The sequence below is a fragment of the Athene noctua genome, chromosome 1 (assembly GCF_965140245.1).
Source record: "Athene noctua chromosome 1, bAthNoc1.hap1.1, whole genome shotgun sequence".
NCBI lineage: Eukaryota > Metazoa > Chordata > Aves > Strigiformes > Strigidae > Athene > Athene noctua.
Genome location: NC_134037.1, coordinates 249901972 through 250190329, shown reverse-complemented (window position 1 = coordinate 250190329; position 288358 = coordinate 249901972). Strand labels below are relative to the sequence as shown.

Here is a 288358-nt window from a genome sequence, read left to right as displayed (position 1 = left end):
TGGGGGAGAGCAGAGGCCCTCGGAGATGAGGAATGTCTCAAACATTTGTGAGTAGTGAAACTATAGTCATGGTGTAGATAGGGTGGAGTTTGGAGCTGGTAAGGCTGCCTGGACAGCACAGGATGCACCTGGAGGGGGGAGTCTTGTGGAGACAGGACGGTTCTGCTCTGGTGCATCTTGAAAAGTTTCAAGGGCCTTCTGTCCAGTGAAAGACCTTTGCTTCATTATTTATGAAATGCATATTAAAATTTACATCCCTGCATATGCTAATGAAGATTAAGAAAATAGTGCTAATTACATCATCCCATGAAGCACCTTACTCCTCCTCATAAATGGGATACAAGTTATGTGGACTGACCTAGGGGACAGACCCAAGGAAAGTGTGTATAAATTGAGAGGGGGCAAGGAGTGAAATCTAGAAAGAAAAAAGAAGACAGATGCATCCTCGAACCCTCACTGACAGGACCAATGCAGGAACCCAGACCAGTGATCTCTATTTCTACCTCTCTCTATATCTTTTTTTTTTTTTTCCTCTTCTTCCTTATTATCATTAGGTAACACAAGGCATACTATAATATATCACTTGCCATAACTTGTTATACATTTAGTCAATTGTTGTGTATCCAATTAGTATATCGTGGAAAATTAATAAATACCTGGACTTAGAGGTTTGTCTCGGTGTTGTCCATTCTGATGGGGATTTACACAGCTAAGTAATTCACTTGTCTCCCTTGCTTGAGGAGGATGTGACAAAGGCATTAAAAGAGCCATCAAAACTCATAAATAATAGTTCTGACAATAGAGAAATTAATAGCTTTTTTCCTGGTATACTGCCAAAAATAGGGAGAGCACTAAGAATATTAAATAAATCCAGGGCAGCAAAAAATTCAAAAGCTTTAAAACAAACATTAGAACATAATAAAAAATCCTAAAAATTTGGAAGTGTGTTATAACAATCAAAGAATTATTTTATATGCTGCTACATCACTAAATCCTAAATTCTGCCACTATCGTCATCTGGGTGTCCCAATTAAAAATAATGTCTTATCAGCAGTTCAGTATCAAACAACCTCTGCAAGCAAGATGTGTGAGATCAGCCTAGATTAGTCTGATGATACGTAGCCTTTCCTTAGGTGCTGTAACCTTCACCTGAAGGTGTACCGACTGATTTCCTCCTCAGATTTGGATGGTTGGAAGGGGAGGTAGGTTAGCACCAGCCAGGCCAGCAACTCACTAATGCTATGGGTAACCTTAGCTGGTCACTTTGCCTTGTCTTCATGCTCATTTGTAATGCAAAAGCTCATACAAAGCTCACAGACTTCCACTGGAGCTGGGGGGCTCAGATATATGACCATTTGAAAGGCTGCAGAAGTATATCACATTATTTTAAAACCTAACACTCTGCAGTGGAAAGGAAACCTTCAGCTAACAGGAAAATAAAGGCCAGTGATGATGCTGCATTGGAAAGCAGTGTCAGCCCTTTTCACTATTTGGAAGCCGTGGCATGGATACATAAAAGCTAGCTTTAGGTAGTTAATTCAGGCAACCACATTGTAAATTGATCTAATTTCCTTTATGCTCTGTCAAAAAACTGAGGCATCACCATGTGGGCATACAAAGGAAAGCACTCCAACTTTGAAATGAAAACTCTTTCCCTTGTTATCTCCTAGAGATCTCCATAAAGACTGTCTAGTCTTTATCAGCCCCTGAACTCCCATCATTTTGCTTATTAAAAGAGTTTTGAACCTCCATAAAAAACCTCTTTAGGGAAATCATAGAAAGAAAATTCCCAAGGATTGGGAATCTGTTCAGTACTAAAAGTTACCTTCTTCCCACCACAGACCTTCATACCAATTTTTACTACAGGGTAGGAGGATGCATTTGAAATGACAACTCAGTGATGTGGCTGTTTATTTTAAGGCATCACTAGAAAGCAGTCAAACCAGAGGTTTGATAGAGGAAGACCCAAGGAGGTGGAAACAACCTTCGTGTACAAACCTACCTATTATAGTGACATCACTAAGAAGAAATAATTAGGAAAAGATGAAGAAAATTCAGAGAATTGATATGATCATGATTAAATATTATATTCCTCACATGTAATTCTACGTTCATGGGCCTGTCACACTAAAGCAGGAATAAACACTATTCACAGTATGGTTTGATTTTTTTAAAAATCCTATAATCTTTAAATTGGAAAATATCTTCAAATGAAACTGTTATAACTTCCCAGAAAGAACCTTTTAAAGAAGATAGCTATTTCAAGAGCCGATCAAATACTATTTTCTGCAAAACAAAACAATTAGTGGAGTTACCAAACAGTCCTCTGCTTATCAGTTCTGTCCATGTTCTCTGACTAACATCAGTTCACAGAATATAAAGCCACGTGGCTTTGGAACACACTTCTGTTTGCTCCAGTTTTTTGATTGTTTCATGGTCAAGAGTAACAGAAAATAGCTTCACTATAATTAGCTATTCTTCAGAAAGGAGAAAGCATTGAGATATTAGACATAGCATCATTTAAACTATTAGTTTCTCAATAACAACACTCATCCTGTTTCCTAAAGCAATTCAGTCTTTGTAAGAGACCGCAGGGAAAATCTCACCTTTATATAGTGCTGCTGCTCAAACACAACAAGCATGAAAGATGCAACCAGAAATGTAAGACCTATGCAAGCAAGTCTGTTTTTGTTCCCACATGAAGGTCATTAGAAATCTACTTGCCCAGTACCGATTTTATTAATAAAACATAACTTGATAAGAGATATGAAATGAATAGAATAGGCAGAATAGGAAAGAAATGCCACAATCTCAAAGTATGTCACAGGTAGTCAAATTCTGGAATTTTTGTTCTGTGTAGCCATTTAGTTCTTCAAGAGTTCCTTTTGACAGAAATTGAAATAAAAATGTCAAAAACCTTCCATGAGATGAAATTTCTAGAAAAGTTCCCTTCAGAAATATTTGATATTATCTGGAATTTCATTTCAATAAATCAAAAAGACTCTTCTCACTAAAGCTTTCCATGATAAATCATACTATAAAAGTCAACATGATAAAGGCAGAACAAAGCACTTCAGCTTTATCACAACACTCATTAAGAAGCTACTCACAGTAACTATAAGAACTGACAGTTCCTGCAACAGCATGACTTAAAATGATCTTTGTTTTACAAAGAGAAAAGTTTTCAGAGGTCTTTAATACAATAATACACTCATATATCAAGATTCTCAAACATTCTCAGAAATTTCAAGAACTGATAAGACCTTTAAAAGTATTTTTAGAAGTGTGTATTATTGTCCACAGAAGAATAATTTGTCTTCCTCTATTTGTGGTTAGTTTTTCTTGATGCTTATAATTTTTCTTTTTTTTTTCTCAAAAAACACTGCATGACAGACAGTGGCTGCCTTCCTCCAGTCCCACAGAGCCCCACAGCACAGTTGGCAGACACCACAGTTCATGCAGCGGATTCTGGGCTCCACTTCGAGATCCTGTGTCTTCTGGGAACTTTTACAGAGACTGTCAAGGGACTCCTGGGAACACTTTGAGAAACAGCAGGGTGCCTGCTGCTGCCGGGAAAGGTCAGCTGAGAGAGGCTGCGACCACCCAGAAGCTCTCAGTGCAGGGAGGCCAGAAGCCTGCACAGAACTGGGGTGATGAGGGAGAGAGTGGCTGGATCCTCTCTGAGACCTGAAACTTCATGAGCTTCAATCCCAGCTGCGCTGAGGGAAGGTCCAGCAGCATCTCTCCTTATCAGGTTGGAAAATGGAGCCTCCCACAATGTGAGCTGGTGAGTTGGCTAACCAGCTCTGGCCAGCCAGTGGTCAACTGGCTGGAAAGCAGCTTTGCAGACAAGGCCCTGGAAGTCCTGGTGGAGAACAAGTGGACCATGAGCCAGCAATGGGCCCTTGTAGCAAAGAAGGCCAACAAGCTCCTGGGCTGCATCAGGCAGGGCACTGCCAGCAGGTCAAGAAAAGTGATCCTTCCCCTCTGTGCAGCATTGCTGAGACACACCTGGAGTGCTGTGTCCAGTGCTGGACTCCCCAGTACAAGACAGACGTAAACATACTGGAATGAGTCTAGTGAAGGGCCATGGAGGTCATTAAGGGCTCGAAGCATCTGCCATACAAGGGGAGACTGAGAGAGCTCTGTCTGTTCAGACTGGAGAGGCAAAGGCTCAGGGGGATTTTAGCAATGGATATAAATACCTGATGGTGGGAGTAAAGAAGACAGAGCCAGATTCTTTCCAGTGGTGCCCAGTGGCAGAGCAAGAGGTAATGAGAAAAACTGAAATACAGGAAATTCCGTTTAAACATAAGGAAAAAAAAGAATTCTGTGAGGGTGGTCAGAAATTGAAACATTGCCCAGAGAGTCTCTGAAGACTGGCTTCTTGGTGATATTCAAAACCCAACTGCATATGGCCCCGAGCAACCTTCTCTAGCTGGCCCTGCTCTGAGCGGAGCGGTTGAACTAGACAACCTCATGAGGTGCCTTCCAACTTCAGCCATTCTGTGTATCTGATAAAATTGTTTTCAGGCTATAATCATGCCTTTGTCACTGTAATATTATTGCTTTGTGAGAAAGGAACCATATATGATGTAAAGTCCTTTCTCAGTGGACTTCTTATACTTAGTTTTCTATCAGTCATGACCATATGAGCACTGTCTCTGTTATCTCCACCCTATTCAGTGACAGACAAAACATGTTTGATATTTTGGAACTGTTGAATTTTAAATAAGATTAAAATAGAATCCAATTTGAATAAAATAGGAAAAACATCAGTTTTACAAGAAGATTCAAAGTGATCTGAGTAAATTCTAAGATCATTATATATTTCATTCCTTTCATGAAATTAATCTGTTCTCAACCTGTCTGCTTGGCCTCATTTTTGTTAGGTTGATATTTTCATGGTTTTAAGAGAAGAGGAAATGGCTTGACTAATATTTAATTACTTTCTGTAGTCTTTCTCTCCTTATCTTTTCTTCTACATTACATATATTAAGGGTCATTTATGTTAAAAAATCCTACATTTTTAAGATGGGAATAATACAGTATCTGTATTTTTATTTAAGAGACTATTGGACATCTTGCTCCATGCTGGAGGTAAAGTAACACCAAGCAATGACATAGCTGTCACAGAAGAATGAAAGTCTAAAGCAAGGTAAGAAACAACAGAAGAGAAAAAGACTCTTCACTGTCAGCAGGAAGGAAGAAGTAGAGGGCTTGTGTGGCACATTCCTCCCTAGCAGTGTGTTCACTGTAAATTACAGCTCATCCTTTGATCTTTCAGTTTAGACTGCTGTGGCCACTTTTCTGAATATACACCATAAACACAATTTTAGGCACAAAAGGTGAGTTTCCTCTAGAATGTGGGAATGGCTGTACTGGTCTAACAAAAAGCCCATCTAGGCGATGATCCTCATTCTGTTTGCTAGTCATCTTCTGCTGTTAAAAAAAATAACAGGATATTCATACATGATGCTTCACTCTAATACCCTCCTGATTCAGTTCTCATCTAAATTTAGACATACGCAACAAAGATGTCTACATCTGAGAAAATCAATTTGGGAACCCCATCATATGAAACATGCATTTCATGAAATTTGCCTGACCTACTTTAAGCATCGCTATCAGGATGAGATGATCATGCTCTAACAGTAGTTACTTCTCCTTTAACTATAGAGGGAAACAAGCAAGATTAGCTCAGACATGTGTCTTTATAAAGAGATGGATGAAGTTATGTGAGATTAATCTCATTCAAAATACCTGTAGTCAAACTTCGATTTGGGGTTTTAAAGTCAAAAAGTGTGGGCTAGGGCTCAGACAAGTGCTGTGACCCACACCTGATATAGCTGTACCCCAAGGGAGAAGAAATCTTCCAGTGCTGAGATGTGTTCAGCAAAGTGGGAATAGCAACAGCAAAGCAGTGACAAGAAACAGCAATAGAAACAGTCTTCAGAGGTAGCAAAAGCAGCAGCAACAGGATAGCAGGCAAAACAAGAAGTAGCTTTTTGAATGAGATAATGAGCTAAAAGCTAGGCAATGAGCACCTAGTGCACCATAATCAAGGAAGAAGGGTTATGGCTTTAACCTCTTCAGTAAATCTCAGTTGGAGGAGTACTCATTTGAGGACCATTACCACCATTTCTTCAAGAATGCAGCCCTTCTCTCTTTTAACTCTATCAGCTGTTTTTCCAAAATGGGAGTATAATACTGCTTTCCTTTCCTCAGCTAAAGGGGCACCTTTATCTTCCCTTAAGGCCTTTACAAACATTGTATGTGTGTGAGCGGTGTTCTTTCTGGAACACCCAGAAGGTGCAATTTAGTGTCTGGAATGGAGCATGTGCTGCAATTGTTTTAACTTTTTTTTTAGTGGAAATCCATAGAAACTGAGCCTAGCCTTTTTTTTTTTTTTTTACTATTTAAACACACGTGACAGGAGGGTTAGGTCATACTGGGGCTGACTAGTACTACAAGCAAGGAAATTGTACAAAACAACAGCTTCACTCTACAGCATCTTTCATGCAAAACAAAGCAGAAATACCTTCAAAAGCAAGAGAGAATGACAGAATGATTTCTCTTAATGAAACCCAACAAAATTGTAATAAAAAGCAAAACTAAACAAGGACAAAGCTAAGGAGAGAATTCTAAAAATCAAACAAATTAAGAACAAGAAGAAACAAGAAATCCTGGTGGGTTAGTTCAAAACAAGCATAAGTAAAAATGCATCTACTAGTCATAGCACCAACATTTCACTTTAATTTACTTAGCAAAATGAGGCCACGGCCTCAAGAATTTTTTCTTAGATAGTATTTGAAATTCTAGCTGCCTATGGCAAAATAGATTGGGTAAAATAAAACTATTAAGGATAGGACACAACTTGTTTATCTCAAGAAACTGTAATGTTTCCAACCTGTGACAACATAAATGTGGTTCTTATTTAAGCTTGATGAGCATAAACTTAGCATGTGAACGAGAACTTTTGGAACAAAATGTAACTCTAAAGCCATTCTCATCAGTAAGGTCTTGTCTCATCATTGTTCAATATTTGGGACTGGAAATATTGGTAATCACAAGTCACAAAATGGCTGTAGATAACTTTCTTCTGTCAACTGAGGCTCTTCTAATTACTCTTCCCACTGTTCTGCTTTCAGACTTAGACCTTTCTTTCTGCTGATCTTAGGGAAAAAACTCTTTTACATGTTAGATGCTTTGTTATTTGCCAAAAAGATAACTGCATTTTTCCTTCCAGCAGTTCTCATCCCACAATCATCCCTTCTGCTGTCAAACTAGTTTACTCTACAATGACTCTTGAGGTTACTTTTCACTCAAGAAAGAAAGAAAAAAAAAATTGTGAGACTTGTTTCCCAGCTTTCATCCTTCTGAAACTGGTTACTGTCATGTCTCTACTGATTTCCCTGTGCAGTAGGAGCATCAGTGGTCCTGCCACCAAAGGACGACCTAGGGATTTGCTTTGATACTGCTTCTACTAAGCCTAGCTCTAAAGGTTTAGAGCTTTAATGATGCAGAACCAGGCTCCTGATCTCGTTTACCATTCAGAATGAAAGTCCCTGGGCAAAATCACTGGAATGCAAAGTGCTAGCAAAGTACAACCTAACGCAGTACTTCTTGAGTAATGAATCTCAGGTGGAAAAAAAACAACAACAACAAAAAAGTATTTGTACATATTTTTTGTTCTGTAAGTGTACAAGAGCCTTAATTTTGGAAAATGAAATATTGCACATAGGCTTTTTATTACCATTTTTAGAATCAAAACAACTTCAAAGACTATCAAGTTCATCTGCAATGATAATATTTATTGTGGGTTTTCAAGAGAGGCCATGAACAAGTGCTCTGAACTTTAAAAGCAATCATGACAAATCATTTAAAGCAGGGATGCCAAGTGTTTTGACATCCAGGCCACATGGAGTTTACAAATAGGGGCTGTGAGCCAGAGCGGAATTGCTCCCTTGGGTTATATGGTCTTTGTTTCCACGACCTACTGTGATCCTCTTGTTGAAGTATACTGTACACTTCCTTTTCTATGTGAAACCCTGCTAGTTCCAGTTCATAGAATGATTTAAAAGGTCACTATCAAAGTTTGTTCTAAAATTCACAGGCTTAGTCAGATTCTCTTGAAATTTTCTGTGGCTTATGGCATAAGGTTAAGGATCCTGAAATTGAGTCATCTGAACAAAATGCTTCCAAAGAACATGCTCTCCACCTGCTCCCGAAGCAGGCCAATATAAGTTCAAGTTCTCCTGACTTTTTTACCTTTACATGGAGCTTGAAAAATGGCCCAAATCAACAGTGCAGTATTTTTGAGGGAATAAAATGTACGATAACTGTTAACCAGAATCTAACAATTTCTTAACAAAAGCCACACTTGTAATTTGGAAGAACTGTACCAAACAGGCCTGACATGTCTCGTTTCAAACCCAGAGTTTTCTCCAGAGGAATACTTGTGCATTTTACAGTCTCTCTGTGGGTACTTTTAACTCATGCATTTAAGAAGCCATGCAGCCGAGCACTCTGCCCTAAAGCCACCTAAATATCATTTTAGCGTATTCATCAAAAGTCAGTATGGAAATAAAGCAAATCCCCTCCCTCAGGTTGTACACAGATTTCTACTTTTTAACCCCAAATATGGGAGGAAGGGCAGGGAGCACTGCTAAGACACCTCATCTTGAAGGACTCTCACCACCAATTACTTCCTATCTAAAGCCTGGGACACGGGAAAGATTTCTCCAGTTTCATAAACTGCTGTTCATCAGTTAAGCCACAGTCATGAATCTTTTTATATTCTCAGTTTGGGGAAAACAAGATAATACATATTGATGAAGCAGATTGTAGCTATGCCACATTATCTCACATTTGCAAGAAGGTAAAAGCACACATGCAGTCAAATATTGCTGCTCTATAATGCACACGGACATGTTAAATCATAAAACCCATGAGTCACAGCTAAGACAATCTTCTCCAAGATACCACTCCCTATTTTCTCCAGCCACCTGGAAAAATTCAGTGCAACCGCACTGCATACGGATTATTCCCAATGGCTCCAGTGGTTCTGTAAGTCAAGGGTTTTGGCAAGTATCTACTAAGCAAATCACAAGACTGGTTACTAAAGGTCTCTAGTTTGCCTTCTGTCTACGTTCAGCCAGTTTTCCAAATAATTTATGAATATTTAATACTCAAATAATGAACTAAGATTTCTGAAAGAGGAAATCGCTAGCTATCAACATTACAAGGATCACTGAGCCAGTTCTCCCCAAAATTAGTTCTTCCATGCGTCTTTGCACTCCTGTTTTTACCCTAGTTATTTTATGTGGGAAACATTAAATGGTTATTCTGTGGTCAAACGAAAGGTAGCTCTTCATCTAAGATGTAACAAACTAAGCAACAGAACTTGATTTAATTACAGGGCATGTGTGGTATGGTCTGTCAACACTACTTAAATATCAAAGCCTAAATCCCAGTCACATTGAAACACCTCCCCAAAATCTTAAGAAATTCAGGAGGCCAAGATTATACCTTCGAATTACTATGTCTCTCTCAATTTGCTCTTTATGGAGCATCTAAGATGTATAACCAAGACAGTACATTGCTTAATGGGAAGCCATCACTTAACAAATTACATAGAAATCATTAAAACCAAAAAGGTGATGCTAAAGAGTATCCAGAGAGAAATCTGGTTAATATTTCACCAGCTCTTGTTACATTCTGTAAAGACAAAACTTGTATTGGACAGAAGCCCTTCTCTGACCTTTTCCCAAACTAGAGATGTTTTCATATTGAGGCAATAGCAGTTATTTTCTGTTACATGAGAATCCATCATATCATACCACAGACTATTATTCTTCCTAAGTGAAGCTGGGATTAAATCAGAGGAAAAGGGATCTCATCCACTTAAAGGGGACTTGACGGAGTAAAATCATGTATTTGATAAAAATAAACATGTATTGAGCGGTACGAACACCACGTCTGTCTTCAGCTTCACATTTAACTGCAGAATGTGAGCAGTGAAAAAAACTGATAATTCAGCCAGAACTGACATACAAAATGGGTCAGAGGAAATACTTATTTATAAGAAGCTTTTATGGTTCTTACACTGATACAGAGATGACATTTTGTGTTGCCAGGCCACTTGCCCCCAAAGACCAAGGATGTTTTGTTTAGAGGCATGAGCATAGTATTAATTTTTTGCTGGGCTACATCTTAGTCACAGGAGTTCTGCTGTTGATCGCAGGGCCCTCAGGAGATAATCTGCCAATATCAATATGGTTGACTTCAAACTCTACACTCTTCTCCTCACAAATTTCCTTTTAAGAAATATGTTCAAAACAAGCATTGTGGTTTCTATCTAACACACAGATTCTAAGAACTAAAAGACTTCTGTGTGCATTTTTTTTTTTTTCCTGAGGGTCAGTTAAATGTTTCCACATGCACAAACAGTGGTTTTAGTACAAGCGCACAAGTTTTACTCAAGAGCTATGTAAAGTGATTGCTCCAGAACTTTATATTGGGTGCTTCAAACTGGCAACTGGGCTCAAGGCTGGTCAAAATGTAGTAAATGAAAGAGGCAAAGTCTGATTGGAAAACTACTCCAAAAGGTCAAAAGATAGCACTTGATTCTGACTTAAAAAAAACCACATACTGCAGACTTGCCCAGTGGTCTTAGTCTCTTTTAATAGAAGACAAGACAATTCTGACTGGTTATCCTTTTGCTCCCCAACAGCATTGCCTCTTCATGAAGAAGACATTGATATGGTAATTCACAGTAGTCATTTAAGTAATGTAAAATAGCATGTCATGCATGTTCATACTTCAGTATGAGTAGAATCAACAAAATTAAAACACGGAATGTGAAATTATGGAAAATAACTGGATTTGTGCTTCAAATTGACTCATCAAATGAATGGTATTCTAAAAGTGAAATGTATATACCAGAACTGATTAGGAAATTTTCAAAGTCTGCTTGTTGTCAAAAAATACCTCTTCATTTTAGGTATTAATTTAATGGAAAACTTGATGGAAATAAAATTAAGTTGGGTTTCTGTTGCCTAATCATTTCATAATTGTCATAGTGATCAGTTTTCCATAGGAAGAATTCACTTTTTAAGTCAAATAATTTTCATTACAAAATCTAGTATATTCTCAGCTAAAAAAGTCAAAGTTTTAAAGTGTTACATTCAAAGCAAAAGTTTCTGAAGCAGGAACAGACTGAAACAGACTATATTTTTAAATGTAACTCATGAAAACATTGAGATATCGAGATATCCTATTAAGGATAGTTTCAGACAGGATTCAATTATTTTCAAAATTTGCTGTGAGGCAGGAAAGTAATTTCTTCTCCATTCTTAATATGTAAACTGATCCACATTATTCATGCTGCATTTCTACAATTACTCTATTAACTTCAGGATCTTGATTTTATATTAATGTTACTTTTTGTAACATAATTTGAACGTGTGCACTTAATGGAGCTGGTTTGTTTTCATTTGCATTTCTATAAAGGTAACCATTAATTTCTGGGGAGATATTTTATTTACTACTACGAACAAGGTCAAAATCAGACTTCCTTCCAAGTCATGATGTAACAAGTTACATCAAAGTGGTTTTATCAAACATTTTCTAAATCACAGTAATTAATTAGAAGTTGCTTTAACCTTTTAATTGAAATTAGAGCTGCTGGCTGTAGTCTACACCAGGGCAGTGAAAATTCAGCCTTTTCAGTTTGCTAAGGTTCTTATTAACAAGGATCTTGGTTTATTTTATACTGTCTGAAGTTTCACATTTGAACTGAAGTTCAGCCTAATTTAACTTAAGGGTTTTCCAATGTTAGACTGGTCAGGTAGTGAATGAGTTGAAACTGGTTTAGAACAGAGCTGGTCCAAATCCTTAAAACAAGTTTCTTCAAGCTCTGTATAAATCATGTTGGAATAATCAGATTTTCTGTTTTAGACAAACTTTAGTTCTGCCTCTTGACATGAACTATAAAAAGCATTGGATTCAGTTGTCATGCCATTGCTACTTTTTTTTTTTTTTCCATGTAGTGAAATTACTGATTAAATTGATATGAGAAACTCAGCTCTGGCTTTTGAGTTTTGTTATAAAACCTATTTGGAGAGGGAGTTTTGCTATTCTTCAGACAAAAAGAGGAGAAAAAGATGTTCTATCCAGTTTCCAGCTAGAGAAATATAATACAGTTGTAAATCTATTGTCTTTAATGCTCTGATATATAAATTCTGTGTCTGAGAAGAAAACTGGACCAGAAAAATACTGGCACGCAGGCCTGTTACTGTTTTCAGATTTTATACCTTCAAAGAGGTTTCTTCTTGCCTTAAATCTGCAAACAGCCAGTTCATTTAAATCTTTAAAAAAATAATTTCTAAAACCCCTGTAAATGTAGATTAACCAGTTCTCAGAAACAGAACATGAAGCAGCATGTAGCTGCATCCCCTTCTGGGAATCCTGTATTTCGCAAGGTCAAAATGATGCTTTTCCATTTTCAGAACACTTTGTCAACATTTTTGGGGGGATTGGCCCCAAACTGATATATTATTTTCATTTTCTATAATGGAGATTCCAAAAGATAACTAGAAAAATTGCAGGGACACTCTCCAAGTTCAATGTAACATAGAGATGGGGCATGGGAAGCAAAAGCTATATTCCTATCTAATGAGTCACCCAGCTATTCAAACTATATTTTTAGGCCTTTACCAAAATGAAGGTGTCCCTAAGTACATTTTTAGGCAATGACATTGCAATGTTAAAATAATAAATTAGTAGTAAGTGCATAGAATGTGTAATAATTGAATGTGTGGCATTACTAATTTTAATGTGTTTAATATTGTCTGATATCGCTACTGCATGATTCAGCAGAGACAAAAGAAATATGCAATGCAGGCATACAGGAAAGCAAGTGAACATAGAGCTTTAATACAAACACAAGAAATCTGACTTTCAAATGAAAAAAGGGAAACTTTCAACTCCCACCTTAAAACCCTTCTGAAAGGAAAGAATATTTTCTAACCTCCTAGCTGCAGGAAGAAAAGGGCATCAGCAAAGGCTCATCACACAGCTTTTGTTTTGCTTTCTTTTATGAAGACTGACTTTTTCTCTAGTTTTTAAAAATAAAAGATGTGAGCACTTATTTCCAGAGAAGGTCTTGTCCTGCAGTTCTCAGACGGAGAGTGGCTTTTGGGCTGAGCACAGCTGACTGTTCACCCCTGCCCTCCCTGTTCTTTCTGCTTTGAGTCCTCTCCCCTAGTGGGCACAGGGACTGGGGTTGCTTCATGCACTCTATCCTATCCTAAGACTTGCCCTACCTTAAAAAGCAATGCGCTGTAATGGAAATGGCTTGGTACCGAGGGCCCAATGTGCACAATAGATGCACACTTGGAGATTTAACATCAAACTAGAGCTAGTCTGGCCCTTGGAATTTAATACCCCTTAGTAGGCAGAGTGCACTGGATGAGAACTTGGAGCATATCTTCCAGTTTAAGTTACTCCAGAAGGAACTGAATCTGTGTGCTGTGAGACCAAACCACAATATGAACTGATGCACAGTAAGTGTGTTAAGACTGGGATTCACTTCTGAAGTGTACTCCTAACCTAAATTAAGATGCTATCATAGATGCACTCAAAGATGCCTCACTTTCCTGCACTGGAAAGAGATTTGGTGCTGAGTGTAATATTAGGTTTAGACTGGACATTAGGAAAAAAATTTTCACAGAAAGAGTGGTCAGACAGTGGAATAGGCTGCCCAGGGAGGTGGTGGAGTCACCATCCCTGGATGTGTTTAAGGGTTGTTTAGAAGAGATGCTGGGGGATATGGTGTAGGGGAGAACTTTGTAGAGTAGGGCTGATGGTTGGACTCAATGATCCCAAGGGTCTTTTCCAACCTCAATGATTCTGTGATTCTGTGATTACTAATTCAAAGACAGAGTCCACCAGCATGAAATTAGTTCTATGTGGGGATCAGAATTCTGAAACAATCAGCTCACAGAATTTTACCAAAACCAGGTTGCTTTTGGCTTTAAGATAGATTTGCACTAGTCAAAACAACCCAGCATATTTTATTAGACTGCCACACCAGCCAGCCACAGTGATTGCTGAACCTTACATGCTGCGAGCCATGCTTATACTCTTTACAGGCCAGGCACAGTCCATTTGGCAGAAGCAAAATGGTATGCACAAAAATAATTCAGCTCAGTAGTTATCAAAAGCTTTTAGTGTTCAACATCATCATGTAGCTAGTGAGTCTTTGAAACAATTTGCTGACTGCATCCTACTTTTTTCTCTTTCCTGTGTTACCTTTACTTTGGAAGCCAGTTTCCAAACACTGTTCACCAGTAAAGAACATCACTTTCTATTTACCATTCAGAAATTAAATCCTTCTCTGATGACTCAGCCTGCTGGAAAAAGCCAGCTTTTGTTTTCCTAGTAAATGAATGAAATTAACTTCCAGAAAGGATGAGGGGGTCACTGTCCTGCATATTTCAGCTGCTGGCTGTCAACTGGAACTTGCAAGTACTTGATTCAAGATATCAGATAATTTTGGCTTCTCAGGAACCTTAAAATAAAAATCTTTTTTAAAAGCTATACAGTGCCTCCTCTCTAAACAGAGAGAGCTGAATATTCCACCTACAACCTCAGAGCATAGAGGATGAAAAAGGACAAAAGTTTATTTGCCTTGCAAAAGAAGCCTGTGGCAGGTATCTTTGAACTAGTACAGCACTGCCAGGGGGACTGATCAGCAAAGATCCAGCTATAGGTTTGCTGTGCTCAGGCAGCACTTAATATTAATACTGGCTTTTGGCATATGTGCTTAGCTGAATTGCAATATTAGGGTAATACTACGTGACTGTGGCCATACTACACCCAATTTGTACCAGCTCATACTAAGCCAGCAGGTGTCTCCACACCCTGCTCATCCATCCTGTTGGCATCAGGTTGAGCCTGAACTAAGCTCCTGCTGCTCTCACTGGTGGAGATATACTCCAGCCATTCCCAGCCCGAGGCACAGAGCTGGCTCAGCTCCTGACAAGGTTCAGGACTGCAATGACTGCAAGTGGACCTCTGCTGAGCTGCAACCCACTTGGGCTGTGTCTCACACACACTTATCCATCAGCAAAAGATGTGCAATCACACACCTCTGCCTTGAGAGGACAGAGCACCGACTCACTTTGTTGCAGTATAGCGCTATATACTGTCACTAGCTTGATTTTGACCATGGGTCTTCTGCAATTAGTCTTGGCCTCTGATGTGAAGATCTCACATCAGCAGTGGTCACATGAAGCTGAAATTTTCCAGCTGCCCATGGACACACCTTTTCATTGTCAAACCTAGCAATATGTGCTAGATGTTTACACAATACAAATGCAGTCAGTAGGGGCCTGCTCCCACCAAAACTAAAGAAAGTTAACTTAATTTGCATCAGTGGAGGCTGTGCTTAGTTCCTTATCAGAAAATAGGAGAGAACACAAAAGAGGTACAATACACTTGCTAATGTACCTAGTACTGGCAGTAATGCTAAAGCATAACCCATACGATACCACTTACAGCTAGACAATCACTACGTGCTGAGGACCCTAGAACTCAACATAGCATTACAGCTGTCATTAGCAGCAATGAGATTTCATGCACACCCCCTACGAGACCCATTTGACGCACTGACAGTAAATATCGAGCCAATATGCTTGTGCATGTATCCATTAATGCAGTAAAAATGATTTGGAATGAATGCCTGATAACAGGTTTCCTACTTTAAATTAGCTTAGAGGAAACACAAGCTGGTAAAGCCAAGGCATTATTTGAGGCTTGTTATTTTAAATAAAGTTGATCATAATTATGTTTGCTTTATGCCAGTCTATTCAAGGCTACAGATTTGCTGCATACTAGTCTCCAGTACTCTTGTTCATGCTGTAGTTGACTGACCTTTCTGTTAAAAATGGAGTTGGAGACAAATGAAAAGACCATGTATCAGAAGCGAAGCTTTTAGTCTTTGGGGCATTGAGACACACAACAATAGTAATGCTGACCTCAGACAGTCAGGCTGATGCCTGAAGCAGCTAAGAACGGAGCCAGTGCTCAGTAACACTGAATCACAGCTCACAGCATTTCTCCAAGTTGTCCCTGTACCAACCCACCTTCAGTAACAGATCCAGTTGAGACATCCATAGGGACCCATCCTCAGAAAGATCCCATCCAGATGAACATGGGTCGATTGTCACAGAGTTTTTATACTGGGGTAAAATAAAAGTGGGCAGCACTTTCCTGGCCTCAGCTGTGACACTGATGGCTTGGTTGTGTCCAGGTCCCTGTCGTCACTTCCCTGGCTGAAGATGACTGTCCCTACAGCTTCCTTCAAAGAGGAAGTTCATGTGGATGCTCCCTAGTCTATTTGGTTAGAATAATCTAGACCCTTTGTTACACTGTTTAAAGGAGTTTTTCTTGAAGCAGAGGGCAGGGCACAGAGTTGAACAACTCTTCAGGAAGAGCTGTAGAGGCAGTAACTTTCAGCAGAAGGACAAACATGATGTCAGCCCATGAAGCTGTTTGCTGAATGGACATCTCCCAACAGCCCTGTATTCTCTTTTTGTAGGTGTTGCCATTCCAGTATAAAATGCTTTTACTTAGAGGTTTATCATTTCCAGGTGCAGGAAGACTACTACTTTAGATTTACTTGTATAATAGGAGTGAGACAAATAATCTTAATCTGAAGTGCAGACAAATTTTCAGCAATCACTGCTTCTTCATCTTCAAATAACAAGTAAATGTCAGACATATGTGCTCTCCAGCTTCCTATGGTGTCAGTGGATGAAGACACATCAAAATGGAGTACCTGTAATGGAACAGCTCTTTAACATAAACATGCTCTTATTTTATATTTTTTTAGTGCTTGGCAGACAGAAATTACTTCTTCCGTGTATGAATTTTCATTGCCAATTATTTACAACAAAATGTTGGATATGAAATATGAGAGTGTAGAAAATAAGAGGCTAAATAAAATTCTATGTCTCTGCATATTTCTGCTTTTCCTCTACATTTTTCCTGCTTTATGTCACCATTTGATTCTCAGGATACTAAGGAAGCTTTTAGTGCAGCATGTTTTGAAAGAGTTGTAAAATATGGAGCAAGTAATTTCCAACAGAGACGAGTTAATAACAGTAATAAAAGAACAACCTACATATTTCTCAGCTGAAGATCTCAAAGCACTCATATTAACACATAAAGCATCACAGACCTTTAGGAAAAAAAGTTATAGCTAGGAACATTGAAGTATGAAAAAGTGGTATGATTAAAGCACAGCACTAGCAAAACTGGGAAAGTCCTGTCAACTCTTACAGCTTTCAAGGGCAAGACTCCATATGGAGGTATGCTTGAGAGGTACAAACCAAAGGTAAGACAACTATTTCACCAAAAAAAGTAAGGAATTCCATGGTTTCCATCTGAGAAAAACAAGCTTCTCTTACTCCTGCAGCAGAATCCAATCATTCTTCTCTCTCCATTAACTACTCGAAAAATATAATATTGAAATACCGCATGTAAGCTGTCCAATTCAGTAGGTATCTCTGAAAGGTAGGAAATGTCTTTAAAATAATTAATATTGTTAGGAAAATATGCTGAGCATTTTTTGCCACCAATGAATTTAGTGAGAACTTAGACTCTTCAGGTTCCCTATTTGGAGTAGTGTTAAAGACTGGGAGCTTGTCTTTATGCATTACAGCTCTTGTCAAGGAAGGATTTTGTTGCAATTCCTTAGTCATGAATGTTTTAGCCTGAACTGCAGAGCATTTTCCATCCCTAATGACCAACCATTTGGCTGAATCCTGTCTGACCATGTACTACTCTATTGCCTCCCTTTCTGTAATACAGATGTAGGAACTGTCTGATACAATGTTGTAGGTTTCAGCTCATTACATCGTGGAAATAATTTGAATGGATTGAAACCAAAGGATTCTTTGGAATTCCAACAACTTTTTTTGTATTGCTTACCCAGGGCAAAATATTAGTCATCTGAGAAAGAAGACAGAGGCCTAGAGGAGATTTCTTTTTCATAGAGGTTTCTGCAATGTTTTGTTTCTAACTGTGAGCTCAGATCTTTTCTCTAAGGTCTTCCGTGTTCTTCCTTAGGCTAAGAATATACTTTCTGGTTAACAATAAAAAATACTGCCAGTCCTTACATATTTCCTAATAAGATGTGTTCTCTTCCTGGTCAATATTTTTTAAGTGCATAAATTTTACAATACTCTTCAAGGAAGGATCCTGGGGGAGATGTGTGTAATTAAACTCTACTTAAAATTTGGAAAAGTGAAGCAAGGTAATCAGCAATAAAATGGCTATTTCAGGGTTCTAGCTGCTTGACAGTCCTGGATATGAAATCAGTCCTAAAAAGGTATTCTGGGAAAAATGTCTTATAGAAGATGCAATGAGAAGCATTAGTCAGCATTAGCTAATCAAAGGATAAAGTGTGTGTGCATGTTTGTGTGTATGCAACTACATACACGTCGTACACGTACCCTACAACAAAAAAAGAAAAATATGGTGTTGCACAAAGGTTGCTGAGACAAGTCCACATCCATGAATGTTTCTTAGAAAGATCTGTAGCTGATGGGATACACAGACTCTGGCAGTGAAAGTTATTTGTTGGAGAAATAAAAAACCGGGCAGAAAGAGAGAGTGGGAAGAAAAAGGGACAAAGAAAAGGAAAGGAAAAGGGAAAGGACATGAGAACAAGGGAAAACAATGCCCCAAAGGCTCTGGGAAACATGCTTCAGCAGCTTGGGTGAAAGTGTACAGGGCTGAGAGTGGAAAGCGGACTGTAGGGTTGCAGCAGAAGGCCCTCAGCAATACAAAGGTTGAAGCACCTTAGGCAGCGTGCAGCAATTCGAAATACATGGCGTTTGTTTTGGTTTCGATTTTACTGTTTGGCTTCAAACGGACTTGATAGCTTGAGCATTGCCATACTCTGGGCATTGGTATTAATTTTTGCAAAAGTATGTGAATAAGCATAGCCATTTTCTGACATGATAAACTAGCTATATCAGTAAGATTAAAGAATATAATGTTTAAAAATAAAAATCTAGCCATAGGAATCCACCAACTAATTATTTAAAAGCAAGCAAACTGCTACCCCAAACACTACACAGTATTTTAAGACTTAAACACGAGCACCTTGTAAATTGCTAAAATACTCTTGGCTTGATTCTCACAAATGAACAAATATAGTGACTTCGGAAATGGGATATTAGACTTCTTGTGGATGTGAAGCAAAAGGCTGGACTGATATTCTCCACCCTTCCTGCTGCAGCTCCATCCCTCCTACTGCAGCTGGATGGTTATGCAGTAATGACTACCAGATTCATGGGAACTGGGAATGCACACCCAGGTCTGTAATGCTAGAACGCGAAAGATCTGGTTCCTTGTGCCTGCATCCAGATACTTTACAACTAAGCGATCCACAGATAGGATGTTTAAATGGTCCAGGTAAAGAGGATTGAGCTCAGCATTCACATGTATAGTTGAATACCATAATCATTTGTTACAGAGGAATACAAGTGTCATGGCCAACTTCAGCAGAGAGGATGGAAAGTACTCGCTTATAGCCTAGACTGTAGCATTTTGAGTGATATTATTACCTTATGCATAGTAGAAGGAAGATCTTACACTCAGGGCTTTGAACCCAGATCTGGATGAGCGCTATAAAAGACAGACACCACTGTCAAAAGTGTCTTGTGTAAGGAGCCATCTTAGTGGATCAAGTCATTCAGGGGTATTACCTATTCATAGAGACCTAACTCAGGGCAGGTGAATTCTGCCTCTGTGCATCTACAGTATACATGATCAGAGCTGCCCAGGCTGAGAGGTTCATATTTTTACTGGCTACCAGGGACTAAACTGGAAAAATGAGGCGTTCTTCACTGGCTCAAGATAAATACTAGCTCAAGTGTCTAGATCAGATGTAGGAGACAAAGAAAAAATTATATCTAAAGTTGGTGAAACAAATTGCAGTAGTAATGTTGGACTTAAGTACCTCAGTCACTACACTGAATGGCCAAGTTCTCTGTTGAATTAAGTCCTTGAAAGAGAAAGCTAGCTGCACCCTCTGCTGATTTGCAACATGGAAAGTAATTAGTCTAGACTGATTGAGAACTATTCTTACCATTAATATTCTTTATGCTAATTCTTAATTTTAATAAAATCAGACCTATTCCTGTTGCTGACCAAATCATCTTTAGTTGTGGTCCCACAACTTTGCAAAAGCATGCAAGTAGAAATATTGCCATAAAATGGAGGCAAATACCATTAGCACCTTCTGCAAAAGCAGATGGAAAACTAGGAAAGTGAGACACAATCCTGATAATATGTGTGCATATCTGGGAAGGAACACTTAGGTTTTCCATGTTTTTAAAATATTGTATTACAAAAGAGTTCTGAGCTGTGATTGCAGTACACCAAAAGCAAGGTGAGATCCAAGGCAAGTGAGAATAAAATTCAAGCAGATCAACATAAAAATCATATATTCTGAAAAATTCTGGGAAAAAATAGGTAAAATGGATACATTTTTTCATTTCCAAAATATAGCAAAGAAAAACTGAAGTTCACTCTTGTAACACAGGCCCACTTCAATGAACACATGACATGGAGAAGAGATAGTTTGACTGACACTTCACAGAGTACATGGCAGCTCATCATACTCATCTTGTCTAATCTTAAACAGTTTAAGATTATAGTAAGGAATTTTTAGCACTTCCAACAAAAAGTACACAGATAACATCTGCCAAAATATGTCTTCATTGTTTGCCTATTGTTGCAACTGGATATATAACTACAAATTAGAGATTGCTGTGATGGGACACTGATAAACTTCATAACAAAAGAATTACTGAATTAACATTAATTAAAATACAGTATCATGAAGCTGAAGCCACGTAGTTGGTGCAGGTGGCTATGGCCTTTGACGGTCTTAGTTACCCAGTTGGAGTCAATCAAGACTGAGAGGTCTTTGACAAGGGAAGCTGGACCTGATGTTGGTCTTGTCTTTCTCCCATCCCATTGCCCTCAATTCTGAGATCTCTTTTCATGTGAGTTTTCAGTCTCTGGATGGTTCTGAGCCCTTTACCTCTGTTCCTGAACTACAGGCTGGGTGGTGCTTAGGTAGGTAGGGTTATTTTCCAGGCTGGTACCTTATTGTGTCACTTGGCTGTTTTTCCTTCTTGCTTAAGTGCATCATCTTGTCTTATGGCAAAAGCAGCCTTGCCAGCTCTTAACCCATAGGTGACCACTGGGCCTCTCTCTTCAACCTGTGCCCATACTGTCCTGGCCTTCACTGTTATCTCATGCTTTGACTTCACATACGATGTGAACAGGAGACACCTGGTACCAAGCTCCAGTTCACCCAGCAAGATCTCACAGCAAGTTGGTAACAAGCCCAGACTGGGGCTTACGTAGTTAGCATGAGGCACAGTTAGCATAAAATACAGCATAAGGCTTGTGTCCTGCTACTAGAAACAACAGGATTATTTGTACTGGGATACTGCGTACAAAAATACTTACACATTGGCTACCTGTTATGCTATATTAGTGTGTTTATGTCTGAGTTCAAAGCAAGCTAATATTAATTAAATCCTTCTTAGCCTGTGTCGCAGATGAAAGTATTGACACGGTAATGATTTAGTAGAAATAATCTAGATTTATTAATAACTAACAACTATTTGTCAATACAAAATAACTCAGACAGAAAAGCGACTTATTCAGGTTCTAAAATGACGAGATTCACTCTAACTTACTTAATGGTACCTTAATTTATACACATATGTATATGCGCATACACAAACCAGACATATACATACAGAAACAAAGGGGTTTGGGTTCAGTAAAATGAACACAAAAGGGACAAGCACACAGGAACAAGGGTAAAGGTACGTACCCACACACACGCACACCCACCAATAAACAGGTGAAATAGAAGCTAGCTCAAAGAAAAATTCCCTCTCGAGTTTAGAGCAAATACTCACAATGCCTTGGCATTCCTCGACGGGCGATAATTGAGACTCGAGCGGGGGGACTTCGCCCTGGCCTTCCGTCTGGAGCAGACGATAGCTGAGAGGCGTCCCAGCTCAGGGGAGATGCTGGTCACAGGCCCGCTGCGATCCAGGAGAGCTCAAAGGGCCTCTCTGGTGGTCGCAGTTTATAGGATCCAAGATAACTGATTTTTGTCAAATACTATCTGGTGCCTTCCGGCAGTTGCACAAGAATTTGAATAATATGCAACCCTGTTATTGTTCCATCTGATCACATCACAGGCATAGGTGTGCCCGGCCATCAGGAGATGATGGGCTGTTATAACCCTTTCCAAGCAATTGGGGGGGTCAGGAGACAGGCCCGTCAAGGTTATCAGTCCTTATCTCCACAGATTAGCGTATGGCTTGGGGGAATGTGGATGGAATCACACCTGGCACCAAGCAGCCCAACAAGGAGTGCCAGGAGGGATAAGAATTGCACCACCACAGACTGTTTCTAATTTACAGGTACAAAAAGTCTGTGCTTGGGCTTCACTGTCAAGGTTGAACCATGGACAGCCAGCAGGTCTGATTCTGCTGCTTTCCACGGTGTCCATGGGAGCAATGGGTGGTTCTGCAGAGAAATGGCCCATTATTAGTTCAGAATTAAAACCTTTTGCTCATTAGCTGGAGAAGAAAGGACAATGTTAGCTGAGCATATGTTTCACTTTAAAATGTACAAACTCTCAGCAGTCTTACTGACAGTATCCAAACTAATAAGAAAATGGACTTCGGGGAAGCAGCTGACTCCAGCAAATTCGCATTCCAGGAAGGAAAGGCCACTTCGACAACATGTGAAGCAGCCACTGTTTGTGCTGATGCAACTTCCTTTTTTTGTGCAAATCCAAATTGTTTAGGATTTGTCTATCGCCACATACTTCCCTCTTCTTTTTACCAAATAACAATTTACTTCGGAGCACAAGAATTTCCTTGAGAAAAAACTATTAAACCGATTTTGTATTCTTCCTAGCTCTTTAAATCCCTGATTTGTGACGACATTTGTTGCTATTATGCTTGATCATTTGTTTGCTATTTCAAGGATTGTGTGACCATTAGTCTAACACTTTTTCTCCATTAGGAATTAATCCCTGTTCCAGGGAAATGGCACTGATTCATTTCTCACTGACTGAAGATAAAGTGACAAGTTTCCTTCTCACCCTCTCAGACCACAGGGGGCTGGGCAGGTTATGAGAGCCATTCTGTTGTTTCTTCTTGCTGCAAAGCATCAGGGAGAGCAGTCAGGGATGCAGGATGAAGCTTTTCATATGCTTTAAATGGAATAAATGGCACACTAAACACTGTGTGTGCACTCTTGGACTGCCTCTGTGGATCTGAAAGGGTATTTAAGGCCTCCTGTGTAATGCTGAATATGTACAGAATTAATTAAATTGGCATAAATCAACACTGGTTTAAGTTAATGAGTCACTACTCATGCAAGCAATTCCACCAGTGATATAAAGTGTGTAGAGCATCAAATAGCAGAATATATTTATATCTGCATCTGGCTCCCATCTAAAGAGCTGCCCTATTGGGTCTATTCATGTAAGTTACTAGCTTCCAGGAATAATTTTGCATCACATACATGGTTCGAAAGTTAGAAAAATTATCAATAACAATTAGAAGATTTAAAATTCTGAATTATGTTTGGGTTTTGCCTGTGAAAACTTCCTTAGAACAACATGAAAAAAGTTTTGCTCCTGTGTTACTTATCATGTCCTACATTGCTAACAGGGAAAAAGTCTCGAGAAAATTGCATAAATTCAACTTCTGGTAGTCTTCTCTTATATTTTGTTTTACATAGCAATAGAAAGAGATGCATAAAAGTGAAAAGAATAAAACTGCAATATTGACATAATTTCATGTTAGATATTGACTTCTGCTAACTGTAGGGAACAGTGGAAACAACTGGAAGTAGTATCAGAGTCTGTGCTGCTTTGAAGCATATTAGACTTCATCATCTAGTGCCTGTCTGCAACCATGGAAGCTGATTTCTTGAGATTTATATTTCAGTATAATAAACCCAGGTTTTGTCGTCTTAAAAGATGATGGTTGACAAACCAAATAATTAATTTTCTTCACAAAGCTGAGGTCTGAAGCACTGACATTTTCCTGATTTTCTAGCACATCAACCCCTCACATGGTACCATGAGTTCCTTCAGTAGTGTTCAGGAAAAACCTCCAGAACACTTGCAAGGACTGTTCTGGAAGGTGGTAACACAGAAAGACAGACTCCTCCAGCAAGCAGAAGAGAAGGAAGAAGGTCTGAGACTCACGGTCATCCTCAAATTGAGATGTCAATGCTCAGTGTCTTCTGACCATTCCTTCACGTCAGCAATCAGTCTCCATTTTTGAGAATCTAAATGTTGTTTGTCCAAATTATGAATCAAATTATTAAAGAAACCAATCCAAAATATAATTTTTTAGGAACTCCACTAACAAAATTCCTCAAGGCTGATTCCTACCCTTTTAGCTCTACACATTGCCAACTTTCACCTGGTCATGTCATCACCTGCTTTATAACTTCTGCCTTAATCCTCACCTTCTTCCATGTAATTATGTCCTGGTTCAACTAGGATAGGGTTAAGTTTCCCCAGCAGAGAGAGAGGGGGAAGGGATCTCCAGCCGGGTTATTCATACCATGCTGACGTCAGGTCCAGGGGGCAGAAACCTTTTTTACTTTCTCTTTAGCTTTTTGGTGGCGGGAAGCACACATCGGGTCTGTTCCCTGACCATTTGCGGTATTTCTCTGTATATCGTCTGTCTTGCTTACTGTTATTGCTGTTTATTGTTGTTATCATTGCCACTGTTGTTGTTCAGATTGTTTATCACACTGTTGTATTAAATTTCTTCTTATTTTAACCCGGGGTTTGTGCCTCACTGCCAGCCTGACCAGCTGAGGGTGGGGGAGGGACAACAGCAACATGCTCTCCGGTACTGGAAGGGCTTAAACCAACACTAATTAATAATTTCCATAGTGCTATATCACTTATTTTACATAGTCAAGAGATACTCTTTTCAAATAAAGATACTGGGCTAATAAGGTAAAATGTACCTTTAGTAAATCCATGCAGCATTTTAACCTATTTTCCATTCACTTCCATATCTTTGATAATTCTTTCCCTCCAAATATGTTCTAAAGTCTGTACACACTTGATGTCAGATTTAAAAGATAACAGATATCTAATCAACAAGCCAAAAAGGCACACTCTATCTTCAATTTGTATCTTAGGCAAGGGGAGAAAAAAAACTTTTATGGAAGTCTTAAGAACCAGAAAAATAGGTAGAAATGGCAAGTCTATAAAGAATGCAAAAAAAGGAATGCGAAAGAAATCTATAATTAAAGAAGCCAGTGAGTGCAGGGATAAAGGAAGTGAGAAAAAGAAAAAATCTGAGGAATGAAAATAAATAATCTCAGCATGTTCCCACAATAACTGCTTTACCTGAATGTAGAGTTACAAAGTTGATCCTGGAGACAAAGACAGGTTATCTAGTGGGAATGAGAAGAAAACAGAAATTACCAAACCTGAGGTGGAAACAAATTTCACTAAGAGTCATCCCTTCTCCTCAATTTGACAAGACATTTTCCTTGGAGTCAACAGTAAGAGACAGAATGACCACCAGGATTCCTTCTCTCTCTGGGGAGTCCCCATCTGCCAGACCCGGGACCCAAGCTTCCTCTTGTTTGTTCTGTCTGTCTCTGGCCCCTTGAATCTTTCCTTCTTCTCTGAACAGTGGCCCAAGCATTTCATATCAAGGGGTTTTGCCAAAGGAATGAAGGGAATGCACCAGCGGCGCTAGAGGTCCCTTGGGCTGACTCAGGATTTCATCAGGATATTGTTCTACACAGCAACCTTATGAAGAAGGAGAATAAAGAAAATAATAGCAGAAGATAGCATACATACACATGATCCTTACTGAGAGAATGGCTAATTAACGAGAAGAACCATAGTAACAGTTAGACATAAGAACCATAATAAAATTTTTATCTTAATGAATGCTGGATTTGTATCATCGGTGCATACATACACTAAGAGTTTACTTCTAATTCTAATTGTGTGCTGCTGATTTTTGCAATATGTCAGTATTGTTCAAACATTTACACAAAAGATTTTTCCCACAGCATGCCTACATTTCCTGTTTGAAATCCAGTGACCTTAAATACTGAGAAATTCTTTAAATAGCTTGTGGTGGGTGACACATGCTCATGTTTTTATTTTAGTGAGAAAAGAAGCATATCTAATGAGTACCATCTACTCATGCAATATGAATCACTGGGGCAAAAACGTTTCAATTTACCAACAATAAAAAATGAAGCGAGTCAGATCTCATGTTAAGAAAGTAAACCCCTTTTTTATTTTGATGGAAAATACGTAGTTATTTCCAATATATATTACATATATTCCAATATGTCAAAATCTAACCTCAGCTTTCTTCATCCGCTCTCTGTTAGCTATTAGAGCTCAAAATCTCTAGGTAGTACATAGTAATATTTGCTTTTTTTTAATTCCAACTGAAAAATAATTTATATTTTTACAGTTTTCTTCCCTTTATGCATAAAATTAATAACAATTTCTGCACTAGTATGTACCTATAGCAACAAGTTCTCATATCCGACATTCTTAGCAAACAAATGGAAAGCAGGACCCCGACTTGACTGTCAACCACACCAAAAATTACATCAATGTCTCTCCTTTGAAACTGATGATGTGACACCAGTGTAAGATCAAGATCAGCTTCTCTCACACAATATGCTGAAAGTTAATGAGAACAATAGAAAAACACAGAAATTATCAACTGCATTCCCATCACTAGGTCTGTGCTATGGACGCAAATGGTGCCACCAGCACCTGTGGAAAGCGAGAAACTGTTGTCTCTGGCCTGATTCTCCACCTCTCAAACAATGAAATCACAACAGTGGAGATTTTTTTTTATAAAAATAACAGTGGCCAGGTGATCTGGCTGCCTATAGTATCCTCCCCATGTACCCACTGGTACCAGACACTGGGCAAAAGTTTCAACAGAGCTGAAGAGTGATGAGAAGATAAGACAGGCACATGTCCAACGATGCTGCAGTTTTCCTGAAGAGGACCATTGCCCCTACAAGAGTAAAAGCGAATAGGAAGTGCTTTAGTCAAATATGAAATGGTTGCTCTAAGTTCAGCTGCAGGTACACCAGCATGCCAACAAAGGAAGGTGTTGTGACCAGAAAAAAAGGAAAAATGTGCTGTGTGTAGTAAAAACACAGCAAAATTCCTCACAGTTCTCCTTCACCCACTCTGTCCCTCTCTCTCCTTCCTTCCAGGGCCTTTTCCTTTCCTTCATGTGTGACATATCATCTTCTTAAGAAAAATTCGTGTCTGGATCTTTGGCCTCAGAAGTGGTGCCGTTGCTACGTGGCCTACTCAGCTTATGTTATAAGCCCTTTTCTCCCCCTCTGGGTAGAGTTGTCCACTCAGGCAGGCATTGCCACTGCTCCACCTTTGCACCCTGTCTGAGTCCTGCCCTGACTGGGTGGGTCTCCTGACTGGTCTTTACAGCATGTAGTTTTTTTGGCAAGTCACTAGAAAATATTTGTCAAGTGATGCAATTCTCTCATTGTCCATTCTTTATTTCAAAGTGACAGATTCTTTTACTGTTTTCTGTCAAAAACATATTAAATGGTGACGGAATGTCAGATGGAAAGAGACCATGCCAGCACCAACAAGCATGACGGTCTGTGGTGTCTTACATAGGACAGTCCTACTAACGCCATAGCCATTAGGTGTTAGACACCATAGACATTAGACATAGACGTAGACACAAGACTTGATGTTTTACAGTGGTGTCACACTGTTAACTCATACGTAGTTAGTTAGTTCTTTTAAACAAAGCATCCTGTTCTGCAGTGTTGGTGCCCATCTATTCTTTGTGCATGCATGATATTTAACTGTCTAGACCTCTGTTATTTCGCCAGTCTTTTCCCCCTTTCTTCTCTCTCTGTCATCCAAAAATTTTTAAACCTATAAGTCAACTTCAGCCAAATTCAACTGCAGTAAAAATCTCACAGGAGGTATAGCAATTTTAGGCAGCCAGGGAGATGAACTGTATTAAAAATCTATTTTTAATAAGAATAATTTCTAATCAGAACTTACTTTAATATATTAGGGCTTCTTAGAGCTTACTATAACTCCCATTTCCCTCTGTTGAGGGAACAGCTACAGGCTCAGTCCCTCTTACAAATATAAGAACTCACACAGGAGCTCAGCCTCCAAGCATAATTTTGCATCAGTTCCAGCATTCATGGAAGGACTTTTTGTTTAAATCTAAGCGTATAAACCAAAATCTGCAAGTAAACTGCAAGCAAACTGAATAAGGACTTGGATCCAATGAAACTGTGTGACTCTCCTGTTCTTTGGGGCAAAATTAGGTCTGATGATCTAGTGATAAAGGCATGACAGTGAATCTGGAAAATTAAACCTTTGGGTCCTTATTGTTACCAAAATTTTCTTATGAGATGGTAGGTAAGAGCCATAGTCAAACAGCTTCTATTCCCCATGACTAATTCTCTAGCTGTTGGGTTCTAGCTGGCTTGATGGCCTTCACAGACATCCAGTAAATGAAATTAAGATCAGAGATCTAAGAGAAATTTAAGCCTTCTAAATCCCGTGTTTGCTTTTTTTTTTTTGTGGTTAAACTTCACAGCTGATAAATTGTAAAGAGTATTCCTCTGTTATACACAACAGGGAAGAATATATTAAAAACTGCAAGGCATTCAGATGTTACCCTAGCGAGGAAGGCCATATAAGTACTTATAAAACACAAGTAGTATTCCCAATACTAACACTGACTTCGCAGTTTGATTCACTGTTTTGTTCTTCTGCATTAAAATCTTCAGCCCTTCCCCAAGAAAGAAAAAAAACAGTGTTTAAAAAATATTAGATACTAAGTGCTAATATGTTTGTTGTTGTAACATTAGTATTTTTCTATTTGTGATGGAAACACTACTATCAACTTCTTATATTTTATCTGTATAGTATAGCCTCTGTGTGTTTGCATATATATATAAGTACACACATACGTACTGCAAAGATTTCTGTCTTCAAGAGTCAAAGCAATGTCACACAATAGTTTACTCAGTTTAAACTCACTGGTAGTATAGTCTTAAAGTATAACAAGATGTGGCTATAAATAAATTAAAGATGTCCTTCTGGAGCAATTTCGTCTTAAAAAACAAATTACTGTCCAATATTCACTCAGGAAGAATCAAAGACATCTGTTAAAAAACACTGTTTTTGTGTGGCTTTCAACCTTATGTGTGCTACTGTTCTGGGTGGAAATAAGAGAAAGCATGATACTTGTAAAAATCATGAAGTAATTCACTGTAAATCAGAGTAGGTATTATTATACAGAGATAAAAATTACTCAGTTTACTGGGTATCAGTCTTCATAAAATTACACTATTGCTACTCTTGTCAGGAAGTGAAAGCAAAGAATAATGCTCAGTATTACTAATTCGGTATAGTCAGGAACTACTTAGCAAGAACTGGGGCCTCATTAAAGCATTGACTAAATTTGTAAGTGCAGTTTTTCATAATTATTATGAAATTGGATAGTGGTTAATCGAGTATTGTTCATTGGTTAAGTAAAATTTATAGAAGTATAAGATCACTAGGATTACTCAAGAGAAGCATTTAGAACATGAATCTGATGAAGGTGACCTTGGAAACATTAAACACAAGTAAACAGTAGGGTGAACACAATGGACATTGTTGGAGAGAAAATCAAATTTTATCAGAGCATAAAAAAATTTCTCAAGACATTATCAGTAATCAATTACTACAATTTCCTGAGGTCCAGTAAACCTTTTGTAAGCCTTTGGCAGCTTAGCCAGTAATAATAAGAACACCAAGAGTTGATCTTTCCTCCCCATTTTTTAAAGACTTAAAACCACCCCTTTTTAAAGTCCTTTTACAGTAAGAATAAGTAAGAAAAGGATAGGATACCCCTAAGTATTATTATTAATTCTATTTTCTTGTTCACACTGTAGGTAGACTGTGGCAGCAACATTAAGAATTATGGACTTCAGTCACTGTAAAACCAACAAAGTTCAGAATCATGCCCTGTGTATTTCCATGGTGCACATTAGCAAACCATGACAGCAGGAGATCTAGGCTAACCTCAGATGTTTCCTCTACCTAGTTCACAGTACAATGTTAGTCAGGGCAAAAGGTGGATATCTCGCATTTATTTTCATGGAAATTTTACTTAAAGCCCTCTCATTGAACAGCTTATTGGTCTAAATGTGCTACTGGTATATTTACTGGGGAGTTGGTACTCTCTCCCTGAAAGAACTGGCTTAGATTCTTACACAAGGAATTGGTATTTCATTTTCATTTGGGCCAGTTCAGCTGACCAAACACCAAATTCAAATTTACATGTATATTTACCACTGCTTTTTCTTTAAATAAGTTACTGGGCTGAGTGAAATCACTCATACAGGATGCAACCAAAAGCTAAATATTGTCTGTCCCCACTGAATATCATCTATGTTGTCCCATTCTACAGCAACAGAAAAGTAATCAAATGATGTAGCAACTTATTTCCAAAACTATTTGAATGTTAAGGTCCACACAGAGTTAATCATCAAGGATATGACAAAGATCTGTGCTCCTGATGTAGGCAGAAATTATGTGAGGCCCTAAGTAACTTGAAACCATAACAATCTGGAGAGCCGCTGTCTCTGGATGCATCCCACAATGTTCCTGGATGGTCTTATCCATGTTTAGTGATGCTTATTAGTGACTACAGTAATGTGGGTTGATTTGATGATAAAGTACCTGACCCTGCACAGAGAGCAGAAGGGGTAAACGATTGCATCCCTGCATCAATTTACTGATATGAGCAGATTAAGGACCTGCACAGGTGGACCCTTTTACAGGTTCCAGATACAATGAACTGAACATTACTGGACATACCAAAGCAACCAATCAGTAGCATGATTCCCAGACTGAACGTATGTGGATTTGCAGTTCACTACACATAGTTCTCATGAGGCTGAAGCAGTTTACATAACACATTTATGCTTTGATTAAGTTAAAGAGCCCTCTTCTGCATTCCTTCTCTAAGTTGTTGTAGATGGCTGTCCATTTTACTAAGATAATGTCTCTTCTTACATAGAACATGTTATATTGATGAAATTTTAAATGAAACTTCTTTCTTCTGTGACTACAATGTCCCAGCATCACCTTATGACTGTACTCATTCCCGGCATTTGCTTGGAAGCTGCATGGCTGCCATAGTCTCACTGCAAAACTTGGCTTAGAGGACTCTGTGTTCCTCTCATCTTCTACAGAAATCCCCTTGCCATTCAACATTTTTGTTGCAAATATCTTCAACAAAGCGGGATCTGGTATGAATAAATAAAAAATGCGCACATTTCTTTGGGATATTTACAATCATCTCCCCTACTCTTTCTCATTTTTCTTTGTTTATTTCTTCCAGAGTGTCACCCCACTCACCTTTCCCTACTTGTCTAGTCTGGTCTCTATTGTCTGATTTACCATATTTCTGGATTTTGTGTGTGGGAATAGTGATCACCTACTTTTCTAGGCACACATACATAGACCAGCCTCAACTGGAGAATCACAACCATTATTATTATCACTGCCATATGCAGCAGATATTCAAAGCAGGAGCAATCTCTTGGGTGACTGAGTTCAAGCTGAAACAGAGGCTTTAATGAAATATGAAATATTGCCTTTGGGTACATCATCAAACTTAATTATGCACCTAGTGAAAAATGTAAGCTTGATCCCTCTCAGGCTGGAGGGTGCAGCCTACTTTCTTGAGCTCTCCAATCACTTGTTTCATCCTGTAAAAAGCAGACAGCATTCAGAAAACCAAGTATGAACTAGTTGGCTACAGTTCAAAAGACGATTAAAGCACCCAAATTGGGGATAGGGTTTCAGGATGTGACTCTCAGTCGGTCTCACATGGATCTCATTTATCTCATTAAGATAAATACTCAAGTCCTCCCCCTTTCCACTTCCAGGTTCAACAACCCTTCCTCCTGAGTGGTCTAGATATACTCTAGAGAGAGAACTCCCTCTCTCTATGCAAAGGAGGGAGAAGGCTGAGTCAGGGATGCCCCTCCTGTTTCTAAGAGCTTCATCTCAGCTCTGCAGATGCTGAATGAGGAAAAATAAAGCTGTCTTAGAGATCAGCTTAATGATTGCCCTGAAAGACTGATTTATTCATGAATCTGCCTCTGAATGCCAATTTGATTATGCATAACTAACAAGACAAGATTTTCATGAGGTGTAACTAAACTGCATGTTTCTTGTTTTCTGGATACCTGACAAGCAGCCCCAGGGTCTACTTTTCTGAAGCACTGAGCATTTTCATCTGTGTTATATCATACAAAGTATTCTGATAAAGCTTAGTCTTTAGTAGACATCTCCGTGTGCCTCAGCTCCCAAGATGTGCAATGGATACAAACACAGTCTTTATCTAACAGTATTTTAATGGAATTAAATTAGTCTTACATTCCATCTGATGACTGACATGGAAACACCACAAGAAAATGATTCATTTTATTTTCAGAGAAGCATATATTATATAAAAGACAAATCCATAACTTAAACAATGAACATAAACCAAAATACTGGCCAGTGTAACACAGTCAGTCTGTCTTCTGCAGTGAATGAGGCCATGTACCTCTGCAAAGAGAATACACAATCATGCCATGAAACATTTAGTCATGCACACATGTATTTTCAAGTGCTTTGCTCTTTAACTTTTCCACTCTTTGATCATTCAATTAAAATATTTATCTATATACACACTCATGCACAACTATACAGAGAAATGTGTACCTATGTATATACACACACACATATATATCTATCTATACATATATAGAGGAACACTTCATAAAATTTTTGCTTTCATGACTTTTACCATTAAAAGCTACCCCTTCTTTTACCTGTCCTGTGACACTGCTATCAGTATATCAAAAGCTTCCTCTGCTGGAGATCCTGTACATGCAGTGGCTTTTCTGTTTTTTGCATCAGCCCTGCTTCCTTTCAGAGGAGTTCTGAAACATTTATTTTATTTTTTCCTGTAACATTTTAATAGTCAAATGGTGAAAAATGAACCTCACAATTTTGCTGTTTAGTGACACCATATTGTGATGACCTTTTATTAAAGCACTGTGGAAAACAAAGGTGAACTATATGTATTTGTGTACGAATTTTTAAATGCAATAAATATCTAATTCTATTTTTTAACTTCTCTGCTTCAGGGATCTGCTGCTTATAAGTTTCACCAATCCTTCAACTGATGTTGCATTTGTTTGAGTTAGGAATGACTCATGTAAGGTACAGGTATCTTCAAGTTATCACTGGCATTTCAAGAAGCCAGCATCGGTTGGGAAGTCTAAAAACATCCTGTGTTCACATGATCCTACTGTCTGGGGGGGTTCTGGGATTTGATGACAGGTTTTGTTCAAGTAAGTGAGTGAACATATAAAAGCTTTTATTCACAGCAGCCATAGGCCCGGTGGACAGGGCAGAACAGTCCCTCCGGGGAAAATGACAGTGGCAGGAAACTCCCCCTTGTGCAAAGTCAAATGAGAACTCATGAGGAATATTTTCCCAGCCTCAATAATTTTCAAAATGGCAACTTGTTTACCAAACACTATAAGAAATACATAACAGGATATCATTTAACTCAGAGCGTGTATAACTGACATTACTGTATTTCTTAACCATTTTCATGCCAGCTAAGCTTTGTTAACAAAGACAAAATTTGGTTCTCTCTTTTTTGAAGCTCTGTGAAAGCTTCAGTTTAGAAATTAAAGCAATATCCTGCATCTATCTAACCACAGTTACAAAAAATACATCGCCTGACTCCATGCCTGCACTGGCATCATCTCCATTTTTGCAACAGATTCAAAGTTCTTGACCTCATCGTCCTTAATTCTTCAAGGACGGTGCTTCCTGTAGTCTGGTCTCCAGTTCTGTCTCATCCTCCATCTCTCACTATCTCTACCTTCTGCTCAGTCCTCTCCTTGACTACCTCTGCACCTTCTTCTGTCCTTTGTACTTGTTTTCTGCCAACACATAGAACAAATTCCTAGTCCCTCTCCATTAGGTAATTTTCTGTTTCTCCATATTAGTTCCTTAAAAATTCACTGTCTTGTCTTCATGACTCTCCTTGGACTCCCAGGTTCATAATAAGTCCCTTGTGATTGTCTGACTTCTGTCTCTTCAAATGAGATGATCATCAGCTCAGAGCAGGGACTTCTCTGTCATGACGTTTATCCCAAGGTGGACATTAGTCAGAACTGGCCAGTTTTCTGGGCTACTCAATCTGAGGGATTACAGAGAGTACCTGAGTATTGAGAATGGAGTCAGGTCAATAATCTTGGAAGGAAAATCCTGCCTTGGCTCACTGACATAAATATACACATTTCTCCTGTGACTTGTTTCTCCAGACTCCACTTCCATGCCCTCACTTGAGCAGGGACTGGCTTTGGAGTTCAGGCTGAAATCAGAGATGAACTAGAAAGACTCTACAAGATAGCAAAGGCAAGAGGCAGAGCCAGCAAAAAGCAGGAGATGACTCTCTTGATGTGGATCAGATGGTTCCAACATTTGTCAGAGTACTGAGGGGACAGAGTGATGAAGAGGGCTCCTTCTGGAACAGGTATACAGGCTAGGTATCCAGTGAAGAAATTTAGTTTCATGCCAATGCAAACCCTTTCAGGGAGTATGCTTGGCCAAAGAGAAATGTGACATTTGTAAGAAAGCAGGGTTTCCTGACCCTGTCTGAAACAACAGATCATCACCAGTTCTCCTTCCTTTTCCTCCTCCAGATAACTCCATGTCAAGCTCTAGCAAATCTTATCCTGCCCCAGTTCAGCCTCTCCTCCCCAAATCCTCTTCCACAGGAAATGCTGAGGTGGGAGGGACATGGCATCAAACTAATTTAGAAAAAAATGCCAAGTCAGCATTTCAGAATATCCTGTTGAAGAAAGATATTTCTGCAGCAGGGGCTGAGAAGGCAGAGTGCTGCCTGCCTGCCTGCACAGGGAGCAGGGCTTTTGTTTGGTCTCAGCTCTCAGCCAGTTGCTCCTGGGGTACAGCTAATTTTCTTGGAGCAGAAGAGGTGCTGCAGGGCCTGTTCACTACTGCTGTGCTTTTGCCTCCTCTCAAGTAACTGTGGGCTCCTGCTCCACATGCCAAAGGAGATTTTTAGATCTCCTGCCTGGTCCCAGACCTCAGGTCACCCTAAGCTTCTGAAGAGCAACTGAAGAATTCAGATAAAAACTAGCAAATAAATAGAAACCAAAGTAAAAACAAGCTTCCAACACCTTCTAAACCCAGCATTTTTCAATAGAAAACTGTTGGTCAGAAAAAAGTTCTGACCAGCTCCACTGAATTTACTGATTTATGTTTCAGCTGTAAAAGAGATTTATTTTTTTTTTAAATTTCTCTAAGAACAATGTCCAGAGGTTCAGCTAACAAGCAAACACCTTAAAATGGTTTCAGTATTTTTGGAGAAAATCATTGCATAGGTGTGCAAACTCAGAAACAAAGAAACAGCCTTCTACCTCAAGAATTTAATCGACTCATTACTCTCACAGCTGTAAAGAACTCAAAATGATGGATATTTCACAGAAGTGCCTTCACAAACTTACATAATATTTTTGGTGTTTTCTTTATATCTAAGGAACTTGAAATTTTCTAAAGATCAGTCTCTTCAAAAAAGCCCAATACAATTCACAAATATACCTGGTCCAAATGGATCAGCTGAGGTCTGCCGATCTAGCAAGAATAATCACATATTTCTACAGCAGATATGATTCCAGAATAACCCTGACTATTATGAACTACAGAAAAATATACTGTACTCCCTGTTAAAATATATCAAAGATTTTCTTTCAAAAAACCCCATTTCTTAATCTAAAATTACATGCTTCAGTGCACTGCAAGGCTGTCTACTTTTCCATTCAGGAAGCACAACTTTTTTCTTTTTTTCTCTCTTTCCCAAGAGTATTTTCAGAAGAGATCTGCATTGCTCTGCTTCACTTGTCCATAATTACAAGTCTTCAGGAGTACCCTGTGAGATCCTTAAACTAAGAGTGACAGGGGAGGGAGATGACAAACCAGTACCAAGTGAGGGCATGGTGGCCCGGCTTGGCAAGCAAAGGGAGCAGGCTGACATGGACAAAAGAGACCTTATAATTGGTAAAACAGGGATGAAAGGGGCCTGCCTTTCTGGGTTTGGCTGGGATGGAGTTAATTTATCTTATTAGTAGTAGCTAGGATAGTGCTATGTTTTGGATTCGGTATGGGATTTGGTATGAGAAGAATGTTGATAATACAGTGATGTTTTCAGTTGTTGCTAAGAGATCAAGGATTTTTCAACTTCCCATGTCCTGCCCATGTGCAGGTGGTACAAGAAGCTGGGAGGGTGCATGGCCAGAACAGTGGACCCAAACTGGCCAATGAAATATTCCATATCATGTAACGCCATGCTCAGTATATAGAGGAGAGTCGGCCGGGAAGGGGCTGCTCTCGCTTCCACTATTACAATTTCAGGATCTTCTCTTCTCTGGGATCACTAGCCAGGAACAGACTGGGCATCGGTCAGCAGGTGGTGAGCAATCCCATTGTGCATTACCCATTTGTATTTTCTATTATTGCAATTCTTAATAAAGTTTTTATTATTATGTTATTTTATTTCAATTATTAAACTGGCTTTATCTCAACCAACGAGTCCCCTTAGCTTTACCCTCCCCAATTCACTCCCCCATCCCCTGGGTGGGGGAGGCTGAGTGAGTGGCTAACAAATAAGCATCCAGGAGAAAATGCAGCTGGCTATAGGTAAAGCCAATAGGTGTGTCATGAGAGGATGGCAAAATATGTTCTAGCATTATTAACTGGAAAGGTAAAACAGCATTTATCAAGTAGAAGCATTTTAAATCAACAGGATTCATTAATTTGCATCCACATATCATAGACAGTTTTGATGAGGAATACGACTTACTGGTGTTAAATTTTAATACATCTTGAAACATGAGGGCACTAAAGGTCTGCAAAAGTTGTACAAATACTAAAAAAAGGCAAGCAGGTTGTCCAACAGAATTCAATGACAATTTGCCTGATGTTAATTCCAGGTGAAAAATATAGCAAGATCTACAAGGGATCTGATTAATACAGAAAAACAAAAATAGCAAAATACCAGCCTGCATGGCTTTAAAGGAACCAGATCTCTTCATATGAACTATTTTTTCTTTCATGATCAGACTATGAACCTGATTTACACAGGCAGAAGCAAAAATATGTGTTTATAAGGAATCCACTTTGCTACTATTTAATAATGCTACCTAAAAACTAGTACTCTAACATGTCAATTAAACAGAGACGAGCTAAAAAGTGAGTGCAAAATCAGATAGCTGATAACTGGAGAATCATTCTCAAATGTACATATTTCTGTAAAGATTCAATAGTAATAGTATTGATTCACAGACATCCTTCATGCCCAGTGAAAGGACAAGCATGAGCCACACTTTATTCTTTGCTAGTATCTGTCTGGAGAGGGTCCAGTCCATGGCTTAAAGCAGGTAATATGCCCTTGTCCTTCACTGTGCTCCCAGGAAAGGCTGTGATTTTGAGTATTCCTGTTGTTCAAGATCACATCAGCTATTTCTGTTTCTTTCCTGAGATGCCAATCTTTTCCCTAAACACCACGCAATGTGGTTTAGGCACAGTGCCAGTGAAAAGCCACAGTGCTTGTCTGTAAGCTTCAAGCCCCCTCTAAGATCCCCCAGCCCTGAGCACCCTGCCTACGTGAAGACCCAGCACAGCGAGGTGCCTCCAATGCGACACTGGGGAGCCAGTCAGGGAAACTCTGTGAAAGAGGGCATGGCCTAAACCTAGCCCTCCCCTGGCTTTCCTCACGATCCTGAAAGCATGTCCCCATTCTCCAGTTTCTACTCAGGAGTGGCTTTCCCAGGAGGACTGCAAGTAGGTTTGGGAGGGCAGGTGTCCCCTGCTCAGTTTGGGGACATTCCTAAGGTAGCTAGTTTACATGCCTCTTTAGTCGATATTTTTATTTTGTGGATGCCACAGTCAGTTACTAACTTTTGCCAGGCACCATGGATCAAGCGTAAAGCAGATTCATATATCCCTCCTTCATATCCTTGCCTTAGAAATATTCCTTACAGGAAGAGTCCACATTCCACAGAATTTTTTGCCATAACTCTAATCAGAAATGGTACATACTTGCCTTGAGGTAGTGATGCATATTTGTGAGCTTTCCTTTCTCCTGCGTTGCTTCTAAAAAAGTTGAATCTAGAATTTGAGCACTGTCTTTTCTGATGTAATCTGAAAAAACAGCTTTGTAAATAATGGGACTATATCTGATGATGATGACTTTAACTACATCTATTGTTGTAGTTATACATACAATGACTGTCTTCAATAACTCTGTAAGTAGTGACACAGGAAAAGACAGAGGTTTTACAACAGCATCAACTAGCCAATAAAATGATATTTGATTGTCTCCAAAATAATTATGGAATTTTCCTATCCTTTTAAATGTTCTTTCATTACAGCCCAGAAAATAAATTAAGCCAAGTCTTTGTCCAACACTTTAAAAGTTATCCACAAACTCACCAAATCAAAGCTTGTCATAGACATTCTTCAAAGTCAACACAAATGTACACATTTTTAGGTTTAAAATTATTGTACAGTTACTTTTGTGATGGACCTTAATCACAGTTAATTCAATGCAATAGAGATTTCACTTTATAACAAAGCTGAAGTACACTCTATAAATGCAGCTCAAAGGCTCCTGAAATGCTTGTCTGCTCAATCATGTGTGAGGAGCACAGGAGGAAGATGTTTTACCAGAAATAAAACTAACTTTTTTTCCCCCAAAAAATGGAAAGTCTGAAAATTCTGGCTGAAAACTTATAAGTCTACATCTTCCTTCACATGGAAATTTTGATACTTTTTTCCTGCCAGGCCTATTGATAAGCCAAGCTCCCATCTGTTTGCTGTCTTTAAAAATGTAACTGTTATTTTTAGATTAATTTAAGCACAAACCTCAATGCCCAGCAAGGGAGGATATTGTGCCCAGCTACTGAGCACCCCAGTATTTTGTGCCTTATGTGCCAGAGACTTCACAGGACTGACAGCTTCCACTTAGCCCATGGAGCACTCCTTAATCACAGTGCAAGCCTTTCTATTTCCAGCACCTCCTAGACCATTAAGCACCAGCATTTCACTGCACCAGCTGAGCATTCACACCAAACTAAATGTGATTTTTTGTACATAGAGGCTATGGCATTGCAGAGCCGTTTACACACACCACTGTTTCTAAAGCAGGGAGAGCATAAAGGCAACCCCGGAGGTGCTCTCCCTTACAGAACAGATCCCTGCTGGTAACCCCACACTATTTGCTAACACTCATTGCCAGAGCTGAGCTGTTGTGAAATGCCCTGGTGAGCTGCTGGGTGCAAATCAGGTCCTGCCTACCTCAAATTACCAAAGTCAGGATCAGGCTACTGAGTAGACTACTTTATTTCCCCTCAATGGTATCTTACTGGGAATTAAAGTGCTAGTTTGATATACACCATGGCAAAGCAGTGATTTGTACAATAGGTCACACCTGAATTATTTTTTTAACTCCTCTAAATAAAAAGTGTTTGTGGTGGGTTGACCCTGTCTGGACACCATGTGCCCACCAAAGCTTCTCTATCACTTCCTTCCTCAACTGGACAGGGGAGAGAAAATACAACAAAGGGTGTGTGTCATGATAAGGACAGGAAGATCACAATTTTACCTATCATGGCAATTACCATGATAGGTAAAACAGACTCAGCTTGAGAAAATCAGTTTAATTTTTTACCAGTCAAATCAGAGTAGGGTAATGAGAAATAAAACCAAATCTTAAAACATCTTCCCCTGGATCCTCCCTGCTTCCTGGGCTCATCTTCACTCCTGATTTTCTTTGCCTCCTCTCCCCAAGTGGCTCAGGGGGATGGGGAATGGGGGTTGTGGTCAGTTCATCATATGTTGTGTTTGCCACTCAGACATACTGGTGTCTCCTCAAGAGGAGGGCTCCTCACACTCTTCACCTGCTCCAGTGTGGGGTCCCTCCCATGGAAGACAATCCTCCACGAACTTCTCCAATGTGAGTCCTTCCCATGAATTCTTCACAAACTGCTCCAGAGCGGGTGCCTTCCACAGGCCGAGTCCTTCAGGAGCAGGGTGCCCCACAGCGTCACAAGTCCTGCCAGCAAACCTGCTCCAGAGTGGGCTTTTCACAGGGTCACAGCCTTCTTCAGGCACATTCCCCTGCTGCAGCGTGGGCTCCTCCACAGGCTGCAGGTGGAGATCTGCTCCACCATGGACCTCCACGGGTACAGGGCACAGATGCCTCACCATGGTCTGCACCACGGGCTGCAGGGGAATCTCTGCTCTGGCTCCTGGAGCACCTCCTGCCCCTCCTTCTGCACTGACCTGGGTGGCTGCAGAGCTGTTTCTCTCACATATTCTCACTCCTCTCTTTGCCTGCAGTTGCACAGGGTTTTTTTCCCCTCTTAAATATGTTATCCCAGGGCGCTACCACCGTCACTGATGTGCTCGGCCTTGGCCAGTGGTGGGTCCATCTTGGAGCCAGCTGGCATTGGCTATGCTGGACATGGGGGAAGCTTCTAGCAGCTTCTTACAGAAGCCACACCTGTAGCGCCCCCCCTACCCCCTACCAAAACCTTGCCACACAAACCCAATACAGTGTTTTAGAATGACAAGCACTAATCAGTCATTAATTTTCATTAAATTAAGCAAATATTTCTGCTTCTGCCTTTCAATTATTAATTTAAAAGGACAGAAAGGAAGTGGAGACAAATTGTTTACTCATCTAAAAAGATATCAGCAGAAGAATGTAAAGCAAAATCTGAAAAATTACATAGCTTGATTGCCTCAAATATTTCACTAGAAAATAGAGTGCTTTTTCTTCTGAGTGCAATTTTCTCATAAGAAAAAAGTTATTAAAATTGTAATATCTAACAGGATTTGTATCAAAATATTCTTTTATATTACTTGGGCCTTCTCAGCTTTTGTACTCTGGTCTGCTGAATTCTGTTCTATTTCTCAGCATTTTAGTGGACTGTCAATCTATGTGGTTGGATCAGAATTAAATTAGAGCACTAGAAAGGTTTGCTTAATGCTTAACCTTGCCATAATGCAGGACCTTATTCAATATTATGAGGCAAAAATAGCTGCAAGTATAAAAATGAATCTGTTGGCATCGGCAGGAGACATAAAAACTGAAGCCTTATTTTTTGAATACTTAGTTTTGTACTTGTGTGTCTGTGCCGAGTTCTCAGTTTCATAACTCACATATTTACTTTTGCAACCAAAAAAACCACAGAAGAAAAAATAACTTCTATTTATATGTGCTCGTGGCAGAAAATTAATTGGGTTTTGCCATTTTTTATCTGCAGCTACATACCACAAAATAGCTGAGACCTGGAAACATCTACTGCATTTTCCTGCATATCTCATAGTTTCCCCATCCCTGTTTCAGTTCAACAGCTTTGTGAGAAGTTTGTTGACAAATGTGTGTTGAAAGAAAATATAAATTACAATGCGCAGAAAAGTTTGAGGGAAAAGTAGAAAAAGAACTTGGGAGGAAATTATTTTATGAAGAAAAAGTCTTCTTGTATCCATTTATAAATTTATATTTGCCATATTCAGAACAGTCATCAAACAACTTCCTAAAAGTGATGTCTGCTGGCACTGCAATTAAACTGCTTCCTGATTTGCAGTTCAAAGATAGCTGTTTCCTAAATTCCTAGTGAAAATTTACAAAAGGTTTTGCATAAGCATAGTGTAGGCAGCCTGAACTGTACTATAATATTAACAAAAATTCAGGGATTGCTGTCTCAGAATAACGTGTTCATGTGTTAGTTTACAGGAAATGCCTCAGTTAAATACATCAGAAACAGAGGTGACTCTCAGAGGCACCAACTAACTTGATTACTGCTGCAGTCAACAGGTCTGGCTGGAAGGCTCACCTGCAGGAGGACGTTAGCACATGTGGCTGGAACTGGAGCACTGACATAGAAACGTACATTTTTGTACATGGCCCAGGAAAAGAGGCACAAGGAGGGAGAGGGTGACATCTCCCTCTGCACTTAGATGTGAGTGCATGGTGAAGTCAGAAAAACTGGTCTGCCAAGCAGTCTGACCAGCAGCTGGTCAAAGTGTGCTGTAATGCCTGCCTAGGAAACACCACGTGTTACTTCTGCGTGAAAACCCAGGTGCGTAAGAGGAATAAGGGTCTAGCATGCACCTAAGCACAAGAGGAGTTAAGCACAAGCAGCATCAAGCCACTGTCAAAGTTTACCCGTCCCACCTTAGGAACTAGGAAGTGCTTCCCATATCTATACTATAAATGCAGCTTCTGAGCACTTACAGAAGGAGATTTTCCAGCCTGCACATTCCCATTACACAATCTTCATCCAAAGGTCCATCTAAGCAAGCCCCACACCTGATGGGAGCCAACAGCAGAGGCCTGTGGAAGCTATCAAGATAAAACAAGCCTCAGTCAGTCTCCAGAAACCTCTGGTGCAGGGGTTTCCTGACCCAGTGTCAATGTCTGTGAACGTAATGGCCTTCACACATTCATCTTCCGTGAACCCATCCAAGTCCTTTTTGAATACATTCAATGTCTTGTTAGCAAATTGCAAAGCTCCGCTAGAAATTGTGTACAGACATACTGCTTTTTGTTTATTTTGAACTTGCCATCTGTTGATTTACTAGGTCTTGGACTGGAAGACACATAACAGCTCTTCCCTCTTCACCTTTTCCATGTCATTATAGATGCCCTAGATTCCTCTTATATTCTTTGTTCCCCAAGACAGTCAACTTATTTAAGAGTTTTGATCTATTTATTTGTTCCCATATGGAAGCCATTCCATATCTTAAATAATCTTTGTCTACCTTCCTTGTATCTTCTTTCTTTGTAGCTTGCATCAGCTCTGGTCCCACTGCGTAAATGAGATGAACATTGAGGGTACTGGACCACATCGCTTCCTATTCTTACCTCTGCCTTCTGTTTGGGCTCCAGAAAAGTTTGGGAGTTTCTTCATTGTTTTATTTGGGTTTTTTTTTCCCCGATTTCATGTGTCATACTGCATACAGAGGATCATTAATTTTTTCCAAGCCACTCCAGCACCTGTCCCTAAGTTCCAACGCCCATCCAGAAGCAGGTAGCAGCCACGGCTGCCTCTGTGCCATGCTGTGGATGGGCCCCACGAAGGTGCCTCAGTGACTTTGGTTGCCACAGTTTGAACACCCTGGAAGTGTCCACTGCAATTACGCTCGTACCTTCTATTTTACTGTTTAACATTCAGTGCCTGTGCTACATCCAAGTTGCAGGGAACTCAGTGCAGTTACTTTTATGTGCCAAGAGACATCACCATGAGCCCCTCTTCCCTAGTGCTGTATGAAATACCCCCTAAAACACTGCAACGGCACTGCACAGAGTCAATCCAAAAACATACAATATTAAAAAAAAAAAAAAATTAAAAGGACGTGCATGAAAACCACAGAGCATGGGAGCTCTGACGGGCGGTGCATACTCTAAGGGTTTTCTCATGGAAAGCAAACCCCACACCCGCAACTGCCCAGCACAGGCTCTGCCTCCAGCCACCGCGCATCCTGGGCTGTGCAACGCGCCTTGGTAACAAGCCACAGCACAGCTGGAGGGTACTGTGTACAAAATATGCTCAGGGTTAAGAAAATCTAAAAAAAACCACCCCCAAAACCCAAACTAAAAAAAAAAAAAGCAACCCATAAAATAAAATATTTCTTGGAAAGCGGAACCAGGGAGGCTGGGAAGTACAACTCCTGCCCTGCCTCCCCGAGAGAGCCGCTCCCGGGGGGCCACCGCCTTCCCAGGGAGCTGTCAGCACGGCGGGAACACGGCTGTGGGAAGCGGCAGGAGGCGGGGCCGCCGTGCCGGAGCTGCCGCCGCGCCGGGGGACAGCGGGCCCGGGGGTGCAGCGGGGCCGGCGCCGGAGGCCGGGGGGCGCAGCGGGGCCGGGGCGGGCCCGGGCCCGGCCGTCGCCGCGGTGCGGCCGCGGTGGAGGATCCCGCCCGGCGCTCTGGCGCCCCCTGCTGGCCCGCGCGCCTGAGGCGGGTGGCGGCGCGGCGGCGGGCGGCAGCGCCGGGGTTCGGCCGCGGGGCCCGGCGGGGCCTGCGCAGCGCGGGGCCGCCCGGGCGGGAGGGAGCGCACCCCGCGGGGCCCCGCGGCGTACCCGGGCATGCCGGCGGCGCCGTCCCGCCCCGCCGCCGCCACCCGAGCCGGGCCATCCCGCCGGCTTTGCCCAAGATTTGAAAGCGGGGGGTCAAAGCCGGGCAGGCCGTGCCGCCCGTCTGAACCCACGCCCGGGACTGAAATCGAGCGGAACTGAGGCACTTGGCAGGCTCCGTAGCTGACAGAAGAAAGGTGTACCTGGAAAAACTGTCTGAAGTTTTGAGTGGTTTTTGAAACAAAAGCTTTGCTGGCCTCAAAGCTGAGCCTGGTATTTGCTTCTGAGGGTTTGTTTTTGTTACGCAGTCTTGTCTGTGAGCCACCTGCCAAGGACAGTCTTCTGCAAAAATAAAACCCAAAACTGTCAAGATCATATGAGGCTGGGGAAAAGCTGAGGCAATGGAGAAAAGCACGTGGAAAATAAATGCTTGCAAGCCTATTTTATAGTGGTCTTACCAGACTCCTCTCTCACTGAGAACTGCATTCGAAATACATCCTTGGGTATGCCTGCTCATGTGTGATTTCTACACACACTCACACACACAAAGCTAAAATTTTAAATCACAGAGCAAAAAATGTTCTTTAATGAAAGGACTGTTCCCTTCTTCACATGAGTTATATCTTTATGCAATACAGTTTTCGCTATTTATTGGAGCACAGAGTAAAGTAAGAACTTCAGTGAATATAGCACATCAAAAAACCTGCCTCCGCTGAAAGCCAAGGATGCTTTTCTTTCCTCAATTTTAACTCATTTTACAATGAACTGCAAAATGAAGTACAGCCTGTCTTTATAGATTAGAACACGTGGCAGATCAACACCCAGCCTGGAAATAGGTGTGCATGTTTCCAGTATCCATTTTGTAAATAACTTATGTTCTCTGTACAGCCATGCAAACAGAGCAGCTCTCCCGTGCCGATGGATTATCTCTTCTGGTTTCTGGGTCAATAATGTGGTTCCTGCAGGACCCTCTCCAGAGGGAGTGATGCAAAACAAAACTAGTGTCACCAGAACAGTTTCTGATACGCTGGCTGTTAACTGTAAAATAGGTTTAGGTGTAGCAAATATAAACCTAGTTGCAGTGGTTGCATTTGGGAAGGATCTCAGTGAAAAGTAGAATTGGTTTACATGTAACAGCTTGTTAACTCCCCGATTACATATGGCTCTATGCACTTTGCCAGTTGGAAGCTCATTTACAGTCATGACACCAAATACATCTATAGCAGCTTTTCTGGTATGAACCCCCATTGCAGAGATGAAAAGAGAGAACAGATAACATCAGTCTGTATCTGGTAAGTCCTCAGTGGGGAGGCACAGTTTCACTCCCATGGAGACCTGTTCCATGCTGCCTGCTCTGCCAGGGTGTCACTATCTAAGTCATTTCTAACCTCTTCTCTGTCATTACATGCAGGAGATAAGAACACGCACACGACCAGTATGATCAAGCAATGCAATTTATTGAAGGTAAGTAAGCCCTTTTATAATGCGTCCTCCTGTGCACGTGAACGGTACGTGATACAGTCCTTATGACCGGACAGTTAGCTTTGTCCATGCGCTTCAAGCCTTCTTGCGATTGGATAATAAGCACCACACTCAATGTCTTTCTCCACCCAACCCATCTCCTGAGTTGTTTGTTTGCTGGGTTCTTTGTTCTGTGTCCTTGCCAAGGCGTGCACTCGTGCAGGATTGCTCACATGTCCATTATCTCCCCACAATTCCAGACAGACCCTGTGCCAGGACATTTCCAAGGGCTCTGGTGCCTATGTGTAAGCAAGTGAGTCCCTTTCTGAAGGTCTCTATTCCCCCAGGACTTCATTTGTCCTGCTGAGCTCCCTTCACCCTCCAAGGGAGCTCAGGTAAGAAGTGTAGGTTTCCGTTGTTCCCTGTGTTATCAATGGACACAATTTGACATTCCTCAGGGCCATTTAAGATCTGGCTGAAGTTCTTGATGTGCATGCCTTCTACTGGTGAGATGGGGAGCACTGAGTAACTACACTCCCAAGCTAAAAGTCTCAGCGTGTCAGAACTTAATTTTTTTTTTTTTTTTTTTTTTTATCCCAGCGATGAGGCCAGTATAAAATTTAGGCTGCTCAGATGGTCTTTGTTAAGCATGAGCACTCTTCACAAATTCAGAAAGTAAGTTACAAGGACTTCAGGGCAACTGCAGACGGAAACCTCTGTGTAAACACAGGTTCAGTGCTGGAGGAGCAGCACTTTGATGCAAATTCCTTATTTTACTGACATCACTGACACAAAATAATCTTGATCTGTACAAAGTCACAAGCAATAAGCAGTATTATTCAGTCCTGATGTACGCAAGTTTAGAAAACTTGGTTAATTCATGCTGACTGGCTTTCTGACATTTGCATGTGGAAAGCATTTGTTTATTTCTCTCTTCTGCAATTTCTTATCTGCAATCTTTTCCAAGTCATCTTATTTCCTACTAATCTAACTAAAGCTAAGTTTAAAAAGTGCTGCCTGTTGTTATCCATATTGTGGGAGCAGCCATTCAAAAGAGAACTATCTTACTATTTCCTATATAATTTTTCTGCAATAAAATACTAAGTTATAGATCTAACCTGTTCAGATCACTGTTTGGAGCAAATAAAGCAATGATTTTGTTCACTGTTTTAATCTTGGAAAGATTCTAATTACTAATTATTTTATCTCACTTCTTAGTGGATTCATTCATTTTGTCCACAAGGACAAGGACCCACACATCAAAACTTCCTTAGCCGCTGCAATCTCCTCTTGGTGCTGAATGCCAGCTTTACACAGTGGCTTTGTTTTTATTTTGATCAGAGGAGAAACTTCTACCACAGCTTTCACAGGTCTCTTTCAGTCAAGCCACAGAATGTGATGATTTGGCTACTTTGATCTCTTCCCTTGTATTTCATAAAAAATTGCTTAGTGTGCACAGTTACCTTCATCGGTTTCAGAGCAAAAAGAGCCATCAGTTCTCTCTTCCTCTGTCTTCTCCCTCACATTATGCGTTCTTATGTTAGCACTGTCTGTCTTATTCTTGATACTGTCAGGTCAGGAATTTCACTTATTCCAAAGAAGTGCTTGGCAGCATTGCTACCTACTTCTCCTTTTGGAATTTAATTCTTCTTTGTTAAAAAGAGGCCTTTCCCCTGCTGCAAGATAGAAAATCCATCACTCTATTCTGCACTGAGCACCAGACCCCAAGCACAGCTCAGAGACATACCCAGCCTCATATCCCATTTTAGACTTGGCCTGCAGTGGGTGTTTCAGATGCTCAAGGAATCAGTGTGAGATAAGAGCAGTTAAAGAGCAATTTCTCTCTTATACCTTCCCACCTTTGTTTAGGAACTGCCTGAACTGGATCTTAGATTTTGGACTTTGCGTCACATTTAACAGTACCTAAAGAGTCATGATTATCCCTTCCTGAACACACTTGGTATTTTTAGCCATCACAATATAAATGGCAATGAGTCCTACAATTTAATCACATATATGAAAAATATTTCGTGTTTGTGTTAAGCCAGCTGCTCACAGATTACACTGGGAGCTACTTCACAATGAGCAAGGATTCATCTTCTCCATGATATTAACAGTGAATCACAGATCTCCTAATTATACTCTTGTTTTTCTAACCTAGAGAGTTTCTTTCGTTTTAGTTTATCTAACATGTTGTGGCACTAAATTTTCTTCTTTTATATTGTATTGTCAATGAAGGGAATAAAACATTGGAACTCTCTGTGGAGAACTTCAAAAGGTGGATCTGTGGAAAGTGGAAAAGACTTTTTTATTGTGATGGTGGTTGAACACTGCAGTAGGTTGCCCAGAGGGACTGTGGAGTCTCCATCTGTGGAGATATTAAAAATGCAACAGGACATGGTCCTGGATAACCTGCTCTAGGTTGCCTTGCTTGAGTACATGGTGTCGAGAGCTCCCTTCCAGCTTCAATGATTCTGTAATTCTGTGATCTCCCTCTATTGATTTTATCAAAAGTTGAAACAGTACCCCAAAAAAAGTGTCATTGCCATTGCTCAGGACTAGTCAGCTGAATTTCAAGTGCATCTGGGCCTACTCTGTGGACACTGGATCCTACCTTAAGTTACTAGGTCAGGCAGAGATTCAGAAAAAAAATCATCACACTGAAATTTTAGTACTTACTTAAAGAAATTCTACAGGGTAGATATTTTGTATGCTAAAGGCTTATTTTTTTGCCTTTGTCACATTACTTTTCAGTCACCTTTCAACTTTGAAAGTAGGGAAAAATAAAATTATGTGAAAAGTTCTGAGGATTTTTTATTTTAAGTTTGAAGAGAACAATGCTATGCTCCTCTTTCATTCCTGTCAAAGTCATTGAGTTTACTATTATGACAGAAAAGCTCACATGTATTTCTCTATGCATTGGACACTTGTTGCAGAAACTTTAAAAAAAAAAATTATGTTATTGTTTGCTGTTGGTCTGTAATTCTGTAACTGGGGTGATGTCACCACTTTTGTAACAAATAATTGCTCTGCAATGAACTCAGGGGGCTTTTTAATTAAAGACAGTATATACTATGCAGAGCCAGATTTTTCTCCAGAAAGGGGAGTAATCCATTCTTAGAAAAGTATAGAGTTCTGGTAGGTGAAATGTAGTAATGCCCTCAGGCTCTGGTCCCTGCTCTGTTGTAATTGCTATTAAATAAAACCCACACACAATGAAAAGGATGAACATTGGAGAACTTTAGAATCTAGAAAAACATCCCAAAATGCATACATGTGTGTATCCATTCCAAAGAATGGGAAGTTGAGCAAGCATAGCAGAAGGCCAGCACAGATGAACATGGAGCTCCTGACTGAGCTCAGACACAAAGGAGGACCCAGAAGGTGGAAGCAGTGGCAGGCTATTTGAGAGAAACACAGAGATTTTCCCTGCACATGTTGGAGTAGTTTGCAAAGCCAAAGCTCAGCCAGAGGTGAAGCTAGCAAGAGAGGTGAAGGGCAACAAGAAGGGGTTTTATAATTACATTGGCAACAAAATAAAAGGTAAGGAGCATTGTGGGCCCATTGCTCAAGGGGACAGGGGACCTTGTGACCAGAGATATGAGAAAGGACAAGGTACTCAGTGGCTTTTTTGCCACAGTTTTCACTGGTGAGGCTTGTCCTTAGGCTTCTCTGGTCCTTCAAGGGTACTAGCAGAGTCTGTGGGACTGAAGCAGGACTCACATTAGAGGAAGAGAGATCATTTAACCCACTTCAGACATACACAAGAAGTCAGAGTCAGTTGGGATAGGACAAATGACAGCAGACACGAGTTGGAACATGGGAAATTCCAATCAGATATTAGAGAAGAAAAAAATCACCATGAAGGTGGCCAAATACTGGAACATGGCCAAATACTAGAACAGAGTTAAATCCAGTTGTTAGCCAGTCACAAATGGTTCAGGGCTCAGTACTGGGGCCAGTTCTGTTTAATAACTTGATTAATGATCTGGACAAGGGGATCGAGTGCATCCTCAGTAACTTTGCACATGTCACCAATTTGGGCAGGAGTGTTGATCTCCTTGAGGGTGGGAAGGCTCTACAGAGGGAGCTGGACAGACTGGATAGCTGGGCCAAGGCCAATTGTATGAGCTTCAACAGTGCTCAGTGCCAGGTCATCCAGCTGGGTCTCTACAACCCCATGCAGTGCTACAGGCTTAGGGAAGAGTGGCTGGAAAACTCCTTGGTGGAAAAGGACCTGGAGGTGTTGGTCGACAGCCAGCTGAATATAAGCCAGCAGTGTGCCCAGGTGGCCAGGAAGGGCAACAGCATCCTGGCTTGTATCAGTAGTGTGGCCACCAGGACTAGTGGAGTGATCATCCCCCTGTACAAGGCACTGGTGAGGCCACATGTCCAATACTGAGTTTTGGGCCCCTCACTACAAGAAAGACACTGAGGGGCTGGAGCGTGTCCAGAGAAGGGCAACGAAGCTGGTGAAGCGTCCAGAGCACAAGTCTTACAAGGAGCATCTGAGGAAGCTGGGGTTGTTTAACCTTGAGAAAAGGAGGCTGAGGGGAGACCTTATCACTACAACTACCTGGAAGGAGGTTGTAGCCAGGTGGGTGTCAGTCTCTTCTCCCATGTAACAAAGTGGTAGGATGACAGGAAGCAGCCTCTAGTTGTGCCAAGGGAGGTTTAGATTGGATATTAGGGAAAATTTCTTCACTGAAGGGGTTGTCAAGCATTGGAACAGGTTCCTCAGGGAAATGGTTGTGTCACCATCCCTGGAGGTATTTAAAAGATATGTAGATGTAGTGCTTAGGTACATGGTTTAGTGGTGGGCTTGGCAGTGTTAGGTTTACAGTTGGACTTGATAATTTTAAAGGTCTTTTCCAACCTAAATGATTCTGTGATTCTCTGTTGCCCAGAGGGGTTGTGGGATCTTCATATCTGGAGGTGTTCAAGACTCGCAGAGTCTCTGAGGAATGTGATCTAATTAGACATGCTGTTAGTAGGGAGCTGGACTACAGCTCCAGACGTCATCTATGATTCTGTAAACTTTACACTTTTTTATAATCCCATAACAAATACTTCTGTCTCTACGTTCTTTACGTGCACCATGACAAAATGTAACTAGAACAGATGAGAGAGAATAAAGGCTATAGTGAAGGTTTCCAGAAAATACATGTTACAGCATTAAAATATATGCAATACCATGTGCGCACACACACAAATATTCTAGAGGACATAAGCTTTTTCTCCTGGTTTTATATAAGCTTGAATGGAGTCTGGTCCCTTAAACAGACCCAGTGAGATCATCTGACAACATGAGTCACAAGGATCTACTAGTACCTATTTAATTTTCTGTTAAAGGAAATAGCTGATGAAAGTACCTGTTGGGACTGATATTTCTGGATGACTTGTACAAGACAGGATCACTGTTTGCTCCGAAGATCATGACTGTCAGGACTGTCTCTATTTTATTGGATCATCCAGCAACCTTGGTCAGGAAGAATGAGTACCCATGCTTATTAGACTGCCTATGGCCTTAGTTTGTGCACTTTCAAAGTAAGCAGGAAAACTAACCCATTCTACGCAGACCAGTCACTGAACAGAGTTTCCAGTTGAAGCTGTGGGCATTTACGTGGCAGCAGCAATGAGGAAATCTTGAATTTTAATCATCTGCCAATACTTCTTCTTTCTTGTCTTCAAAACACAGTCATGTACAAGTTAAACTATGGGACCAGTCTCATCTCACCTTCCATTCCTTGCTCACTACAATGCTGAGTTCTCGTTGAGCTCTGCATCCCAACAGGCTAATACAATGCTCAATGTCCAAGTGGAGAGCAGTGACACGTGGTGTTCCTCAGGGGTCAGTACTGGGACCAGTGCTGTTTAACATCTTTGTGGGCAGCATGGACAGTGGGATTGAGTGCATCCTCAGCAAGTTTGCTGATGACACCGAGCTGTGTGGTGCAGCTGACACACTGGAGGGAAGGGGTGTGCCATTCAGAGGGACCTGGACAAGCTTGAGAGGTGGGCCCGTGCAAACCTCATGAAGCTCAACAAGGCCGGAGCAAGGTCCTGCATGTGGGTTAAGGCAATCCCAAGCACAGATACAGGCTAGGTCATGAGTGGGTTTAGAGCAGCCCTGCGGAGAAGGATTTGAGGGTATCAGTGAATGGAAAACTAACTGTGAGCCAGCAATGTGCACTCACAGCCCAGAAAGCCAACTGTGTCCGGGCTGCATCAAGAGAAGTGTGGCCAGCAGTTCAAGGGAGAGGATTCTCTTCTCCCCCCAGCTCTGGGTCCCCCAATATAAGAAGGACATGGACCTGTTGGAGCAAGTCCAGAGAAGGGCCACAAAGATGATCAGGGGGCTGCAGCACCTCCCTTATGAGGACAGGCTGAGAGAGTTGGGGTTGTTCAGCCTGGAGAAGAGAAGGCTCCAGGGAGACCTTATAGTGGCCTTCCAGTACTTAAAGGGGGCTACAGGAAAGATGGGGAGGGACTATTTATCAAGGGGTATTGGCTTTAAACTGAAAGAGGGTAGATTTAGATTAGATGTAAGGAAGAAATTCTTCCCTGTGAGGGTGATGAGACACTGGCACAGGTTGCCCAGAGAAGCTGTGGCTGCCCCCTCCCTGGCAGTGTTCAAGGCCAGGTTGGACGGGGCTTTGAGCAACCTGGGCTAGTGGAAGGTGTCCCTGCCCATGGCAGGGGGGGTGGAAATAGATGGTCTTTAAGGTCCCTTCCAACCCAAACCAGTCTATGATTCTATGAACCTGTGAATATTTCTATTAAACCCCCCTCAGATTCCATTCAAGGGAGTCTACAGAGTTTAGAGTGAGGCTAAAGGGAACTTTATCACGTTACTGCATTTAGTGTTTTATCTTTTATGTATCAGATGGGGAGGAGGGAAAAGCGGATATTCCTTCAGTCTCAGGACCTTCTTCATACAGCTTTGTGTTTCATATCCCATTGCACATTGTCAGTGGAGGTGCGCACACTGCTTTAACCCCTTAGAGGCATGCATGAGAATTTCATGATAATGTGCTCTTCGGGTTGCAACATCTTCATGTCAGTGATCATGCTGCCAACATTTGCAGAACATCCAAGATAGTAGATTTCAAGCAGGAGTTCTTGAGATAGTAGTTTAAATAATTGGTCATCCTTAAATAATTGGGAAGATTTACGGAAACTGTTGCAAGCAATCAACTAAAATTTAGAGTCACAAAGTTTCCTACTTGCAACTTGGAGTACTGTATAATGTACATAAACATCCTATGTACTTTGTAGTGAAGTACCAACACAACGTAGTGTTATTTTTTCATAAATATGTTCCATAACAGAGACCAGTAATAAAACCAAAATGTTTTTTCATGTTAATGAAACATGAATGATTATAAAGCTTTAAATACCTGCCAGAATTTACAGAAAAAAAAAAAAAAAAAGTAATCTAAGTAGTTTAGGGGATCTTTTACTGCCCAATTAAGGGTTTTCCAAGTGGAAAGTAAAATGCTTTTAGTTGTACTGTTTTGTTATTTCCAGATGTCTAATACACTGAACCCTGCACTGCCACGTCAGTAGTACTCAGGCTGTGGAAACCATATTTTCATTTATTTATATTACCGTAGCATCATAAACTGGGTCAAATAATTTGAGTTCACCAAACTTGAGATTTACAAATTGAAGACATACTCTTGGAAAAAGAGAACAAAAGAAAGAAATGCAGTTTCATAACATCAGAGATTACATGTCCTTTGAAGACAACTTCTCAGTCTGGAGTATCATTCCTGGAATAGATTTTAAGTGTAGTTTAACCAAGCTACTTTTTATTTGGAACACTCAATCAGTTTCTCTTCATATGCTACACCCTACATGTTCTTTTTTATTTAGCTGAAACAAGACTGTTTGGGCAATAACCAGCTGATTACCAGTCCTAAATATGTGGCCACAAAAATCTTATGTATGGTGGTTGGGAACCATCAGCTGTAAATATGGAACATAGGCCCCTGGAATCAGTTTAACATCCTTGTAAATTCTCTGTGTTTAACTAAAAATTTATTTGTTTTCATAGTTGTTTTATTCTTAGAGAGGAAATGGAATGAACCTTTGAAGACAATAGCCATCTATCACATGGAAAATGTTCTATGGTCATTGCCATATTTCAGATCCACACCAGGCAAGCTGCCAACTAATCCCTAGCACTCTGCTTTTCTAAGCATATGCTATATTTTAAAACAAAACCAGACTATACCAATACTGATATATTCAAATGATGATAACACTATGAGATTCCCATGCTCAAAAGCTTTTCATAGAAACCTTATACAGATCCTCTCAGCTGCTAGACTCCTTAAAAGGAAATAAAATCATTAAATGATATCAATTATTATCTAATTACTTGTTCTGGTGACACAGAAGCACTAAGTGCGATCATGACTAGCAGATAATATGGCAAATACACGAGGAGAAATTCATAACAATCTTTATTTTCATATATGGTTTCTAATCTGAAAAAGGAATAAAGCATTGTCCATCATTTCTTAAGAACACTCATACCTAAATGATATAAAAGAGTTAAAACCTGACTAGTATTTGGAATTTGGACTTCATCCCATTTACAGTTTACACTGCAGGTCCAGCTCTCACAGCACAACAAAGGCACAGTCAAGCCTGGGCAAAATGAATTAATTTTATCTACAAAACTGAAGGAACTCCAAGCCACGGAGAACAGTGCCTACCTGCAATCCTGCTAGCAGAGCAGTACTTAATGGTATTAAAGCATATGTATGGAGTTCAAAGCAGTCTCTACAAATCGTCTTGGAACTGTTTTTCTCTTGCAAGGAACAGCAAATATTCAAATGCCCCCCCCACCCCGTACTGATACTGAGAATTCAATTCATTTTTTTATAGGTTTACAATTTGACATGAATTTAAGATCCAATGTCTATTTGCAAGAATGATCCTTCAAGCTTTAGTTATCTTTTCAGGCCCCTCTCCTCTGTGTTTTGTTACTGCCAGCCAATCTAACCAACACTGACAAAGGAGAGATTAAATTTGGTAATATCTGCCAGCACAGATCTACAATCTTAATTTTCCACCATCGTTTTTAAGCAGGGATTCTAAGAAAGCCACAAGGAGCCTCAGACTGTCAGTAGACTCTAGCTCTACACTCAGCATGCAAATTCCCTACTTAACTCTTCCTTTCTGCTCACAGAGTTTGAGGCTTTCATCAAAGCCATTAAACTTCCATGAAATTCAGCCACTGGCATTCTCCAGTAGGACTGTTGTACTGCAGCCTGGGGACTCTTTCTGACATAATAGCCATAATACAGTGACAGCATCCAGGTTTGCAGCCAGAACTGATTCTCTTTAAACAATCATATACTGCTCTAATGCTTGTTAATCGGAGTGCAGAAGCTCTTGCATTTTAGTATCTACCTTTATCGGTTTGCTGGGTCCATGTTGCTGTTAAAAGGGATTGCATTCCTGATAAGCCAGGACTGAGAGAGAAGACTAAAGAGGGTGTACATACTATCTCTTCACTTCCGATTCCAAGACTACAGGGTCTGACAACAAAATCTGCTGGCCTTCAGAGAGTTCAGTCTCCCACAAGAGCATGTCTCCCCCCTCTCTCACAGTTCCTCTACAGGGCCTGTGATATTTTTCCTCAAGCGATTTCCTGCCATGCTTCTACCATAGGCCTCCACTGTAAGGACAGTTTCTAGCAGAAAGAAACCTTCTGCTTTTAGCAACTTTTTACCTCCAATTGTTAAGGACTAGTCAAGCATAGAAGAGTAATTTTTTCTCTCCCTTAACCTTGTAACATCCTATCTAAAGCTTAATTTCTTCCTATAGCTACAGATAACCTTGGAAAGAAGTTCTAAAACATGGTGGTTCGGAACTGATGAATGTTTTGGCTCACTGTATTAATGCTTGGTCAAAGTGACAGATAGCAAAGAGGAAACCCATACAATTTTTAACTGATTTAATTCCACATGTTACTACAGAGCTGATCTACTGAAACTGAAGCAGATATGAGAAATACCATGCCTAGTTGCTACAGAATAGGTGCCAGGCACCAGAAACACTGAGGTACTACCATTATTCACCTTTTTATTGATATTATTTTAATTTTTCTGACAAAAATTAAAACCATTCACAGGATTTAAAGTGTATTTATACAACTCGAATTGGTTTTGTTCATTACCACATGATCATTCACATGCCAGTAAGAATGGAAAACATAACATGAGGCCCACATATCCAAAAATTAAAACTCCAAAGGTTATATGAAATGTTTTACACTTGCATTGAAAAAAGTGTTCATTTATAGTGAAGTGTGAAATAGACAATGGTAAAAATCTGATTATGAAACACATTGACTATGAAAATTAAATACAAAAGAGACCATAGTTCTTATATGTTAGTGTCTACCCTACTTGTATAAAAATTGGGTCCTGAGAGTATACAGAACCTTATATATGTGTTGAAGTAAGTCAGTGCTAATTTGCCTGATAAGGAACATAGAAAGAGCTGATTCTGGAAAATTAAACGAAGGTGAAGAAAAGGTATTTTTCCAAAATATAATGATGGAGCTGGCAGGTATATGGCTTTTTAAAAGAAAATTTGCTGAAATTTCTTGGCAATTCAGATATGCAGAGAACATAGAAAAAACACATTCAGAAGTCAGCATTTATAAAATTTTTTATATATCCTTTTTATAATTTTTCTGCTGGCTATGAGATTGCGTGAGAGGCAGTTGAATAAAAGCTGACAAACACTTAAACTTCATCCATTTTCTGAACACCCTATTCTTCTTAGGACCTTCTTACTCAAGTGGGAACACTACAAATGCTGACATTTCGTAATAAAAATGAGTAACTGTATTATGGAAATATCTAATAAAGTTTCAAAACTGAACTGTTCAAGTGAAAATGAAAGACATTTATGATGCAGTGATACATTATCCCACAGAACTGCAAGACAATATATATTTCTGTTTTCATAGGTTAACGGAAATATGGATTATAGGTTCTCCGAATTTTCATTGAAACGGATTTAATTTTGACTGCTTTATTGTTCATTGTCCATGTATCCCAGTGAATCCCAGTTGCAAGAAATCTACCTGTGTAGCGATGAACACCATTAAGATTTGCAAGGCCACACTGGTTGAACCACCATCCAGTGTTATCGCTGAAGTTACTGCAGCTCTTCACAGGCTGCTCTTTAATAGTGCACATTGGCTTGCATCCATCGTTATCAACGTCAAATGTGCTGAAAGGCATTGAATTCTGGTTATCTTCTTTTCTATATCCTCTAAATGCATCGCCTAAGTACAACAGATAGAAGGATAAAAGAGTTATTTATGGAGAAACATAACATTTCTCACTTGTTGCATTTCTCACAAGCTCTTCCTCTGAATTTATTAGAAAAATAGATTTTTTCAGAAGTGGTTCAAGAGCACCAAATAATGAGCTGGCAATGTGTTAAAGATGTAGGAAAGAAAAAGTATAAAATACTGAGAGGTAGAGAAGTTTAAATTCATTGAAACATCTTTATATTGTTGCATTTAGTGATGCCCACTAGCAATGAAGGTAAAGGCTTCTGTCTTCAAAGAGAGTGGAAGAAAAGATAAAACAAAAAGGGTTGTCAACTTCAGATTTTCCAGTGTGTGCCCAAAGCTCCAGAGTGAGTCATGAGATAAAATGGAATTGTTAAAGCACAAAGGTCAGTGACTACTGTCACTAGTCTGTTGTCTGACTAAAGAAATAATGTTTCTTACAAATACAGGTAAAGCACCAACACATTTAGAGAATAACTATTACATTGGTAATAAGGAACATTCTTGCATATTAGTAAACAAGCAAAAAAAACCAGAAAAAAGCAGTAAGACATATTGCAATACATAACACAAATCTTTGCACATTTGGTATAGCTATGATACTAAGGGTGGTCTGGAACTGTAAATTGATTTGTGTCTATGTATCAGCCAGTAACTGTAATACACTGTAGGCCTGATTTGTTCCAGTCAGCTACTTTCTCTGTCCTTTCTACACCACTGTCTGGGTACTTCTGAACCAACCAAACCACAACATCAGGTAGTCTTCCACTAACATCAGTAAATTTGGGATGACATAATGGACATCTGAAGAATTGGACCATGAGACAGAAGTGCAAAACCACACAAAAAATCCCTTATATATAATATATATACATATATTCTGCGGACTTGAATGCATTAAAGCTCATTTATCTTCTTTATTCATTTTCTTTATTAAAGGAGTGTTTATTCAATTATTCCATTAAAAACTTTGAAGCAGTAGAATAAAACTATTCTATTTTATGTAAAGATTGATGTTGGCATAACCAATTGCTACATTATTGACCATTTATCTGCATAAATGTTCATTATGTACCAAATAGAGAAAAACAGATTAGAAATAAACATTTTTAAACTTATCTTAATTATTACTCTTTTAATTATTTTTTTTCATATTAAAAAAGGGAGCAGCTATCTTTAAATACATTAAGAAGGGAATTCTTACCAGCATTTCCTGAATAACGCCCCAAGTGGATCTTAAAAGAACATGCTTCATCCTCTATCCAGAATCCATCATATGATGCATAGGCACGCTTGTCATTTTCTGATTCCAAATCCACATTAAGACTGAAACTAGTGGTTTTTTGATTAACTATGTGGAAAATCTTCTTCAGTCCAAGCCAAAATTCCCCTAAAACAGAAATAGTCAATAAAATTCTAGAAATGGAAAGTGTAAAGTTTCTGAACAAAGTGCAATAAAAGTTGTATAACAGGCTTATATTCCTTTGAAAGACTAATGAGGTACAGAGTAATCTTCCTACTTCATTGGGAAATCCATGGAAAGAATTCTGATGTATCCATCATCTTTTTTCTCTGACATTTTTAGAAAATTGTCCACATAACTTTCAAGCGTTTATCTTCAATATACCTTAGAAGACCACAAAAACTGAATGTGCTAAAGATCCACTTGATCGAGCAGAATTCAGTAGAGTTCCTAAGAGCAGTACTGAGAAATTATAAATGTTAGCATTCTGTGAAATGCAACAAAACTGAAACCCTATTACTGAGATTTGCTGCCTCTGCAAATCACACTTTTTTCCATATAAGGTTGTCCTAGATGAGCTGGACTTTTGTGTATATCTGAAAACTTGTGTGCTTCCATTCCAATCCCAGATAAACTCCTGAAAAAGCAACTGGTTTTAGACTTGCTGGATGAAAGCTGGCAGTAAAAAAGTATTATCACAGTTGTGTTGGTCTTACCTACTGAAATATTTCCTTTCTGTTTCTAACTTTGCATGCCCTATGACAATATATTACTGATTTTTCTCTGCTTTAAGGAAATATTTTGCAAATGTGATTAAAACCAACTAAGGCTTTTTTAAAAAAAATTCTGCAAAAAAGGGCAAGTATCACATTTTAAACACTTCTTGTGAGACTGAGGATGGGTAATGACTAAAGACTCTAGTAGGGTGATGGTCATTATTGAGAAGATCACACAATAGATTTGATGAAAAAACCCTTTTAAGTATAAATAGGACTTTTAAGAAACAAGAACTTTACTCTCTACACTAAAAATGCCACACAATTTAGTGGAATATAGCTCACATAAGGACAGCAAAAACGTTTGGTCTGAAGCACTTTAGAGTTAATACCAGAAAGGTCACCAAATCCATCCAGATATTCAGACCATGTTCTCTGAAATGGAATGATTCCATCAGTTCTTTTCTGAACCACAGTCCATCCACCTCCTTGAAAATCCATGTCACACAAAACCTAAAATAGACACAGATATGTTTAAGCATTCTTGAAGCAGGTGTTATGAAGAAAACATTTTAATTAAATAAAGGTTGACTATACAGAGTTTTGCTAAGCAACATACAAATATCTTAACCAGAAACTCAAAGAAGATAAAAAATTAAGCTGCATTATTTTCTTATATGTTCTTGTTGGACTGCTTTATTTGGATATTTCCTCAACCAGTAGAAACTGTTGTGTGCCAGTGTCTGCTATATCAGATATAATAAATACGCTTTGATAAATATTATTGTGTATTAATAATAGCACGAAATGGAAGCAACACACAATGTCATGTATTAATCATGCAAAATATTACAGATACAGGCACTAATGCTGAATATACCTTTATTTCAGCAAAGCAAAATAGGTGTTCTCTCTCACCATCGTACCTTCTCCCCCAGAAATACTGTTTTTGTGATGCCTGGGAAATGTAGAGCCCTTAATAAAGGTGAGGAAATTGAAACAGTAATAGCAATAACCCAGTATATAATAATTTATGCTGGAGCAGCAAAAAAGTCCACATAAGAAGGGGTCCCAATCCAGGAAGTCCCAGTGTGAACATTTAACAGCCTGCAACTGAGCAGTCCCACTGAATACATAAGATCAACTCTCAAATTTATGAGTCTTTGCTAAAATTTTTGCCCAACAGCCTGTCAAATGGCAATGGTCCAGCTGCCCTCTGCTCTGCTATGGAATATCACATTATATGGCACATTTTCTCCTCAGCCCATTTAACTTTAGACACATAATTGAGTTTCCTAAGTTAGGAATCTTATTGCCTTTGTCTCCCCTGTAATCTCCCTTAGACAGAGAAATGTGCATTTATGCGTGGCTCTGGGAAACCAAGATCAAAATCACCCTCTGCAGATGTTAGTCACCTCCACTGTCTACAGAAAGGGCCACTAGACCGTTGGCTGCTCTCTAGGGATTTCAGCTAAGTGGGATGTATCTGGTTCACTCTGGTTATTTTTCAAGTATGTCCACAGTGCCAGAGCCTGACCAGTTCTAACAGGGATTAGAAAGTCTGGGCATCCTAATGTAGAAAGGTGCATACTGCACATTTAGACAAGCACCACCTAAGCTGTTCAAAGTAGTTCTAGGGGATACTATGCTTAATTAGTGTTTAAAAACAGGCTCATTTGTAAGTGTCTCCCAATGTGACTAGTATCAGGAGAATTAACCTGGAAAATGCTTATAGCTATAGAGCCATTAAGCTATGTATGATAACAAAAGTTCCGAATATAATGATGGCTATCAATAAATCATAACAGTAAGCAGATGCACAACTGATAAAGCAGGAAGTTTTTGTTCGTGTTTGTTCATGAAACATGTATCAGAAAAGAGAGATTTGCAGTCTTAGCCAGCTGCTAAAAGTAAAGTCTAGGTGGAAGTCTGTTTAACCCTCAAAAAATTGTGGCAGTCTGAGCTTTATAGGTTGTACCCTATTGCCTGTACAAGCCAGATATTTTTCATTAAACCAAAGACTTGTTCCTTGGCAGGAACACATCAACATCATATTCAGAATCTCTGTGACTTAATATCTTCTCTATGAATGACAAGAAAGAAACAGGACAGAGCTGCCATGTGATCTAACACAACCTGGGGAATCTTGGATCTTCAAGTAAGTCAATGCCACTGGATGCTTTGAGCAATCCTTGCAACACAAATACTGGATGAATCATAGTAAGGGTTATGTGCATGGAAGAAAATAATGGGCTTTATTCTCTGGAGAATCATATGTTTATTTCAGTCACCCAAGGAGGGTAGAACTGGAATAAAAAGAGATATAGAAGATTCCAAAATGAATATTTAGATGAAAATACCTAAAACATTAAAAATAATCCCATTGCCTCATCTGCTGTCTTGAAATGATCGCATGCTTGGCTACTCCTGTCACTATGAGTCAGAAATACAGAGAGAAGCCCACTTGGTCACAACATCAGTCTTTAGTCCAGTATACATCAGTGGGAATGCTGAGAATTCTCAGAAGGAGACAGTTTGGTTCTACATGAAAGGTCATCAGCCAATTAGATATGGCACCAAAACATACACCAGCTAAGTAAAAATATGAGCTAAATCACACACAAAAACTAGTCACTGCTGTGTAGTTTCTTAATCCCTTATATGCTGGAAATAATGCAGTTTTCTTTCTTAAAGCCTTATAATAGCTAATCCACTTTACATCTTGTTTTATGCCTTATATTGTGCAAGATATGAGGGGCACAACTGTGACAGATACAACTTAAATTAAATGAGCAGGAAGGTGCTTCTACTGTGTATTTCTTCCCTTTCCATCTCTACTGTGTATAAGAGGTATATTCCAAAGAACTGTTTAGTTTGTCTGACCCACCTTAGAAATATCATTGATCTAAATTTACTTATTTAAAAATGTATCATAAAGTGATCATGATTGAGTTTTCCAGAAGTTAAATGGGTTTTAAATGCTTCACGTTTGAATGCTCAGACAAAATCTCATTTGGGACTAATGATCTGGAATGACGAGAATCTGCCACCAGCACTGAAACTGGACATTGTTATAGCTCCTGGAATTCAGGTTTCAACTAGCCCAAGTCAAGCATCAAATTCTGTACTCACTTTTTAAAAACATGAGGTTTTAGACATGAAAACATGAGAACAGCATCAAGTTTTCTAAATAGTTTTCTTAATTTTCTCGTATTTTTATGCAAATGATTCCAAAGACATTTCCGTTTAGTTTCAGTTACATTTGAAGGGCAGCTTATTGCTGAAAAGGTCCTCACTGAAATAAGTTGTTTCGTGCTGGCTTTGTTTTCTGTTTTTTTAGTTTCTTACTATGGTTTTCTGCGTCTTGGTATTTTCCTTATTTTGCTAGTCTGCAGAACTTCCAGAACTGTTGGCTATTAGCCCCTTAAAATGCATTAAAATTTATTGTTTGTGTTTTAATGTCTTGATATTTTTGTTCATCTATCATTTGTCTTGTGCCTTTTTTATGCTTCAACACATGGAATAATTTGCATTAAACGGTTTTCCTTAAAATAACATTCTTTATGGAACACACATATTTTAGATATTTTTCTCTTAGCACTTTTTGGAGCTATTTTTTCAGTTCTGTGTAACATCCACCAGACAAGAAATGAGACACTCATTTCATGAGTGCAGACATTTCTTCTCATTATTTATTGTTACCTTGTGCTTTTAATCAAATTATTATGATTTTTCTTTTTGTTTCTTGTTCTCCTTAAGGAACCTTTCCACTCATATAACCGATTCTCAGATTCTGGCAGTAACTTTAAATGTGGAAAAGTGTCAAAAATGCTTTTGAAGTGAAAGGAACTTTATCATTTCAGATTTATTTGACAAAAGCTGTAAATGAAATGAGAAATCACTTTTCTCACAGAGATTAGTCATACCATCTCTCAGGAAAAGTAATTTGGGTGAGGTATGAATATTTCCTCAATGGAATCCCCCTCAATCCAGAAGAAGTTCTGAAACAGATGCGTTTTGTGCTATGGTTCATCCTGGGGTGAGGCAGACAGCATTTTTTTTCACACTATAAATATGGTTGTTCTGTGAACACTTCTACCTATCTTTGCCCATTTTTTACCAGGAAGGAACTTGCCAGGGAGTTACAGATTTTTCCCTGAGCTCGCTGCATTGTAGAGAAAGAATGACAGGTTTTTCTACCAGGGGTCTGCAGAAACAAGTTTGTTTTTTCTTTTGAGATCCAGCATACTTCTGGAAGCCTTTTCATAACCAGTTTGAGCTCTTTTTTGTAAAATTTTGTAAGGTTCCAATTGGCTAGAGATAAAGGGATTCATCCTTTCTTTGTTATATATAAAGGAAGACTATAAAGTTAGATATTAAATTTTGCTATTTATTAGCTGGCTTAAATTCCACATTTTTTCTCCAAAAACTAATGACCCCAGCATGTACTGCAAAATTAAAGGTTTGAAAGTGCTGTATCTGTCTTTCCACTGTGTATAAGGACTTCCCTAAGTAGAATAGCCTGAAATGGAAATAAACAGACAAAACAAAGTATTCCTTGTGTTTGCATGGATCTGAATGTCCTCAGCCTGAGGAAATTAACCCAAAACTCTCTTCTCCTAGATGAGCCCTATAACTCTGAGCAATTACAGAAAATGCAGATGGTGATAGGAAGCATGACTGCTACAGTTCATGATGAATTCAATCTTTTGATTTGTCTTAAGAATGTATATCCTGCAAACTGGATATGAAAACTACAAGTTTAGATGCCTCTCTGCCCCAAGATTGAGTTATAATGAAGTTCAGACAACAGCTAAGCACCTACTCCTCAAACTAATGTACATCTGCACCCATATTTAGACACCTATACAATATAATTGTCCAAGCTATAGGCATCAGCGGAGTCTCCTCTCAAGAGAAGGCAACGCTATACAGTCATCCAGCAGAACAATTCAAAAAGCCAAAGGTCCCATTTTAGGAGCCAAATGGATCAGTCACTTGGCTCCTTAGTTTTCTGTCTGTAAAACAGAAAAGAACAGCACTCCTCAATGTACAGAAGTGCTGGAAAATACCTCGGGTTTTCCTCCTTGGTACATTTTTCACTGTATATGAAAACTGATGATGGGATCTTATGACAGAGATTAAATTTCTTTATAGAAAATGAGAAACTCATCAAAATTATAGTAATGGCAGACACATTTGAATGATTTAATACATTTCTTATTCATCTGTTGAGAAATTGTCAAGGAAAACACTTTAAATCTATTAAATATATTCTAAGTGCATATTCTCAAGCAAATTGTGACAGGTATCCTGAGTGATAAATTTATTACCTCAAAAGGATAATTTGATCCTTCTGGATGGATAATGTACAGACCAGTTGGAGTTTTTGAAACTGAACCAACAGTATCTTTAATATCGGTACAATCCAACCCTAGAGAACAAAGTATTTGATGAAGTTCATTAGCAAAATATGTTTAAAAAACTAAATACAGCTTAACCACATAATTATTACTTTTCTTGCTCATGTATGAATGATTTCAAATAGCATTTTCTTGTCATGCACACTTTAGAATCATATTTTGTCATGAATTTGCCTTATAAATGAAAATTCTGTGAACTCCATTAAGCTCAGAAAGATGTATAAATTATGTTTTATAAAGTTCTTTCTAATCTTAACAGATAAGATACAGAAATTAAATATTATGTATCTGGGTCATTTTACAGATTTTATTTGGGTAACACTTTTACTGAGAAAAGGACACATTTTCTGTGGAAGGATGTCTTTTTCCTGCAGGTATTTGTATTTATACTTGTAAAAGCCTTTAAGTCATAATGTATACAGAAAAACCCCTTTGCTTCTAAGTGTTAAGCCAGGTCTGTGTTAAACATACTGAAACAAGCAGTTTCTATGGCCAGTAGGACTGCTTCCTACAGTTGGGATAGACACTACAACGAAGATTAACTGCCCAGTGTATGAGTGACTTCCATCCTATTTGAAGAAGGATATTGAAAATGCAGGTCACACTTTCTTTCATTACAAAAGAAAGTGCCATTCTGCAACATCAGATAACTTACAAACTGATGATCATACTTGGTATTTTGCATAAAAATCAACAAGATGCTAAACAGGATGTGCAGAATTATCAGTTGCAAATGATTTATAGCAGTCTTTATGATGACATTCTTAAACAGTTCATGAATTTTCCAGAGTTTACCTCTTACTAACACAGAATAAATACTGTAAATGTTTTAACTGTTTAGCTTTGTTTTAATTAGTTCTTTGTCAAGATACAAAGATAAAAAGGGAAGAGGTCAAGACTAAATGTGAAAAACACTTACCGTGAGATTGAACTGCTTTGTAAGGAAGTGGATCCAAATGCTTCCTCAAAACATCTGCATTCAAAAGAAGAAGTCTGTTCATGAGTTCATTTACCTGCAAACTCAAATAAAAGATCTTTGATTAGGCTGCAGTGAGGAATTTTACATTCCAAAGATGTTAACTTTGGCTCCTAGTAAATATAATCTGAAGATATGTTAGTGATTCGCACCTTCATTAGGTGTACTGGTCTAATTTTTACTTTTTTAATCCAAAATAATTTTTAGAGACAATTCCAGTTAATTCCAAAAAATTCCTTCCATTTGATTACAGCTTTTTATCTGTACTGAGGGATGCACAGTGTTTGTAAACTACTATCAGAGTTAACAATAAAATAATACGTCATCTGCACAAATACAACAGGACTGGAGATAGCAACCAGTGTGGAGGAGTAGTCCTCCACTTACTCTACTGCCGCGTATAACACTAAACTGTGGGTCAGGTGATGCTTCTCACTCCTCGTAGAAATGGAATTCATGCCCTACCCGAGGTACAAGGAATGGTGATAGACACTCTTAATTCTACTGTTTTAATGACAGGATAAATGCTTAATGTTCTCAGTTAGACAATATCTGCAGTGATAAGTAATAAATAAAAATGTTTATGATAAAGGAAAAATTACCTGATTAGAAAGGTAATCCAAAGAAGACTGTTGATCATCCATCATGTTTCTTAACATTTTTTTTGTACTTCTTGCATATTCAACAAGAGAGTTCTGTAAATTTCCTTTAAAAGAAATATGTTCATCCACTTTGTTACCATAAAGCTAGAATATTGACTGAATTATGGCAACTTATTTATGATATCTGCTTGAATATTGAAGGTGTTTAACCTTAGGGTACCTAAAAATGAAACAAAAGTATGCAGGGACCACAGATTAAAGCTAAAGATGCTAAGAACCTCAGCCTCACTGGTAGCAGTGAAGACATCTTAAGAAGTGATGGCTCTTCTCAAGATTTGAAGAAGAGTTTCATCTTATCCTTGGGCAACTTGGATGACCAGTTAATGGATATCACAGAAATACAAATGCAAATGATAAAAGGCAGATATATAAGGTTTCCTGTCATCCTACATTTACTCATTCACTCTACTACTCCTGTTTTTTGGACTGATACTAAAAATTAATAAAAAGTAAACCTGTCAGGTAATTAATAATACATATTAAAAATCATATGGGAGAGACAAGAATGCTGACATTTTTTTTCTGAGGCTGATTACACCATTTGCTCTGTCATTTGTCAAGGCAGTGAATAGTGCAATGCAATGCTGCATCCGTATCTATAAAAAGCAAGCTGAAGTATGTATTTTTTCCCACTTTAATTAACCAACTAACGGACTGATTCCCACTTAACTTCACCACACCTAACTATGATGCTTAAGTGAGGGAGAGAGACCTACCACCATTCAGAGGGTAACACAGATCTAGGGGGACTGAGCTGCTGTGTGGATTTGCCTGTCTTCACCAGTGATTACAGAGAGACTAGCATGATTATATTTTGTCACACCAGCTGCACCCCAAAAAACAGCACCCCAGATTTTCTGAACAATACTCAGCCTGGGCAGCAGGGTCAAAGGCTGTCACTTGTGCTCAAGAAGATTAAAAAATAAATTAGCACAGCATAGCGTAGCATAGCAGAGGATTGCGTAGCATGGCATTGCATAGCTTGTCACTGAGAGTATTCTTTATGAATACATACTGCACATGTAATGTTTTTCCCCTCGTAAAATTTTAGCTTGAACATCACATGGTACAAGGCATTGTTCTTTTTGTTTTGAAATATCTGCAGATTTATTTTTCTCTTCTGCCTTGAGTGGTTCCTCCACAGCTCCAACATTCCTTGTGCCCTGTTGTACCAAACAATGGAGGGGGAAATAAATTGATCATAAAGCATATATAAAATAGATTAGTCTGCCAAAATGAAGTAGATTACTCCATGGGTCTTCCTTCCAAACCTGTTTTTTTAAAGCTTTTTCAAGCAATAATTGACAGAGCTGAGACCAAGGCCTCTTAGGTATCTTCTGCTTAGCCATATCTCAACAAGAGAAGGAGAGTGTCAGAGGTAAAGAATAGCCTCTATAAATTTAAAAATACCACCAACATTTCAGGTATTCTACCTGTGAGCGATGTGAACTGGAGGCAAGAACTTGAAAATCTTGTATTTGAGAAGCTCGCATTTTAGGAAACACCACACCCAACAGATATCTCAAATGCTAACAAAGTTATTTTCACTGGAAAAGAGCAAGCTTTTGGATTTACCATATTTTAGCAAAACATTTTCACTCTTGAAGTGTTACTTAGACTCTGATCATAGAAAAACTTGCACAAGTTATTAATCTCTGCACACAAGCAGTCCCAAGCAGATTTGTAGACAACCTTAACATTAAAAAAATATTTTAAATGCTCTTATAAAGAATAAAGGGACACTATTGACAGGCACACAATTATCTGAAATAGTAACAATAAAAGCATGGGTAAAATTAGTTACACTTATTAATGTTTTTTTAAAATAGTATTTTCATCTTTAATATTTTTTCTTCCATCGTGCCATCTGACATAAAATAAGGGAATGTCTCTGACTCATCACTTCAGGAAATGCTAAAAGTAATTCCTGAAATACCCGTCATTGTCAAAAGACAAACATCTTTTAAGTCTTTGTTTGTTGATTATATAATCTCAGCAAAGAATTGTAGCATGCTCATACACTGTGTTTTCAAATGTAAATACAATCCTTAGAAATGTAAAGAGTTTCATGAAAAAGAAGACTTATTTACACTTGAATACATCTTCAACATAATTGTTTTCCTTTCCTGCTTCAGGTTTCTCTTTCTGGTATCGACACTACACTGACAAAGCACTGAACAGTTTTTTCCCTGACTTTTGCTTTTAAAAAGTGAAAGTAAAAAATACATAAAACTGTTTAAAATATATTTTACCAAAAAAAAAATGTTTCTGAATTATTAATGTAATTGCAATTTGTGGCCAGAGATAAATACTAGAGAACTAAAAGAAAATGTTTCTTTAATTTTGAAATAAGCACAAGGCAGTAAAATTTTCTAAGAGTTATAAATAGATCACTCGAAACTTATAGATCACTTGAAACTGTGATTTGTTCCAGGGCTTTATCACAGCTACTCACCAGATGTTCAATTAAATACTGTCAAGCAAATATTTTTAATCAATATTTATTTTTAACAAAAGCCAACATGAAACAGGCAATTAAATGGGACCTCAGCAATTCAAGCAAAAACCATGACTCTGCCAAAACCAATAGTTACTCTGCATTTACAGTTATGCAGATGAGATTAAAAATATGGCCTAAGAACTGATCTGTGATAAAGGACATTAAGATAAAAATATTTTAATATAATGAATATTCCTACAATTTCAATGTAGTTTCTTTTCTCTTATCTGAAAATACCTGATTCTTCTGTATTTTTGTATCTCTCCTGAATAAAGCAATCTACATTTTAAGAATATCTGTCACTTCTCTGAGAAATCATTGTTACATTAATTATCTTATCTAAGCAAAGAAATTGAAAATCTTACCTTAGATGAACAAGTCTTGACATTGCTTATTACAGTCTCTCCTAAACTGAACAAAAAAATATTAAGACAAATCAGTGAAGTTACCCTAAAGCAGTTCATCTTTTACTTGAAGAAATGCAAATGTTTTTTGACGAGTTTCAAATTTCCGTGGAAAAGATTGTACACTATGAAGTTCTGAGCTAACTATTTGGGAATGTCTACGGCACAAAAAGCAGCCAACACATCACTCCTTTAATGTCTGGATTTAATAAAACACATTTCAGTTGCACAGTAGATTTTATATACTAGTGCTTGTATCCTGAGAGCAATTATTGCTTATCACCTCTACATGACACATCAAACGTATATATTTTCATTGCGATAAAACTGTGACAGATTTTCTTATATGCTATTTTTGAGCATTAGTATATATTTGGTATTGAGTAGTCTGGGCTAATTGAAAGAAAAACTAGTATTAATTGATGTTTTTACAAAGGTTTTTATCTCTAAAATGAAGGTGTTTATATTGGTGTGGTGGTAGTGCACTAGAACAGCCTGTGGAGGCAAGTTTAGAATATGTCCTAAATGCAAATCCAAAATAGAAAACTGAAAAATATTACTTTACTTTGTATTACATGGGAAATTGTTTACCAGGAGGATAGTAGCAGTTTCTTGGTCTCACTGGTAGCCCATCCCTAGGAACACAGGTATTGAGAGTGAGACAATCATTGAAATATAATGATTTTTATCCCTGAAGAATGTCAAAGTACAAGCAAATGTCTTGAAAAAGAAGAAAATTAAATGTAGTCCCCAGAAAATTAATTAAAGCTACGAGGCACTTACAGTTTTCACACACTCAGATCCACTGGTTTTGTATGTTAAAAACTGGATATGATATTTTAACCAAAAAGCAAATTGTTTGGAAACTTCATAAAGGTCCAACAGATTTTCATCTCCTCATGCACATTAGATAATTTGAATTGTTTGTGATCTGGCTGAATGAATAAAGCCTTAACTTCTAATGTACCACTGGGAGATACACTGTCTAAAGTATTGTCAGAGTACACTGTTTAACATCACTTACAACACTGGTCCAGCCAATGTTCCAAATTTGTCTCAATGCTGTGGTTCATCTCCATCCCTGTTTGAAGTTGGAATACTCTGGAAATAGCTTTTGCTACAAAGAGATTCAAAAGCAATTGGGAGCGGTTAATAGAGTTTCAAATCCAGATTTTAGTTTCATGTTTTCTTTCAAAATAGCTAAAGGGCACTAAGCACCCGTACCCGACCTCTCCCTGAGAGGAGCACATTCGACTGCCTGTGAAATTTTTAACTTTAGTTCTTCAGTATCTCAAAATCAAATTTTTAATTTGTTCTAAAGTACCTCATAGCACATCACAGTTTTCTGATATAAGAATTACTAGAATTTAACTAGTGTATCAGTTGATGCTCTCTCAAGAAGATGGACGCTGATCCATAGTTCAGTCTGAGGAAGAAGGTGAAAAGATTTTCAAGGCTATCCATATATGACATTAAGGGGGAATGAACAGTTTTTATTCCTTTTTCTATGTACAGAAATAGGAAGATGTTGGAGAATGGCTTTCAGAGCAAGGCTATGGGTCTGTGCAGGAGCTGATTACAGCCATCTGAGGTAAACAAAGGAAAAAAACCCAGGGTATAGTTATGCTAACAAGGAAGGAGATTAAGGGCACAGTTATGCTAACAAAGGACTGGTATGTTAACAAAGAGAGAAACTGAGGTACACAACCTTGGGAAAGAAAGCAAGCCAGAAGAAGGAGGATGTTGTGACATACCTGAAATGCCACAAGGGGTTGGGATATTATAATGTAGCCTTTTAGATGTATCCAATAGATTTGTGAGTAGTATGCATGATTATTGTAGAGTGCTTATATAACGTGTGATTTCTTTCAATAAAATTGAAGCTTGCTTTCTTTCCCAAGGTTGTTTACCATCATACTCAAGGCCGTTGTGTACCTCAGTTTCTCTCTTTGTTAACATAACAGTCCTTTGTTAGCATAACAGTCCTTTGTTAGCATAACTGTGCCCTGAATCTCCTTCCTTGTTAGCAGGAAGAGGTGACAAATTTCAGGAAGGGTGGTTAAAATGGTCAGAACATTGACTGATCTCCTTCTCTCGTGCAGTCGCCTACACAGTTAAACTGAAGCTTGCAGGAAAGCTAAAGGGCATTAGCAGATTAATCCCCCACTGGAACAAGAAGGAAAGAGAAATGTGTTTCTGCAGCAGCATAGCTACGCTACAGCCTTCAAACAAGATTTGTAATAAATTCAAAATCTATCCCACAAAGATTTAGGAGCTGATCTTTATCCTTCAGTGGACTATCTCTAGCCCACAGTAAAGTATGAAACTACTTTCAAAACAGCTGCCAGAGTGGGACCTTCCATTTTGGAACCATTTGAGATCAGGCTGCTTGCTGTCCCAGAATAATTATATAGTTCTGACACACATGGTCCTCTACTAGTCGCCTTCTCATCCCACAGTCTGAGGTTACTCAGCAGGAGGAATTATCTAGTAACTGTAAAGGAGGGCTATGAAGAGGTAAGAAAAAAGAAACGGTAAAGAAGGGAAAGACATAAAGATATATATAAACTCTGTTCTTAATTCTAAATTTCAGAAGGTATCTAAGGTGAAGTTGCAAGTTGTGCCGGATAAGATCAAAATTTGCAGTAAGTCTAAAGAACTTCAAATTCTGCCAGTTTGAGTTGACCATAAGCTTGAATGTTCCTAAGTGTGACATGGGCTCATATTCTACAGTTGTTTCCCAGCTCTCCTTCAGTCCTGTTTGGGTGACTCAGTTCTCCATACTGATAAAGCCTTCTACTGCATCCCAAATGAAACACTGCATTTTATCGGGCAAACTGGGATCTTAAAAGTGCATGTGAGTTGAAAACCACATGGTAGTAAAGTGGCAACGAGTCTTCTACCTGCAACACTTAAGAGTTCTGATTGGGCAAAGAGGTGGTGAATTGGGGGCCGGTATTCTGTACTAGAGGTGGAAGACTTCCATCCTCTCAACTGTGATAACTGGGATATTATAAATATTAAGCACATTTGGCGATCTGAGCATCAGTGGTCTTGACTGTAAAGTGGTAACACCTACTTCACAAACTGCTACAGATATGGGGGTGGGGGATGTCTGTGGAGAAAGTATTTTACAAATGCCAAGTACTATTTTTACCGTCCTAGTCAAAGACATAGAACAGCTGCACGCTGAAAACGAGAAGAATTGGTTTAAGCTCAAATACAACAGCCAAAAAATGTCTCGCCAGGAAATCACAAAGGCATTTAGCCTTTTGCTGACAGCTCATCCAAGGCATGGCAATATCCCAAGACAACACACCCTGATTTGCCTGAAAAAAAGTTTTGCAGTCTTAAGAATAAAATACTTTTTGTATATTTTTATATACTTCTTGATTTTTCTGTAAAATTTTACACGTTTTTTGCATTCCGATTCCTGCACCCTTTGGTTAAAAAAAAAAAAAAAAAAAAAAAGTTTATCCTGTTAACTCCCAAGTCTTTACCGTCAAGAGATTTAACAGAAATCCGCAAAGAGCTCTACAAACCCACAAGCAGCAAACGGGCTCAGGGAGGTGTTTCGTTTGCCCTGCACAACTAATGAGAAACGTATTTGCTTGGATACCGTTTGCTGGGTTCGTTGGTTTTTTCCCCCTATGGTATCCTGCTAGTTATGAAAGTGCAGAGAGGGTGGAAAGCCCGGGGCGAGCCAAGCACCTCGGCTGGAGTCCGGCAGCGGTGTCCCTGGGCCGGCGGGCAGACACGGCGGCCGCCCGGCGGCGGAGCCAGGTGCCCGCTCCTGGCTTCCACCCGGCACCGGGGACCACCGGCACCGGCCCCGGCCCCGGCGGGAGCGCTCCCGGCCGGGGCACACCCGCCCTGTCCCTCGCGCCTGGTGTGAAGCCTCGTAAAGGCAGCACCGGCCAAACGGCCGCTCCCCGCCGTGCCCTCAGCCGCTCCCCGCCGTCCCCTCAGCCGCTCCCCGCCGCCCTCAGCCGCTCCCCGCCGTCCCCTCAGCCGCTCCCCGCCGTCCCCTCAGCCGCTCCCCGCCGCCCTCAGCCGCTCCCCGCCGTGCCCTCAGCCGCTCCCCGCCGTCCCCTCAGCCGCTCCCCGCCGTCCCCTCAGCCGCTCCCCGCCGCCCTCAGCCGCTCCCCGCCGTCCCCTCAGCCGCTCCCCGCCGTCCCCTCAGCCGCTCCCCGCCGCCCTCAGCCGCGGCCCCGCCCCGTTGCGAAGGAAGCGGCGTCTCTGGTTGCTACGATGGCGGCGGCGCGGCCAGGGCCGCGCTGAGGGTCGGCCGGCTCCCGGCACCGACGGCGGGGCCCTCCGGTACGGGGGCGGCGGGCCCGGGGCGCTGAATGGAGCCGAGCGGGAAGGGCGGCGGCGCGGCGCGGGGCCAAACCGGCGCCGGTGGGAGGCGTCCCGCCGCTGTGTATCCTTCCGCGGGGCTGCCGGCAGGGCGGTCCCCGGGCGGCTGCCCCGGGAGGGCGGGAAGTGGCGCCGCGGGGCTGCGGGGGCCCGCGCGGGGCGGGGCGGGGCGGGCGGCAGCGTTGGGTGGCGCAGCCCCGTCCTGCCCCGCCGTCAGGGATCGCCTCGGGGGGGCTTGAAATAAACGGGTGTGCCGGGGTTTTGGAACTGCGGCAGGAAAGTTGACTTCTCGTGCGACTTCCGAGTTTGCTTGGTTTCCCTCTTCTAAGAGAGACTGCCGCTAGTAATTGTATTTTCCATCCTAACTTGGGGATCCTTATTTTCTTGAATTTAAGTAGTACGTACACGAGTTCTGAACTCCCACCTGTACGGTGACACTTAAATCATTACTGACGTGAGGCAGGACTGATCTTGCTCTGTGGTGAGCTTCTATCCAGTGATATTAATAAATTTCAGTGTAAACAACCAGTCCTTTAGATTGGGGGAGGCTGTTTTTACAATTGAAACATTTTCCGTGTGATATATGCTGCCCTTGGGCCACAACAACCCCCAGCAGCGCTACAGGCTTGGGGAGGAGTGGCTGGAGAGCTGCCAGTCAGAGAGGGACCTGAGGGGGTGATTGACAGCCGGCTGAACAGGAGCCAGCAGTGTGCCCAGGTGGCCAAGAAGGCCAATGGCATCCTGGCTTGTGTCAGCAATAGCGTGGCCAGCAGGGACAGGGAAGGGATCTGACCCCTGTCCTCGGCACTGGTGAGGCCGCCCCTCGATTCCTGTGTTCAGTTTTGGGCCCCTCACTACAAAAAGGACATTGAATGACTCGAGTGTGTCCAGAGAAGGGCAACGGAGCTGGTGCAGGGTCTGGAGCACAGGTCGTACGAGGAGCGGCTGAGGGAACTGGGGGTGTTTAGTCTGGAGAAGAGGAGGCTGAGGGGAGACCTCATCGCCCTCTACAGCTCCCTGAAAGGAGGGTGCAGAGAGCTGGGGATGAGCCTCTTCAACCAAGCAGTAAGTGATAGGACAAGAGGGAATGGCCTCAAGTTGTGCCAGGGAAGGTTTAAACTGGCTGTTAGGAAGCATTTCTTTCCAGAAGGGGTTGTCAGGCGTTGGAATGGGCTGCCCAGGGAGGTGGTGGTGTCCCCATCCTGTAGGTGTTTGAGAGCAGAGTTGACATAACGCTGAAGGATCTGGTGTAGTTGGGAACTGTCAGTGTGAGGTTAATGGTTGGACTGGATGATCTTCAAGGTCTTTTCCAACCTAGATGATTCTGTGATTCTGTGATATATATGCATATGTTACATGTTTAGTTAACAACAAAAAGATGTCTCTGCAGATAAACATAATAAATGGGAGATTTTGCATCTGCAGATACCATAAAAGATGAGTGCAAAGCCTCTCTTAAAATCACGGTAAACATTAAAATGCAATTACATTTTTTTTCTGAATTAACATAAAGTTAGTTATGATAATAATATACAATTATGGGACCAACTGCTGTGTACTTAGTCAAAAGGCACATCAGCATTTTGTATCTCATGGATAAAGTTTGCCCATTCCCCAAAAGGTGTATAAGGTCAATCAAACAAGCTATTCTATCTTTTGATGAGCTGGTTGATACAGTTCCCATTGTCCTTAACACAATACTAGGGATAGAGCTTTAATGTTTCATTTTGAACAGGATTTAGAAGAAGAACGTCAGGCATTGAAAGAAGGTCAAAAAATATGTCGGAGTAGGGCACAGAAATATCTGATAGAGACAAACAGAAGAAGAAGGTAAGTAACTGCGGTTCCTTTGGTGGGAGATTGCAAAAAGAAAAAAGAGTCAGAACCTTGAGACAGCTCAATATATTTCTATTTGCGTGTTCACTTTGTTAAATGTCCTCACTGCTTTATTCTAGAGGAATCTAGGCTGAAAGTTTTGCCTTTCCAGTTTCTTGCTATGGAACAAATAAAATATAAGAAGAACAGTATTCTGATTTATTTGCTACTTCTTGGAAACTCACTGTAGTCACCTCTTGTTTTTTAGAAGGTTAAGTAGTGTTTTCATCTTGTGACTCTGATCTGCATTTCTAGTATTCTTCTGGTTTTTATTAGCTCCAATGAATGTGTGAATAATGCATTCAGGTGTACGCTGCGGGTCGGCCGGCAGACAGTTGTCGTGTCCTTCCGAAGTGTAGGCTTTTCCATCTGCATGGTGTAACAGCTGCACAGCCAGCCCTGTGTGGTGGGGCTTTGTGCTCCCACTTCCCTGTAAACAATGCAAAGTCTTTCTAGTGCTGGATTATATTTGTAATAAAGTTATTCTGTATTGATTGACATTTTAAACAGAGCTTTGAATATTCTGTCTTTCTGCATACATGAGAATGCAGTCATGAAATACTCTGTGACAAATGGATTAAGTAAATTATATACTGAGATGTTTCAGTGAAGTTTTGTAAGTAGTTTAATAGGCATAGGAAGCTTTTCCCTAGCATTGAGATGGTATTTGCACATGCAGGAGACTCGTCTGTGTATACTGTAGAGGCAGAGGGGTTCCTTCTTGCAAGCCCCCAGCCTCAGGCCCGGTTCCCCTGCCTGGTGTTAACTCGTTAGTGCTCATCCCCCATAGTTCCTGTATCAGATGATTTCCGTTGTGCAATGTTTACTTACTGAAATATGTTGATAACTCATAAGAGAGACAGTAGATGTCGTTTATACTGCCAATTTAGCTTGACAGTATGTGCTGTCAGCATGTGTTTTGCAATATAAAGAAAAATTGAAGAGGAAGTGTAATCACTTGGGAGTGGTTAAAGACTGTGCGACTCACAACCTTTGCAGATAATAAACTGAGTCTCAACTGAAAGATTAAATATCTTATTTAGTTTTATGCAACAGTACCACTGTAACGCTACGCATCTCAGATGAACACTGCTTATTGTATTACTAGTCCTGAAATATTATACTCTAATGTAAAAGCAAATACCAGACAGCCTGCTTATTTTTGACAGTGGTGTAGTTACACTAAAACTCATTGATACATAAATACATTTCCATATGTATTTCATTGCATCCTTAAGAAACACAGTATAAATCCAAGTTACTCAGGTGAGCCCGTTAAAAATTTAGGTATTCATAAAATGAAATTATTTCCATTTGTGATAATTGAGAATGGCAGAACTATAAGCATAATAAGTGGTTCAAATGGAAGCCTGTGGTGACAAGTCTTCCCCTAATAACTGAAAAGGAGTTATTTGTCTAATGTTAGAAAGGTGGTAAGTGCATACAGTATTAATAAGCTGTGAAATATAATTCAGAATTACAGGTCATTGCATATATGGAGGAAAGTAATTTGGAAATAAAAAGTTCCTTGAAACTGAATATTTTTTTCCTGACAGCTATGCAGGTAGGAAGTGATTGATCAACCATCAGGTCATGTCTCAAATCTGTGTATGAGCCAAGATCCATTAGCTTTGTAACACGTGTAAAAGTGTTGGCTATGATGATGGTTTCTCAAGGGTAGCATGACTTCCTTAAACTCCACATTCTACCTGGCAGCACCCTAAATTCTCCCTGACAGGGCTTACAGGCATGTATCAGAAGTTATTCTTGGCACCTGGTTTATAATTTCAAAACTGAAATGGTTTCTTTTTTTTTTTTTCTTTCAACATATGGAGAGTAGAAATGAGTGCAGTGTGAAGTATAACAGTGTTTTCTACTTCCAACCTTCACACAGAGTGGTTGAGTTTTAAAGGGTCCTCTTGAGGTCATCTGGTCCAACCCCACTGGTCAATCAGGGCCACCTAGTGCTGGTTGTCCAGGACCAGCTTTCGAGCATCTCCAAGGATGGAGACTCCACAACCTCTCTGGGCAACTCATGCCAGTGCTCAGTCATCCTCACAGTAAAAAAAGTGTTTCCCAATGCTCAGAAGAACCTCCTGTGTTTCAGTTTGTGACCATTGCCTCTGGTCCTGTCACTGAGCACCAATGAAAAGAACCTGGCTCCGACCTTTTTGTACCCTCCCTTCAGGTATTCATAGACATTAATAAGATCCTCCCTGAGCTTTCTCTTCCCCAGGCTGAAGAGTCACAGCTTTCAGTCTTTCCTCCTAGGAGAGATGTTCCAGTGCCTGCATCATCTTTGTGGCCATTCATTGGACTCTCTCCAGTATGTCCATGTCTCTCTTGTGCGGAGAAGCCCAGAACTGGACACTGTTTTCCAGGTATGGCCTCAGCAGTGCTGAGGAGAGGGCAAGGATCACATCCCTCCCTCCACGCACTGGCAGTACTTTGCCCAGGATACCATTGGCCTTCACAGCAAGGGCCCATTGCTGCTCATGTTCAACCTGGGCTACAACAGGACCCACAGGTCCTTTTCTACAAGGCTGCTTTCCAGCTGGGTGGCCCCCAGAATATGTTGGTGCCTGGGGTTGTTCCTCCCCAGGTACAGGACTTTGCGCTTCCTCTTGTTCAATTTCATGAGGTTCCCATCAGCCCGTTTCCCCAGCCTGTTGAGGTCCTTCTGGATGTACAACTCTGGTGTATCAGCTGCTCTTCCCAGTTTGGTGTCATGTGCAAACTTGCTAAGAGTACAGTCTGCCTCATCATCCAGATCATGTTTGGTCAACAGCTGGCCAAGAAGGCCAATGGCATCCTGTCTTGTATCAAAAATAATGTGGCCAGCAGGACTAGGGAAGTGACTGTCCCCCCGTACTCGGCACTGGTGAGGCTGCACCTTGAATACTGTGTTCAGTTTCGGGCCCCTCACTACAGGAAAGACATTGAGGGGCTGGAAGTGTCCAGAGAAGGGCAACGGAGCTGGTGAAGTGTCTGGAGCACAAGTCTTATGAGCAGCAGCTGAGGGAGCTGGGGGTGTTTAACCTGGAGAAAGGGATGTTCAGGGGAGGCCTTACCACTCTCTACAGCTACCTGAAAGGAGGTTGTAGCCAGGTGGGTGTTGGTCTTTTCTTTCAGGTAACAAGTGATAGGATGAGAGGAAATGGCCTCCAGTTGTGCCAGGGGAGATTTAGATTGGATATTAGGAAAAACTTCTTCACTGAAGGGGTTGTCAAGCGTTGGAATAGTCTCCCCAGAGAAGCAGTGGAGTCACCATCCCTGGAGGTATTTAAAAGACGTGTAGACATGGCGCTTATGACATGATGTAGTGGTAGGCTTGGCAGTGTTAGGTTTGCAGTTGAACTTGATGATCTTTAAGGTCTTTTCCAACCTAAATGATTCTTTGAATACTGATGTTAAACAGAACTGGGCCCAGTATTGACCCCTGGGATACACCACTAGGTACTGGCCTCCAACCAGGCTTTTGTGCCACTAATCACCACCCTCTGGGCCCAGGCATTCAGCCAGTTTTCAGTTCACCTCTCTGCTAATCCAGCCTGTACATCAGCAGATCATCTGTGAGGATCTTATGGGAGACGGTATCAACAGCCTTAGTGAAGTCCACATAGACAGTATTCACTGCTCCCCCCTCATCTACCAAGCCAGTCATTTCTTTGTTCAAGTTTATCAAGTTTAACGTATCAATTTATATGTTATAAATTTAACGTCAACCTTAAATTTATGCCTCTGCTGAAAAGTATTAACAGTGAATTCCCTTTAGCAAACAGATCTAGGGAAGATATAGCAGAGTTTCTGCTCTATTCTCATCTTCTGTCACTGAGGTTCATTGTCTTTGTGTTGCATTGTGGAGGAAAACTTTTTCTGTGTGTTTTTTTCTTTTTTTTTTTTTTAAGAACCACCACCAGCTTACCTTTAAACAAGGTTATACCAAGGCTGATAGCCCCTAATGCCCAGCAGTTTTTAAGCTAATGAGAACTGCATATGCAGAGAGCTTGCAGGTTGAAGTCTTCTGTTTTCAGCCTTTTCTAAATGTACTTGTCATTAATTTTTCCCTGGCTGTGTTGTACTGATCTGTTGTCAGTACCTCTAAAATGCAGCTGCTTCAGCATTAAAAATATTAAACTTCTGTCCAGATGTGCTCTGTTAATTGGTTTATTAGAAGACAAAAGCATCACTTGCACAGAAAAGAGCAAGTATAGCTTTGGAAAGCAAAGTCTCAGTAACTTAAGTCACAGAGCTTTGTGACTAAGTGAATACTTAGAGGCACCCATATTGATATTAATGAGTTGATGCCACCAGTTTCTTTGCATCTCTTCTACTGACCAAGCTCCTTAGTTTTGTGTTAAGAGCAACACAGCAAACAAACAGCCTACTGATTATCTTTCCACAAGTTGCCAGAGTATCAAGAAAGTAATTCCTTTATTGTCTCACTGATACATGAAATTGCAATTTCAAGATAGTTTAAGCATTAAATATTCTGTGGGACAGTAGCTGACAGATACTTTGTTTAAATACCAGTATTCTGGAAATAGGAGCTACTGACCAAACACATACTTGATGAAAATGAATAGGATGTCATATTTTGTGTTTATATACCACACTACTTTCTAAATACCAGCTGCTGATTCGCTGGGGACTTTAGCCTTCCTGCTCTAAGTGCTCAATACAAAATGTGCATCCCATTTTACTGTGATGTTACTCGCTGCAGGTAGTTGGTTGATTCTGGAAATGCAGTTGTCTATGTGCATTTTTAAATAAACCTTACAGTTCACTATCTTGGTTCAGCATTTTAAATTACCTTGAAATCTGAATAGCTAATCCATCTGTTGTAATTGGGGAAGGAAATGCTTTCCCAATTTATGTCAAGTTTCCAGTCTGTTCCCATTACTGTGTTTTTTTCAAAAATACTTTGATTTCAACATATGCACAAGCTTTGTGCTCCATCTACTGGCTGATTATCATTGATAATTTAATAAAAGCTCTTTAAATTATTCATCAGTTTTGCTGATAGAAAATGAAAACAGTCTAGTGCCAGAAATACGAGAAAAATGTTAGCACTTGGTAAACAGGTGTGCAAAGCATTCAGAATTTTGTATTGCTTTCTACATCAGAATGAAACTGTGAAAATTAGTTGACACTGTAACCATGTAGATGTGAAATGCAGTATTGCCATTTCTGGTAACAGGCCACAGGATTGTGCTGAATTTGCAAGGCCTCAGGACAGATGCTTGCCAAGCTTGCTCTCTCTGAACTTTTCTTGACCTGCCCACAGCTTTGTGTTGCTTGGTTTAGCTGTAACAGCAATTTCTCTAATTGACCAGGTGTCTGTGGCTAATTTATTTTGCCTTTGTTTATCTTTTTACGGTATGACCATGGTTTTATATAGATTGCAGTAACAAGCAGTTATTCTGTGTAGAGAATGAGATATTTATGACTTTAACATAATGATGTAGTGTAGGGAAATGCAGGCCTGGTACGATAGCAGAGGCCTTGAGAACTGGAGGTGCAGGATGCGGCGTAGAGTACAGGCAGGGGGTGATAGGAGATGGTGCACAGGCTTGGCACTGGAGACCCCACAGCTATCAACAACTCACCAATAGCTGGTTCAAGAAAAGCAGACCTAGATCTGACAAAACTGGCTTTAGGGGCAACAAAGAGAACAAAAGCATAGTATGTAATATATGTAAAAGGCACCATGTATGGAATATGTGGAGGTACTGTGGAGCTGCAAATTGATGAAGAAAGAGCAAAAGTGTAAAAGTATGTCAGCAAATATAAAAAGGACTCCAACTGAATCCTGAGGTGAGAAAGAAGAAAGCATTGACATGAACATCATATTGTTCCTGGTGAAGGCACTCCAGGTCCTGATAGCTCACCATAACACCCCAGCACCGCCAAAATGCAACTACCAGCCTTGGGACACAGAAGAGCAATGAAAGTGTGAGCATCAGGAAAAGGGGTAGAAACTCAATGTGTGAGTAACAGTTCAAACTGTTTCATCGCTATTTTTGAGGCTTTCTCTGTACAGAAGTATTCTAGCTATTATTTTTTGGTGACAATTATATCTGCATTAAGAATGATTAGACTATTAAGATTTGAATTATGCTAACAAAAAAAATTCTTGGCTTTGTATAAGGTGTGCTTACTTTTTGCCTATAAACAAGATTTGGAGTGTAACAACCAGTGGATAGTGCAGGCATTGTGAACCTTTGGGCTATTTTGGGGGACAGCCTTCTGTGAGCTTCTATGACATTGTTAAGGATTGGTTCTTCTGAAGCCCTTACAGCAATTTGAGGCTGTCCTTTTGTATTCAGCATATGATAATCAAAGAGAATGAGGGAATAGAGTTAATACGTGTTCTTATAGTCCTGGTAAGTATCTCACATAAAGAAAAAAATTGATCTGTGGGCAGTGTCCACAGATCCTTTTAAGGATGCAAGGTGTGTTTCCTGTTTGCCCATGAAGGGGATTTTGAGTGTGACACCCCATTCTAACCTTTTCTTGAACTTTCTGTTGTCTTTAAGTATACAAATACCCTTCTACCTCAGTTTTAACATTCCTGTGCACCGATTTACAAACATGATATAGCAATGGTTGAATAATATCAACTCACTGTCAAAAGGTTCATTTCATAGCATTCCATAGGCACTGTATATATTCCTTTTTTTATTTTCATCCAAGGCAGTAGTAAGCATTTAGTCCACCTGGGAATGTAGCATCCATCACTTCACTGTGAAGATAATTTAATAAAATTAACCAGGAAATAGTTCCACCATCTAGTCATACTGTTTTCAACATAAAAATACCTTCCACATAATGTCTGTATATGTGAAACTGCTAAATATTTTAAGTTTCGTATTCCAAATTCACTATAAACATTTTGGCAGCCATTTCAAAAATTGCTGCACCACTGAGTTGTTTATAGTAGACAGAAAAACTGGGTTAAGAAAACACCAGTCAGGAAATTCTTCTGCTAACTCTCCATCTTAAAGCCATACTCTTTTGCCAATGTTACATCTGTGATATGAACCTAAGCTGGTGGTTTAAGAAGAGTGGGTGAACAAACATTTGCTTTAACTGTTTTCTCTCAATGTGCATTTGTAAAATTATTTATTTTACATAATGCACCTGGGTGTCACAATTTACATTCTGTGAGGTCAGGAAGTTAATGGTACAGACTTCACTGAGTATCTTTAATGAATTTTCTTACATTTAAAATAAGATCATTTTTCTCCCTCATGTCTTAATCCAAACCAAATAGTGATCATGATGAGCTGTGGTGAAAAAGACATCTTGCATCAGCATTTGGACTTACCATTTCCAGCTATATAGAAAAACAGTCTTTTTTTAATGTCAGTTATTAGGAATGTGGAAGAGTGCAGCTAAGTCATACTCCAGAATCGTTTAAAAAAGAAATAAATAAAGACTCTGTCAGAATTTACTCTTTCCTTTTTGGAGTTATATGCTGGAATTACTCCAGGTGCAAAGTTGTAGAATTTCCCACGTGTCTGAATTTAATGACTACAGTTCAACTGAAGGCCTTCTTGAGCAGCTTCTAGAAATATTAAGGGGATTAAGAAGAATGTGTTTAAAGTACCAACTAGGATAAGCAAGTCTGTTTCCTCTGTTGTGATTTTCTTGTTTCTTTAGTCAAGATAAAGCTGTAAAATACTGTGGATTTCTGTATCAGATTTTAATATGAGTGAAATACAGGAATACTGAAAGTTGACAATGAACTCTAGTTCCACTTTTTTAGTCCTAACCTCTGGATTGTATGAACAATTAAAGTTCCTGTGAAATTTTAACCACATTGCAATATGACATTTTATGTGGACAGAGTTCTTTGCAGATTTTTTCTGTTTTTTGGATAACTGCCTGTCTGGCTTCACCTCATGCCTCAAGTGAAGCCATTCCTTCTTGCTGAAAAACTGAAGTCTGCAAATGAAATTTGCAGTGTTGGGATCATAATTTAATTGTTTCTCTTTGCACAAGTCAATCTTCTGTCTTATCATTCATTTGAAGCTGCAGAGTTTTATAACATCTCTAGAAGAAGAATTTCCTTGAGTCATAGAAATTCACCTGGATTTTTGAAAGTGTAACTATAAGTGTCATTTGCAATAAAGAGGTTGTTAAAATAAAACATAAGCTACCATCTGTATACATTATAGGATGTAATCTCAGCAGTTCTTGTGATCCAAGACAATTGTGAGGAATACTGCTGCTGGGAGATCTGTACCTTACTGAGGGGAATGTACTTCCAAAGTAGAAGCAGTAATTGCTTGTGTTCTTCACTGGCATTTTGATTTCTGACCTTGGAGAACATTAGAGTGCTACATACATTAGCAAAAGCAGTGAATCCTTTTGCATATTTTGTCTTTCTACTTGCTTTTGGCTTTTCGTATGCTCCACCACTGTCTTTCTGTCTTTCTTGAGCTTAACATTGGTAGTACTGGAGGTGTAGTATTGAAGAAAGGAAGATCAGATGTTACATAACTTCCAGTTTCCCCTTATGATATGGGACGGAGTTTTAAGATGCACTCGATGGCAGGAATGCAAGTATGTAGTCTTTGTGATTTAAGGTTTGAATAGCTACATGGAATCAGTTTACATTTTCACTTTTTTAAAAAAATGGTATCTATTTTGTCTTCGGTTTCTATTAATGAAATGTAATAATTTGTCCATAAAATTGGGAAATCTCATACTTCTAAACTGCTACTGTTTCCCCAGCAGCTCATGAAAGGCACACACACAGAGCTTTTGCAGCTCACCTTCCTATTGATCTGCCTACTGTGATACATTTAGGCGTTAATGTAAAGACTGCGGTAGAAGTCATATTGGTGACAAAAACTGGTTGATAATCTGCATGTTAATTCACGTATAAGAAAGAATCAAATCTCTGGCTGAGGCTGAAAAATAAAAATATTATGGTGTGTCTCTTTACCCATTTACATTCAGACAAACCATAAAAATCTAGCTGTGCCGATGTTTATAGCATTTAATTTATGAACAAGCAAGCTTTTGTACTGAAATTGCAAATTGATAAGCAGGTAAGTTACTAATATTTTGGTAAATGTAATTAGAAAACATAAGGATCATCTACTTTTGCTTCTTAAATACAGAGCCTTTGAAGAAAGACAGAAGCAAGCAGAAGAAAAAGAACAAAGATTTAGAGAACAAGTTCTGCAGCAGAGGAAAATTAAACTTCAGGAAGCAACTGATAAGTTCCAGCGTGCTCATCTGCCTTTTTCTCAGCACAAGCAAATAGGTTTGTAAATTAAAATTTAACCATTATTCACAACACAACTTTTTTTCTATTAATAGAATTTAATTGAGGAAAACAGAACAATTAACTTCATTAATATCACTTGAGTTCATATAAGTAAAACTTAACTGACTAGAAGCTCAGATCTGATAGATATGAGAAAACTGGGTAGAGGGAATTTAAAAAAACCTTTTTTTTTTTTTCTAAAAATTGTGCTGTGAGATATTTCATTATATTCCTGTCACAGTAAGTACCTCACCTCCTTGGGATATTGTAGCTGCCTGGGTTTTCCCCACTTCTTTTCACTGCAGTGGGTTTACAATCCTGTGCTTTCACAGCTGGCTGTGAGGTGTTACAAAGCCTCTGAAAGCTACTAATGATAGTATCTTTCAGTAGATAATGATCTGCTATTTAAACCCCTATATATTAAATATTCAAGAATGTGCATTTTGTTTATCATTAAATAAAAGCAGTCCGAGCATCTACTAATGTATTACATAACTTTTGCTGAATTAGTCAGCTTTTTAAGCTGTTCTCTCGCTGCTGGGAAGTAATGATCACTTCAACTCAGTTCCTGCTTTCTTGGAATCAGTGCAGATTGGCAGAAGTTTTTAACTGCATCAGCCAAGTCTGATTTCCAGTCAACTTTCCAGTGTTGAAACTCTTACGATATGGTATATTACTTAGGTATTCTTTAACAGATTTACTCTCCCAACTGCAGTTGTGCCAACTGTGAGATAATGTCTCTGACTTCAAGATCAAATATCAAATTAAAATAACAAAATAGAACAGTACTGGTTTAGGGCTTATTCATAGCTCTACTGACAGCCTAGACTGTGTAGCAATATAATGAATCACAATTTTTTTTCTTATAGCAATTCTGCCTCTGCCACTTTCTACCCAACTTACTTGAAAGATCCAACACCTTATGCCTCTCTGGACTCTCTTTCTCCCACTGGTTCGATTACTAAGTTACAATTTGGCCTCTATAAAGTATCTGCACATATCTTTGGTTTAGAGCATGAGCAGAGTAATCCTGATGTAAAAAAAAAGTTAGTGCTGGATTTTTTAACCTCATACTTTTTCAACTGTGCAGTCTAAAAACAAATAGCAAAACTGTTGAGTACATGTGTTACTGTAAATAGGCTGGGATTTTGTTTCAGGGGAACTAGAGATGTTCCAGCATGTTTAATGATGCTAAACCACTCAGTTTATTGTAACAGTCTGGATTTAGGCTTCCAAACTTCAGAAACTTAACCAAACCATTTATGGTAAAATATTCCCATTTTAGAAATATTTTTTTCCATTGTGTTTTTTACTCTAATCCCTCTAGTCCAGAGAAAAGCAGCTTTTCAGTTAGAAGAAGCTCTTGAACAAATTAAAGGATTAGTTTTAACACCAGGACTGTGCTTGCCCAGCAGAAACAAAACCAACTTCAGGTAAGCATTTCTGTTTACTCTGATGATCAAAGGAAATAAATTGCCTAGTGTATTCAGTAGACAGCAGACAATTAATTACTCTTTAAGAAACTGTGGCAAAGAAAGCCTTTCTTTGAACTCTTCCAATGAAACATTATGAAACATCCTTGAGTTGTTTGTGTCCATTTGATAAAACAGCAGAGGAAATGACACAAACCTTTCCCCTTCAATGGAATTCTGGGAATAGTCAGGGCTAAACCGGTCTCCATTTCATTATAGCCTGACTCAGATTGCCATGGTTATCAAACCATCTGCTATTCTGTGAATTGTAAAGTATTCTGTCTAGATGATTTCTTATTCTCATCTAGATTTTTTTTCCTTTTTACATTCAAGGATAATTTAGTTTGTGTATTCATCCCATGATCTTATCTTCTTACCAATTGCCATGCCTTTAAATTTCTCATCCTCTGTACGTATCTTGAGCGTCCTGATAACAATTTCACCTGCAGTTTCATTTTATATCACATACAATTTGAATCGCATACTCTTCACTCTACCCAAACACTTTTTCTAAGATACCTGCTTATCACAGATTGTTTATGCATAGTTTATCTGTCAGCTATGATAGATAATCCTCCTTCCCGATTATCCCCTTCCTTATGTCTCATTTCTTTAATAGTTCAGGATTATATTTTCATCATTGCTGCTTTTGTTATTATTATTATTATTATAATTATTTTCTCCATGCTGTAACATGTGCAGATGTTCAGAATAGAGGTAAATTCTGTCTAAAAAGGGGTCTCTACTTTTGATCTTCAGTGTGTTCTTCATTGTGATGTTAATATTCTGTGTGATTACATATCTACTGCTGATTAATACATGTTTACAGGCAATAAACTGGGCAATTGAGAAAATATTTCATACATCTTAGAGATAAATACTCATGCTATCTGCTGGTCAACATGCATAGAGTTCTGCAGCTATTACACTGGATTGACATAATAAAGGAGGATTGCAGCCATAAAAACAAACAAACAAACAAATCTACCTGCTAAATATAAATTGAAATTACGGCAAAGAAATGCGGAAGTTTCAGAGCCCTGTCTCAGGGTTTCTGATTGCTTGTCTCATTTCACTCAGAGGCTTGATTAAGAACAGCAGCTCAGTGCCTTTTACCCCTGCCTTTATCATTTGTTTCTTTGTTTTTCATCTTCAAACTGCTCCTTGTGTCTCAGGGGCTCACATTTTTCTCTCAGGACCTCTTCAAACCACTTACCATTTCTGACAGTATGACACTGCTGTCACTCCATATTATATTTGCATAATTTTAAAAACTCACTATCCTGTAATAATAAGTGTGGGTTTTTTCTGATTTTCATTTTTATAACCTCATTTCCTAAGGAAAATAAATTTATGTGTTCATATTCTTTTACAGTTTATGTTCCCCTATTAACCAAATTTGAGAGAGAGATAAGAATCTCAAAGATAATTATATTTCTACAAGTTTGAAATTGGCAATTGGGCAAGGAAGAAATTATTCAAACAAGTGACACCAGCATGAAATAAGTTTAAAAGTCGAGTCCATTTTGACCTATTGGCAATTCACAGGCTAGTTAGTATGGATAAGACAAAACACGATTATCTTGGAAACTACTACAGAATGTGCTGCCTTTTCCCCAGCTAGTAACTAGGAGACTTGGAAAAGGAGCCTTATTGAGTGGGTGAAGAAGGCAGAGAATATTACGGGTATGATAATGAGGCAAAAAAAAAAAAAAGTGATTGCAGTACAGGCTTGTGTATAGGGACAAGGTATGCAAATTAATATGAAATAAAGCTTTGCTTATTGAATGCTAGCAATTTGTCTTCCTTCCTTGTGACCGAAAATACTCTATGCATTTTTGTCTGCATCTCACACAATCCCTTACTAAGCACTGAGATTCAAACTGAACATGTGTTATGCAGCATAGATTCTTCTAGCCTGCTGCAAAATATGTTAGTATGGGGTTGTTCCTTTCAGTTTTTGTTTGGGAGCCATAGTTTGCATGGGTCATAAAAGTGGCATTTCTCTGTTTTCAGACTTGGTTCCAAAAATTGAGCAAAATTCTCTTAGAGGGCAAAGAAATTTCTTTAAAATCAGTACAGCAAGGTAAACTTTGATTCAAAAAAGCATTTTGAGAAAGTTCTCAAAGATGAAGGTTCTTCAGAACTCACCAGTTCTGAGCTGTAAAGCTTTAAAAATGTCTTATAATCCCTTCAATTGGAAATTTTGGAAGAGCTAATAACTAACTCACATGAGGTAGTAAATTCCTTTCTATATTTCTGTCTCTTCTTCTATAAACACTGAAACCAAAAATCTTGTATCTTTAGAATTCACCATCGCTCAGAAATAGAATGTATAGAATTCATTGAGAGTCCCCTTTTAAGGGAAGACACAAATACTGTATTAAGTAATCAAGATAACTATGGCTGCAGACCCAACTGGATATAGGTGAATTTTATAAGGTTTTAGAATTCTTAATGTCTATGTTTTAAAAGTTGTAAAAAATTAAATTAAGCAACTGAGACATATTACCTCCTTATGGAGAAGGACAGAAGATCCTGAAAGACCTAATGAGTGAGAGATTCTATTCCATGCTTGAGGTAGAGCTACTCTGCTTCTAGTAAGGTTTAGTAATTAAATGCTAAAGGAAAGATTTTGGTCAACTCATTAGCTGACAGGCATTGGGATGTGTTCACATTAGGTGTGTAAATGGTGTGCTGCTCTTTGTACAAGATATATTTCCCTATTTGTGTTTAAAAATGGTAGTATTTGATTAGGTCCAGAATAGATAGAAACTTAATTATGACAAATCAAAAATGTTCTCTAAAAAAAAGTTGGAATGTACAAACTTTTATAAATATAAACAGTTTAAACATCCACATAGATATTAAGAAAATTATACCCAACCCACCCCCCCAAAAAAAAAAACAAGCCCTGAAAACCAGATATTTTGAGAGCCAGTTGTATATCAGTCTGGTTCACAGTAACAAAGTCTTTAAAAGTGGATAAGTGCAGAAAGTTTTTGGATAGGAAGGATATCTCCCATTCAGAAAAATACAGAAGGCAGTTTTCTGAGTTCTATAAATAAATATGAGAAGTTGTTCTCCCTTTTTTGCTATTAGCCATCTCATCAGAAATAATAAATTCCTTTTTAGTCTCTACCAAATATATGCCAACCTTTTCAGAGTATTGTATAAAATCTTCTGAAAAATAATAATCTTGATGGGATGAAAGTTTCCATTGACCTAAAATTATAAGTATTGTAATAAATACAGAAAAAGGTCTCATTAGACTAAATACCCATGTGACACAGATGTACTAAAAAGGGATTGCTTTTAACAGGGAGCATAATTTTAGATACAGAAAGAGGATGAAGAAGATTCATGAAGAATGAACTGTGGAAACTTAAGCTGAAGAAATTGAGAGAAATGAAGGAAAGGGGTTACTGAGTACACATATTAGACATATGGTAGCCATCTCCAGCTAGGAACAATACAAGTTTCCTAATAATACATCTCTGCTGGATAGGCAGTAGAGGAGAATGAGGTCTGTGTACATACTGTGAGACTGCACTGGTCAAATTTGCTCAATAGGGGTGCCAGCTGTGAAGGGAGATAGCTTTGTGTGGCATGAAATAGTCATATCTTTTTATAAATTCCTCCACTGCATATTGCCCATATATGAAAGGAACCATCATCTTCATCATCACCTTCACTGGAAATGAGGATGGGTAAAGTGTGCATGGTAGATCATCTTGTCAGGCCAGATTCAAAAAAAAAAAAAAAAAAAAAAAAAAGGAAGAAGAAGAGGGAAATATGTGGAAGTATATGTTTTTCATCTTTAGTCTCATGTAGACTACAAGTTCACTTTTGCCACAAATTTAGCTAAACACCTTCACCCTATTTAGCAATATTTAAGGGATCATCTTGATGTTGCTAAGGACTTTACTGAAAGTTTATACTGATAGTCTGTTTCCAAGACCTATTCTCCTTCTACCACCATTTGCAATCATTGTGGAGTATAACAACTTATCCTAAAACAGTGAGACATAAGCTTAGCTTTCTAACCAGCTATAACAGTTGTGGCTCTGCTGAACAGATGAAAGCATGGATCAGGTGAGAGATTTCTGTAAGTGCTGCTTTGGGTATGCCAGACTTAAGGCATTTAGGGCCCTTGAACCTGGTTGGAGCCAAAAGACAGGATCAGTGTCCTTCACTAAACTGTTCCACCTGGGTAGTCAAGCATAGCAGGCAACCTGTTATACTTCCAGAAGGCTCAACCTTGATCTACCTATGAGCTGATGGTTTTGGTGTGTGGGTTATTTTTGCTTTTTTTTAAAGCCTACCTTTCTTACTGGTTAAAGCTACTTGTGTCTTATTTTTGTCATCCTTGATATCTACCTACTTCTTGCTTCTTGTTTTCCAAAGCTTGGTTCCTGTTCTTAGTGATCTCAGCCTTGTTCCAGTTCTGTCTGCTTTTTATTCTTGAACATATCTTGTTACATACTCCCTGCTTTCCTAGTCTCTGATAGCACATTTTCCTTGTCATTTGGCTTCACATAGTTTTTGGCTTCTTTGATTTCTGGGTGTCAGCCAGCCCCATAGTTCTTGCTAATTCTCATCCTATGGTTTCCTCTGTCTTAATTTGGGCTCACCCTGACCACACAGTATGCAACTAGACTAGCTACTCCAAAGATATTTTTTTTCAGGTAGCAAATATAAATTCTTTAATGTACCACATTACTGCCATTACACGTCATCAGAAGAGTTGGGGTCTCTAGACACTACAAAGCCTTCTTGCTATTTGAAGTAAGGGAATATCTGACAGCATCAGTATATAGTTACCCTCTATATAAGCCAACCTTATTCAAAAATAAAGGCCATTTTTCTTGTTTGGTTTTTTTTTAAAAATAGAAACACCTCTGTATTCCACTTCTGTAAATGACCAAACTGTTGGCTGACATTTTCCAGATTAATTCATCCTCAGGCAGTCACCCAACAACCCAATCAGAAAAGTCTGACTATTTATAAATAACAGAAGAGAAGGTTTAAAATGGAAAGTGTTGGACACTTTGAGATAGTACTAACAGCACCACCTGTAGTTATATATAGTATAGCTGTCCTTTACTTGCCAGGCATATATTGATGATATATACTTTTGGAAAGGATCATGTTTAAAAGTGTACAGTTGATGCGTAGAAATAAGCCAAAGTAATAAGTTATTTGCTTACATCAAGAAACAGAGATGACACTTCATCCTCATCAGCATCTAGAAACAGTTCTTCCCGTCAGAAGCAGATTTCAGCAATGGTTGGCTGGGGTAAAACAATACAAGAGAGCAGTAGAACAAACATGGATAGTAGACGACTTCTCTTTCAGAAAAATCTGACAGAAATGCAACATCTTGAAAAACAGAATCTCAGCAACTTGGAGGTATGATATTTCCGTGTGATTCATTACATGATGCTTCTTGAATGTAATAGAAGTTTTCTTGAATGTGATAAAAATGAACTCTGTTAATTACTATTTGCGAAGTAGACAACACCTGAGAGCACGCTGTACTGTGCCCTACCAATAGATTATTTATAGTAAAATTATGCATATTTTTCAGTAAGAAATCAGAGAGCTTTCAAAATGTTTGTAAGAATATTTTCACAAATTCTTCAAAGATATCTGTCGTGCTGTCATTCTTTCTGTGAATCTAAGATTTGTATGTCAGACTTCTTGGCTCCGAAGTAGCTAGCCATTAGTCTATCACAGGGATCTTGTGCTAGCTCCAAACTTAAATTGGCAGCTTGCAATTCACACTTAAGTTCCTGCTTTGCTGATTGCTACAACTCAGTGAAAAATGCTATAGCAGTATAATTATGATAGGTCAAGTGCTGGGGATTTTTTTGTTTCTTTTTTTTTCCCAATGTGTGGTGATTTCTTAAGAGATTGACTTCAAGTCTCTTGAGATCCCTTGTTGTCATCTTTGGAATAGATGCAGGTGTTCCAGTAACAAGCCCATTAACTTTCTGCCTAAACTAATTTTTTAACCCAAAATCAGTTTCAAAAGTGACCTCAGAAACACAGTGAAAGAAGAACTGAGCTCCAAAATGATTTCCTATAACTGCACTTTCAATTGTGATTTTAGAGCTGTCAGTATTGTCTGTGATTTTGGAAATACTATCTTCAATATTACATTTTTTTGAACCAAGAGGACATAATTTTGGGCTCATGCATTTATTTCTATAATATTATCTACTGGTATCTGGACTCGTGGTGTGTGAAATGACCTTGACTCTATGAAGCACAGTCCCTTTATATTGGTGACCGCTACAGGCATGGAGTAATTGATGAAAACAGAGCAATGGCTTTTCCTTTTGATGCATGTGTATGGATAACTTTTGAAAGACTGTATACATTTCAGATACATTTTGAGTTCTTTGATACTGATGTTTCCAGGCACATTAATCTCTGTCTTTGTACCTACATTGTTCTGATGGGTATTCATGAGAATCTTGAGCAGCTGATGACTAACACATAAAATCTCACTCCACTGGAGTAAACTTCAAAAAGGTTGAGAAGACAGAAAGTACAGTTTGTACTGCAAGGTTGTTGATTAGTGTTCATTCTTATTTCCAAGAATGAAAGAAGGAAGAGAAAATGGCACTTTATAAAGAGAGCTGATAAGACTGAATTTTAGATTACCACTTTAAAACAAAATACAAATATAACAATTTCCTGTTTCATTGTTATAGTGTTTGCAAATCCCTCCCTAACTGATGATGCTGAATTTGGCAGTAGCTACACTAGGACATCTTAGAAATAGGATAAAAATTGCAATCTCTTTGAGAAAAATGTATTAAAAGAGTCTTCTTAATATATTGTGAGGCAACTAAATTGTAGTGTATTTTATCAAACATAATTATCACATTCTAATTGAATTCTAGGGGAAAAACTGATGTGAGTCATGCATGATTTTTTACTTATATTTTTTTTCTAAATGTTGTCATCAGCTTTGGACACTGCATATAATATAGTAATTTGTTTACAAATTAATGTATTTTTGAAAAGCCTTTAGTCCTGTAAAAAATTTTGCTTTTTTTTTCCAGAATGTATTTTTCTGCTACCACTAGGGGTTGCTCAGCTTCTTCCCTCTGATAAATAGTTTCAAATTGTAAATATTTATACTTCAAACATTCGGACTTTTTTCCTTGAAATTGCATGCTTTGGACTCTGATTAGAAAAATAGTTAAGAAAGCTGTTGTCATTGTTCTAAGGCCTGAATTTTGGAAGTGTGATGCTTGGGTTGTTCTGGTATGCATGTGCATTTGACTTCCTGTGATGTGAAATAGTATTTATAACACTTCTACTTATAAAATTTATACTTTATAATTATTTATAATACTCTTACTGACATGAATAGTCTTCAGTAGTCTTGTTACTGTCTGTTGTCCAAAGTCATTCCAACAGTGCTTGCCTTTCTGAAACTAATGTCAAAGTATTTCACTGTGCACATGCTTTGCAGTCTAACCATCCATTGAGATCCTTTGACCTCTCTTTGTTTCTGTTTTTACAGGCCCAGCAGGATTATAAAGATTCCTAAAATTCTTTTCTTTCCTACAGGGCAATAAAGTCCTATGTAGACCCTGACCAGTAGATTTGGTGTGTTCCCTGCTTTCCATCCCTAAAATAATGTGTAGTTTCAACAGTAAGCCAGGGTTTTTAGGGGCTCTTCTACAATTCTCAAAAATTATTTTGCTTAAAATATTGAGAGCAGTAGATTTTATTTTGTGGAACAGTTACATCTGAGCCAGTACATCAAATTATTTTTTGTAATATAAGTATGTTCTGTTTTGAAGAAATTAATATTGTTGTATTAATTAATATTGTTAACTTCATTTGCAATCAAACTTTTTGTTGCACAGTCCTTTCCTGGTTTTGTTGCAGGCATAAACAAAATCTTTAACATGGAGCTGGTAGCACAGTCTTTAGCTAAATCTGCATGCAGCTTTTCACCAAAAGACATTACTCTCATGGGCTTATTATTTTTCCAAATGTTACTGTTTATGTTGAAATTTTCCATTTCTGGCACCTGCCTTGAACTGAATTATTTAGAAAATTTCCATTAAAATGGCTTAACTGTGACAAGGAACAGTATTATTAGATACCTTTTGTCTTTTTCTTTTCATCACCTCTTTAGTTTGGTGGCCATACAATATTGTTTTGGTCAGTACAGTATTTTTGTGCTGTTCCAGAAAAATACATTATACTTGAATTAAACTGATTGATGTAACATCTTACCTCTACTGTTTCACTTTTTAAACAAAATACTTGGAAGTAAGAGCTAATTCACAGACAAAATAGGTAGAGATTACAACATGGAGCTTGTATTTTCCTCTTCCCTCCTTTATATGACCATTATTAGGTTATTCAAGTGGTATCTGTGAAATCCAAATTTAAATTGCTTTCTGATTAGTTAGAAGTGGGAATTTTACCTTGGCTCTCCTTTTTTTCCAAGCATACGGTGCAGCCATTGAAGTACTCACTATCAGTCTTTCTATGGATACTGTTCCCCTTTGCATAAAATACTTAAGTATTTATTGAAATAGGGACTGGAACACAGATAATAATTTCTCAGAAACTGCAACCCAAACCATGAGGTCAGAGGGTTATTCTTTATTATCTCTAATACAATAAGATTTTGTATCCTATACTCTGTGTGTTTATATATGTTACATACACAATTAAATGAGTCTCTGAGAAATAATGAAGAGTATTTTCTAAGTGATGTTCCTCTAAATGAAAGCAGCAGATGCTGGAAACACATAGGTATGGACATCGCCTTACTTGCATGAGTGAGTTGATCTGTATCACTGTTAGCTGTTTGTGTTACTGCTCTTCTGAGGTTAGACTGTGTCTATGAAATGAAGATGTTTCAGGTAACTGATGGAGAAACTGAATTCATTTTCAAGTCCATTTGTAATATGACTTATGACTGGGGTAAGTTAAACAAGGGTTTCTTCTGCAAGGTCTACTGTATCAGTCTAACTCTTCAGAGGCATAGACAAGACCAGCATGGAAAAAAGGAGTGCCTGTGTACAGAGTCTCTCGCAAGTGTCAAGAACTTGTAGAATGCTCCGGGCTGGTTAGTGGGAAAACAGACTCTTAAGGGGAGGGTTAGGATAAAACATCATTGGAACTGGTTAGACTTGATTTTGAAGAGACTGTTCAAAGACTTGAAATAAGTTTCTGTGGTCACCTTAAATCTAGAAACATTGGCCATTTTTTACTTATAGCAGTGATTGTTAACATATTTTATGTTGATCACTTAAATTGTATGACCAACTCAAGTGATTTCCCTACTCGATTTTCTTTTGTCAAGATCAGAGGGGTTCAGTTATTATTGGCTTTCAACGAGTATTGCAACATATCACTGTCTTCCACGTTATTTCACTAATCCAAAATTCACATTTGCTATAAAGGCAAATTGAAATGTATCTCCAGACTAAATTATTTTACCCAAATACTCAAACTTGTTTTGATTGTGTATTCCTCAAGGTTTTTTTATGTAAAATAGTGGTTTATTCCAAGCCTCTGCTGTATAAAATGCCACTGCAATCTTTGTACCTGGCGGTCTGAATGTTCAGTCATTTGAAGAGTGTCTTGCCTCAATTTAAAGCCCTGCTCAAATCAGTGATCATGTAGGGTTGAAGCTGAAACATCATTTTCAGTACAAAAGTGTTTGTTTCACAGGTAGATTAATACGTGAATAAGACTTGCTTGTGGATGTTAGGGTTGTTATACATACAGGATGGCTCACAAACCACAGGAACAGGGAAACTGAGAACTCTCATGTATATACCTGCTCTTCCTTTACAAGCATATACTTTTTCATAAGAATTGCCATACATATTAGCATAACTCCATTTTCGGTTTAACATTCATATACATATATCCATTTATATGTATATATGAAATATTTATATATAGCTATGCACTAAATTATTTCTACAATACTTGATAGCTTTTTTTGAAGTGATTTGTTTTACTGTAACTGAGTAAAATGTTCATAAATGTAGCTAAAGGAAAGGAATAGAGGGAAAAACATTAGTTTACTGCAGTTACGGTAATAATATAATGTTCACTTGCAGGAAGATAAAAAAGTTTGTGTATAGCGATCTGCCAGGATGCTATATTATATTATAATAACTTATGGTATTATCGGAGACAGTATATGCTAATGTCTCAAGGGCATGTTGGAAAATCTCTTGTTTTCTCATCAAAAGTAAAGTATCACTGTCCACAGTAATTCTACCCCTTTGGAGATAGCAGAGCTGTGTTTTGTTTTTTTTTTTTAAAGAGATATACTTTCTGTGAAGTGGAAAGCAGAACAGAATATAACTACTTTATTCCTCCAGTATTCTGCTTATATCCTAGTAGGCTCATGGTGACCTGGGTACACATAAACCTAATCAATTCTTTCACTATCTTTTTTAATATTTATTATTATAAATGCACAGCAGCACTTCTGAGGCATTTAGCAGCCTGAGCTTTGCTGTGCAGTTTATACCCAATACTGGCATATCTCCATAAGGAAGTATGGCTCACCAACTGGGAAATAAAGCATTAAGCCAAACACCCAGAATTCAGACAACAGGAATAAGCAAAGAATAACTGGAATCCAGTAGACTGAAAGATCTCGTAACAAATAGTTTAAAGAATTATGCTATTCCAAACAGCCACAAGAAGAAAAAATATCAGCCCTTAAACTCAGGAGGCTGTTTAGTGGAAGGTAGATGCTGAAATCTTGTACATGTTCTTATAAATCATATCTATAAAGTTCTTCAGAGGAATGTATGTCTTGAAAAATATCTGATAGAAAAAATGCAAATTGTAAAACAAGTAACGTAACAGTCACTAAATATTTTTTTTCAAGAGAAGTGATTATATTAATGAAGCATGAAGTGAGTGTTGGCAATTACATGAAACTGTATCATTGGATAATTTTTTTTCCGGACAGATATAAATACATAATATTAGAAAATAATCTTAGATATACGGTTTAACTTTTAGGTTGCCTTGTGTGGAGTCAGGCTTTGGACTCGATCATCTTTGTGGGTCCCCTCCAACTCAGGATATTCTGTGAATCTAAGAGGATTTCTGTATGTGACCTTTAGGATTTCCTAATATAAATCCACCTTCTGCCTTTGTTGCTGCTGTGCGTGCACAAGATAGAGTGGAAACATTAAAAACTGTTCCATCTTTGCAACGTATTTACACCGCTAAAAGAAAAATTAATTTATAAACTGTAAAAATATACACTGATGTTTTAGCAAATCAGAGTTCTGGTAGGATAGTACTTCAGCTGAAATGGGAATTATTTTTTAAAATTATATTCACAGACTGTATGGTTATGGGTCTTTTAGGAGGTGTGTACTGGTCAAATAGTATTAATAATTTTTTTCTGATTCTACAGCTCCAGTTCATTCAATTCTGTCAACCTTGAGGCTTTGCCCTATTTTTATATTTGTGAGTAATAATAAACCAGGAAGACAGATTCTGACTTTTCTAGAAGACAAAGAAATACTTTCCTCCATCAGTTATTCTTCTTTCTCCCTGAATCAGACTTTGTTGGAAAACTTTTCTGAAAAGGATCATTTCGGGGCTTTGAGTCTCATCATTAAGACCTTAACTATCAGTGAGAGGATTATTTTTTTGCTTTAAAATGGAAAAAAAAAAATCTCTGAGAATTGTTTGCCTTTCATTTCTGTCTCTAAAGTATTATCTAGAAATAGCTTCATCTACAAAACACTTTCTAAAACATCATTTCTCCTACAGCCTTCAAATTCCAGAGAAGTGAAAATGGATGTTTTAGCTGATCTCCACTCTTTTTTAGGATAACCACAATTGCATTGAATATAACATAGATTGTAAATAACTATTAATTTACTCATTAAATTATGTTGTTGCATTTTATATATAATATTAACATGATTATTAGTTAAGTAGTTAAGAAATTCTCAAATTAATATTGCATATGCATGTCCAATTTTTCTCTGTGTCTTTCCCTTATGGCAGTTTTCAATTATGCAGTCCCATACTATTTTTACATGACCCCATCCCTTAAATTTGCAGGGTAGATGGTGCCTGCTCAAAACAAATTTATTAATAGGTTACAAACAAAAAAGGGACTAATGAAGTGGTGCTCAGTGCCTCAACATCTAATCATTTAATAATTTTAATAGTATTTAAAAACTAGCATTATGAATTCCACTTCTGGAGCTGAATGACTAAGTTAGTCTGTGGGCGTTAGGCATCTGGAACAGGGATCCTGAGAATCAGCACTCTCAGTACTGAGATGCTAAATAAAATAATAGAAAGCAGGAGAGAGAAACATTTAGCTGAAAACCTGTTTCCTACACAGTTACGTATACTTACCTCAGGTCTTCATTAAAACTGGAAGTCAGAACTTGAAACCCTGTGTTCATTCAGTGTTCAGATAACTTTAACAATCCTTCAGTACATTATAGCTTACTGAAGTGCCTGAGTGCCTACAAAACTGGAAACTAGAGTTCTTTTTATCCCAAGAGGTTTGAACCTGTATTTCTAGCATCCTGTGATGATTTCCAAACAGGCAAATCAGGTCCTTTTAAATACTCAGGTTCTTAGATAGCTAATTTCTGTATCCTAGATAGCTTGGGGAAAAATTAGGCACCTAGGAGTTAGCCTAGGAAAGACATGGGTGTTGATAGGAAGCTTTACTCTGGTCATCCTACACCTTCACCGCTTCTTTGGTGGGTTTGGCACAATATAATGGAACTCTTGTGCAACATAAGCACCTAAATCCTTCCTCAATAGCATTTGCTTTCTTGGATGTGCCCACATCTTCTCTGAAATCAGTATTATGTAGTGCCACGTACATTATATTTTCCAAACTCATATAGAAAAGAGATTATTAATTTTGTAATGGACTTTCCCATTTCATAGCTGGCAGACTCAAAACCAGTGAAGGTGTTTAGATACCTCACTGTCTTTGAGAGGTAACTTTGTATCTGTGTGACCCTTGGTGTCTTTTTCTTCACAATTAATGTGAAATATAACATTATATATACACACATATAACACACAAAGAACTCCTATAAATAAACTGGTCAAAAATATCAAGAATAGCAAGTAGTGTGAGAGGTGAGGGGCCTGGGTTTTCAGAGTAGATAGCATATTTCCAGCTTTTATCTTCACAAGAGTATTCCCATTCACCTCTTGGAAGTGCTAAGAGTCAACATTTCTTTTGCAGAAAATGTCAAATCTACATATAGCAGCTCTTCAGTGTAACGGCATTCTGACAGAGTCCTTTGGCAGAAAATTCACTTGTCGGGTTCTCTTAACATTTTACTTGTTGCAATGTTGTGTTTTCATTGGCCTCATGAAAGATTCCTTAGGCTCATGTTTTCTCTTGTTTTAGTGCTTAACTGAAATGAAATTCCTTGACACAGCTGTTCTAAGTCTTAAGATATACAAGTGACCTCTGTAAGTCCTCATACGTGATCCCTTTCCTAGAATACCAAGTATGTGGACAGGCTGGGTTTAGATTTCATGCATTAGGACATAAGATAATGCAGGCAACAGGCAAAACAATAAATTGTACTTAGATAACACAAACAATATGCAAATCCAGAAAATATATAGCTCACTATATGAACATTTTTGTTTCCTTATGATCCTATAATATTATCACGGATTAAATCAAATTAAAACATTGGGATTTCCAGTTTAGTTCCCTGTTTCTATTGACCACTAAAAAAGAATAATTGTTGAATGCTTTTTTAGGCCTGCAGAAGTAGTTCTAGTTATGCATTTTTACAAGAAAACGTGTCATTCATTTTCATTACAGAGTAGGCTAAAAAGGGAAATAAAATATGTAAATATTTTAATAAGAATGATAATCATCTTTAATGTGTGAAATGATGAAATAGTATGATGCAACAAAATAAATGTAAATGAACTAAATTTGCATGAGCTAAGTAAAAGTGAGTATGTGTTTAAATGAGAAATCCTTTATTCTTTAGTTCCTAACATTTCTGAAGGTTTTGTGTTCCCATGAGGTTGTGTTTTACAAAGAGAGTAAAATTATATGAAGTGTAGGATCAAGTCTTTTTTCAACCTCTCGAGCACAACTGGGCAGAATTATTTTTATCTTAATTTTTAAAAGTTGCAATATTTCTGGCACCCTCCATATTTACCAATTTAAGTTAACCTGATATTGGAAAAGGGTTATTTAAATCAATCCTTACAAAATTTTTCCTCTGCTAAACTTAGTCATTTTAGAAACACATACTTAGCTATACAGGTTCAGTTTCCAAATTAGACAAGAAGTAAGCCTGACACCTATAATTTCTTTTTACTGCTTTTTCCCATCTGAAAATTTCAAAGTTAGTTCTTAAATTTGGCCTAGTATAGAAAATTCTGAGCATGTGCCTTTTCTTTGTTTGTTGAAGTTCAAACAGAGGTTAACAATATAATTTAGCCAAACATAAAGGTTAATAAATAACTAACAAAGCATTATTTATTCGTTTCAATTAGAAATACACTGGTTTGTATAGCTTTAGTCTGAAAATGTTCCCTAAAGGGGAATCTTTCCCTACACTTGGTTCTTTGTTCTTCTATTTAGTTTCTTTATCTCAAATCATAACTATAACGGAAGACTGCACCAACCTCTGAACATTTAGTGCAAGACAAAATTTAATTCAATCATAAAAAGTCTTTCAGAACTCACTAAGCTTTTATTCTGCAATTCAAAATATTTGTACAGCTATAAACTATACAGTATTATGGTATAACAATTTTATTTTTAAAAAAAAAAGTTTACTATGAAAATACATTCTTATTCACTAATGGATTTTATACGTTCTTTGGTAAATTTTCAAAATGTTAATTCTATTTTAATTTCCTAGGGATATATACTCACTTACCTAGATTAACAGATTTTGCTACTTGAAACATTTTCCATTTAAAGTCACTAATGAAAAAAAAAAATCTTCATTGCATAAGATTGCATATCTAATGCAGTTTCTTTTAGTTTTTCATGCCAAGTTTTTCCAACATATGGTTTAACATCATTTCACTGCTTGGTCGTGTGGAAGTGAACTTCCACTTCCACAAGAGAGAGTATATGAGATTGTGCAAACAGTTGATATGTTTATTTTCCTTTATGTTTACATGTATTTGGAATCTTGTCCATCTCAGTGTTTGGATGGAGAAGTAAAGAAAATGCTTGTATAGTACATACATAAAGTTGTCCCAGTGGTGATTCAGATGGTGCCAGTTGCTCTTATTCATCACTATAAAGTACAATGGAGAAGTTGGGGGTGTGGATGGGACTCCCATATGCCCTTAGACCTGATCTCTCCTCACAGATCAGATGATAGTGTCTTCTTTCTGAAAGATGAGAAGAGGGGGTTTCACTGCGGGGAGGTGTTAATCACTGTGATTAGGACATCTGAGAGATGTTTTCTGTGTTTGCCATGACAAGGTTTAAATCCTCATCACTTGTGGCACTTTGTCTGAAAATATTCAGTCTAGTATTATGGAAAATTCCAGTTTAGGGCAGATCCACTGTCAAATCTGCATTTTCATTGATTCTTTTTAATTTTGTAAACTCCATTACATGTTAGAGCACAAAAACCATCCTGTGTCATAGGGCAATCCAGAAACAGTAGCGTTGTTCAGACAAACCTTGTTCCTTTTTTGATATTGTAGAATTTATATAAAATTTAAGATTAAATTTGTTGAACTATGCAGCTCTTTCCTCTGAATTTCATACACAAACTACATCATTTTCTTTTGGAATTGAACACGGGTAAATTCTGACCTGATGAAAACAATTACGATGCTATGATGCCAATTCATAAAAACACCAGGCTCAGTATTGATTGTGTTTTAACTGAAACTCTCATTAACGAAAAATTAGTATCAGCAAAAAAACCCATTTTTGATAAACGCAATAGTCTGCTTTTATGCCTGTATTTCAGAATTTTCATCAAGAAGTCAAGAAAACAGATGATTCAGAAACCCTGTCAAGCCCTGACAGTCTTGAGGCTGGAGAACAAAATGGAAATTACACAACATCGAGTGAATCATCTTTGACTACACAGTGTGACTGTGTCCTGTACAATCCAGAAACATCACAGACAAGAAATAATGGTTTGCTTTATACAGCTCAAAGTACTTCTAAAAATATGCATCTAAATAATTGTCTGAGAAATGTAGAATTGCAATACTACCACAATTTACCTACTCATGATCTTTTAGCTAAACATAATGTTCTAACTCCTGCTGAACATGTAAACAATTCAGAAGAGGGATCATCTGCTTCTCACAGATCTGGAAGAAAAAATGCAGAGTTCTCTACCTCTAGTAAGCAAGAAAACTCTGTAAGTAATACATTTAGTTTTCTGCAAAATATAAAAGAAGAAAGAAGCAAGCCTTCTTCTGGAATGTCTAGCACATTAGCCACTGGTCATCCCATTTTCAGTCCTAGCAAAGCTTGGGCCAGCCCTGATTCTATTCCAGGAGAAAGGGATCAGGATCTGATGCAAGATCAGAGTTTTAAAATGACCCCACAACAAAGAACTGTATCTGTGCAAACCTCCAGTCAACCTATTGCAACATCTATAATCTTATTTCCTAATCAGGGATATTCCACTGTCATTTCCAGCACAGCTGATACATTACCAAAGGACAAAAACATCTGTACAGGGTTTTTAAAAACAAAATCAGGAAAAATGACAGAAACGAAAGAAGAAAATATTAAATGTATTGATGACATTAATCCAGGATCATCTTTATTTCAGGACATACCAAATGCCTCAGTTCTGTGCGAAGTTAAGCAACAGAATAACAATGAGGAAGAAAAGGGAAATATGGTTGAAACTATATCACTGGTGTCTGACACAGAGTTCACTTCTGGCATTCCTGCACAGCACAAAACCCTGAAAAACAATATTCTTGAAAGAAAAAGAGCTAAGTTATTCAGAAGTATCTTAAAGAAGGATTCTAAAGATGTACCCAGTCATGTCAAAGCTGTGGTTTTGAACCACGGGATCAGTTTTGGAACTCGACCCATGTCTTCTATCAGAGACAGTTTAGAACTGGCAAAAATAAAAAAGAAAACTGCAGAAAATGAAAAATACAATAGAAAGCTAAAATGGTGTGATCAAATTAACCAGATAATAATAGAAAATAATGAAAAATACTATGAAAAAAACACCACTAAAATATCTTCTGAACAGCTGCAATATGTTCAAACTACAAATAATGCTCCTAAGACTAATTTAAGTATTGTTGCTCAACTTTCAAACCCTATGTTCATAAAAAATCATCAGGAAAACTTTCATATATCAAAACCAAATGTTAACTCTGAAGAATCAAATAAAGAATGCACATCTCTGAATATATTTATGTCTACTGGATCCTTTTCTGCTAATAAAGCCTGGATGTTACCAAAAGATGAAGAAAGTAAACTCCCAGTAGGTAGTAATAATTCTAAAATTAACAAAGGTGATCAACTCAAAAATAAGTCAAAAATAACTGGAAGAACAACATCTGTAAGAGCCCAGTCAAGTTTTATGCCCAAGAAAAGAACAGGCACTATAATCCAACCGCAGTCGGCCGCTGAAGCCAACAAAACTCGAAAAGCTCCAGGGAAACTGCTAGCACCTCACCCACCATCCGCACCTCTGCCGGGAAACAGAAGTGGCAGAAACACAGCCAGCCCTGGGTGTCAGCCACTGCCACCTTCAAGTCTTCAAGCTACCACTACAAGCAGGAATGATTTAATTGAAAGGCATGTTGTGTTAGCAGATCGGGTTTTAAATAGAAACGGTACAGAAAACAGTGAGAGTATTACTTGTCGTTCTGACTTGGCCACTGCAATATCTACACCTGGCTGCAGCATGGCCAAATACAAACCTTGGGCAAAAAATACTTGTTCTGTATACACTGTTCAGACAAGCGCCTGTCAAGATTGTTCAGTAACCTGCACTGAAAGAAGACCTGTTAACACAGAAAATGGATTACATCTCCATCATATCCCAGCAGCTGGAAAAACAAGTACCTCCTGGCAAGGAGCACATACTGCCCGAGCTCCACAAGACTCTGCTACTGGTAAGAGTCATGTTTCTGGGGTTGGGGTGGGGGGATGTTCAGACGAAAGTCTTTTTCAATTACATCACAAATTTGTTTTCAGTTAAAACATCCAGCCTTTCATCCATTCACACAATACAGCCAGTTTTAACAAGTTTTCACCATTTGTCATTGTCATTTCTATTCTAGTGGTGCCCAGAGGCCTCTCAAACGTCAATCTGCATTTTTAATAGCTCTCTACAATATTAAATGAAAAGGAAGTATTTTTCCTGAGATTATATTCCTGACTAACGAGTAAATGTGACAGGTGGACTAAATAATAATATAGGAGGAAGTGACTAAGTTTATATGAGTAAGTTTTACAAGGTAACTGGGAGTCATAGCTTGTTGTCCAACAGTCACTGCCACCTGAGAGTGAAAGAAATGTAGATCTACCATGTTTTTAAAATGCTGACACTGTAAATGCCTAAATTTTTAAAGTTTTAGTCCCAGTAATACATTAATGCTCAAAAAAATTAAATATAAGTTAAAGAGCTTCTAGCAGACAAATTTTGCTGTGCTGCAAAGTATGTCTGATTTACAAAGAATTTGAAAAAATTTGAGGACCAATCTTTCATTTTGTTAAAAATTAACCTTGGGAACAATATGATGCAGAAATTGGTTGGTAAAATAGAGGAAAGATACATAAGAAATTTTGGGATGATTCATGGAAACAGACTCTACAAGTCAAAGAGAGTTATAAAGCAGGTATGTTTACTCCGGGGCCGGGGTGCAAGGGGATTTCTCCACAAAGCTTGCACCCCAGCAGCACTTTTTACCAGAAATTTATAGAGTGTGGATATACATATTCATTGGATTGCATAATGCAAATATCCGTATGCATAAGTAAGGCTGGGTTAGTTCAAAAGGCTGGTGACAGCAGTTCATGCTCTCTTTGCGCCTGTGCATTGCCTGCTGGTGGTCGTCTCTGTGGGTCTTTTGGAGGAAGATTTACAGTCTTGTTCACCTTGTACTTTTCCTCAGAGCATGCACAGGTTCTCTTAGCCAATTTCTTGACCAAGAGTGGTTCCATCTGGTTTAGCACCTCTATCTTATCTAAAAGCACCAGTATATTAGTTTCTACCACCCATATATGGCTATCTATCCACTACAAAGACTCAACTTTTTAGAACCCATCTGCTTTCCAAGGATGTGTCTCTTATTTTTGCCGAACGTAGTAGTTCTTGGTAAATTTCCACAGAAAACTGCTTTGTTTTGATGAACACAGTAGTCCTTGGTAAATTTCCACAGAATAGTCAGGGCAAGCAGGATTATTAAACAATATTCAGAAATCATTATAAGTTGCTATAAGTAAATAAGTTGCAAAGCAGGTGATCATTTCCTTGTATCGGGGAGAATAAACTTTAATCTCCTGGTTTTCACATTTCAAAATAGCTTTCATGCTTTTTGATTTGGCCTGTCTCAGCCTAGCTATATTCTGTGCCTTGGGCACTGATGGCATCCTCCTGCTTGTAATTTGTATATTGTGTGCTGGTTTGCTTCCTACTGAGGGTTGCAGCTGGAGGCAGAGCTCCTGAAGCTCCCTGCTTCAGGTACAAGCAGCACTCCGAACTGCTTCACCTACTGGGATCACCCTGAGGACTGGCCATGCAGCTCAAAGATACTTTCTAGAAAAATAAGTAATTCCCATAATTTAAAAAACCTGAACTTCTAGTTTCATCTACTAATACATAGTTTTAACTGTGGAGTGATTCAGAACAGCTCTGTTGTGCAAGAGCAGATGTAGGTGAGTATTCTTGGCCTAAAGCAGGGGTGGGAAATGAGAAATGTTATCTGCTGTCCATTCCAGTTCAAAGTCAAACAGATGAGCTTAAGATATGTGTGACTTAAGTTAACCCATTGGATTTTACATTGGAAATGAATGAAGTCTTGCATTACCATGTCTTGCCTCCAGCAGAGATACTTGCTTCTTGTCCTTATTTGCACATCAAATCAATGAATCAGAAAATTTACTGGGTCAGAGTTGTGTGCGCTACTAATACTGTCTTCACTGCAACTTTAAATGCTACATCCCCAGTGTCACATAGCTCCAGCTTTTTAGAGGAAGAGCTGAGTAACCTCTTTTTAAAATTTGGTTGGATGACCCTCTGTCAGTATCTGATTAGATTTTTTTTAAGTCTAATCTAAAAGATTAGTTTTAAAAGTCTTCTTTATTTTAAATACTCTAGATAACTCTTAATGACTTGCTATTATTTGTTCAGTTGCCTGCAAATGCACATAGATCACCACATCTTTGTCCTGAAGTGCTTGCTATGAGAGACTGAATACTGAGTGAAATACCTTGAGTAAAATATCTGCTGTGGCTCTATTACAGGGTTCAGTGAGGACACTAGAAAATGTGATTGGTTGCAAAGCTTGGCCAAATATACAGAAAGAATAAGTGAGAACAAGATGAATAAATAAAATTGTTATCCATGAGGATCTTCCTTTAATTGGGCTTCCAGTCTTCAAGTATAAACTTCTGGGTGACACATATTATACTGTAGTTGGATATTAGAATGATTTTAAGTCCTTTGGTGTTCAGTCAGTGAAATGCTTTAAAAATATGTTTAACATTTAGCCTGTGACAAATACGGAACTAATTCACATGCTTATAGTTAAACAGGAGTCGACTGCTCAGTATCTCATGCCCTTAAAGATACTATTGCTTATACTTTTGTCTTACGTTTTTCAAAGGCGTCTTTTCCTTGGCACAGATCTAGCATGTCTTGCTAGACTAATTAAGTGCCGATGCATATCAATAGAGCAACTCTGGATTTTAATTTTCAGAAAAGCATTATGTGATTACTGATATAACAAGGGATTTCTTCTCTGCTTCTTTTTAAATTTTCCCCTGTATTCAATATAACATGATCACATTTCCTTTTCTTTTCAGGTGCTATTGAGCACCATGTGTCACATCACAGTAATTCACATATAACTAAATGTCAACCTTTTAAAGCTGATGTGTCTCATGCTACTGTTGATGGCAGCAGCCAGATGACTAGTTTCAAATTTGCTTCTAGGATCAATGAATTGATTTCTTTTGCTGCAAATATATAAATCGAGTAACTGCATATACAAATCAAGTAACTGTGTTTACAGATGAGTATAAAATATCTCCTTGGATGTGTAGATTCCTGACTTGGACATGAAAATGCTGATTTGCATCTCCAGTTTGTATGCATGAATGTTTAATTAAGAATTCGATTTTAATTTTGAAACTTGATGGTTTAATTTTGAAAATGTATTATTACACCAGACAAAACTGAGATAAATTTGAGGTACAGTGTCTCTCTAGCTGAGGGAAAATACAGCAGTAATGTCATTAAAATTAGTATACAGATGTACAAATTAGTAAGATTAACTACAAAATCCCAAACTGTAGAACTAAGGTTTTAAACCATGACTTTGCATTTGAATCACACCTGTGAGGCCACACCTGGAGGACTGTGTTCAGTTCAGGGCTCCTCAGTACAAGAGACATGCACAGACTGGAGAGAGTCCAATGAAAGATCATGAAGATGATGAAGGGACTGGAACATCTCTCCTAGGAGGAAAGTCTAACAGAGCTGGGACTGTTCAGCCTGGGGAAGAGAAGGCTCAGGGGGATCTTATCAATGTCTGTCCTTGGAAGGAAGGTGCAAATAGGATGGAGCCAGGCTCTTTTCAGTGGTGCCCACTGAAAGGACTAGAGGCACTGGACACAAACTGAAACACAGGAGGTTCCCTCTGAACATCAGGAAACACTTTTTTTTTTACTTGTGGGGGTCACAGAGCACTGGGACAAGTTGCCCAGAGACTTTGTGCTATCTCCACCCTTGGAGCTACTCAAAAGCCATCCAGACATGGTCCGGGGTAACCAGCTCTGGGTGCCCCTGCTTGTGCAGGGGGGCTGGACCAGATGGTCTCAAGAGGTCCCTTCCCACCTTTACCATTATGTGATTCTATGAATCAGACTGTGTGAACTATTACATGTTTTCTGAGCAATGCTGTGTAATCTTAACAAATGTTGAATCTATTAAGATGTAAGATACAGCATCTTGGCAACAGGCATTTACTGTGTTGGACAATTAGACTTTAGGATTACTCTCTAATGCAACTTATTTTCTAAAGCATTACTTTTTGGCACATTATTTGATATTTGTTGTATCATAGTTCACCGTTCATTCCCCCTCTTACTTGGTAAGACCACCTTGTAAGTTTGTACAGACCATCTTTGTTATCTGGGATTCAAAGTGGGGCTTCACTTAACCTGCTTATAAATGTCCACATACAATCTATGTCTGTATCTTATAGTCCTATGCTAACATGAAATTAAATGTACTTTAGAAGTGCCTGTTTCTCTCTTTTCACTGTAAGAAAATACATTTAGCGAGATCAGATGTAAACATACACAAGCTAAAGATCTAAATTTGGACAGACATTTACTCATCATTATTAGTTTTGCTACACCTATCTTTAATGTGTTTTTACACATTTTTGGTTTATTTTTGTATGCATGTCATTTAAGGTGTTGTTGCTGTTGCAAGACAAAACCAGGTTTTTGACAACCATGAAAATAAACACAGAGCTTTTTCAGAACACAGAAGACGAAGTGTAGCCTCTAAAAGATGGAAGCCTATTCATCATGCACAGGTAAATATTAAATACTGTATAAAATTAAAAGCTTATTTATCTTCAAAATGGAAAGAGTTTCAGGAATATCAAAGATTTGTTCAGTGTCACACTATTTTGAATCAGTGTGATTAGTCAGTTTGCAGTCACTGCTAATGAAAAGAATAAAAGAATACACCACTGTATTAATATGCCCTAATATTTTAGCACTTGAAAACATTTAGTAATATGAAATAATTTTAAAATGTTCAGCAAGTAGTATAGTTGCCTTAAATTACACTTAAAATATCCTTATAATATTTTTGATAGAATTCATTATGTACTGTGCTGCTGAGTCCTGTTCAATCTGCATTTGATCCAGTCCGAAATATGAATAACACCTATAAGTCTGATGAAGGTATCGTAACACATCCCATTTCAATTCTTTTTTATACATAAAGTAGTGACCTAATATATCCTCTGTGTAACATCCCTTGTGTCTTTTGTCATCAGCGATTCTAAGTAACAAAAGGTAGTTGTCTAGACCTAATTTTTTCATGGAAATGTAAGATATAGCATCATGTGTCATTGATGGTTTTATAAATGCATTACAATATATATTCATTTTATTCCATTCCTGTTTGCATTTAACTGTATGATAGCTATATGGATCATACATAACTGCATGATGTGGACAGGTATCGCTTGCTATCTTTACATATTTCCAAAGAACTTGCTCTGGTGCCAATTGTAAGATGCATTAGTGATCTTAACTATGTCACAGAATCACAGAATCATCTAGGTTGGAAAAGACCTTGAAGATCATCCAGTCCAACCATTGACCTAACACTGACAGTTCCCAACTACACCAGATCCCTCAGCGCTATGTCGACCCGACTCTTAAACCCCTCCAGGGATGGGAACTCCACCACCTCCCTGGGCAGCCCATTCCAATGCCCAACAACCCCTTCTGGAAAGAAATGCTTCCTAATATCTAGTCTGAACTTTCCCTGGCACAACTTGAGGCTATTACCTCTTGTCCTGTCGCTTTCTGCTAGGCTAAAGAGACTCATCCCCAGCTCTCTGCACCCTCCTTTCAGGGAGCTGTAGAGGGCGATGAGGTCTCCCCTCAGCCTCCTCTTCTCCAGACTAAACCCCCCCAGTTCCCTCAGCCGCTCCTCGTACGACCTGTGCTCCAGACCCTGCACCAGCTCCGTTGCCCTTCTCTGGACACGCTCGAGTCATTCAATGTCCTTTTTGTAGTGAGGGGCCCAAAACTGAACACAGGAATTGAGGGGCGGCCTCACCAGTGTTAAAAAATGTCATTTTCTAACATATCATGCTTCCTGACTTTGCCACCTTTTTGACCTTTTAATATTAATTTTGTGTGTTTCATGAAAGTCATGAAAGCAAGCAGTATATTTAAATGTCATGAGCTCTTCTCATTTGAAGTTACCCCTGTAATCTCTTTGATTTCAGAAAGCACTGTTCAGTTTCTTCTGGCAGAAAAACTAGCAAGTACATCCACTGCAGAGGATGAAATCCTGGCAGCTATGGAAAGTGTGCGACTGGCCAGACAGCCCTTACTGCTTAACAGAGCTCCATGTCCAGGCGTGAGTGCACTTTCAGTAGAAGAACAGAAGATTTTCCAGTCTCTTGATCATCTCAATCAAAGGCTACAAGGTAAGTTTGAAAATAAATATGAACCTACGTCAAGTGATTAAATAACTTTCTATTCTGTTGTCATGGATTAATTTGGATTAAAAACATGAATCCTATGCTATAAATATTTTTCTGTTATTATTATTACTATTCTTTACTAAATGTAGCAAACAGATCAAAATCATGAAACTTTTCTTGCAGTCAATGAAATTAATTTAAAATATTCGTGACTTTGTCTTGGTCAAAAAAATAATTCAAAATGTGACTAGACACCTTCAGAAACTGGCTCAGCTCAATGGTAGCTGTTGTTTCTAACACTGTCAAAATTGTTCTATGAAGATGTATCAGATGTATCAACCTCAGTTGAGAATCTGTTCCGATGAATATTCATTTTAATTTATTTGCAATTATTTTTGCAAATAATTATCCTTTATATGTCCTATATTTTTGCAAGCGTAACCCTTTATAATGAATGGCTTTTAATTTTCTTTCATCTGCTCTTTTAGAATGTTCCTCTTCTCCATGAATTCTTAAAGATCACAAATACTAAGTTGTGAGAATGCTGCAACCAATTCTGAATGTTCAAGTGAATATCACTTATGCAACTATTTTTAAAATGTCAAACTTACCTAAGTGTTTTCTAACCTGTTTTTTCTCTATGCCGGGCAGATTTCTTACCTGCTTTGTACTGGTATTTTTGACATGAGTTCTCCAGTCACAGCTTCCATTCTGCTGAAGAATGTGGGGGAAAAGTCTTTCCATGTTCTTGGTATTTTTTTCTCTCCAGTGATTAGTTAGCTAACACTTTCATTCGTCATCCTGTTATAACTAACATACTTGTAGAACAAACTTACTTCTTGGGTCTTTTACTACTGTATCTAATGGTTAGTGTTTGCTTTGACCTATGTTATCATACAGGTCTTTCAAAAAAATTCTAATTAATCTGACATAGTTTCTGTATTCTGTGTGCTCCATTCTGTATTTGAAATCAATGGGGACCCTGTGACTTGGTCCGTGTGGTCTCTTCACTGGACTTCTTGTCTTTACATATCATTGGAATAACTTCTGCTTGTTATTTTTGCTGTTTATGAAACTGCCAACTCTCCTGAATTCTACATGTTCCTCAGACTTTTTTCATATGAAATTTTACATGCCGATTATTTGAGTTTATAAGAGTCTGCTTGCTTGAAGTCTATTGATTTTATTTTACAATTCCACTCTTTTTCCTTCTGGACTGCATCATTTCATGGTCACATATACCCAATTTTACCATCTTATTGACTGGAATCGAACTAAACCCAGGCTTATTAAACTTCTGCATGCTACCCATACGTTTCTACATCAAATGGTAAATTGCTTGACTTTGAGGAAAAAGGATTCAGTTTCCTGTAAACTGCAACAACAGAATAAAAGATCTTTGCAACACTTAGAAACTTTTTGCAACTGTATCTTAGAATTCCTGTAATCAAACAACGGTTCCAAATTTCATTATATTGTACCTTATGGTTATTGGTTCCAGGAAAATACACATGAAGAATTCTGTCTTGTGTCAGAGAGGAGTTTTAGTATGATGTGCTCGGGTTAAGAAAGTAAATATGAAAAACGAAATACAAGAAAATAGAAAATAAATTGCTGTATAAATAACAGAGAAATGACAAAGCAGTAGAGGCAAAGGTAAATGTGGCAAAAAACTGGGAGAAAGAAAGCTGAAGTGTGCAAAGTGTGAAAAGGAAAACTATGAAAACTGTTAGAAAAGTACATAAGGAATATGAAAGAAACAATGAAAGAATCATAGGAGTTAACTGCAAATGAAGTAACTGTGAAAACTAATCTAATACCTATATATATGTATCTTAGAAATTTAATTAGCTTGCCTAATTATTGGGGGATTAAAATTGATAATGAGAAACTGGGAAATTTTACAGGTAGACTTATGGGACATATAAGTACCTGTAAGTATGTACCTGTAAGTAAGTAAGGTGCTGTAAAACAAGTTTAAAAACATGTTTTTAAACCATGACCTTTCTGAACCCCTTTTTTTTGGCTTCGTTTTCACATGTGACCAAATTAAGTGACTAAAACTGTGCACCTTCATAGTGGTCTTTTTAACGAATAACAGTCACTAACCAGTCTAAGTCTGGAATTTTTGTTGCCAGCCTACAGTAGCTGGCACTCTTTTCTCTAGCTTTAGATTTCTTTGTTGACCCTAATTTTTTTGTTCAGATAATAATATAGCTGCAAACTTAGAAAATACAGCAGCTGTTGGTAAGGGCAAAAAACCAGTGCTGTTAAACTATATTTCCACAATCTTTGTGAAGTTTTGTGTTGAATATTTGACTGTGAATCATATTTCTATTGTAGTATTTAGTTTACATAATATTTATGATATGTCTTATTTTTAGATGTTCAAGAAGCCATTACCAGAAACCCATCTGCTTCAAACATTTTGCAGATAACCACCCCTTTAGTAAGTATTTAACTTAAACATGTCCAGCTTTAATTCCTACAAACTGACCTTATGGCTTATTTTATAGTAAAAATATAATCAAAAACATTGACATCAATCTGCTCAACTGGCTTGCCAGATTCTCAGATTTCTATTTATGTAAAAAAAAATACACATATGAACCTTATAGTACTGTGAATAGGCTTTAATGTTTTATACCAGACTGCCTTACCCTCTGGCTTCATTTTCCTTTTGGAATCTGAAGACACTTCCAAAGTCCAGGAAATTCCAAGAACTCTTAAACAGTGATTTAGCAGGGTCTATTTGAACTATATATTGGTCATAATTAATTTGTATTTCTTAATAACATAGAGAGGAAGGGAGGAATGATGCATGGTAGTGCATAAAATAATTGGTAATACAATAAATTCTTACTCTGACCTGCAGATATGCCATGTTCTATAAGTGATAGGTATTATCTTTCTTCAATAAGTGTTTGTATTTTGTTTCATATATTCTAAATCTTGTCAGTTTGAAACAAAATAATTATGATACATGGAATATGAAGAACTGAATAGGCAGATGAGTGTCCAAAGTACAGAATACACATTTCAAATGTTCAGTTTATAATGCAGGAGTTAGTATTTATAATTCTATGTTATCAGTCTCCTCCTTTACTATATATTTGTACTGAGGGAAAAATATAGACACATGACTGTATGCTTCACATACTTTATATACTTTCACATACTTCATATACTTTATTGGATAAACTGTTACCAAAAATGTTAGAGAAAAATACTCTTTATTCAGAAAGCTTTTGCCACTTACTGAGCTTGAGACTGAAAAGCCCCCGAAAGTATCCAGGCTCCTAAATTTAAAATGATTGCCTGGTTTTGAAGTGGGACTGTGAAAAGAACATGGAGCACATCATTACATCTCTTCTTGTGAATCCTAGTAGTAGGTGTGACTTGGAACCTGAGCTTCCTCTCTTCTACCTCCTGTCTTACAAATTTAATTCTTTATGGCTAAACAACTTGTAAATTTTGTATTTTTCAACAGTTAGTGTAGTATAGGTACCTTTATTGAATCTAACTCTGTTTTACTAAAGCATTTTTGATCTTGTGTGTTCTCTGGGATTTCTTCATAGCCTGTCCTACTTTAAAAAAAAAAAAAAAAAAGCTCTTTTCCCACCAATGCATTTCCCTGGCTTTCAATAGTCAGAGTTCTTGGTTGGCTGGTCTGTGACAAAGATTCCTCCCACTAATTCTTCATCTGCAAAATTTTTGTTTCACAAATAAGATATAAACACTAGACATTACTCAGGCTGTCCAGCCTCTGGAACTGTAAGTTCTCTGATGGACATTTAACACCCTTCTTTCCCTACAAGTATATACTTAAGCATTTAAACAGGTGTCCTACTGTAGGGATACATTCAGATGCCTGACACTGGCTTGGAATTCTTGATGATAAGAATGAACCACTATCGTACAAGTTCCTAGCTGCAGAAAAGGTATAGGTGACCAAGATTTCATCAAATCTTCTGCCATGAGAAGTGGTGGGATATTAAGTTTTTACTTCACCAAGAGAACAACCTGCTTTGGCTCTCGTAGTTTCAGAACATCCAAATAAACTCAGTAATCTGTGTGAATGACATTGTACCCTGTAATACCAACCTCTAAATCGAGATGAAGGTGCACAGATGTTTATATAATGGAGAACAGATCACATGATATCATCAAATTATGTTTCTTGAATGTTATATTAAGCATAATCACATTACTGTTTATATACATGTATATCTTAATATTCTCCATTTTATTATAGAGTATTCAGCAATGTATATCCTCCCCTTTGGTGAACACTGCAGTAGCCTCACAGCAGTACCAGGATGCCTCAGCCAGCAATCGATTGCAATTGCCCAGGAGATACTGACATTATATGCCCCAGGATATTGCAGCTTTATGTACTTTATATGTAATATTTATACTATTTGACTCTATAAAATTAGCAACAAAATAAAGACAAAAGCAGTAACTCAAATAATCAATGTCAACTGACTGGTAAGCATTTTTAGGATCATTTATTACGTCTATTTTATTATGCACTTTATTAAAAGAATGAAAATACTTCCCATTTTTAGTGTTTGTTTTGTTTGTTTAAATTTCCTGTACCCATAATTTCATAATAATTAAAGGAAAACAAATATTTTGCTACATAGATTATGTGTAAACTACTTTCATAAATTCTCAAGTTTTTTTAAGATTTGCTAATGGATTCTACTACAATTGTAAAATATGTGTTATAAAAGTGATTTGATTATCAGTAAATAATACATGGAGTTTCACCTTTTGTCTTTATATCGATGGCTGTATTGCAAATGACTGCAGACTGTGTGTTGCCCTTATTCAGGAGCTACACCTGATGGCTCTAAAACTGACTGTGCTCCCAACATCATACTTCTCCTAGCATAGGCTCCTGCAGGTCTTGCTGAATTTGTGGAGATTCCTGTTCTCCAGATTTTCCCCAAAACTTTTATCAACACTGGACTTAAAGAAGAATTCTTCCCTAGCTCCTCATGTAAAGAACCCCAGGCTGAACCTGTCAGAAAATTAGAAAGAAAAGTGCTTTGGAAGGAAATAATACTACTAATGGTATGTAGATGCACTTCCATTGAAGCACATAGGGAAACCTCTTTACATCAATGTCAGCTTTAGGCTAAAACAAGTATTCTAGAAACACAAAACCATAAGGACCCAGCTAGCTCATCCGCAAAAACTGGGGTTTGGTTTTCCTGATTGTTTTTACCTTTTTAAGCCATATTACTAAATCTCTACATAAAATGAAGCTAAGTGGGGACAACAGGCCTGGAGAGGAGGACTCCACTCCTGTCTGTAAGATACCCAGATGGAGCCAAATATTAGTACTTTCTGCATAAGGGCATGTATGGTCTAAGAACATATCTGAATGTCTTTCTGCAGAACTAGATGCACTTGCAGTTGTCTCTGCAAGTGGTTATATCGGAGGGACAGATTGGTTCTGGCAGTCTTGGATTGGCAAATTATACACTGATTCCTCTGTTTTAAATTCATCTGAGGCATGACGAATGACATGTCAATAGTTTTGATGTGTCTGGTGATAAACCTGTCTGCATTGTTATGTCAGTTCTGATTAAAGGCCTTTTGTTAGTTAACTAGCATGATACTTAAATCTGTGAAGTTAGTTAATTGCTAAGGAGTGGTAACTTTTTACCTTCCTCTCTTCCCTCTTCCTCTGCTGTTTCATTACGAAGTAGATAAGCATTGAAACAAGCTGTGGAAGGTACATATGATGCACAGAATCGGTCAACAAATCTAGGCTGGTAATTAGCTGCAAGAAGCAATAAAAGCAATTTACTAAATCTCAGGATTTATAACTCCCTGTTAAGTGCCTGATTTTCTGTTCATATCTACACAGTGAGGATTGTGGGGTTTGTCTGGGGACTCAAGCACTACCATATTTCCACCAGAGATGTGCCTGAACCCCACACAGTGTTACCACTAGTCTTTGTTAAAGCGTATGGGGGCTTAGGAGAGTTGTATTTCAGGAGTGGGCTCAGTGCTGAACCAGTGCAACCATGGGAACACGCACCCAGAGGGACACTGGCATTTCTCTAAATGGAATGCATCTTCGCAAAAGCAGCAATTAATTATTTTGCAGAAGTATTATTAAAGCTTTGTTATTCCCCATCATACCAAGATCATCATACCATTATTTTTAATAAGTGCTGCCATTGCTTAGTAGGGAACCAGTCTGTAAAAAGGAGAGAAGAGGAAAACATGTGCCCATCATAGCCATGGACAACTGATCAGGGGATTAGAGATACCTGCTGGCACACAGCGTCAGCCAAAACTAGTGTAGCAAATAGTTAGCAGCTGAAATTTTACAAAGGAGGTTTAGGGAAAGATTTTTTTCAAAGCCATGTTTTGAAGAATGGAATAATGCTACCTTTCTCCTTCCGCTAGGCACTGCAACATCTTTGGAGGAAAAATCTGATAAGCTTAAAGGGGCTGGCTTGAGTCTCGAGCCTGTTAAAATAAACTGTATTTAAACATAAAAACTGCAGAAACTTGGTGTCTTATGATCACTGCTGCCTTCTGTCCTGACACTGCTGCCAAAAAAGGGAAACCATAGCTGCAGTCCACGTGCCTAAAGGATTCTGATGTGTGTCAGTACTTACTGAGTCTTTGGTGCTCAAATACATGTCAAATTCCCAGCAAAAGACATGGGTGTCTCCTCAGAGCAAATGAACAAAGGCCTTCTGAGTTGGAACTCAAAATTGGTTTGCACGGAAAATACTGAGCCCTTACATTTCTGTATGCAGTACACTGCGACATTCCAGTATGGCAGGGATTTAATATTTAAATAGCAAGGGAAAGTTTCCCCACAGAGATTAAGAGAGGGGAAAGCAAATAATCCAAATACCAGAGGCCATGGATCAAAAACAACCCTGCTAGTCAGCAAGCCAGAGCAGCAGCTTAACCAGGTTTCTTCTCCTGTTAATCAGTTTAGGTGGCAAAAGCAAAGCCCATGAGTCAGCTTCCTCAATTACATGGAGAGGGTTTTTTTTCAAAAACAGGTGCCTGCATTTATGTTTCTAGGAAAATATTTTCAAATTAATTATTTGATTTAGGCTTCAACTCAAAAATAACCTCATTTCCTAGATCGCTCTGGCTTTTTTGACAATACTAAAGTATCACTTTCGTTTAGGTGGCTAAATAGTGTGACTCTGGCATCAGGAATGTGCACTATGAGAGTGGACCCAGAGGCAGCTGATGGGTTCTGAGCACTTGTGAAGAGCCAACAGGGTCTTTTGTTCCCATTAGTTGATGGTTATTCTTCAGACTGATGTTTCCAAGCTTTTCTATTCATCACATAGAAATTTAAAAAAATTAAAATTTTATATTTCAAGTATGAAGGGAAGTAAATATGTTTAAAAAAGCTTGGTTTAGACATGAACATACTAAATTTTGCATAGATTTATTTCAAAAACTCTTCACTCTGCCTACCATTTTTGCTGCTTTTTAAAGAAACTAGTCCATATTCTTTCTACAATAAAATTCTAATATGAAAAGAAAACATGAAAACTAGGTTAAAGTTACAGTTTCAGCACAAGTCTAAATACAAAACACCAACAAAGCTTCTTTAAATCTGCACCTGTGTGCCTGATTTTCAACTTGATTGAACACCCGTAGGGATGGTTTCAGGTGCCAGTACAGCTCAGTGCTTTTGCATAGAATGACATGCAAATGGTCCCAGAAAATAACCACGTGTCCTCAGTACATATCCTTTCCCATGTGACCAAGTATACTTTAAGCAGGAGGCTAAAGACCAACAGGTCACACAAAGTTAAGCAGGGGAGCCAGAGCACAAAATGAATTTTCATTTATAAGATTAAGCTTTCAGATTTCACAGAAAGCAGACGTTCTTCTTGAAAGAAATTTGCTGTTTTACACTGAGCTTCCTTCTTAGTCTAATTTGTAACTTGGGTGGCAACAATGAGTGAATTTGCCCATCCATAAATCATGGATCTATAAGGGGAATTTACCTGTGGCATATTTTATTTATATTACTGCAACACCTGGGAAAACTCGATTGTGATGAACACTACAAAGCTGAGGCCCACAAGCGAGCAAGCAGTAAGGCTCCAGGGTCAAATGAAAGCAAGATTTCAGCATGAGATGGCAGCTCCACAGCTCTTCTGTGGCAGCATGGGGTCTGCAATGATAAACCCATTCCTGCTTTACTCAGGGAAAGTTACAAAAGTGGTGTAGGCGGAGCACTGCCTTCAGCCCGTCAGCTAATACAAGGCAGCAGCCAGGGAGAATGTCCCAAATGGGTTGCTAAGGGCAGTGGAGCAGAGGAAGATGAGGCTGTCATTGACAAGGAGCCTCCCAAGCGCAGGCATGGCCAGGGTTAGAAGGGTTAGAAAAAAGGGGCTGATGTCAATACAACCTTTACACTTCATCAGGGGGTTTCAGGGTGTGAGAACACCCCTGCTGGGGTCCACCTTCTCTTCCATCTCCTCTGCAGCAGACTCCAATGCCAGGAAGAATATTACCTACCACTACATCTGGGAGGGCATCACGAGCTAATAGCCACCACCCACCCAGCACCCGCGGCTCGGTTTTAGGGTGGCAGGAGGCAATGGACATGAGGCCTCCTGATAAGGGTGAGAAGGGCCCCGGCCTGGTGTTGGCACTGGAGGCAGCGGTGACAGGCATGAAGGTGCTGTGGATGTGAGGGATGGGTGAAGCTGCAGCCATGGGGACAGTGCTGTGTCCTCAGTGCTGGCAGGGACTGGCAGGGAGACAGGGACTGGCTGGACTGCAGCTGGAGCTGCCACAGCAGCCTGGGGTTTTTGAACAAGACCCTGACTCTCCATCCTCTTCTGGAACTTTCTGCCAGCCAGGAGCATCAGGCAGCAGGGTCCCTGCCTCGACTGGTTGATAAGGTCTTGGTGGTGGCAAGAACTGAAACAGTAATGGGAGGGAAGAAGGGGACTGGGAGAGGCCAGAGACCAGCCTCCTCCAGCCATTGTTCCTGGCCAATTTGCTTTCATGGGGAAAAAGTATTTTCTGTAGCTACCACATTCACAGGAACAGAACTGCAGCCTTGTGAAGGGATGAGGGCCTTTGCAGAGCCACTAGTGACAGCTGTACTCCATGTTTCAAACATTTTAAACACTGTGTTTTGCAGCCAGAAGGGGCACCAAGTAAACCTTTATTTATTACAATGTTTGGGGACAGCCAACTTTTGTGTGAAATTGCAGCAGTGAACAGTGCTGTTCTGTACAACCACAGGCTATTAGGACTGAGGGTACCTCAAAGCATTTGAGACTAAAGGGCACCCTTGAAATATGTATTTACCTGTGTTAGGCCAGTATTTAGTACACAAGTCTTGAGTTGCTTGGCAGAAGCTGTGGTAAAGCTCCTGCTGGAGAGGAGAACTGGACTGATGCTGTCAAATTCTCCAGACAAAATGGGAATGACAATGCACGTTAGAAAAGAAATCAGCAAAATATGGGCAGAGTGAATATGAACAGTGCCGTCTAAAACATGGCTGTTGGTGTGTGGGAATAATCAGACTCTCTTGTCATCAAATACACTGAAACACTTAAATTACTCAATCAAGTAGACAGGAGGTTCCATATCCTTTAATCGTCCTCACCATAATATTCATAATAGTCTGGCTCTAACACCACTGCTTTTATAAGAGAGAATTCACCCAGAGTGAATTTGACCCCATATAACTAGAGATGACTCCACAGTGTTTTTGGAATTGTATTTCCAATCATAGCTGCAGGATTCCTTCAATATTGAATATAAATTCCAAGCCAGCAACAATGGTGGCAACGGTCCAGGTGACAGAAGTGGCTGTGGGTGACACAAATCTACATATAAAGTCTCTATTATTGTATATATTATTTTTGTGTTTGTTTTGAGAAGGAAGGAATTGTTCAATATTTTTATTTAATCTGTATCCAATACTTCATGCTCTTTCAGAGTGGCAGAAAGAAAAAATAAGGGGAGGGGAGGGGAAGGGAAGGGAAGGGAAGGGAGGGGAAGGGAAGGGAAGGGAAGGGAAGGGAAGGGAAGGGAAGGGAAGGGAAGGGAAGGGAAGGGAAGGGAAGGGAAGGGAAGGGAAGGGAAGGGAAGGGAAGGGAAGGGAAGGGAAGGGAAGGGAAGGGAAAGGGAGGGGAGGGGAGGGGAGGGGAGGGGAGGGGAGGGGAGGGAAGGGAAGGGAAGGGAAGGGAAGGGAAGGGAAAGGGAAAGGGAAAGGGAAAGGGAAAGGGAAAGGGAAAGGGAAAGGGAAAGGGAAAGGGAAAGGGAAAGGGAAAGGGAAAGGGAAAGGGAAAGGGAAAGGGAAAGGGAAAGGGAAAGGGAAAGGGAGGGGAGGGGAGGGAAGGGAAGGGAAGGGAAGGGAAGGGAAGGGAAAGGGAAAGGGAAAGGGAAAGGGAAAGGGAAAGGGAAAGGGAAAGGGAAAGGGAAAGGGAAAGGGAAAGGGAAAGGGAAAGGGAAAGGGAAAGGGAAAGGGAAAGGGAAAGGGAAAGGGAAAGGGAAAGGGAAAGGGAAAGGGAAAGGGAAAGGGAAAGGAGGGGAGGGAAGGGAAGGGAAGGGAAGGGAAGGGAAGGGAAGGGAAGGGAAGGGAAGGGAAGGGAAGGGAAGGGAAGGGAAGGGAAGGGAAGGGAAGGGAAGGGAAAGCTATGTGAAATGTTTTGTTTCAGGTCCATTTAAATATACTGGTAATTTCTTGCCAGTGGAAATTATTTCCCCTTATGATTTCTCAGTATGGCCATCTAATAAAAAGCAAAAACTATTTGCGTGATCTGTTCAGGAGGTCTGAACTCTGTTCTCAGCTGTAGGCAAAGGGTTTGGCACTGGAGATCATGAACTTCAGAGACTGTATGGTCAGTTTGCTGGAGTTAATTTTCTCTTAGCTATTCACTTTGCAACACTGATCTCTGAGTTTTCTAGTCAGCCCATGCCTATGGTCTCCCTTTGGAGAACAGAGCTGCTCTGCACAGCTGCTGTGGCAGTACCAACACACACATTCTCAGCAGTTGAGAAAAGCACAGGGAAGTTTCAGCTGGCAGGGATATGGGGGGAAGGATGAGTATTTACACATACTTTTCAAAATATTGCTCTTAACAGCAGCCAGAACTAAGGAGACAGACCACACGTTGTTAAGGATGAACCTCTGCCCTCCTGGAGAGCCCTCCTGTAGCCTGAGTCCTACCAAAATCGAAAGGTGACTTGGCTGACCAGAAAGATTGTATGTTTAGGTTAAGCGTATAATGGCCTACATTTGCTGGGGCTGAAGAGTGAGCTTCGGATTTCTTAGACAGCTCCCAGGCCAGTAATAGTCTTTCCCCTTTTTCCTGGATTGTTAGAAAGCTGGATGAAAACGTGAAAGCAATTATGTCCTTAAGACCTCTCAAAATTACCTCACCATCCGCACCCTGTGATTAAGTCCCTCTCTCAGACTGAGACTGTCAGAAGGGATCTGCTTTTTGAAGCAGTGTGTTCTGTAAGGTTTTGTGGGATGGCAGAGGCTTTGCACACACAATACACCTTTACAGACACAACTAAACCTTCCAATTCAATGATCTTATTGCACATGTGTGTTTGTTTTCTAGAGGGATGGAGACATATAGGGGATATAGAAACAAATTCTTAATCCTTAGTAATCCTGAGAGTGATAGACTTAATAACTTTTTTCTTTTGTTTTTAGATTTCAGGATGTGGCACACTATGACACATGCTTTTGTATTGTTGCCACAAAAATACCCTGCTGCAAGGGGAAAGAATTTGTCTTCATTTGACGGGGGGTTGTAGACCAAATAAGACCCAAGCCTGTTTGATAGTTCTCTCCTAAATGAAATGATGACAATCCTCTTGTGACTAGGAAACATTCCAGAGCCAGGGTGTAGGGTTACACAATGGTACAGTGTGTTGCCCCTGATTTATAATTTGAGAAGCAGATTGCGTTCAGACAGAATGTGAGTTGAACAATGAGGTTTCTAGTCCTGATCTCATTAACAGAGATTTATACCAAGAGGCTATTGTATCTTGTTCTTTTGGTTTGCCATGCCAGCAAACATTCATGAAGTTATTTAAAAAAGAAAGCTTCTGTTACACACTTAGGTCACAAAGTTCTCAGGAAAATAGTCAAATATAGAGTGGTCTCAATCTGCATTTACTATGGCTTATGTTTCTGGCCTTAATAAGTCTCAGAATGATTACTGGATCAAACGTCACACTCAAGCTTATTACATGTAAAGATTTGTGGAGACACGGCTTAAAATGCCTTTTCACATATTTATGTTTGTTCACGGTTGAGTCACTCTAAGATAGCTTATTATTTGCAAATCATACATAATCACTGAAAGAATGTTCTTCCAGTGCAGAAGAACCATTAGTAGGTGGAGTAGCAATAATATCCTGAGAGCTACTTTCCCTCCTGCTGGCCCCAGAGTCTCTGTGCTAAATGAAAGGTTGTAGGGACACGGCTTGGAACCTGCTCTTCACCAACAGTCAGAGAGTTGCTGTGCATACAGAAGAGGATACACAGCACATTAATTAATATTTCAATAATGCTGCCAGGCAATTTGGCCTGATGACCTGTAAAAAAGAAAATGGAGGTCCTTTTCCAGTCTCACCATGTTAGAAAATAGACTGTCCCAGCCACATGTGTTGACAACGCAGCTCTGAAGCCTGCAGACCAATTCTGCCACCTCAGCAGGAGTCTGTCTCGGAGTGTCACGGCAAGAGATGAAGTCACACAGAGCACAGCAAAATCCAGCACAGCTCTCAGGAGATTAAAGGACAGTGTATCTGGAATACAGGAGGCATCTGGCTTCAAAGTCACTAAGTGCCACACAGCTGTCATCACCACTTTTTCATACTCCTGTGAAACATGGACAGTTTATCATTATCAAGGCATGTGACTTCCCAATTCCACCTGCACTGACTTTTGTGCTCTTGCTGGTATAAATAAACACACAGTGCAATTAGCCCATTTTTCACAGTCCTGTCAAATACTGAGTGCTGTAGTAGGACTCCTGCAAGCTATGTTCTCCCAGACAGCTGACGCACATGTCAGATAAGTCACACAAAGCCAAAGTCGATGGCCAGTTTACATCTATCAAACAGCTGAGAGTAGGTGAGCAGACAGGGCAGCAGAAACACGTCAGGCAGATCTTCAGATGGCAGCCAGCTCCACATCATGGAAAACTGCTGCTAAATAGCATCTACTGCTGCAAAGAACACGGATCAGCCACAGCACACATAGAAAGAGTAACCCTATGCAGTGCAGGGGCATGGGGGGAAGTGGGCGTTGTGGAGATCCACAGCAACGTCTTATGTGTTCAATTTCCACTGTGAATACAGGACACGTTTCTTCCCAGTAAAGGTACAACAGCTGAGTCTTTCATGTTGAATTAGCAACAGACATTACCCTTCTTTTTGGAGTTTTTCATCTCCTCTGCCTGAACTCCTAGTAGAGATTAAAAGGAATAATGCAACATCCTCTCAATCAGCTCCTGGCCTCACTGTTCTGAGTTGCACAGAATTTCTTACCTTCATTTTTTAAACAGATTTTGAAATGGATTCAGGTTATCTCAGCTTCATATCATGTACCTTTGCTCTTTGGAGAACCTGGAGAAATAGGAACATCTTGCTCACTCTTTCTGTGCTATTCATTGTTTTGCAAGCTTTTTTCCAGAAGAGTTCAGAATGTACAGCAATAGCAGCTTTTCTATCTTGCTAATGACTTGTTGCTGAATGCCAAACAGCACAAATATGGAGTAATTAGGATAGTAACGGATGACATTTTCTAGGCAATATGTGTATGATAAACTTTGACTAACTTTGGCAGTCTTCTGCTTAATCTGTACCTTTTTTCCTTTGGTTGAGTGTTTGGTGTTAAGTGACAGAAAAATGTGAAATTTTCCTTCTTTTATTTTTCCTCCAAAAATCTATTAACTATTCTTTATCTTCCACAATAGCCACACTTCCAAGAAATCATTTTTTTTCCATCAAGGAAGTTCTCTACAAGATTCCTACCCAAGTGCACATGATTTCTAGCATTTTACACTTCGTTTACTATGAAGAGCTAGAAGAGCAATCCAGAGGGTTTGTTCTACTCCAGCTACTAAAGCTCTGTCAAACTGCAACGACAAGACAATGCTTAAAGCCATGAATCCTATGTTAAACCTTAGCAACCAACAAATGTTTTCAATTGTCTCTGTGTTCCCCTTCTGGGAAAGCTCTCAGCACCATCCACACTTCCCTACTGCAATATTTACAGCAGGATCACTCAGCCTCCCCTCTGAAATCTGCACTTTTCATGTCTTTGAGGACTTAGCCTGAGAGTGGGAAAAGCAGGGCTGAGTTTATGCAGGAGGATGCTACGCAAAAGTTTGTGGCCTCAGCTTTGGAATTAAGCTCTGCAGTGTGTTTTCTTAAATCGTTTTTGTATTCACACACTCAAACAAAATTATAGAAGCCATGTTATTAGATCCACCCACTTTGATTTTGAAAAAGATAAGCTTGACAGAAAGGCTTCTATTGGTAAAAGCAAATAGTTATAGCAAACTCACTGTCGGAGGGACTGCTCTGACCATTAGACTCCTACGCAAAATGGAACCAGGGCCATCTTCTCCACCCCTTACCTTGCTCTGATGTGTGCTCCATGTTACCTGCATCTGCTAGGTGTACTTTAAGGGTACCTCATTTTTCAGAGCACAGATACTCAGGGACATGTAGATTTGGGCTCTCAAATGCCTTATCCTCTGCATGGGCAGGAGACAAACTTTGGGTATGGATTAGGTACTGGACCTCTGTCCTGATTTTATTTATCTACTTAGATATGTGCATGTCATTCTGAATCTTTCCAGAGGTTAATATCCTTCAGAGAATCCTGGCTTCTAGTCACTCTAATATATATAAAAATACACACACACCCCAACAGTCACAGTAGTTGTGCTGTCTCATTTTCCTAATGAGTAAAGACAAAGAGAAATATTAAATACTTCTCCAACCTCACTGAGGTTATATCCCACTCTAATAAACAAACTGATCACCAAGTCCAACCATGGCCCCCTGTTGGGCCACTTAAGGAGTCACAGACCTCATGTGTCTATCTTTCCCATCTCTGGAGATTTGCATCCCTATGGCTCAGCTTTACTTCACAGCCCAGAACACCTTAGCTAACACCCAGGTCTGGGACCTGGAGCACCTCATGGCTCTGACTCACGTGTCTCACCATGGATAGCACTGGAAGTAAAAACACAACCGTGCTGATTGCCAGGCTATCCCCAAATGCTGTTAGACAGGGGACGTTCAAAGAAGAAGTAATTGGATAGAAAACACGTACTTGCAAAAGAGAGAGACTCTGCATGCTCAAAATACCCACCCACCTTCCCCTCTTTCCAGGGACCTGATAGATGTTTTATGCTCTTTCTGGCTGTGAGCACATGACAGGAAAGGAAGGAGACAGCACTATAATGAAGACTGCAGAGAGACCATTTCCACCAAGGAAACCGCACCTGGCAATGCATGTCAAGACAGTGGCTACACAGATACATAGACAGTGGCTACATAGATTAGTATCTTGAGGATTTCTAATTGCAGTTAAAATAAGCTTGTTTTCTTTTCAGTTTAGGTCTTTTTTTTTTTCCTTTTTTTTTTTTTTCCCCTCTGTTATTGTCTTTATATCCATCACCAGACCAATACCTAAAGAGAACAGTTGCAGGGCCAGAGGCAGAGACTTTCAGATCCAAGCTTCAGCAGGCAGGGAAGGAGAAGAGGAAAGGAGGAGAAGCTGCAAACTGAGCTAACTACAGGTAGTACCATTCCCAGGAGACCCTGCAGCAAGGTGCAGAGCTTGCCGAAAGCCATTTGGGCACATGTAGTAATTTCAACAGTCACATCTACTGAACTGCCTCCAGCACAGCTGTGCTCTAAATGTATTATTTATTCACCACGTAGGGTCCAGTTCAGCTGTCCTTCGTGCATACTAGTTGGAGAGAGCATACTGCTCCTAGCTTTGTGTTACTGTTTATTGGCATTTATAGCAGACTCTTTCATCTCTTCTTTCACCTGATTCCTGAAAATGCCATGGGGTACATACCGTTTGAGAGACTCTGTACAAATATAATTGCATAGTTTTGCGTTATAGCAACCCAAATGATGAGAACATCGCGAGGGCAAACTTAGCCTGAATAACGTACAGAAATCTGTGCTGAAATTGTTTTGAGAGTGGCTCATCTCCATGCTTCATCCAGTACAAAAATAAACCTTGAGACCAATTCTAAGTTGTTCTGCATTTCCTGTTAATGGAGGAACAGAGACCCCACACAAAAGAAAACTCCACAAGTATTTTCAACCCAACACCAGAACAGCATGAAGGAAAGTCAGTACCATCTCTGTGCAGAATCCCTCAAGAGTCTATTTTCTAAGGTCCTCTGGGCTCAGCTATTCCAACAAAAGCAGTAAATACTGAGATTCTTTCACCTCTCCTTGCAAGTGACCTTTTTGACCTTTACACAAACTGGCTGCTCCAGGAAAGCACTTTTCAAATTTTCTGTTGGTCCTATCAAAGATTTTTAAATGAAACTATATACAGGGCAAAGTCTTTTGATTAAAAGTTTAGATGAAGGAGACCATCAGGAGACACTAAATCCAAACGGCCATTTGTTAAGTATGATTATATTCTAGAAGAAATTAGGTATAATAGATCAGATGCCATTTGGGGAGTCACATATCCCTGGTAACTCAGCATGGCAATAGATCAAAATCTGTTATTCACAGATTTTTAAAATGTTGGGAATCTACACCACAGGGAGCGGGAGCATTATAGAAGCTATTTTGCCATATTCCTATATTATATTATTATATAATATAATTTATATTATTAGGTAAATACATGCAATAAGTATTATAGTATACTATATTGTATACCTATATTATTAAATGTTGCTAATAATGTCATTACATACTTGTTTTTATATTGGTGTCTTCTACAAAATGAGAAGCCAAGAAAAAGCTTGAGTTTTGCAACTTGCTGCATGCAGCCAGGAATACAGAAAATATAGGAGGAGAATGTAAATGAATGTAAAAATTAGATGATTCTGAAGAAAAATGGCATTAGTATCTACAGAATAATTTGGCTTTTGTGTTATTGATAGCAATCCCAGTTCAAGACAGATATGTTGCCATGAAATCATCAAAAGAAGTGTTTGGGTTTGGGTTTTTTTTCATTTTGGAAGGAGAGAACATGAAATAAAGTATTCAGCACACTGAAATGAATAATTTTTTGTACAATGTTATAATAGTCCAAGACACTTTTAGTGACACCTGAAGGGACAGCGTTCAAAGTTCCCGTTCATTTTAATGGAAATTGTGTGTCCACATCTTTTGAAGGATTTTAAAATCTCACTTACAATTTATAAACCAAGTACAAATACAGCATTTGAACAGCACCCAAAAAGAGCAATAAATGTACAGAGCACATTGCGGCAGATCAAGGTGAATCCAATGGAAATGCCTAGTCCAGTTCCTGAATACTAAAGTGTAAATCCTTTCCAGAAGTCATGTGGAAGAGACTTTTAAAGATAACAGAATTCTTAAAATCATACAGATTTTCCCTCTCCGCTTGGGTCAAAATTCTCCTTCAGTTGTATGCAGCTGCCAGCCATGTTACCCTTCCCCTGAGAGCTGACTACAAACACATAATTTTGTGGCACAGCACTTACAGCCCTGAACAGTCCTATCAGTTTAGCTTGGCACTGCATACAACATCTGGTCCATAATTAATATAGCATTTTAAGATCCGTCTGGTACTATTAAAAGCAAGATACATTAAACCCAATGAGTCTAAAAGTTTTTTTGTTGTTTTTTTTTTTTTTTCTGGGCAAGACAAAAACTGAAGGGTTAAGGAAGATAGAGTTATTAACATTTTAAAAAGCAGGAGTACTAGATTTCACATCTCTGTCTGTTCCTCAGATCTCTTTTGTCCTTAATAAGACAGTACTCACACATCAGTGTGTGGGGTATCAGATGGCTTTTTGTGCTTATTCATTTCCTATAAAGAACGTAACTACCGTGGCTGCTCATGTTTCCTTTGGCAGCTGAGTAGCCGAAGGTTTAACATGCTGTAAATCTGCAGCTGTAGCAGAGCCCAAGTCCTACCGGGTCCATGGCCACTGCATTTGCCATGTGCTGAGGAGGGCCCCCAAGCTGTCCCGCTGTGTCACCCACATCCCACTGAGGTCTGTGCCCCTACCCTTCACTGCCTGGCCACTGTGGGGGGACTGGATGTAAGCCGAAAGCTACTCCTTGGTGGCCTACTGCTGCTGTGTATGCATTTATTCAGAAACATTGAATAAAATGTTAAAAATAAGTGTATGGTACCACTGCAGACTGAGGAGTTAGAAGTTCTATATGTGTCCTGCAGATGTGTAGAAATTATGTGTGAGATAATTGCCATGTGCTTCCTTTATAATAACTGAAGAGAAATAGGCAATTTTAAGGTACGATTCATCTGTCCCTATATATATAAAAAATAGGTCAGATGAATCAGTCCCTAAAAGTACCTATTTGTCTCTAATGACTTGAAAGAGTGCTCAGAGACTAGCTTAGACATAAGCACTGTGTAGAAAGTAGATGACACGCGTGCCATTGTAGTCAGAGTCAGGTCTACTGTCTTCTTCACTTTTTCTCTTGGCATAGCGGGTTTTTTTAAACTAGATCTCAAGCTGAGATTACCAAAGTTAGCTACAAAAGAACATATAACATAAGAACTTGGTGATCACCCAAGCATATGCACCTGTGGCATATCCATGCTAAAATGGTCACGTCCCTGTAGACACAACTTTGTTCACTTGCAGTCAATTCTCCTTTATCCAAGTAACTGAAGCACTGGGATTCCATAAGTAAGTGAAAAAATGTGTTTCCAAAACTAAACTGAGCAAGTTTGAAATCTCTGCATCCTAATTCCTAACATGTCCGGTGCAACCGGTACACTGGGTGTCCAGAAGCTAAACGGACTCTGTATGGATCAGTTTGACTGTATCTCTATCAGTAAATACAATGGATCAGAGCCAATTCTCTAGCTCCAAAAGCATGATACAAATTGCAGCCACACAGCTAAACTCTCTTTCCAGCTAGAGCTGGTGGCTTTTTTCATATTGCATTTGGGAAGCATCCCAAGGCTGTGCCAAGCCCTGAGATGGGCTTGGACATTGTCGGGGAAAGTGCTAGCTGGCACAGTTTCTACCATGCCAGGGACTGTGCTAAACTGTATCGACCATTAACAGGTCAGTGACTAAACCCATACCCGGCGTTACTACATTTCCAGTGTAGCTATAAAGGTGGTTTAAGAGTCTAATAAAATATACTGTCTCAGACATACTGCTATGTGAATGCAGGTTACAGTTTCCGTCAGGCAGACAGAATCATGTATCTTTGTGCCCAGGACATGCTTTAACTTCAAGATAATGTGGCCATCAATACTGGACAATGGGCTGTATTTTCAAAACATCATATTGTGAGCGTATCAAGGGAAAGCAATACTAAAATATATATAAACTAACAGATGGTGTGTACCAGTGTCTGACCCCCACACTGCTTGAAGATACAGTATGAGTGTGACATGTTGGATTTGGCTCCCCCGGAGTAACCAGTATTTCAGATGGCCTCATGTCCTAAGCCACCCTTGGTGTTACACAACAAAAAGACATATCTGGCAGCCTGCAAAGCAGCTTCCCAACAGCAGCCCAGGGCAACATCTTAAAAGGACCATTCTCAAATCAATGGCTCCATTGTTGGGAAGATTTCTTAGCAGGAATTTAAAATTATATCAGTGCCATAGCACTAGCTGGTTTCATACAAACTGAAGAGCAGTGCTCGTTCTATTTTATATATCTATCTGCATATATATTTGCATATGAATTTTGTCTCCCATATGTGTGTATGTGTGTAGTACATGTGGCAGGGGTAACCGGCCCTTGGGTGCAGACAGGCATAGCTCCCTAGGCTATACCAAGGTAAGAGCAGCTGCAGCAGAGTTCTTTGTGATCCATGGTTGCTGTAATCATGATATCTCTGCTTTCCTTCTCCAGACATTAATAAAACTGAGAATCCTAGGGAGGAGCCCTCTTTCTAGGCTATGACACTACCCCTGTGGACTCGCACATCTAATGGATTCATCATCACTGTTGCTCTGGTCACTTGTTTTTAAGTTTTCACAGCAACTGGGTATATTTTTTCTTTAGGGCGTGTCCATACTGCTAAACCGAAGAGGACAGGTAATGAGCTCAGGCATTCACACTTAATTGTCACACTGCTTAATTTTAGTGCTCTCCTTGACTCAGTTTTGGACCACTACAGCTGTCACCAAGAGAAGTCAGTTGTAGAGGGAGCTGACCCTGCGGAGTGTGGACACAACCCAGTCAGTGCTATTCACCCTCAAGGCTTGAATCAACTCAGCAGTATAAACACAGCCAAAGTGTCTGTATGTTTAATGAGATGAAAAGGAGCAAACAATTCTGATTCCATTTAATGCCAATTTAGGGCTCTTAACATCGCCTTTCCCACAGATCAAGCTCTTGTATTGTCTAGCTAAAGGCTTTTCTCCAATGATAGGATGAGAGCTTGAGAAATCTGTCTGTTCTGATAACGTTGCAAGGATTGTTCAGGTTTACTATCAATGCTCCACTAGGATGCAGTCAACATGTTGATTTTGCTAAAATAAAAGTCTGGAGTAAGGAAGATGTTCAAAATAAACAGGATCCTAGGAAAGGCATTCACTTTAATTTTATGTTTATTTTTCCCCAGAGGGAAAGAGGTAGAGCCTGCCAACCTTTTAAGTTGCTTGCTAACTGCATAATGAATGGGGATAAGTTAACTCTGACTATGTTTTCAATTTCCTTAGGGAACTAGATGCCAATGAGTTTGAAGTTTTTCTATTAACATCTGAGTATTTCTTTGCAGGTGCCACCTTACATATCTAACATCACCTTCAGTGTTTCCAACTTAATCAAATTTATCTTATAGCCTGATGATTTGCCAGAATTACAGTTCACAGGATATTTGGCACCAATTGATCTAATTTATGACAAATAAGAGGCTATAAATATATAGGTATAAAATATTACTTCCTGAGACCCCTTGTTTATTCCTTGAATACTCTGCTGTTCCCTTATTAACTCTCAATGTGTGTTCTAAATCTAACTTCTAAAAATATGTTCTTTAAAATCATATATTATGATTGAAAACCTAATTATCTATCAAGAGTGATATATTTGCATCTTGAGGTATTCACCTATGAATAACACGCATGATTCCAGTCCTTCTGCTGTTGAAATAAAAGGCAGAACTCAATAACTGTAATGGAAATAGTATCCAAAACATTTTCAGGGACCTAAAATGGAGACGAGAAATAGCTAGCAAGGAAAAAAAAAAACAAACAACCTTAGAAAAAACCTCAACAACCAAAACCCAACAAAAAATATACAGTAGCAAAGCTTGTTTATGAATTAAGTTAAATTTATCTTTCAAGAAGAAAAAGAAAAAGAAAAAGAAAAAGAAAAAGAAAAAGAAAAAGAAAAAGAAAAAGAAAAAGAAAAAGAAAAAGAAAAAGAAAAAGAAAAAGAAAAAGAAAAAGAAAAAGAAAAAGAAAAAGAAAAAACCTTACAGTCAATTCCAGGCTTGTCAGTCATAATAAATTGTGTTAGAACAGTCTTTTGGAAAAATCTTTGTATTGCTTTGTGTTTATGGAATAAGGAGATGCTTACAAGCCCTCTAGAAAATTAAATAATGTTTTCTGAAATGTATAGAGATGTCTAGATAGATTTATAAAACATCAGATTTTGTACCATTCTGAATGCATTCAAAAGATGATTTTGTAAGTGCTGAAGGAAGTTATGCATTTATTAAGAGCACCTTATCCTTTCCCTATTTGTTGTGTCTTGGGTACAGTCTTGAAAACCCTTAACACCTCTCCTTCAGATTACAAACTCTTTTATTGGATGCACATGTCTGGCACAACTAGTCTATATTTTGGCAAGGATCTCTTGGTCTTTTGTTATATAAATAATTTCTCTAAATGTTGCTTCACTGATCCTTTTTTTTTTTTTCCTAAGAAGGTCTTAATACCCAAACATTTACCACACTAGTCTAAATATTCCTCAGATGGACTACATCATGATTAGGAGGAGGACAACTGCAATTTTAGAGAAAATGGCAATGATTCCATTGTTCCCTCTGTGAACCAGACTGGGCACTGTAAATCATGCATCCATCAGAAGAAAAAGACCTCACATCCTTCCATCAGGACTTCTGATTCTGAAGTTTGTAAGTTGAAACCTTTAGCAATCACTTCTTAGATCAAGCTCTAGCAAGAATAATTTTAATTTAGACATTGAAATACAGAAAGTATTAAAATAAAAGTAAAATGTTGCCAGTTCTCTTTCAGACTCATTGCTAAGGAATACAGATTATCCATTCTTCATTATGTTAGCTGAACAGGAAAGACAATCCATTCTCTTTTGCAGGGGATGGAACTGATTGGTTTCCACCAATTTTCATAGTTTGTGGCTCAACCTGGCTTCTTGCTATTCCAAGTAAAAGGTATATGTTCTTGGAAACACTTTATGAAAGCATTTGCATATCATTTTATTCAAATGATACTGTGCAGAATAACAAAAAGTGAGAGTCTTACCTGGCCTGTATCTTAGAATAAGTTAGTCCCTCAGCAGGACAGCATTGCTTTAGTAACTGAGCTATATGAAGTCATTTGGAAGAATGAGAGGAAGCTCATCTCTTTTATACTGATCCTTTCAGAAAGGAGTCAAAGTGAAGATGGGATTGATGATGATGTTTTAACTACACAGCGTGATTGGTAAGACCCAAGGACTGAAAGGAGACGGAAACACCTGGTGGTGAATACAGTATAAGGACAGATTCTAGAAGTCGTTTTTGCACTTGCAACGTATACTGTCCTGCTATACTTGATGTATTGCAGCAGCCTTATTGTTCAACTGTTTTGCAGGTGCAAATTTATTCTCACCAGATAAATTACAGAAGCAAATTAGTGAACATGCCTTCTTATCTATTGGCATCTGTAGACAAAGTGGTGAGGTCTCTGATTTGGTTTTCCTACCAGAGGACATGCACATTCCATACCCATAAACAAGAGCTCCAGACTCTTCTTGCAGTCTTGGACCTGCATGTGGGGAGAGGAGTTGTTTCCTTCAACATGAGTTCTGAGGCATACTAGTGTCAGGAGATCAGTATTTAACATTGCAAATCACACAGCAGCTTAGAATAGAAAATAGAGAATAAAAACACCAAGTGATGCAGGAAGAGGAGTTTGCAAAGCTAACATAGCAATCACATTCTCTGTTGTATAACTGGAAGTTTTGGATAAGCAGGCTTTCATTAGATAATATCAATTTGTATGAATCAAAATGAACTTCACCAAAACTCATGGAGAATTCTGAATTAAAACCCTCCTAGTTTCCTGCCACCAGAAAAACACTGCTTGGTAGGGTAATCAGGAGCCTGGTCTTCCTTGGCTTGTGAATTCAAGACAGATGTCTTGTGCAGATAGATCTGGATTTCTAGACTGTATATTGTTGTTCTCAGAGCCTAAAATTTCTAACTCTAGAGAGGGCTTCACCCTGGCATTGAAGAAGAAGCCTAAACACTTGGTGACCTCTATCATAAGGTGTGGAACCCAACCAAGTTTTACACTTTTAGCTCTGCCCTGGGAGACTCCATGGGGCTATCCCGACTACTAGAAACCCTGTAGACTTCTCCAACACTGACAAAAAGCCCCACATTCACCAACAGGTAAGAATTAGCCACAGAATTCCTGGAACTCAAACCAAAATTGTTACTTATTTCCAAACCTATTTCCTGTTTCTTCTGTAGGAGACGTAGAAATGTCAAGTTTTTATTCAAACTAGGTGACAGTTTTGTTTTGACAACACTGGTGTTTCCTAAATTGATCCTTGTATTTGTTGACTTCAGGCACTGCTGCCTAAATGCACCCAAAACAGATATCCTTGAAAGGTCCTTGAAAGGCTACCCTCACTCTTCAATTAGTCCTGATTGCTACAGCCTGTCTCTTAGGTTGAATAGAATAACAAGAACCTTTTGCTTCAGACAGTTACAGGGGTGCCAATCTGCTTCCAGGCATTTATTATCCTTAGATCCCTAGACAAGTTTGCCCTGGAGTTGAATCGGCAGAGGTGAACAAGGACAGGTCATAGTGCCTGATGCTTAGCAGGAACCCATTATCACCAGCTTTCTTGCAAAATCTTAATCTCACTTTGAGCAAGTCAAATTGCATCAACTATCTCTCTTACTCTGCCTTTTCCATGACAGGAGGTACTAGCTCTAGAATTAAATGGCTGATAGTCTATTGGCTGCTGCAGAAGTCATAATTGTGGAGGAAAACAGAAAAAAAGTCAGCTGGAAAATTTAAAGGAAAAAAAAAATCCCCCCAAAAATACTTTCCTCAGTGTTTTCTTTATTTTTGTGGACAAGGCTACAGCGATCTTAATCTTGACTTTGTGGAACATCCATCCTATGCCTAAATAGCATCAGGATTCTAAGTATAGACTTTCCTCTTTTATGCGACTTCCAAAGCCGAATTCAGTAAAGCATTCCCAGAGCTGTCCTGGTAGACAGAATCCTGCACAAGAGAAGAGAGTCAGTGGCTGTGTTGCCCTTATCCTTTCATCTGTGTGGGTAAAGCTGGATTTTACCCATAGGGGAAATGTGTACTCATGTATTGTCATTTAAAACTTCCAGATCAGAGGGCAGTACAGGACAGATCTCTGTCAGTCTTGCTGTTGCAACTGTCTCTCTTTGTGTAGAAGCATAATACTTGTTGGGCTGAAGAGCATAAAAATAACATTAGAATTAGTGGCCAGAGTATTCAACTGAAATCAGGGAGACTTCAATCCAAGGGCACACCTCAGTTCTCATAATTCACATGAAACTTCTCCTGTTGGATACTGTTTCCTGATGGCTAGTTTAGGCATCTTTTTTTTTTTTAGAGTGGGGCTTTTGGGGGTATCTCTGTAACTATTCACATTTTGAAGTGGTAGCCCAGACATGTAACTAAGAATCAGGATCCTAATGGGCGTCTCAGCCCAGCAACGCTACCTTCTACGTCCTTCGCGGGTCTAGTGCTAAATTACTCACTTAAACTGCAGTAGAAGATTTGTGATCTGACTTCAGTTCTCCAAAGCTCAAATGAAGCAATTCACAGTGGAGCCCATCTTTTCCTCCCCTTTCTAGGAAGAACGGAATAGACTAGATTTCCTTACATAATTGAAAACAATAGCAAGAATAAATCTGCATAGGAATTTAGGCTAAATGGTTTAAAATAACTCCCCAAACGTAAGGCATTTTGTAAAGGTCAAAGAACAAATAATGCAGTTCAGCAAAGACCTCATAATTTTGGTAAACAAATCCAAAAACACAGGAGTTTCTCCACCCTCCCAGAATGGTTCAGGGGTTAGATTGCCAGCCTCTCAGACGGCCTAGGTTAAGATTCATATTTATGCAATGAAGGATGGTTGTCAGACTGAATAGAAGACAACACTTGGGTACCTTATTTTATAACACTTCATAAACTTTGTTTAACCAGTATAAACATCAGACAAAGGAAACTGGATTTTGCAATAAAAGCTATTTTTATGAAAGAAAAAGTCACGTGACATCTTTGCCCAGCTTTTAAGAGCAATAGAACTTGCTTTGCCTGCCAGCCCTGAAAAAAAGACTGAATTTAATGTCAAAGACAGAGGTCTTGTTAGGCAACAGTGCTACATTCCAAATCTTACATGTTTATAGCTTCCCTTCTTGCCTTAACCCCACCCTCTTGATGAGGGAAAAAAAAATGCAGTTAGACTTAACCCTTCATAGCCTTTGACTTTTACAGCAACTGAAACCAGTCTGATTTTCACTAGGTAGATTTTTCAAAGCAAAGTATATTGATGGGTAGCTTGCATAGATGAGACATGTTCATAAACAGCTCACATGCACTGCAGGAGAGAAATCAAGGTCTTGTGGGTCCTAAATATCCTAATTTCAAACCATTCATGCCAAGCTACATTGAAATTTGTCACTGAAGCATCCCTCCCAGTGTAAAATCAAAACTGTCGGCAAGTCTTTGCTTGTTGCTTGCTAATTACAACACACACGCTTTTCTCCAAAGTCAGACTAACAGTATTTTTGGTAAATATATCCTGCTGGATAGCCACTCCTCACTGAAACCTTCTATAAACTCCTCAAATGCAGTATCACTCCCTGTAAAGCCCTCAGTGCTGACTGAACTTTGGTTTTCATAACTGAAAAATGGAAAACTATAAAATTCCATTTGATAAGAAGGAGAGACATGGCATATCAAGGTGAATAAGTAACAGAATAAGCACCCAAGAGTATACATTAGTGATATGCTTATAACTCATCTGTAATTCAGTAGTCCAAAATAAAATATGCAAAAAGTATCCTTTTAAATATAGTAATAGTGTTGTATATAGCTTTTTCAGAGAAGAAAAAAAATGGTGGAAAAGATAGTGGTGATATTTCTGCCCACTATTTTTAATGAAAGTCCACAACAGTCTGGCTTTGGTATGTATAGTGAAGGAGCTATGAGTGAGACACAAATGATATGGCACAGAGAGCAGTACAGGATGCAAAGATCCCTGAGGGTCAGTGGGAGGGACAAAGTAACCCAAGGCTGGGTGCAACGTTCCAAAGGTGAGCAGGAGCAAGGGAAGGTGCACAGGAACTGGGATCCTGGAGAGAGCTGCAATTTGCTTATAGGTATGGGGGAGTGGGGCTAAACTGGGATGTACAAAATACTGGTGGGGAAGGTAACAGTCTTAGATGCTTTATCAAGAGTATAGGTGGAGAAAAGGTGTACAGAGTTAAGAGGGATAGTAAGTAAATTTACAGCAGAAGGGACAGGTGTGCTTTTTCAGCCACTCAGCCAGCACCTCCACAGCTGGAATTCATCTCTGAATTCACCTCAGACAAGATATATCATTACATAGAATAGACTCAGCCTCTAGCTGCCACTCCAGAAAATCAGAAAAGGGGTATCTGGGGCAATCTGAAAGGTACCTTGGGCATCTGAAATACCTCTCTATGCAATTAAATTGAAATCTTGATCTTCCCTGACGATAATGGAGGTTTAGCTGACCTGTAAGTGTCTACAAGTAGACATCTAAAATTAGACTCTGAAGTTGAAACACATCCCCAGGTCTCAGCTCTCACGTCGAGGTCTAGCACCATTTGAAATATCCACCTGACCTCCAGCCACCAATCTGGAGGACCATAGGTCTTTTCTAGCTCTTGTGTCATATCTGATAGCCCCATGAAAATGTTCCAGTCCCTTGAGGGATCTTAAATAGCAGCAGACACCAAGTTCAGGCAACTGAATCAAGCCTACACCATCTAGACCTCCTACAAAACCCCTAATCACTGTCCAGAGAAAACCAGAACATCCTGTAGCCTGGTACTGCTGTACTCCTGCATGTATCACAGAATCATCTAGGTTGTCAAAGACCTTGAAGATCATCTAGTCCAACCATAAGGGAAGGGAACTGTTACACTTTAAAGGAATTTGTTTTCAGGACAAGAGATGTGAGCATCAAAAAAATCACAAAAGCATGTCTATAGGCAAAATTTAGTTCTTATATATGTAAAACCAGTGCTGGGTAACTAACAGAGCACCTTGCAGTATGACTACAGAATTGTCTACAAATAATAAGGACAAAAAAGCAATTAGAATCAGTAAAAGCATTTAAAATAGGATTGCTGAAGAATTTGCATGCCTAAATCCAAGATTACTTCAATATTTCATATTAGCCAGGCAGTCACTAGATAAAAGTAATAAACAATCTTTGGCACTTGGAACATGCCCCAGAGTTTTCCCCTCCCTCCTAAAGGCCCTAACCAAGAAGCTGTAGAGACAAATTCATTCTCCAACTACTATAGTAAAATGTTATTTTCTACATAGGGAAACAGCTTCTGAGATACAATTACCCAGATGACTTCTAAGCTTTTGTATGTAAACTGTGTATGAGAACTATGTATGTAAGCTGTGTGTTTTTGTCTTGCAGTTCTAGAAGTACGGGGGCATAGTGCTAAACAAAACATTGGGTGAATTTGAAACTTAAATCTTAATTGCTACTTGTGTATATGAACAACTCATATATTGCTTGAAAAGAGAACTAGCACCTCAGTAACCCTTTTCTCTTCTACTGGGTTTAAAAAAAAACAGCAATCCATATGTGATTTAGAGAAAGGGAGTTTAGACACCAGCCTTCAAAGGAGAGCTTTAAGGCAGTGAATCTCCAGGGGAGTACATAAATTGTAATAGAGATATGAGACTTAAGCACACGAATCCTCTTTGTTTCCCTCTCTCATAGGCCTGGATGGTGTCACACACACAGTGTTGAGTTTCCTGAGCCTCACTCTGATCCTTACTGTGCATCTCCAGCATCCCATGTTTCTTTTCTGAGGACCAAAGAAAATTCAAGCATTGCAAAGCTTGTTGCTTTGATGCCTAAACTCACTTTTGGTATTCAACCTCAAGTATTTTCTTTACTACTTATCGCTAAATACATTTTATGATGCAAATTGTAAATTATCTATTTTGGCATCGCTTTTTGAATTAAGCCTCACAACAGGCTGTAGCACACATATAACGCAACATATCACTCGTCCTTTGGAAACAGGAACAGTCAGATACAGCAAGTTGATTAAACTAAAACAGGCAACATGGGCAAATCTAGCATAAACATAACTATCTTTTTACCACATGCTGTGTGTCAGGCAGCAGTAAGAGGAGGCTGCTCCGTAAAATGGGCTGAGCTGGGAGCTGGGGGTGCAGTGAGTCTGGTGGGGCAGTGCCCTCCCCAACACCGCCCTGTCCCGCAGAACCTCACCAGAACATCAAAGCAGGTCTGGTGACAAATGACCACATTCAACGAGTCCAGATCACCAGACCAGTCTGTAGTGATGAGACAGATTGAGTCTGAGGTCAGGCTCAGGATCAGCAGGGTTCAAGGCCAGGCACAGGCATGCTGTCTATGCAGCTCCAGCCAGAAGCAGGGGCAACAGCTGGGGCTGAAACACAGCTCCCAAGCCAAGAGGATGAGGCTTCCACTGAGGTGCCTGGAAGCTCTGTCCCACCCAGCTCTTCCCTCAGCTGTCTGATCCAAGGTCACAGCAGAGCTGGCCTTGAGTGCAGGCAGCCACATCTCTGGGAAAAAGTGGTTGCTGAGTTTCTACAGTGTCCTGACACTGTGATGCAGAAATAAGCTTCCTAGGACAGTGGCAAATTAACTCAGGGCACATGACACCAGCCCTAGTAGTTGAGGACCTTAAAAATTCTGAGCTTGGACTTCCTCATGCCAAAAGAGGTTGAAATCCAGATCTCCCTCTGCCTGGGTGAGGGCTTGAAGTGCATGGTATTAAGGTGGCCACCATGAGCCCTTTGGTTGTGTTCTAAAAGGAAACCTCTGGCAGTTCTCTGCAAGCAGAAGTGTTGATGCCTCCCTTCACCTGAGGATCCAGAGCCTGGCTCCAGAGCCAACAGGGACTCCTGCCTTGCAGCCTTGGGTTACTGAACGGCAACACTCGGGGTGCAGGTGGAGAAAAGGGGGAATCAAGACATACTGCAGTCTTTCCTATTTGCTAATTTAGAGATATTTTTAATTGGCTACTGACTGGCTTCTCTTTCTCTCGCCGAGTTGAACCTGGAGTCTTTTATCAGTGCAAGTGCCTACAGTTGGACATTGATACCTGTAAGTCTTTTGCGGGAGCTTCACTACACTGTAGTGTAAGTGCTTTCTGTTCAGGAGGGGTTCTAGTCCTCATTACAGACAAAATGCAGGATCTGGACTTTAATTTACCTTCCATCAGACTTTTCCTACAATATTTTAACACTAGAAAGACTAATTTATTTCACATATGTATACTGATAATTATCCCTTTCCCTGTGGCTTAACTATCCTTCAGCGATGCTGAAGACTTCTGCAAGAGGAAGGGAGGAGCCGCTGTTCAGGTTCTTTGCTATCTCCCCAACTGGAACGGGCTGCTGCTCTGTCACCAGCTGACCTTTGCCCTAAAGACTGATGCGCTCCGCAAAGGTTGCAGCAGGGCTGGTCCTCTGTAACTTGATTTTTGTTTGCCATGGGAAGGCTGGTTTGTTTGCCTTGCACTTAAGTCCCACAGTTTATTCAGCACCTTAAAACTCTTCAAAATCACATATAAGTAAATATGTGAAAAACAAACTGTGCTCAAAATTAGTCTGGTAAAAAGTGAGGGACTGCTATTTCTTAATAATATATATACTTATAAGTCTTCATTCTGCAGCAAAAAAAATATATTTTCTGCCCTCCAAATATCTTCTGTGAGACCATAAAATCCTTAGCTTTTAAAAAAATAAGTTAAATGTTTTTGTGTTTGTGTTTAAAAGAGTACTGACCTGACTTTCTACTTCAGGCTGTTGTGAATGACATCAGAGAATAATGAGGCCAGTGTTTAAACTGAGAGTCCCAGTTTAACTTTTATTATTGTAAACTGCTTAAAACTGGAAATGTTGAATTATAAAACTGTGATAGGTAGATGGCACGACATTAAAGAAATTAATTCTATAGTTTAGAGCTTCCTGTCCTGATCCTCCTGAGCCAGTCCTGCTGTCCTTACTCATTTCCTTACTCCTGATTCCTCAAAGCATTTAAACACTCTAGATTTCAGTGGGATTTAAGCATATGCTTGTTGATTCAACACTTTAATCAGAGAAAATCCTCACTAAAGTCAGTAGGAATTTTTGCCCCAAAAGACCTAAAGTTTCCCTCTTGTTTTTTAATCCCATATTTGAGTCCACACAACTCGAAATTGAGAATTTATGTGTTTGGTCATTGTTGCTGCACATCACTCCCTGCCCAAACCAGTTCTTTCACTTTGGCTAGTTAATCTCTGGCTATTAATATTAGTGGCAATGGGAGTTTAACAGATGAGGTAGTGCTGGAGTAGGTGGAGACATGTTGAGAATAAGGTTCTAATAATTTATTTCAGGTGCCTCCTCTCTAGATCATATTTAAATACTAAGAAGAAAGGCATACTTTAACCCCTCTTGAACTGTCTCTACCATTTAAATGTCTCGAAGTATAGCATAGCTTTATTTTTATATCATTGTTCAGGTGTAAGTAAAATTTTTGGAAAAAAAAGAATGGAAGTCTGTGGGAAAACACCTGGAAAAAAAACAGAATGGAGAAGATACAAAGAATAGATCCTTAAGTACCACATAACTGCTAGACAATAAGTTTGTCTACTGGCCTGCAGCCCGTTGGTGTCAGCACTCTTACAAAATTTAGTGAGTATGTAGTGAGCGATGAATTTTACTGAAACAACATCAAAACAGGGTTTCTTAACAGGCTTATGATATCTACTTCTGGATTCATTTGGTACAAGTCTGTTTGACTAACATGTCTTAAAAGTTAAATATGTAGGATGTCTTTTAGAGGTCGATGAGGCATGAGAGTGCATGTCAGCAGCCAGGGCTTTGCTCCCCACTGTCGCAGCACACTGAATTCTTCTGCTTTCTAATCAAATTGAATTGATTCAGTTTAATTCTTAAAAGTATTAAAAGCAAACAAACCCACTGCTAAACTTCTTAGAAACAGGGCTGCTGTTTAGCCTGAGCAGCAGTTTAAGGGGAAAATGACGTTTCTGAAGATTTGCAGCCAAGTGAGAGCTGGTTTTGGAACGAGGTGGATTGCTAAAGGATATAGCGTAAGATGTGCAGCAGCCTTAAACTGCAAGGGGCAGGAAATTCCCCAGATTTTGCAAGGTGCCTCTTGCTTTACTGGACTTTAAAAATAACTTCCCTAAGTAATGATGTACTTTCCTTAAATTTTCCACTGGGAAGAGCTTGAAAGCACAGCCTCGCTATTCCCAAAAGGCCCGACACCCTGGGAAGCAAGAAGCAGCCCTGATTCATTAGAGCTTCATAATTCATAACTTTGCGCTTTTGGTAGTTAGTTTTGGCATTAAGTCGCTGGGGGGGCGCTGCCTAAGCCAGCAGCAGCAGTCCCTGCCTGCGCGCCGCTCTGCCGGGCTCTCCTCCCGCCGGCCTGCGTTCCCCCGGAGCACGGACAGGAGCAGAGGCGAGGGGGGGAAGCCTGACGTTTAGTGAGGGGATTTTACGGGCCAGAACCAAAGCGGCCCCGCCAGGAGGGCGGCAGCCGCGCCGCCGGGCCCTCGCCGGGAAGCGGCGGGTCGCTCGGGAGCGGGGCGGGGCCCCGCGCGGGCGCGCGCCGGTAGAGCCCCGCCTGGCGGCGCCGTTTCCACGGCAACCGCCGAGCGGCCGGCGGCGCTGGAAGATGTCGGCCGGGGATCGGCGCTGCGCGGCGGGGTTCGCCTTCCGCGCCCTGCCCCAGAAAACCTTCGCCTGCCTGGAGAGCGGGGACACCGCGGGCCGACTCCTCAAATGGTGGGGGGGAAGGCCCGCTGCGGGAGGGAAGGGCGGGCGGGCTGAGGGCTGGGGCCGCCACCGCGCCCTCAGGGCTCCCGCTCTGGGGGCAGCGGGTCCCTGTCTTTTTCTTTTTTTAATTATTTTCATTCCCCCCCGCTTTAATTGGAAGTCTCCTCGGTATTTTTCAGGAACGTACAACGCTTGTTGTGGGGTGTAAGGCATCTTCCAGTCCAAAGTTAGCCGAGATCCAGTTCAGCTTCGCAGCGTTGCTCTAATCCTGCTTGAGCAGCGGTTGTGCATCCCCCACCCTGCAGGGACGGCAGGGAGGCGGTTATAAGTGAGAATGAAAAAAAAGAAAAAGAAGTGTAATTATTGGTCAGAATAAGACTTCATGTAGTGTACCTAGGAAAATTCTCAGAGTGTGTAAGTACCTAGTATGTCTGCAGAAGATTTAATCTCGTTTTTCCATTTCAGGTCCATGCAAGGCAGGATCACAGCTCAAGCATTCAGTTTTGACCAGCAGTTTAAGCCCTATCAGAAGGATGAATTTGTTATGGTAGTTCTAAATCCTTTATATTTTAAGTTTACTTTTTTCCATTAAAATCCAGCTATTGGAAAACTGCATAATGGCAAGCGCTGCAGCAGTGTTAGCATGCTATGCACCTGCTCACTCTCTCCTTGAAAGTAGGTGATTTAGGTGTGGTGCTCAAGTCTTACTTTGTGGGTTAACTGTATTGTCCAGAAAAAATATTTCAGTCTGTGCTAATGTTACCCATGTTTTAAGAGGGAACAATTTAGTCATTCAAGATTCCCAAGAATGGGAACCTGAACTGGATGCTTCTCTTGGCCACCGCATTTAATGTTGGGAAGTCCACCTGGGAGAGACTTTAAACAGTGTACATGCAGTCGGTACCCGTGCTCACAGCTATTAACAGTAAATACACCATGCAATTAGACGTGCATATGCACTATATTATCTGAAAATATTTTAAAATCTATTGGATATCATTGATTTATACTGGAATTTCGGGCTTTCAGGTTTTGAAGACTCAAGTCTCTTGCTGGTTTTGTCACCTCCACTTTTACTGTCTGCAAAGTCCAATCTGTTCATCTATTTGCAGACAGGAAAAAAAAAATCTGTGGTTTTAAATTAAAACAATGTGGTTTTTACATCCGTTCTTTTAAAAACAACTCTTTGATTTGTTGTATGTCTACTTTATATTGTTAACCTAGATAAGGAATTCAACCTGTTTGTATTTTAAAGAAATTCACATAGAAATAACCAATATTTCATATCCCACTGATAAACATTTCAAATGATTGAAGCTTACAAAATACGCATTTGCATTCTCAATGCTTGGTTCTTTGGAATTAAAAATGTGAAAATATCACTATGAAATGATTAATTCTGAGTAGCTGTGAATTAATTGAGAACAAAGGGACCATTACATTGTAGAGTCTGATCTCTCTGTATCCCAGAGAGGTGGTAAAGAGATTTGGAGATGCAGTGACTGAAAAATCCATCATTGTCTTAGCAGCTTCTTCAATGATTATTCACTCTGCATGTCTGCATATACATAAGTCTGGGTTTTCTTAATTGGCTTATCTATCGTTTAAACTTGTCAGCTACCAACATTACTATGCCTGTCTCCTTTTTTTAATTGATAAATCAATGAGATTGAATACTTCAGGTCTTACTGTGGAATATCTTCTCTATCCCTTCAATAACTTTAGGATTTCTTCTGTAACTATTTAATAACTTTTGGGTGTCTCTACACTTCTCCAAGCTTCAAACTTATTTACAAAATGTAAATTCTATAATCATACTTAGCATTTCACTTTTTACTTCAACAACATTGCATGGAGAGATAGAATTGTTTCTTCTCTTCCTCCATTTTCTGTACCTCCAGAGATTACATACAACCTTTTTATGTGTTCTTGGACTAAAAATGCTCTACTGTAAAAGGTTAGTATTGCATATATAATTATGTACATGAAGATATCTTTAGTATATAAAAGACACTGGCTACACAAAGTTACAAAAACATGTATTTGGTGGTCTGATACTTAGTACCCAAACTGAAAGATCATACAGAACCTACTTACTAAGTGGATCCTTATCATTTGCTTTGAAAGTATCCAAGGCACTATAAATTATGATTTTATGTTTCATTTCATTAACTTGTGTTCTCTTATTTGAATATTATAGGCATTTTTTAACGACCAAAATGTGAATTCCAGCTTAAAGTTGCTCTCAGCTTCAGGACAATGGACTACATTGGGTAAATTTAGAATAAATTAACCTTAAATAAAAAAATCTGTGTTGTAACTATTTTCCTCTACCATTTTGTAATAATGACAGTTCATATATATGCATCTTCACCTAGTTGAAATATCTTAAAGAATGACTTATTTTACTAAATAATAAGAAAATACTCTTACCTAGTTTAAGTTGTCACATTTTATATTTTTTTTTCCCTTGACCCCTGCATTGATCCATAAACCAAGCTACTAGAGGTGGTTTTAAATGATCTGTGACATCCAGCTGACCTGATCATGTATCCAGGCATGATCAACTGCATTAAGTGTGGAATTATAGTACTACCTTATTCAGACAATATTTGAAGAAAGATACTCTTCTACAGATGCAACCACCTTACTTAGGACAGATCTGAGATTATTGCTCTGTTACAAATTAAAGTTGAGAGAACAGAAGATTAGCTAGAGCACAGCCCCGAGCAAATATGCTATCTGCACAACAAAAGTGATCTAGGCACAGAAGGAGAGCCATGTGATAGGTTGCTCTAGTTGCAGTCATGGCATAAGGTTGACTTCTAGTTTGTTGCCATATCATTATCAGCTTATAACCTTGATTATGTCTGTAGATGGAGATGAGGCACTAAAGGAGAAAGACCAAAAGCAAATAGCACATGATTTTATGCAACCATTTTGCAATTGTATTTTTGATTATGTAAATGACACACAATTTCATGGAAATTGCATGTGATAGTGTAATGGGATTTTGTGTATAATGTGAACTCTTGATATTGCCAAAGTGATTTTCCTTAGGAATATTTTAAAAGGGGGTAGTGGGAGGTCCTCACTTCTTCGGGTTTGTCTGAAAATACTTTACTGTGTGTAAATATTTAATGGAGCTTTGGGAATTTTCTAACATTTCCATTTCAGTTCTCTGGAATTGGCATAGTTTTCCCCACTATATACAATGACACTAGACATTGCCACCTTTTTGTCAGCAAAATCCATTTTCCATACACTGTACTCAGCTGTTAAAACCATTGAAATATACAAGATGCAAAAAATATCTCGAGTTCCCCTTCAGGTACCTATTTTTCACTCTAGCAAGCAAAAAGAAAATAAATATATTTCAAACTGTGGGTAAACTTTTTCCTGCTTTAGGCAAGAATTTTTTTAGGCTATCTGTCTAGCCTGTGACTTGCCAGTCCCTGTAGTGAAGGTCAGTAGGTTACATACCTCGTGTTAAGAGCGGAGGGTCACTTGCCAAGTATCTCAGCTTAACTCCTGATTCTCTCGGTCTTCCTCAGCACAGAAGTAATGCATTTTGTTCTGAGGACTGGAAGGGTTCCCTTTCTAAATCCTGAACAGCTGGTATACCCCATTTGCTCTTAAAATTTCATCTTCCCATTCTTTGCCTATTTTTGGTGAGGAATGTTGGGACATTTTTCTATACTTAGTCTTCATGTGCATTTTTTGAAAATATAGTAAGAATTAGCTTTGAGTGGGAGGAGGTAAAAATTCGTCTTCCAGTATTTGCTTCTTCAGACATGCCAGTATATTAATCCAGGTATATAATTTACTTACCACTGTGGAGTAACTCTTTTAAAAACAAGATCCTGTTCCTGACAGAAAATCCTGGAAATGGGTTCATTTTGCTTTTTAGAAAATCTGAAGAAAATGACATGATCTATGTTGATTCGAATACTGTATTTATTGTCCCACAAACAAAAATTTTAGGGTTTTTTTTTCAGGGAGGAGATATTCTGGATACATAATATAAGTGAGGTTTAGATAGGTTCTTAAAAACCTCCCTTCTCCCCGCCATGAGCTTGGGCAGAAAGTATTTATGGACCCACAGAAAAATGTCAGCATTATATAAAAGACCAATACAATATTACCTTACAAGAGAGTTTGTTTTCATAATCCTTTTGTCTTTTTCCAGGCTGTGGTCCCCTTTTTTGTAAAATCTGTTTCTAAAAGGCCTTTATTACTTTTTTTTTTTTTTTTTTTTCCTGTGTCTAATCTAATTTATTCTTCTCTTGACTGCTTTTCATCCTCACCTTAATATTATCAGACCATAATATCCTCAGTCTCCATCTGTTAGATCAAAAGGTGGCATAAAACATGGGGTCCCCAAGGAATGCAACATGTACCTCTCTTCTCAGGTCCCCCACATGTTGGGATTCCTGGCAGTGTCTCACAATAGTACATTGTCTCAAGAACTCCAGCTTTATCGCTATTTGAAATATAACCTTTTAGGTAAACAATACACAAGGATATTGTCTAGTCTGCTTCATCTGATCAGACAGATATTTAATTACCTATTCTTACACCACACTTTTTTGCCTGCTGTAGTAGCAATATTTTTTCCCTTCTTCTGGCTGCGTGGCAGAATACCTGATAGTTCTGTCATGTGCTGTAAGCCCCCCCTTCATCTGTTACTCTCATCTTTCTAAAATAGAAGCAGCAAAAGGAACAAATCTGATGCATACCAACTTATGTCTTGAGTCTTGCATTTTTAAATAGCTGCAATGAAAACTAAATAGTAGTTTTTCCTTGGAAACATTACTGGCCTTGCACCTGTCAGCAGTCTTGGGGAGGCAGGACTGTATCTGCTTAAGCTCAATTAACTCTTGAAAAGTTATCTTCAAAGGGATAGGGTTACTGTCTTTTTGTGTAAATAAAAATTTAGTATTTGCCTAAGATTCTTGAGTTTCCATATGTACTTGAACCTCTAATGACTGCTTGCCTTTGGAATGGGGTTTTAAAATCTGGAAGGTAATCTTAAAGCAGTAAATTTTTAGACTACTGTAATAGGTTATCATTTGCAAAAATTTTAGATGTCATTTGAACCTATAAATTATCAACCTGCACCTTTAACTTTTGAAATACCATCTTGGTACAGAGCACTGAACTTGCTTTGTGTATGTTCTATATGAAATGGTTTGTAACTAGTAAGTTGCAAGGTGTTTCCCTGAGGTAAAAATCTTTCTTAAACTTTGGGAAGAATTCTAAATATACCTAGTCCAGGGTTTATCTGCCCCATACTAGGTATCCAACGTGTTCATTTAAAAGTATATTGGCAGCACTTTATAGATATTCCAGAGCTAGCTGTTGTAAGAAGCTTAATCTGCTTCAGTACTTCTCGGCTCTTTGTTTTTCACTTGCAGAGCTGTCAAAGCGTTTCTTCTTCCTACTTTATTGCTCACTTTTACAGTGTTATTAAAACTAGTCACTCTTTTCCAGGAAATTCTGAATCTCCAATTTCAAACCTCACCTCTCAAATGGAGAATAGGAGCTTCCAGGATATTTAAACTTTTCCATTTATAGTTTGGTTTTCTGAACTACTGAATAGATTACAAAGCTCTTGATTTTTTTTCCTGATGAAAGCTTTCATAAAATCTTGTTTCAGAGCAGAAGTGTGTCTCCTTTCCTCCCCCTCCCCCAATAAAATCCTAACAATTTGAAAGCCTATAAATATCTCAATTTCTTATACCTTGAGCTCAGTAACTGGGAAAATATAAGATGTCTCTTTTTTCTCAAGTCATTTAACATCTGATTTTTATTAGTCTTGACTCAGTTTTTGATTCATAGGTCTTCACAAAATAATTTCTATTTTAGAGGCTTATTTAGCTCTTATTAAATCTCTGTAAAATAAAAATTCCATCCTTGTGAAAGGAAGCTGGAGAATTAGAAGTCAGAGGTGTCTGTAGGTGAGGGGGTGAGAGGGAGCATAAATAAATAAATAAAGAACAGTTTGGGTTTTTCCTTAGGTTATGAGGATGTAAGTCCTGTTTTTTCTGACTTGTGATTTTGGTTACATAATTTGATTATTTTTTGATAGTCATTATGTGGACAGGTAGGAGAATGTCCTAAACTTTTTTTCTTTAATAAAAGGTACCCTTTCTCATAACTATGTCTATAGATGTGAAGCCAACCAATTAAATGCTGAGCTTTTCTCTATAGCTGATTTTCTTTACATTACGTTGGCCCAATAAAATAATAATATATCTAATGCCAGTATTTTTAGCCTAAGTAGACATATTTTCAAGCCATCAGCTTGTAACTTCTCTTTATTTTTTTTCTTAGTGTTGATCAGATAGGTGGTACAGTTTGCCTGGGTTTAGATACCAAAATGCCAATGCTACTTAAACTATGATTAAATAATCTTCATGTAATAATATATGAGAGAAATCTCAAAGACTTTTAGGAAGTGTGGGGGCAAGAGAAATTTTAGGTTATGCTGCTCTTGCGAAGATTAGGTTCAGAATGAAATGGTAGCTGCTCTTGGAAGCATCATGGTTCATACATCCCTTTTTGGTATGTTTCTGTTCCTGAAATACTGCCTCCTAGAGTGAAATTTGGACATTTCCTAAATGCTAGTCTTTAGTGATCCTTTAGGCCAATTTGTCAGGGCATCACTTTATTTTATCTTTAATTGTATGGTCAAAAGCCTTTTAATATTGTGATGTTGTTGACCACTCTCCCATCAAGGGAACCTACAGTTTTGTACTTCATCACATGAAATCTGCTATTTGTCCACAGATTCTTTAAGGCTTAAGCTGTGGAATGTGATTTCTAAGGGTTGATGTTGAGTTCCCGTATGTTTCATCTATTACTAGTTTTGGTTGATACCAACAGGGGGAGCAGACACATGAGCCTGAATGGAAGGTACCATTTAGATGAAGTTAATGTTTTCTTTACACTTGTTTCTTAGCTTTCTTTGTTTTTTGAAGGACTGTGGGATTGAGTCGTCTTTATGTGATCTGTATTTTTTGTAGAGAATATGCCACACACAACCATTTAGAGAAGTTGATTATTTCCATACTGCATCAAATTAATTACAAAATACTGTAAAACCATTAGTACATAGAAATTCTCCTATTATTTATTTCAAGAGACTTGCAGTTAAGCCTTCCTATATATTCCAGGTTCCAAAGTGACAAAAATTGAAGCTACAGTGGTGCCCTGTACAGAGATTTCCATGTCATTTTTTGATCGGCTGTACTCTGGAGGAGTTGTTAGAGAAACTGGAGATATTGTGAAATGTTATGATGACTATTACGATGATATTCTCATCTCTGATGAATTAAGGAAGGTGAGTATAGCAATGAATAGCTTATTATAATTTTTCATACTCTATTAGGTACCATAAGGACACATTTTTCAGTATACTTTTTCCTGACAATACTACTTTCCATGGTAAAAATGGGCATTGATAGCCATGTGATAGAAATTACTGAGACGCTGCAGGACCCGAATATGTGAAAGCAATGGCTGTTTTCCAGGTGGGCCCTCTTTCCTTTTTAGGTGGGAGAAAAAGGTAAAACCTTCTTCTACTTACCCTTGTCTCAAATAGTCAGTGCTTGGGTATGTGTGTGGGGGAAATGCATCTGCTCACTTGCCTAGGAGGGAAAACAGTTGGTGCCAATGAAAAGGTCCCGTGATACGCAGAGCTGTGAGTTCACCCAACCTTCCAGGTAGTTGATGAAACTGAAGGTACTCAATAGCTACATCCTGAAGCATTCCTGGCCAGGAATGCTGACCATATAATATGTGAAGGCATTTAAGGAAAGTCATCTTCATGTGTTTTCACTGAAACAAGGGAGAGGAAACTATGAAAAGGGAAATTATTTTTCAGTGTAACACTGACTAAATATAACTCATGAACAGGCCCGCAAGGTAAAAACTGTTTGTTATGCTCCAGTGGAGTTTTCAGAGAGCAGATTATTCTGAAAAAGAATCTCTTTAACAGTGGCACCTTCTTAACCAATGTATGTCTTCACTGTAAGTGTTTCTTTTGACTTCATAAGCTAAAACTTATATTTGTTTAGTATTAGCAAAGCATAGTATGGGCGAACTGGATTTTGCTCTTCCTTGTATATATAATCAACGTAAGTACTTAATTATAGAGTTGCACTCATTTGCACTTGGCAAATCCTTTGAAGACAATGTATTTGAACCAGTGACACTGGTTACAGGATGTGGCCTGAAATACTGGTCTGTCTTGGAAAGTTCTGGGAAAAGGAGAGAACTCAAGCTCGTGTTTGAAATTCAGATGTGATTTGTAGCCTAGCAGTTCAAAATACTATGTATTTATTTCTAAGCTGGGTATGTGTGAACTGTTTTCTGATAATTAAGTATACTGAATGTAGGAAAATTAGAGGCAGCATTTAAAGTAAGAAATGATTGGAGCTTCACTCTTTTTCCATTTTCCTTCCCTTGGAAGGGATGTGTGTATTTTCATTTGCAAGTTGAAGGATTCACATTTGTCTGAAATGAACGTGATTCCTACTTGTAAAACCTAAAGTGGCAGAAAGAATTAAGAGTGAAAATCTTCTGGAAACGTCAAAATTCAGATTAAATTAAGTCAGTGCCCTAGGATGGTAGACTGCAGGGGGCAGCAAACTGTCTATCTCCTGATGTCAGAGGGTGGCCCTCAGCTGCAAAACTCCGTGTTTCTTTCCTACCTGCCACATCTTCTCTTGCTTCAGTGAAGAAGGGGGTTGGCATACGTATGAGGTGACCATCAACAACAGTTGCTGCCCTGACCCCTTTTTACTCAGGTTGTGTAATGATGTTATAAAGAGGGCCAGAGAGCAGTAAGCTCTTGTCTAGCTTTGACCAGTTCCCCTGGGTTTGCATCTGCAGTTCAGCTGATGTGACTCAAATGTCTTGTAGCCATATTGAGTTACAATTCCTCTCCACCCTTACAGTGTGCAATGTTAGGACTAATCTAGCAAGTCCTCTGTGTTCGCATAATATTGCAACAAAAGGCAGGTGAGATGCATGGAAACAGCTGGATAGTATTGTCTGGTTAATCCAGGCTACAGATAAAGGCTCACTAGAGTCTATAGTAAAGAATAAGGTGAGTTTGAGTGATCTCCTCTGGGAGATCCTTGCGATTCCTTTACAAATGTGAGATAATGGTAAACTTAGAGTAAAAAAGGAAATGTAGGCAAATTACCAAAGACAAATTGGCAGTGATCGACATACCAAATACAGCTAGATTATTTTCAGGTTACTGACTGCTTCATTAGTGATGAATTGTTCATTAGTGATGAACAATTAACCAGTGAATTATGAGACTCTCAGAAAATCTTCCCTTATGTCTTGTGGGCACAAATCTGACAGTGATTCTGCTTTACATTGTATCTATAAATTTGGAACATAAAGGCATCATTGGAAGAAGGATTTACAGAGACATTTATTTCCATCCTTAGTTCATATATTTTATATGGACATAAACTCTGTGTGGCATACAGCAAAGTAGTTGCATTGTTTATAAACTTAATCGTAAATAAGAAATTTTCTTCTATTTGACTTCTTTGTTATTTTCTTGTTCCACAAGGTCTTGCTTCTGGAAGATTCAGACCATTATGACTTATTCAGTCAATTGGATCGCAAGGAATTTCTGTTCTGTCTTTTTAAGCATCTTTGCATTGGAGGAGCTCTTTGCCAGTTTGAAGATGTAGTTGGCCCATACTTAGAAACTACAAAAGCTTTATATAAAGACTTGGTGAGGTGAGTGTTTTCCGTTTAACACAATTGTGTAAATGTATGTGCTGTGCATAGATACTTTTATGCTGATTTGTGTAAATTTCTTGTGTGGTACTGCTTCAAAAACGGGGCTGTTATTTAATCAATCTGCAAGCTTATTTGTCTTCAACTATTACTGTGTAACAATGGTTGTAGTTCAATGGCAAAATATATGCAATTGTAATGGCATCTGTCCCACATAAAAACTTTTTAATGTTACGTATATGGACATTGATGTTTTATAATTCACTCCCATTTTAAAGATTTTTGTTTCTGTAATCGTCTACTGAAAACAAGCCATGGCACTGGAACCAGATTGTGTTCCCACTGTCATTGATAAAATATCAACAATTAAGTCTTGGACTACTTTCAGCTGCTTTTGGCTTAGGATTTTAAAATTGAAATACTTCAGTTGAAATTTTTAGTTCTGTATATATGTTATTCCAGCTATGTTGGGTTTTTTTCTTAAATACAGTTAGATTTTGGCAATATTAATTCCACAAATACACTTCTCACAGCATAAAGCTGAGTTAGAATCTGGCTGTTAACATGACACAGTGGACTTATACACCAGACTTGGCAAATGATGTGTGTGGAATTGTTTGGAATTGTATGTATTTTTTTTTCCTTTAGATTAGAGATGATTGGTCAGAGGTTCAAATTCAGAAAAAAAAGGCAATTTTTTTACCCTGTTTTGATATATCTGATTGACAAAATTTCTTATTTCCTAGTTAGTGGGAAACGGAATGTAGTAATTGGTTATGCAAAGACTCATTCCTAGCTAAACTAATGGGAATATGAAGATTGTCAATGATATTACTAAAATATTATATTATACTTTGGCACTCATAGTAAGTGTTCATGGGATACTGTAAAGAACAATATTAATGGAAAACAACTGAAGACCTCTGAAATGAGAGGTAGGACAAGAACTCTAATAATGTGGATACTAAGTAATGCACTACAATGTACACTACAAAGGCTTCAAATTGCTTAAAGCAGGAATTGATATTTTTCTTCCTTCTCATCTCTATTTGGAATGGTGTGATGACCATTTATTATTATTTCATCTCCTCTTTTAAGATTATACACAAGAATATTGGGAAAAAAATGTGTAAGATGTACTTGTCATTAAGTCTGTTCTTAAAATGTCTTTGGATAAACTTAAGAGTAAAATGTGTATGTCTGAACAAAGGTACAGTGAAAGGATTAGACCCAGTGATTCTTAATCACCTGAATATTTCTTTACTTCTATAGCACTTGTGTATCAATTACTGTATCCATACAAAATATTTAAAACAAAATATTTGGCTGGTTTGGGGAATTTTTTGCAATACTTAACCAAAAAAGCTCACAAATCTTCTAAGCAGCTTTCAGATTTTCTAATGATCAGTGCTTTTTGGGGTGTAAGTTGATTTAATCACATGCTGTTTCACAGAGTCATCTAAAATAAATGATTAAAGTAGCAGTAGAACAGTCAATACTTCTAGAGAAACCACTGAAACAGAGAAATTGAGCTTTGTTCATATTCCAGGAAGATTTTTTAGCAATAATGAACTTAGATTGCTTGGTGTATTAATTTGAATATGGTGATTAGTTACCAGAGCTTTCTTATTAGTGTGATTAGTTTTGATATTTCATACCATCGGTATGAATACCATAGGTAGATGGAAATCAAGTGGCTTCTTCAGAAACACAGAATATGACAGAAACTGATCCATCAGTGCTTCAGCTCTACCTTCCCTTTAAGTCACTCACTCTGCACTGGAAACAAGCTGTTTGTTACTCTAATCCTTGGCCTTATCTGACTCTGCATTGACTACAGCTGTTTCTGCTCTTGTGCTGTTGAATTGACCTAGGACAAAGCACAAATCCAATCAGTTCCTTCACTTTATTGCTTCCCTTTGCTGTTGTTTTCTCCTAAACATGTTCAAGTTTTGTTCTAAGCCACTCCTTTTCTTTACCTTCCTATCTCCTTAAACCTTTTCCCCTTCTTTTTCCTTTTCCTGCTGTAAAATTTGACAAGGATGCCAAGTAATTCTTGTTACTTAAAAAAAAAAAAAAAAAGCAACTTCCAAAATCTTCCCCATAATTTTATCCTGCTTTCAAGATTTGCTTTTTCTTTACCCTCAACCTGTTCTTTATTGACCCTTTATATATTTCTGTGATTTTTCTTCTGTGTGCTACTTCTATATAATACCAGGAGAAAACTTATCAAGATCTGTTCCTCTGGTTTTTGGGTGTTTGTTTTGGTTTCTTTTTTCCCGTTGGCAGCTTGTTTTCTAGCCTCCAAAGTTTTGAACTACATCTACTCAGTTCATGTGACATAACTGATCTTCAATATTTATCTACCATATGTCTCTCCATTTCTGCGCCTAAAAATGTCTACTGGTTTCTCACTGCCAGTGAAGCTGGTGTTAACACTCACTACAAGTTTAAAAAGAAACTCACAATTTAACTAAATCTTTTCTTTTTCTCCTTTGATAGTAAGTTCTCAATCGATCCCATGAGAAAAGCTTTTGATCTTGACATTTCAGACTTTCCCTCCCCCTTCACAGCCATGGTTGTCTCCTGCTTTGTCTCATTTTCTCCTGTCTGCAGTTTATCCAAAATGATGTTGCTGTTTTGTTACCACCATCTTAAGAGAGAAAAAGCCAGTGAAAGGATAAGCAATACAGCTCTGAAGAGGCACACTCATGCCACAGTATCATGATTTCTAGTCCATGCTGTGCCCTACTTCATTTTTGCACAAAGTACACCAGAAAATAAAGCAATGAAAATTACTTTCTTATGGCCTTTTATTTTCAGTAAACAATTGTTAATGAGAGTAGCGGTCTCTCAAGTTCTGTTTACCAAACAGTTCACCTTCAAATTCCTGTTGAATACCAACTATTATTTAAATTCTTCTTTCCTAGACTGCTATTCTGCATCTGGTTTCATTTCACCTTGGATTGCAGTTGCATTGGATATTTTCTACTCTTTGTAAAGTGATTAAGAACTTTTTGCAGTATAAAAAGATCCTGTCAAGTGTACTCTTCTTAAGCTTTAATTTTTATGTCTTGAGGGCTCAGAAGGCTCACAAAAAACAAGTGGATAGTATAGTAATTACCAGGTGCTAGCTGATGTGCATTGAAAAGTTAGCCCCCACAGATGAACTTATGCTAATCATGATATGCTTATAGAGGTATAAACCACCACGGTTTGATCCTGTAAAAGTTTTTCTTATGGAAAAAAGCCTTGAGATGAGGAGTTCCACAAAAGTGTCTTTAGTGTCGGAAGTGGCAGACCTATTACAAGCTTTTCCCCACTTCTCCTTCTTACAGCCTTTCTTCTGGCTTTCATGAGTTCTAACTCCAAGGCACTAGTGTTCAAAATAACGTCAAAAGGTTTGAGATTTCATTTTATTAAAGCATTTCCATGTATATTGCTTTATTATGAGAGAATGCAGTAATATTTTGAAATTAACCACTCTAGATGTTTTACAAGTACAGCTAGGGACTTCTAAATAGGACTACTAAATGGCAGACATTTTCTTTTTGTGAAAAGAATAATAACTACTTCCTAATGAATTAATGCACAACTTCTTGTCTGTTAGTAATCCAGCAGTAAGTCGTCTGACCAGTGGAATCCATCCAAAATTTTAGCGTTGTGTTGTATCTTGTGTAAGCTAAATAATGTCAAAATCCTTGTTGTAGTACTTTTGGTTTAGTTAAAGAATACATTTATATAACAAAAACTTGTTAATTCAAATATATGAATCTGTGTTGATAAATCTTGTCTTCTGTACCTAACCCCTGATTTTTCTGACACTGTCCCTTCCATGGTGACAGCTGCTGTAGTATCTTGTAGTCATTGTTCTCTTCTTCCTTCTGTGCCATCTCCATGCCCTTTCTCCCAGGATAAATTAATTTATGTGAAAGCATTGAGTTGTTCTTTTAATGTTTGGAAAGCCTAATAAAATATTGCCAGTAAGGTTAGGATATAAATAGAACTGAAAGTGAATTGAGAGACGAAAAAGAAGTTTGCCCTTCATAAAAAGAGAATAGATGCACATTAAAATGATGAAGGAATTACCATGTTCAATTAATAGTTCAGAAGTTAACAATTTGAAAGAACAAAGGAGAATATTAAGACTATCTTAAAGGAAATACATTCCTTTTCAAGAAGACAATGTAGGTTTTTTTCTGAAATCTTTTAGGGAAAAAAAGAAAAAATTAGAGCAAGCGAACTTGTCAAAGTCAACCTCCTGGTTTCTTTCAAGTCAGCAAGGGAAGAATCTCATCTGATTTTGGCAGATATAGTATTTTGCCTTAAAAATTAACCAAAATACTAGAAATAAACACTCCGTCTGAAAAATGGCTTACAGGAAGCTAACCACAAGGGGAACATTTCTCAAGGCAGTGGAATAAAGAGGAAGACACTCTCTATCACCCCTTACTTTGTTATCTTAGATATATATATATATAACATAAAAATGAAGAAACTAGAAATGGAAAGCATTGTTTTCAGACACAAGAATATGAAGCCAGAGTAATTTAAATACAGTTGTAGCCTTTGGGGGTGGTGATATATGGTAGAAAGTGCTAACCCCACTAACCTTGTTCGGAAAGTTGTCACTCTTTCATCAGAGATGCTTAAACAGTTCTGAACTGCTGCAGTTTACAGCCCAGTGCATTAGCATAAACGGACATCCATGTTAGTTTATCTTAATATGCTGGTCTGTAAACTGCAGGGGTCAGAAGCTGAGTCATGAACCAGTTGAGCTGTCCCTGCTGGGAAGGCAGTAATCTCTAGCGGGGTGGTAAGGCAGACAACTGAGGCCAGTACCAGTTTCAGCAATGCCGTCTTAATCCACGAGTATATCAACATGTCAGCTGCAACAAAAAATTCTGAGAAAGCCTTGTTAGTGACTTACCACAGGAAAGATCAACTTCACAGTATAGGCTTAATTCATACATGACTGAGTCATTACTCTACAGATGAAATCAGTTAATTGGAGAGTCAATTTCTTTTATTGGTTGGAGAGATTGAATCAACAAAGATGTTGGTTGACTTGGGGTTTTTTTGTTCTTATAAAAAGAAGCTTTGCAAAAGCGGTGGTAATAGGGGACTGCTGTCACAGGCGGCTTGGAGCTGGTACAGCGTACAACTGGGCTGTGTTTAACACACATCTTCTAGCAACTTGGCTATATTGGGATCTTTCCTGGGAACTGAACTTGTTTGTGACAAGGCAGATTTTGAGCTATGCATTTCTCAGAACTGTGTAAGTATGGAATTTTTAAGTGCCAACTGCTCCACAGTGATTTATCATAAACAGGAATCAGTGAAATCAGGTAAATTAATAGAAGTTACATGATCTAATTTATGAAGAAATGTAAGCATCACTTAAAGCAGACCTGAGGAAAAATGATACATTTAAAAATACTTAAATTTAAAAGATGTAGAGACGGCTGGATGCTTTGCAATAATATTGTAGTGTTATTGGTAGTTGTGACAGAAGAAATGGCAGTCTTCACGACAAACACAGTCTGGAAATAAAAAAATTCAGAACTAATACTATCCTAAGTTGCATAGCTGTCTGTATATACAATGTTACAAAGGAGGAAAAATTAACCTAAACTATAATTATATATTAATTAAAAATGAGCTAAAGTCTGCATTTCTTCACCTGTACTGCTACTACTTCTTGTAGTCAGTATTAAAGAAGAAGTTCACTTTGCAGGTTTTTTTCTCAAAGAATATGTGAAAAGATTTTTACAAAATGTTTAGCTTAATAACTTTTCATAGCTATCAAAATGCAGACTTTATATTGGAGTCATCTAGGCCTGGGTAGTATTGCTGTGATTTAGTAGCTGAAAACAGTGAAACCAACAGATGACTAGACACATTCATAACATTCGCATTATCTAACAATGGTCAATGCACCTTTTTATGGTCAATGTGCAATGTGACATGAGTTGAATTTTAACTATTAATATGAACTTGATCAAATTTGAATGAGAACACAGTGCATATGTTAAAAATGCATTTAATAAATGAAGGATTTAATAATCCATGCTTACTGTACATATTAAGTATGTATTATTCCCCTGTATTTCAGTGTTCAAAAGAATCCTGAAACTAATGAAATACAAATTATTTCTACAGTCTTCAGAGTGACTGCATATGTAAGTATTAATAATTTTTTGGTACAGGATTTTACTGGAAGTAACATGCGTAACATGAAAAGAATGAATTGCCATTTACACAAAGAAAGCATAAGATTCCATTTTAAAGGGTTATTTTTCCATAGTTGTTACTTTTTATTCATTAACTCTTTCCCTGATCTCATCTTCTTTATTATTTCTTCATCAATAACCACCAACTAAAGTTTTACTTGATAGCTCATTAAAAATAGGTTTATTGGATTTACACTTGAAATCATAATAGTCATCCAGAAACTAGTTTATGAAAAAAATAATTTCTTTAGGTTTGAGAAATTCTTGTTTCAGATCTACTTAACATGGCAGTAAGGATTAAGAATCCACTCTTGACTTTGTATAGTTCTGTTTCTGGAAATGTGGCTAGAATTTTCTGAGCAGCTTGTATTGCATCTGTTTCTGTAAAGACTGCAAGGAAGTTCAGTATACAAAAAGGTTGGGGTGGTGAGATAACTGCTAGCCTCTTCTCCCCTCCCTTGTCAAGTCTCATTCCTATCTGTTTCTCTTGCAAAATCATACATTTACCATCAAGATAAGTTTGAGAACTGGCTTCATGTTTACTAGATTCAGCATATCTGTCATTTAATTGTTACAGTAGGATGAACTACTCCAAATTCTTCTTGAGTAACCAGAATATGTAATACTTAAATGTCAGATAATGTACCCACTTTCAAAAGAACGAGCTGATGTCATTTCGGACTGCACAAACTTCCCTATAAGTTGCCAATAGCCCAGTTGTTTGTCTGTGGGTCATCATCTTTTAAGTACTGTGTGTGATTCATGAAAGGCTTTTGAAAGGGTTTTGAAAATAAGCACTTTATGGGTGTATCAAATTTTACCTTTTTACTATGCAGCAGACTGTAATAAAAATAAAAAAGCAAAACCCTGATAACTCGATGTTCTTCTGTTATTACTGTTTCCTTCCCATCTCTGTATCAAATGTATTGATGTGAACTGTGCGGATTTCTGTGTGTAGGTAGGTGCATGATAGTTAAGAGCTTCCCTAACTGTCTTTGCCATACATTAAATATCATCAGTATAAAAAAAAAAAAAAAAAAAAAAAAGTAGAAGAAAGAAAAAAAAAGACAAGCTTTGTCAACTTTTTGAAAACAAAAAAGTGGACGGACAAAAGAAAATCCAGTGTAAATACAGAGCAGGCTATGCTCCCTGTAGGCTTGGGGGAAAATTGGGCTTTACTGCACATTCTGAAAATTTGTGAGGTGAAGAAGAATTCTGAAATTCTGCTTTCCATTAAAGAACATGCTGAAGAATTTTCTCTCAGAATAGAGAAAAGCTTAAATGGGTATATCTAGATTGTTTAGTGGCTCTGTGGATCAAAGTTCTTTAAACTCTACTTGGCAGTGACAAGAAGGGCACCTACTGGAACATAAATGTCTTGTGCTTATGATGAAAAATGTCTCAAGGAGATAACTACACTTCTGCAGTAGATTTAGTTTCTGAGTTCATTTGGTAAATAGCTGTAGAGTGTATCATTATGACCTTAATGTTGAGCTGACAATTTTTAAGTCATGTTTTCTTGGTTTCTATCTGAAAGAAATGGACATAACCTCTTAGCCTGATATATTAAAGAAAAAAAAAAAAAAAAAAAAAGCAGCTGTTCTGGTAAAAGTGACTGGAAGAGCAGCTGAGAAGGTAGAAGAGCACACATTTTTGCATGCTGGACTACTAAATGGACAAATAAATATAGTCATATATATGCACAAGTACAAATGGAATCAGGAATTAAGAAGTTTATGTAATCCCATCCTGACACCATCCCTTCCTTTTTATTTGCTTTTTAAGCTGTGGCTAAGAAGCCCTTGTTTTGGAAACAATATTCAAAAATCCACAGTATTAGAGATGTAATTATTTCAAGGTATTAAGGTGGAGTTATAAATGTCTGTAGATCGCTTCAACATCAAGAGTTGACAGACCTGGGCATCACAAGAGAAATAATTTTATATTTTGTGACCAAGTCCTCTGTTGAACTCCGAATACCCTTGAGAGCTTTGGGGCTTGTATATAATGAAACGTTGTTACAGATGAAGTATTTGGATGCTACCTGATCCGTTAGAACTTTCTTTATCTGAGCTCAAACTATGGCAGTGTTAGAAATCAGTGTAATGCATAGTTTATTCAAAAAGTATTTTTTAAAAAAAAGTTTTTTAAGTGATCCAGTTCTGAGAGATGTTCAGCAGTATTTTTATTTCTGTATTATGCTATGCATTATGTTATGCATATGTACTCTTAAATAATCAGCTGATTATCAGTGTTCCTACAAAGAAAAAAAAAAAGATCCTACTCTAACATCAGTAAATCAATCATTACACCCCCTGCATGTCTGAACCAAAGTCCACACTGCAGATGGAATTGGTACGATTCTTAATTTGTGTACATGCACCCAGTTGCTCTAAAACCCAGAGTAAGTCTCTGTAAATTCCAGAGCCTTTATGCTCAAGTATTTTAAGGGGTTTATACCTTCTTTACTAATGCAAATGAAGAACCCTTTTCATTTAATTAGATTATATTTCTTATTTTCCTGATACCAGGTTTGGTATATTACGGAGTTTCTTGAAATGCCAGAACACCAGAACTTAACTCGGTTTTGTTCTTGAACAAGTTTTTAGTGTGCTAACACTGCCTTTAAAGAGCCAAAACCTCAACTGACGTCGGTCAGTTCCACAAGGACTGCAGGAGCAGGATCTTCAGTGGCAATGGGAAAAAAGTTTAACTAGCAATCACATTTTGGGGTCGATCTTCTCTTGCTTTCTTTCAGTTGCATGCATTAGCTTAGGTTATTTTTGGATCAAACTCCAAAGGCATTGTGATGCCGAGTACTGCAAAATCTTAAAGCTTGCTCTCCTTACTGCAACTGCGAATCCAGTGTTTGATACCTATGTATCCCTGAAAAACACCTGAAGAGAGCTAGGCATCTTAAAACTGGAGCTACAGAGCTTGATGCTGTGTTGCTTAAAAATAGAATGCTATTTTTAGCTTGAGGCATTTGACTGCCATTGGAAAATGCTGTGAATAAACATTATCAAATTTCTACCTGTCTTAAACAATGCTTTTGTGGTGGTGCTTATCTTAATTCAAGATTTATGCTCTTGAGTAATCCCCCAAAGGAAGACACAACATATAGTAGGAGGTTCATCCTTTTTGAAATAACAGAAGAAAAAATGGGGTACCAGTAATAGCTACTGGATGAAATTCAGAAATGGTCCTTGGAGCAGAAATTAGAACACAGATCTTTTCTGTCTAAGGTGACTGCCTTAACCGCTGAGAGAGGTTACAGTTTTCATGTGTCCTTGGTCCAAATAAAATGGATTATTTTATGCAAAGGAAGACCGCTCCAACAAAAGAATGTGAGAGATGTGCCTCTAATCTGGAATAGTCTGTAGTCCAGGAGTTTAAATTTTTTCTGGAGAAAATGGACAATATATGCAATATAGCAATTTCTCTTAGGTGAAAAAATTGGAACAAAACCTACGTCTCTTCAACTGTTGTATAAAGCTGTTGGGGAGCAGGAAGAAACTGTTACAGATTTTAAAAGAAAGGAGGTGTCAGCTACGTATTTGCTTGTCTTTTAGATGTTCAGTTACCAGACTGAATGAAAAAAAAAAAAAAATCCAACCCTCCAAAGATCCCCCTATGTAGTTTCTGGATCCCTACTGGATTTGAAGCATGTGTCAAGCTGTGCTGCCCTGTCAGTGCTGAAGTTTTTATTGACATGTGCAGACGTAGGATGTTAAATTGAAGAGCCCAGTTCTTGTGTTGCTTGTCAGCTGAACGTGTTTTTTCAGAATGAGGATTTTGAAGCTAGGTGCCTAGATTCCATTCAAACCCTTTCTGAGGATTGGCACACAAAATATTTTCGAGAACTGTTCAAAGTTGTTAATAAGAGCTGTAATGAAAGTTTTCCTTAAATGCAAATATTTGAAACTGAACAGACGCATTAGCAAATGTTAAGTGAGAAAGAATTACTGATAGAACAGCTTTATGTATTAATATATAGACCCCAAACTTTTTGTTCTGGTTCAAAGGAAACATTGATTGGGCTGTTGTGTATTTAATCATCTGTATTTTATGCTCTAATGGCATAAGCACATGCTTACATGTTTTAATTTTACATTTTATATTAATATTACATTTACTTCAAGATTATTGGAACTATGCAGACAGAACTGGTGTGCATTTTGCAGCATCAGGATCCCCATGGAGACATAATGCCGCTTAAATAAATTATGGTGCATTTATTCTATTTTGCCATGAAATAAATTGTTACCATTGGAACAAAATGATACATTTCATTGAGATTTTATGAATTCTCTCATGGGTATCTATGTTGTTTCTAATACTGTGGTGGTTTTTTTACTTTCTCTCAGGATGATAATGGCCTATGCTACCCTTCAAGCAAAAGCCACCAACAGACTTTTGCCTACTTGATTGTGGATCCCTGCAAGCGACATGTGCATACTCTGTATCACTGTTTTGGTGGAAGCTTATTTACTAACTACTTATAAACGTGGCTGTTCTCCAGCTTTATAAGGGAGGTAGTCGCCTCTCTGCGGGAATTCAGGTAGAAATTGCTTCCTTTTCTTGGGAGGAAGGGCGTGCTCCTTGGTTATCCGCTCCGAAAGGCTACACCTTCACGCAGATGTTGCTACGGGGTTGGTGACAGTTTTTCTGTATTTAAAAGGCACTTCTCGAGGCTGTTTTTTTGGCAGTTTTGTCTCTCCTTCCTTCACCTGTTTTATCTAATAAAAGGTATTTCTGAAGGTCTCTCGTCAACGTATGAAACAGCTTTGCAGATCCACGACGCATAAATGCAGGGGGGAGGCTACAGAGTCAGTGAAATCTCTGCGGAATCGGGAGAAAGAGCGCCAGGCGGCCCGGGCCCGGCTCGCACCGACCGACCTCCCCGGCCCCTCGCCCCCAGCCCCCGCCCCGTCCCGGGAGGCCGGTGCCGCCCGGGCGCGGCCGCGCCGCCACCGCCAGGTGAGGCGGGGGCCGAGGGCCGACGGGCCGGGCCCGGCCGCCTCCTCGCCCCGAGCAGGGCCGGGCCCCACCGCCTCAGCCCCGCGGCTGCCCCCGCTGCGGGAGGCGGCGGGGGGGGGGGGCGCGTCCCGGGCCGAGCCCCCCGCGGCCCTGCCCGTGTGGCCGGTTCCCCCGCCCGGCCGCGGGTGCCGGCGGGCGCGGGGGAGGGGAGCGCGGCCGCCCCTGCCCACCCCCCGCCAGGCGGAGCGGCCGCCTGGAAGTTGGGATGGAAGTTCGGGAGGGAAAAAAAAAAAAAAAAAAAAAAAAAAAAGTTCTGTTTGGCGGCGCCGCTCCGTGGCAGCCGAGGGCGGGCGGGCGGCAGCCGGGAGAGGTGCGGGCGGGCGCGCAGGGAGGGGCGGTGGGCAGCCGGGCGAGGGGCGGCTGCGGGGGGGCGCGCGGGGGGGGCCGGGGGTCCCGGTCAGAGCCCCCCGCGGCGGCGCCCCCCGAGCGGGAGGCGGTGCGGGCGGGCGCGCGCAGGAGGGCCGCGCGGCACAGGCTGCCTCGGTCGGATACGGTGCGGGCGGGCTCAGGAGGGGCGGAGCCGGCGGCGGAGAGTGATTCGGGCGGGCGTAACTCCGAACTTTTGTTTGGCGTGTTGTGTGAGTTAGTTTCCGCCGCCGGGACGGAGGCGCCGGCCGGGCTGGGCCGGGCTCGGGGAAGCGCCGCACGGTCAGAGTTGTTTTGCCAGTTGCTGCGGCCGGGTCGGTTTCCCCGCCGAAGGGCGAGAAGCGACCGGCGACAGCGGGACGAGCCGCGGCCCGGGGAGCGGGGCATGCGGGGCCGGGAATCCGGGCTCTGAGCCGCCGAGCGCCGCCAGGGAAGCGCCGGGGGGTCCCGACGGAGCCATGGATCCCGGGCAGCCTCAACCGCAGCAGCCGCCGCAGGCAGCGCAGCCCCCGGCCTCGCAGCAGCCGCCGCCGCAGCCCCCGGGCGCGGTGTCGGGGGCCCCGGCCGGCCCGGCGCAGCCCCCGGGCGCGGGGCCCCCTCCGGCGGGGCACCAGATCGTCCATGTGCGGGGCGACTCGGAGACCGACTTGGAGGCGCTGTTCAACGCCGTGATGAACCCCAAGGGCGCCAACGTGCCGCACACGCTGCCCATGCGGCTTCGGAAGCTGCCCGACTCCTTCTTCAAGCCGCCCGAGCCCAAGGCCCACTCCCGCCAGGTGAGGGGGAGGGGGCGGCCGCGCTGCGGGCGGGCGGGCGGGGGGGCGGCCCGGCCCGGCCCTGCGCTCGCCCTCCCTCCCCGCCGCCGGGCTCCTCCCGGGGGAGGCGTGTGGGGGAGGGGGCCGGGGCGGGAATCCGCCCTCCGCGGGGCTGAGCGGGGCGGGGGGCGCCGGGCCGGGGCTGCCGGGGAGCTGCAGCCTTTCTTCCTCCCCCGCCTTGCGGGGAGGTCCGCCCTCCTCCTCCTCCTCCTCCCCGTTTTATTTGTTCTTCCCCGGGAGCGCCGTGCGGCCCCGCGCCTCCCGCGCCTCGGGGCGCTGAGGGGAGCCGGCGCCGCGGCGGGGGGTGGCCGCTGGCCTCGACGCGGTCTCCGGTGGGGCCTCGGGCTCCACATCCGCCCCTTGCCGCGACCCGTGGCCGCTTTCTCGGCCTCACAGGGAAGGCGGCGGCGGTGGGGAGAAGCCCCTAAAACTTAGGTGAAAACGCTGTTCTTGGAAGACGGGGAGGATTTCGCTTGGAGGCTTAATCCTCCTGCGCCGTGGGGCTGCCCGTCTGTTGAGGGGGGTAATAACGAGGTTGTGCCAAACTTCCCCCACCCCCGTCCCGTCAAACAATATGGATGTAGCTCTTCCACCATTTCATCACTGCGCTGGGTTGAGTAGGACTCACCCCTTCGCACACACACGAAGTTCAGTTCCCGAGCCGCGCTTCAGGTGCGGCGGCGCGGCGGGCCCGCCGGGTGAGCCGCCCGCGGCCCGGGCGGAGCGGTCTGAGCCCCGGCGTGGCGGGGCTGGGCTGGGCTGGGGGCGGCCGAGGCCTCGGCGGCGCCGGCCCCGGGGGGATGCGGGCAGGGCCGCCCGCGGCCGCCGGGAGCGGTCGGTCTTCCACAGAGTGACTCTTGTGCCAAGGCCTGAGTGTTGGTGTGAATACGACTGAAAGTTAATGTTTAGGCTGCTGTTACAACTTTTTGGAAAGAGGCTGTGCCTACTCGAGTGTTTTATTAAGTAGTGAACTTTGTTGCTAAGCTATAAAATAGGTTTTATTATTGGCTATTGTCACTTTATCTGTGTAGCCAGTAGGAGTGAAACTTGCTCAGTGTACTGGTGCCTGGTACTCTTGTTGTTAAGCGTCTGTCAACATTTCCATTATTAAACTTCTGTTTTGAGGGATTTATAACTTGGCTTCAGAAATTCACTCTAGGCTGAACCTTGGCACGTACTCTCTCGGCCAGGGAGTTAATTCATTTTCCAACTACTCGAAAAATCAGTCTGGCCTTCATATTGCAGGACCGAAAAGAAAATAGAAAGGGGTGGGGCTCAGTTGCTTCTGTAGCTTTGCTTGCTTCTGAGTTGCAGACTTCAATAGCGTACTGAAATCCAGCGAGGAGTAAGGCTATTACGTGTAGGGTTTTTTAAGTTTTGCAGATCTTACCGCAGTTCCGCGGTGCACACATGCGAACGGGTATACATTCACCTAACAGTTGGTGCTGTGTCTTGTTAAACACAGCAACTGCAGTTAAATAGCTGTCGCCTTTGAAGGGCACTTAACGTGTGTGACGTTCATACAACTTGTACTTTTAAGTTTAGCGTTATCTTGCTTGTGTATATTACTCTTCATCTGTAATGCATATTTAGTTGGATCACTGTTCCTTGTACCAGTCGGTGGTTCCTAAAACATAAATTTGAAATCCATCTAAAGCCAGAGAAGCATCTGGTTCGCTGTGGACTGTCTTTTTTAAAAAAGACTGTTTTCATTTTCCTTTTCGTTTCATTGTGCCACAAAAATACTGTTTAACAGAAAAGGTCTTTTAAGTTTCTGTAATTCTCCCACTTTCTCAAGAATTAAAATGCCTCAAATTCAGTTGATATGCAACTTGTGTATTTTGTTTAAATGTAATCTAATTCGTTACCAGTTTAATATATGAAACTTCACGTGTGCTTGCATACAGATGTAGTGAAACAGAATTGTGAGTTCTCCGTAAGAGTACATAAATGGGGCCTCATATAAGGTGCAATACCTTGTGTAGAGAGGTGTGGTAGGGGCTGATACATGCATCTTATTATAGGTGTCCCTGTCTTTGGTCTATCTACAAAATCAATTAATTGGTAAATATATTTTACAGAGTCAATATTACTTCATTACAGTTTTCATAGCTGCTTTTTCTGTTTCACGATGGACACGTATTTACTACTGGCACGGAAGTTTTATGTACTTACGACTGGTAACTCTGGTGAATGATCTTGTGAGTCATTTCTGATTGACTGGTTAAACAGTTTGCTGAAGCTTTGCTTTAGCTAAAGCGCAGACAGACTCTTTATAAGCTCCCAGTACCCTTAAAAGCGTGGTTTGCATGCGTTTTAGGAAATTTGGTGTACAGTATTGTTGTATAGGTTTGTTTTTTTTTTTTAATGGTTGAGTTCAGGAGTCTTCCTCCGTTGGAACTCACTGCTGTCGATGGGCATTTCTGTGGCTTTTCTCCTTGTGTAATCTTTTTAAACCCCTGCAGAGGGTGTATGTGTGGGTGTCCTTGAACCCCCACACCGCAGTTTCAAAAGGAGAGTGGGAAATTAACTCCTTCAGCATAAAGTGGGTGCATTGGTAATGGGTGGGTGCAGTCCAGTAACGAACCAGGCCGTATGCTGTATGAGGACTGCTGACTGTGGCCATGTTTTTTTCTTAACTCTGAACCAAGGAATAAGAACTTTAGTTTTCAAAATAAAACTGAGGGCACTTAGCACATACTTACAGTTAATATTTCTTGACTTACATAAGGGCTTTGTGATGCTAATTAACCAACCTACTTGGAGGCTCTCTTGAACAGAAACAATTGGAAAATAAGCAGAACTTCCGAATGACTAACTTAAGAATTTCTTCTGAAAGGTTCATTTAAAGTGAAATGTCTTCTGACAGCTGCATTTCTGCTGAAATCTAAGAATCTTAATGGGAATAATTTCACTCCTGGCAGGCCAGCACTGATGCAGGGACAGCAGGAGCCCTGACCCCACAGCATGTCCGAGCTCATTCCTCTCCAGCATCACTTCAGCTGGGAGCTGTTTCTCCAGGGACTCTTACACCCTCTGGAGTAGTGACTGGACCCGGAGCTCCATCTTCCCAACATCTCCGCCAGTCGTCATTTGAGATCCCTGATGATGTACCATTGCCACCAGGTTGGGAGATGGCTAAGACACCATCTGGACAGAGATACTTTCTTAAGTAAGTAAAACTTGTTTTCAGTTAGCTTTATCTCTGGCATTTTTTGTTGTGGGTTGTGGTTTTTTTATAAGTACAGTCTCTGAATTTTAGTAAGTTTGTGTTTAAAGTAATGTATTTTTAAAAACATGCTCCTGATTTTAAGTAGGAGAACCTACCACTTCAGTAGTTCTCCCATATCAAGTCTCTGCTGGTTCTCAAAACTGTATGGTACTCTGTGAATATTTATCCTATCTTAATCTTAGCTGAAGAATGTTATCCATTATGTTGTATACTAAAAATGAGTGAAATACACATAGTGATTTTTAAAATAATGTGAGTTTCGGATTTGCTGAATCTTGCCAGAGTTCTTGTGCAGGTCAACATAGGTTTCACCTCATTTTTATGACACAGATGTAAAAATACAGAGAAATTTTAGAAACTATTGTGGTGAGAACGTATCGGGACTTCTTAATTTTTGAACAAGGACAATTGTGTAAGTACGCAATCAAAACATTTTTGCCTGCTTTCTAATCACAAGGAAATTAATACATGTGTGTATTTGCAGTATTAGGGTCATCTACGTTCCCTGCAGTGAAAGGGAAATTGCAGAACTTCTAACAATGTTTCTTGTTCCTACAGCTGTAGCGTTTTCACACAGTGAAATTATTATCACCTTTTTCTATAACTGAAGGAGAGGTTACACATGCCAACCATCTGACACCTAATTCATCAGGGAGCATTTTCTTTTATGCTGTGTAGTTTTCTAAAACAGCAGGAGCTTGTCCTTCTTCCTGAAAGTATGCCCACCAAGACACATAATTGGCTCTCAAATATTTTGACTATATTTTGAACATTTTATTTAACTGCAAGTCTCTAAATAACCCATTATATGTCATTTTCAGGGCTGGGAGAGGGGAGGGCAGCATAGGGTGTTATTTATGTAAAACCTGTTTCAGCCAAGGAAAACATCTATATCCCTACCTTTCTTGCTAAAACATTGTCATTAATATATGCGTTTGGTTGAAGTAGTTGAGTTTGTAGCTTCAAAAACAAATTTACATTGTCTGCAACGAAAATGGAACTTGTAGAACTTCTTAAAACCATTGCTTGCTCCTGTAGCAGTGGTGTTTCCATACAGAAATTAGCATCAGTCTTTTTTAACCGAAAAGAGGTTATGGCAGTTGTCTGAGGTCATTTGAGACTGAAGGTTACTTTTTGAAAACAATCATTCTGTATTAGGAATACGAAAATGAGCATTAGCTATAGATCTAAAAGATGTGATATTTTCTTCGGTGAAGTTTAACAAATCAGCATATTCTAGAATGTGAGCCCTTTCAGTGGGCACAAATAGAATTTTTTTTCAACTGTGCAAGTTTATGCCATTTGACAATTGTAACTCATTGAACCCTGAGGAAAGCACAGACAGTTTTAAAATGAAAAGCAAACTTTGTGCTACTGAGAACCCTTAAAGAGCAGCTTATGAAGCATGAAAAATAGATATTTGATTTCTAAGTTTTACTGTCACAAGTGTGTGTTTGATAATGCTGTCAATTTTACAGAAATCAAACAGTTTAAGAGATGCAAAATGTCTTCACGGTCTTACTGGTGTTTTTAAAAATCATGTTCATTCAGGTGAAATCAGAGTGAAAGGTTTGTTCTTGGAAAGCTTCAGTTTCATTATTACCAGAAAAAATCTTTTCCTTTTTTTCTGCAAGTTTTTTTTGTCCTTTCTTGGTGTCCTGGTATCCATTTCAAAGGGTCAGGTTTCAGCAAGAACAATAAAGAGCCTGAGACTGGAAAGTACACACAAGTCTGGCAAACTCATCTGCATGAGCAAGATCATTTGTTCTCAAGCAGACATCCAAAGTAAATGATTGAAAGAGCTGCTAGCTGTGAAGGATGTGTCTTGAAGGGGAAAGGAGTGGAAACAAACCAGGTTGTTAGGAAGAAAAATAAAGGCTGTACTTTTTGAACCTCTCCCTGCTGGGTCACATGCTGACCTTGGGAGATTTTAAACAGCTTAATGGGCTGTTTTCTTTTGGCTTTCCTTGGGTGATGCTGTGGTATGGGAGAGTCTAATGAGGACAGTTCTGAAGGCTCTGTTCACACTTGGAGAACATTTGTTGTTCCTAAAATGTTGGTTAATGCTCTCTACAGGTGAGATCCACCAACTTCATTGGAGTTCATGAAGATTTGTAAAAAAGCCATTTCAAGTACTAGCAAAATGTTTGTTTTGTATGTTCAGGAAACCCCCCAAAAAATGTAAGAATTATTTTTGAGTAGTAAGTTTGTATTTCAGAAGCTTTTTTCAGGGTTGAGTGGTAAGTTCTGTCTCCTACTGCAAGCCCATTAAAACTCACATCTTATCTAGTTATACCTTAAATATTTGCTCGAAGTGTGAGTACTAAGGTTCCTGATGCTAAATACATTTAATGTGATTCCTTCTACCATATGCAGATTTTTGGTGTCTCTTCCAAGTATTCAGCTATTTTGTTGGATTGGCTGCATTGCTCTTTGTTTCCATTTGCTCTGTTCTGTAGCCACTCCATGAAAAGTCTGGTAATCGGGCTCTAGAAAGATCTTTTTCAGAATAGGTAACAGTATTAGATTTTTTCCAGATGTCAGTAAGCCTTATGGTTATAGTTATCATAATATACTACAGTGCAAACAGAATAATATAAAATGGAGTACTGTACGTGGTACAGTCTGGAGTAGAGTCACTTCCACTAATCAGTGGGTCAAGCACTGCAGCATAGTAGTTTGTGTAGAGAAATGAAAATAGCATGTATGAGAGAGAAAATACTTGTCTGTATATATAGATATATGCACAGAGTTATTTGGCCAGATATTTTATATACACACCACATGTATCCATACATATTAAAAGAGGATGAGAGTGGCAGTGTAGGGTCTGAACCAGAACTACTCTTGTCAATCAGTCTGTCATCTAGGTAAAGAGACCCTTTTATGTATGAATGCCCAACACACAGTTTGCCAGAATTCTGCTTACTAGTGTTGATCTCACTGTTACGAGTAAGACTCCTGCATATAATTTTCCATTAGTGAAAATGCAGGTGATTTTGGTCATTGCATTAAGACACGCTTGCTATACAGATGGTAAAACTAATACTGTTTTTTACTGAAGCTGCAACTTGAATAGAGCTCATAAGTTAAGACCTGCCTGGTTAGTAAGTGGTCACATCTGAGTCATCTCAGCATTGCTGTGCGGTATGCTTTAGCCCATTCTTAAACATGCAGTAAAAAAGACTTGCTTGGTTTGTGTGGTGATGTCAACTGCATTGCTTTTTAACCACTTCCTGTTAGCCAGCTGCTGGTTGACATTTCAGTGAACTATGGAGAAAGATAGGGGATTGCTCTCTAGGCAAAAGATAATATGCCACGGGAGTAGCAGATAACAACTTGCAGGGGGAAAAAAAAAAAGTTTTAATCAATTTTAGAATTACTCTTGTATAATTTTAACTTAGTGTTATGCTTCCAGTTCTTACAAAGCTTGTGTAATACCTCTTCTCATTTTGTAGTGTGAGGAAAAGTTAACTGATTGTCCAGCAAACCAATCTTGTAAGTATTTTTCCTACAGGAAGTAGTTCTTGCAAGCAGTTTATCAACAACTTCCTATTTTTTTTCTGTGAAGTGTTGAATGACTTCCTGAAGGAGGCCAAGGTGGTTTTCATTAGTATCTGTGGGTGTGTTTGAGGTGTTTACCCATTTGGCAGAAACTTTAAAAATAGATTGCTGTTACACGTTTCTTACGTGCTCTATACAGAGGTATGGCTTTGGATGTTATGAAACCAAATCGTTTTAAGATAACAGGGAAGTTTGTTGCTGTGCTTTTTTTTTCTCATGTCACACATGAAAAATACCCAGTAATGCTGTTAAATTTCTCTCGCATCCCATTTTTGCCCCTGACTAGAACCACCCACTATACTAACATCATCTACCTCTCTTTGCCCCACTCTACCAAAGTAATCTTAGTCTTCCAGGGCAGATGTTTATTGGAAAAACTGCTGCCACAGTTGCATGTTTTATTGAATACCTTAATTTACTGGGGAAATGCATATTCAGAATCATCAGTTAATACGAGTTCTTGTATTTATGGTTCTATAGTTCAGGCTAGTTTGTCATTAAAAGGGGCTGTATTGTTGGAAACCAAAACTGCAACCACTGCTTTTGATGGGTTTGTCCACTTTTCATGCTTTTTATACTAAAAAGCAGTTGAAGATTTTTGTTTGCTAAACTTTATTTGTAATATGTCAAGTTTCATTTTTATATTGATTATTTCTGAGAGTTTATGAAAATATTAATAAGATCGATGCTCTATAAAGAAAAGCTGTGAGATTTGTTCAGGGGAAAATGGGCACTGTTGGTTTCAGACCATAGCTGGAGGAAAGAACTATTAGTTTTAACACTTTTAAAGTAAAACATACTGTGGTATGTTTTATTTCCATATCTTTAAAAAAGGTGAAGGAAGAATAAGGGCAAACCTGCCTTATTTGTGTTAGCACTGAGATTGAGCTGGGAGGAGGGTCAGAGTACATCTTCAGCCCTCTGAATTCAGAGAACTTTCAGCCAGCTTAGTGGGTGGGCATCAGTGAAAGCAGTGGCACACAGTGCTTTTCTTGTGTTTAGGTTTGTTTTGCTTAAGAAAAATTGCAAACAGTGATATCCATACATTCAATACTCTGCCATACAAGGTGATTGCGTAAGACTATTGGAAAAACTGTTAAATAGATGTGATTTCAGGTAAACCAAAAACATACCCTGTGGTTTTCACCAATGTATTTTCCTTTTATTTATAAGCATATAGGAATTTATTATCTTTAGAAGAAAGTAGAACTGAGGAAAAATACAGCATCTGTGACAGATAGTTGTAAGTTAATAATTAAATTATTTCTGCAGACTTTTTTTTAAATGGGCTGTTGATCTGTACCTGTCTTACTCCCATAGACTTTTGCCTTTCAGTATATCTCTCATAAAAATAATCTTTGTGCTTTATAATGACTGATTTGGTGCCTATTGAATTTTTTCCATAAACTCTAAAAAGCACTGGATTAAACCTCTACTGAGAGCTTCTAATACTGTAGAGGAGTGTGTGCCAGCTGTAGAAAATGTGAATATAATTCTTAAAAATCTAAATAGGATCTGAATATACATTCAATGGAGAGAGAAAGCAATGGCATACTCGAAAGAAAGTATTAGTGCAGTGTTCACTAAGGAGGAAAATTATGATTGTTTCAAGTAGCAAACATACAAACCCACACCTTTCAACTTCACTTATGGAATTGGTCAAAACTACTTCTGGTTTAGCTGTTGAGAATACTGGTATAGTTTTGGTTTGTATGCTTTAATGCCTCATACTGTTTTATAGCAAATCTTTCCAGTCTCCTGAATCAAGTTTGAGATCAGTTTTATCTTACTGTGGTCAAAAAAAACTGTGTTACGTTGCAAGCTGTAATTGTGACCCGAGATCTTTATTAACTAGTCTTTCATAATGAGGAATCTTAGAGTCGCTCTGATCAGTAATAAGAGGAGGCTTCTGATACAGGTTTAATTGGAATTTCATGTTAAAAAAGATGCTTCTGCAATTCTGCTTCTTAAAGATTTTGTCAGGTTATATTTGGTTTTAAGTAGTAGCATCAGGCTCTGTGGGAGCAGTTAGAATGCTATGGAACCATGCCTGTTTTCTCAGGTCTTGACCTCTTCTAAAGACAAACAAGAATTTGATATAAATCAAGATGAATGTCCTCTAGACTCTCATCCTTTTGCCTTTCTTCTGTATGTTGAAGATGGCAAAGACTTATAGTTGTGGGTTTTTTAGTAGTCATCTGGTTTGTAGCATAGGGTAATCTGTAACCCATCAGTCACATCATGGAAATTCCTACTCGATAAAAAACAGTAAAATAATAAGAGGATGTTAATTTGAAAGTTCCCATGAAAGAAAGACAGGCATTACCCACCAGTTTTTGCAAAAAATATTTCTGATGGGTAAATGCAAATGAACTCATCAGTGGCGTACATGGGTAAAATCATACCTACTTTTACAAGGTTAATGTCTTACTCTCTTTTCTCTTTTGGAAATGAAAAAATCAGTAGCATTAAAATTCCAGTTACAAACTCTTCATATATAGTTTGCACAGTTTCCATCTGTAATTGTGGCACAACAGCTGCAATTTTTTAAAAGCTGTCACAGAGCAAAGTGGAATTTTCACTCAGTTTATCCATTTTTACAGTAGACTTTCAGAGAAGCACTGGGAATGCTAAATATTTAACTACAGGACCTAAATTGGGTTGCATGTAAAATTAAAGCAGAGGTCCTGGTTTAGTCCCAAAGAAACGTTTTCACGTATCAGACGTAAGCAGTTACTGGATGACGCCTAGGAGAGCAAGATGTGTTACTCAGGGTTGAGATACAAGATTAATATTAAAACTAGTCTGATATGAACTACAAGCAATTTCTTTCAGGCTCTTGATTAAGACTAGACATCTCCCTCCATAACCAACCAGAGAAAAAACCCCGAAATGAGGTAAACAGCTATAGAGAGCTGTCAGCCAAAACTAGAGATGTTTCTCCTCTTTTTATATGTGGCCAGACCACTGCATGTGTTATCTTCATAGCTGGGAACAAATTCAGATGATGTAATTAGATTTAGTTTAACCTTTTGAAACTGATAGCTACTCAGTTCTCCTATGAATTTTGTGCCTTGTATTTTTATGAATTCCAGTGTATTTGCATTTATTGTTTGTATGGTCCAAACATACATATGCAGTAAAACTCATTAATGGTGGAACTCGCTGTCTTTCACTTCTTGTGTAAACATTGTTCCATCTTTTAAGGTGTGGGTGTTTTTCTTCCCCCCCCAAGCTGTGCGTGATTAGGTAAACCTTAATATTTAAATGACTCAGTTTGTCTTGTAAATTCCAAAGAAAATTTGACTTGGCTGAATGCAGGAAATTTACTGAGATTTCTGTGAGTAGTATCCTTTGGCAGGTGCCCCTAGGTCAGGATACCATGGAGTTGACCCAAGAGAAAGACAGAATTGTCTCTAGGGGAAATTTAACAGCCTGGGGACTAGCATAATGCGAAACAAAATTTTGGGGAGGAGCCTGTGTATTGGAATGTTAACGGATAGGTGCCATTTAGTGGCAGGACATACTCTCACAAACAGCTTGCTAAACCTCATTTTGATGTAGTGCTGCCCTGGGAAATTTACTGGATAAACTATAATTTTTGTTGAGCATTTAAATAGGAGTTGAGAGCATGGGGGAAATTTGTCCTCTTTATTATGAAAATGATACCTAATAGCTATTCTTTTGGTAAATAAAACTGGAGTTTTATTTGGAGAAGAGTTTTTGAAAGGTGTGACTTAAGTGGTGTTGCTGCTTCATGGCCTCCTGAAGTGCTTCTTGGAGTCTGATTTCTGGGATTCACTTTGCTGGTGTTTTACTTGGCTTTTTTTTTTTAACTAAGTTACTTCAGGCTGTGTTTCAGGCAAGTATAGCTAGGTTTTCTAAATTACTGGTTAAGTCAATCTAATAATACAAAGCTGCCTTGTAAAGTAAGACTTTTACCAGTATACCGCCTGTCAGTCATGCCAGTTGCTAAGGCAGCAAAGCTTGTCTTGAAAACAGTCTTGGACTTTGCTTTAATTTCACTAATGAGACTTCGCTGCGTCATAGTGAAAGACCAGATCCCTTTTGTTGAGTTTCTGACAGGCTGTTTGGTAACTTAGATGAGTGTTAGTGGTTAAGTTTAGTTACTGATTATTCTGTTGAGGTTGTGAAGCCAGGTTTTTTCTGCTGAACTGTTTTATAGGAAAGTCAAGTAAATGTCATTTACTATTGCTAGTTTATCTCCTGTGGCTTCTAATTTATGGAGAGCTTTGTTGGAAGTCTGTCTGCACTAAAGAAGTTTGCTTTATTTAAATACTGTTACTGCTTTTAGGATGCCTTTCCCATTCTGATTACCTGTTGTAACTGAAATGCTAAGTAAACTTTTTGCTTTTTCCAGATATGTTGTAAAATTAGACATTTATGATGTAATAAAACATTATCTGAAAGCAAACATGTATAGATTGTATATAGGCAAAGTGAAATTCTTTGGGTAAAGGAAAGAAACGTAACTCAGATGTTTTCTCATAGGATCTCACTTTTCAAATTTTTTTTTTATTTTGTTGTTCCTATTTGAAAAGCTTGCTTGGCAAGTCCTCTGCAATTACTTTCATTCCCATGTTTATACAAAATGGTGAGAAATAGAGTAAAAGATAAATTTCTTTCCATATTTACTAACTGTGCTGATGGTGTAGTTAATATAGTTGGTAGACCTAAATATCCAATACACACATAATTCAGTGGTGGATTTTATTTTTATATTTATAAAACCTTTGTCATTGTCAGAGTTTTGTTAGTGCTTTGCATGACAAATGGGGGCATTTTTTTGCATGACAAATAAGGACATTAAATGAGATATACTTTAAAAGGTGTAATCTGATGTATAGAAGGTTGTTACAAAGAAAAGGTGAAAGGACTTGGAAGGATGTTCTTTGCCCACCTTTATAGACCATTTTTATATATATATGAAAAACCAATTTGTAGAAAAAAAAGTAGTACTGTGCTTTAATTGCAATTTAGGTGTCCACTGACTTTTGTGCTTGTCTTTGGGTCAGAATTAATTCTAATCCTTTAACAATAAAAAGTTTTAAACACTTCCAGTCTTCAGTGAAAACAGTTAATAATGCATTCCATGGTTACAGGGCTTTACACATGAGCCTGACTAAGCTAAAGCTGCCTGTGTTCTAGTTTGTGTATGGATAGATTTTTGAGAGCTTTTTGTTATGCTTCTGTTGACACAATTATATGTATGTTATCATCAGTGTAGACCTGTTTTTCATTTTCCTACCTTCTGTCCCTAAACACATGTATGCTTAATTTCCATCTGTGTATGTCACTTATACTCTACAAGCCAGTGAGTTTAATATTTGGACTTAAGTAAATGTTCTTTTTCATAACTAGTCTTTCAGGGTTTCACTTTTTATGGGAATCTTATTCTGAAACTATTCTAAAGCAGACCTAAGATATTGGGACCAAGTAATTACTAGGTAACAGAGGACAGGAACTTTCAGGTTTGTAGTATTAGGAGAACTGTTACAATCTATATGCTTGTAGGTTTGGTTTGGGGTTTTTTTAAAATCATAATGACTAATAACTAGACAAAATCTATTGGATATTTCACAATATCCTGTCAATTTAGTCACTAGCTAGGCATAAGGAGGAGAAAATGTGAAACAGACCTTAGCATAAACAGTTAGTTAAGAATTAACATTTGAGCATCCCTGTTAACAAGGTCAAAGGAAGTCTTAATTACATTCTTTTAAAAAATAGTTTGCAATTCAAATTTGTGCCCAATTTTTTTATGCTGTTAGATGGGTCTTGACATGAACAGCTTTGTATTACAGAGATTTGTTGAGGAACTTGGATAGTTCATTGTTTCCTTAATGAATTAAACATCAGTTGTATGTGATAATGTCTCCAGGAAAAATGAATCTTAATTCAGTTTCATAGTTGTGGTAACCGTTTTCCAACTTCTGGTTTTAAGGTTGAATTGGAGTAGGGAGAGGGGAAGCAGAAAGGGGACTTTTTTTCTTCTGGTGCAGCTATTTGTGTGGCTTTTGCTCAGGGCTACAATTTGAATCCTGTTTATGCTGTGATGGTGAGCAACTCGGAGATTGCGTGTGAACTTTAATTGATTCCTCCACTCTGCAATCCTGTTGGAGTAGGAGTGTAGACCCTGGTCTGTGCCAAGTTTTGCCCTTTTAAAATGGCCTCAAATGCTTTCTCTGTGAAACCAAAGAGGGAGGATTTTAAATCCTTTCTAAGCCAAGGTAACAGCTAATTTACCAAATAGTTGAGGGAGTTGCAGTAAAGTGAAAGTTCCTGGATTTTGTAATGGATAAATTTTATGTAAACAAATTTATGGGAGGAAGTCTTTTATCCTCACAAGAAGCCATTGAGCTCTTGTTTTGTGCTTGTATGTCAAGTTTGTTTGTATGGAATTTATTTGAAATACAGGATTCTGGTGCTGATGCTTCTTTCTTTGCCGGGATCTGCACATAATTCACCTATAACTTTGTGAATTTCTTAATATGAAAGATATAAACAGACTTACAATTTTGCTAATGCACGATGCTTTCACTTTATAACTAGCTGAAATAACTAGCTTCTATCCAATTTATACAGATAAATATATTTGATTGTTATTACCCTTACCTGCAGTTGTGATGTGAAGTTATGAGACCTTAGAATACTAACCGTATAGTTACACACATGCTGCTGATTAGAATATTCCAGCCCCACCTACCATACGTAGGTAGATATGCATATACTTGTCTTCATTTAGTCAAACTGCAAGATACACCTTCTGTAAAAGTAGATGCACATATTCTTTTGTTGTATAGGATGCTGTTCAGTTCTTGACTTTCAGCTAAAAATCTTTTTGTCTGTTTTGCAAGCTGCAGAAAAATAAACAAGATGCAAATTTTTGTAAGTAATTGCTTATCAAACTGATGAGTCCAGAAATAAAAACTTTTATTAAATGAAAGTATACAGACTGCAGTGCAGGAGCAAATGGTGCTGTCACATTGTGCATCATAAAACGATCCTTTCATTTGCACTTCATTAGGGCTAGTAGCTTTTCTTTTAGTATATTGTCTGAGGCACTATTTCTGCTAAAGAAAAAAACCTTTATTTGTTAAACCTATTAGGCTATTTAACTCATGCTCCTGCCCAGCAATTTAGATGATTCGAGGCTGAGAATTTCCTAGCTGTTATCCCTTTAGTGGAGCCTATGGAGCCAATATTTCGCTTTTGGCAAACATAGCAAGGCTGAGCTGCAGAATCAAATGATAATGTTGTATTCTTTCATACAGGTATCTTTTTGTGTAATACATCAAAGCTATACTTAAAATGATTAGGCGAAGGAAGAAATTCCGAAGATGATGTGTGGTTGAAGTGGAGATTAAAAGAATAGGAATACTGTCAGTAGGAAGGAGGTAGAAGTAGCTATACTGTTCTCTCTAAGTCTTCATCTGCTGTTCCTGATAAAATGTTAATTTTTAAAACCTAGCAACTGCTGGGCCCTGTCAGCTTTGCTCTTGTAAGAGAGCTTATTAGCAACATCTCTTTAAACTGTCCATATTTGTTCAAACCAAGTGCCTGTCCAGATCAGTATGTTGTTGCCAGTAGTGGTCATGAGCAGATTTCTTGGGAAGACCAAGAACAGAACGAGCATGTGTAATACTCGCCGAGAACTGTCCCAGCTTCCAGCTGTCCTCTAAGCTTTGTGCTGTCTCTGCTTGAGGCCATAGAAACTTTTAGCATCTGCTGCATGCTTTGGCAAGGCATCTCACTGGTTGTCTATCCACTGCATGAAGAGTCACCTTTGCTCTGTTTTAAGCTTGGCTCCCATCAGCTTCATTCAGTTGTGCCCAGTTCTTATTTTGGAAGTGATGATGAACAGTTGATGCATATTTGTTCTGCTCAAGATTGATATCTTTTTCCCCTGGTAATTATCTCTTCTGAAACTTGAAGAGTCCTAAGCTGCTGGGTCTTCCTTGGATAGAAACTTTTTTTTTTTTCAGTGATCCTGGAGCCCTTCTGTAAGCCTTTTCCATTTTTTGTTATTTTTCAGATAAAATGTTAAGAATGTTTTACGACATACACCATTCTGAACCTTTCATCTAAAAAAAAAAAAAAAAAAAGAAAGCTTGTCCTTTCACTCTATCTGTATACTTCTTTTTTCACCAGTTCCTTGCAATTAGCAGTTGACCAAGAGTGAATTTGTGTCACTGGGAAACTTTGTGATGCTGCTGCTCTTTTTCTTGCATAGATCCTAGCGTATAGACCCCTGTGGAAGTTGACCAGGCCTACCTCTGGGGCAAAAGCTGCTGATTCCACCCTCCTGGTTTTTTTAGGGGGGGATTTTTTGTTCAGTTTAGGGGTTTTTTTTGTTGTGTTTTTTTTTCTACTGGTAACTCTTTGTTCATGTCATATCAGGACCTTTATCCTGTAGCTGCTTTTTTTTTTTTTTTTTTAAATTTTACTTTTGAAGAACAATATTTACTGTTTCTAATCCAATCTTCTAGTCATTGGTTTCTGGAACTTAATGTCTGATGTGATTGCTGTCTCCAGAAGTTGAGTCTTCTGTATGAACTTTGGGCTTGAAATACTTCTGTTGGTGCATTCACCTTGAAAGGGAAAGGTCATCTGCACTTGCTTCCAGCTTATGTCTGGGAACTCCTCCAACAAAACAGAAGTATGCTGGTGTGATAAAATGATGTTGTGTGTGTCCTTAAAAAAAATTAAAAATCCAAGTGAGATTAATTTCTAGAAAAAGTATCTTGTGGTTGATACTACACATGTATGTAGGTTTTTAATTGAATGGATATGTCATTAGAGAAGTAATCAATGACAAGTTGACAGGTTGTGTTTCTTCATATGCTCAATTCTAGCAGTGCTGGAAAAATGTTGATCTCAACCTTATTTTGAAACTGTCATTTCATATTATACTTTTAAGCTTAGTTACAAAATAGCTTCTCCCAATATGGTGCCTTACTTCCTAGTATCTCAGTACTGGATGCTTACACCATGTTTTTCTGTGTTCTGCAGTATGTCTGCATATCACAATAGTTCAGTAACCAAAAGCAAAGTACTTGGCTCTCCAAATTTGTGAGTCAAAGATTGTCAAGCAACTGTAACTGATTTTGTGATACTGAATATGTTGTTTCAAATGTGGCAATCAGTAAATAATTGGATAGTAAGGGACAATTGTCTAAGTCTAAAAAAGCTTTTAAACTTAAAAAAAAAAAAATTTTGAGTGATTCAGATGGAAGCTTTCTTCTCCCAACACTGAAGGTTGATTAATTCTGTATAGGAGCTTCAGGATTGTTAGAAACTTAAGTTGACTGGAAGATTCAAAGAGCCGTGAATTTACCAGGTGATCTAGACATGGGTTGTTTTGTTTTGTTTTTTCCAAAGTTCATAAACACAGCTGTTAGTACCTTTATTATTATCTAGCCAACCTAGTATTTAGTGAAGGTTGGTCATCCTTCTGCTGAAAGCATGAATGTTGCTAAAACTAAGTCAGGTAAGAAGTGACTTCTTAGCCATGTCTGGAGAACCTCCAGAGATGGAGATCCCACAACCTCCCTTCCTCCTGTTTATATGCTCCTTCAGAAAATGAATCTCTGCATCAGAGCAGAACATCTGATGTAGCTCCTGGTGGACAGCTCACACCTAATGACTTATTTAAATAGGCTGTAGTTCACTAGCAAAAAAAATGTCATGCTTTAGGTAGGAATTTCTTAGGATTAAAAAAGCACAATTCAGGAACTTGCTGTATTTGGTTTGCATGGCAAGGTTTTTGTAGCAGGGAATGCTATGGCGTGGCTTCTTTGAGGTGATGCTAGAAGCTTCCCCCATGTCTGATAGAGCTGGCTGGTGTTGGCTCTGAGACAGACCCACCACTGACCAAGGCCAAGCCTATCAGCGATGGTGGTAGCACTTCTGAGTTAACATTTAACAGGGGAGAGAAAAACTGCACGACAGCAATTGCAACTGTAGAGAGGAGTGAGAAAGTATGAGAGAAACAACTCTGCAACCACCAAGGTCAGCGAAGGAGGGGGGGGGGGGGGGGGAGGAGGTGCTCCAGGTGCCAAAGCAGATTCCCTTGCAGTCTGTGGTGCAGCCCATGGTGAGGCAGCTGTGCCCTGCAGCCCATAGAAGTCCATGGTGGAGCAGATCTCCACCTGCAGCCTGTGGATGACCCTATGGCAGAGTGGGTGGATGCCTGAAGGAGGCTGTGACCCCATGGGAAGCCTGTGCTGGAGCAGGATCCTGGCAGGACCTGTGGAGAGAGGAGCTTATGCTGAAGCAGGTTTTCTGTGGGGAGGACTTGTGACCTTGTGAAAGAGAACCATGGTGGAGCAGTTTGTGAAGAACTGCAGCCCTGTGGGAAGGACTCACATTGGAGAAGTTTGTGGAGGACTGTCTCCTGTGGGAAGGACCCCACACTGGAACAGGAGAAGAGTGAGAGAAGTCCTCGTCCTGAGGAGGAAGGAGCCGTGGAGGCAATGTGTGATGAGCTGACCACAACCCTCATTCCCCATCCCCCTGTGAGGGGGAGGAGGTAGAGAAATAGGGAGTGAAGTTGAACCTGGGAAGAAGGGATGGAGTCCAGAGGGAAGCTGAGCACCACACAGCTGTTTACTCCCCCTTGCTCCCTCAGTGCTGGGGAGGAGAACAATGAATCAGAAGGCTCAGGAATGGAGATAAGGACAGAGAGAGGTCACACATCCATTAATGGTCACAGGCAAAAGACAGGCTCATTAGGGGAAGAAAACAAGACCCATCACTTCAAACACTAACAAAACCAACATTTAACAGACAGAATGGAACAGTGAGAAGTGTTACCATATCTTAAAAAAACACCTCTCCCCACCCCTCCCTTCTTCCAGGGCTCATTTTTGTTCCCGATATCTCTACCTCCTCCCACAGCGGCACAGGGACAGGGGATGGGGGGTGCGGTCAGTCCACTGCTTCTTCCTGCAAAGGGGAGGGCAGCACTCCTCTGCATTCTTCCCCCTGCTCCACATCATGTCCCTGTCGCGGGAGACTGTCCTCCACAAACTTTATCTGTTGTGAGTCCTCCCCATGGGATGCATTCTTCCTGAGATGCTCTAGCGTGGGTCACCTCTGTGTGCTGCAGTGCTCCCAGCACCAAACTACAACAGCGGGGGCTGTGTCTTCCCACAGAGTCCCAGGGGTCTTCCACAGGCTGCAGACAAGTCTCTGCTCCTCTGCTGATCTCCATGGGTGGCAGGGGGGTGGCCCTGCTGTCTCACCATGGGATACAGGGGAGCTCTCTGCTCCTGCACATGTATCGCTCCTTCCTCCTTCCTTCCACTGACATTGATGTTCGCAGAGGTGTCCTTCTCGTAACGGCTCCTCAGAGTCCCCCCTTCCCCCTTCCAGGTTCCCTTCTTACATACATTATCACAGAGGTGCAGCCACCATTGCTAATTGTCTTGGCTTTGGCCAGAGATGGGTCTGACTTAGAGCCAGAGGAGCTTTCCGGAAGCCTCTCACAGGTGCCACCGCTGTAGCCCACACAAACCCAGCACAGATGGGTAGGGTGAAGATTTTTTTAAGATTTGATTTTATTTCTCATTATCCTACTCTGATTGATAATAAATTAAACTGATTTCCCTAAGTCGTCTGTTTTTGCCCGTGATTTAACTGATGAGTGATCTCTCCTCGTTCTTAACCCATGGGCCTTTCATTTTATTTTCTCTCCCCTGTCCAGCTGAGGAGGGGTGTGACAGTGGCACTGGTGGTCACCTGGGATCCAGCCAGGGTGAACCCACCACACTTGCTCAGTCTATTTCATATACATAAGATAGTCGTGTGTGATGACATCTTAATGTTCCATCTTACATTGAATAAGTTGTCCAAATGACTATGCTGGACTCTACAGTCTTGTATGTGTTCAGTAATTCATACAGGAATTTGCCTTCCTGGAATGCCTGGTTGATGTTTACCAGTTTATTAGATTATTGCTTACTGTTGTGATCGTATTTATGCAATTCCTTTTAACTTGCATGAAGCTCTGACAGGTCACTGGATGTGTAATACAGTAATCATATTTCAGCTAGCACATGACATGGCTTCTTAAATGATCTATATATACAGTGTGTTAAGTCATAATAGCAGGGAATCCTGTTCAAAATAGAAGAAATTGCTGCTTGCCTATAAAATCATCCTCCATATGTGTACTCATGGTGTTCTGTAATTATGGGTTTCCGAACAAGATAGATAGAACAGAGAAGAGACAACTAGACAGAACAAAGAAAAACATACTTCCACTGGGAAAGTGTGTCTTAATGTGGTTTGATTTTGAAATAAGTCTTACAACACTTAACTTCACAGCCAGTTCCAGTAGTGGGCCCAAAACGCAAGGTAGCCACACTTATACGGTTGTTTCATTGGCAGTGGTATTTGGTCTGTTTTGGGTTCTTGCTGCTGCAGTTACTCTTAGTTTTTTTCCTGCAAGTCAGTTGTTGGAGAACTTGTCATGGCATATGGCATGGGAATAAGGAAACTCATGGGAAGGCAGCAGAGCATAATGAGGTTAAACATGTTCTTAGGAAACGCTGGGTTTAAGGAGTGAAAGCAAGCTTTGTTTGTAGACTTTGAGGTGGCCGCTCTGAGTTTCACAGCTGTTGCTGTGCTGGCATAGTTACTTGTGTAGTTATGTCATGAGCCACATATGATTTTTTTTTTTCTGTGACGATTTTTTTTTCAACTGGATCTGTTCTCTGACCCAGTTCATGGTATGACTGCTAGAGGAGAAAGTAGAGATAGTTGCTGCATGAGAGTAAACTAAACCTTAAAAATCAGTGATGCCACTAAAGAGAGATGCATGTGGAGCCATTCCACCTGATGTAGGAACCCAGTTTTACTACTTAGTCAAAACAAGCCACTGACCTGTAAAGTATCGCTGATAGACTTTAAGTATTGTTATTCTAAAATTCAAGATTATAATAAACCAAGTATTTTATGTTCCTAGAGCTCTTAAAATAATTTGTACAGTGTTGGTGACTTACTAGAACTGGAATAAATGATGCAATCAATTTCTTAAACATTTATTTATGTATCCCTCCACATTTCTGGTGATATTTTCCTAGAAGACCAAATGCAGTTTTGGAGCCAGTAAGACAGTTTTGGTTTATTCTTTGATATGTACTGAGTTGGTTTAGGGCTTTAGATGAGAGGGGTTTAGTGGTTGTGGGGGTCTGTTTGGTTTTCTTTTTAGTTTGCTTATTTTTTAGGATTGCTGTCAATACTATTCTCTGCAATGCAAATCATATTGTTACCATTTCCTGTGGACAGATAAGTGGATTCTGCTTTCTGTCCTGGGCAACTTCAGATAGGATTTGATCCATTCGTATTGTCTGCAATAAATATATTTTACATTTAACTGAAGCCTGTTTTTACTGTCTTTTACTCTGTGACTAACTCAATATTTTCATCAGTCCTGTAATGGGTAAGTTGAATGATAAAACTACATTTACAAGAAAGACAATGTAAATATTTTTTAAAAGCTTTATTGAAATGTTACTTTTTAATTCTTGACTCAAGTTTCTAAGCAGTATTCTTCCGTTGCTAGTTGCAAACAAGTTCATTGTATTAAACACAGTTGTTGCAAAAGTAAGCTAGTAATTTTTGCGTAACACTTACTCTTGTCTTCCTTGAACCCAGATTCTGTTATGAACCTCCAGAAAAGAGGTTCTTTTGATGTCATGGTTTGAGCCCAGAGGGTAACTGAGCACAAGGCAACCACACCTTCTTCCCTTCTGCCCCCCTCCCCCGGATTGGGAGGAAAAAATGAACAAAATGTTTGGGATTCAAGATAAGGACAGGGAGGGATGACTCACCCATTCCCATCGTGGGCAAAACCCAAGACTTTTGTTAGTTCAATCTAAATGCACTATCATCTCATTTGCCATCTATACTTGTTTCTACTCAGTTTTCTTGAGGCTTCCAGACTTGCCGCCTTGTCCCACATTTAGTTTAAAACCAGAGGATTGTCATGCTTTGAGCCCAGAGGGCAACTGAGCACCATGTAGCTGTTTAGTCACTCCTTTCCCCCCCAGTGCTGGGAAGAAGAAAAATGAATCAGGAAGTCTGAAGCCCAGCTCAAAATTAATCTGGCTTCAGCAATCAAGGACAACAAGAAATGTTTCTATAAGTACATGAGCAGCAAAAGAAAGACCAGGGAGAGCCTCCATCCCCTGCTAGATGCAGGAGGAAATATGGTAATAAGTGACGAGGAAAAGGCTGAGGTTCTTAATGCCTTCTTTGCCTCAGTCTTTAATAACAAGACTAGTTGTACTGAGGGAATCCAGCCTCCTCAGCCAGAAGACAGAGACTGGGAGAACGATCCCCCAGCCCTCCAGGGGACAGTCAGTGACCTGCAGCATCACACAGACACACACAAGTCTATGGGACCAGATGGGATACACCCGAGGGTGCTGAAGGAGCTGGCTGGGGTGCTCGCCAAGCCCCTTTCCATCATTTACCAGCAGTCCTGGCTGACCGGGGAGGTCCCGACTGGTGGGAAATTTGCCAATGTGATGCCCATATATAAGAAGGGTCAGCAGGATGATGCAGGAAATTACAGGCCTGTCAGCTTGACTTTGGTGCCCGGTAAGCTGATGGAGCAGCTCATCCTGAGTACCATCACATAACACATGCGGCACAACCAGATGCTCAGGCCCAGTCAGCATGGGGTTATGAAAGGCAGGTCCTGCTTGACAAACCTGATCTGCTTCTACAACAGGGTGACCTGCTTATTGGATGAAAGAAAGGCTGTGGATGTTGTTTACCTTAACTTTAGTAAGGCCTTTGACACCATTTCCCACAGCATTCTCCTGATGAAACTGACTGCTCGTAGCTTGGATGGGCACACGCTTTGCTGGGTAAAAAACTGTCTGGATGGCCGGGCCCAAAGAGTTGTGGTGAACGGAGTTAAATCCAGTTGGTGGCCGGTCACGAGTGGTGTCCCCCAGGGCTCGGTGTTGGGGCCACTCCTGTTTAACTTCTTTATTGATGATCTAGAGGAGGGGATCGAGTGCACCCTCAGTCAGTTTGCAGATGACACCCAGTTGGGTGGGAGTGTTGATCTGCTCGAGGGTAGGGAGGCTCTGCAGAGAGACCTGGACAGGCTGGAGCCATGGGCTGAGCCCAACTGGAGGAGTTTCCATAAGGCCAAATGCCGGGGGCTGCTCTTGGGCCACAACAACCCCCAGCAGCGCTACAGGCTTGGGGAGGAGTGGCTGGAGAGCTGCCAGTCAGAGAGGGACCTGGGGGGGTTGATTGACAGCCGGCTGAACAGGAGCCAGCAGTGTGCCCAGGTGGCCAAGAAGGCCAATGGCATCCTGGCGTGTCAGCAATGGCGTGGCCAGCAGGGACAGGGAAGGGATCTGACCCCTGTCCTCGGCACTGGTGAGGCCGCCCCTCGATTCCTGTGTTCAGTTTTGGGCCCCTCACTACAAAAAGGACATTGAATGACTCGAGCGTGTCCAGAGAAGGGCAACGGAGCTGGTGCAGGGTCTGGAGCACAGGTCGTACGAGGAGCGGCTGAGGGAACTGGGGGGGTTTAGTCTGGAGAGAGGAGGCTGGGGGGAGACCTCATCGCCCTCTACAGCTCCCTGAAAGGAGGGTGCAGAGAGCTGGGGATGAGTCTCTTCAACCAAGTAACCAGCAATAGGACAAGAGGTAATGGCCTCAAATTGCACCAGGGAAAGTTTAGACTAGGTATTAGGAAGCATTTCTTTCCAGAAGGGGTTGTTGGGTGTTGGAATGGGCTGCCCAGGGAGGTGGTGGAGTCCCCATCCCTGGAGGTGTTTAAGAGTACGGTCAACATAGCGCTGAGGGATCTGGTGTAGTTGGGAACTGTCAGTGTTAGGTCAATGGTTTAACTGGATGATCTTCAAGATCTTTTCCAACCTAGATGATTCTGTGAATCAAAAGGCTCGGGAATCAAGATAAGGATAGGGAGAGGTTGCTCATTATTATGGTTGCAGGCAAAAGGCAGGCTCCTTAGAGGAATAAAAATAGAATATCACTAACTCAAACTCTAACAAACCAACACTTAACAGAGTGGGACAGTGAGAAGCATTACTACATCCTAAAAACACTTTCTGCCATCCTTCCCTTCTTCCTGGGTTCGGCTCTATCTTCTCCTCCTCCAGTTGTGCAGGGGGAAGGGAATGGGGTTACAGTCAGTTCTTCCTCAGGGGGAGAACTCCTCTTATTCTCCCCTACTCCAGCGTGGTTCCCTTCTCATGGGAGACAGTTATCCACAAACTTTCTCTGGTGCAAGTCCTTCCTACGGGCTGCAGCTGTTCATGTGCTGCACTGGTGTGGGCACCCCCCCATGCTGCAGTCGTCCTAGCTCCAAACTACAACAGCAGTGGCTTTTTCCTCACAGAGTCCCAGCCCTCTTTGGGTGCAGTCACCTGCTCTGGTGTGGGATTCTCTGCAGGCCGCAGGTGGCACTCTGCTGCACCAGTGACCTCCATGGGTGTCGGGGAGCAGCACTGCCATCTCACGATGGGATACAGGGTGGGTCTGTGCTCTGGTGCACCTCCCACTTCCTCCTCCTCTCTTCCACTGACCTCTGTGATCGAATAGGTGTCTTCCTCACAACTCCACCTCCTCCTTCCAGGTCCCCCTTCTTAAATAGGTTATCACAGAGGCACGGCCACCACTGCTAATTGTCTCAGCCTTCGCCAGAGGTGGGTCCAACTTGGAGCCAGGGATGCTTCAAGGAGCAAGTCACAGAGGCCACCCCTGCAGCTCCCTCCCCTGCTACCAGAAACCCTGGCACACAAACCAGGCACACATTCAGTTTTTCAGTTAATCTCTACCAACATCCTAGCAGCTATGGCAATGCTGAACAAAACTAGCTATTCTTAATCTAAAATTCAGAGAGCTGATTGACATCAATCCTCAAAAAAATTAGCTTAAATTGACAAAATTTCCCTTTAAGATATTTGATTTTTATTGATTTTTATTGAATGTTATTAAAAAACCCCAAACCAAACAACTTGTGTTTGAACTCTTGTAGGTGTGTGATCAACATCTTCTGTTGTGGAATTCACATTCCTGTGCTGTTTCTAGAAGCACAGATTTCATTGAATGGAGTAATTTGAAATATGGTGTAAGATGGTCTACTTCAGTGTTTTTAACAAAAACCGTCAGTCTTATACCTAGGATTATTTGGTATGTCAGTGCGGAACAGTGAAAATAGTACAGGGAAGTTGGTATAACAAATCGGTTTGGATAGATTTTTTGGGGGGAGTGGTGGTAATTGTTGGTGTTTTCGCTTATTTTTTAGTAAATAAAACTATGCATTAATATGCAGTTTAATATGAACTTCAAAGCCATGGGGAAAAGCAGTTCTAAATGAGCTATATGTAGAAAATATTTAAAAAGCATTGCTGTTTGTCTGGCTTGTAAACTGAAATTGAAGAAGTTTTATTGCACACATTCTGTGTAGAGTTACCACCTTCCTGTTGCACAGAAACTGAACTAGGGTGACACAATGGTTCTTCCAATCCCACCAATACATGTCTTGGTTACTTAAGACCTGCAATTAAAAATAAAGAAAAAAGACATACTTTAATGCTGGATAAGTATTATACTTACCTGGGGTCGAGTATGCGTTCTGTAACTGATACTCCAAGGTCTGAGCTTGGTTTTATTCTAACAATATGTGTAAACATGGCTTTGCTGCAGTTACAGATCCGATGTGTGAACTAAGTTCAGCTGAAGTCAGCAAGGTGTGCATGTGGTGATTTTGTGGTTGGGTGGTTTGGGGTTTTTTTGCATTTAGGGCTTTGTGTTTTAGGTTTTTTTAATTAAAAAAACCAAAAGAATCTTGCGCACTGAATTGAGCTATTAGCCAGTGTGATGTGTAATGCTGTTGGGGATAATATGCTAATAAAGTTGATTTGAAACCAAATTTTGTTGCCTTCGTATAGAATCTTTTTTTTTTCCTTGTAATTTGTCAGAGTGAAAAACCTGTAGCTAAAGTGGAATATCTGAAATCTTGTGGGCTTTGGGAAGAGTGTTGGGAGGAAGACAGCTTGGATTTTTGTCACTGCATATAAGTGTTTAATTTTTAAGCCTAGAAGCGCTCAACAGAGTTTCAGCCTGTTCAAGTCTTTAATGGGATTTCAAATCTGCACAGTCATCATCTTGGTATAGTATGCTAAGTTAGCATAAGAAAAACATACTGAACTCGACTAATAACTGGTGTACAAGTGACTTTTAATAATAGAATCATTTTTAGGTTTGAAAGGACCTGTAAGACCATTGAGTCTAACTGTAAAATTAGCACTAAACCATGTCCCTAAGCATCACATCTTCACATCTTTTAAATACCTTCAGGAATGGTGACTCCATCACTTCAAGGGGCAGCCTATTTCAATGCTTGATAACCCGTTCAGTGAAGAAATATTTTCTAATTTCCAATCTAAACCTCCCCTGGCACAACTGGAGGACATTTCCTCTTGTTCTATCACTTGTTACTTGGGAGAGGAGACTGACACTCACCTGGCTACAACCTCCTTTCAGGTATCTGTAGAATGATAAGGTCTCCCTTCAGCCTCCTTTTCTCCAGGTTAAACACCCCCAGCTCCCTCAGCTGCTCCTCATATGACTTGTGCTCCAGACCCTGCACCAGCTTTGTTGTCCTTCTCTGAACAGTCTCCAGCTACTCAATGTGTTTCTTGTAGTGAGGGGCCCAAAGCTGAACACAGTAATTGAGTGTGGACTCACCAGTGCTGAGTACAGGGGATGATCATTTCCCTAGTCCTGCTGGCCACGCTGTTTCTGATCTTCTTGGGCACCTGGGCACACTGCTGGCTCATATTCAGCTGAACTGTCAGCCAATACCCCCAAAGACCCCTGTCTTTTTCAGTCAGGCAGCCTTCCAGCCACTCTTCCCCAAACCTTTAGCATTGCATGGGGTTGTTGTGACCGAAGTACAGGACCTGGCACCGAGTGTTGTTCAACTTCATACACTTGGCCTTCCGAGACCTTATAGCGGCCTTCCAGTACTTAAAGGGGGCTGCAAGAAAGGTGAGGAGGGGCTCTTTATCAGGGAGAGTAGTAATAGGGTGAGGGGTAACAGTTTTAAACTGAAAGAGGGCAGATTTAGATTAGATGTAAGGAAGAAATTCTTTCCTGTGAGGGTGGTGAGACACTGGCACAGGTTGCCCAGAGAAGCTGTGGCTGCCCCCTCCCTGGCAGTGTTCAAGGCCAGGTTGGACGGGGCTTTGAGCAACCTGGGCTAGTGGAACATGTCCCTGCCCATGGCAGGGGGTTGGAACTAGGTGATCTTTAAGGTCCCTTCCAACCCAAACCATTTTGTGGTTCTATGACTTCTGATAAATGATCAAAAGTGGCTTGGTGAGCACTTCTGCCAGCTCCCTCAGTACCCTTGGGTGGATCCCATGCAGCCTCACAGACTAGTGTCTGTGTAAGTGGTGTAGCAGGTTGCTAACCATTTCCCCTTGCATTACAGGGGCTTCATTCTGCTCCCTGTCTCTGTCTTCCAGCTCAGGGGACTGGGTACCCGGAGAACAACTGGTCTTACTATTAAAGACTGAGGGAAAGGAGGTATTAAGTACCTCAGCCTTTTCCTTATACTTTGTCACTATGTTCCCTCTCTGCATGCAATAAAGGATGGACATTCTCCTTAGCCTTCCTTTTCTTGCTAATGTATTTTTAGAAACATATTTCATTGTATTTTGCAACAGTAGCCAGATTAAGTTCTAGCTGGGCTTCGTCTCTTCGAATTTTCTCCCTGCATAACCTCATGACATCCTTGTAGTCCTCCTGAGTTGCTTGCCCCTTCTTCCAAAGATCATACACTCTCTTTTTTTCCTTAGTTCCAGCCAAAACTCTCTGTGCATCCAGGCCAGCCTTCTTCCCCACTAGCCCATCTTTTGGCACATGGGGACAGCCTGCTCCTGTGCCTTTTAAGATTTTCTTTATGTAGAATGTCCAGCTTTTCTGGATTCTTTTCTCTTCAGGACAGCTTCTTAAGGGACTCTGTCAACCAGGCTCCTAAGCAGGCCAAAGTCTGACCTCCAGAAGCCCAAGGTGGCAGTTCTGTTGACCCCCCTCCTTACTTCTCTGAGAACTGAAAATTATCATTTCATGATCGCTATGCCCAAGACAGTCTCCAACCATCCCATCACCCACAAGTTCTTCTCTGTTTGCAAACAACTGGTCCAGTGTGGCACATGCCCTATTTGGCTCACTCACCAGCTGTGTCAGGAAGCTATCTTCTACACACTCCAGGAACCTCCTGGACTGCTTCCTTTCTTCTGTGTGTATTTCCATCAGATGTTTATCTTTGGGAAATTGAAGTCCCCCAAGAGAACAAGGGCTAGCAATTGCAAGAGGTCTACCAGCTGCTTATAGAATATTTCATCTGCCTTTTCATTCTGTTTGGGTAGTGTGTAACAGACTCCCAGTGGTATCTATAGCCTTGTTGGCACAAAACCATTTTCAGTAATAATTTGATCAAAGCATGCTAAAGGTAAAATGGAGGGGAAAATAATGCTTTTACAAAAGCAGAGTGATTTAGATACAAAGTAGGGTATTGATAAATATTCTGAGTTGTTCTATTTTTAAGTGGGATATTTAACACTGAAACTAGTGTACTTATGCAACACAGTAGGTCTGTTGCGACTCTGACTGTTACTAGTCCAGGTAAAATCAGAATAAATAGTTGTCTGTCCTCAAAAGTTTTGTAAGTACACCAGTGCAAGCAAAAATCTTGCATGTTCTGATGATCTTGGGGGATATCATGTAGGGGGGAACTTTGTAAAGTAGGCCTGATGGTTGGACTTGATGATCCCAAGGGTCTTTTCCAACCTGAACGATTCTGTGATTCTGTGATCAGTAGAATGAATCATAAAAAGTGCAAGCTTTAAGAAAAGGGTCATCACATAATTTTCTTCGTAACGGTATCCACACCACAGTTTTGTTTTCTTGGGGTTTTTCTGGGGTGGTTTTGTTGTTGTTGAACAGCTTGCAAGTTCTTGAAGCACAGCTACCAGCAAAAGTTAGTGTAGAGCAAGGTACATAGAGCAGGTAATGTGAGGGAGGGTTTATAGGGAGGCTGAAATAGAAAGGATCTGAAAAATAATGCAGAATTGGCATTTCTTCATTTCCCCCTTGTGTTGAAGCAAAGTTCCGCAAAACCAATAAAATAGGTAATAATTTAGCTTAAAGTAGCAATAACAGTTTGAAATGCTAATTGCATGCCTGTACAATACAATATATTATGCTTTTCTGTGATAAAACTGGCCTGCTACTGCTTTATTTTGTACAGTCAAGATACAAGCTTGATACGGAAGAGTAAGAGGAGGGAGAGGCTTATTTTGTCCTGTGTTTTTTGCTCAGGAAATACAGATGGCTGTTTTGTTTGCCGTATGCAAAACAGGATGGTGAAGAATACTGAGTGACCAACAGGAGTTGATGTGGGGAAACAAGAAACATGTAGGTGCAGGTCTGCTAGTAAAGGAATTTGTCATGGTTTATTCTTGGAGGAACTGATACCAACAAAAAATTAAAGCTTTTACAATTGCCTGTCTTCAGATATTCTACTAGACATTTTAAAGTGTGAATAAACTAGTATTTTATAAACTTTCTAAAGTTCAGTGCTTTTTAAAAATCTCTTCTTTGTTCCTTATGTAAATAGTTACTGCAGTTATGGTTCATCTCAAACACCAGAATAAAAAAATGAAGTTGTTTCTTGCCACACACGGCTCCTTTTTGATTTATGACTTGTTCTTCCAGTTGACCAGCTTGGTTTAACTGCTGTGCTGTGTAAAACTAAACTTTGAATGCTTTAATTAACTTTCCTACTGTATGATGATAGAGTGAGTAGTTTCAGCATATGTGTTCATTACAGAAAGATGGATTCAACTCGTCTGTGAACCTTTTATTCACCCGTACGTATACAATTGGATACATAAAAGGTATACAGTTTTATTCTAATCAGAAGTCAGAATTATAACACACAAACACGTTTTAAGAAATAAATGCCATTAAAATTCTCAGTGTTCGATATAGAATTTCAATAATTGATATATCCTTTGATTGAAAAGGTATAGCAGTGTTAGATATTTTGTGTAAATCCAGTCAAGGACTTTGTATAGCATGACATTTTTGTTCTTTCAAATTAGAAATTATAAGGTCGGCCTGAGATCTAAAGGTTGTAGTTCTGATTCTGAAAAGTTTTGTATTTGAAGTTATGTGGGTTTTAATAGTCTTTACAGAGTAACTTTATGCACTTAACCGGTGTGACAAACATAGAGAGGGAAGAAATCTCTGCCATGAGTTAGGCAGCTTTTTATACTCTAGGTTGTGGCCTGTTTTTTATTGTAGTAGCACTAGATATCACCATTGGTGGTAATGTCACCCAGTAACAACAGGAGACAGTAAAAATTAATTACTTTAATTTCCTTTTTCAATGCTACTCTGTATCAAGATACAAGCTTTTTGATTGTACAAGTTAATTGAAGCTGATTTATAAGTTTTTAGATAGTCAATACTTCCTTCTTTAGTGATTGATTTGGCATTCTGGTAATCAAGATTGATTACCAGAAATCTAGTTTTTTAACTCTTTATTCAGTCTGCTTCTGTTTGATGAATCCATTTTCATTCCAAGGTTATGTTTTACTTAATTCTGAGAAGCATATTGAGAACTGTCTAACGCAGTAAGGCTTCCTCTGAAAGAAATGGGGAAGGGTCAAAAGGATAATTTCTTTAATCAGTGCTGTTCAGGGACAACCAGTGGATTTCTATTGATTGTGGCAATTCAACCACTTCTTACAAGGAAAGCCTGTGTGCTTAACATCTTTATTTTTGGTTTGTCTTTGACCTCTTTGATTAAGTCCATCAGTAGTTATTTACTGGGCAAATATGTCACTGGTGTAGGAGAAACTGGCAGTTAAGATTGCAAAAGTTCAAAGTTGTGGTAGACTTGATTCTAAAAATAATTACATATACACAATTCCATTGTCTGTGTATGTGTGTGAGTGGTCTTATATCTGTTAAGCTGTTTAAATAGAGTTCATACTAAATAATTTCCTTTTCTGTGATGTCGCAAGCCTTAGAACTCTTCTACTGGTTGCTTTCGCAAATCAAAATCACACAGCTTGGACTTCAATGTGCTGTTGATTTTACTAGTTCATCAGATTCTAGGCTGCATGAACAAGTCCAACCTGCCTAAAAAATTCAGGTGGTGCCCTTTTAGATAGATGCACCTTCCAGGAACAGCAAGAGAATTTGGAAAGAGTAGAGATGGCTGTCACCTAGTTTGACCTTCTTGATAAAGGCCAGATAATGTAATCCATGAATTTTGCTGTTGACAATACATACATTTATTCTTACCATATCTGTCCTATTTAAAAGTTTACTTTCAGTGAAGTCAAGCAAAGATCATGCAGGAGAAACTATACATTGTTTCTGCATGAAATGGGGATAGGATTCTGAAATTAACTTATCGTTTGAGAGATCAGGCAGAATATTGCATTAATTTCATTAGAAAAATTAAAAAATAATGGAAATTAAATTAAAATAATGTTTAATGTTGACTCCTCTCCCTGTTGAAGGTAAAAGCTTGCTATTGCTTTCAGTGCTCAAACACTTTGGAGAACAGAGTCTTTACTAAAACATATACACCACATTAATATGAAAAAAAAAAGCTTAACTACTGCAATGGAAGTGAGATTTAAAATTTTAATTTCTTTTCTTGAATATGCTCAGAGAACATGTGGTAGATACCTAGTTTGTAAAGGCAGCAGCTTGCATATTGACTTGACTTTTCAAAGTCAACGCAATCTATCCAAACACATTGTAAAGCCAGTTTTAATTGGCATATAAGAATTGGTTTGAAACTTCCCACCTTCTTGTGCAGTTAATTAGACAGTCATGTTTTATTAATTAATAACATTTAAACCGAAAACGAGTTAAGTTACTTCACAGCTGTTTGTGGTAGAGAGAGGCAGTGGATTAAATTTGAGGCCTAGTTTTCTTGACAGGGATTTCATAACATTTCCCACACAGTACTTTACTTGTCTCAGGCTTCGGATAAACATGTGTCTAGATTTCTGCAGCTTTAGTAATTGCCTTTTTGTTTGCTGAAGCTCTGGTTTGTAACTTCCTTTAGCGCGACTTTTCAAATTTGAGAGGTGGGTTATGCAGTGGATTATAAGAACAAAAGCTCTACTTGTATTTTTTTTACCTAGGTTTTGTGATCAGTAAATGTAATTGAAGATCAGCACATTATGACACTTTGGCAATGCTTGTAACTCTGTTTTAAAGATAATAGACCAGAAGCATGTATCAACTATTTGAAGAGAATGAAGACGTGTGTGCGGATTCCTGAAAGTGAAACTGGGACTGATGTTTAAAAGGAAATTTAGTTCTCTTGTGGTTGTGCCACCCTGATAGGCACATAATGTTCCTTTCGTCTTGAGGGAAACAGAGGAAAGCAATCATTCAAAGACATGTTTTAACAGTGTTTAGCCACGTTTTGAAGAATTATGGGAAGTAAGGGCTTGGAAATTATCTATGAGGCTGAATGATGAGAAATTTTGAATAAATGGTGTGGGGAAATACACGCTACATACTGAAATTATTATAAAACTTATTACTGCCTGAGGGTGCACTTCACAACAAAAGCATTAATTAAAAGCAGTATTATCCTGGCAAGACATGGAGAACAAGATCTGTTCTTGTAACAGAAGCATAATTGCAGTCTTGTCAAAATATCATTAGACCCTGTGGCAATTGACAGAACATCTTTCCAACATGGCTTGGCTTTTTGGAGTCCATTTTTTATGCTTTAAGTAATTTAGCAGTTTTATATCTACAACTTTTTCTTTTAATTTTTGCAGTCAGGTTGAATAATGGTGTTTTTGTGAAGATCAGAAGAAAGTGAAACAAATGGGACCAGATGCCCTTCAGCATGTTATTAAAGGGAGTAACACATTGTTTTTGCAGAGCTGTTTTATCCTCCTGCAGTATATATGGCTGCTTGATATGGAAAATGAGGTGATGCATTATAGAGGGAAGACATGATGGTTTTTAATTTAACCCTCCTTTGATTTAGTTTTCAACCTGAGTTAATGAAGCATAAGATATGGCGGACTCTGAAACAGCTTTTATCAGCACTGTGCTGATACAACATGCTCAGCAATGTCATTCATGACTGCTGTATTCATAAATGTTACATGTCCTTCAATACATCCTTTTGAAGGTTGTCTTCACAGTGGGGCATTGCCATTTAAAATGGGAAGACTGTTTTTGTTGTTGAGTGCTATCTTTTTAAAATACTAGCAACAAAAAGAGTGAGTTTAAATACAACCTTCATTATTTTAATTATAAAAATTGGAATAGTAAACTCATTAAACAGCCATTCTGTGAAGAAAATTATATGAACATCTGTACATGGATGTCTTTAATGTTTAGCTTGACTTTTTGTCTCTGTATTTTGGTACGTGTTTGGTGTATTTGGTTGTGTGGTGTACAGGCATTTAGACCAGCTGATCACAATTGACTTTCAGCTTCTTAAAGAACTCAGGTGCCCTTATCAGAGTTGTTTGGCAGTATTATGAAGACTTCAGTTCTGCTAGTTGCTTACATCTGGCAATAGTTTGAGAAGGCATAATTTAATTATTTTTTCCTGAAGCTGCTCAAGAACTTTTGAGATTTAATAGTGTTCCTCTCTAAGGTGTTTCTTTTCATCAGTTTTGGGGGGGAAGCAGGAGGAATATTAAAAAACCAAAATTGCTTAGTGTATCCTAAGATATTGAAGTCGAGCTTTCTGAAGCTGGTTATAGAAGAGATTGAACCAATTTGCTGTTTTAAATAAATAGTAGTTCAATCACTTCAATTCCTAAAATTCAGCAGTTATTTTGATGGTATACAAATGTTGAAAAACTTAAGTTCCATTTCACTGTTGAATTACTTCATGAAATGTGTTTACCATGCAAAACTTCATATCTTCTGATCACTTCTATTTTTTATTTTTTTTTCCCCTAAATGTGTGGGTTTTTTTCCTGAAAGCATTTTTCATCAATATGAGTAAAAAATAGTCTGCAGGAGTTGGCAATCTAGTCTGTCTCCAACATTCAGGGTAATTTTTTTTTTAATTAATTCTTAACTGACAACTTCTCAGACTTTAATTAGAAGTAATTTCTTTTTTCCCAAAACCTTACTCTTGGGAAGTAACTTGAAACAAATACTTTATAAGGTGGCTTAGTCAAAGTCTGGTGTGATGTGAGAGCTGCTGCTTCATGCATCACATGGTGTATATTGGTGACGTGAATCTGTTTCCAGGCTTTTTCTTCCTTAGTCCCTTCTGTCTTGGATTTCTGAAATAGGAACGTAAAGAGCTTGCTGGCTTCCATGTTCTTTAAAATGTTTGGACTTTCTGATTACTCCGTTTGCACGTGGATATGCTAATTTTATTGGTAGTTAATATAGTAGCCGTCCAAATACATACTCTGTGTGTGTATATATGTGTGTGTGTGTGTATTGTGAAGTTTTCTGATTTCAGAACTGCTAAGAAAATTAAAATGTATAAAAGCTTTCATGTTTTAGAAATTGTAGCCTGTAGGAAAAGATTAGTCTTGACAATGCAGCATTGTCTATTGAGTCAATTAAGCACGTAGGTTTAGCTAGCTTGGGAACAAGTTCCAGCATGTGACATTATAAATAGCACTCTCACATAACAAATGTAGGCATAGTAAGTGGGCCATACTTTCCACTGCCACTTTACCAGGTTTTTTTGAGTACTGATGAAGAATTCTGATAACTGCCTTGGGGTGCTACTAGTATGTGCTTGGGGAGTTTGGATCAAAATAAGGTGAAGTTACTCGAAGTGTTGTCTCTCTTGGTTTTCTGGGCATGTGCTTTTTTTTTTTTTTTGTTTATCCATATGTACAAATGGAACACTGTGGCCAAATGACTCAAAAATCCTTAAGAGTAGTGCTGAATCTCCAACCTGTCCCACTTCTCATTAGCTTGAATACATTCTGAACACCTAATTCTTTGATCTAGCAAAAAGTAATAACATTTAGAAGAAATAAATACCTGTATAGATTTGTCATAGCTCTGTTTTCTTAATACAGCATCCTTCAAGTCAGCACCCTCTGAGTAGTAGTTTTCCAAAGGTGATCAGTGACTGATCAGATGTGAGTGTGTGGTGTTAAAATTGCGGCAAACTAAAGGATTCCTTCTCTGCAGCAAGCAGTGGATGGGGGAAACCTTGTCTTTGGAGTAGTTTGTGCTACTTTTCTGTCAGGCCTAGCTTCATTGTTGCCTGTGATTTTGTTTTGTCTTCTGGATTTAGATTTGGCTTTGTATTAGAACCACCTTTTTTCCTCCTTTCACCCCCTCTTCCAATCCTGTTATATTTGGTGAAGCATTACTAGGACTGGATCTCTTTCAGAATGAACTTCAGGTCAGATTTCTCTTTGCATTTATGAAAATAGAAAGGCAACATAAATTCCAGTAGTTTTCAGTGTGAGACTCCTAATTTCAGGTAGTATTTGTAATATGCCTAAATGGATTTTCCCAATTGGAAAGATGAAACTATGTAGTCTCTTGTAAAATAATATTTTTCAGTGTTAAATGCTGCCAGCTTTGCCTTGGTCTCCTCCCTACACCTCTAGAAAATGTCTCAGCAACTTTTGGTGGAATATAACAAATATGATCCCTGTTAAAAACAAAAGTCTTTTACAACCAAAACATGTATGTTTTTTGCCTTGATTTAAAGTATGGCTCTCATCACCCTTTCCGATTGTTGTACAACAAGCATATAAGAGAAGTGTGGTCAACCAGGATAATTTACTTTAAAAACAATTCTATTTTTGGCTATTTTAGGGGAAATTGTACTCCACGTTCTGAACTTGAGTGTGTTTCAGAAGGATGACATTCACCTTTTAGACAGTCTAGTCAGTGGTCTCCAGTGTGGCTGTGTGCATCCCAAGTGGCGTACAAGACAGTTGATTGGGGTGTGGGAAGAAAATGTATTTGTACCATTAATAAATAAAATTTTAAAAATAAAGTAGTGTTTAGTTCGTCTTTAGCTCATCCATTTTTACTTCTTTTTTTTTGTTTATGTTTTATAATGTACATATTTATAAATATACATATATTGGGGGTGCACACTCAACACTTTTACTGATAGGGTTCAAAAAAACTTGGAGACCACTGGTCTAAGCTACCTCGTAACAAGCATTTTTGCATGTGTGTTTTTGTTGGGTTCTTTTTCCTACTTCTCTTTCCTATTGGAAAACATCTGTATTCTCATACAACTTTATATTTAAAACCTTAGGAACAAAGTGTTTTGCAGTTTTGTTTTTAACTCCTTGGGTGTACCTGAGGTTGTCTGGTGTGAACAATTAAATTATGGTAAGATTGCTTTGATTCAGTTGTTCTGGTGTAAAAATTTTAGGAGTTGCGCTTTTATATGATGTCAGAATTGAAATTTCAAAAAAATACTGGTCACTGTTAAACAACATAATGTTAGTTTTACTGGTGTTTATAGGCCAAATACAAAAAATAAAGCTTGTCATAGTTTAAGCTAAAAGACTAGTTTTGGAGGTCAGATGTGTTATTTGATGGGTTGAGCCATCCATACTGCTGAAATTGAAAGTGTGAATCTAGCTGATTTTGATCTGTAATTCTTTATTGAGTTAGAAATTATGAGCTTATTGACCCGTTGGTTACCTCATAAATCATAAAACTAAAAGAAACTGAGGTACCTAATGAAATGTTTAAGCTTTTTGCCATACATGAAACTCTTTTCAGTTCATGTTTTGAAAAAGATAAGTGTTCTGGCTGGTTTTAGTCATTTTCCTGTAATTTTAGCTTGCTCTAAAAAAGGCAGAAGCTCTGGACATACTTCTTCAGAACAGTTTCACTGGGTTGTTGTAGGGCACTTGGTGCTACATCCACCTGATGGATTCTATTGCCTGAGTCTTGTCTCAGGCAATTACTCAGCATTTTCTTAAAATGTCTTTTTGAAGGGGGTTGCTTTCCAAAGCTGTCTTGGAAGTTCCTTCTGCATTACATACAGCAGAAAGAAGAGGCTGGTTACAGTGTGTCTGTTCCTTGGCCCAGTTGTGTCATCATTAGAGAATTACAGCAATCTGAACCTTGAACATAAAAACTTACAAAACCATAGTCCTAAACTTTAGCCAGAATTCTTCCATGTTACAGGTTTGGGTGGAGTCTTGGTCTTGCTGCTTACGGAGGGGTTTTTATTGATTTAGTAGTGTCTTCTGTTGGTTTTGATACTCTTGAATATTTTAAGTATTTTTTGTTTTGTTTTTTTTCCCTTTCTCTTAGCCACGGTGTCTGTAAGAATATAGGAGCTGTGTTAAAGTGATGTTGCTCCATCTTTTCTAGATACTGAATATAATGGGTTAATGTAGGCGTGAAGTAAGTACCTCTCACAAAATGTGATTAGATCAGCAGAACCCCCTAGTATGGATTCAGTAGATGATGGCAAAAGAAAGTTTTTTTGCCTTGTGTTTGTATCATCTGAGTAACAAAAGCAGTGCCATGGCATTTGTATGGGAGCTGAGGAGGGCTTGGGTTCTGTAGATCTTAGGTGTGCTGGCCTGTGTAGACACCTTCAAAGAGGCCTGAGAAGTTCGGTATGGTTTTCATGCAGAAGTAGTATTTTTTATTACACCAGCTAAAAAAAAGGCACGTGTTGGTCATGAAAGCTCTCCTGCAAAAGAGGAAAAAAGAAATGTGGTATTGTGGTTTTGTGCTTTTTTAAAAGTTTCTCCAGTTCATATGAATGATGATCAGGTGCAGCTCTTTCCTATATATACCTTTTGCTTTTTGTAACGGTATGAATATTGTGTGGCTTTCTCACTGCTCTCCTGATGCTTCTGCATTTGAATCTGGACTTGTAGGTGAAACAGCTCTGGAGACCCCTTGAGGTGGCTGTACTTTTTGCTATATATTTTTACAGTTGAAAAGATTAAAGTTACTGGGTCAAAATCCCACATACATTTCTGTGATTTTATGTGAATTGTGATATTCCTTCTTTAATGATGTATTTTATTGTTTTCAGCTTAGTTTCTTTAGGATTCTGACATTGCCAGTCATTTCTTGTTGTCTCTCAATACAGAGGGTCTGTTCTCCTAGGTGTTTTGTGAACAGAAGTGACTGGGTAGGAAGTCTGGTGATTTCTCCCAGGAAGAAAAAACCGTAGCATGAGCCTCTCTGTTACTGGATATTGTTAAATCTTGAGAGTACTTAAACAGATTGAAATACCTAGTTAGTAGAGCTGTACGACTTGACTATTTCTGGAAGTACTTTTGACTCTTGGTAACATAATGAACTCAAAACAGCTGCAGAGGTGGGTTTGGCATCAAACACACTGATGGCTGAGTTTTAATTGGCTTCACCTGTCCAAACATATGGGTGATGGCACTGGAGGCAGAACTTGACACCTACGGCTATATAGAGCAAAGATCCTGGCTTGACTTCCAGGGTGGTAAGAAAGCTTTTTGAGCAATGCTGAGAATCAAAGTTTTGTTTGTAAAGTGATACGAAATTGTGGCCCCAAAATATGAACCCTCAAAAAGCTCCTTCTTCAGTATACAAAATTGATGCTACTTTCCCCTATATAGATCAACACTGAATCTGTTTCCTAGGAGTAGATGCTTTGAAGTGGCTAGAAGTTTCAGTGTATACACTACAGGTTAAATTTTTTATGTCTAAGAAAACCCTAAATAGTTGTGGCTGCCTGTGGATTGGTAGGTTTGAATTTATTGAAAATGGGGAGTGTATATAATCAACCATCTGAAATGTAACGATTGTTTTGCTGGGTATTCTAAGATATCTTCGTTACTGCTCAGGAGCTGGAAGGTACTACCAGTCTGAATCCTGATTAGCTGGCTTCATTTCAGTCTTCATTAAGAGGGTGTGACCTGTGGGTTCCAGTTGATTTAAATCCAGGGATGGGGCAAGTAAACATCACAAGAAAAAACTTTTTCCAGACCAAGGTAAACCAGTATGCATTTGTTTGTATTCTATGAAAAAGCAAACTTTTTTCCCTTTCAAGCTTTTGCTAAGGGGAGAGTGCATGCTGAAATTTTTTGAGTTTTCCAGAAGGAAATCAAATGTTTTAGGATGCTAGATTTTCAGGCTGCTCAAACAAGCAGAACTTCTTAGTGTTTTTGACTGTGTCTCCATAGAAATTCCTTCCTCCCCCACCACGTTCTTTCATATTTAGTTTCCATAACCAGTGCACTATTGTGAAGGAGGGGAAATACAGGGTAACTGCAGGGAAGCCAGCCAATCACTCCAGCATCAGAGCAGACTCCAGGACTTGTGGAGCTAACCTTTGTGACCTTCACAAGGGGCCTCTCCGAGGAGAGCCATTTTTCCTGCCTTGTAACGGTAAAGAAAAAACTTGGCAACTCCTTTGATCAGCAAAGCAAAAACAAGGAGAGCAAGAAGCAAATGGACAGCTTTGTGCACAAAACTGCTAAGTCAGTGCTGGCTTTCGCTGTGCTGAGAACAGCATTACCACCTTACATAGAATACATACACATTTCTGTAGGGTCTTGGGATATTTGTTGCATAGTTTTAGAAAATCATTCTGTTCAAAACTAAGGAAAAAATCTTAGTTGTTACCAGTTACGGTGAAGTGAAAGTGTTTCATCTAATAATTGCAATGTGAGACTGAGGGAACTTTTCCTTTCTTACTTTTTTTTGGGCAATATTTTCAAAAGAGAATGAATTGCACAACACTTTAAAATAGTTCTAGAATTGAGAAGTGGACATTTCTTGTATGCAGCTGGCATATTTTCTACTGTTAAACTTACTACTTTGCAACTTCTGATGATGTTTTTCTGTTTCTTAATTGATGCCTACAATGCAGATGCTTAACAGAAGGAGCAGTGGTTTTGCTTTTCAAATACATGAAGCTTTATTTGTAAAGATTTTACTTGTACAGTAAAAACTTGTACAGATTTAGAAGTAAACAATTGGGAAACTTCCTCACATTGGGATTTTTTTTTTTTTTTATCAGCTTTTAGCTTCTCCTTCATTATGTTCTTTTTTCTGTTTTTCAACTGCTTTCAACTATCTTCAAATACAGCTGTATCCTGTTATAGTTCCTAGCCTCTCTGATAAGTTGTGTTTCTCCTCTGTGATAGTTTTCTGCTCAACAAATTGAGTTAATTCTTCCACCTGAGCTGAAGTGCTCTGTATTCTTCCTCTGCCTGGGAGTAGGAGAGGTTTCATGTTTTTATTCAGTACTTCCTTGAATTCCAGTGAGAGTCTGCCACCCAGTTTAATCTCCCAGACCAATATATTTCTGTCCAGTGAACTCAACAGTTCGTTCATTCTCGGCAAGAATTCTTCCTGTGGTTTGTAAACTTGCAGATTTCAATCTCCCTTCTTGGCTACTTCAGCTTCTCTTCATGAAGCTTGGCTCCTTAGGAGATGTTGATATTACCAGATTGCCAGATTCCTCTGCAAGTCATGTTTCTTCTTATAGACTTCCACTATTTGCTTTCTTTTGATGTTTCATCCTGTCCCCTGCCACTCCCTAATTAATCACCTCTAGTACTGTGCTAAAGTGGTTTCACAATGCTTTTCTTCTTTCTTACATGACTGAAAATAAATACAGTTACAGAGCCAGCTAAACCATGTTTTCAGATCTGCATTGTTTTGGAGTGTAGTGCCCTTCAACTCAACTTTATGTAAGTGCAGAAATTTAAATGAATTTTACTGCTTCACAAAATATTTTCAGTAATTAAACAGTTTATTAGATCTTTGTACAGTTCTGGATAAGATGTAAATTAGTTTTCCATGGACTTGATTTACTTTTGTGCAAACCATTCTTCAGCAGCTTTCACCTGCAGGACATCTGTTACTGCAACATATATGGTGATTTTCAGATAAGATACTTAGCATCTGATGAAAGTATCAAGGGAACTGATTTGTTTGAAGTCCCTCATCACTGATGAATTTCTAAGTAAACTGTAGTAGAGCAACTCCATCAGCATATTCATTTGGCTTGTGTGTACTGATGGTGTGATATGGTCTCAGTGCAGTTTCTGTATTTAAGGTTCAAATCAACATCTGCCTACTACTTTCCCTGTTGAATGCATTGACAAAATCAGCAAAGAGCAGTTCCTGGCCTGCTTTGTGAGCAGGAGCTTCCAGGCCCTCCTCCTCCTCTCATGTGGAAGCAGTGTTGTGAGAAGCAGCTTCCAGCCAGCTCTGTGCATGCTCCAGCACAGAAGGTGATACTTGGCTGCTTGGATAATCCCTGTAGTAGAGTAGGTGAGTTACCAGGTGGACTGCTGGATTACAGGACTACTGAAGTCCATTTAGTTACTCAAGTAAGACTTCAGTCCTGAAGAGCTCAGAATATAAGTAGTCAAGTCAGAGATGAGGAGAAACAGAGCACAAAGAAATGAGACTCTTGAAATAGAGCTGCTCAACTCCAGGGCCTTGTCCACTTCCACAGTTTCATACTGGATATTTTGTCCATCTTCTGCAGCATGTTCTTTACCTTTGTTATGCTGTTCCATTTTGTTCTTCTTGATATACATTAAAATATAAGTAGGTTTCTTGTAGAGAAGAACATTATATTGTCAGATCTGTAACAGTCATTTTCAATTCTCATTTGAACGTAAGTATTCTGTAACAATTCTCTGAAGAAATAGATTTTTTAAAATATATTAAAAGGATGACAAGGTATCAGAGTGACTATAAGGTGTAACATGCCAGTTTATAGAACTAGAGTCACAGTATCTAGAAATAGATTTATTTCTTTTTAATGTACAGTTTACTTTTAAAAGGTTTTGAGATAAAGTTTAAAATTATGACCTGTGTAGTGATACAAACTGATTGCAGAATAAATTTTAAAGATAACGCTAAACAGTGCATGTTTGCTACTGAACTTTGAGTAGTAAATTCTGGAAGGAAGTTGCTTGGTAAGTACCTGGGATTATAAAGTGTTAAACCACAGCTCAGAAAGCATTAGCCAAGTGAATATTTACTTTTTTGATTTATTTAAGCCTCTCAGTTCAAAACCAAGAAACTGGGAGCTGAAGAGCAGAGTGGTTTGTTTCCTTCTTCTGTAGTTCTGAATAGAAAATTGATGTGAAAAAATGACATCTGTTTTAAAAAGTTTTCAATATGTGGTGACTAGAAGCAATTTATTCAGATCACTAAATACAGAATTTGTGAGAATGTTGAAAATTACTGGATCGGGGCAGACCAAAGTGATTATATTAACTCAGTGTTAGATTTTAGCAGGCTAATTGTGGATGTCTGTGAAGGACTGTTACTTACAAAAGGTATTGGGGGTTTCATTCTCCTCTCAATAGATCCTCCTGGTTTTGCCTGCAGGTACTGGTTTACATTTTCTGATTTGAAGATTGCCATCTAGATTACTGAGTTTAGAGGGCAAGAGTGGATATATTCCGGTTTGTAGTGACAGTGAGTCCCTGTGGCGAAGCCATTTTGTAACCATGTGGTTGTTTGCAGTTCACACAGCTTGTCCTGGCAGGTGTATATCTAGTAGCCTATATAAAGACTTTTGTGAGAAGTTGATATGGAATTGGGATGAATATTGTTCCATTTACTGTGTTCTCTAATTTATTGCTTAGAGTTCAGAAAAGTGTCCTGTTACTCAGCTGTTGAAGTTACTGATACGTGATAGTGTATATCACCACTTCTGGGATCGGTGGCAGTATGTCTTCCAGATACAGGTTATGAAGCTAATATGTTTTGTCTCTGGAATTCTATATGCTAGCTACTGAATGAGCCAAACCTAAGCAAATAGACAAAACCTGAACAGCCTTCAGAGCTTGTACTTAGAATTTTGTTTCAGTTGAAGGATTTAAAACAATTTTGGCCACCTGATTGGTGGGTGAAAATAGCCCTGTAGAATGGTGGTAAGAAAACTTGGCTATAGGAAGTCTTATCTTACAGAAGAGACTAAAGGAACTCAGTTTGTCAGTTTGTTCAAGAGTTCAGAATGACTTAATACTGATTGAAAAAAGATTTTTTACTGTCCAGGGAATTTCTAAAACAGTTTGCAAGTTTTGCAGGCAAAAAAAAGGAAAAGCTGGAAGCTGATGATGGCAGCATCTGGAACTGAAAGGGAGTAGAGGAAAGGGATGGGTCATACGGAAGTGCTGACTAATGGTCAGCAAATGCTGTAAGGGAGTTCTTGTATTAAGCGCTGGCCTCGCTTCCTAAAAGGAATATAAACCCCATACTAGTTAAGTATAAAGTTTGGGTTGGGGACATCTCCAAATTGAACTGTTAGAAAGTGGGGATGGTCTATGATGGAAGGAGAGCTTGGTTGTAATGATGTTCTTAGCCATTAAAAAAGACACACAGCTAAAATCTGGTGTGACCTGTATTGTGATTTCTTACATGGGTAAGATGTATTCATATCTTTATTGTATTAGAGAGGCCTGTTACTATAAGCATGATTTTAAATGCTAGACATATATTTTATGAGTGCCAATAAGTAAATTTAATGTTCTTTCCCCTTCTCCCACTGCAGCATCCCTTTTACCCCCCACCCCTCCAATGGCTGAATGTGCTATTTTCATAACTAGTAGATGAAGACTGCAAGGATTCTAAATTTGGAATTCATTTATACTAAGTTAAGGTGATAATTTTAAGTTATGTAGGATTTATTGGGAGCATCAACTCTTATCATAAATCTCCAGATGGGAAGTTAGAGATCTGTGACTTTTGTTTTATGATCTGTTCTGCATCTAAGGGTAGAGTTGAACAGTTTCTAAGTACACACACTTCACTACGTTTACTGATAAAACATGGTAGTTGCTAATTTTGTCAAAGACTAAACTGTTGCGTATCTCTAAATGAAACTTGTACTTTAAGAACGATTAGTAATTTAAGTGATGTGCTTTTAAATAAAGTCCTGTGCTGAACACATTTTATAATAATTAGTTTTAATTCCCTCTATATCAACAGATACCCAAAAAGCAAATCAAATGCATAAAAGCTGAGGTACTGGTATTCATTATGTTGATTTAATGGAATAAATTAAAACTTAAGACCTCTGTTAAAGAAGACATAGGTCTTTGTTTTATTGTTTCTAGAAAGAAGGTAGAGTTGGTTCTCCTGCAGATGATTTCACTGTCAAACTTTAAGTTTGTTACTTCCCCAAATTCTTAATAATAAAACAAAATTGAAATTGAAATTTGATAAATTCTGAAACTTGCAGTGAAGTTTGAGTTCAAATTTAGTTTTACTTTGCATTATTTATTTAACAATGGGCTTCTGAAATACTTTTTAAACTGGTGCTCTTTAAACTGTTGTTTGGTGAAGGGAAATGTAGAACCTGGAACCTGAAAATTCTTAGGTTGAAAACCTAAATAGGTAAATAAAAATAACTTTTCAAAGCATAGCCTCTAGACAATCTGTTGTATCTGGGTGCCGAGAAATCTGTTGCTTCTGGTGCACGGGAACTTGGGAAGTCTGACTCCAGGGGGTTCAAGCGTGGGGGATGAAAAAAGAATAATCTGCTGGCAAAAAACACGAGTATGCAAGATTGCCTAGAGTTGGTTGAGCAGGTAGCTCACAAGTACCAATTCAGGCAGCAACTTGCTGTTGGAAGATTTTCTTCTTTGTTTTACATGGTAATCTGCAAAGTCTTCAGGGACAAGAATAATTGCCTCCAACTTCAGCAGCATGTAGTGTTTGTCTGAATTGTAAAAGTAAAAAGCCGTTCCTGAGACATGGTCATAGGGAGGAGTCGAAAAGGGGTTAATAAAAACTTGTAATATAGGAAGTGGAAGTGAAAAAGGAAAAATCAAAACCATAAAAACCACGTAACTATAGAGAAAGGAAATAGGGGAGTTGTTTTTTTGCTTAGCTGTAGTCTCAAATGAGGGGAAAGATAGTCCATGACTGCTTGTATGACTAAAACTGAGCACATCTAAACAGATGATCAGTTTAAGATGTGAAATGTCAGTTCTGAAGCATACATTAAAAATAGTTGTCTGTATTAATGATTTGAATGGCAAGAAAAACAAATTCACTTGTTCTTTGTAGCAGAAAGCTATGCATTCATTTCCAGTAGGTCCTACCTAATTATTTCTTAGAATCATCTCATCCTGTCGAGGCCATCTGGGAGCAATCATTGTCCGAACACTCAAGCAACCAGTTTGAACTGCCCTCTGAGACTTCCTACTTAGAGTAATAAGGAAACAACCTAAAGAATCTTTTTATCTTAATATTTTGTTTTCCTTGGTGGTGGTTAGCCTCAGGGTTATTCAACAGGATTGCTAGGAACCCCCTTCAGATACTAAGGCAGCTGGCTATAGCAGCTTTTATTGCAGCATGCTTAGGCAAGCCTCTCCAACTTGAAAACCTTCAGGCAACCAAAAAAAGGGTATATAGAAAGGGGCGTAAAATTGCCTAGCTCCTGTTCATGCAAAGAGGCATTTGATTTCCCTCTTGCTTTCTTTGTCTCCTTTTACGAACCAACTGGGGAGAGAGAAATGTAATAGAATCTCAGAGATAAAAGGACAAGAAAGTGATAAAGGATTCTATGGCCCATCACTTCTGAAAATCATCTGCCCTTCCCTTAATAATGGGAAAGTTAGTGTTTGTGTAATCTTGTCTTTCGTTTTACAGAAGACAAAGTGATTGCATCTTGGGAAGGTCTTCTCTGTTTGCTAAGCAGGGGCATAGGAGGGTATCTGTAAAGTTAAACAAATCCAGTAATTTCATTTGAAATAGCAGAAGATTTGCCCTCCTTGGTGATATATCCCTTTTATTTAAATTAAGGAGAGAAAGAAAGGTGAGTTCTGAGTATGCTGAGTGACTTAGCCACAGGAAGCAAGCTTCTTAACTTTGGAGGCAGGGTGGAGAGAAGGGGGAGGTTTTCTTTAAATAAACCTTCTTTTTTGCTGTGGAACTGAGCGGGCAAGATTAAAATTAAATAAACCTGGTGATACAGAATGTGATCACAGCATTTAGTCCTTTATGGAGTTCGGGAAAGGGCTGAACTGATACAAGGACTCTAAGAATAAGGACTTCCTTTAGTCTCTGTAATACTGCTGTTTCTTACAGTTTTCAAAGTAACAGAAATAGCCCTGGAAATGAAAATGCCTTCATACTCTTTTTTCTTTTTTTTCTTTTCTTCTTTTTTTTTTTTTTTTTCTGAAACTCAGAAAATAATCTTACTTTATTTGAAAAATCCACAGAGGAATCCAAGAATCCTATTTTGAGAATCAATTTTAAATACATCTAAGTGTTGTAAGACTAGCCCTATTTTTCTAGATCAGGTCCTTGAGTGCAGAGCAGCATGAAGAACAGGAAGAAAGGGAATAATAAATGCAAAAATAAGCATGTTGTTGCTTCCATTTTTGCTTTAACAAATGGCAGTTGTTTCAAGAGTATATTGTAATAAAAATGGTGCTACCTTGGCAAACCTTTGAACAAGATATCATGCCTTCATCTCTTCTATTAGTTATGCATGTATGATTAGACTGCCTACTGCCCACCATCCATTTTAGCATGATACACTCTGAAGTGAGGACCTTTCTGTGAGTGCTTTCCTAAGAAGGGCAGTGCTGTTCTGCAACTTCAAAAGAGCAAGATGTTTACAGTCAGCACAGTAAGCTTAATACTGAGTCCCTGGTGAATGTGTTGCGCGCTGTCTGCATGCAGGGCAGAGCTAATGAAGGCTGCCTTTGAATACCTTAATGTTAAATGCTGTATTCTGTGTATCTGTAAAAACTCTTTATTTTGTGTATCAGTGTCCACGGCTTTATGGGTCATACTTCCAGTAATTTCTGGTAGCTCTTAGCATCTTGCACGCTGCAGCCACTTTAGGAATAAACTCCAGAGTGATTTGTGGAAGAACTTGCCTGACTCTTAGTGACTGTGTGCAAAATTAGACTTTTGTCAGAGACATTTAAATCGTTTAAGTTGCCCTTACTGCTTTGTTCTAGTTCAGATTCATTCAGACCATTAATTTGCTGAATGAATTTCTGCTGCCTAAGACTGTAATTATGTAGGATAGCATATATGGTTCTATTTCATTCTTTTGATTAAAGGGCTGGAGCTCTGACAGGCTGTCATCCCACCTGGTCAGTGGGTGGTTTGTGCCCACCATTCTCATACATTTTGCTTGTGTTCTGTCTCAGAGTTAATGAAATCACAGCTGTGGCACAACACATGATTGCACACTGAACAATTATATGTTAATTTTACAGTATGCTATTGCAACCTGAAATAAGGATGGAGCTGTCTATTGTCATATCAGCAGTATGCTCTCTGTCATCATATGCCTGGTATGGTTTGGTGAGGGCATCGTTCAGTAGCATAGATGGAGTAGTCTAACACAAGCTCTGTTTATTTAATGCATAAAGACCTGTCAAGCAGGTGAAAAAATATGGACAATTCAATCAAAACCACAGCCATATTATGTATTGCAGCAATATTCAGAAACTTTGTCTATGTTTCTATTTGTTTGAGGTAATTAGGGCATGCCTGGAGACATTGCTGTTCTTAGAGACAAACTGTGTTATAAATTTTAGGGTTTTTTTCTGACATTTTTGGGAAACAGATTAAGAATTTGGGAATTTTACTGCTGTGTGCTTTTATATATATTAGGCTCTAATAATCCTGAAACCTAAGGAAATACTTCTAGGTAATATGGAGAGGCCAAGTGGAAACACAGTGCTTTCCTCAAGCAATGGGTGGAATATCATCTCTCAGCAGATGAGATTTTCATTGCTGTATGACTAACAGCTTTTTCTTTTGTTGGATTTGTATTTACAAAGACAGCTGGAAAGTCCTTGAAGTATCTTGGGCCACTTTTAAGTGTGTGTCCTTGTCTAATAGTGGTGCAAATTTAGGGAAGTGTTTATGGAGGATTGAACTGGGGGCAGAGATGGTTGCTAACAGAGCTGTCTCATTTCTTCTTCAGGCTTTTCTCTTTACTGTTGCTGCTTGGAACTGAAATTTATGTCACCTCAATGTATTAATCCTACTTAAGGTATAAATCTGTGACTTTGTTACACCATTTGCAAAGAAATGTACTTCACTTTTAAGAGAGCAGTGCCTGATTAAAAATGGCCCATATAGCTGAAGACTTAATTTCATGTTGTAATCTTTACCAATTCTTGAGATCCCCCAAAGAGGGTAGAAAAAAGGTGCACAGAGAATGACACAGCTTCTACCCTCAGGCATAGCTGAATCTACTTCGTTGTGTGCAATATCCTAAGAGCATCATCAACCCAGAAATCTCTGCCTGCTACAGTCTGTTTTTTGAGAGTGGTAATCAGAGCAGTTCATGCTGAGGCTGTTTCTACACTAAACTTTTTCTTTCACCCCATTTCTAAACTGAACTGTGGAAAATTCACCTGTGGAGTCCTCTAGCCCATCTGCCATGTCAGACCGATCTTGGCCTTCTAGCTAGTGCCACCCTTCTTAGGAATTAGCATCCAGATCTGTTCTTGAATTAATAGTTACTGTCATTTTCAGAGCTGCTCTATAGTCAGACCACCATGTCTGTGATTCTCCTGTAGAGTTTATGCCACTACAGAAGTAGATATTCTGGTTTCTTCTCTGCCTGCTAGAATGATAGGTAGGTATCTTGTAGATAGCCTACACAGGACAAGTTTGTATGAGATTTGGCAAAGGGGGTAGTTTAAAGTTGATCTTTTTTTGTTTGTTTTTTTTTGAGACAATTTATGGTAGTTTCAAGAGCAGAAATAGGTTCTCCTGGCGCCACCAGGAGAACTTTCAGTGTAGTGATGTACTAACATGTACTGGTGATAGCTCTAAAATAGTTCTGTAATGGCACTTATGAGGAGACACTTACTCTGGTTATGATTCATTTAATCTTTAAAGTTCCTAGATGAAAAGAAATAAAAATGGAAAACCTTTCAGAAAGTCACGCGCCATGTGGATTGGGGAAACCAGCTGGTTAGGAATACAAAGGAAAAAATATGAAAGAATGGAATCTGTAGCTCAGTCATTTAAGGTAAAACAGAATCATAGGTGGCACACTTGTTGATGGAGCAGATCACATTTGGGATATAATGAACAGTTGAATTTCACACCAAGTTTAGAAAACAATTAGATTTAGCTACATTTATGCACTTGCTTCTATTACACAGAGATTTTCCTATCTGTCCCCAATACAAAAAGTAGACCATGCCGAGTCAATAGTTTTGGTAGATCTGTCACGATGTGGTCAGTGGTGTGTGTCTCAGTTTTTCTTTTAATAAAATAGGATTTCCAGTGAATTCCTAAAACATTCCCAAAAATCTGAAAACCAAAGTCCAAATTAGTCATCTCAGTTTCACTAGAGACTAGAAATAATTTTCTCACAGACATAAAATATAAGTCTTGTCTACATTGTAAAACACAAGCATTACTTTGTTGAGAGATGCTCATGTACTTTTTATTGTAATGCTTTTATACTGAAGAAAAACTTGTCTTTCTGAATGTTTGTGACCTTTTTTTTGAAATGTCCTTTCATGAAGAATCATGTCCAAACACAAAGAGAAGCAGCAGATGATTTATATTGTCTTGTTTGTATTCTTTTATGTATACATCAGACCTCTTTAGGTTTTTTGCTCTTGCAGAAATTTCATATAGTATGTTCATCTGCTACCTAAGATTAAAATATCTGTTCACTGTCTTTTGTTTTACTTCCTAATGCACATTTCTATTACACATTTTAGTAAAAAAAACCTGGCAATTTCTGACCTGCTTATCTTAATAGTATCTTCTCTGAGAAGATCTTTTCTTGTAAAAGGAAAGTTCTCGCTACAAATGACGGTGGCAGATGTGTACCGTATATAAGGTGACTTATGCTAATAAAGGTACAAAACAGGAAGAAAGAGTCATGGTTTTGTAATAACTGAGAATTCTGTTATATGAATGGAGTCCTCAACGTATGTTGAAAAGTGTACTATCAACAGGGACACTGTAGTTGCAGTGAATGCTGCAGAAGATCAAAACTGAGGGCCTCTTAGATAAGCCTTTCTCAAAGGATTTAGGTAATTTTTTCAGTGTCCTTTATGTGTTAGTTCATTTCTGACATGGCTTTCAGTAATGCAGTTCACGTCTTTTCAGTGCAGCAGCTGGAGTCCAAATGTGAAAGTGTATCAGAGTGCAAAGGCAGATCGCTCTTTTTAGGAATGGTTTTATTAGTATTAACATCTACAGGTTTTTTACATAAAAAGTAACAAAGATGATATTTTTTTGGTCTCTGGATCTCTCTTCAGGCATGTGATAGTGTTTAATGACAATAAAGATTTCTTTCCATTAGAAATTCTTAGTAACTGCAGAAACAGTCTTTGTGTGTGAAAATGAGAATATTTTAATTTTCTTTAAAGTTGTTCTTGTATGTAAATAATTTGTACATGACTGTAAAACTTGGGGATGGGTGGGATGAGGCAGCTTGATTCTCTTCATAATGCACAGCACTTTGAAAGTGATTTTTGGGGGAGGGTGGGGGGTGGTGTGGCTTAGAACAGTCACTCTTCTTGATACCAGAGTTGACATAAGTTTGCTGAGAAATGTTTAGCATGTTCTGGGTGTTTTAGCTGTGTTTTTTCTAAGGCCTGTTACCGTAGATCTATATTTATGGTACAGTCTACATTGATTTCCTTAGTTTATACAATATTGGTCTGATTTAACAAGGATTTGCTTCACCTAGACATAAATGAACAATAATAGTGTCATATGGCTAGATGCTGGATTTGAGAATTTATGAAGCAAAATGTCTTACATTCCTTGATTGTCCTAGAGATGTTGATCTTAATTTCAAGAACATTTACTCATTTTATTCTGTTCACGCAGCACAGAGCTGTGATTTTAGTTCATGAGTAGGTAGAATTTAAGTTTACTTTGATAGTGCTGTACTAAATATAATGGCTGATTTATAGGTCTCATTGATTTGGTATAATTTGTTAATATATTTTTTAAATTTTTGAGGTTGACAGTAGAACCATATCAGGATATGGCTCAGGTCATGCAAAATAGAAGAATGTAAGGATTGGGCCAGTTGTCATATAATGCAGCTACTGTGTAAAAAATCTGTTTAGTGCAGGGAAAGATAACGTAGTGCTGGTGTCAGAGTTCTTGTTATGTCCATTTAGACCTTTTCTACGCTGCTCCTTGAACAGGGAAAGAAAGACCTGTGAAGAATGTCCTTGTTTCCATACTGAACTTGATAATGAGAAACACAGTGTTTATAGTAAGTTACCCATGTGCACACACTGCAGATACTGAACAAAATGAAGACCTACATTCCTTCCTGTAGTACTAGGATTTATACAGTTCCTCCATATAAATGGGAATTTGCCCTCTTTGTATTCCATAAGTTGATGAGCATGATTTGGAAGTTGTGGGAAAAGAATGATGTGTTTTGGGTGGTTTCTTAGTATATAGCATTCAGAAACTCAGCATAATGGAGCAGGTAAGGTAGACATAAGGACTGTGGTTTGATGGAGGTTGAAGAGAAAGTTTTTGCTGGAAGGTGTGGGAGAAATGGATATGTAGGTCAGGAGGCCCAGAGCTGAGTGGGAGGGGACGAAGAGTTTGCCTTATTGAACCAGCATTATGATTACTATGACGTTCATGTGATCAGCTTGCTTACTTTGAGACTTTTCTTGTTCTTCTCTGCTCTAAGAAGTCTGGAGGTTGGAGTTTAGTTGGTCAAATAAGGAACATGCTGACTTTTCTCAAGTGATGTTCAGCTAGGGAAAAGTTGGAAGCTGCTGATGCCGAAATTAGTTAGCATGTTAACAACTCCATATGAACATTAACTATGCATTGCATGGTATGCTTAAGCAGTCTTGAGGAATCGATAATGCTGTCCTTGTGCTCAGAATTGGAGGTACTTTTAAAATTGCTTCTTCCACAATCCATTCATAAATCCCATATTCAGATATGTTTGGGAAAACTGATGAATGTTCTTTCAGCGTGTTCCTACAGTTAACTTCAAAATTAGTTCCGCAATGCAGTGAGACTATTTTCCTTCTGTTTCTTCTACATTCAAATAGCCTATAGAAACAAAAGCTATAAAATACATACCTTAGGTAGACATTTTATAAGTTCATAGTGTTACATGGATTTTTATAGGAGTGAAATGGAAATAAACGAATGTGTTATGGGTGCGGTGGTGTTTTCCTAGTTTCCACTGTACCCAGAAATGACTTGAGCAAATATAGCAAATCAGATAGAGAGGAGGAGTAGCACATGCTGGTACTGTAATCTAAACATAGAGTCGGTGAAGCAGTACGGTGCAGTGTTTTTACATCTGTATTATCTTTACCTGCTTTCATTGCTTTGCAAAATTGACCAGCAGAGAACTGAAAAGATGTTTTCCAGTATGAAGGTTTAACCAGGTGTATGTGTATATATATATGTATATATATGTATGTTGTGCCCTGTTTTATAAATAAATAGGCTAAAGAAGGAAATAAAGAAGTCTGTCTGTATGTGGCATGCTTTTCAGTAGAGCTGAATATTGGGAAACATACGCAACCACAGATGCAGTGTGCTTAATAGTACCTGTAATAAATGAGCTGTATTATGGAAACTAACACAGCAGCGACACACCAGTTTAATTAAGGCTGTAGTAACGGGAGTTTCCTGTACACAAGGGAAAACTAGCAATAGCTGCCACATGCAGACCAAGTAGAGCTTTGTTACTATTATATTTTTGTACAAAGTAACATTACTGTTTTGTGTCCCTGATACAATGTGTCTGTAACTCAGACCTGGAATTGTTTGTGTGCATGTTTAGAGAGGGTAAAATATACATATCACAAAGCAAAACTTTCAACAGCCACTTGATATCTTCTACCGTATAATGCAAAGTTCCTTCAATGATTAGAATGGGATAAATAATTCCACATACGTAATTATTTTGGTGACTACTGCCCTTTTTTGTGATCTTCTGAATTTGTATCCATTCTCACTTGTTTGGAATGAGAAAGTAGTTACAAAATTCAGTATTTTGAGGAAAAATGCCAACTTTTTAAATATCGAAGAACATGTTAAAACATAATAATTTAGTGGAGCATATTTTTATTAATTGGAGACAAGGTTTTTATTAGCGAGTTTCTAGGCATAGCAATCAGTTGCGTAGGGTAGGGAGGAAATATTTGTCCAGTTTGACCTATGATGAGGTTTTAATTTATGACCAGAGCTCTTGGATGTTGTGGTCATGCAAATACATAAACAAAGTTTGAGATTCTAGTGTCACTGTATTTGACCTAGTTATCTTACATTCCCTTCCTGAAGGAGAAAATAGACCTAATTCACCTTCAGTACATTCCTTAAATTGATCAAATTAATTACACTGTAACAGTGCTTATGTAGGTTCCTTTCTCACTGGTGGAGAGCAGGGTGACAAGGTCAGATGTCAGTGTCCACGAAGATGCTAGTGTTGAGGTGACAAATCTGAATTATTTATCCCTTTAGAATGTCTAAAATAATGCAGTACCAGCTCCTAAACATGAATATGCTTTAAAATAAGAGAAACTCTGAACTGGGAACAGTTGCTACACAATCGTTATTTGATCGTAACAAAAAGAATGAAAATTTACAGCCTGATTGATAGTTCAGTACATTGATCCCCATACAAAACACAATGCAAAACATGGGTACAAAGTGTAGGTGTGAGTTGGAGTACTTAGTTTTGAACTCAGATCACCATTTATATTGCAGTTTTAAATGTGGTTTTGCTGAAGTAAACGAAAATGGGCATTCCATGTAATCCAGAAAAAAAGTAATTTTAAGGATTATTAATGTAAGGAAAGAATGGTAGCAAGTTAATGATGTATTGGATTCTAATTGTTAACAGTACTCTTTGAATATGCGTTTTGATTGATACCAGTTTTAAATGAATCAATAACAAACTGCTGTCAACACTCAGTGTGTATTGGTAGTTTTGTCCACATGTTCTTGAATCAGTGGTGCTTAATGGCATCAAGATAACATTGATGCTTGTTATGAATAGCCTGCATTTGTTATTTATTAGCAAAACAGGCTAATCACATACTCAAAAGGTGGCATAATCATTTGTTACACTTTTGTATTTTTATTGAATTGAATACTTTTTTGAATTACAGTGCTGAATATACTTTTCTTTTTTTTTTCAAAAAAAGATTAATCTGAGCTCCCAAAGTTTTGTAATTAGGTTCTGCAGAGGACTAGCTGAGTTAGTTGACATTCCAGCTGTCCTTATCTTTTCACATGAAGTTGAAAGGCAGCTGCACATCACTTTCATATCACTTCTCTAGTGTGACTGGTTACTTAAATTACCACAGAGAGATTGTTCAGTTGTCAGTGGTGAGGGGAGTAGTCCATCAAATAATCTGAGGATGTGTTCTATGTACAGAAAGTTTGGAAATACTAATGATTACTCACTAACCAGTTCAATACAACTCCCTAGGCACTGAATATGAACTCATCATGCCAAATTACTGGACTGTGCTTTAGATTCCAGACGTTAACTGGCTTGGTTTGAAAGACTCTGAAGTCGCATTTTAAAATGACAAGTAACTAATCAGTGGGAAAAGAAAGAGAATGTTCAGTTCAAGGGTACAACATCTAGTTATGGTACAGCAGGCTAGATTACAATATTCATGTTGAGCCTTATCTCACCCTTGCTTTATCTCTGATCACTATAGCTATTTGTTGGGAAAGTGGTGGTGGCCAGAGTAAGGGTTTGAGAATCTGACATAACATGATGCTTGGAAAGAATCCAAACAATTCTTGCTTGGCTTTGAATGTGGCTGTTGTTGGCAGACTTAACCTTTTGTTGTTAAACTTTATGTGCTAGCAGGTCATTGTTGTGAATGCCTGACTGTCCTAACTTTCATTTTGTTTTGTCTTAGTCACATTGATCAAACAACAACATGGCAAGATCCTAGGAAGGCTATGCTTTCCCAGATGAATGTTACAGCTCCCACCAGTCCTTCTGTGCAGCAGAACATCATGAACTCGGCATCAGGTAAACAAAATTTGTATTTATGGAAAAGATCATACAAATAAAGATACTGATAGCAATTTTAATTGGGGGGAGGAGTCCAAATATCACAGTTGTCCTTCTAGTTATTCTGGTTTAAAACTTTAAATTTGTTGATGTGTGATGCATCAAGCAAGAGGCTGATGCTTCAAGTAAGAGAATTTGTGTAATATTTATGATGTCAACAGAAAATGCCCTGTAGTTATTTGGTTTGTGTTTTTATTTTTTCCAATGGATGACTCCAGCATTTGAAGAAGCAGAATTTTTGTCTAATTTCTTCTGACTGAAAATGCTGTTAAACTGAAGAAGAGCAGAATTTCCATTAAATTAATGTCAATTTACATTAAAGCTGTTGTGCTTCTGCAGTATTCTTCTGCCTCCTCTTGCTCACTTAGTAAACTTGGTATACTCCCATTCATTTACATTTCCTACATTTGATAAGAACATCTCTTTTTTTCCAATCTTCCCTAAATGAATAAAGCAAACACCTGGAATATCGTGTTCAGAAGCAGTCACATTTTGGTTTACCTCTTATTTTGCTATCATTTCCAAAATCTCGTATATGATGCATTATTCCTCTAGCTGAGGAAGACTGATATCTTTTCCTGGAATATAGAATTGTTTTTCAGGTGGTGGGGGGACTGTCACTAGACAGCAATGAAGTGTGCTTGTTCTTGCTATAGCGTCTGCTGTATGCTTTCAGAGCTCTCTTGTCCAGATGATGCAGAGAGCAAGCAGACAAATTTGGTGCCATATTAGTTTGACTGCTGCACTCTTCCCTGTGCTTTGTCACCTTCTGTCTGTCCCTGTGGTTCATGTTTTATTTATTTTCTCACAGTCTGATTGTATTTTGTATATGTCTGCTGTTCCTGTATTTCACAAAGGTTATTCTGGTGCTGCTTTTTGTTGTCCGTTTAGACAGCTTTGTTTCATGCTGCAATTCATATGCTGCAGACAATACCAAAAGATTAACAGGCGTGACCAAACTGTGCTGTTCATGACCAAGTATTAGAGGGGAAGCTAATCAAACTTTTTGCTGGCTAGGCTAGGAGATTGGGTTATCCTGAAACAAATGAGAGTCCTGTTCATGTTCAGGAAGTCATGATTCAGAGGTCTCAGGCTCTGATGTGAAAATACAATATCTGATTATCTTTTCTGTAAATATATCCCAGGAAACCTGCAGTAATAGAGATGACGTTTTTACAGGGACACTTCTGAAGAACAGAGAATAGGAGAAAGGAAGCAATTCCCTTGCTCTATCTTGCCTTCTGGCTTATCTAATTTTTTTACTAAAACTTGATGCTTGCTGTTTTGAATATTGACATAAACTCTGTATTTTAAGATAACTCCTCAAACCTTCCACTGTACCAAGAATTAACAGGAAAAATATTGACAGTGAAGTAGGATTCATTTTATGTACTTAGAAATGAAGGGTCCTTAGCAAAAAAAATAAACTGATTAGTCGTAAGGTGTAAAAGCTCAAAGAGAATCTAGCAGTCAGTACACAAGCATGATTTTTCTTTTAAATCAAGAATTTACATGTGATTGATGTAAATGTGTGAGCAGTATTTCTGCATTGATATTGTTGCTCATAAGTGGGTTGTCTTGTGACTTGAGAAAGTACTTAATAGATTACAAGTTCACTGAACATTTATTTTTAATTTCACAGGTGATACTGTATTGAATATGAACTGAAAGTCTTGTAAAGTTTTTTTCCCCTAGTGCTCTGAATTTGATAAAGTGCAGGAAGAAATCAGAACTTCTGTGTATATTGAATTACGTGTTTACGTGGCATTGCCTTTTTTAAGCTTAAAACAGTTGAGGTAGTATGACTTGGAACTGACTCTTTGGATGCACCTGCCTACCCTTAACTTACTTGCATTTAACAAAAGTTTGTTTTGAATTAAATAATACTGAACCTGCATTTATTGGATATGATCCTGTACCTGATACCTGATTTGGCAAATCTTTATGTACTAACTTTAATATTTTTTTTTTTGTTGTTTTAAACTATATTGTTGTGTATTTGTTTTAACCAAAGTCTCTTATATCTGCTTCTGTTACTTTTTACTACTGAGTTCATGGTAACTTACGCTTCCTTGGTGGCCTTGTAGAGAATCTTGGAGAGAAATGGAAAAATCAAGTAACTATGTACCACTTTAGCACAGTGGAACTTAAATCTGAGTGCTAATGTCATAAATATAAGACTCCTTAATGTTCTAATTTGGATATTCATCCTCAAAAACTGGGAAATAAAATTGAGACCTTTAAGACAGAAGTTCTCTGTTATGAAATGTTGCTGGCAATGAAACATGCCTCAGTGCTTTGAGAGCCTTTCATGGAAGACACGGGAAAAACCAAGTGGAAGTATTATGACAGCTGGAGGTCACTGACTTGCAAAAAAACGTCAAAATGCCACAAGGGAGAATGTTTTCCTTTCTGTACGTTCATTCTTGTATACCACTTGTTAATTGTAGCCCTTAATCAGAAGTTACTGTCCCAAGTTTTAGTGTATTTGATTACTGACTACCATAGGAGCATGTGAGTAAAGTTGCTGAGATAAAATGCAAGATTTTTAGTCTTGAAAGCCATTAGAAGCTTTAGCCATTTATACAGAATTAGAATTCTAACTAGAATTAAGAACAGGAAAACAAACTGAAGCGGGAGAGAGAGAAGAGAACTTGGAAAGGTGCTGTCTGCATATTGAAGATAAACCTATTGTCTTTTCTGGATAAATAGGATAAGTGGAGCTCAGGGAAAATGGGAAGAAAGCAAAACTAGAAGGTGTAGTAAAGGTGAAGGCAAGTCAAAAGAATGTTTAAAAAAAAACCCAGGGAAGATGTAGTTTAGTATGAGGTTGAGATTTTTTTTTTTTTGTGGTTTTTCTTAAGAAATCCCACCTCTTGAGGCAGCTAAGACTGAATGAGAATCCAGGTATGTTGCTGCAAATTACGTTTCTTTAAGGAATAGGCATCTGAACCGTCTTCATCTATTCCTGGCATGATTTTGTGAATTTTATATGTGTTAGTTAGCATACGTCCTTCACAGGAGGGCATCAGTATGTGAAAATTGAGAAATTTTTTTCCCCTTCTTTTGGTTCTTTGATAATTTTTGTCTCAGTGTTGCTGAACTGCACTTGATACATGTAATCAGCTAAGATGTTTTGGGCCATATACATGCAGAGAAACACAGTGCTTTTCTAGATGGCATTTGTTGGTTAAACTTCTGTGAAATAGGATTGCACCTTCACAGCAGTAATGGAAAGAAAACAAGCCTGTTACTTCTAAATATGCAACGTGTATAAAACTTAGTCTTGACTGTTCTGATTCTGTGTGTGTTTCTAACAATTTTTTCCCTAAAGGTATTACAGGATAAACGTATGTTCTTCTGTCTTGATTTAAAAAAAAAAAAAAAAAAAAAAGTAGTAATAGTATGTTGTACTTCTGAGGATCCTCTCCTATACATTTCTTACTGAGGTAAAGTTATAAATTTGAAAGTAAACAGTGCCTGTCCTACAATTACAGTTGATATAACAGATGGGATAGTAATTGTGTTTATATACTCCCATTCTTCAGATACTTTTTCTTCCTGAATCATACTTGACAGCACTGCTTACTTTAGCCTCTTCTGCTTGCACAGAGACATTAGATTATCAGCTTTGGAGCAGATTACCTGTCTTTTGTTCTCTTTTGACTTCCATCTTACATTGCAGTTTTGAATTGGACTTCCTGGTGAAAGTTTGTAGACCTAGTGTAATTCCATTGCCTCTTAGGGTAAGGCTGTAGTGCCATGATAAAGGTTGGTAGGAAAATGGACACTCGAATTCCTAACTCTTGAGGGTTTTTTCCCCCCTTGGGGGGATGGGAGGGTAGGGAGAAATATGCCAATAACTAACACAAGTTGTAGCTCTTGCCTTAGGTTCTTGCTCACTTCAGTTGCAGATTTCTCTTCTGTGTAACCAGTCATACCACAAATTCTGCTTTGTGTACAGTCAACACTACATATGATCTGTTGTGAAACTCGAGTTTCTAAGTATCTGCATGACAGTAATGTTCATTACTTTCTTCATCTGCAAAAAATACCCCCTTTTTAATAGTGTCCTTTTGTAAGTTTTACTGATTTAACAGAATGAAGGTGGACTTTGATGTAATTTTTAAAAGTTTTAGAATCACAATGACGGTGTTTAAAGGGACAAATTTCAACTTTCACAAAGAAAGATTAGGAAGGTTCTTGGAGATGAGTGTTTGTATTAGTTGAAGGTGATTCCTGCGGTTGAACATAGGGGTTCCAGTTCCCTGGGTTGTCCATGCATATTCTTTTAATATCTAGATACAGATGCCCTCTAATATACATTAACATTTTTGTAAAATACTTCTTTATTTATTTTACAGTTAAATATCAGAAACTGTAAGGACTTACAAAGTAAATCTTGCATCCCAACATATCTTGAATCTACTACATTTTTGCTTTGTTACTCTTCTGTTGCTCTCATTCTGCCAGCAGCAAGCTTTGCTTTGCGTTCAAGACTCGTGATTCATGGCAAAAATGGTATATTGAGAAAGCAAAAACTCACAAAAAATGGAGACATGCACCAAATAGAGACATGCACACAGACTTTTGAAATTACATGTATTTATGTTAAGTTACACCATTATGAAAATATTTAGTTACAGAGGTATGCCTTACCAGTATTTCTGTAAGGATGGCTCACATTTGGAAATTGGAATCTAATTTTTCGATAACCTTGTCTTTAAAACTACCGTGGTAAATGGTGAGTTCCCTAGACCTGTGCAGATAATTTCACAGAATTGTAAGTTTATGGTTGTGATTGTATTCAGTTGACCTAGGAGGCACCAAACAGAACTAGTAGGAAGGAGACTATGCCACAGGGATATTAGTGGTGCTAAATGTTTACAAAGGCTCAAGGGGGGACTGGACAAGTACTTGAAAGATAAATCCTTTGGCACCTAGTAAATTGACAGAATCTGGCTCAAGAAATCACCTGAGGTACTTGAAGGCCAAATGGCTTCATAGCCACTATGTTTTTTGGGTTTATATATGTATTCAGTGCTTTATTTAAAAGTTTATAGAGTGTGACAGTCACTAGGCGGGCTGCTTTCAGCAACAAGATCTGTCCATCACACCAGGCTAGGTGCCTGGGCTAAATGGATTTTTGGTTAGACCCAGCATGGCTGTTTTTTTACATCATGGGCTGCCATAACTATGGAAAGAGCAGCAATATAGAGCTTATATAACTCAAGTCACTTATAAGCTAATGCTGGGAATTCTGTTCATATTGGGCCTTTTAGGGGAAGAGGGACATATAATTACACAGGAAATTTCCTAGGTGCTCTGAGTGAATGTGTCTGCTATTCTTCACCGTGGATTTCCATTTTCTTTCATTACTTGCCTCTAACACAGAGTTTATCAGCCAGCCAGTTACAAAACCAGACTTGACAGTCTTCTGGTTTCATATCTGCTCACAAAACCAAATAGGAATTACATACAGAAAGCAGTACTAATCAGTTTTTGAACTACCATTTCAACACGTAGAGATGACAGCACAAACATGAGAGCAGTTTACTGCCCAAGGACGAAAGCAACATCATGATTAATGCCGAAAGTTTCTAGAGAGAAAAGTTCTGTTTCTGCAGCCATTGATGGCACTTAGCAAGGAAGACTTGGTGCTATGACAGCCAGGTGAGCAGATGGACCTTTCCTGTCCTGTCTACAGCTGTGCATTTTATTTAGTCAGAGAACCTTGCCCATGTTTGTCTCTAGTAATCTAGTACTCATCAGATCACTGAATCTCATAAGCAGTATTGTTCCAGCAGGTAGGTGGACTGATCAGCTCCTGGCATCCTGCTTCAAAGACATTTTGTTCTTACTTACTACAAAGAAACATGCTGGACCAGTACATACTTTAGTCAATGTTCAGCAAGACTGACACCCCAAAGCTAGTTTTGTTTTTCCTGGAGCCAGCTGGGATTTTGACTTTGCAGTTCAAAAGAGAATTTCTTGCTGGGTTTGATCTCTGAGGGATATGTGGCTTAGAAGGACTCTTGAAGAGAATGGTAGCAAGAAGGTCTGCCCATATAGGTAGCACGTTGGCTTGGCAGTCAAGGAACATTTTTGGTCGTCTTTGACTTCTACACTTGGATGATGTGGGAATTGTCGCTGTGCTTCCATGCCCCAGTTTTATAAAATAAAATCTTGCTGTTCAACTGGCTGGTCTGTTTTGCAGTCTTGTCACTCTTTCTTGCCTGTTCTGTTCATTAGTCTCTGATAAAAGCTGAGGTACTCTTATAGGCAGCATTTAAAGCTTGTGACTCTTAAGGATGGGAAGGAAATGTCCAACAGTTAGAACACTGTTTTTCCTCACTCAAAAACCTGTAGCTCTAATGGTGGAGTAGCGAGGTTGCCACAGAAAGGCATAGTTTTCTGAGCCACAATGAAAGAGTTTAAATTAGAAATGTAATTTGCAGGAGATCATCAAAGACCGCAGTAAGAAATTCTTGTCCTGTTTATGCCTTGGGATATTACTGGAATGCAATCGAATGATTATTTTACTCTTTTTTACATTTCTCCAAGAACATCTTTTGAGAACAAATCTGTCCTTCCCCCCACTCTCTCCTCTCAGCTTTAGACAATGAATTCTTCAACAGAAACATGGCGTTAGGACAAAATGACAGGCAAAGAGCTAATGTAGTTTGAACATGGATGTAGTATGTGCTTTAGGCATTTATCAGATATACACACATTTTTGTGTGTATATCTGAATCTCATGTTTGAAATTATGATGTTTGTGCATGCTTACAGAATGGCCTATTAGTTCAAGTCTTAACAGCCAAATGTCTTTTCCTAGTGTATTACACTGAGGAAGAGTGGAAGGAGGGGTTGAAATATGATTGGTTCCTGCAGCAAGTCTTGTTCTAATTTCTTTTACATTCCTAACATTTGTAGTGATCTTTTGCTATATTATCTTAGGGTTGTACTTAAATCTGAAGAAATACAGGCAAGATCCTCCTGTATCTAATTTAAATAATTTTGAAAGTACATTTCTATGTGAGTATAAGAATTAAAAAAACATACATTTGTAAAGCACCTACTAGATAAGATGGGATAAATGTAACTTTAAGAATAGTTTTCAGTCTAAGCAAAATACAGATTAATGTACATGATCATATAGAGATGAGAATGAGTGGTTTATGATCTGTATAGCGATGAAAGGTGGTTTTTGCAAAACCTATTTGGAACATAAAGGAAACACACCTCAGGACTCTGCGTTCAGACATTAGCTAAGGTCTCCAGAACACCATCACCTCCCTTCCTTATACCATTTCCTAAATGTAAGTTTCCCTGCCTGTGCCTTCCTGCTCATAGAGGCGTAGCACTGCTGTTTGTAGCACTGTGTCTCTACGTCTACTCCTGGTGTTTTCTTACCTTCGCTTATTCATTGCTTGTTTGCCTCCCGTTCTTCAGGTTCGTGTTTGTGCTTGCTTAAGCCTTTAATGCTTTCACAGGAAGTTATGGTATGAGGTAAAGGGAGAATGAGTTGTGTTACTTTTTTTAAATGTTTGTGAAAGACAGAGGAATATTTCAGGATCTCATCAGTGTTACCTTGTTGCTGCTGCTGGCCCTTGATCCCTAGATGAACTTGCTGATGAGAGGTAGAATATCTCTGTGCTTATACTTTTTCCTGGTGCTCATGCTGGTTTCATTCTGGCAGGCTTGACTTATTGCTGGTTTTGTACTATAATGCTATAGCAAAAGGGAGCATCAAAAGCATATGAAAGGATGCAAACAAGTTATAAAATCAAACTCCAAATCCTCAATCAAATTGATAGAAGTGTTTTCTGTTCTTTGATTTCCCACCCACCACTTCTTTGCCCTAATCCCAGAAATGTTAGACATGAGCTTGAAACTATTCTGTTTCATGTACTGTTATATATGTAAAATGTTGGAATTTTTTTTAGATCAATTTCAGCTGGAGCAAACAAGAGCCCGCCATCAACTCCTTCCTTCTATATTGCAGGCCCACTCCCCGATGGATGGGAACAAGCTATGACCCAGGATGGAGAAATTTACTACATAAACCATAAGAACAAGACCACATCTTGGCTAGACCCAAGGCTTGACCCACGCTTTGGTAAAAGTTCATCTCACTTCAGAATTTTTGATTCGCTTCAGTTCACTCAGCTTTAATTTTGCAGACATATTTTGAAAACTTTTTATAGTACAATTAAAATATAACTTAATTTGATTTATAGAGACCTTATTTAAATCATTATTTTTAAAAATATTAGCATATATCCTTTAGGAGTGTATGTCACCAAAGCTTCTAATGCTAGGGGTTGGTATTTTGCCATGTGATCCTTGCAGTTCCCAGAATTGGTGGCATTCAGAAATTACTTACCTAGAGACAGTTTCAGCCAAGTTCACTCTTCCCTTTAAAATTACAAAACTTTACCGCAGAAAAATCTTTTAATTCCCAAACAAATATTTACTTTCCTTTGTGCTATCTTAAAGGGGGCACTGTCAAATAATATTTTATGATGTTTAAATACACTTGAAACATATACCAGCTTATAATTCCAGCTTGTCACAGTGATGATCATGACAAAACTTTCTGTTTAAAACAATGTGGAGAGAAATGTTTAGTTTTGTTGTTTCTACTTTAATAATCTTTTTATGGGGTGAAGACTATGTAATACTGGAAATAGAAACTTAAATTAGGGACCACAAGGTCTAGATGTAAAAATTTAACAAAATAGAACCAGTAACTCATTTTTTGTAATGTTTTTGGTCTATATGAGGAGCAGAGCTGCAAACATTTCAATACAATTTTGGCACTGATGACTATGAATAGTGATATCATATACTATTAAGAGACTCTGAACTAGTTTCTTAGATTGTCCAAGTGATTGTTCTGATATGTTTAAGGTGATATTACAACTTCAATTTTTGTATAAAGCCATGACCTGTGTTTGTAAGCTTTATTGGCTGTATTAATTTGCCCTTGATTTGTTTTCCCAGTAACTTACTATTTTCAACTCCTTTGGATTTTAGTTATTTTTCCAGAGCCGTGGAAAAAACAGTAGGGGTAAAAAAAAGAAGAGATCATTGTGGTTTTCAGGCTTTAGTTTTGGACTTGGTGCAACTAAATGAAAACAGTGTGCAGATCACTGAGTAGGTCAGGCTGAGGGGATACAAAGCCTTTGAAGCTTTACAGGGGTTGACCTAACAACAACTGTGGGCCCCTTTTGGGAGAGGCATTAACTCCATGAATGCCATATAAACACAGAGCTGCAAAACTCAACAGTCAGTGTCCTGTTTTGTTTTTCTGAAATGGCTGTTAGAAATTTCAACATTTTTGGTTTGTAGGCTTGAGTGCTTACTTTAAACATCCGTTTGCTCTTACTGCTCTCTCAAACACCAGATTGTCACACTTTGTTTATAAACTGCTCATGAGTTTGTAGACAGGTTGAACCACTGTGCAACTTGAGCCCAAAGGTGGGGCGTATACTGAAGGTTGTCAACTTGGCAAATGTCCATGCTGGCTTTAACACCAGCCGGAGTTGCAGACCTGCTTGTGTGTTGCAAGAGGAGTGTGTGGGTAATTTGCAACTTCACAACTACTTACTATGTGAATAAGGCTGAAAAGGAAGCCGTGATTTTGAAAATCAGTGTTGCCTTTTGCAGTTAAAAGAGGCAGGTCAATTATATTTACTTAAATAATCTTGCAGGGTATGTATTTTTATTTTCTTTGTATTACTTTATAGTTTCCAATGATGAGCAGGAATTAAAAAGCAGTGTGAAAAATGCTTTAATTGACAGAGGTTGTGAGTGAGATGAATCTTGTTTCTCAGAAATATTTTGTACTGCTGTAAATAGTATGGTCTAACTGTAAAGGCAAAAGATACTTGTCTTGTGCATACTGAGATTCCATCAAACGTCAAGACTGTGCAGTTAAACTGAAAGAAGTTAGAAATGTCCAAAAGACTGCATAAGGGTTTCTTGCTGCATAGCTTCCCTTTTTGGGCCCACTGCGTATGTGTATCCCAGACAGGCTTGAGTACATGCCAAGGCTCTTTATTTTGTGGTCGGACTTTTAATCTGTTCCAGACCTTTTCAGTCAAAGAGCTCAAGTGTAACTGAAAGGGGCAGGAAAGGGAAAAAAAAGCATGTGGGCTCTTCTGATCTAGAGTGATGGCAAATAGAGACAAGCTGCTAGCTGCTGTTGAGCTTGAAGGAGTTTTCCTTGAAATCTTACGCATTGTATTGTGGTTTATGTTTTTACCATTTGAGCCAAGAAAATACAAAATCTTATTCCTGTTGCTTTCTCACTTGTTGACCTCCTTAAGTCACTCCAGTAAAGAAGAAAAAAATCTATTTGACAGAACTTACTGAGCCTTGCATTTATTTATCATGTGGAGATCCTCAACAAATATGTGCTGTGACCCTAAATAGCATGTGAATGACTCAGAAGTTTACCTTTCTGTGCTTAATATAGGTTGAAAATCCTGTTGGGTTTTTTCCCCCCAACATTCACCATACTCTTTTGTATCCCTGTGCTTTAATATAAAGGCTTGGTTTTCACTGTTTTTTGACTACTAACACTCTTGGAAGCAATCCTAGGTGAATTCATCTTTGTAATGTTGAAGCTTTTGATTATTACAATGATACTAATGTTGATTGAAAATGAAGGAGAAATTAATTTCTTCCTTGATACTGCCACTTTCACCAATCTGAAGAACTATTGAAAACAACAGAGCTATTGAATGGTATGTGCAAACATACTCTTCTGTTCCAGTATTCAGAAACAAAAGGTTTGAAGAGTCTTTGCCCTTATTGCTTCTGAATTCCCAGCTTCCAGGGAGACAGCCCTTCTGTCTCTGTATGTTCCTCATCAGATGGAAGCTTTGCATTCATCTTTGTTTTTTCCAGAAGGTATGCATATACCTCTTTTTTTTGTTTGTTTTTGGGGGTTTTGTATTGTATTGGTTTTTAAAATAGTGCTGGGAATTTTCCATTAATCTGACTAGAAAAGAGAGAGAAAGGAGGATCAGTTTGAAGAAACTGTTTTAGGTGGACATACATACTGACTGACTTGGTAGGGGAAATTTGGGTATTGCATTCATGCTTTTAAACAGAAAATAAATGATGCAGTTAATACGGATTCTTGTAGCAGGCTTTTAAGACTAATGTATCACATAAGAATCCCTGTCAGAATACCCAGCTGTGGAGTAGGCAGCGTCTAAAACCTGACTGCTCCAAGTGAAAGACAAGAACTTTGTTCCAAGACTCAGATCAAACATCTTTGAAGTGGGCTTGAGGTCTTCAGCTACACCACTTAAACAGCAGTGAAGTCTTGTTGTGGCTCAGATGTTGCTCCTCCATGTCTACATATTTGACTTTAGAACACACTTCCATTAGGAGAATTCACAAACTTTTAATATCTTGGAAATAACTAAGTATGAAAGGAGGGTCTTCTCATGTCAAGCACAGGCAATCATAAAAGATGACCTGGATCAAAGGAATGGGGATGGGAGGGGGAGGTCCTTAGGCCTGTGTCAGCAGGATCATCATCTAGTGAAGCATCTGGTACAAACATGCTGTCCTACCTTCTTAGACAAACAGGCCTTTGCAGGCCTTGTAGTAAGGGGCTTCAAATTACATTTTTTCTTTTTTTAGAAGGTTATTTCTTTAAGGTAACTGGACTATCAGGTTGATCTTGTGTTTTGGACTGTTTTATCTTTTACTAGCTTCTGTAATTGTCCATTGGTCATTCTTCACAGATCCTACTGTTTTTCTTAAGCCTTTGAGATAAGTTAATATGTTTTCTTGATAGTCAAAGAATGTCTTGATAGGAAACAGGTCAGCTATGCATTCTGAGTTGCTGGAGTGGGTGAAGTAGAAAAACATCTGATTTTTCTATAAAATTAAATTTCCTAGAACCAGTTGAAGTTTGGAATCGTTCAACTTTATTGCTACAAGTTTCCAAGAATTGGCTTTTGCATCAAATACCATTAAAGGGATTTTTAACTGCTATTTAAGTTTGAATATGATAGGACTTGTTTTTGAAATGCAACTTAAAACAATTTGCCTACTAAGGATACATGATTTGTTAAATTCAAAGATGGGACAGTGGACTTAAAGTGTGAAAATACCAGAAACTTGCAGTCAATTCCTTGTGTGATTAATAGAAGTCTTGTGTTTAAACAGTAGTACGCATTAGAGTACTCAGTTCCTGCAGACAGATTTGTCTGGAGTAAAGCAAGATACTGTTTTGGTTTTCTTGATATTTTATTTCAGACTTCAGTTTTATAGATTTATTACTAGTGATCATACCAGTGTTACACATGCCCAGTCTTTTTTCTTCTGTTCTTTCAAATGTTGGAGCTGCCATATGGGGTATAAAGCACAAGTCGTGACCTCAGATTATTACCATGACTTTATTTTTATCTCTCCCACTTAGAGATTATGTTAATGTTTTTTGAAGTTCTGTATGAATTTTGGATGAGAAGGAGGGTAAGACTGTTTAATATCATTATGGAAAGTACCATAGGGACTCTGTGTACAGTAGCTGCTTGAACTACACAAGTAGGAAATGGAATAAAAGTGATAATAAGAGTCGGAATATAGAGGATACACGTCAGAATTTTCTGCGTCCTTTTTTTGTAATGTAAGAACATTACACCTTTCAAATAATGAAAAGGACTGGTTCAGAAATACTGAAGTAAAATACACCTACAGATTTCCTTGAAACATGTATTTATCATTTACATTTAAAAAACCCCAAACCAAATCACACAACAAATTTGAAATGCCCTTAAAAGCTTAAACTTTGGAGCATCGGCTAATTTTTAAGTATCAGAAATTAAAGTATTTCATAGTGTGGCCTTCTTATCCCTTACCTGTCTAGCACTTTGCTTAAGATGTGTTCCTTCAATTTAGTTTGTAGGAGCCTTGCCAGAGGCAGATTTGTGGACAAGATAGAACTAAAACCCTAGATTGGAAAACTTTAGGCCTTTTTTCTGGTCAAAAAAAAGCTCAGACCATATATCTGGTCACAGTGGCATTCCAGATTTTTTAAGTTCCAGATCTGCCTTCCATTTTTGAGCAAAAGCAGAGCATGGGTCGTAGTTGGTTTTGATCTGCAAATGCAATGGCATATCCTCTTTACATGCTCTCTAAAACAAAGTGGATTTGCCTCATCTGAGAGGTCTGGTTAGTTTTTTCACCTCCCTGTCTCTAGTTTTGCAGAAGAACAATTGGAGATCACTTAGGATGGGGAAAAGACTTCTCTGTTTCGATGTGTCAGAGAATGTGTACAGATGGAGCATCATCAGTTTTCAGTGAACCAGTGACTTGTGTAAAAGTGAGCTTGCTGTGAATCTGCAAAGGCACGTGAAATTTCACTGGTAGTCATCCTTCTGGAAAAGGGGATACTGCACTTATGGTAGTGACAATAAATGCTTATAAATTGTTCATCGTGTCAGAAAGTGAAATCGTGTTTTGTTCAAAAGCAGGATGTATTTGGACCCTTTTTACTTAAAAGTTCACTGAAGAAAACGTTAAATCTGTTCACAAGTGTTGTGTAAGGATGCAGTTATCTACGTTATGTAGAATATTTGTATACTAATAAAAAGGGGGGAAAAATGCTTTTATTAAGGATTTGTCAGGGCAGTAAGTTTATGTAAGTTTATACCTGGTTTACATTTTGTTGTTTTCAGAATAATTTAATGCTGTTTGAGAAAGATTCATTGGTAAAGGTGTCTTTATGCCAGTAAAAATAATGCATAATTCCAGTGTTGCACTAGAACAGCTGTGACAGTGGAAGAAAACTAACTGCAATCCTAATAGGGCCAATTTTCTCCACCATATCCTTCTAACACTGCAGTTTGCATGTCTCTGTTAATAAGCATACTACGTTAAAAATTTAAGGTGCATCTTTTTGGACACATCATTCATTATCTGTGATCTAAATACATATATACACACACAATAATTATATACTCTATATCTAATCATATATAATCTAAAATGCTAAGAAGCGTCAGCTTTTTTCTTCCTTGATTTCAATCATGTTGAAACATGATGTCAGTCTCTTATATACAGAAAACAATTTTGCTGCGTTTCTTGACAGTATACTGTTGATTTTTATTTTTTAATTTACAGTTGGTTTTACTGTATTTTGTAATTCCTGTTTAATAATTTTTATGGGTTTATGACAGAGATTTAAAAAAAGATGCAGATGTACCACATGCATATACACAGGGTTTGTTCCCCTCAAATAAATGGAAGGAAACCTGCATTTTAAAAAAAAGTTTTCATATTATAAGAAACTATACAAAAGCTTGTCTTTTGGCCTAATTAACCCAGTAAGTATTATGTATTAATTAAGCAGTGAAACTGTTTGCAGCTAATACCCTTGTGTAGACTCTTTGCTGATTAAACTTTGGTCTAAAATATGACTAGTTTTGATTAAATACATTTTGCCAGATATGCAGTGGACAGACATGGGGCCTTGATGAGCTCAGAGTCCTGCACTTTCTGTAGTCTTTAGTGTTTCATATATACAGTTTAAACATAGATGATATTAGTTGAAGTTTCCTCATAATCTGTCTGATACAGTGTGTCCTACATAGTTCTCCTATAGTATTGGTACTTACACCATCAGTTCCATTCTGTATGAAGATTTAAAAAGAAAGTCAAATATTTTAAAAATTGTTTAGACTTCCAAAATTAAAATTGATTTCTTTTTAAAGCATGGAAAATGTTTGGTTTTATATGCATGCACTGAGCAGAAGTTTCTTACAGATACTTACGTTACTGCTGAATGTCATTTATATTTGCTTTTCTGGCTGGCCAGAAGATTTCAGTTCTTCTGAAACTGGCATGCATTGAGTGAAATTGCTTTACCAATATCGCTGCTGACTTCTATGGGGAAAAAAGTTAGATCCATTTTATTCCAGTTTAGTTTCTACTGCGTTAAAGAGTCTGTCTGTGGATACTGTAGAGTCCTAGTGGTGGTCAATCAATCCAGCTGTTGCATCTCTGAATTTTAGGATACAGAAAGACTTATGGAAACAATGGAAGCTTGATCAAAGGAAACAACTGTTTAAACTAGTATTTTCGTAGCATATATCTTGTTTTAACCAGGTCCAACTCGGGAGCATTTGAATATTTCTTTTTTACCTAAGACACTTAAGATTTATTTGTACACTTAATACAGCAAAATGAGCCAAAATGAGAACAGTTTCAGGTTTCCCTCTTACTCTAAGATCCAGGATTCTCAGATTAATTGGAGACTGAAAACAATGAAGTGTTTTATTGTTCTAATTTTTAGGTTTTATAACAGCAGCGTTATGGAACTAGAACTGGGATTTCCTTAAAGTAATATAGCAATGCATTATAAAGAATGCAGTCCAGAAACATGGCTTGTATCCTGATTAAACAACAAATTGTTGTACCAAGTCTCTCTAAAAAAGCCAACAAGTGGAACAAGTTTTTATTACTTCTGAGATTCATTCTTTCAAATCCTGCTGGTTATTTTTTTTTTCTTCACAGATCTTTTCAATTTAGTCAATGAGGATTTTTGCCTTTGTTGCAGTGCTGCAAACTAGCACCATTCAAAACCTGGCCATAGTCAAAAACGATGCACAAAAACTGTCTAGTTTTCAAGTGAAGCTGAAGGGAACAAGTACTGTTTTTTCATTGCCCTCAGCGAAAACATTCGTTGATTCTTACTATTAAGAACAGTAAGTTATAGTATGCACAGATCCTGAGCTTTTTTGTTGTTGTTTGTTCAAATACATAATGTTAAATTTGCAGATTAAAATTAGTTTTAGATTTGAAGGGTGAAATGATAACTATAAAAGAAAAGCCATCAGACATTCAGTGGTGTCTGTTAATCATTAAGGGTGCTCTACAACAATCTTTGCATGCAATTCTGCATAGGAGAAGTGTACTGTGTTACTGCAAACTGTTAGTGCCCTGGGAGGTGTGATTTAAATTGGCATAGGATCTTGGGAGAGTATTAGCCTTTTATGTTGTTAACAATCTCCTGGCTTTTTCTCTCTAGCACCAATGACTGATAATTGATTCTCTCTCGGTTTGGTTTTGGTTTGGGGTTTTGTGGGGTGGGGGGAAGTCCATTAAGGATATAGACAGCAGTCTAAACTTTTTTCAGTAACTGTCAAGTGTTATCTGCTACAGTACAGAACAGACATTCTGCTGTTCGGTTTGGACAGTAGAACATTTAATGTATAACATGCGAAGACCACTGATTCTGTGTTCTCAAAACCATATTGCAGCTATTACAACTGACTGTATTCTGCAGATTGTGAAGCTAAGCTATATTATAGGATGGCAAGGTCTTTTTTATTGTTTTAAATTACTCGTGTTTTTTAACTTGTCTGCCCCTCCTCCTCCTCCCTCAAATCCCCCTTTTCTAGAAACAAAGACTTGTTTGTTCCTTCTCTGCCTGTGAGGTCTTTGCAGTCTCTGCTGTGTGGGTGCAGAGCCCCTTATTTAAATACTTTCCATAGCCATGGAAGGTAAGGAACAGGATGTATTAGAAAAGTGATGTCCTAACTCTAATAGATAGATGAGGCTCTTTGAATTCAAAGTACTTAAAAAGAGCTTTGTGTGTCAGGATGATCACAAGCCCATGAGGTAAGGAAAAAATAAAATGTGCTTGTCTGAGATCACATTGATAAACATATTCTTTAGAGTACAGATTTCTGTGGTCATGCTCTTCAGTAAGTAATGGAGAATAGAGAATTAAAAAGAAAAAAAAGCAACAAAAAAAGAACCTGCACAAAACAATCCAAAAAAAACAAAACAAAACAAAAACAAACAAAAAAAAAACCCAACCCAAACTTTAAAACCCTCTGGTTTTTCCTGTCACATGAAACAAGATGTGTTTTCCCTCTTTTCGCTAAATATTGTGGTGGAAATTATAGAAAATTATATTCTTCTTTCTGTTTCCCTTCAAGATAGTGCACTTGTGTAATCAGTCAAGGTGGCTGAAAATCATTCAGTGTTATTACTGTTGGTTTTTCCCACTGGTTCTTCATTTGTGTATGTTAAGTCACTAAAATTCAGTTAATGGTATTTTCTTTTAATGTCCAAACTTTTAGTTTAATTTCACAGGTAAAAGTAGTTCTCTTACATGAAAAACATCTCCATGGTCTGTTCTGAGGACAGTTTAAAATCTGGTCAATTTGAAGTCTTTTGCACTTGCATTCTTGAAATAATAAAATACTCAGAAAAATTCTTTTAATGGATACGTGAATAAGAATTTAGAAACTAGATTTTTAGGTTCAGTTTCTGAAGAGTTACCAAATCATATAAGTAATTTTCCCCCAATATTTACTGATGAATATTAAGTATACACTGAAGTCTCAATATCTTATGATATTCCTGGTTTAGATACACTTTTAATTAGGAACATTACTTTCAAAATGGACATTAGATGGCATTTCAGGGATGTAGGATGAGGGAATAAAATGGAAAACAGTAGACAAACATGATTTTTTTCTTACAGTTTTAATTGCAAGGTCAGTAGATGGGATGAATGGAGCAAATTGTGATCAGAAAGAACAGGAATAATACAAGCAGCTGTCAGAAAGATACATGTATATAAAATATCAAGAATTTGACATGACAAAAAAATTATTTCCAAAGTTGCATATTAGTGGAAAAGAGACCTAGGGAAGGAATACTTTTATGATGCATGCAGGAAAAGCAAATTCATAACATGTTGAAGGGATGTGAGTGATATTGCACGTAAGTGTTTAACTAAATTTAGAAATTGTTAAATTTTTATGAGATTATCTGTAACATGACTTGTCTGTGAACTGCATGAGGCAGGGACTTTGAAACCATGATTATATAATTGGAGACTAGACCATTAAGGCAGCCTTTTTAACCAAAAGAAAACTGACATTCTTCAGCTTGGGTACTTAATTTTTACAAGCTAGGTAGTTTGCTTTTAACTTAGATGTGCATCTTTCAGGTGATTGTGATTTTCTAACCTTTGTCCCTCTTCACTTTCCACTGTAATTGACTTTCCATCTTGTTTAATAACAGGTTTTGAATCCTGGAACTTCCTGGACGGGTAGCACAGACTTCTGCTTGAGTTGCAGAATTAGCTAACAGCAAGAGAAGGCTGTTGCTTTCTGTTGTCCCCTACTAATCCCTTCATTGTCTGCTTTTTAAGGTGAAAGAAGCTAAGATATAAAAAGCAAAGGACATGGTCTTGGTTTGAGACTTGATAGGATTATGGATAAAAAGAGAGAAAGGAGGAGATATATTCCCCACTCCAGCAGTGTCATGTCTAGTTTGTCTAGAGCTGGTGGGCTGCGTTTCTTTTTGCATTGATCTCTCTAGCTTCAGTTTTCCCCTAGTTTTGGTAAATGTAGATAGTCTAATCACTATCAGTCATCCAGCAGAGAGTGACCAGTGGAGGTCCTCGAACTTGGAATTAGAGTTCACTGCTGACATCCTTGCAGGGACAGCTCTTGGTTGTGTTGAAACTTCTGCTTAACTCTTTCTGTTGTCTGGGGACATATGAACCTTCTGTGTTCAGCAGAGGAACAGGCTGCCCTGTCTCTTCCTGTTGCAGACCTAGGGACAGAGCTCATGTTGCAAAGCTGGTTGATTGGCTTATCCTGGTCATCTTCTTCCTGAAGCTCAATTTTGATGGTGAAGTGGTGCTGGATGTTTTGTATGATCAAGTACTTAAGGTTTAATCCACAGCAACGTCATCTTCCCACTATTCTTTTTCCCCACAGGGACAGGATGGGACTTGCAGGTTGGAGTTGAACCTCCAGCCCTTTGTATTCAGTCTGTTGTTTCTACTCAGTACTGGGATTCAGTTTCTATTCTTACTTCACCTGTTCACTTACCTTTACAGGAAGCTTTATTTTATTTGTGATCATGTGCGTGAAGATCTCTCACAAGTAACTACATAAAAGATTATTTCAAATTACTTCAAGCTATTTGGCACTGCATTTTATTTTGGCTTGACTCACGAAAATGTGACCCACCTGTCTATTAGCTATTGACTCTGTGCTGGACCTATGGAAGAGTTGAAAGGGTAGACTAGAGAGTTGAGTTCATAACTGTTTGACTTTTATTTTTTTCTTTTCTGTTCTCACTCCCAGAACATATGTCATTTCTTCTCCATATGTTACTTCTCAATGGAAAGATGAGCTGTGGCAAGGGGAATAGAGAGCAAGGCTGTGGAGAAACAGCCATTTTTACTGCTGTTATGATATAAATATATTTAGGCTTCCTTAGAACAGAAAAAAGGCAGTACTGTACCTTAAGCTGAACACTCAAAAGACAGTGAAGACTGAAGGGCTTTTCAGAGAAAAGATGGTACAGATTCTTTATGAGATAACTCTCCTTTCTTACGATGGTTAGAAGTGTTAAGTGTTCTAGGAATTGTCTATATATGATGAAAACATTAATTCAAACTAATACAACAGATGGTTTTCTTTGCACCGAATCAGCCTGTCATCCTAAAAGAAGTTCACTCCCTTTTTTTTTTTTTTTTTTTTTTCTTAGTTCCCATAAACCAGAATCCTCATTCCCAGGAAAAAAAAAATCACCACCACTGCTTTGGCAAATACATTCTGCAGCATATTGTGAATGTTAACAGATTCAGGCTGTTCTGGACAAGAAGATGGAGAGTTAATTCCAAAACTGAAAGCCCCTGAAAATAGCATCCTTGTATCACATTCAGCCTTTCTCTCTTTAACTGTGGGAACTCCAATGTGTCTGTTGACTTTAACTGTACTGGTCTCGAGAGGGAAAAATCAGGCCTTTCAAGTAGATGCACCCCAGTCATGCGTTATTTTATAAGATAAAATTGTCTTAGGTCTTGCTTTTATGGAGGAAGGGAAGATGGGTTCTCATTGTGCATTAGGCATACAAGTTGACACTTTTTTTTACTACCACTTTTGAATTTTTTACAAACTCACAGATTTAACTGTTTCCAGAAGTTTTTTGAACAAGTATGTACTCTTAAACATGAGACTGCTGCATTGATTTCACAGGAGTAACACATGAGCAGCATACATTTCATGGTCTGATGTGAGTGTAGCTGCATTTTTTGTACTGTCATGGCTTGTAATTTTATGAAGTTTTTAATACGTGCCTTCTAAGGATAATACTTTCCTTGCATCTATTTGTTTGAATTTAATTTTTAAATGTTTATTGTTTTGGTTCCTTAGCCATGAATCAGCGAATCAGCCAAAGTGCTCCAGTGAAACAGCCACCCCCTCTGGCTCCTCAGAGTCCCCAAGGTGGTGTGATGGGTGGGAGTAGTTCCAATCAGCAGCAACAGATGAGACTTCAGCAGCTACAGATGGAGAAGGAAAGGCTGAGACTGAAGCATCAAGAACTGCTTCGGCAGGTGAGGCCACAGGTTAGACACCTACTTCCACTATTTCTTTTGTTATGTTTTGTTTTGGCTAAGTTGTTGTTTCAGTGAGTCTTAAAGACCAGTGACTGTACAAAAAGCTTTGAGCTCTAAAAAGGTCTGAATTAATCCTGTTACTGATACCAGCTTGGTAATGAAAATATCAGACTGAAGGATTTTGCTTTCCTCCCTCATTCCTCTCTAACAAAACTTCTCTGAGAACAGGCTTCTTTACTATTAGGATGACATCATGGACTGTTGATCTGATTGGATATTCCTCTTGAGAATATATTTCATATTCATTGTGTTCTGAGTCATGCAAAAAGGCAAGAAGTTGGTTCCCACAGCTGCTTTAGTTCTCCCTTTAAAGTGGAGGAAAATCTTTCACTTTTAATACCTGTCACAGTCTGTAGTATTTCAAAGTACTTTTAAAGTTTATATAAGATACATTGAAGAGACACCTTACTGCTAAAATCTTATCTCTGAAACAGTGGAGTGGAGCATGGAACAACTGAATCACTCATACCGTGTTTTGAACCAGTGGTTTTCTTATGTGAAGAATTTCAAACTTCGTAATTAGGCTGCAAGCTATTCCTTTCAGTATTTTTCTACTGTATGAATACAGCTATAGCAAATGTTAAAAGTGTAGGACTGGACACTGGAATCTCTGGATTTTGAATTCGGGCTTGACTTCCTTTTGACTTTAAGCCTTCTGCTTCAATTTTTCCATCTGAATGTTTAAGAGTTACTACCATCTGTGCTAGATAGGATATTCTTTTGGTTTTTGACACTGCCAGAGAGAGCACTAATCTTTTCTTTGAGGAAGACCTTCTAAAATCTTACCCTGTTCCCTTTTCACTTTGGGTGATGGGCCTTGTATCAGGAGAGGATGATATCTTAATGTCCTCAAAGACAGCCTTTCTCTTTCTTCATCACCTGCAGTATTCTGTCCTGGAATCTGACTCCCGTTATCCCCTTTGTAGTCAAGGCCTGTTTTGTAGGAACCTTCAGCATCTCTTGGTGTAAGATGGGTCATCTTTACAGCTGTTACTTTTTATAGTACTCTAGGTAAGAATACATTGCAAAGGTGGCATCAGGACTTTCTCTCTGCTTAAGCACCTGGGCTTCTGCTGTTCCTGCTTTGCAATTAATCCACCAACAAACATTTTACCCTGTGCTAGCATGCTTCTAGATAGGCCTTCTAATTGTCTTCTTGCCTCAGTTGTCATTGGGAATCTGACTAACTTTGGACCAGGTGACAGCCAGTTCCCTTCATGTTGTTCTCCCTGGTCATTAAGCTTATCTGTCAAATACGCATCCTTGGTAAATCTGTGAGTTTTGTTTTACTGTGTCCTGATTTTCACAGTTTCTTAACTCCCTTACCCTGTCTCATCTGGCCTGTCTTGGGGGCTTGATACTACAAGATGGTGTTTATAAGACAGCGTGCACAGGCAAACGATGCAGCTAAAGTAATTTTTATCCATCTTATTTTTACTCTTAGGCATTGCGGAATATCAATCCCAGCACAGCAAATTCTCCAAAACATCAGGTAGGCTCTTAACTGATGTTTCAGCATAATTAGAAAAAATGAAAACATTAAATTAGGCTAGCAGGGGAGCTTTTTGCTACATGAAGGCATTCTACAAAAGAAAAACAAACAAAAAAAACCAAGCTCTGCCATACACATTTTTGAACCACTTCTCTGGTCACAGCCCTAACATTGTTTTTAAGAGTGCTGCATTACCACAACTTTATATCAATATTTAAAAGCAAATGAGGAATTCATTACACGTTTTTCTGCATTGAAAACAACATTCTTGTTTAGCATTCTTGAGGATACTGCTGTTCCAGTCCTGATGTCATCAAGATGTATATTTAAAGCAAACCTCCCATTATATCTAAGCTAGTAGTTTGTGACTTTTAAGTACTGTTCATATTAATGTTCTTACCAGTTTGTTTAAACAGGTATGATCTTTAAGAAGGATATCTGTATTTGGTTAATAAAAAGTCACTTGAAATATTTATGATTTTAAGCATGTGCAGTGTAACAGAATTATTTAATAGATTAGAGTAACAAAATAATTGCTATGGGGATATAACATGTAATTATTCCATTTTGACATTTAACAGGCTCCAGCACAGATACATTTTCTATATAGGAAAGAGCAATTCTGAAAAGTCTCCCAAGCTCAGACCAAAAGAAAATTGGTCAAAATGTGAAGCATAATAAACAGTTTAATGCAGACTTCTTTTAGCTTCTTAAGAATTTGAATATGGAATGAATCTCTGAAAGGATGGATTTATGGATATATTCATAGAGCTTCTTGCTTGGTATTGCTAACAGTATTCTTAATCTACTGGTTCTTAGGACAGTATTTATGTTGGCTTGTGTTATACTTCATTTTTCTAAGAAAAAACACTCTACACACTAGTCAAGAAAAACATAATAAAAGAAAGTATCCTGTGTTTGGAAGCCAGGAGTACTGGTGTACTATTGCATTCTGAAGAGTACTGCAAAATGTGTACATTACTAGTTCTCCTGAGGAGGTCATCTTCAAAATAGGAGCCTCAGACCTTAGAAACAGTACTGACACCCTGGAAAAATTACTTTCTTGTTTGGCAATATCAGTGCAGCTCTAAAACTGAAGCGTTTTATTGAGATGTAGTAGTTTGATTCATTTACAGAGCATTAGCCACATAATGATCTTGATTATTAATATTAGACCCTGTTATGGAGAAGAAAGAAATTCCTTAAGAATTACTGGTATACAGGGAAATAAACAGAGAAGCACACTCCTCTACACCAGTTGGAAACACCTTATCTTCTGCCACAATTAGATCATTCAGAAGGGATGTTTTTCTTACTGAATGCCAAAGTGTATTCTGTGTTTTCTTGTATGCCTGAAGCCCTGTCATACAATTGTTCACTCTTCCACAGTTACTTTTTCCTGTTGCCAACTCAGAAATATGGAGCAAATGGAGAACGTCAGGATTAGTTTCACACTTCGTAAGATCAGATTTTTGGATCTTCTTGAAATTCTGGATTAAAACACTAAAAAGCTGCAAAAACTCAAAGGGGCGGTATTGATAATTCATAAAATGTATAAGCAGTGGTCACTTTGCTTTGTTTGGGATGGGGACTGATGAAAGGATTTATGCAAAAATCAGGATTCCAGTTACATTTCAACTGTCTTCATACCAGGCTCACCTGTATACTCACTTGCCTGGGATCAGTTTTAGTAGTCTGCACTTGCTAATGATTCAAGCTGTGTTTGAGTGATCTGGTGGATAGAACACTAGATTATTCATGTTGTATCACCTAAATGTGTTTTTTGTGTTTTTATGTGTGACTTCAGTAACCTAGTGAGCAGTCACATGTAGAAGAAGATGCTTAAAGAACTGCTTCTGGAAATTGTTCTCTAAATGCTTCTTGAGGCCTTGCACTATAGAGGCAAATGTTGTCTTCCTTTTACAATGATGCTGTCTGAAGTCCCGATCTGTACATCCTATCTGGTTATAGTCAACCTAGTAAATCTGTGAAAAATCTGTAGGAAGAACGAATATATCTTTGGTCAACTTTCTCCTTATGACAGATCCTTTCTTTCCTTTGTGAATAAAATTAATGAAGTTTAGAGGAATTATCTGCTTTCATGATGATAAAGCTCTGCTTGGAGCAAGGATAATAGCTTCTCTTGCTAAACTTTAGATGTTCTTTTAAGCAATACCAAAAATAAAATCCTCATATGTTCAGTTCTCTTAATTCTGGGAAGACTAAGTCTGTTTTAGAGAGTGATTGTCAAGGTCTTCCTTTTGTAAATTACATGGCACCAGCATTCTTGAAGCTTGCCTCTAGTGAAGTATCTCTTTTACGTGGATAAGAAAACCTGAGAAATGTTCCTTAACTTCTAACTGCTTTTCTTAATCACAGAATCAAATAGCTTGGAAGGGACTGGTGGAGGTTATTTAGTCCAACATCCTGCAAGCAACCAAGCTTCTTCTTCCTTCTTGACATTTTTGTCCAGTGTCGTGGTTGTATTGATCTTTCGTCAGGTTTTTTTGGTACTGAGTGAACACTGTGTCCGTGCCAGTTTTTATCTCTGCCCTGATACTGTAGTATTCTGTAGTGACACTAACAGTCAAGTGTTATGTATGGAGGCCTTAGCACTTAATTACCTTCTGGAAAGATTAAACAGTTGCTCAGCTTCATCTTTTGAAGCAAGTACTGTAAAATGAGGATATATTGTGTTATAATTCTAAAAATGTCTAAGTCAAAGGCATTTGAAGCGAAAATTGCAACTTCCATATTTGTTGTGTATATACAAAAGCTACTGGTACATCCAAAAAAATTGAAAATACCAAGCATCTGTCCAGTTACTGGCGTTCATCGTCAGTTATCTGTGAACAACTTGTAGGTGACTACCTGTCTTAGTTAAGAGACTGAGTGACTTGACTATCTCTCCATCCCCACTACCTCTCCTTCCATTTTCCTGCAATTAGTATCTGGTTGTCAACAACATCTCACTTAAAGTAGATGCTAGTCAACTTTTGTATAAATCATAAAATAAGTTAGGTAACGGATTTCTTGCCTTCTAGTATACGATGGAAAGAGAGAAAGGCAAATAACATTGATGTACTGATGGCATTATTCTTGGATGTTGTGCAGACAACTTCCCTGTGCTAAGACAGGAAGATTTCTTACTTGGTTGCTGCTAAGATTTGGGTATTTGTTAGTAAGATCAGCATACTACACAGCTGTTTACGTGATAGGTTCCTCTGTATATGCTTGCTCATTCCATATCTTCTGCTTGTTTCTGGCACTGAATGGAGATCCCTGCCTGAGAACCAGATACAACCCTGCTTCCTTGCTATTCTGCTCAGTCGTGCTTTCCAACTTACCTTTCTGTTATTTCTGTGCTTCTTTCTTGGTAGTTCTGCATACCTGGATTGTGGTCTATGTTCATTGTCTCCATTCTTTTGTCCTTTACATTTTATGAAGTACCTCTTGTATTCTCTGTCCTGTTGCCCCAGACTTAATTCTTATCAACTTTTGAGTGACATTCTGAAAATTCCCCTACTCAGTGAAGAATGTGCAAAGACATATGGCTAATCTGTCACTTGGTTTTATTTCATACTTTTTTCATATTTCCTCTTATTGCATAAAATATAAGCACTTACAGTACTGAATAGTTACTGCGTTTGAAATACTATTTTAGTTTCCTACTATTCCTTTTTTGTAAAAGTTCATCGTAGTTGGTGTTTGACACCTTTCATCAGCTTAGCTGAGATTTCCAGTGTTCCAGGAAACATCTCTTTCTTTCTTTATTTATTTATTTCTTAGGACATTATTAATATTTTTCAATAGAAGATTTTTGCAGTCACTTTGCATGTATACCAATACAAAGCTGTGTTACTGACAGATTTGTGACATTCTAGAAAGTAAGGAAGGCATTGTTACAAGCAAGTACAGTCTTGAATTCTGTACTCTTGAACTTCTATGATGTTAGTGAAGCTGGAAGTTTTACTGAGGACTTAGGTTTTGGTTTGTTTTGGTCTTGTCTTGCCTGTAATATTTCTTTCAATGACAAGATATACTTGTGTTCAAATCTTAGTGGAAATGGTAAGCAATAGTTATTTTACTTTCTCAGTAAATCCCAAACAGTGTTGTCCCTTGAATCTCTTGTTTCCCATCCCTCTGTGTTATCTGCAGCTGACCTAGGTTAACAAGATAAATGACTTGTCTTGGTTTTGTCAAGGGAGTTCATGTTGGAGGGGGTGTTGGTGTTGGATTTTGGTGGGGTTTTGGTTGGTTTGGGTTTTTTTTAACAGAGATAAGGTACTGAAGGCAACCATTTGGTCTTTGAACATGGCTTTTTTGATCAGTGAAGGTATGACCACTGGTATACAGAAACATTCTTGAAAATTACTTATACAAGTTGCAGGAAGAAAACAACAAGTCACTTGCAGCAAATTCATAGCTGTATTGTGTCCCTCAGTTTTAATTTGCCTTTTGCTTGATACTTGATAGGGAAAATGGGCTGTGATATATCTTATTCTAAGATATCCATTATGTGAAAAGTTCTGGTGAGGGCTGGCTAAGACACAGTGAAGAGTCTTTCCAACAAAGTCTTTTTCCCATTTAAAATTTTTCCTTCTGATCGAACTTTTTAAAATCAATAGTCAGAAATGAGACCTGAAACTTCTCATTTCAATGAAAGTAAATATTGTATCTCCCCTTTTGTTGTATTTTACTCAATAGCTCTTTGTACTAATACTGAGTTTTGCTTTGTCCCTTATAGTTTAAATTTTCTGTTAGATGTTTCTTTTAGACAATGAACAGAAATTGTTACTGATTTCCTACTCTCCAAAATCAGTAACAAAATATTACTGGAGAACTGTCATGCAGATACGGGAACTGAGCAGCCTGTACGATACTGTAACTTGAAGATTCCAAGTAGGCAGAAATAAATTTTGTGTGTGTTTATCTCAGTTTTCATTGAACCATTGGTATGTTATTGTTAGCAGGAATATTTTACTTCATTAGGTAACAAACAGTTGTTATTCACTGGATTACCTTCTACAAATCTTCGTAATTAATTAATTGACTTTAGTCTGTGGCAATAAATTCAGCGAGTAATAACGAGTCTTAGTGTATTGCCTCTTTTTATATAGGCCTCTATTTCTAGGGAAACACTTGTATTTTAGGTAGCTAAAGGTTAGTTCAGATGATCTGTCAAGTACCTGTCATTTACTCTGCATCAGTTGCACAGAGCAGTGTTACAGAGTATGATGAGGCTTACAGGTAAGGCAGCAGTGCCATGGCTTTAGGAATTAATTCAGGAAAAGACTTAACCAGCTGTCTAGAGCCATCCTAGACTGGGGTTGAAGACTGCAGCTGGGGACCTGTGTGGAATTTTTAAAGCAAAATACTAACTTCTTAATAGTCACCAGACTGAAAGGTCTGGTAGACATGCTCTGGCAAACCATATTGCTGCAGTTCAACACATTAAACTCAGCTGTCTGCCAGAGATTGCCTTAATAATAAGGCAGCAAACAGGATGTGTCTAACATGGTTCTTCCAGAATCTAGTATCTGAAGCATTCATGTGTCTACGCTGCAAGACAGACCAGACACCTGATCTATCAAAAAAATTATTTTTCAACTAGGTCAGTTTTCAGAATTGTGTTACTGTATGGACAGATGTTGATTCCAGTGAAGGCAGGGGTAAGAATATGCAATCAAAGGCCATCTGTAACTAGCAGTAAAAAGTTGCTTTGGAATTGTCCCTGGGTTGTGACCCACAGTGATTAAGAGATCAAGGCACACATCATACTCTACCCTGACTAACAAACTCTGCTTCTTCTAAATCCTGTTAAATAAAACAGAAGTTTTTGTCAGAGCATTGGAAATTTCAACTTGGGGTTGGATTTTCTGTAGAAATTATGGAGATGTTCCTTGACCTAATTATTGTTTATAAGTCTCTGATGTTTCTGATGAGCCGTACACTAAGACACTACTCTGCACACTGCCTAGAAAGTGCAAGCATGATTGGATATAGATAGGGAGATTGAAGGGCAGTCCTGTGTGGCTGGATTTGAGAGGAGAAGGGTATGTTGGCTGTCATCAAAATATACCAAATGTGGAATTCAACTAATTTTACTGCAAAAGCAACATTGCTATTCTTCAGCCATCTTGGGAACTAAGTGCTTTAAATGTTCTTCAGCTTTTAAAATAGTATAGCTTCATTTCTTATTGAAAACCATTGAGCTAAGTGAAACTTGTTTGTTAGTTTGTGTGGCAAGAGCTGTAGAATTTGAGTTTCATACTCTGTTGGTTTAGGTGGGAAATGCTGAGCATTGGTAGAAGGAAGTTACACACTAGCAAAGATACTTGTGTTATATGAGTAACTTCAAAATTCAGAAGCTGATTCCACTTGTAGCACCTTAGCTTTACAATTTAACAAAACGTTATTGCTTGCTTGTGTATGTAGATCTTTATGGATAAATACCCTGTCTAAAAGTCTACAGTGTAAATCAGATCTGCATTTGTTGCCTTTGTCTGGGTTTTATGCTTTTAATTGCTTCAGGACTCATTCTGTGTCTGTGTAGCTCACTGCAGTGGATTTACTGGATCACTGGTGCTGCTTGCAGTTGCAAAACTTAATTGCAAAAATACTGCTAAACCAACTGGTCAGCAGAAGATATGAGTCATGTTGACCTGAGTAGGAGATGGCCGTGAATAATAGCTTTTGCTAGAAGCAAACAAAAATAGGTGGAGGGAGGCCATCTGGCCCTGCACGGCCGTCATGTCTGCGGACTCCTGCTGACACGTACCTGCCTCACTGGTGCTCTGAGACGCCTCGGCTGGGCAGGTGCAATGCTGGAGCCAAGGGCAGATAGGTACCGAGAGGAGTATGAAGCAGCAGCACAGAGAAGGACTGCAAAACCAGACAAGAATCCAGACTTTATTTACACATGTCTAATCCGATTTATGCTGCTTTATCTGTGCTTGCAATGCTCTGCATAGCATTAAGTTCTTTGCCAAGTTCATACAATGAAACTAATTATCACTCTATCAGTATCACCTCTCTAAATTAATTTGCGGGTTTTCACAATTGGAACACTGAATAATTTACATTTCCCCCTTACTCTTCCCTAATTGCATAGGTGCTTGTTGCTGAATTCATTTGTCTTCATCTGTCCACGTGTTTTTCCTCTTTCTTTTGTACATATACTGTAACTCTGTAGCACTTAAACAAGTGCATAAATACTTACCTTGAAGAAACAACTGGTGCTGTAACTCTGCCCGTAAGTGTCATGGTCTTCTCTTTCCTCTAACACTTCTTTCCCATCCCAGTGAAGCCTGTGGATCATTTGATAGTTGAGCAGTGTGGTGTGAATGACCTGGAACTTGATGTAAAACTTAATCTGCATGCAATTATGAAAAAAAAAATGGGTAAGGTCAGCCAGATAAATAACACAATGCTGACCTTATTTTAAAAATTATTTTGCTTAAGGAGATGACAGATCATTTTGGTCTTTATGTAATAACCAGAATTCAGCTTTTGTGTTAACAATAGGAATGCTAAGCTTTTATTTTCCCAGAGGTACTTAAAAAAGTTCTACATACTTACAAAAATAGGATGAGATCAAGTTATAGAAATCTAAGCCAGGATTTTGTCATGGTTTTATTTTTGCCTCCAGACTTTAAATACTTCTAATAAAGGATATATTTTAAGGCATGAACTAAAAGCCTAGAGTTCACATTGCTCTGTTTGGAGCTGGGAGAGGCTTGTACACTCCCATACATTTTTTTAAGTACAGGAAACACATAACTTTTTTTATTGAAAATCAGTTTTATAAGGAAGAACAAACGAAAAGACCATTCTTCAAGCAACTTTAGCTTCCATTACATGCACCTTTTAGGAAAAATAGTCTTAATACACTCTTTAGGGCTTGTAGAAAACATATCTTGTCTTATGGAATGATTAAAAATCACTCTGTATTTGTTTCTGAATAGCTCGTCTTTTTTGGTAATTCCTTTCTCTTTCAGTGCTCCCAGACTGACATATATTTATTACTTGAATGAGTAATGTAATAACATTCTTTCTAGGGGGAAGTGCTGTAGTTCTGCCTCCTGTATAAGTAGCAGTAATGCTACTTATAAATAGTTTAAAATAGTTGTAGTTTTGCCCTTTTAGCAATGTTGTTGAAACAAGGATAAAAGTAGGGATGATATTAAAAATACTTATTTCATTATGTTGTATGTGCCAAAGAATAGACAAACTACAGTTCTCCCTCTTGGTTTAATACATCTCTTTTTAGTGTGCTTTCAGTGAAATGTGATTTTTCTCTTTTAGCTGGCTAGCATCTGTGCTACATTTATTTTTACCATACTATTTAAGTTCATATACTGATGAAACTTGAATCTCTCCTACCCTCTGAGGATTTAGAAAATACAAAGGTGACTTTCCCATTTTTCTGGATTGCTTATTCTTTTGTACTGAGGGTTTTTTTAAAGTATAATAGACAAGTTTGTGGGTTTTTTCTTTTCTGATGTCAGTAGCTCTTGAAAAGGGGATATGTGTGGATTTTTCTTCTCTCAAATCTTTCTTCTTTTTTTTTTTTTTTTTTTCCAAACTATTGCATTAGGAGGCACTGCTGAATGGAAAAGACCAGGCCTACCACACAATGAGATAAAATGTCATTTTAGTGCTTTATATACAAAAATTACTCTATAATAGTTTTGCTTTGTTATCACAGTTTGGGGCACTGGTGTGTGATTAAGCTGCTTCTGCAGACTGCTGGCACTTTTGGTCCCTCCTCTTGATTCTAGTCAGGGGCTGCAGCCCAAGAAAATAAAAATGCAACACACAGATCAAAGCAAGAGGGAAAGGGAAAAGGACAGAGCATTCTTGCCACAGCCAGGTTGTAGCTACATAAGAGCAAAGCACTCACTGATTGACACATCTGCTATCAGAGTGGAGAAGGAATGTGTGCTGTATTCCAGGTATGAACCCAAGGCTGAAAAGATTCTAGAAGTAATGGTGCAAGGTGAAGTGATATTTTTTATTTATTTATTTTCTCTTCCTCCTTTTTAATTGGACAAATAGCAAGATAGAATTAGTTCAAAGTACCTACATCACATGAAGGCAGTTTCTCAGAGAAGGGAAGGCTCAGGTGACATGTGGAAGAATGCTTGTCTCCAGAGGAAGGGCATAAAGATCATGATGTGAGCGAGAAGTTCTTGAGCCATCTCTGGGATGGCTGTTCCAAGACTTTCTACCTTCTTCAGATCCCCATTGGGGAAGCATTCTAGGAAAGAAAACTTTATTCTTTATTATTATTATTATTATTTTCTTAAATGAATTGAGTCTTCCTGTGTATCAGCCTTCATGTATCAAGGCTGATGTGACTGATAGAAGTTTATAAACTTAGCTGTGAAGTAAGACCTCATTATATAGTCTTTGCACTTGGTTTTATTACATAAGCAAATGAAAAGCATATGGATAAGCCTACAGAAATTATTAAAAAGTGCCTACCATCCTGTGATCTGAAAATGAGGAGAAGGAGTATTACTACTATTGATTAGAACAGTGGCCAAGTAAGCGGTGGTCAGCAGAGGACTGGATTTACTTGGAGCAGGCAATTGGGTGTGATGAACATAAAAAACAGTGGTATGTTTGTACACTTTCTGCAAAGGTCTAATCAGCTGGAGTGAGAAAAACTTATAGGACAAGACATAAAACTTGGCATTAAAGAAATATGTGGAATAATCCACAGGAATGGGAGTAAAGTGTATGAAGGTTAGAAAAGGAAAAAAAGCAGGGAAACATTCAATATTTGGCACAATCTGCTGGAAAATCAAATAACCTTAAACTTTTTTTAAAATAAATCACTTTGAAGAAGAATTAGGAAAATACTATTTTTATATATTAAAAGTCTACAGTAGTCCTTAGGCTCATAATTGAGAATAAGTGAAGACCTCTCATTTTACAAGTGGGAAATAGTGGGTATTGTCAAGGCTGACAAGATTGGTTTTGCCTGAGATTCGCTTCCCAGGCACAGCCTGGAAATCACATACTAATAATGGTGACAAGGTAGTAGATTTCTTTACCAGTCTCTACATTAACAAAGCACAGACTTGCAGAGCCACTGATGATGTTTTAGGAGAGTTGCTTGAAGAAAATGACTGCATTTTTCACCAGTAACTCACAGATTACCTGTTTAAAAATGGAGAGAGGGGCACTGGAAATTACATAAAGTGCTGGTTATCTCCATTCACCTTTAATTTTGTGTATTTTATGTTAAAACTTAGTTTCATTAAGTAGTAATGACGAGCTTTATGGATGGGTTGATTCAAGTTGGTATACAGTCACATGTACGTAAATAAAAATATTTACGTAATCTAGGTTTGTAACTTCAGAAGAGCAGTATCAGTTTTACTAAAAAATTGATAGGGATTTGAAGAGCTTTAAAATTTGCATATGGGACAAATCGCTGGTTTGATCAATCAGAAATTTCAGAAGGCATGCCTCAAACAGGAGGAGTGAATGGCAACTTGTAGTGAAAGACTTTAAACTTTGTTGAATGAAACAAGCAAGGTAAAAAGGAAATCAGGGGCTAAATCAGAACTTAAAAGAAATGGGGGAAAAGTGCTAATCAACAGAGATAGACAGACATATCTTAGGGGTTTTGATCTTAAGAACAGACTTAGCAAAAGTGTATTGAAGTGAACTAGAAAATGTTTATGTAACCATACAGATATTTATATCCATAAACACATTTACAGTGAAGTCTCTGTAATAGTGGGATTGACTGATGGAACTTTCATTGTCATAGCAAATTCTTGCTTTGTGTTCAGAAACTTTTCGTTTAAATCTTGTAACTGGAAATAGTAAAAGCATCAGTTATCTATAATGTTATGTGTTTTATGTATCTGCAAAGTGCATTCAAATGCCTAACATGATCTTTCTTCTTCCCCCTCGCCCTGTTCTAGGAATTGGCTCTCCGTAGCCAGCTTCCAACAATGGAACAAGACGGTGGATCTCAAAATCCCGTGTCATCTCCTGGAATGTCTCAGGAACTGAGAACAATGACTACAAATAGTTCTGATCCGTTTCTTAACAGGTTTGTAGAAGTAGCTACTAGAGGGGAAAAAAATAAATTTAAAATTCTGTTTGGTACATGTAATAGTTTATTTTGAACATCTGTCTGTGCCAAAAGCCACAGCTGTAAATGAATCTTTCCTTAAATGGCAAGTCCAGTAAAAGTTGAAGATTAAAAGCTGTCTCCTGTGGGAGGAAGTAGTCTGTTCAGACTTGTAGGAAGGTTTTTTTATTCAAAGTCATAACATGTTTGCCTCTGCATAATCTGTTGACTAACAGTCATTTCAAATTACTGACTCAGAAGAATTTGTGAATAACTTGCTGTGAGATCAAATGAACTGTGAGGCACATTTAGGACTACACCTTGAGGTTCATTTTAAGGTTTCTCTATTCACCCCTCCCCTCCAGTTCAGGTATTTAATTTAGCCGTTTTTACTCTGTTAATGTTAGGTCTGCAAATAGTGGCACGTTTAATTTTAAATGATGTATTATTTTGAAGTGGGTCTTTTAAATCAAGATTTAGAATTTTACAGTATAGACTAGTCTTTTTCTTAATTTTTCCCTAATCTCTCTGAGTTGGAGTGTTTGTTTTGTTGGAGGTACTGTTTTAATTACAACTTGCATATGCTTCATACTAACCCTTACAACTTTGTATAAGCTGCTGCAGCTTGAGATAAGTCATATCTAATTTTTGCTTAGCATGTTAGAAAGAAAATACGACAGTGGTAAAACAGTCAAATCTCCAAGCCACATGAACTTTGAATCAATGGAGTAAAAATCTACTAACATTTCAGCAGTATCGAGTAGTTGATCTTAAGTTGGCGTAGTTAATTTTGTAGTTTTTCATTGGAATATATTTTGTCAGCAATCTAAACTGATAGCAACTCAGTATCCCCTACCATAAAAGTGAAAAATAATGTATTCTGTCAGAGTTCATCACTACTTTTCTGCATTTTCTTGAAATGTTAGCTTAACTTTAGGATGCTTACTGTAAGTGCTCATGAAGCACGCTCATCTTTAATGGTACATTATTATACTCATGGAAAACCTCATGCAATTAATCTTGATTCTGTCAGTCTAAGTCTTAACTTCCATATTTTTTGCCACCGATACAGTTTCAAACCTTCTCACAAGGTAAGAAGTCCACATAATGTTAGAACTGGCATGATTTTGGATTAAGGCAAGCTTAAATATTTGCCGTAATTTCAGATACTGAAAACTTAAAATCTTTGTAAACCTCTGCTGCAATTATAAATCCTTTCCCATATTCTTTTCAATAACTTAATGTTGCTGATCTCTCACACTTAGGTTCTTCATCCCTAAAGATGTACTGTCATTGTATGTAATTTTTCCAACTGTTGATATTCCATCAGCTTAGTTTAAGTTTGTTTCATTTTCTGCCTTTCCAGGAGACTTCTCCATCATTTCATACACTCTATCCTCACTCTCATTCTCAAAATTAGTAAAGTTCAGTAGCAATGGTGCAAGAACATACCCTTCATCTTGCCAGTGGAATCTGCTGTCGTTCATATAGTTTAGGTTATGTAAATAACATTAGTTGTTCTTAAGCTTTTTCTGCTACTGCATGAAGTATTGTCTGTGCTCGTGTTGTGAGTGCTACTGTGAGAGTGGGAGAAAAGTTTCTCAAGGTACACAGTGCTTTGTATACATTGGAGAAAACCAAGTGAAAAAAAAGGCCTTGCACGTGAAGAAGAAAGTAGTGATGTTTTGTTATTAAACTCCCTAAGGAACTAAGTGGTATTTCCAAGTTTGGGGTAAGCCCTTCAGGAAGACTTATCTCATACACAGACAAATCTGATTAGAAAACTTAATATTTTGTTAGAGGAGGGGTTGTCCTCTATGGAATTCATCCTGGGATCTGGTATGAGCCTTAACTGTGCTGGCCCTGTTCTAAGGAATAAAAAGGACAAGAAACCTTAAAACTAATCTGCTGTCCTGTAAGAAGCCTCTATAGATAAATGATGGCCTTAATGTGTTATAGTGACATACTAGATTGAGTTTTTGGAAGGCTGTTACCATCATACATTGATCCCAGGTATATTTTGAAATGATGTAGAATCCTCATATCTTCAAAACCTGTTTTCTGACCTGAAATGCACGTGTGTTCAGGTTTCAAATGGCCATGGCAGTGAACTATTGCAATTTATCTGTTGTGATTCTACACACATGAAATATAAAATGATGAATATTTACCTTTAATTAGAAATAGGAAAAAAGCTGGAAAGGGCAAGTTCATGTTTGTAATTTTTTGACAGGTTGATAATTAGCAAGGACTAGTTACTATAAAGTGCAAAAAGATACTACTTGCCTAGTTCCAAATATGTTTTAACTGGGCTTTTTTTTCTAGGCCTTACCCCACGTGAAATACTGAAAATAAGTACCTGACCCGAGTTCTTAATATCTTAATTTGCATTTTGGTCTGAACATTTACCTCTTCTAGGTAATTTTATGTACATCACCACACTTAATTCTGGCATATGGGTAAAGGAAATAATTTTTTTAAAAAGACATTTGTGGATATCTGTTGCTATCTCTGAATTAGATACATCAGTCCAATAGTTTTGCCCTAAAGTTGTCCTTGATGTCCCTTATGTTAAAGTTCAGACTTAGAGAAACTCTTCTATCTTGATAGGCTATATATAAAGTTCCTGATGAGAGAGTCCTCATAACTTCAGGTACAAAAGTTGGATATCCAGAGTTTAGGCTGTTGAATATTTTACACTGCCTACATAATCAGAATATCCAAAAAATCTCAGAAGATAATTGCTACATTGGAGCGATTTGAGAAAATGTACACTAATGTTTTCATTTATGTAGCTGATCTGCCTGCTGTCTTTGGTACTTACTGTCATTGTGGTGTATTTTATTTTCTGAATGGGACATCCAGCAATGCAGACTTTATTTCACCTTTTGGTTTGCTACTATGTTTATATATCTTTGTTTGTTAGATTTATATTGGTAGTGATGGTGATTCTCTTAACTCCTAAATTGGGACTTCTTTTGTATACATATAATTTAACAGGTATTAGTTGAAGAAGCATCCACTTTATTTTGAGTAATGCAGTTTAGTTGCATGCAGTAATTTTGGGTGGTGTGACTACTAAATGAAGAAATCCTTGTTGAAGAAAGAGGAAATGTATTAAGGAGTGATTTGAAGAAAAGGGCTGGACATTCCAAGTGTGAGAGCAGCAGCCAAAAAGCTTTCTCAGCTAGAGTGATTTAGTTCAGTGTAGTCTCTGTTCTGTTTTTAGAATTTTATCCCACAATGTAAAGCAACATTTTTTTTCACAGAATTTTTAAATAGCTTAATTATTAGGACTGTTGTCAAATGTGTGGTGATACTGTTTTTAAATAAATCAAAAAAAAAATATTACTTAACTATGAAGAAATGTTGGGTTTCTTTCTTGTATGGCAAAGATGTCTTTGTAAAATCTAATTTATATATATTCATGGCTGATGCCATTCTACTTTCATCTGATGTTGAATAGCTGTTCAACCATCATCTGTTTGGTTCTTCATACTTGACAAAAAGGCATTTGCTATACATTTCATGAGCACATTATGAGCAGAATTAGCATGTCTTCAAATGCTAATTTGAGCCATAAGTCAAGTTGATGTTCATTTAGTATTCAAGCTGGAAAATCAGTAAGGATTCTCAGTGGGTGCTACCAGAACCTGAAAAAATACAGATTTTGAAAATATTTTGTGAGCTTGAATATTAGGAGATGCAGGGGGAGGGAGGTAATGGTATCTTTTTACAGCTGCTTATGCAGGCAACAGTTCCTGCCAGGAAACCTGCTCCTGCTTGGGCTCCTCTCCATGAGTCACAGCTCCTGCCAGGAGCCTGCTCCAGCACGGGCTCTCCATGGGCTGCAGCTTCCTTCAGGCATCTCCACCTGCTGCAGTGTGGCGTCCTCCACAGGCTTCAGCATGGAGATCTGCTCCACCATGGTCCTCTGTGGGCTGAAGGGAGACAACCTCTGTCACCATGATCTTCCCCACGGGCTGCAGGGGAATCTCTGCTCTGGGACCTGAAGCACCAGCACCTCCTCCCCCTCCTTCTTCACCGACCTGTCTGCATTTCACTGTCTGCAGGACTGTTCCACATTTTCTCACTCCTCTTTCCCAGCTGCTGCACAGTGTTTTTTTACCCTTTCTTAAATACATTATCACAGAGGTACCACCACTGTCGCTGATGGGCTCAGTCTTGGGCAGCAGCAGGACCATTTTGGAGCCAGCTGGAACCAGCTGTGTCTGACGTGGGGTCAGCTCCTGGTGTCTCCTCACAGAGGCCATCCAAGCAGCCCCCTTGCTACAAAAACCTTGCTGTGTAAACTCAATATACTGGCCTACTTCTCCCCCTGCCCCATCCCAGATTTCCCACTGCAGCTTTCTTGGTCTTGCTCACTCCGCTGGCAGTAAGATGGCAGTAAGAAAGTGAATGTATGTAAGGCCCCATGCCATCACTGTTCTGTTAACTGTTCTGTCAACAAGATCGTTCTGAACAGGGTTTGTTTACACGATGGCTTCTGTACAGTATTTGATTTATATTAGAGTGCTCTCTTGCCATAACATATATGACTGAACTAGTAGTAATGCAACAGTGGGAACCAATTAAAGAATCGCTAAAGGAATTCCAACTACAGCTCCGATTTATAACAGCAGTGACCTAGAAATACACTTCAGTGGTTGATTAAACATGGGGACATTAATAGTTAGATTTTTTTTTTTATCCATATAGAGGTGTGAAAGGGTATGCCATAATTCTTATTTTTATAATCATTATGGACTATCTGTGAGATGCTTCCAATGGTTTTTAGCTGTGGGTGGGTGTGAAAAGTTTAAAACTACGCAGAACACAGGTAGGCAGTTTTTTAAAAGCTGCTGAAGTATACTCTCATCAAGTTAAATTGTATCTAAATAAAATGGCTTTAATTGCAAAAGGTCTGCATAAAATAAAACCCTTTTGTCTGAAAAGCTTCAGTTTTTAATTAGAATAGATCACTTCTCATGACATGTCTTCAAAGACCTTGATTTGGTTCAAAATCAAGCTTTTATTTTAATTTCTTCAGTACTCTACCCTCATTTTTTGTTCCCTTTCTTCTGTTACAGTGGAACATATCACTCCAGAGATGAAAGCACAGATAGTGGACTTAGCATGAGCAGTTATAGTGTACCCAGAACCCCCGATGACTTCCTGAACAGTGTTGATGAGATGGATACAGGTCTGTTTTCGTGTACATCCTTAATGCATGTTTTCCAAATATACTTGTGTCCATTTGCAATGAAAACAAGTCTGAGAAGCTCTGATACTTTTCACGATGTTTTTCTACCTCCTTCTGTTTCTGTAATAGAAATATTATAGTTAGATTTGTGAAAAAACGTAATCAGCTCTGTATTGGGAGGATGGAGGATTGCTCATAAATAGTATCAATCCTGTTGTTACATGGAATTTGAGTGTCCATTTGCTTTTTTAAGGAATATAGTTTGTTCAGAGCTAAGAATAGTACCTCATCCAGTGTTGCTAATACTGCTCCAAAACAGTATCTGTCCTTTTCCTTTAAGCATACAAGTTAAAATATGCTAAATGACATCAAAGATCTGCAGAGAATTGGGTCAGTAGGTGAAAATGTTGAAACAAAGGCCTGTTCTTTGTACATCTACATGCAGTCATCTTTGGTTTTTGTGATGGATTTCTATGAATCATATTGCTTGTGTGATGCAAGAGATAGAGGATTAACCTTTAACCACTTGTCCTGATAAATTGTGGGTTTGGTACTTCCAGTATATTTAATATCCTTCTTGCTTTCTGTTATAACTAGGTGACAGTATCAGCCAAAGTAACATACCGTCCCATCAGAACCGTTTCCCAGACTACCTTGAAGCCATTCCAGGGACAAATGTGGACCTTGGGACACTGGAAGGAGATGGGATGAATATAGAAGGAGAAGAACTGATGCCAAGTCTGCAAGAGGCTTTAAGCTCTGACATCCTTAATGACATGGAATCTGTCTTGGCAGCCACCAAGCTAGATAAAGAGAGTTTTCTTACTTGGTTATAGGGGCCTCAGGGAGACTGAATTCTAAATCTGTGAAGGATCTAAGGAGAATAGGACATCTGTATCTGAAGTTCAGAACAAGCCAGTGTGGCACACTTTGGCTTGTGTTCAGAAAAAGTAAATGAACAAATAATCAACAAGATTCTTTCGTTTTGCTCTTCCTTGTCCATCGCTGCTGTTATATATTGCTGACTTTTTTCCACAGTTGACTCTGAAGAACAGACATCTTCTTGATCTTTTTCTATTGCTGTTGCAACTACTGTTCAAGGGGGGTGGGGAGGGATGATGAGCCTATTTGGATGACGAATGCCATTCCTTTTGTCCTAGTGTGCGCTTGCATTATCATTTTATCTAAGTACTCAGATTTGAAAGTTAATTTCTGCATGTCACTGCTTGTAGTTTGCTCAGCTAGTTGTCTCCTGTTGCCTGTGGCAAGTGGTAAAACATGACATACTGGGGTGACAAGCCAAAAATGATGTATCTGGTCAAAAGAAGTCAATACTGATTTGGAGATATGACTTAAAGGAGGGCTGAAGACTGTTTGGCATTAAGTGTTTCTACTAGTAGCTCTTTCATTAGTCACAAAGTGCTCTTGTTCATATTTTATGTTATAGTAAATCATGAGTCATTTTACATAGAAGCATATATGAACTTTGATTGTTGCCACATATTCTAGCCTAACTTTTGTTTGTCAAAAATAGTTTTATTATTTTTGTTAGTTGGTTTAACTGTAGCTGTAGGATGGGAAGTAATTATAGGTGTTCTTTTTTTTAAAATAGTGAAATCTAAGGGTTTTTTCTGATTTCACATAGTCTTATTTAAATCTGAATTGTCTGCTTTTTTATACTTAAAACATGCCTATTGTAGCCTGATAAGCTAGTGAGTACATAAACCAGTATGTTGTGCCTGTAACTTTTTTATTTTTTTTAAAGGCTAGCTTTGAATGTAATCATTAGAATTCATGACCAGTGGCTTATTTTTCATGTTTATTTGCAAGATTTTGAATTAGAATCTGATTGCAGCAGTGTAAAAGTTAGAATTCTAAGTGTTGTATGTACAATTTTTAAATGCATTTTAAAGTAGCAGAAACCATTTTAAAATTACAGATGCATCTAATCTCTCTTCTGGTTTTCAGTTTTGATATCTAAGCAAGTTTAGATGTAAAAATCCTTAATGGGAAAAAACTTTATTAAAAGTTTCTCTTAAGTTAGCATGGAAAAAAAGAACTATTACTATCACTCTTAAGTTGCAATGAAAAGGCTAGAACACCAAAAAAAAAAAAATCTTCAACAAAAACTCCTACGTCTAATAATTATCAAATTCTGTTTGGTGAAAAATAAGCCCTGGACACTATATGTAGAAGAATGTAAAGATATGTGTTAGACGGTGACATGAGCAGGTAATGAAGTGTATATTAGTAGTAGAGCTTAGCATGGGGTAGAGGTGAATATGAATTATCTTTATTTTAACAGGAAAAGATGTATCACTAAGTTGTCTGCAGGAGTTGACACAGTTTCCAAAGAGTATTTTTAAATGAACAAAATGAGCATGAATCAAACTTTCAGTATAAGCTATGAAGTTTTGTGGGGCTTTTGTTTTTTTTTTTTTCTGATGAAAAATAGTGTCACCAGTTAACACCTCTATAATTAAGGGCCTGTCACCATTCTCAGCATGAGCCTTTATTTTCAAGGGTGTATAACATGACTATAATGATACTGTAAGCGTGAAACTTGGGTTTGAAAAAAATCTCAGCTAGCAGGGACTTCTCCTGGGGAGAGATTTTTTTGGGTTTTTTTGTTTTGATTTTTTTTTTAAATTTAAAAAAAAAAAAACAAATTCAAGTTAGGAATGAATCAGCAAAGCAAAACAAAACAAAATAAAAAAACATTATTATTATCATTTGGGGTTTTTTAAGCTTCAGAAATAGTTCTGGTTTAGGATAATGTAAAGAATGAAAACTCTAAACCAAGTCTCATTTTTTAAAAACTGAAGCCTCAGAGGCAGAGATTTGAAATTTACCACTGTAAATGGACATTTACTACTTTACCTAAGGATATTAGTGTTTGAAATACACAAAATTGTTTGTGGCTTGTTATGGGATACAGGCAGGTTTTAAAATAACAATTTTCAAAAGACATCCACAATGACAAATATATTCTGCTACACCAATAATTCAGTGATTAATAGGCCACTTATATTGTGCAATGACACAGTAGCTCCTAAAGCAGTATATTGTGTCCAAGATAGGGATTTTAGTAGCATTTTTACAATTCTTCTCTCTTCCTCCCTTCAGGAAAAAAAATACACTAAGTTGTTATAACTTGAATGGTCTGACATAAAACCACAACAGCAAGGAAATTCAGAGTTGATTCCATTTCAGTTGTCTTCCACAGTTGTACCCAGGTATAATAGCACATACGATGCACTGAGTGCAAACTCCTGACATGCTGTACCTTTCTACAACAGGGATGAGTACAGATCAGATTTTCTTTCCTTGCTTTTGTGTGTTTGTCACAGCTTTAATATTTGAATGTTTTCTTCTCATTGTAGAAACACTAAATGGCTTATACTGTATTTGGGTAGCACTGCTTAGGGTAGATACTGACAAACTGGGAATCCTTGAACTGCTCTAACATTAATTATGTTTTGTGATACTTATTTTAATTGATTTTAATACATTTCCGTTCTCTCATTTATTAGGAAACATACCATAGAGATGCTGTACTGTTGGCAATCAACATTAATTTGGATATTTTTTTTTTTTTAATTCTGCAAATGCATTTTTTGATGAAGTGGTTAAAATTGTTTGAAATGCAAAAGTGTTTTGGGTAGTATTTTATACTGATGTATATATTGAAACAGAAATCATTGTAATAATTGTAATAGCTTTTAGTTATAAATACACTACATGCAGACAGATGGGGCTGTACAATACTGTGCTGTTCAACACCTGGGCAGGGCTACTGCTTGAAAAGAGGTTGCAGTGTCAGTAAACCATATGGATCAAATATTGTACCATTCAGTGTTGGCGCTCACCAATGCAAAAGGAGAAGAGACGATTTCAACATGATTAACACTACATAGCTTTCACACATCTGGTAAATTAGTACTAAAGTGACATTTTCACTTACAAGCATGTTTTTTATACAAATTAACAGGTGTGCCTGTGTAAAATAATTTGTTTTCTGTATCTTGGAAAAAATACTCTCCACATTTAGAATGTTGTACGTTAGAGAACTCTTAAATGCACCCTTGTCAAAATTATATATATTAGTTACCAATGTTACTTTTAGATATGAGCATGACTGTAAGTTAGGTACTTAAGTACGTTCTGTTACATTATTTTTCTTTATGTAATACTTTTTCAGTTGTTTTATTTGGTATAAATATATACTTTGTGCTTAAACATCTTTGTTTGTTTTTAACATTCAATAGTATGTAAAGATACTGATTTCCTTCAGTAAGATGGATGCATTGAATTGTTGGAATTCCTGTTGTAGTATGTCTGTTCTTGTCCCCCTTGTCACTGCTTTTGTAGTCATAAACTCCAGTCCTGCAAACATTCTGTACAAGCTCACCTAAGAGACAGAGTCGTCCCACTGATGTCAGTGAAGGCTTAACATTAAAGTATACATCTCTGTGTGTTTGCAATAATGAAGAGACAGTGACTGACCCTCATACAGTCTGTGTAAAACAACACTTTAATTGCATATGGCACTATAGTGAGAGCTGGTAACAGAATGTCTGTTATCTACTATGAGAAAGCATCCACTTTTTGCAGATATGCTTTCAATGTTCAGGATCTTCCCACGTAGCAGATACATTTTTGGCTAATTCTAAGTTTATACAATAATTTGTGGCAGACTATCAATAAAGGCACACTATTTTCATTTCCAAGTTTTGACTTATGAATTGTGAAATATGTAATGACATACCTTGAAAGTGTCTGAAGATGTCAGTTTAAAAAATCTTGACAGGATTCATTAATTTTGACCTTCTGTAAAACAGAAATTGTGAAAGGTGTTTTTTTAATGTCACGCAATTTGTGATGGCTGAAGTGATACACTATTTGCATTTTAGCAGTCCCAGAGTTACTACTATTCAGCACTGAAATGCCTCAACCCTCTGAAATGCAGTGCAGTTGTGTGTTTTCTTAGTTAAAGGTCCAGGGCTCAATGCTTCTATCAGTTTGTCTTTTACTCATGAGTTCATAACTAGGTTTAGTCACTCAGATCATTTAAATTTAAACCTAACATCACACCTTGCACCTGGGAGTAGAAAACCAGTGCTGGGGCATTGACAAGACACCAGTTTTATTTGCTAGTATCACTCTCTTGCGTTTATAATTGCAGTGGTTCTGCAGGTAGCTCTCAATAGACTGTATTATAGCAAAGCAGGATATCTGGTCCAGGTGTTCTGGGCTCGCTTGGCAATTCTTTTTGTAGTATTTTCAACACTTAGTTAAAAATAAAAAGTATTGGTTTCATAAAGCCAGATATAATATGCTTCCAAGGAAGCTTTCAGTCTTCCCTATGCTAATGTGCAAGTTAGCAGCAAAAGAAGTGTTTTTCACCTAGGATCATTAACAAAATAGTTATTGGAGATCAGGCTATGATCTGTCTAGCACCTCCTCTTCTGGAGGTTTATTCAGAGATAAAGTGGGACCATCAATTTTATTTACCATATCAGCATCCACAGTTCCTTCCTGTTGAAGAGTAAAGGTGTGCTTCTTGCCCCTTGTCATCACCGCTCGTTATTGCTAACTGTAGTTATCCACACCCTCTAAATTTAGATGTCATCAGAAGAGGAAGACATCTGTACAGCATGAGAAATCTTGGTTGACGTGAAATGATAAAACCAACACTAACTGAAGAACCAAATTGCCTTTAGAATATAGGGTAGAGCTTTGTACCAGCTACCATATCCAGTACTTAATGTCTCTTAAAAAAGCCAGTATGTTTTACTCAAAAGAAAAGAGATTGAGGAAGCATGTTGAATGAGAAAACTGTAACTACCAGTACATCTGACAAAGCTGCCTAATATTTTCTCTGGAAAACTCATGATTTTTACTTTTCCTGACATATTCCTCTCTCTAATGCAGAGGTTGTAACAACGAAATGCTGATGTAGGCTGTTATTGACTGGTGTTATTTCCCTATATGTGAATGAGGTTGTCACTCTGATGATAGTATTTTATGTATTAAACGGGCATGTATTACAACATGAGAGGCAAAGTAATTTTACTGAATTTTCCTGTCTTTTTATTAGCAAGTGATTTAAAAAAAAGATAGGGGTGGGGGTGGGGTGTGTCAGGAGTAGCCCAAGAGGCTTACTCTTCATTGTTACGCAACAACAAAGTAGAACTCCATAAAAACGGGATGTCAGATCTCACCTGAAATGGCCTTTTTCCCTTCTCCCATATATGTTATTTCTGAGTATTCTAGTGTGCTTTAAATTATTTATCATATTTACCACCTTTCTCCTTGTCCCATATATGTTATATATGTTTTTTCTGAGTACTCTAGTGTGTTTTAAATTATTTATCTTATTTGCCATCTGAGTTTTGCTTGCCTAACTCCTGAAGACTGTAGTGCTAGGTGCTATTCATCCCCAAAGGAGAGCAGTGTTCCTTCTCTCCAGAATTCAGGAGTCATCCTGTTTAAAGTTATAATGTAATGCAGAAATTGCAGTGTGACTCCAAACATGCTGCCCCGCTACTGTTACAGGATGGTTATTGGCAAGCATGATTTTTTTGAATGATGGTAAATCCCTGTTCTGGTTTGAATTCTGAGAGATTGGAAGAGTTCCAGCTTTCCTATTTCATTGCTTTGATTTCTGCAGCCAGTTGTCATAGCAGGGGCACGGAGTCCTCCCCACGCCAGTGCCACCGTGCCTGCTGGAGGACTCCTAACCAGCACTTCAACCTGATGTAACAGTGATTTTTTTTAAAGCTGACAGTTTTATTCAGTTTGTCACTCATAGTTTCATTGTTAGGCATGCAAATACAATTGTCTCAGCTCTCTTGACTGACAAGTGACCCCTTCAGACTTCACCAAGCGATACAATCCTTTCATACCCATCATCTGCTGTTGAAGAGTGTGACCCGGAGGCCTCTGAGAGCTTCAGCTGTAATTCTGGACTTTCAAAGTCTACAGCTGAAACGAGATACTAGTTACATGTGTGTATGACAAAATCCCAGACCCACGCTTCCCAGAAACTGCATGATTTAGGTGGTGATGCCTCACAGCAGATGGCAGTAACCGAGATGCCTTCTGGTTAGGCCAGTGGCCTTCAGCCTATGGTCTGCAGGCTGCAAGGGGCTATGGATGTCTGTTTAGCCCAAGAAGTTGCTAACAAAAGCAAAGCCTGTGTTGCAGCTTTATGCTTTCCATACAGGAGGAAGTCAGACTGCTGCTGAGAAAAGTTTTGGTCACTACAAAAGATGACAACTGCTGGACTTGTTAAAGCTCCCCAGCTGCTGCAGCCTGTACCTGCCACTCCCTTCATTCCTGCCCACAGGTGATTCTAACAGCACAAACTGCTTTAAAGCCCTGGGGTTTAGATTTCTATACACCAGTGTGGAAAACTGACTTCCTGATGTTTAATTTTTGTTTTTCACTTAAGACGTGACTCTGCTTTTAAAGGTCTTTACTCCTGTAAACAGCCTCTCAGGATGTGGTAAATTTATACGGATATAGATGCCTCTAAGAAGTAATCTGAATATGATAAGCACCAACAGATCACCTGAGAAACAGAAATTTCTTTTTGCATCTTAGTGACAAGAATGTTAGAGAACCTGTCTCCCGAACACTAATATCAGTATCCAAGTTCCATCTATATATTAGCCATGGCTCAGAAAATAAGCTGGTTTTACATGAAAATCCATGATTGCAGTATGGCTTAGGTTCCTTACAGCTGTGATCTCTGCTGGTGAAGTTTACTGTTGTGATATGTGGATTTATCATCACCTTGAAAATAGTGAAGTCTGGTGAAGTTCATGAAAACAGGAAGAACGCAGACCTGTACTGCTGTATGAGGCCAGAGTTTCTTAGTTGCTCTTAGAAATGTCTTACTTCTAATGAAGTGAAGGCATCTGGTGGTCTTGTCTATTTGTGGCAACTGGCTTCACATTTGTTTGCATTTTATTTTTAATGTCACTAACATCTAACAGATGACCACGTTATTGAAGTGAGTGCATTGGTGACAACAGAAACAAAAGATGTTTTTTATAATGCTGTCAGGTACACTCTAGCTGGGTACACGTTGCCCTGGATAAAGAGGACTCCCACCATGTGGTGGCACATCTGACTTTCTGCTTAGCCTTTAAGTGAGGCATTTTACCATTTCCCAGGAAGACTGTGTGGCATGGTTTTACTTGTGTCCTGGGAGCGCTGAAATGTTAATGTATGCAAAATGCTTTGAGGGTAAAGCATTACTTAAGTGCTTCCTATTAATTAATTCTCAAACTCTACTATTTTGGAGGTCTTTTACTCAGAGGGATCACCACGTAGGGTATAATTTTCGCGATGTACTATAAGGTATACATCTGATTCTACTAGCTTAAGCCCACAAATACATTACAGAAAGGTAATATGTTACTGCATATCAAATTATAGTTTTCACTGGCATGTGGACACAGTAGGAAGGGTGAGCTGATTCAAGTTAGCACTCCTCTGCTGGTCACCAGTTAAGTTGAATTACCTTATATTTGATTGAAGACTAGAGCACACAGTTGCCACTGACAGGTTAATGTGCACCAGTTCTTCCTTCTCTGAAAACTTTTGTGCCTAACTCCCTAGGTTTTTAGTTATTTTTCAGATTCAGCTTTCCTGTTGGGCTTTATCCAGCCTTCTTTCTGGGAAAACAAAGTAATCTTTTAGGTGTAAAAGTACATTGATTAATAATGAGTGTGAGGGGAAAAAAATCTTGCATCATTATACATATATACACATAGAGTAATGCTGCATGCATTTGTGTGTGTATCTATATATAGATACTCTATATATAAACACTAATTTCCTGCCTGAAAATAACTCAGATTCTCATGAGCATTGTGATATTTGTTCTAGGCTCATAAGGAAAAAACATCCAATAAAAGTGCCATCCCATTTATAAAGTCTGCATGGTTGCTGCTTTTTTTAAAATCTTGGTTTTTTAGGTGTGATGTAGGAGCATACTAAAATTAATAATGAGAGAGAGAATGTGAATGCACATGTTATTCAGCTGTGCTGCCTCTAGAGAAACCAGTCTCAAGCAGTCATAGCACGCCATGTGTAAGTTAGTTTAGCTTTTGGGACTTAAAGGCACCTTGAACACAAAACCCCCGAAAACCAAAGGGGTGGGGAAGAGAAGATGGGATGTCAGTGGCTCCCCTCCTGTGAGAGTTCATTTGTTGCTTTTAGGTTAGGACAGAAGGGAAGTTGGCTCCAGATAAGATTTGTCTACACTGAAGTTTACCTTCAAGTTTACTACATAATCCATGCTATGGATCTTCGTGTATGCACATTCTGTAACTGCATAGTCATATATGTGCATACACAGAGATGTGTATATGTGGCTAAGGAGATAGAGAACTAGTACATTATGGAGAAAAATATTTATTTATGGTAGGGATTAAACCCCTAATGGGTGGCTAATGCAACTGAGTGCCGTGTTCCACTGATGGCACATACTGTGCTACTTGCTTGAGTTATTCTTTTTTAATAGAGGTTAAGATGTTTTTGGATTACTTCCCCATTCCCAAGATCCCATGACAATTGCTGGGGTTTCTTTTGTTTTTGAAGATTTAAGCTGCCTCCATGGGTGGGCCTAGACTGTTTTAAAATGTGGGTTTATTCCACACTTGAGTGTAACTATTTCTGTGCTATGACTTTTGTGGCTAGGTATTTCTTTGGTAGAACAGTAGCACTGAAATGTAAGATGGCAAGCTGATGTCTAGGCATTTGAACCTGATTCAGGGTGCTTTTGAAGTCAGAAGTCTTTGACCTCAGGTTTTGAATCAGCCCTTTGGACTGTGTGCTGTGCTTGCATGGGACCTAGTCTGCTACTGGAACAAGGAGGAGATTTTTATACCCCATAATAGGCAAACTGAGTGCTCTAACTGCTTCTAGCACTGACTGCAGAGGCCACTCTCCTAGGATTTTCTTCTTGTCTTTTTTCCATTATGTCATCTGTAAAAATGTATAATATACTTTCCATGTTATTCAAATACTCAGATCTCAGAAGGGATGTTTGCATTTTATGCATTTATATGTATCAATGCATTTGCATGTATTTGTGAATTGTATTTAGAAATACACAGAAATTTGGAGTGGCTTTGAGTGTGCTGTAAGACAAGATCAGGCAGTGAAGTGTTTGGAGAAAAAATGGAAGCAAACCAATAAAGATATATACCCAAGTATGTACTCAAAATAGCTACAAGAATTGAAGATTAGGACCTGGTAGCTCAGGAGATAAAATTGCTTTTGTGACTCAGGAGAACATCACATAATTGATTTATCTGTCAGTTTTTTGCTGTTATAAAAACACATATGCTCTCATGAGATGCACAAATTCAGTACAACAGTGACAAAGCAGTTCTATGCTGGTTTGTATCAGTGAGCAGCTGGAGTGCTGGTCAGCCTTTTGGGTACAGCATTTGATGAAAGACATGGGCTGAAGATGGTCCAGAGGAGAGTAGCGATGAGGAAAATGTGAGAGAGGAAGACCACAGTAGTTGGGTCGTTTATCCAGAGAAAAGCAGATTAAATGGTTAAAAATGATCTTCAAGTAAAAAGCAACTGCTACTATGAATCTGTTATCCCTGGAGCACAGGACAAGAAGTCATTAGTTAGATTGCAGTAAGGTAAACTTTAGGTTAGGAAAACCTTCTTTTACTCTTCTGGGTGCCTTGTTGGGGAGCCTGAGGAGGCTGTAGTAGCTTTATCATGGGAGAACTCAACAAGCTGGACGAGCATCTCTCAGAAGTGGGATAGAGCTGACCCAGCCTCGGGGTGGCTGGGCAGTCTCGCTGACCTCTGAAGTCCACTGCCAGGCACCATCTCAAAGAACTGGGGCCACTGTTAGAGGTCAAGCACTAAGTTAGAAAATGCATCTTTGGTTTAACTAGTAACCCCTGTTGCTCCTGTAATTTGTTGTTAACTAAGGTAAACACCTCAGAAAGCTGCAGTTTTGACTCTGCCACTTTGGCAATTCCTTACAATGGATGATCACGCTGATGGTGTAAAAATGGAAAAAAAAACAACTTACTTGCTACTTACATTTGTCCAGTTGTGGTTTCCAAACATTGGTTCTTTCTCTGCTTAAGAAGTCCTTTAGTACCTGCTCTTTTATTCTATTGAAAATATTCATATGCTTTAATTAAGCTCAACTGCTTTAATAAACTGGACAAAATGTTTCCACTGTGGTATAGGGTGCTTTCGTGCTATCTGTCTTCTGACTAAATGTACTTCATGTGTTCAATTTGTCTGTGAATTAACACAGCTAGTCGAGTTTCAGTGTGGCCAAGATACAATAGATTGAGCACAGCTCCCACTTGGTAGGAGAAAAACCTCCTGCGTAGAACTAAAATCATCCTGAAAATCATCCAGCCTTTGTGGAAAAGATGTATTTTTGGCTGAAACTCTAAGGGAACTACTGATGAGCTTGAAGCTAAGCCCGGATACCAGTCTTGGCAAAAACAAAAGCATCAAACTGGGTAAGAGGGGAAAAAAATCCAGCAGAAGTGTGTGGTCTTTTCTAATGAATAGTCTTTTGCACGTTCTCCGGTGCAGAGCAGTGTGGTAAAAATGATGGCCTGCAGACTTATACATCATTTGTTTACTGGTATATATTTCCCTTAAGGGAGTGGCATATTTCCCACCCCCTTCACCTCAAAACTTTCTCTTTATGGTATTTTTTTTCCCCTTTTTCCTACTGAGGATGGTCTTTCTTGTAGGTGACTTTCTTCTGTTTTGCAATTCTGCCCTTGGATAAATAAGCTTCATGAGACTTGAAAGAGAATTTTTTGGAATATAAACCTGTTTGGGACTCCGCAGCACTTTCAGTAAGTTAAGATGAAATGCTCTGCGTTTGGCTCAGGGTCATTAAGTAATTCACTGTACGTATTGCCAAGCAAGGACTATCTCATATGCTGTTTTCCTGGCTAAATTCCAACCTGGCTAATTCATGTGCCCACCTAAATTCCTCTGCACGTTTGAAAAGAGGAGATGATAATCTTCACTTGCCTCTTTAAAACGCTTGTGCCCAATCTGGCTTGTGCAGCCTGCCTTCCACAGGTGCCTGTTTCATGGGTGGGTAGGTGATAACTCCTATTATGTAAAATACTTCAGGCTCTCTCAGGATGAAAGGTGCTAAATGCATGCAAGTCATTTATTACTTTGCTCAGAGCCTGCCAGTTCTGCCTGAGCTGGAGACATGCACGACCTGTTCTGACTTTTCCAAAACAGGTTTTAATGTGCACTAAACCTATTTGCCAGCGCTCCTGCGTTGCCTTTTGTTTCTAAATTTACCGTATTGCACAGCTGATTAGGGAGACAGGAAGCAATATAGCTTGAAGCTTTCAGGAGACAGCCCCTCCCTGAAGATGTACTTCAGTGAACTAAATGTACAGCGAACAACATGCAAGAGGTGCTTTCAAGACCAGGCATGCCAATTTAGGTAATACCATCAAAGAGATTGTCATTTCCTTCAGAAGTTCACTAGCATTTTTTTTTCCCCCTCAAATGATTTTATTTTAAAATGCAGACAATATACCATTGCTGCTTCTCTGCCCACCATTGAAGGAGTGGGACTTTGGGGAGTTTGGGATCAGCAGTGTCAGCACTGGAGTAGGTTAAGCAGCACTTTGGTGAGCTTAAACTAGAGCTTTGGGGCTGGGAGTGGTTTTTGTTCATCCCCCTTATCATTTTGGCAAATGCCTGAAGAATTACTGTCTCTCCCTCTTCTATTTTTGGACAGAGGGATAGGAACACTTTGTTCACTTCAAGCAGTATTTGAGTCCAGTTAGTGGAGAACTCCTTAGCATGCCTGTGCTTCCCTCTTGCACAGGCGACAACACAACATCTTTCTGATAACTTTCTGATTAACTGTGTGATACCCAGCCTGCACCTAATGCCAGCAATCAAGATGCCTGATCTACAAAATGCACTGCTTCTCTTGATTCCTTGATATTGAAAATAAGAGATTAAATATATAGTCATTTTATACAAGCAAGCTTTTCTAGTTTGCATTACATGGAAAGGAAAACAGCAAACCCAGTAATTTGATACTTCTTACTAGTGAAACAGTCACTTGTAAGTGGATGGGTAGGGTATCGCACAGGATCACAAACCAAACCTGAACTGTAACAGAGCACAGACTTCTGGCAAACCTCTTCCCTTCACATGCCTCACCTGTGAAATGGGCATAGCTAATTTGACCCTATGAGGCTAACTTGCTTTATCAAGTAATTTCAAGGGGGTTTTTTTTCCCTTGCATGCTAACAAGTCATTCTTGAAAGGCATCCACAAGAAAAAATGCAGGGTTTAGAACTACCCAAATATTTCCAAAAAGTGTGAAAACCTGGCATAGAAAGGCTTCCTTGGGAGCCAAGATGCACTTGGCCTGCTGTTCTCCAGAGGTATTTCAAGTGTCTTCTCTTGGAGTCTAGCTCATCAACAGTGTCACCTTCGTAGTCTTGGCAAGGCTTGTATCCGCCACAAAACTCTGGCATGCCAGAAAACTGCCCTGGCAAGCCTGGTATCTCTTATTTGTACCAGAGGGTGCCTAAACTCTGGTGCTTTAGATACTGCACAGCTTTTTCTGTGAAAGGCAGGAGTAAAATGCTGCTAAGTCAAATCACAAATGTAGAAATGAATTGTGACAGGTAGCACAGACCCTGGAAAATTATCCCTGGAATGTTCTTCAAATGCATTTGTTGTTCCATATAAACCTGTTAATGCTATTCTGTCCAGTGAAACAAGGGAAACAGAAATCTGTAGTCTCAGTACTGAAAAAATGGTTGCAAAGGTGTAAGTAAGCATGCAGTCATGCCCAGCACAATTACGTCAATAAGAGCACAGTCATTCATCTGTTATTTCCCACAAATTTTACTGATCCTGTAAAGCTACCTTAAAATGTTTTTGCTGAAAGGTAAATTGCTTGATTCATCCATTCAGTAAGTATGTGGAGTCTCTACATCATTTACAAATAAAAAATCATTACATTACCTTTGCCATGATTCTTTAGTGGAGGATGTGATAACCAGGTGTCAGAAATGCGTATAAATCCCATTCTCAGGGTGTAGTTCAATTATAAAAGCATGACCATAGTTAAAACTTAAGTAACATTGAAATAAGTGCATCCTTCCAGAATGTGGATAGATAAAAGGAAGCATAGAGCCAGCGAATCCAGCATCCTTTTGGATAGCTGTTGCTATGCTGTAAATTGCAAATTAATAAAGCAATTGTTGGTTTAGGTCCTATTTTATTTTTCTGTCTGGGAAAAAAAAACTTTGAAGCACAGTTGAGGGGCCAGTAGGAGGTGCATCCTCTAAAAGCGATTTCTTCATTTAGCTGGATATTTTTTCCCCTCATTTATGGTAGTAATTAATTTACATCTATTACTTTAAAATTGATGCTTGGTTTTGGCTTTAAATAATGTAAGAGAAGAGCTGAAGTTGATACCAGCAGAGCCCCCTCTCAGCAAATCTCAAGCTGTCCCCCTGCCAGTGCAGGCCATGGATTTTTGTGTGGCTGAGTGAATCACCCTGATCCTAAACACGCAAATTACACTTGTCTGCTACAATTTTAAATAAACTTGGAGCTCTGCACAACGTAATTAAGAGCCGTGACAAGGAACTCTAAATGTTGCTTCCAGCCTAAAGTAAATCACAGATCTGCCTACAGGACCTCCAACAAACTGAATCCAGTTTTGCTTGATGAATACTTCCACGTTTTTAACCTTTCCTTTGCAGTGAAAATTCCACCTTCGTGTTAAAAGATCTAGGAAGAATTGAAAAGTAATCCGAATGCTACAATGCCGATCTGCTTTGAACCATCTGTGTCCCTGCCAGGGTGCCAGATACTCCAAGCACTCCTCTCAGCAGAGACCCCCTCAAAACATAAGGGACTATATATAAGAGCCTGGGATCTCTTGTCCCAAGAGTGAGTCACTACGCAGGCCCCAGCATCCTTTCCTGAGAAACTCCTTGGAAACCCACACAGCTTAAACATCCTGTGCCAATGGGATTAACCCATTAAATCCAGTAACAACAGAGATCCCCCCCCCCCCAAGCTGGTCTTCTGTGGCAGTGCTATATCTGGGCAAAAAAAAGTATTTTTTTTAAGATACCCATATAGCTTTAGGACCATCTGAAAAGAGATGTGGTCTGAAAGATTTGGCTTGGTGGGTTTGGAGAAGCCATCAACTAACTCCTGCTGGTGAGATGGTCCCTAAGACACTGGTGCTGTTGAAATCGGCTCAGAGCAGTTGCTCTCCAGCTGGATCTGACTTTCGTTATTTTGTGGCATTTGTGTGAATAACAGCTTTTAAGTTCGTGGCTGTCTGGGGTAAAGAGTACGTAAACATCACTCAGGGTGAATTTTGCTGCGTTACCAGCTGAGATAATCTCAGTTACTCAGTGACAGACAGAAAATCTCTTTCTTTTTACAACTGAAATTTTTTTGCACTTTTTTGGCCCTTCCCATTTTTTCTTCTGGCCTAATTCTGTCACTTTTTCCAAACCAAAGGAATTTGAAATGGATGCAGCCAGTCCTATCTGAAGCAGTAATCTTCTCCCTCCTTTTCCCAAACAGACTAGCTCCCTCAACCCACCTTTATGGAAAATTGAGATAAATAAATACTGTCTCTGTGTAAAGAAGAAAATACTTGACAACTAATTTTTAAAGCGATGGAGTTTGCACCAACTGCTTACATAAAAAAGAAAAAGGAAATGTATCCTACATAGGAGTGTTAACTAATGGATCCACCAAACTATGGACACCCAGTGAATAAGACGATCTCAACAGCAATTCAGAAACTTTGGGACTTTTCAGAGGAGTATTGCTAGTGATCACACTAATTCTGAAAAGGTAATACATTAGCATGGACCCAAAATGTACAACCTGAGTGTCTTCTTCCTGTTGTTTTGAAAACTAGAAGATATTCTCAATGAAGATTACATTTAATTGTGTGCTTGAATGATATTTTTACCATGTGAAGTAAATGGCAGTATGCATTTCTTGGTTTTGTTTAAAAATTTCATTATTCAACCAAAATTCTCTTATGCAGAACAGTGCTCAACTTCTGAACTGATTATATCTTACAGTGAAGAATTTCCTTTGTCCTCGATCCTTTGCCTCATAAAAAATAATCCAGCCATATTAGTAAGATGGGAACGACCATTTCTAAATGCTTAATTACTTCACAAGTGCCCAATGTTAAACTTTTGTAAAGACCAGAATCTCAGACAGAAGAAAATACATAGATAAGACATCAAAAAGACATCCCAGCTCAGTATAAATGTGAATAGTGTTTATGATCCTGAAATAACTTTTTAGAGGGTCAGAGCAGAGCAGGGGTTTTTTAGCTTAAGATTTCCTGGATCTTAATATATTTGCTTTCTGTTAGATTTAACTTTAGCATCATTATTTTTAGGTTGTGTTTGCTTTGGAACAATTCTAGCATCCTAAGCTATTTTTATTTTGTTCACGGTGCATACTTACAAATGTAATGTGGTTACTTTAGCTTTTTTTTTCATTGTTAAAACTTTCACGCCACCTGTGTTGAAACAGCAAAAGGATGTGTCATTTGCCGTGATATAAAGAAAAGCATCAGCCTTTTATATCAATATATTTTTTTATGATAGATTAACCAAATCCTTGGTAATTGTATTTAGTTAAGCAGCAGCAAATAAAGAAATATCTCTGGCAGCTTAAACTGGATCTTAGCTGCTGCATCCCTAGAAGTGGGCTCAGGTTCCTCTTTCGCTCCCCCTATTCACTTGCATATGAAAAAGAAGGAGGGAATGAACTGCTGGAGCCAGTTAGGAGATCTGCTCCCCTCCCAACTCCCAGGCAAACCACTGCCTGCACATACACAAAGGGGAGAAAAGGCCTTTGAAAGCACACTGGAAGGCAGGTGATGTGCATTAAGGAGTAATATTCCTCCATTACAATGAGGAGATGTCATGAAAAGTTCCCGTGCTTGGTGCTGCTGAAGATGTATGCTGAGGGGAGCCTGTAGACTCCTGCTTTCAGGTGATGCTTTTGCACAGGGACCTTCAGGCTCTCGGCTACGTGTTGAAGCTCTCGTTGGGCACTATGTCACCAACCACTAGACTGAAAGAGAAAGGCTCAAGAGATGATAAGGTCCTCTGTCAGCCTCCAGAGACGCTGGATGTGACTCAGTACACCTCAACAGCCTCGTCTCCCTATGGAAATGCTCAGGAGACCTTGAAAAATTTCAGTAGTTTTTGATATCTTTGTAAGAACCATTGCCCCAGTCATCCTGAGAGATGTGACAGCTCCATTTTAAACTAAACAAAGAAGATTTGCAGTATGAAAAATCGTATTGACTGAAACTTTGGCACTCTGACAGCACTTGGGACTTGAATGGAATTGAAAAATAAATACATTCAGTACCGTGTAGGCAATGAAAGCCTTACCTCAGGATTATTTAGTTTATAATTTGTCCCACACAAAGAGCTATGTTAAGATTGCCAAGTTAGCAGTCATGGGAATGACAGATTGAAGGCTGCCAGGCAATCTTACCCTGCCTTCTCATATATATTATTTATGCTTATTCATTGTAATATAGTCTTCAAAAAATATGGCTACAAATCATCTTCCCTACAGAAGCACATAATGAAAATATTCAGTGTATGAGCAACCAACCTATACTATGTAAAAGGAGCTTGGAGCAAAGATTAATTTTTGAAAGACAATGTTACTTTAGATTTTCTTGTTTCAATGCACAATAAAAAAAAATCTTTAGTTTTTCTATTGTAAAACTTCAAAATCAACTGAAAAAAATCTTAGATATATTTATTTATATCTTTGCACACTGTGTTTTTGTTTCTGAATTTTCTTTCATATTTAAACTCAATTTTTTTTTCCTCAGGAACATATTCGCTTCCTGGAGCAAAGCGCTGTCAAGGCAGGTACCCCATTGCCAACCATGGCCAACAGCAGAAAGGTTGTAAGCACAGGAAAGCCCACTTATATACAGATCTGTTTGAAGTCCAGAGTATAGAAGTGTTTATCACAGACTGCACTCTGTGAATCTGGTGTAGGAGCCCTGAATGCTCTCCAGGCAGGTGGTAAGCATTTCAGTATTCATTACATCATGTGGCAGAGAGTTACACAGTTCTTTGCCTAATTAACTGTTGTGCAAATAGCCATTGCATTTTACTTGTCTTTAACCCTGCTAATTTTATTTTGTGTCTGATTTTTGTAACAGAAGAGAGGGTGAGGAGTAGTTTCCTGTTCACTTTTGTCCTATTTCATTTTTTCTCCTTAGTACTCTCTGCATTTGAAATTAAAAACTGTAGCTTGTTCAAGTAGTCCCTGTGTGAAATTGGGCCCAAACCTCTGTGCCCTTGTAGCCCTTCTTGGAGTCTTTCTACACTGCCATTTTCAATAGAGAATACTTCCCAGAGATTTCCAGCCATGAGCCCACCCTGTATTTCTCCAGTGCTTAATGTTGTCATCTCCTCTGTTCTCCAGTCTCTTAACTTTCAACCCATTCTGGTCAAGCTGATCAGCCTGGAACATACTGACCTTAACAAAAGATAGCACTTAAATGCATTCTAAACAGTGCCTAGCTGAGAATAGTGCTTTATAGGATTAAGGATGAAATGGTGGAAAAATGATTCCTGGAACTTTCCCTTATTCCTCCTTTTCAGTAATGCTTACCACCCTGGCATTTCTGTGCCCAACTGTGTTATGAATTTTTTTCTACACTGTGCTTTGAGATCTAAGCTCTTACCACTAGTGGTGTGGTATGGTATGGTATGGTATGGTATGGTATGGTACGGTACGGTATGGTATGGTATGGTATGGTATGGTATGGTGTGGTTGTGTGCTGATGGCTTTGATCAATGAAGAGTGCTGCTGCTGACCCACGCCTTGCTGGGAAAGCTCATGGCTCAGGACACTCCCCTGGAAACTTGAAATGCTGTTTTGAAGGAAAATAAAGAACATCAGTGAGCATGATTTAAGAAATAAAGGTAAATATGCAATGTTGTTCAGGGTGCAATCATCTCAACAAACTTTGTAAATCAACAGGGGACATATCTAAACTGAGCTAATCCTTGTCTCCATTTACAGTGATCAGAGAGATAATGGTGCTTTTGGGGGAGCCAGAATAAGAGTCTAAACTGAGTTACGATCAACGGTGCCCTAAAAGTGTCCAATTACCTCCATTCACTGTAAAGGAAACTGAAGCTCACTTGATTGGATGCAGGTGTCTAAGGTCAGCTGTGAGGAACCCCAACCCTTGGGATTAAGTTGACTGTATCTAGGAAAGACAAGAAAAACATTGTGCTATTTTGCTGGTGAGGTCTCTGCATCCAGCTCCCCTTGCATGGAGAGGAGGAGGTAGCTGGAGAAGGTGTTCAGGGTAACACTAGGAACTAGACCTGGAGACTTGGGCAGCACCAGGGATGAGGGAGTTGTAGGAATAGTCACTTGGGATGATATGGATAGATCTGAAGGTGAACAGGGGATGACTGGGGCATGAGGGTGTAGAAGCTATAGATTAACAGGGTTTAATGCAAGAACTAGAGGGGCTCCAGGGTGCTGTTGCTGGGGTTGAGTTATCAGGAGAATGCTGGGGTATTCAGATATCCTGAGGGATAACGGTGACTAGGGGCAATGGTATTGGGAAGGTGCTGAGGTGGGGAATGAGGACATGCTGGCATGACTGAGGCAGAGGTTTAGTTTTACAGGGATTGCAAATATTGGGGTGAGGAGCTGGTGGGGGTGTGAGGGGAGAATGGCTGTTGACTTGGCTGGGGAAGAAAGAGATCGTTAGGACATATGACTAAGGATATGGTTAATGACCATTGCTTCTCGCCTTTCTTCAAGTTCTTCCTCTGTAACCACTCTATGTTATGCTTCAGGGACTGCAGCAACACGTGGTATTAGGGCCTTTTATCATCTCTGTGCAGCCCAGCCTGGCGACAGCTGCTCTTTCTTCCCCCCCAAGCAGCAAGGAAGGAGCACAGACAGCTAGTCTGGCTGTGCACCACGTCTCACGGCTCATCCCCCCCGCAGCATTAGGGGAGAGCGTGCGTGACAGATGGCAGAGAAGTCTGCCCCGATCCCAAACTGAGGTGCTCCAAGGAGAAGTACTAATGCATCTCCCTGGTAGAGAATTTAAGCTTTAGACCTAACCAAGGAACAGGAGTAACAGGTTTTTCAGCCAGCGCAGGAAGCCCCTGAAAGCAGGAAGAACCACACCTGCTGTGCCAGTTTTCCAGATTTCCACTGGTAAAAGAGGAATGGGGTCATCTCAGCTCTGCTCTGGGCTCTGGAAAGGACGTGGCAGCTGTCACCAATATGTTTTTCTTCTCTCTCACTTCTGTTCTTCCTCCACCCCCTCCTCCTGACCACTCTGCTCCTCTTGTCCTGACAGTCACCCTGCTTCAGGTCCTGGACTCCTTGCTAGGCTGAGGTGCTAGTATTTACCTTTCCAGTTCCTTGTATCATCACAGTTTTATTCTCACTGGTTTGTAATCAAGTGCCTTTTTTCCCTTGACACCTGAGCCCCACTTCCCTGCTCCGATGCACCTTCAGCCCTGAGCCTTGGGGTGCAGCAGCAGCCTGGGCTCCTGGAGGCTGCTGGCTGACCCTGCTGGGGCCAGCGGCAGCGTGGGGTGCAGGCAGGGTCCCGCTCCGCTGCCTGCTGGGGACAGCTCTGCCAGGGCCTGGGAGCTGGCAGGAGGCCCTGTGCTGACACAACCCTCTGCAAATTCATCTGCCAAGCTGACAAGTCTCTGCTAAAGTACGTGAGCTGAGACTTCTTAAAAACACATTTATAACTTGGCTATGTCTTCTGGCATCAGGGTGACCTCCCCCTCTTTTGCCAAATTTCAAACTCTTGCTCAAATAAACGGTTGCCTAATCTTGCCCTGAAAACCACAGAACCATTTTTACTGAAACTGCCCTCCCCTTTCCTCCTCCTGAAAGAAAATGGAGGGGGAAAGAATCAGCCTGAGGCCAAGCCTTGGCAGAAGACATTTCAGCCTGGATGAGTAACATCTAACAAACTTACCAGCAACTGAAAGCAGGAGTTTATAACGAGAACTGTCAGACGGTGGTAATTACAAGCAGTGCTACCAACTCTGGCTGCAATGTGCATCACCCAGAAAAGGAGGGAAGTGCATAAACGGTAAAGATAATTTTACGTAACCTGAAGAATTGGATGCACGCCTTGGAGTGTCTGTTTCTTATCCTATTTCATCTATCATTAGCTTCCCTTTGTTGCTTCTTGCCGTCATGCTCTTCCTCCTCTGCAGCTCCTTGCCATCTGGAACAGCATTCTCGTAGTCTTCTCTCTAATTTCAGTTCAATACGTGTCTGGGATCCCTTGTCTTTTGCTCTTACTTTTCATTCTGCTTATTTTCATCTCTGAAATGGTTTACTCAGCTCAGAATATTTGGGGTTTGTTTTAAAAAGATTATAAAAAGGAGGCAAATCTACAATACCTGTGATCCTGAATACATTAACATTTATGATACTGACTTTCCCTGGGCAATTTATGTAAAGATATTTCCTGATCATGAACCATTAAATTAAAAGAAGGCAAAAAATCAGTGGGGAAAAGCCATGGACATCTTAGATTAACTCCATCTTAAAAAGATACCTTTAGTAAAATCTATTCCCAAAATCAGAAATATTAATATACTTCATTTCACCCACTGCCTGTTTTTTAATGATTTTTTAAAAACTGCTGATGCTGCAAAAAATCTCCAAGCAAGGAAGAAGCATTAACTTACAACTTAGCATAGGAATAAGCTTCAGATAAAGGCAACTAAAAAAACTGGTAGTCTGTAACCCCCATCTGTGAACTCTGTTTGAATCTCATTTATATACTCTTCAGATGTAAGATTAAAAATAAGCTAACAGATGTGAGTGGCATACTTAGGAGAGTATGTTGCTCACGTACCACACTGGATAAACTAACCATAGGTCAACTTGCTTGGCCAGGTCTTGCTTGGATTCACAGACAGTTAAAATTCTGCCTAGTCAGTTGTAGGCAGGACTCAGCCGTTTCACAGTATGAATCCAGGAGACAGGTTTGTTATCTAATCTGGTATCTTGCGTAACACTGGCTGTGGGGCTTCCCGGGATTGATGTTTACTCAATTAGACCATCATCTTCTTGAAAAAGCAATACCCGGGCACAATTTTATGGTAGCTCTAGGTACTTCACACACTGATCCCCCAATTATGAGCCCCCAGGTTTTGCATCTGTAATACTTGCAGGTTAACTATGGGTGTAACTTGTGAGCACTTAAAGTTACCTAAATAGTTGGCACCCTCTTAATGGTGATGAATCCCTGTGATGTGGAGTTACTCAACTGCTAGGTAACACCAGCAGTTTAATCATGGTCATACTAGTGGACTTCTCTGTTACCCAACAGGAAGAATTTTCCTCCCTGGAATGAGAACTGTTCCAGCAACTGCAGATGTTTAAAAGGAACATTTAATTCGAAATTAGTCTATTACATTTCAATAGCAGGCTCATTTACATAATATCCTGTTAAACTAATTTACAGTCTACTAGTCGATGCAATTACCTGGGTTTTCTATTAGTGAAAATCTGTTTTCCCACTAATTTGGAGCAAAGGGAGATACTGCACTGAGGAGGCGTTTGCCTTTGCACAGATGTTGATTCCTGCTCTGGAGATATTTGCAGACATCATCAAAAAGACAACTGAGAAAGAATGATCAAAATTGCAGGAAATTCACATTTTTATTTATTTATGTGTTTTATGATTCAAAACTCTCTTTACATGCTTTATCTTTCTGGTTTCTTCACTGTCTTCTGAAGAAGGCACAGGTAATCAGGTGGTTTGGTAGGTGGTACTGCAGGTTCGAGGGATGTGGTGTGGTAGGATGGTGTGATGCACCTGGGGTGTGGGGTGCTGTCAGATGGGTCTTGTCCTGTTTCCTTTCCATGCCTGTTTTCTGTTACCCAATTACTGGATGGTGCTTGTAAGAGATGAGCTCAGAAGGAGAATGGTTAATTGCTCGTTGGTGCCTCCTGGGAAGGATCAGAGCCCGGAGTGGGTCAGGAGGGCACTGGGGGAGAAGCCAGTCCCCAGAGGCAGGGAAGGGGCAGGGACACGGTTGGGTAGTGCTGAGCCAGCCAGGTTTGGCTCTCTGGGTTGCATTTCCATCGAGGTTCAGCTGGAATGAAACGCATTGATGCATCTCGGAAAAGCACTGCAGTAGGTAAGTCAGCCTGAGGGCTTGAGCAAGCCAGGTGGCAAGAGGGGTAAGAGAGGCCCGAGCAATATACTGTATCTGTGCTTTTTAAAGCCTTCGTACTCCTAGTATGAAAATCATCGCACAAACTCTTTGGTTTCCTTAATGTCATTGCCACGCTGGCCGAGCTGGAACAGTATCTTCATTGTATTCAAATGTATATGTGGTCCTAGGTTTCTGTATTCCTTTCCCCGTCACTGTGAGGTACTGGGACAGCTGTGGGGTAGTATAAATTCTCCTTTAATCAGCCTTGTTCCAAGGGAGGCCTGGGAATTGCAAGGTCACAGATGCCAGCTTGTGAAACTGCTGAATGAATCAGGCAGGAGCAGGTTTGTTTACACCAAAAGCTGGTACACAAACAGCTGGGCAAAGCAGAATGAGGAGAGACAAAACGCAGACACTCCGCTCCAGCCAGAACCAAGATCAAATATACTTTCTAAACAAGCTCAGTAATAGATCTCCCAGATGTTGAGAACCAGATGTAGCAGATGATTTATGTGCTTACAAATTGAACATTTCAAAGCTGGACTTTAAGGAGCTTCCCATGTGGAATGGAAGCTGGACCCCGTGTTAGTCACCCACCTTCCCTGCATGCAACATTTAGGAGCACTCAGATGATCTCAAAGGGATCCAGAATGCCAACACGTAGAGCAAGAGTCACCTGATATTAAGCTGTTTTATCAGAAGCTACTTGGAATGAACCAGCAAGAAGTTCTAGTGACAAGCATAGATTAAAATTTTGCCTTTCAGGGTTTTCATTGCCTTGCTTTACTTAGGGTCGATAGCTCAGAGACTTCCCTTGAGCCCAGCTATCTTTGCAATTCTTTTCTTTCCTGGAAGAAAGGCTTAAGCTTATTTTAGAAGAGAGGAGGTGGTTGAGTTGTTATGATAGGACATATTGCATGGGATCTAACATGCTTATTCTATATCCCTGCTGTTTTTGAGTAATTTCTGTGTCCCCATGTGCTCAGGTCTCCAGTCCCATGAGTTGTGCAGAGCCCATGAGCAGGTAAGAAGTTGTGCTCTTGTGGCTGCAAATTGCTGAAGAAGGTGATCCAGCCCTGGCATCTGAGCTATCCTGCTGGCCCACCTGACCTAGTAGCCTGATGCACAGCTCTTAAGGCCAGGATGTGGAGGACCTGTTGTGAATTCCCTCCTTACTTTCGAGAGTTAAAGCAGTACAACCAACATGTCTGGGTTATACATAACTTGGAATAATGCTATGATTTGCTGATCTTCCTATACATGCTTGGACTATTGAGCAGCCAAGGATTATAGAGTGCTGGGGTGAAGATGCAAGTGCCTCCTCTGGTGTGGGAGAGCAGCAGGCAGGAGGTGGATTTCGCTCCACCAAACCAGCTTAACAAGCAAAAGAGTAGTCAGGCTCCTTCTCGCTTTGTTTAGACCCATGACTAGTTGTCTTTGGCTCTATTATTTTGGATTTAGTGCTCTGATGTCTTATAAACAGCTGAGAAATCTACTGCCACATCAGGCTCTGAGTGTTCACTTGACCTTCAGAGGTGTGTGAGTGGGATGATTAAGTACATGACAAAAGGTTACCAATAGCTAGAATTTGTAGCCTTTGAATCTCTGAAGGGGATTTTTTTTCTCCTTCATTCAAAGCTGAGAGGACCTGAGACATCAGCTGTCTCTCTGATGCTTCTATTTTAAGCTGGCTGTATGTGATAAGCAAGCAGCGAACAGGATGTTAAATGTGGAATTTGCAGAAAGGGTTTGCTTAGTCTGCCCTTTGCTGGTTCCAGGAGAGCTCTGCTGGCTGCAGCAGTATGGTCAGGTATCCCAAAGGATACTCACCAGTTGTCCAAGTGTTAACCTTTTTATAGGATGTATTCAAGGAGCGCTGCCCCTCCTTATGTCCCACACCAGCACACAGATCCCTTCTTCGAAATGAGCCCTCTCTGCCTGCTTTCCCCCAGCTTGGTGAGGGAGGACACCGGGACCCCTGGCTCGGTGCAGGTCATTGTGGCAGTCCTGATGCAAAAGCAATGGCGGCCTGTGCTTTTGTTTTCTCCCTGGCTTATCTCAGCCAACAGAAAATGCTTCAGTAAAGAGACAGTGGGTGCGTTTGTGGAATAGCATAAAGGGCTCTCCAGGTTGTAGTGTGATACAAAGAATAGATCCATAGCAGGTAAGTCACAGGAGACAGAGCGAGCCAAAGCTTTAGGCAGAAGTGTGCCAGTAAGTATAGAGAACACAGGTGAGGGGCTGAGTGCACTTTTATCTAATTCAACAACCTATCTTATCTGGTGCCAGGGGAAAGCAGTTCTTATGTAGGTACAGCTGCTATGTGTCTTCAGGTATCTTCTGTGAAGAGCATTAAAATCTCTTCCCACAAGAGTTACTGTCCAAAAGCCCCACAGAACAGTTGGGGTAGAAGGAACACTTTGAAACATTACGTTAAGGGCTTTTTCCCTGTGATTGAGGGAACAACCCACCCATTTACCTAATGGGGCATTCATTTCAAGGGAGGCACAGAACTGGCAGACAATACTGAGAAGTGTCTGAGCTATTTCTGATGCAACTGAAATTCTGTATTTTACAAATTACAGATTTTGTTTGTTATGTTACAGGTATATTTATTAGAGATACTACATTTGAATTTACAGATTTAATGTTTTCTGGAGCACTTTCCAGACTCCAGGACCCCGTGCAGTGTAACAGAAAAGCCTGATTTGGTGGTGAGGGGTATGAAAGCTTCCCGAAATACCTGCCGATAAGAAGAAGAAGTAGAAGGTGGGTGAGGGTGGAGAACTCCTCGGGGCTCCAGCCCCATGGTGGGACCATCACCTGCCCAGGACACCCGCACATCTACTCAAAAATTAACTTTTTTTTTTTTTTTTTTTTTTTTTTTTTTTTTTTTTTTTTTTTCCTTTTTCTGTCCACGCGGTGGTGCTAAAACAACACCAGCCCTTTTCTGGCATTTTCTCACTGCCGTGTGGCAGGCAGAGTGTCTGCACTCCTTGGGGATGTTCGAGTCACCGCTTTAAAAAAACTACCTCTGCGAATCCAATAGCCAGGAAACCTAATTAGCTCCCTAGGTCACTGCTCCATACCCTTCGTTTCCAATGGAATAGAGACACGCAACACAAAAGACTCATCACGTCTAATTACATAAGAAGAGGTTATCAAACCCACGATCTTGATCTTCATTGTTGATTATAATTTAACTAATTTTTGATTCTGTGTTGTTTTGAGAGAAAAAAACGAATGGAGTAACTACCAAAACTACTTCTGTTTTCAAAAATAATTGACAGAGAAGAATTGATGCTGCTAGGCAAAGTTTGTTGGAAAAATACTTGTTTCTGTTAATCAACTGATACAAGAAAGATGGGTGAAAAACTCAAAGTTTAATCTGCAACACACAACTCTCTTCAGGTTCAATTACTTTTAAACTAGTGAGTGAGTGAGCCCGAGCCTCAGCATCCAGAACAGGTACATCCCATGTGGAGCTGCACACAGTGAGAAAGATCAGCATTTGAACAGCCAGAAATGTTTCCTAACCCTAATTTTCAGAGTCAACGCTCACAAAACAGCAAGTGGCTCAGTATGGCTGAAGAAGAGGATTCTCTGAAGTTAAAATCAGTGAGAAAAACCTATATAGCATGTGATGTGATTGCATTTATTGTATTAATTCTTGTAACGTGACTCTGTGTGGACAATTGCAATAGTATCTCTGAACTCTGGTTTCATGAAGAAACTCCAGGCATTCCCAGCACTCACCAGCACACGGGCGGTTAAATCCTTGCAGACAACGCTGTGCTTTGTTCTCCCTCTTCATACCAGTTTTTACCTTATTAACTTCCTGTGACCAGAAGCAGTGTTGAGGGTTAACAGCCTAATTTATAGCTTATGACCTGCTGATGTGCACAGACCTCTTAACCTTTAAATTCTGCATGAAGAGCCCAGGAACCAGCTCATGCTCCAGGAGTGTGGCCACATGCCAGGGACATAAGAGAGTTGTCCGCTGCACTGGGTGCCATGCCAGATACATGTGGTTGACTCTGAGTCAGACAGTGCCTGTGTTCTGCCAGGGCTGGACCTCTTCCAGTTCACAGGCTGCCCAGGAAACATGGATTTACCTGAATCCTGGCTTCTCCTTGTGCTGCAAGTCAACAAGACCTTCCAACTTCTCCTTCAGGGACAGAGATGGCTGTTCATGGTTCCCTTTTAGGGCACAGATGGGGAAAGCAGGGCTTTGTGGGCTCTGCGGTGACTGGGTGCAGGAGGTGATGGTGTGAGGGCTTTGGGGTAAGGGGAATGCCAAGGGGAAGGCAAAGGAGTGTCTGGCTGTGTCACTGCCCTCTCTTCACAAGCAGCTTTTTGTAGAGGTGTGTGGTCTGTAGCGCTTATGGTGACTGCAGCTACCTTGAGGAACCCTAGGGATGGACTTTCCCTGCCAAATACACTTCTGCTGAAAAAGCAGATGTTCACCACAGAAGAACTCTGGCTTTGCAGCAGTGGTGTGCCTCTCTCCTCTGAGTCCTTGGCTCCATGGGCTGGGGAGATCCATCTTAAGTCTGTGAACTCTCACATCCCTTCAGTGTCAAAGATGATTCCCACAAACTTTGAGGGTAATCCTGGCAAATTTCCTGCTCCCCCGGAAAGCTAGTTCCTCTGAAACCAATCTGAAACCTCACTGAGGATTCCACTGAAGCCTCTTTGGCAATAAAATCCCACTGTCACGCCGCATGATAGATCATACTCTGGAAAACGCAGCCCTTGTTGGGAACAGCCAGATCATTTCGATTAGCTTGACTACTTGTCTTGATGAAATCTGGCACCACAGCACACTTTGTAAGTGTGTCAAAAGTTAAAAGTTTCTACGAGTCTGAACCTGTCTGTAGACTGTTCAGCTTTCTAAAATCCTGATATGTGAAATACACTGTTGTGCTCTTCTGCAGGACTGCCCTCCCGATGAGCAGTTTATCACTATGCCCTCTCTTCCCATCTGGCCACCCAGACAGCAGTCACCTACTCCATTTTACTTGTTGGACATACAGAATGAGGATGAGATAGTGCTGCTAAGGTGTGAGATGGAGCTGCTATGACTGGTGGGTACCTGGATTTTCATGCTCAGAAGTGGCAGTGGGGACAGTGATACCCTGAGCCACAGAGAGGAGCAGCCCAATCCAAGAAAAGGTGCTCACTTCTTAGAAGATGCTCTTTGGGACCAGCTTGGGCCTTCTGGGCTGGTGTTTTATGAGCTCAGGCCTGACAAATGGACATCTACAGATAGTTTTTAGTCTCCTGCTAGGAGTATGTTATTGTCATAGCTCATTCTGTGTAATTATTCCAGTAAAACAATGATCCTTTCCTGATTATCTTCTTAAAAAAAACAAAAAACCCCAAGGCAGTGTATTTAAAAAAATCCAAACTAGCTCATAGGTTCTGTTCCCTGCCCCAGAAGGGAATGTATCAGTTTCATTTCTTTGCAGTTCTATCAAAACCTGTCCTTGATGAAACAAAAGTGAAAATGGGCAAAACCAAAAAGACAAAGGTATTTGAAGATCTGCTGTGTTTACTCATAATTTCCTGCTGTAGAATTTCTTGTACCTTCTGCTGCTCCTAGAAACGGCAGCAGAGTGCCGCAGACAGATCACAGGTCTGGTTCATGGGAACAACTGCTGGATTCCTGCCTTTGATGCATAAACCACACACTGAAAAGCATATAGATCTGGAGCAACCATTGCCTCATTTATCATTTTCCCTCGTCCACTGATGTTAGTTACGTTAGCCTCCTATAATGTTACAAAAATGTGAGATTAAAAACAGATTTGGGTTTTGTTATCTGTCCTAATAGCCTTGGAACAGGCTTGCTAGTGATTTTGCACTCTCACCTCCTTAGCAATCAACAGAGGAAAAGCAATTCAGGGTGGTGCATGTAATCAATTTTAAATGTCTATTTCAGGATTTAATAAAAAACATATCCTAAAAGCACCTCTTTCTTTTCATTTGACTATAAAGACTGACCAGCTCAGATACATATATATATATATCCTACAGCTCTTCTACATTTTACTAGATGATTCTCTCTTGCTAATTGCATCATTGTAACCTTTGTCCTTCTCTTGCCTGACACTCAAATTCTGCAGCCTTTTTTGGTGGTTCCTAAGAGTTTTGTTGGTCAGCAGCTCTTTTTGTCTTCAGAGCTGCTGTAGCATGCCTGCCTTCTATAGCTTTCCGTAGTGCCTGTTATAGTGTTATCACAGTGTATCACAGAAGACAAACATGTATTGCTTTGCAGAGGCTTGTCTTTTTTTCTATTTATTGAACAGGAGAAAATGATTTACCATTAATTTTGTACCTTATATTTGTCTATGAAAAAGGCATAGTCTTTCTTGCTGGGGCTGGGCAAATATACTGTAATGTGGGAAGCCTGACAACCTACAAATGATGTAGCTGACAACTTGTCAGCTGAAGAGTACTTGTGTGTATTAACTAAAGGGACAAAACTACATTTGAAAAACAGGATATTGTAGAAATGTGCTCATTTTCTGGGTGCAGAAAGGCTAGAAAGGACCTGACTGGAGGGGGAAAGAAAGATTTGAAAGGACAGAAACAAAAGACCAGCATTCACAATGTATATGTATTTCAACCTACAAAGCCTTGGCCCGTAGGTCTACATATCCAGATGCAGGATTGAGCAGTTTCATAGGCACATGCAGTGTTTCACTTCAAAACAAATTCATTTTTTAAGTACTCCATAGGAGCCAGCAGAAGGGAAATCACTGTGGTAACAGTGAGCGTGCTAAGGTCTCAAGTATGCTGAATCTTTTATAGTGATTGCTGCATATTGGGAAACGCAGCTTCAGAAGTGGTAACCTTGTGAACTGCCTAGGCATGAATACCACTATTGTTTCCAAGTGAGAAAAACAGACCCGCAGAAAACAGAGAAACTTCTACAGTGCTGGGCTGATGCCAAACTGTTGTATATTCTTTCAGAGGAAGATAACCTGCTTAATTTTGGATATGTTCTCACGGTAGCTTATTTTATGCTTATAACTGAGGGGCCAAGTGAAGGAGACAGTATTCTGGAGACTTACAGCATATGTTTGAAAAAGCTCAGACATAAACCAGGTTCATAGTTAGATATCCATTCAAAACTGTATTAGGAAGAGCTTTGAGATAGGATAAAAGTTAACTTTCTCTAAAATAAAACCAAGGAAGCCTTAAGGAAGTGGCAAGAAGGCCAGTATCAAACACCAAGGTGTTGGTACTTTATTCAGGCTCTTGCATTTGTACTTCTCAGTGGGCAGGTGGTGCTAGAAATGATGCTGTGTGCTTAAGGCTTTGAAACATTTGATACTGAGACATGTGGACTTCTTCTGTGCCAGCTCTTACATGATCATTTAATCTCCACTATTACCAGAGCCTGAAGAGACCACAACACCTCTAATTTCAGGACTGGTGGTTTTGTCCTTTTTTTTAAATATGCGCCTTACGCTCAGAGCCGGATAAAATCCATCTCATGTCGACTTATGACATTAATGTTTTCTAAAGTAATGATTTCTTAAAGCCCCAGAGGCTGGGGCTTCATTTTCCAGATGCTGTACAAGCATATTTCACCAGGTTTTCATTTTTGTTGAAAACACGCTCTCATTGCTTTTGTGTGTTAGCAATGGGGTATTTTGTTTCCTTAATCTCACATAATGGCAGGACAGGAGA

The 288358-nt window shown here is 38.9% G+C and overlaps 4 protein-coding genes across 11 annotated transcripts; 3 read left to right on the top strand and 1 right to left on the bottom strand.

The window, feature by feature from the left end:
- Positions 1-56092: 56092 nt before the first annotated feature.
- On the bottom strand, positions 56093-69156 carry ANGPTL5 (angiopoietin like 5). Its single transcript, XM_074932403.1, has 8 exons — positions 69058-69156; positions 67208-67355; positions 66133-66236; positions 65474-65567; positions 64465-64565; positions 59524-59644; positions 58377-58562; positions 56093-57160 (listed from the first exon to the last, which is right to left on the bottom strand). Exons 1-8 carry the CDS (start codon positions 69154-69156, stop codon positions 56841-56843), a joined length of 1173 nt encoding a protein of 390 aa, XP_074788504.1. The 3' UTR covers positions 56093-56840.
- Positions 69157-74858: 5702 nt separating this feature from the next.
- CEP126 (centrosomal protein 126) lies at positions 74859-116129 on the top strand. The gene is made up of 12 exons (XM_074901465.1): positions 74859-74921; positions 75191-75285; positions 84465-84610; positions 85941-86046; positions 91302-91497; positions 102081-104214; positions 107129-107290; positions 108746-108870; positions 109159-109246; positions 110281-110511; positions 112893-112957; positions 114764-116129. Exons 1-12 carry the CDS (start codon positions 74859-74861, stop codon positions 114869-114871), a joined length of 3519 nt encoding a protein of 1172 aa, XP_074757566.1. The 3' UTR covers positions 114872-116129.
- Positions 116130-142895: 26766 nt separating this feature from the next.
- On the top strand, positions 142896-163589 carry CFAP300 (cilia and flagella associated protein 300). The gene is made up of 7 exons (XM_074932396.1): positions 142896-143005; positions 143462-143543; positions 145197-145269; positions 150175-150341; positions 152595-152767; positions 158883-158949; positions 163368-163589. The coding sequence occupies exons 1-7, from the start codon at positions 142896-142898 to the stop codon at positions 163503-163505; spliced, it is 810 nt and encodes a 269-aa protein (XP_074788497.1). The 3' UTR covers positions 163506-163589.
- A 1025-nt stretch (positions 163590-164614) lies between these two features.
- YAP1 (Yes1 associated transcriptional regulator) lies at positions 164615-261609 on the top strand. 8 transcript variants are annotated; one of them, XM_074916601.1, is made up of 9 exons: positions 164615-165182; positions 168146-168393; positions 218949-219064; positions 227115-227228; positions 239329-239510; positions 241018-241065; positions 252012-252142; positions 257254-257366; positions 257964-261609. In XM_074916601.1, exons 1-9 carry the CDS (start codon positions 164865-164867, stop codon positions 258200-258202), a joined length of 1509 nt encoding a protein of 502 aa, XP_074772702.1. In that variant the 5' UTR covers positions 164615-164864; the 3' UTR covers positions 258203-261609. The 8 variants fall into 8 exon arrangements, with proteins under 8 accessions (XP_074772702.1, XP_074772694.1, XP_074772735.1 ...); XM_074916593.1 differs by having other exon boundaries at positions 239329-239522; XM_074916634.1 differs by lacking the exon at positions 227115-227228.
- The last annotated feature ends 26749 nt before the right edge of the window (positions 261610-288358 follow it).

What these genes read in the sequence shown, in the direction of transcription:
- CFAP300 (XM_074932396.1), top strand. Translation starts at nt 142,896, where the DNA reads ATGTCGGCCGGGGATCGGCGCTGCGCGGCGGGGTTCGCCTTCCGCGCC. An exon ending in TCTCTGATGAATTAAGGAAG is followed by an intron (nt 150,342 to 152,594) that starts GTGAGTATAGCA and finishes TTGTTCCACAAG; the next exon opens with GTCTTGCTTCTGGAAGATTC. An exon ending in TCTTCAGAGTGACTGCATAT is followed by an intron (nt 158,950 to 163,367) that starts GTAAGTATTAAT and finishes ACTTTCTCTCAG; the next exon opens with GATGATAATGGCCTATGCTA.
- CEP126 (XM_074901465.1), top strand. Translation starts at nt 74,859, where the DNA reads ATGGGAGATTTTGCATCTGCAGATACCATAAAAGATGAGTGCAAAGCC. An exon ending in TCCACAAGACTCTGCTACTG is followed by an intron (nt 104,215 to 107,128) that starts GTAAGAGTCATG and finishes TTTTCTTTTCAG; the next exon opens with GTGCTATTGAGCACCATGTG. An exon ending in TGCAGATAACCACCCCTTTA is followed by an intron (nt 112,958 to 114,763) that starts GTAAGTATTTAA and finishes ATTTTATTATAG; the next exon opens with AGTATTCAGCAATGTATATC.
- ANGPTL5 (XM_074932403.1), bottom strand. Translation starts at nt 69,156, where the DNA reads ATGAACTGCTTTAGGGTAACTTCACTGATTTGTCTTAATATTTTTTTG. An exon ending in TCAAGACTTGTTCATCTAAG is followed by an intron (nt 67,356 to 69,057) that starts GTAAGATTTTCA and finishes TTGGTACAACAG; the next exon opens with GGCACAAGGAATGTTGGAGC. An exon ending in CAAAGCAGTTCAATCTCACG is followed by an intron (nt 64,566 to 65,473) that starts GTAAGTGTTTTT and finishes TTTGTTCTCTAG; the next exon opens with GGTTGGATTGTACCGATATT.
- YAP1 (XM_074916593.1), top strand. Translation starts at nt 164,865, where the DNA reads ATGGATCCCGGGCAGCCTCAACCGCAGCAGCCGCCGCAGGCAGCGCAG. An exon ending in CATCATGAACTCGGCATCAG is followed by an intron (nt 219,065 to 227,114) that starts GTAAACAAAATT and finishes TCTATATTGCAG; the next exon opens with GCCCACTCCCCGATGGATGG. An exon ending in TTCGGCAGGTGAGGCCACAG is followed by an intron (nt 239,523 to 241,017) that starts GTTAGACACCTA and finishes TTTTACTCTTAG; the next exon opens with GCATTGCGGAATATCAATCC.